Consider the following 246,223-nt stretch of genomic DNA (forward strand, 5'->3'; position numbering starts at 1 on the left):
TGTGGGAGATGGTTCATAAATAGTTTAACTTGATGAAAGACTTGTTAGAGACAAGACCAAAAAAAGAACCTTTTGGATGACAAAGAAACGTCTCTGAATTTGTTGCCAAAAATGAACATAACTCAGCCTTGAAAAGGAGCAGACAGTATTTACCAGCCCATAAATCTTTTTTACTTTCCTGCCCTCTTTCCTATGAACTTTATAGGTAGTAAATGAAAATAAATGGATATCCTTTACTTCTTAGCTTAATTCCTATCAGAAGAGTAGATGACTAGTTGGAAGGCCAATATATATCTTGCATTTTCCCCACACTTGGGTAGGACCTATAAAAAGTTAGAGCTAATAATTCCTAGGAAGGTGGCTCATATTTCTGATGATTTGACTTAGGAAGTCTAGAGAGAAGTTAGAATTAGAGCATTGTTCTGAGGTTTGATATGAGGAGGTGAAAGAGAATGAAAGGTGTCGGGGGAAAAAGAGGTTTAACAAAAATGCTTCACTAAAGAAAATGCTAAAAATTCACTTAGAGATATGGTTTCCCAAGACTATTTAGTGGAGGAAAGGGAAGAAAACCGGCTCTCAGTTTTTGTCTTCAGTTTTTTCATGTTTGGGTTCCATGTGAGGGTGAGAGTTCTAGAAAAAAAAAGTGATGGTACCTTCAAGAAAGAAGAAGAAAACTGCCAGGGCTGATTTCCTTATGGAGAAAGAGTTGTATTGGTTATCCTCCTTACTCAATGCTACACTGCCACGCTGCCTTCTTCCCCAAAGACTTGCCTAGGATATTTCCTCTGGGCCACTACCACCAAATGCAAGAGAATGATTGAAAAGAGTAAGCCTAGTGGGGGTAAGAAAAAGGAAGGGAAAAAAAGTAAGAATGTAACATACAGTAGGAAAATAATGCAAAGAGTAAGAGCCAAAATAAACACATGATCCTTTTTTCCTCTCGTGGGCGAAAAAATACTAGATGCATATCTCTAGAGAGAGATGTTTAAGGCATCTTGAGTTCATGATGGAGCTCCCTTGAAAGCTATGTAAGCTCATGTGGTAGTTTGCCCCTTTGAGGATAAGTCCCTAACTTATACTTGCAGGTTGGGTGTCTTTGAATGGGTGGGTGGGGTGACTACCCCAGGTTCAAAGTACACTATGGCTTTATTATTCTCACACAATTACTGTGTTTGTTTTTGGAGAGTATGCCCCAGGTTTTGGGGAGAAATGTTCATGTTGTACTATTTCTGTAAATGCCTTTTGCTTTAAGCTAATTGTGTCATTTGCTGTCTATCGTAGAAAAACACAGTAACAGGGGCTAGTGAGCTATATAGTTTTAGAAGTGCGGAGCTACCGAGTTCTTTGAACTTGGGGAGTGCAATCCAGGACTTCAAGCTGGGGACAACCTAGAAGAAGTACTATACTGCACATGCTTGCCAGGGAGCTCCATTTTGGATGTTCTGGTTTTGCAGAATTCTACTGGGAAAAAATAGCATTTCATTTATTTTGATTAGACATTCAGTTTTCTGACATATTTCCCTTATAAGTCAGAACAGTTGCTTAGAGATAATTTTTGCATGGTTGAATGCTTAAGTACTGTCTGTGTCCATTGTTGTTGTTGTTCAGTCATGACTGACTCTCCGTGACCCCATTTGGAGTTTTCTTGGCAAAGATACTGGAGTGGTTTGCCATTTCCTTCTGCAGATCATTTTACAGATGAGGAAACTGAAGCAAACAGGGTTAAGTGACTTGTCCAGGGTGACACAGCTAGTAAGTGTCTGAGGTGAGATAGTACTTACCGATCCCATTTTCCTACCTTGTCAGGCAATTACTTCCTAACAAAACTATAAATTCCCTGAGGGTGATCATCTCCCTGGGGGATGGAAGTTGGTTGGGGTAGCTCAAAGGGAGTTCTACAATAGTAACTTGTACTGCTTCTACCTTTTAGTGGATGACCCCTGCCATCATCCAGAGGCCTGGATTTGTGGGGACTTGTTCAGATAACTCCCTTTTTACTTTTACTTTCTTCTCTTACTTCTGCTCTGGAGTGATGCTCCCCAAAGAAAACACAAAGACCGTCTGAAATTTCTTTTAGTTGAATGGTCTTAGGCTCATAGATACAGGGTTGGAAGGTACCTTAGAGGCCCTCCTGTTCAACCCATTCCTTTGACCTTTGAGGCAGCTGACATACGAGGAGCTTAAGTGATTTGCTTAAGGTCCCACAGGAAGTATCAGATGCAAGATTCAAACCCAGGTCTTCTGACTCTAAAGCTAACATTCTTTCCAACTCTTTCCAGATTAGGGTGCCTTTCCAGCTCTCCAAGCTTCACCAATGATTGTGACCACATGAATAGCACCCTTTACATGACCTCGTATTAGATTTTCTCAGACCTTCAGGGCTTTATCCCAGAGCCATTCCAAAAAAGAACCAACAGAAGGAAAGAAGGAAGGAAGGCAAGAAGAAAGGAAGAAGAAAAGGAAGAAAAGAAGAATAAAAGAAGAAAGGAAGGAAGGAAGGCCCCACTATTTAGCTATGGTCATAGATGGCTCTGCTCCTACATTATCTTCAGTCTGAGATCTTGAAAATAGAAAAAGGGGGAACTCTGAATCCCCTCAAATCTTTAGTTATTAGGAGTCATTTCTCTCACTTTCCTAAGCACAGGTCATCAACCAAAGATTCTGGAAAATGAGTGTTTCCAGAACTGGTGGTGGTATCTGGGAGTTTGAGATTCCCTGAGTTGAGGACCAGCTGGTCATCGGGGGAAGACCCTGAAGTTGAAAGACTAAAGAAAACTATGCCTGACTGGCCAGAAGATCTGCAAAACACCAGTTTCTACGTGAGTAAGAAGGCAAAAAATCTGTCTCTGCAACAAAGGGCCTTTACCTTCCCCCAAAATATAATTAGTGTAATGGGCTTTTTGAGATATCTTATTTACTACATTTCTTCATACACCTTTGAGTCCTCTTTGTTTTATGGAGTTAACCTACTTGTCTGTCTGACCCACCCCCCACAAGCTTGCAAGGAATCTCTAGTCTAAGGTGAACTCCCTTCACTCAAGCTTTGTGGAGACAGATCCTTTTCTCTAAATTGCTGAGGATGGGGGTGGACTGAGTATAGAATGTCTCTCTGTCCAAGGATGAGTGATGTCACTCTCAGTCTCTCATTGGAATGTTCATTCTCTCGTTAATTGTTAGCCAATCAGGGTTGACTCCTATCCTGGGGAACACCTATTCTTTGATGGGTAAACTGTGAACCTGTTTTTGGTCTAAGAGAGATAGCCAAATGATCATCCTTTTATTAATGAGTGTGCTGGCATTATCAATAAAATGATTAAATTACCCAGAAACTGTGTTTCTTGAACCTTTTTAAATGCCACAAAAGGAAATAGAAAACAGGAAGTGGCAGTCAGGGAACTGAAGTTCCCTCTTACACATGCCTGGGCAAGGACATGTTCCTGCTAACATTAAATGGGAAGGGGAGCGTCCAAGAGAGATAACATCTTTGAGCAGAGTTCCCAGTGAGAAGATCCAAAAAAGAGGGGGTTTGGACTCAATGACCTCTAAGGTCTATTCCAGCTCTAAATTTATGATCCTATGAAGCAGAGAGACCTCTTTACTTCCGAGGATAGTGGCAAAAGAAATGACCACAGGAGTCTGCATTTTAAGAGTGTCTGAGAGCTTTAGTCGATGTCATAGAAGCCTAGAAGCAGAGGGAGCAGTAGGGATGTCTGCATCTCAGCAGTTCCCTCTTTTTCAAGCCCCATCACAGGATGGACCCACATACTGAAGGATGGTTGTTTATTCTTTGTTTCAAAGAGGACCAATGACATCATAAGGTGAATTGGACTTAAGTGAGGCAGAGTTGCACAAAGTCACAAGCCTCACTCTCTCTTCCAGAGTCATCTAAATCCAGTGGCAAGACAAGCGATGACCTAGGATGCAGTGGATGACCTTGGTGTCTTCTGTGTCTGACCAAGCTCTAAGTGCTTTGCAGTGCCTGCTTCAGCTGCCTTCATGACCATTAGAACAAATTGTTCTCATCTGCCCATTCCTTGGGGGGTGGAGGGGAACGTCTTTACATGCTTAGGGTGGACATCCTCCTTAACTCACTGCTGAGTTTGAGACCTGTCAGTTACCCTCAACCTGGTTTAGCCCATCTGACTAGATGGTTTTACTGAAATGTGGCTGCTGCCCATGCTATAGCTTCTTGGAGCCACGGGTGGGAGTTGGATGTCAGGTGAACACCAAGGTAGGTGAGCAGCCCTGAAAAGGGCTTGGGAAGCCCTCACACCAGAGATGCTAGTCCTCCCTGAACATCCCGTATATCCTATTTAGGGATTAGAAGCCAAGAGTCACTGCATTTATGGAGCAACTACTACATTCCTTATTGCACTTTGTAGAATGGAGAAATGTATCCATATATACTATCTGGAGGCCTTTACAATGTATTCAACAAACATTTATTAAGCACTTATTATGTATAAGACATTGGGTCTACAAAGAAATGAAAAATAGGCCCTGCCCTTAAGGAATTTACTATTTTGGAGGGTAGGGAGTAGGAAGGGTGATTCAGTGAATACATTGAAATGGATCTGTGACCTTATCAATTCCGGAGTGGCCTCCAGTGATGCATATCTGCAACCCATTCATGCCTGTCCATCTTGTGTGGCTCTTGTCTATGTCTTCCTCAAAATTCATCATGAATGCCAACCAACATGGTAGAGACCTTCCTCATTTTCCCTTGACAATATGAGAACACCAGTGGAGCACTCTGGCAATCCACTTGTCATCTGTCACTCCTGCCATCTTGTCTTTCTGGTGAGGGATAAAATCACTCAGCCCATCTTGTCTTTCTGCCATGCTTTCTGGCATACATTTCTTTAATGACATTATTTATTCCTGTTCCCCTTTGAGGTTCCTCATTGATTAGGTATTGCAGCTTGCTCACAACCTAACATTGAGCCCTTTTATTTATTTATTTTTATTCAACGTATCTCAGAAGATATTTTATTTATTTTTTTTTAAAAATACTAATTTATTTTTAGTTTTCACATTCATTTCTATAAGATTATGAGTTCCAAATTTTCTCCCCTTTCCTCCTCTTCCCCTCTGCCCCCACCAAGATGGCATGCTGTCTGATATAGTGAGCCCTTTTATTGTCTTCCTATATGCTATTCAAGAAAGGGAAAGACATTTTAAAGAAGTGACCCTTGGTGGTTCACTTTTCAGAGGCATAAGTCTGCTTCTGAAAAAATAGTTACTGAGTATTGCTCAGTCTTGACAGTTCATTTGTGGGGAGGGGTATAGCTTTATGCTGAATGCCTGCGATATTATGATTATTCTTGCTTTTGACTAATTATTAAGTAAATGGTTATTATATTTAAGATCTAATGGTGGTAGTGTGAGTAGCTGAGTTTGTGTAAATGGAAGTGTAGCAGTGGGGACTTGAGAATTCTGGTGGTGAGTAGGGGAACTGTATATCCCTCTTCCTCAACAGGGCTGCCCCTAGTACCTTGAGACAGTTTGAAATGTGCCTCCCTTTTGCGCTTAATATGTATTATATGTTCATGGTTGTTTCTCCTGTTAGAATGTGAGTTCCTTGAGGGCAGGGACTGCATTTTTTTTACTTTCTTTGTATCTCCAGCACTTAGCACAGTCCCAGGAACATGGTAGACATTTAATAAATACTTGTTGAATGACTAATACTGCAATATGGTTTGCATGATTGTACATGTATAACCTATATCAAATTGCTTACCATCTCAGGGACGGAGGAAGGAATGGGGGGAGGGAAAGAATTTGGAACTCAAAATTTTAAAAAATGAGTGTTAAAATTTGTCTTTACATATAATTGGGGAAAAAATAAAATATTAAAAATACTTGTTGCTAACTGATCCTTCTTTGAAAACCTAGACCTGCCAGTACGAGGACAGGTTGGGGTAAGCAATCCAGACCAGAGAGTGAGTGTGTGTAGAGGGGTAGATACCAGGTATCCCACAGCCAAATGCTATACTCATCTTTTGTTCTTTAGAAGCAGCAGAATTCTCAATTTTGCTATATGCAGCCCACTAAAATGTTTATATTGAAATGACAAAGTTTAGGGTCAGCTAAAGTGTTTTACAACTTCCCAAAAGCAATCCAGTCCACACCCTTCCTCCCATTCAACTCTGAGCCCCCAGTGATTGTCCATCTGTGCCATCTGTACCAGATATACCTACTTTGGGGAAGCTTTCTGGGGTATCTGTTCAGCTACATGTTTTCATCGGGGCAATAGACATATCGTTCATCCATCTGATTTTTCCTACGTGGATGACCAGGTCAAACATTTTTGGAAAGATTACAGATTTACTCCCGAAGGCTCTGCAGAGACTAGGGGCTTGACATAATCAACATAATTACTGTTTTCAGTTACTTCAGACATGTTGGACTCTTCATGACCCCATTTGGGGTTTTCTGGGCACAGATACCAGAATGGCTTGCCATTTCCTTTTCCAGCTCTTTTGACAGATGAGGAAATTGAGGCAAAAGGGGTTAAGAGACTTGCCCAGGGTCACACAGCTAGTAAGTATCTGAGGTCAGATTTGAACTCAGGTCTTCATGACTCCAAACTTGGTGTTCAATTTGCTGAGCCACCTAACTGCCCCAAACTAACATAATGTCATCTGCAAATAAGAGCATCTGTAGGACTGCATCATCCACAAAGAATCCCCCCTTGAAATAGACTTTGCATCAAATTTCCTCTATCACAATAGCAAATGCTTTTATTGAGCATGTATCTCCCTGTTTTATCCCTCACGGGATTTTAAAAAATAATTTCTTTTTTCCATTTCCTAGTTTTGATTTTCAGTAGCTTGTCCAAATAAGTCAGGGCTAAATCCTTTTAATTACGTGCCATATTTTTTCTCATTATTCTTCTTGCTGATTACAAATTCTGGTCTTAGCTCTGACAAAACTGTGCACAAACAGCTGACTCAGGAATAACTCCCATGTCCATAATATGTTTTTTCCTGTCTATTAAAATATAGCCACGTTCATTCTTTGTGATGTTGTTTGGTACTTGGTATATGTATATACAAGTACTTTGGTACTTTGGTATATGTAACACCTATCATTTTTTAAAAATGTTAATCATATGGATATATGAGGCTTGTCTATAACCCAAAAATCACTAGTCCTTTTCATTTCCTTTTCTTAAACCATACTTAAGTTTTTTAGAAATATTTTATTTTTTTGCAATTATAGGTAAAAACAATGTTTAACCTTTATTTTTTAAACAATTTTGAATTCTAAATTCTCTCCCATCCTCCTTCCCATCCCCTATCATTGAGAAAGCAAGCAATTTGATAAAGTTAATATATGTTCAGTTGTGCAAAACATATTTCCGTATTAGTCATGTTGTGAAAGAAAACAAAAATAAAGAAAAGATCTGTATTCAGATTCCATTAATTCCTTCTCTGGGGATAGATAGCATTTTTAATCATAGGTCCTTCAGAATTGTCTTAGATCTTTACATTGCTGGAAATAGCTAAGTCATTCACAGTTGATCATCATACAGTCTTGCTGTTACTGTGTACAGTGTTCTCCTGGTTCTGCTCACTTCACTTTGCATCAGTTCATGTAAGTCTTTCCAGGCTAAACCATACTTTCCCATAAGTTTCTTCCTAATCTTCACTTTTCCCCACCTTTGCAATGATGTCATCAAGTACCAGTGTGGAGGTTGATCTGATTTGGAGGGTCTTAATGAATTCGTCATAGAATTTCTCTGATACTTTGTCCTTAGCAACTGATGTTGGTAGGTAAGTTACAACCATTTTCATGGTTGTTTACATCATGACCAAATGTCCCATGAAATACTATTTTTTTTTAGTTTTGGTACATGCAATAGAATGCACTTTACCAGCTCCTTTCTTTGCCTCTCTAAGAAGTATTTGTGAGCCATTCTTCCATTTAGCTGCCTTTCTTCTGGTTTTGTTTGTCAAGAATGTCAAGATTTAGCTGATTTGGTTTTTCCAGCAATAATTTGACAATTATCTCTCATTTAGAGTACTAACATTCAAATTAAAATTCATTCATGGGTGATGCTAAGCGTCCTCTATACCCTTTTGTCTCTCTGGGCTACCATGATTGCAGATGAGGAAGGAGGCCTCACAAGTCGGAGGACCATTTTGTATTTTAATTTGTTCTGCAGGTTGCTATTGGCCATTTATGGATACATGCCATTTATGGATACATCCAATGGACTTGTGATGTGGTAGAAAGTGGACTGGATTTGAAATCGTAAGACCTGGGTTAAAATTCTGGATCTGCCATTTGGGTGAGTGACCTTGAGTGAGTCACTTTACCTCTTTAAGCCTCAGTTTCCTTGAATGAGCTTGTGCTAAGGGCCATTCCAGTTCTAAACTTCTATGACCGCCACATCTTTCTAGCTTCCTGTTCCCATTCCATGAGCTGAAATCTATGAAGATGAGAGAGGAAGATTTGAAGTAATGCAACTGATCATAGAAACCCCTGATATCCTTGGGTTAAAATTATATCTTGTTTTGGTCTTCCTGACACTCCCTCCCCCCTACCCTACCTACCCCCAAGGCTATATAGTAAGTTTTTAAGTAGCCAGTAGAAAGGGACAATAGCAGGAAATAAGATTGCAAAGGGGAACCTGGAAGTCATGTACAAATTGTCACAAAAATGAGAGGAACATAATTTACAAATCATATCACTATATTAATCAAAATTAACCAGGTAGTATGTGCTGAATCAGCAGAAGCCATTTGAGTGCTGCTGTCAGGCTTCTTGGTCCAGTGCTATGTGAATCTCAGCCAAGTTCCAGACATCCTCAGTAAACCCAGCAGAACACCAAAGGGAGCGCATAACTTTGAGATGATGTGGACATGTTAACTTTAAAGTTTTGCTGACAAATTTGAAATGATTTGGATATGTTGAAGAACTAATCCCTAGGTGGCACAGATAAGAGTCTGTTCTCCCCAAAACCCTATAAAATGAGACCTCAGACTCCTGCCTCGCCAAGCATGCTTCGGTCTCTATTGGGTACATGCTGCCGAGCGCTCCCAACACTAATCTGTGGCTAGTGCGTGACACTCTCTGCCTCTCCCCCTTCCCATTCTCTTCTTCGCCTCCTTTCACCATCCCATCCCCCACCTCCTGTTCCCTGGCCATCTGTACCCCTTTTGTTGACGCTTGTCTTTGTATCTTTTATGCCTTATTAAAGTGTGATTGCAGCCCCACTTCTGGCTGCCATTGTGGGCTTTCTTAGATATTTTTTTTTTGAGGCAATGGGGGTCAAGTGACTTGCCCAGGGACACACAGCTATTAAGTACATGAGGCTGAATTTGAGCTCAGGTCCTCCTGACTCCAGGGTCAGTGCTCTATTCACTGCACCAATTAGCTACCCCACACTTTGGGCTTTCCGGGTGAGTACCTAAAGAACTGGGCATCCCTGCCCCCATTTCATAATCTCATAATTTCATAAATTATCAATTCAATCCCTGACTGGGGTTCTTAGCTCTCACCTGACTTTCAATCCTTTCCTTATTCATTCTTCTTTCTCAGTGGTTTGGATGCCTTTTGGATTCCAGCTCCCTTAGGGGCAGGCAAACTCTCAGAAGAAGCCAGCTGGGGGCTGTCCCCGAAGGAGGTTTGGAGCAGTCTCCCCTAACCCCCCCAACTAAAACCAAGGCTCAGACCTGACCTTTGGGGTCCTCCCCTTGTTCCCTCCCGGCTGGGGCTTTACGATGGAATGCAGGCTCCTCCTGTACAAAACGATAAAAATGTTTTCTTAGCTGCCGAGACCTCTCCTTTGGGGATGCACTGAACAGAATCGTCCTTTGTGGAGGATGGGCCCTCAGCTCCTCCACCAGCTGCCGAGCAAGAGTCTGGGTCAGATTCAGCCCTGGACTCTTCATCCCAAATGGGGCTGGTTTCCTAGAAGATTTCAAGAGGTCCCTCACTTCACAGTCAATCAGTTCAATTCTCACGGACTGAATGTTGGGCCCCCAGGCATGGTCTTGGGAATGATAGGCATCACTAAGAAAAACAGTGTGCTTTAATTAAAAAAAGATGGCTTCTCAGATTAGAGGGGCCTCTAGCTAAAACCATCAGTTCTCAGGGTGGAAATAGATTATCAATTAATCAACAAATATTTCTTAAAACAATTATTATATGCCTGGCAGCATGCTAGCCGATGAGAATATGAACACAAAAATGAACATATTCTTGTTCTCAAGAAATTTACTTGGTGAAAATACATACATATATGTTTATAAAAAATAAATAAATTTGTCAGAGGCGGAGGAAAGCACTGACAGCTAGGGGAAATTAGGAAAGGCCTCACAGCAGGAGAGGACATTTGAGCTGAGCTTTGAATGAAACTAGGAATTCTAAGGGGTGGAGGTGAGATTAGGAGATGATACTTTATAGATTAGCTGGGGCAGCTAGGTGGCTCAGTGAATAGACCACTGGGTTTGGAATCAGGAAGTCACCCATCTTCATGAGTTCAAATCCAGTCACAGAGACCACCTAGCTGTGGGAACCTTGGGCAAGTCATCTAACCCTGTTTGTCTCAGTTTCATCATCTGTAAAATGAGCTGGAGAAGGAAATGGCAAACCAATCCAGTATCGTTGCCAAAAAAACTGCAAGTTAGATTAACTGAATGGGACCCCAGGGCCTTCTCACCACCAACCGAGCTGGTACTGTCCAAAGTGCAGAGCTGGGTAAGGGTGATATAGAGAGAGCAGGGAAGGATGGTGGTGAGTGTGTGCCTACATGTTAACCATGTTTCAAAACCAAATTTGTGTGATCCATAATTACCTCAGGAAAATTATAAAACTACTTGAATGAGCTTAAACTTTGAAGAAAGAAAGGCTCATCTTTTTAAATGCCAGTATTCTACTGGTGGGGTTATGTTGATCTTAGTTATGGAACATTAGGGTCTCTGGTAAAGAGACTGGACCAGTGATTTTCCAAGTGAGGAAACTTTCCACCTATTGTATTGTGATAGTCATGGAACATTGCGGTCCCTGGGCCAGGTACTAGACCTGTGATTTCATTGTTCAAGGGAACTTTGGGGTGAGAAGACTTGCTCCAGCAATGCCAGTAAGCACCTCTCTGCCATTTATAGTCTTAGAGAGTTGACTAGAGCACTAAAAGGTTAAGTGACTTGCCCAGGTTTACACAGCCAATATGTGAATGAAAGAGGGAGAACTCAAACCTAGGTCTTCCTGGCTTCAAAGCCAGCTCCCTAACCACTCTAATACACTGCCCTCTATCATCCCTGAAGGCTTAAACATGTATATCACTCAGAAGGCGATGGAGAGGCACATGGTGAGTGTGGGCAGTCTGTAACATGATAAGGAACAAGCAGAAAAATCAGAGTAAAAGAGATGGTCAAATATTTCTGTGATGGAAAAAAAAATCAAGAAGCGTTCATTAAATTCCTTTTATGTTCCAGGCACTGTCCTAGGCTCAGAGGCAACATAAACAAGTGCGGGAAGCCTCTGCTTTCAAAGAGCTTATATTCTCTTCTTTGGATCCATATCAATGAGATTACAGATTTATTGGAATACACACAATTTTGTCTCCCTCCACCAGTGGTATTACAATGTTGACTTTACCAGATGGCATATAGACTCTGCTCAATGAGAAAGGACAGTATTGAATGGAGACAGGGCAGGTGTGAGGCTGAGCCTTCTGACCTGGTTGGGAATCCCGAATGATCTTTTTTTTTCTCTTAAATTTTTCCCATTGTTCTCCCTTTCCACAGACAGATGAAATGATTTCCTTCAGTTTGATGGCCCCAGCAGGCATTCCGTCCTTTCGTTGATCCGAGAGTGTTGGAGGCCCCTTCTTGCTCCTCCCCATTAGAGGCTGCTTTCCATCGGGACTCTGTTGACTGAGACAGCCAGTTTGAAACATATACTCCAGTGTATACCGAAACAAGACTGGAGGGGAGAGAGCTGGGGGATTGGGAGGAATCATTGATTTAGGAATTAAATGCCTGTGCCCAGCATTGTTTTAGGTGGTTTGTCCTTTGTTCTCGGAGAAGACCATGACATCAGGAACATGATGCCATGACTTGCAAGATTTAAGTGAGGAGAGCTGTGCAAAGTCACCAGCCTCACTGTCTCCTCCAGAGCCATTTGGGTCCAGTGGCCAGATATAGATCAGGATGACTGGAGATGATCCTGAAACAAAAATACAATCTCCTCAAGGAGCTTATACTCTGCCAGGAAAATTGGAACAGAGACAGGCAAGAGATATTGGCTCTACTTTCCCCAGGCACCCCCACCACCTGTTCTAGCCTGGGTTTCTTCATGTCTCCCTTTGTCTCTGCTGAGCCACCTTCAGGACTGTCACTTAAACTGCTTCCTCTCCAGCTCCCTTTCATCCACCTTCTGGATGTTTAAAAGGGCATTCAAAGCCCTTCATAACTTAGCTCCCTCCCACTTCTCCAGTCTCCAAACCTTGTACCTGGCCCTCCCTTCCTCAAATTTGACCCATGTCTCTCCTCTGCTCTGAGAATTAAGTAAAACACACACACACACACACACATACACACCCACGAGCTGGAAGAGGTCTACAAGATCATATAGTCCCGGCACTCTTAGGTTTTTTGGTGTCCTGAACCCAGGGGTGAGCTGGAGCCAGCTCAAACTGGCCAATTATGAAATTGGAAATTTAATACCTTAATACCTTGGAAATCTGCAGATGCTCCAAAGCAGGACTTGATTTGTTGTTTTGTGGATTGTCTAGAGCCAGGGGTAGGGAACCTGCCACCTCGAGGCCACATGTGGTCTTCTAGGTCCTCAGGTGTGGCCTTTTGACTGAGTCCAAGTTTCACAGAACAAATCCTTTTATTAAGGGGCTTTGTTCTGTGAAGTTTGGATTCAGTCAGAGGGCCACACTTGACGACCTAGAGGGCCACATGTGGCCTTGAGACAGCAAGTTCCCACTTAAGAAAGTGATGAAGATATTAATGGTGAGGATTAAATATAATAGTTTATCTTGTGTACATCCCTCCCTCCCCAGGAGAGCCTATTTTAAATATTTGCCAACACACCCTTGCATGGACCCTTTAGACAATCTGGTGAAATCTCTGGACGAATGTTTTTAAATGCATAAAATAAAATACATAAGACTGGAAAAGAAACTAATTATATTGAAAAAGAGTTATCAAAATACATATTTTTTAAAATTCCCAGACCCCAGGATCAGACCCCCTGAAGTCCAACCAGAGTTGTGAAACAACTTGCTCAGAGTTACAGTATGAGTTATTGATCGTGGCAAGATTAGAACCCAGGTCACTTGACCCTGATCCACTGCTTTTTTCACTCCAGGAGGCTGCCTACAGGGTTGGAAATCTGAGCCATTCACCAGGAAGCTGACTGCCCCCACCTTCACCTCTTCCCTGTTTACTGACTGGGGCATTTGCAGGATTGAGATTCTTGTCAGCTCTCTTGGTTACATCAAATATGAGCAGATGGTGTGTTTTTTTTTTCCCCTTCAAACTTCTGGTCAGAAAGGTCAGGAAGGCAGGGAGGAAAGCCTTCTGGAGCTTGGCCCCTTACTGCCCCACCCCCCACTTTAGGCTGTTTTCCTTTGGGATTCAATTGGCAGCCCTAGCAAGTAGAAACTCTGGTTTTCTGATATTCTTTAGGAATCTGCAAATGTGCTGTCTTCTCTGTTCCTCTCAAAGGGTCACTGTGAGCATAAAGTTAAGGAAGCGATATGTGAAAACTTGGAAAATGTCATTTGGACTATATAGGCGCAAAGTATTGTTTTAAAAACAACAGAACATGGGGGAAAAATAAAGACAACAGAACATGAGGCCAAAACAATCAAAGATTTTGTCATGGGAGAAATAGCAGAGAGGAGAGTGGATAGATTAGGGACTGCCAGAAATGTACATGGAATTGCCCGTTGACATCATGGAGGTCTTGGACAAAATGCTGTATCTTTACCAGGATTTTTTTAACAGGTAAAATAAGGGAATGTCAGGGATTAGAGGTAGGAACACTGAGATTTTACTTAAGGAGGGAGGTGATAATTAGGTGAACACCCTCTTCATTTGCAGGCTTCAAGGGATAATGGGATATTTGAGGCAATGGGCAACTGGGCTTGTAGCCTATTTCCATTGGGTATGCATTTCTTTGGGGCCATAGGATAAAAAGAGAAAGAGTAGAAGGTAGCATCCCAGCCCTGCCCAGTTCATGGTGCCTGTACTCATGTCCTGAGTGAATCTTCATCCTCTCTGGACAACTGGAAGGAAAGAGAGCCAGTGTCCCAGTCTCACAGTTTTTAAAGATGCAGTAGCCACAGCCAATTTAAAGAGGCTATTGTCAACCACATGGTAGGAGAATGTAAGATGTCTTCTCCTAGAAGCAACTCCCTCCATGTTGGGTGATCTGGGCATGTGTAGTAAAAACTCCCATTACATCCATCTATCCCACGTCTATCGTGCCCCTCCATGTGAGCACTGCAGTGATGTGTCACCTATATATGCACCCCTCCATGTGTGTATGTATATATAGTCTTTCCACATAGGCCTTTCCACATATGTTCCTCCTGGCTATTTCTCCTTTTTGGGTTTTCCTGATACTTCTCCTACCAGTCTGATCATGCCTTCTCAGTCTCCTTTCCTGGCTCTTCACCCACATCATGCCCCAAAACTGTGGGTTCTCCTGAGGTTCTATCTTGGGCCTTCTTTTCTTCTCTTTCTATACTCTCACTCTTGTAACCTCATTAGTCAATCAATCAACACACATTTATTAAGTGCATACTATGTGCCAGGCAGTGTACTAAACACTAGGGATTAAAAAAAAAGAGGTAAAATATAGTCCCTGCCCTCAAGGAACTTACAATCTAATGGAGCCTGGATATAACTATCATCTCTATGGAGATGACTCTTAGTTCTATATATCCAGCCCCAGTATCTCCCCTGAGCTTCAGTCCCAGGTCAGCAGTTACCTATTGGAGATTTCAAACTGAATGACCCAGAGGCACCTTAAACTCAATATATCTAAAAATGTAACTTACTCATTATCTTTCCTGTTAAATCTCCTTCCTTCTTTCAAACTTCCCCTTTTCTGTTGAAGGCACCACCATCCTTCCAGTGGCTCAGGTCTGTAATCTTGGCATTATACTGGACTCTACTTCATTCCCACATGTCCAGTAGGTTAGCAGATCTTGCCATTTCTACCTTCACAACATCTCTTGTGTCAAACTCCTTCTCTCTACCATCTTAGTTCAGGCTCTTGTCACAACAGCCTCCTAATTAGGTGACTTTGTCTCAAGTCTCTCCCCACTCTAGTCTGGCTATACACTGTAGTTGTTGTTCAGTCTTTGTAGTCATGTCTGACTCTTTGGGGTTTTCTTGGCAAAGATACTGTAGTGGTTTGCCATTTCCTTTTCTAGCTCATTTTACAGATAAGGAAACTGAGGCAAGCAGGATTAAGTGACTTGCCCGAGGTCAGACAGCTAGTAAGTGTCTGAGGCTATATTTGAACTCAGGCCTTACTGACTCTAGACCTGGAACTCTATCCACTGTGCCACCTAGTTGCTTCCTATGTACTACTGCCAAAGTAATTTTCTGTAAGCATATATCTGACCATGTGACTCCTTTACTCAACCAACTTCAGTGTCTTCTCATCATCTCTAGGATAAAATGTAAACTCCTATATAGCTTTAAAAGTACTTTGCAGCCTGGGCCCAAATTAATATTTCCAATCTTACTGAACATCATTTCCCTTCCCTTACTCTGGGATCTAGCCAAACTGGCTTTCTCTCTGTTCCTCACTCATGACGCTACATATCCCACCTTTGTGCCTTTGAATTATCCATCATATGCCTGAAATGCACTCCCTCCTTCCCTTCTCCTTGAAGAGCTTCTGTCTTTCTTTAAGATGGCGTTCTGGCACTATCTTCTGTATGAAGATGCAAACCTTCAAGTAAAAATGCTAGAGATGACGATGATGACGACGATGATGACAACGACAACGATGATGATGATGATGATGATGCCATTCCCTATCCCCCCAAGTGCTACTCTTCCCTTCCAAAGTACCTTTTATTTAGCTATTTTGCATATATTTATATTCCTTGGCTTCACATTTATAACGAACATATTTTAATATGTATTTATTGTCTGTCTCAATAGAATGTAATCTCTCCCAAGGGCAGGGACTGTTTCATTTTTGTTTTTGTGTCCCCAGTGCCTAGCACAAATTAAGTGCTTAATAAATACTTGTTGATTGATTGATGTGTTCCTTACACACATCCACTCTTTCCACCCATGTCAAGTGTACTTGTGAGAGAGTGAGCCCCATTTTTTACAGTTAATTATTTTATTTTTAGTTTACAACACTCAGTTCCACAAGTTTTTGAGTTCCAAATTTTCTTCCTCCCTTTCCTCCCCCCCAAAATGGCATGTGATCTGATATAGGTTCTACAGGTACCTTCACATTAAACTTATTTTCTGAATAACCAAGTTGTAAAGAAGAATTATAACCAATGAAATTAATCATGGGAAAGAAGAAACAAAACCAAAAATAAAATAAAATTTTAAAAAAGAGAGAGAGCAAAGAGTTTGCTTCAGTCTGCATTCAGACTCCGTAATTCTTTATCTGGATGTGGATAGCCTTTTCTATCAAGAGTCTTTTGGAGCTGTCTTTGAACCTTGTATTGTTGAGAAGAGCCAAGTCTATCAAAGTTAGTCATCACAGAAGCAATGTGACTGGTTGTGTACAATGTTCTCCTGGTTCTGCTCACCTCACTCATCATCAGATCATATAAGTTTCTCCAGGTTCTTATGAAGTCCATCTGTGAACCCCATTTTTATAGGGGAAATATTTTATTTCCACTTGTCTTACATTTCATGAAATGCCTTTGCTTTGGGAAAAATCAGATCTGGTCGTGTTGACTGTTGTCTGAAGGACAGCCTCTGGGGTGTTAGGACCTCCCCCAAACCCTCCATCCGGGTAGCAGTAGATTGTTACCACTCAGTTGACAAGAGAGATCCCATCCCAGGATATTAATGGGTGAGAAAGGACTTTAAAAAAGGGTCAGAAAGAGACCCAACTAAAAATGGCAAAGGCTGGGTAATAGGGTTAAATTGCCTGATTGGCAATACCAAGAGTAGTTGTGGGTTTCCCAAACAGAGGGGCATCAGAAAAGTAATACCACTGGACCATGGAGTGAGCAGTTCTATTATTTAGCAAAAATTAAACTTTCTTGTTATCTAGGGTTCTGTGGACTAAGGGTTGATCCTGCTGTCCAGGGATAAAGGAGGCTGCTAAAATAATGGAATAAAGAGAAATGATATCATGCTTCCTTGGGCTGTCCTAGCAAGAATTCGTGTTTTTCTTTGGCACTAAATATAACACTGATTTTTCCAGGTCTGGACTATTTATAGTAATGGCAAGTATTGGGCAACATTTGTTTGTGAGCCACTGGGACAGCTGGGTGCAGGGAACACTGGGCTATGAAGGTAGAGATTAGACAGGCCATCACCCACCTCTTTGGCCTGGTCAAGGCCTCCCTTCTGGGCATGCAGGGTTCACTGGAGGGGCTGAATCTACAAAGCCATTATTTTTTTCTCAGAAATCTTTCTGATGTTTGGGATTGGACATGAAGTGATTAGTTCACCAATTCAGGAGGAGATTTATTTTGCCATTCCACATGTCTTGAACCTGATCTCTACTTTTGAGGCACCGTCTGGAAAAAGGTTCAAGTCAGAGGCCCAGAGGCTTGCTCTAACAGTTCATATATGCTTGACTGGTGCACAAATACTGGACACAATGGGTTCATGAAGTCCTTTTGTTTGCAAGAATTTACTTTTATCCAACCAGCCTTTTCACCATATGCCACCACAATGGCATTCAGTGGCCACTACCACGGTATTCAATGGACTTTCCCATAACTGAGTTAGTTCCTGACCAGTTCCTGGATCCTGCTCTAGCCTCCAAAAATGAGGATCTGGAGGACTTCAGGGGAAGCAAAGATTAGGAGGTATTGGTTAAATTCTGCCCAGGAGACAATAAGGAAGGGGTATAGGCTTCAATAGTAATTTTTAATTCCTTCTTAAACTTCTACACATGAGTATTTCTGTACTGTAGTAATAATAGTAATCATAGCTAGCACCTATAAAATGCTTTAAGGTGTGTAAAGTGCTTTACACATATCTCCTTTGATCCTCACAACTCTGTGGAGTAGGCACTATTATTATCCTATCCCCACTTTACAGATGAGAAAACCGAAGTAGACAATGGTTAAGTGACTTGCCTAGGGTCACACAACTGGTAAGTGTCCAAGGCCAGATTTGAACCAAGACCTTGATTCCAGGGCTAGTACTGTGTACACTTTAGCTGGACCTTAGGAAATGCCTGTAAAAGGATATTAAGGTCTCCTGGATTCCATGAGGGCATGAACGAGAACCAACACATTTCCTTCAGTACCCTGGCTGGGATATTGTCTGAGAGGACCTTGCAAGATCTGGCCTGAGTGGCAGCAAAGGAAGAGCAGAGCTGGGATCTGAGGCAGCTGAGCTGGCAGGGATGGCTTTGCCTGAGTCGGATGGGGAAATGAAAGAGGAATAGGAAACATCAGGGTGCTGAGCCAGCAGCTGTGCCAGAAGCTCCTGCCAAGGGAGCCTCTGCCAAGGGGAGAAAGGAGAAGAGTGGGGACCAGAGGGAGGCTGAGAACAAGGGGGTGGGGCTCAGGAGCTGGCACACATATCAATAAGACCATTGGGCCTCAGGCTGCTTTTTTTTGGGGGGGGTAGTTGGGCGTATGGAGGAGCTGGAATGGGATAGGGTGTGTATGTGACATCAGGATGGTCCTGGAGACTGGACTAACCAATAGTTTTTAAAAATTTATTTTCCTTCAGGAGCTAGTACCTGGGAATCTTAAAAACTAGGTATTTGGTGCTATCCGCATCCAGAAAAAGAATTGATAGACTCTGAATGCAGATTAAAGCATACTATTTTCACTTTTTTTGTGTGTGTGGTTTTTTTTTCCCTTTAGGTCTGTTTCTTCTTTCCCAACTATGACTAATATGGACATATGCTTTACATGATTGCTTATTTATAACATATCATAATGTTTACCATTTTAGGAAGAAGGGAAGGGAGGGAGAAAAGGTTTGGCACTCAGAATTTTTAAAAATGCAAAAAATTGCCTTTACATATAATTGGGAAAAGTACTATTTAGAAAACTAGATATTTGGGATTTCTGGTGTCATTTTGCACTTTCATCATACCAATTTAAAAAGCTCCAAACTGATTTGGGAAAGCATAAGTACCCAAAGAATGAAGAACTGCTCTGAGGGGATTAATCTTGACTAAGGTAAAAATAGCTTTTAAGGGCAACTGTTTTCTAGGATCATCCCATGGCTAAAAATATCACTTGTCCAGAAACTGACAATACCTTGGACTATAATGCATGTTTACAAACTCTGCTGGTGTCTTAGTTGGGGAAGAGAGATAGTGAAGAAACTTTGAAACTCTCTTGCCTCATCTCTACCCTCTCTCCACTCCAGGTAAAAGCTACTATGAGGAAGTAACCAACTTCAGTGATTTCTAATAAAAACTCCTAAACCCTGTAAGCAGTGGCTAGAAATAAATGAATTTACATAGCAACCTTTGGAAGAACAGACATATTTAAAAAAAAACAACAGCATTCTATTCTGGGAAGAGTACATAAAGAAATCTAACTTAGGAAATATAAGTCGCATCACACACCAGAAATGCAACACACAAAAGATAACAGTTAAGTTTTTTTGGGAAAGAGCTGAGACTCACAATCTGATGGAAACAATGATCAGGACTCTACAGTCTATTTCCCACATCTGCCTTATAAACAGAGCTGGCAAGCAGGACCTTGAAGGAAAAAAAAAAACTTCAAAGTTTTTCAGACAAAATTCAAACAACAATAGATTCATGTCTGAGGGAAGCTTGTGGCTTGTTTACAGGTTAATAGAATCAGAACACGTTGAAAGCAAAGGAATCAACCTCAATCAGTACCATTCAGAAGCTGCCTTGGTCAATTACAGGAAATGCAATTCCTTCAAGTCAGAAACATACAGATCAGGAAATGTTTCCAGAAGCTAGCTTGGCCACAACCACCATGAAGATTAAGGGGTCAGGAAGAAGACCCACCCTTCAAACAAGGGTTGCTTGCTTGTATAGAACAATGTATTTTTAAACAAGGGGGGAAAATAACAATCATTTACTTGTCTATGATAAAGCTCTGGCAATTAACTGAATGGGAATCATAAGGAATTTACATATTTCTCAGCTTTCAACATAAAGTACTCATAAAAATTGCAGAAAAGCAGAAATGTAAAATATATGTTTTATAGACCACAATGCAACAAAAATTATAATGTGTTAGTTAAGTCGTGTAGCTTTGTCCTGACGTGTTCTCTTCATATGACTTCATTAGTGAAGGCAGTTCGATCATCCACCATGTTTCTTCATCTGAGAGTAAAGATCTCTCAGCTAGATTACTGAATGAGACTTGGTGAAGGAAGACTTCCCCTCACCCCTGCCCCACACTTGCATGCTGAAGATCTGACCAACTGTAACATCCAAGTCCAGTGGCACCAGAACTGTGCTCTGCTTACAGCAAGGATAAGGCTTGTTTCCTTTACTGACTGATGTGACCATACATTGGAGACTGCAGAGCTCCATGTGGTTCTGGATAGCAGAAATCTATTACCATAATTTGGGTAGTGATAGGGAATAGACTCAGGATTTCATTGGTATAGGGCATCCCCAGGTGATTAAACTCCTTCTACCAAGGCAAATTGATACCTAATCTGCAGCTCACAGTTTTAGAGAGTTGCCTAGAACCCTGAGAGGTTAAATGATTTGATCACACATCTAGTATGTGTCAGAGGCAGGGCTTGAGTCTAGGTGTTCTTGACTTCAAGGCCAACTTTCTATCCATTATGTCATTTGAATCAAATTGAAACTTTTTAAAATCTTGGGGGAACAAATTAAAGTATGGTATATTATTGTGTCAATAAGAAATAACAAAATGGGTAATTATTGGGAAGACCTCTGAACTGATGCAAAATGAAGTCAACAGAACTAGGAGAACCATTTATACAATGACAACAATATTATAAAGAAAAATGACTTTAAAATTTAGGATTCTGATAAATCCAATGATAAACCATGATGCCAGAGGACTGAAGATGAACTATGCTACTCACCTCCTGCCAGTGAAATGATAGACTTAGTAAGCACAATGAGATACACACTTGTGGGTCAGCCCAGTTTGGGAATTTGTTTTGCTTGACTATGCCTATTTGTTAGGAGGGTTTTCTTTTCCTTTTTTCTTAATTACTCAATGGAAGGGGGATGGAGAGTGAGAAAAGAGAGAAAATACTTGGTAATGGCAAAAGACAGTAAAATTAAATTTTAAAATCCCTAGGGAACAAAATTAAAGGATTAGAGATGCAGAACCAGATAATGGGAGTTACAAGGAGGACAGAGAATAGAAGAGTTTGGGAGATCAATGAATCCATACGACTGTTCACAAAATCAGTGGATATATTTAAAGGTGAATTGCTGAGGCTTAGCAAGTTCTGTGTGGGCCTCCAGAGTGGGCCTCAGAGAAAGGTGTATACTATGGAAAATTACACAAGGAAGTAGCACAACCCTGTCATCGCTCTGCCTACAGTAGGAGTTCTTAATCCCTACAAGGTCCATGGACCCTGTATATAGATTTCAGGGAGTTGGTCAACTTGGATAAACAAAAAAAAAATCACATTTTCACAAACTTCTAACTGAAATTTAGCCTTTCATTTCAATTACAAATCTAGGTAAAAAGATATATATATATATATATATATATATATATATATATATATATATATATATATATATATATATATATATATATATATATTTCTGAGAAGAGGTCCATAAGTTTCACCAGACTTTCAAGGAAGCAACTGGAATTGCTTGAAACAGCTATCTGATAAGGCAATAATAAAAATGGAGATGGTTACAATTGATAAGCATGGAAACTACATTATACTTAGAGGCACCATATGTTATTAAACAATATCAACACTACATAGGCACAAAATGACACAGCAGCTCAAAAGAAAAGCTAATCAAATTGCACAAATAGACAGTAAAACAATAATTTTGAGTCTTTATATGTATCTGTTTTGGACCTAGATGAATCTAATAGAAAAGTAAACAAGAAAGAAGTTGAGGACCTGAATAGAAGTTTAGAAAAATTAAGCCTCTAAGAATTACTGAATGGGAATTTTAAGGAATGTGTGTACTTATCAGCTTCAATAGCCCTTTATAAAAACTGACTGTATTAAGAAATAAGGAACTCATAAATAATGGACAGGCAAAAAAAGTAAAGGAAACATATTTAACAGATTACAATACAATAAAAATTATAATTAATAGAGAGTATTTGAGGAAAGAATTAAAACTTAGAGATTAATATCATCCTAAAGAAGGTGCAGGTTAAAGAACAGATCTTAGAAATACATAAATAATTTTATTTAAAAAAATGAAGAGAAAGAGACACCATGCCAAAACTTTTAGGATGCACCTGAAGCAGATTTTAGGGAAAGAGTTATATCTTTAAAGGTCTTAATGTTTTTTGGCAGTCTAGTAAAATCTATGGTTCTCTTTCTAAGAATAATTTTTAAGTACATAAAATAAAATATGGTTTTAAAAAACAAGTTCATAGATCCCAGGTTAAAAAGTTGCTTTAAATGCTTTTGTCAACAATACAAAGAAAGAACAGATCAACAAACTGAAGATGCAATGAAAAAAACAACAACTAGAAACCAACCAATTAAAACCTTTAAAAACACAAAAACAGCAATTCCAAAAGTTAAAGAAGAAATAAATAAAATTGTTGAGATGATAAATTAAACTGAGAAATGCCTTTTTTTTTAAAAAGCACAGCATCAGCTAATTTGCTGTGGTTTTTTTTTAAAAGAGAGAGGAAAACAGATTTACTAAAATCAAAAACAAAAAAAAAAGGAAACACAACCGATGGAGAGGAAATGACAGAAATTATTAGCTATTCTTATTCCTAATTATGTGCCAAAAAATTTAAAGGAAATGGGTGAATATTTACAAAAGTATGAAATATCCAGAGTTGCAGAACAAGGAAAAAGAACTTAACCCAATCTCAGCAACAAAAATTGAGCAAGCAATAAAATGAACTCCAGAAAGAAAAAAGCTCAGTTCCAGATGGACTCATAAGTAAGCTCTATCACACATTCAAAGAAGAATAAACTCTATAGTAAATAAATTACTTGGAAAAGTGAGGTAGCAGTCATCTTGCCAAACTCATTTTGTATGTTCCTGATAACCAAACTGGGGACAGATGAAGCAGAGAAGTAAAACCACAGACCAAGTACAAAAATATTGAATGTAATATAAGCAAAGGGTTTCCAACAATATATTTAAAGATAGGGGCAGCTAGGTGGTGCAGTGAGTAGAGCACTGGCCCTGAAGTCAGGAGGACCTGAGTTCAAATCCAGCCTCAAACACTTGACACACTTACTAGCTGTGTGACCTTGGGCAAGTCACTTGACTCCAACTGCCCTGCCCTCCCCCCTCCAAAATAAAAAAAATGTATATAATATAAAATAATATAATATATATAATATATAATATACACATAGTATACATATCTATCTATATATCTATATCTATGTAAAAAGATTATTCCCTATGACAAAGTTGAATTTATATTGGGAAAGGAGGGATACTTCACCATAAGGATAATTATAAGCTTAATCTAATATGTTTGTTGTTGGTGGTGGTGGTCCTTCATTCTCAAAGAGGACCAATGACACCAGGAGGATTGTCTTGACTTTGCAAAAGACTTACAAAGTCTTCAGCCTCACTCTCTCCTCCAAAATCAACAGAGTCCAATGGGAAGACATAGGTCAAGACAACTAGTGATGGCCCCGGATGCAATGTGAGACTTTGACCTTTTTAAGCTGAGGTCTTTCCCAGGTTTCAGTTTGTCTGAGGCAACAACGCCTGTTCAGTAATTAAGGGCTAGGTAAGAATTGAGGCAAAAGATGACCCAGTTTGCCTTCACTGACCATATTAGTAACAGATACTCAATGGGCAGCTAGGTGGCACAGTGGATAGAGTGATGGGCCTGGAGTCAGGAAGACTCATGTTCATGAGTTCTAATCTGGCTTCAGGTACTTACTTAGCTGTGTGACCCTGGCTAGGTCATTTAACCCTGTTTGCCTCAGTTTCCTCATCTGTAAAATGAGCTGGAGAAGGAAATGGCAAACCATTCCAGTATCTTTGTCAAGAAAACCCCAAATAGGGTCACGCATACTTGGACATAACTGAAAATGACTCAACAACTAGAACTGAAATGACTTAGTCATCTCATTGATTCAGATGTTTTCAACAATGTAGTCATGACCTATCCATCCCTGCCCATCCTGTGTGACTCTGGTGCATGTCTTCAGGGTTCACCTGAACTTCTGGGGAAAATGAATCTGATGGGCTCTGATGACTATATTACATGAGAATCAATTGAAGGAAACAAGGAAGTTTAGCCCAAAGAAGGCTCCCTTGATTTTTCCAGACGTTATGATGATGCCAGAGGAATATCTGGGCTGCCCATTTATCCTCCCTTGTTCTTGCCATAGGATTGGGTGTGCCTCCAACAAAAGTACAGTGGAAACTAAGAGAGATTCAAAATGCAGGCAGGAGTGACCACTGTAGGCTTTGGCAATGTTTACCATTTTTATTATCACAATGCAGTACCACAGCAGAGATGTTTCTGTACAGTTACTCTCATGTAGGGATAACCATTAGCTGTTCTCGTTTGTTAACCCAGTTGCATGCTATTCAGAATTTAATATATTTTCCACATTACAGATCTGTCCATAGAGTCCCACTAAAATCATAACAATAAGTATAATTTAAGTGGTCACATCGTGTTTCTGTACAAAATATTTGCAAAGGGTCACATCCGTCATGGCCAAATGAAATTCTTAATAATGTAAAAAAGCTAGAATAAGACTCTCTCTATTTCAGCTGAAATAGCTTTTCAAAACTATCCACAACTGAGCACAGCTTCAGAAGCATAACAGGAATAAATAGGAAAAGCAGGGAGAGATTTATAAGCGGATGAGATACTGGCATTTTAACAGGCAGAACAATTGATTAATAGTCTGTACAGAACGACTCATCACCAAATTAATTATTAATATGCTGTATAACCAATTCTTCATAACTTGAGAATGGGTACATTCCAAAGATGACAAGATTTCAATTATTAAAGCACATCTTTGTTTTGAAATCGAACAGTTGCTTCACAATTATGCTTATTTTTAAGTTTCACCTAAAAGCAACTTTTCAACAGAAATGAAGGTAGCCACAAAAATATTGTCCAGCATTCCATACAATGGAATTAAGGTGTTCTTAAGATTAAAACAATATTTATTAAGGAAAATTAGCATTTCTATACTGGGCCTGATGGCATTCTTTATATGATTATTTTATATTAATGACAAGAGCCTTCATCTTTGCAGAGACAGAAACACACAAGGCCTTCTTAATGTATATAGTAAGTAGAGGGAGAGGAAGAAACAAAATGCAAATTAATATTATCCAGTATAGGCCATATTCTAGGATATATGATTTTTTCAATCTAACCTCTTCTATATGTATATATATATATTGAAAATTACAATTGTAATGGTAATAGTAATAACCGACGTATAGTACCTTAGCAAATACCACACCCTGGCCCAGCTTTACTGCCTATCTAGCCCTCAGGCACCATGCCTTTGGAGCATTCAGTGTAACTGAGAGATGATGACATCATCAGTCAGTTAATAAACATTTATTAAGTACCTACTATGTGCTAGGTGTGCCAATGAGTGGAATGCCAGGCCTGGAGTCAGGAAGACCTGAATTCAAATCTGACCTCAGATGCTTACTAGCTGTGGGACCATGGGCAAGTTATTTAACCCTGCCTGCCTCAGTTTCCTCATCTGTAAAATGAACTGGAGAAGGAAATGGCAAGCCAGTCTAGAATCTCTGCCAAGAAAATCCCAAATAGGGTCACGAAGAGTGGGACATGACTGAAATGGCTGAACAGCAAAAATTATGTGCCCAGGGTTGTAGATCTAAGCACCTTGCAATTAATTACAATTATCAATTTAGAATATTTCACAATATATTGTAATTGACCATAATTTATGATTATTAACTCATCCTTACAGCAACCCTGGGAGGTAGGTGCTATTATGATCCCAGTTTTATAGATGAAGAAACAGAGGCAAATGGATTAAGTAACTTACTCAGGGTCCAACCACCAGTAAGCATCTTAGGCTAGATTTGAATTCAGGCCTTCCTAACTCTAGGTCAGCTACAATTGTAGCAGCCCCTCTGATTTCATTCCTCCAGTTTGCACTGGCACTGGTTAAGTTGGCTATTATTTTTAGGGCTCTGGGGGTAACCTCATAAATGACCATCTTCCTAAACTAGAAGACAAGCCCCTACTGGCGTACTTTCCCTTAACAGTCAGCCAGTAGACTCAGTTCTTTATCAAAGGTCTATACTCAGATGGCGCAGCAAGAATAACAGTTACCAAGCATTTTCCCCTAGACAGTGGCGTACCCTCTAGAATATACATACTGGGGGCAGCTAGGTGGCGCAGTGAGTAGAGCACTGGCCCTGGACTCAGGAGGACCTGAGTTCAAATCCTGCCTCAGACACTTGACATACTTACTAGCTGTGTGACCTTGGGCAAATCACTTAACCCCAATTGCCCTGCCTTCTCCTCTCCAAAAAAAAAAAAAAAAAAGGAACTCTTAGAATATACATATTGAGTCACTAGCAGATAGGGGAGGAAAGCAGTCATGCACTTGGCATAAAACACTAGAAAGGCACAAACACAGGGAACACATATGGCCAAAGCTACTCACAATCCTAGAGTTGCTAGACCGTTGGGTCCTTTCTTTCTCCAGAGAGGCCTTACATACAAAGTTTGCCCTAGGCTGTGGTGTTGCTGTTTTCCCACCAGCTGTACTCTTGGGACTAGATTCTACCATGGCCTTAGTAAACTCTATCCCCAATAAACTCAGTCATCCTATAAGCTGCATCCGCTTTGATGCTCATACCTCATCAGTCCCCTCTGTCTCTCCGATTGGAAGGCTGGAAGACAAAGCAAAGGACTCCTCTAGGATGCTTCCATTTAAAGATGACTTTCATGCCAGCTGTGTCTTCATTTCTCACCAGCAACACTCCTTTGGACTAGACCAGGGGTGAGGGACCTGCGGCCTTGAGGCTACATGTGGCCCTCTAGGTCCTCAAGTGAGGCCCTTTGACTAAATTCAAACTTTTTTGTTTGAAACTGTTTTGAATCCAGACAAATTTGTTCTGTGAAGTCTGGATTCAGTCAAAGGGACACATTTGAGGACTTAGAGGGCCACATGCAGCCTCAAGGCTGCAGGTTCCCCACTCCTGTACTAGACTCTACCAATCTCCCTTGATAGGTACCTCCTCCTTGTCCCGCTTTTCAGCTTCCTTTTATGTATTGTATGCCCCCAGCAGATCGTAAACTCCCTGAGGACAGGCACTGTCTTTTTCATATTTGTATCCTTAGGACTCAGCCCAGTGCCTGGCACAAAGTTTTTGTTGTTCTGTTGCTTCAGTCATGTCCAAGTCTTTGTAACACCATTTGGGGTTTTCTTGGCAGAGATTCTGGCTTGCCATTTCCTTCTCCAGCTCTATTTACAGGTAAGGAAACTGAGGCAGACAGGGTTAAGTGACTTGCCCAAGGTCACACAGTAAGTATCTCAGGTCAGATTTGAACTCAGGAAGATGAGTCTTCCTGACTCCAGGCCTGGCACTCTACTCACTGGCACACCTAGCACATAGTAGGTATTTAATAAGTGTTTATTAACTGACAGATGATGTCATTCTCTCTCTCTATCATTGGAGCCAAGGGCATGACACCTGAGGGCTAGATAGGCCGTAAAGCTGGGCCAGGGTGTGACCATGCTATTCCCCTGATTCTTTGAGCTCTCTCTAGTGGGAAGAATGTGTAGACTTTCACCACTTGGGACCACTTGTTCAGCTGAGAGGTCCTGTGTTCTCTTCTGTTGAAGTGTCACAATGCTTTTTTTTTTTGTAGTGGGACTATTGCTATGCTCTTTCAGCAAGGGCCAGCTGCTCGTCACTGATTTTTATAGGGCCTAAGACAGGTTTGTTACCATTAGGCAGGAGATGGGGTCAACATTCCTTCCTGGTTCAGAGCAAGTTTCTTCAGTAATGACCCCACTTTAGCTAATGGTCATCACTACCCAGTTAAGCTCTATAGCAAAATACTAGGGACAAAGATATGAATGCAGCTGTCGTTCAGTCTTTTCAGTCATGTTCTGCTCTAAGTGACCCCATTTGGGGTTTTCTTGGAGTGGTTTGCTATTTCCTTCTCCAGCTCATTTTACAGATGAGGAAACTGAGGCAAACAGGGTTAATTGACTTACCCAGGATCACACAGCAAGTAAGTGTCTGAGGTCAAATTCGAACTCAAGAAGAGGAATCTTCCTGACTCCAGGCTTAGTACTTCATCCACGGAAAGCAGGCAGTGCCCCCAAAACATGTTTATTGTCTCTGTAGACTCTTCATATGTAATCAAGCCATTATTCAATTCTCAGACCCTTCCTCAGATGTTAAATGTTTCCTCTACATTTGAAAGGGCTTCTTTATAGTTCTCTGTGTTTTTACCCCTTCTGACCTTCAGCTTTGCCAAATCTCATTTGGGCAGATTACCACACTATTTAAAAATGTGATCACTGATAAATATAATTAAATCTAGACTCATAAAGTTTATCGCCCTTCTTTGATAAGATAATATGGATGGTAACTGCAGCACCCCAGGCTTTAGGATAGTTGTGTTGCACAGTATTTTTTTCAGCTATAAATTTTACAAACAGCAGAAAATGAAAGTTTAACATAAAATGTTTTTAACACCTTCCAAGGATGTTTGCCTTTCTGTAGGAAATTACAACTTAAGTACTTTCCCCCAAATCGCATATGCAATTTATATTTTTGCAGTTCAGTTGTTTCAGGAGTATGGATTCTTTTGTGATCCCATTTGGGGTTTTCTTGGCAAAGATACTGGAGTTATTTACCATTTCCTTCTCCAACTTATTTTACAGATGAGGAAACTGAGGCAAATGGGGTTAAGTGACATGCTCAGGGTCACACAGCTAGTAAGTGTCTGAGACCAGATCTGAACTTAGGAAGATGAATCTTCCTGACTCCAGACCTGGTGCTATATACCTAGCTGTCCCAATTTATATTCTTTTTTTTTTTTTTGGGAAGGGGGAAGGCAGGGCAGTTGGGGTTAAGTGACTTGCCCAAGGTCACACAGCTAGTAAGTATGTCAAGTGTCTGAGGCTGGATTTGAACTCAGGTCCTCCTGACTCCAGGGCTAGTGCTCTCCTCACTGTGCCACCTAGCTGCCCCCCCCCCCCAATTTATATTCTTATTGAAAACTTTTCCCTTTAGTAGTTTTTTTTCCAGAGGGGAAGGCAGGGCAATTGGGGTTAAGTGACTTGCCCAAGGTCACACAGCTAGTAAAGTGTGCCAAGTGTCTGAGGCCAGTTTTGAACTCAGGTCCTCCTGACTCCAGGGCCAATGCTCTCCTCTCTGTGCCACCTAGCTGCCCCTTATAGAGAACTTTTAATACCAAGCATATGGAGGTTGGGAAAGAGTTAACAATTCCTAGTTCCTGTAGTGAATCATCCTGGACATATGTTATCTCCTAAAGCAATACCTAGTGAATAGCAAAATGGTACAACTTCCCAGGGCTCAATTCACAATGGGATTGATAACAAACATTCTAATGGTTAATTCTGCTCGGCAAGATGTAAGTGATTCCAATAATTCACAAATGGGACTATTTAGACTCTTCCCATTGAACAGGTACTGTGTAACGTCTTGGGGAGGGAAATTTCTTTAATTAATCTTTTCTATCATTCAAAGAAAGAACTGCTAATTTTGTTTATGTCACCCCCCTACCCCCACACAACTGCTTATTGAAAAGTCTTATTTATTCTAAAATTTCCCACAGCTGAATTAAAGGCACTTTAATGATTTTCACACTAAATTCATCACACTGAACACAGCACACTTTTAAAGATAGCAAAACAGACACTTTTGCTGACCAGTATTCCCAAACATGGTTCCTTTCCTGAGATCCAGAACAGGTTTTGAGGCTTCCTCTTTTGCACTTTGGACTCCAGTGTTGTTTTTTTTTTCTCCCAGCTTTGTTGAAAAGCCATCATTTTCACGTGGCTGCAGGAAATGCCCTTATTTTGGGATGGCTACACTCTTCAATTACCTAGGGAGGGTAAAAGTTACACCGCAATTTGGGGAGAATGCAGTTTCCCCCTCGCATTCCTGAACGTGCCCTTCTAGTTTTTTTTCCCTGTGAACTTGATGGTTCTTGGCCAAGAATTCAGAATTACTTATAGAAGCTTCTGTCTACAAATAGGAGATGTCCCTAAAGGGGACCTAGAGCTTACTTAAGCAGCTGAATAATGTCATCACTTAGATTCTGACTCTAGGATTCTTTTAAGGTGAATAAATTCATCCAGAGCAAAAGACCCATTTTGGGGAACTGGAATTTAGGATCATATCAGGTATAAAATGTTTAAAGACCTACGAGTTTGTGATACAGCTGAAGTCAGCTAAGCTGGGTATATATACCCAATATATGATCTCAGACTGCTGGCCTATCACTTTTTTCTTGCAATGGTCCTAAATCTGAGCCTACTTTGACTAAAGGATTTCCTGGAATCCTTTTAGTCTCCAGTTACCTGAGACCATAGGGCAGCTAGGTGGGGAATTGGATAGAGCATTGGGCCTGGAGTCAGGAAGATCTGAGTTCAAATTCAGCCTCAGACCCTAAGCAAGTCACTTAACCTTGTTGGCCTCAGCTCCCTCATTTGTAAAATGAGCTGGAGAAGGAAATGGTAAACCACTCCAATATCTTTGCCAAGAAAACTCCAAATAGGGTCACAGAGAATCTGACATGACTGAACAATATTCACGAGGTCACAAGGTTGTATCACCATTGGTTTCTCTATAGATCTTTTTCCTCCTGAGAGACTTTCATGGTGCCACAGTCTTAATCCTGGCTGACAAGGCCACAATATTCTGTGAGTTAATCTGGCTGCTTATTGTCATGTAGGGTATAGGACCAACACCAGGCAAGAAGAAGGGGGCTAGGGGAGAGAGGGTAGGATAAGCCATAAGGCCCTTAAGACCTAGTCCAAGCTATATGGCCCTTAGAACCCTGGTCCAAGGCTTAAAAGTCCTTACTCAGAGAATGATGAGAAAACTAGAATTAGTAAGACACCTTTCAACCAAATTACATTAATTCCTCTGACTAAGCATTCAGAAACCCAATCAACCAACAACAAATGTAGATTCTTCTTAACAAAAATCCCATAAGGTTTTTCCTGAGCTCAATAAAAATGTCAAGCAATTACCTAAGGCAAAATTTGATCTCCTGGCTCAGATGCTTGTCACTCAAAAGGCAGGTCACCTGTTTGCCTATCTCCTGTGGGCAAACTTAGAAAATGCATCTCCTTACCTTCCAAGAGACCTCTGGGTATTCAAGAAAGTGGATCATCTTATCCCCTAGAGCATAAAACTGGTACACATTAGAGATCTTTGTAGAACCTCCAAGAATTGTCCGCAACAAAACCACTTTTCTTCAGGCAAAATTCGCTCAAATGTTTTTACTAAAGAGACAGCTGAGGAAGCTAGAGGACACTTTTTATTAAAGAAGTAATTCCCAATTCTTAAAATGACCAATGTCCCTTTTATATACATTGGGGAACAGGAAAAAAAAAACCTAACATCTGGCAGAGGTCAGAATATCTGTTAGATCCAGATTTTTCCCTAATGTCTGAATTTAAACATCCTGTCATAAAACACTGAGGAAGGACATAAACTTCAGAGTTACCTAAGGGTCACTTAGATTAGGTTGTTTTGAACGGCAAGACAACAACTTGGGCCTGGGAGTACACATTCCTTTGTGGTAAAGGAGAGAGACCAGTCACTCATAATTAGAGAAATGTACATTAAAGCGATTCTGAGGTGCTACCTCACACCCAACAGATTGGCAAAGATGACAAGAATAGCAGAAAAAGACAAATGTTGGAGGGGCTGTGGGAAAACAGGTACATTAATGGATTGTTGGTTGATCTATAAATTAGTCTCTCTGACAGACTACAGGCCCTGGAACATGTGTGTCTTGCGCCACCCCCCCCCCCAACTTTCCCCTGAACTCTCCTTGAATTTTCCCACACAGTCAAGTCTCTGGCGTTTGCCTGAGGCATCGACCCATCCCTCAACTGGCCGTTCATTGTGGCCTACACCCAATCTCCCAATTCTCTGTTACCCCTTACCTAGCCTAGCCCTTCATTGTCTATTAACTTTGGACAGCCCGGCTACTTCCCACCCTTGATGCTATTTAGACCCCATTCTCCCTTGGCCATGTGGTCCAGGTCCCTGGCATTAGCCTAGGGTACTTAGTCCTTCTCTGTTACCTCCCAGTCACCCCAGACTCCTTGGCCACTCCTAGATCCTTTCCACAGTCTTTCTGTATATAAGGTCCATCTTGCCCCTCTTTAAGTGGCTCAGATTCCTTAAGAGTCTGGCCAATATGGAGGACTTTTAGAATCAAGCCAACCCTGACCAGTGTTCTAATAAACTTTGGCTGAAAGAAGGCTTCAGTCGCATTCATTCGAGGCAGGACCCACATGTCGCTATTTTGGGATCCCAGCACCCTTAAACCTCAACATATCCATTCTGGAAAATAATTTGAATCTATGCCCCCCCAAATCACTAAACTGCATACCTTTGAACCTAGTGATGCCACTACTATGCCTACACCCCAAAGCAATCAAAAAAAAGAGGGAAAAGACACAAATATTTATAGTAGTTCTTTTTGTAGAACTGGACAAAGAACTGGAAACTGAGGGGGTACCCAGGATTTGAGGAATGGCTAATCAAATTATGGTGTATAAATGTAATGGGATATTATTGGGTCATCAGAGAAACCTGGGAAGATTTGTATGAGGTGATATTGAGTGAAATTAACAGAACCAGAGCAATTTAAACAATAACAACGCTTGAAAGAAAAACAACTTTGAAGGATATAAGAAAACTGGTCAGCGCTGTGACCAGCCATGATTCCAGATCACCATGATAAAACCTGCTGTCTACCTCCTGACAGAGAGATGATGGATTCAAAAGGATGCATTTTTGGACATGGCATATATGGGAATTTGTTTTGCCTGACTACACATGGTTGCTATGAGGGTTTTATTTTAGTTTTAGTTTTTATGGAAGGGCAGTGAAGGGAGAGATGATTACAGATAAGACTCCCATTTTCTAATTAGAAAAGAGCCAGAAGGAGTCACAGATAAGCAGCACGGCTTTGAAAATTACATGTTGAATTTATTATATATTTTAAAAGAAAAGTGGACTCCACATAATATAAATTCCCAGCTTCACAATGCTGATCTTATTTGTTGTTAAGTTCAAAAGAAAAGAAAAAGAAAAAGGAAGAGCATGGGTACCCAGGTCACTGAAAAAGGATACTGTTAAATAGATGCATTTGAACCAAGTTCATGAGTATAGGGAGCTCCCCAATAGAGAAGCCCCCTCTACCAATGAAGACTGGCAACTTGGTAAACTATGACCTGCAGGCTTAACTTGTTTTTGTATGCTGGGTGCTAAAAGTTTTTTTTACAGTTTTAAATAAAGTTTTATTTTGGTCAACAAGCAAGTACTTACCATGTGTCAGGTGCTGGGGATGCCAAAAAAAAAATGCAAAAACAAAGTCCTTCCCCTGAAATAGCTCACTTTCTAATGGGGAAAGTAAATATGTAAATAACCATGTTATAAATATGTAAATAACCATGTTATAAAAGACCCATACAGTATAGAGGGAAGGCATTAGCAGTGGGGAAGATCGGGAAAGGTCTCTTGCAGAAGAGGAGATTTGGCCTGAGTCTTAAAAGGAGCCAGGGAAGCTGAGAGGCAAGGAAGGAGAGCATTATGGGAATGGGAGAATGCCAATGCAAAGGCTGGCAAAAGTGAGGAGATGGAGCAGAGTGTATGGAGATTAGCAAGAGGTCAGTGGAGGTCACAGAGTATGCAGTGGGCAGGAATGTGTAAGGAGGATGGAAAGGCAGGAAGGAACCAGGTTGTGAAAAAGCTTTAAAAGGCAAATAGAGGATTTGTTCCAGGAGTTGGGCAGCTAGGTGGCACCAGGCCTGGAGTCAGGAAGATTCTTCTTCATGAGTTCAAATCCAGACTCAGACGCTTACTAGCTGTGTGACCCTGGGCAAGTCACTTAACCCTGCTTTCCTCAGTTTCCTCATCTGCAAAATGAGCTGGAGAAGGAAATGGCAAACCACTCTTTTCCAAGAAAGTCTTTGCCAAGAAAACCCTTGCCAGGAAAATCCCAAATGGTCATGATGTGGGGATTAAACTTGTCCAGCCTACAATAAAAAAGACTGAGGAAGAGCTCTGAGCCAATGGTACTTCATTAAAGGGTCGATGCTCCCTTCTATTGAAGTGGACCTCAGACCTTCCTTACAATCTGAGATGTCCCCTTGTCCCGGGATCTTGTGTTTTTTATAGGGTTTGAGATCCAAATATGCAAAAGAAGCATGGCAAAATACAGAATCTCATTGGTTGATAGACCCTGCTCTTATCAAAAATGACATATCAGCAGGGGGAGTTACAGGTTGGGCAAAGCATGGGGCATCTCCCCTGACTAAATGGCCTTAAGATGGTCACCTGTTCATGTTAGACACTGATCCAGAGGTATAAAAATAAATTGGAGGGCCTTCCAAAGCATCCCACCCATGTTGGGTTTGGACGTGGAATTGAAGCAAAACAGGATGGAGATAGCTTTGTCAGAATTCTTGTGGTTGCACAAGCGATACTCATAACTTGGTAAACAAGTAGTGAACATTACATTAAAGTTTGAGACCCACTATAAGATCCTGTCTATCCCTATGTGATTTATGTAATATATCAAATTGATTGGAATACAGGAGGGGTCCGAATGAATTATTTCTCATAATGAAGAGTCAGACATGACTGGAAAAAGTCTGAACAGCAACAACTCCAGGAGTTGACCCTGGAAGTCAATAGACCATCATTGGAATTTATTGAATTGAGGAAGAGTATGGTTAGATCTGTGCTTTAGAAAGATCATTTTGACAGCTAAGAGGAGGAAACACCAGAGTGGAGAGAGATTTCAGGCAGGGAGACCAACCAGAAGGATGATATATTGTTCTGGGCATGACATGATGATGGCCTGGACCAGCTTGGTGGATGTGTGAGTGGGGAGAAAAGGACACATAGGAGAGATGTTTTCAAGGTTAAAAAGGACAAGATTTGGTAAGATATTGGATATGTGAGGTGAGAACAAATAAGGAATTGAGGATGACACTAACGTTGTGAGCCTGGGTGACTAGGGTGATCCTCCACGGGAGTAGGAAAATTGGGGAGAGGAGAAGGTGAGGTGTAGGGAGGGGGAGATTTTGAGTTTTGTTTTGAACACTGTAAATCTAGATGTCCAAAAAGCAATTTTGGTAATGGGAGAAAGACTGGGGTTGGAGATAGAGATCTTGTAAACAATTGTATAGAGATGATTGTTAAACCCATGGTAGCTGATGAGATCACAATATATGGAGAGAAGAGGGCTCAGGACAGAACCTTGGGAAACATCCAGAGGTGGACTGGCCAATTTTTAACAACCAGATCCCCAGGGGGAAAAATGTACCTATCAGACATTTAAAAATTTAATCTGCATGATTACAATTTTCTGTATCAGTTTCCTAAGTCTAGAAATCAACAAAACACTAAATCAAGCCGTGATTTGTAGTATTTGCCAATATCCAGGTATAAATAAATGCTCACACTGGAAATTTAACAATTGTCTCTCCAGGGCCTGTTGGAGCTGGCTTCATCATACCCCTGAACACTATGCTTAGTCACCCATAGTTACTCAAAGAAGATTGAGTAAAGAAGAGCAAGACTAAACAGTCCTTCAGACCGAAGGAAAACAGGAGAGAGGGATGTCATGGAAATTTAGAGCAGAGAGAATCTACAGGAGGAAATAGTGACTGAAGAGAGGTGAAGAAGAATTAGGACTGAGAAAAGACCATTTGATTTGGCAACTAAGAGATCATTGGTAGCCTTAGAGAGAGTAGTTTCAGTTCAATGATAAATTTGGGAGCCAGATTACAGAAGCTTTAGAAGAGAGAAAAGGGAAAGGAAATGGAGGCCCATTGTAGACAACTTTCTCAAGGAGTTTAGCCTTGGATCCCTGGGATGGTTAGATCAAGTGCGGATTTTTTTTTTTAAGATAGGAGAGGAATAGGTATGTTTAGGATGCCAGTAGACAGGGAAGGATTCTTTATTAGTGAGAAACTGGGCATCATACTGGGGGTAATTAGTTGGAGAAGATGGGAGAGGGTAGGATCAATGGTACATGTGAGGAGTGGGCTTAGGCTAGGAGAAGGACCACCTCTTCATGTGAGATGGGGGGTGAAGGAGGAAATAATAGAGGGCAATGTCTGAGTTATGTGGGATGAGGAGGAGGGGAGAAGAGGGAACAATACTAGACAACAGCCTCCCTTTTTTCATTGAAGTATGAGGCAACATCCTTGGCAGAGAGGGTAGGGGCAAAGGGTGTCATGAGAGGCTTGAAAAAGGATGAAAAGTCTTTGAAATAGCTGCTGTGGTGAGTGGGATGGAAAATCAGGAAAGTTTAAAGATTGCCTTGCTATGGTGAGAGCCCAGTTGAAATTATGTAACAAAAACTTGTAGTGGGTCCAATCAGCACAGCTTCAGCTAATGAATAGGGTGCTTAATGAATGTTTTTTGTGTTTTGGTGGTAATAATAGTAGCAGCTCACACTGGCATTGAATGGGGATTGGACCTGTGGTTTCACTGTCAAAAGGAACTCCCAGGTGGGGAAACTTCTAGCACTGTAAGGCATAGCACCTTCTTTGTATTGCAGTTATCCCTTCCACATATCTGACTTTCCCCATCATGGCTTCAATATATCAAGGGTCTGCAGGAAGAAATTAAATGGGAATTTGTGGGGAGTTTTGCAGAAGCCACAGATCATACCTGAAGCCCAGCAGACGACACAGAGCTCATGATCAAATACTTAACCCAAATTTTACAATAAGGTACTGTAAACACCGCATAAAAGAAAAGAAAAAATTCAGACTTCTTCTCTGGTGAGAAGGAAGAGCTGAAAAATTTTACTTGGATTTTCGAGAACACCGGGTACCCCCCCCCATGTGAAAGGGATAACTATAGTCTTAGAAAGTAGCCTAGAGCAGAGGCTCAAATGCCTGCCTACAGGCTACAGGCTACCCTATACCTCAATATTCCCAAGTTGTGATTTGTAGGAGGGATGTCTACCTGTGGGTGAGACACTGGGTGTGTGCATATGTACGTCTACAAGATAGTCACTTCAGCATTATATTTCTTCGGGTAAGAGTTTGGGGTGTTGGCAACAAGACTTTCCAATCAGTCAGTCGTCTGCTCCCACACACCACAGCTGTAAGCTCTGATTGGGTTGGTCTCACTGAGGTCAAGTATTATTCATTAAGAGGATACCATAGCTCCTTTTTGTGTGAATATTATAAGGTTTTCAGCAAACAGGAAGCAGTATCAAAACCTTTGGGAAAATAATCATGCCTGGTGATGTCTATGGCACATTCCATACTGCTTATTTGTGTAAATACATAAAATCAACTGAGTGGCCCCTCTGCTGTTCCAGTGTTAACTAAGCCCAGCTTTAATGCAATGGAAGAGGTGGGGTTGCCAATATCTGTCCTTAGGCTGATCCCCTTTACTTTTGACAGGTCTAGGAATGATGACTGGGCCTCAGATACTAGAATGGTCCTCCACCTGAGAAACACTGTTTTCCCATTCCTTATATTAAGATGGATATTGTCCCAATGTCCACACCTTCCCAGTTCTGTCCCTTACCTTCTCCTTTACTGAGCCTATGATGCCCTCACACTTTGAACTGTCTTCGCTACGTGTCCTTGAAAAAGTCACTCTCCTCTTCTGGATCTCATTTTCCTCATCTATAAAATGAAGGGGTTAGACCAGATGGTTCCTAAAGTTCCCCCCGCCCAAGTTCATGACTCTAGGAATACGGTACCCTTGGGGGACGGGAGCTACAAAATAGGGACTCTTTAAGAACAGGAATTTTTAGTATTCTGATGGTTGGATAGAGCCCATGACCTTCACCTGAAGGATCTGCAGTTCAACATGGCAAGTTTACTTCCAGAGGGCCCACCTCATGTTTACAAGCTAGGGGTATATCCCTATTCAGCAGTACCAGCATTGTAAATCCTGACCAGCTATGAAATACCAATGACTTAGCACAGACCATATTTCAGGAAATGCCAGAAGTTTGCATGTCTTGGCCGGGCTGTTTCATTTGCCTGGGGAAGAACATGGGGTGGGATAGGGAGGAAAATTGGCAGGAATCCATTTGTCCTGGTGTCTTTGGACTGACTCTGAGGCTTTAGGCGGGAGACCTGTAGAGATCTTTTGGGTTCCTATTTCGGAAAGTTTCAACTACTTGGAAAATTGCACAAGAAACCTATTCCTTTGGGGATGGGGTGGAGAAAGCAAACCAAGAGGCACAGTGAGGAGTAAATAGGTTTGGAACCATGTATTTTTAACCCTTCTTAGACCCAGCTATTTACCACTGAATCTCCTTAGCTTTCTTGGGACTGGGTACACTTGAAAATACTTTCAGTGACTGAAGAATAGCTGAATAAATATTGGAGAATGGTTGAACAGATGACAATATATGAATGTAATTGAATACTATTGTGCTATGAGAAATTAGGAAAGACACGGTTTCAGAGGAAGCTGGGAAGAGTGGTGTGAACTGATTGCAGAGTGAAGGGAGCAGAACCCAGAGAACAATTTATACAAAAACAACTACATTGTAAAGAGAAACAACTTAGAAAAACTTTAAAATGCTGATCAGTGCAATGTCCAAGCACAGTCCCAGAGGTCCAGTGATGAAGCATGCTACCTCTTTCTTGAAAGAGAGGTGATGGACTTAGGGTAAACAATGAGATGTATAGTTTTTGGACATGAAAAATGCAGGAATTTGACTATGCCTATTTGTTACAATGGTTTTGTTTTTCTTATTTTGGAGGGGAAGCGGTGGGAAGGAGAGAAAAAAGATTTATGTTAGTTGGAAAAAAATTTAAATTAAAAATACTTTCAATGGACCACAGAATAAATATAGGAATTCAGATACAGGAATCCAGTTCCACTCAGTCTTGCTTTCCACTGTCATCCCACATCCATAGCCATGCTAGCCACACCTTTGCTGCGCTTGTCCTTGATATCTCTGGCTTCCCTAAGAGAGAGAAGGTCTAGCCAGCTTCACAATAGCAGTGCCATAAGCTTCTTGTCTCAATATTACATCTATGTTAACTATGGAAGCAAGAACCTTTACAAAGAAATCATTTTTATTCAGGCTGAGAACAACTTTTTTAAAAAAATTATGAACTAGAAAATCATCAACACATAAACACTTCCATAGACTACATAAATTAACTTCTTTATTCAGTGCCATATTAATCATATTACAAAGAATTACTAAATAGAGCTAAAAAAATTTATCTAGAGGGACTAAAGGTTAAGAATATCAAGGTACCTTAGTACCCTTAATCCTGTTGGTCTCCAGTGTGACCTCCATTCCCTACATCCTTCAGTCCTTTCCCAGGTTGTCACCCCTCTATTGTCCTCTCTTCCCTGTCTTGACCCCTTGGTGAACTAGTTCAGCCATATACTACGCTCTCAGCATCTTTGCCCCCTTGCCCTTTTGATGATCATGTCTGATAAACCCAAACCCTCAGTTATTCGCAACGACCTTCTCCTTTGTGCCTATTCATGTGCTGCCGAACAGAACTAGAGAAACGTCATTAAACCATGCTGGTTGGGGCCACTACAGATTTTTGTTATATAATCTCCACTAGGCCCTTGAAGCAGCAAGATGATCCTTTCACACCCTACGCCACTACGATACTACACTGACTCTTACAAACCTTTTCATTCCTCCTCAAGCTTTTCACCTCAGCCTCTCCCAACCGTTTCAGCTGAGGACCTTACCTCATACTTCACTAAAAATATTATGGCCATTCCCTTGGAGTTTCCTGTTTTATCCTCCTCTCCATCTCACATCCCTAAGATATCTTCCCTTACTATCTCTTCCTGCTTTCCAGTCTTGGACAAAGAGGTGGCCCTTTGTCAAGGCATAGGACTTGCTCCCTTGCTCCTGTTCCTTCCCATCTTATCCAACAGATTGCCCCCACTTTCATCCTCACTTTCTCACCAATCTTCAGGCTCTCCCTGTCTACCGGTTCCTTACAAACACATCTGTATTTCCCTGATTCAGAAAAAAAAACACCCTCACATATCTCTCATAAATAATCCCTTTTCCTTATTTGAACAGTCACCACCCCTCATTACCTCTCCTCTGGACTACTACAACAGCCTTTTCTTTTTTTGAGGCAATTGGGGTTATAAGACTTTCTCTGGGTCATGCCACTAGTAAGGCTAGATTTGAACTCAGGTCCTCCTGACTCTAGAGCTGGTGTTCTATCCACTGTGCCACCTAGCTCCCCCCACAATAACCTTAACAATTTTTAAAGTTTATTTTAAAAAATGACAAGCATTTATTTTTTCTTTCCAACCTATCTCCTCATGTGGGCGGAGGAGGGGGTAGGAAGGGGGAGAGGGAAGGAAAAAAAAAGAAAAAAGACATAGCCAAGCAAAAGAAGTTCCCACATTTCTGTGACCAAATATGTATATCTTATTCCTCACCCTAAGTCCATCATCTCTCTGCGAGGAGGTGGGTAGCATGCTTCATCATTGGTCCTCTAGAATTATCCTTGGTCATTGCATTGATTAGTGTTCTTAAATCTTTCAAAGTAGTCTTTCTTTACAATATTTAGTCATTGTATAAATTTCCTTCCTTGTTCTTCACACTTCACTCTGCATCAGTTCATGCAAATCTTCCAAGGTTTCTCTGATAGTACAATACTATTCCAGTAATCTATGTATCATAATTTGTTCATCTAGTCTTCATTTAATGGGCACTCCCTTAGTTTCCAAATCTTTACTACTACAAAAAGAGCTACTATAAATATTTTTTGTATGTATGGATCATTTTTCTATTTCTTTGCAATGTAATTTTAATTGATCTCCCTGACACATCTCTCTCTATTCCAATCTATCCTCTGCTTGGCTGTCGAAGTGTCTGTTAACAAGTTGGTCTAACCATGTCATTCCTCTACTCAATAAATGCCAGTGGTTTCCTAATACCTAAAGAATCAAATATAAAGCCCTTCATTTGGCCCCATCTTATCTTTCCAGTCTTTTTACACTTTACTCCCCTCTACCCACTCTATGATCTGGCTACATTGACCTGCTTTGCTGTTGTTCACATACTACCCCATCTCTATGCCTTTCCATTGCCTGTCCCCTATTCCTGGAATGGTGTCTGCCTTCATTTCTGCCTTTCAGCTGGCTTTCTTCAAGCTTGAATCCCACCTTCTGTAGGAAGATTTTCCTAATTCCCCCAGCTCCTAGAGCTTTCTCTTAAGATTATGTTCGATCTACTCTGTATATACTTGTGTATCACTAGTTGTTTATATGTTGTTTTCACTATTAGAATGTGAGCTCCTTGAGGGAAGGCAGCATGTTTTTGTCTCTTTGTATCTACTGAATTTAGCACAAGGCCTGGCATATAGGTAAGTGCTTAATAAATTATCATTGATGGACTGAAATAAAGAAAAAAAATTAGAAAAGGGCATGGCAAGTCCAGATTTCAAACTATACTACAAAGCAGTAATCATAAAATATATTTGGTACTCACTAAAAACAGATAAGTCTATCTGTGGAACAGAGTAATTGCAAAATGTACTGAAGAAAATAAATATATTCTCATGGTCTTTAACTAAATCCATAGGCTCCAACTACTGGGGAAAGGACTCGCGATGTGGGAAAAAAAATGGCTACTGAGAAAACTGGAAAGCAGTCTGACAGAGGTTAAATTTCAACCAATCTCTCCCATCATATACCACAATAAATTCTAAATGGATACAGAGCTGAGATATAAAAGGCCATACCCTAAACAAATTAGAGGGGGCAGGGAAGGAGATACTTCATGAGACTAGTTCCTGAATAAATGTTCACAGGAGAGAAAAATGGACAATTTTGTTTATATAAAACTGAAAAGCTTTCGCACAAACAAAATTAATGAAGTTAGAATTAGAAGAAAAACTGGGAAACTGGGAAAAAAATCTTTGCAGCAATTTTCTATAATAAAGGTCTAATATGTAGGAACCAATTCAAATATATTAGGACATAAGTAATTCTCCAATAGATAAATGGCCAAAAGTTATGAAGAGGTATTTCTCAAAGGAAGAAATGCAAGCTATCAATACCATTAGAAAAACTCCTCCAAATTAGTAATAATATAAATGCAAATTGAAAAAGTTCTTTGGCTCCAACTCACACTCATCAGAGTAGCAAAGATAAAAAATGAAAATTACATTGTTGGAGGGGATGTGGGAGGACAGGCACTCTAATGCACTGTTGGTAGAGCAGGGAATGACTTCAACCGTTCTAGAAAGAAATTTGGAAATATAACCCCAAAGTTACTAAATTGTGCATACCCTTTTACCCAAATATGCCACTTCTACCCCAAAGAGATCAAAGAAGGAGAAAAAAGACTCGTACAAAATATCTATAAAAGCACTTTTTGAACAAAGGATTGGAAATGAAGTAAGTGACCATCAGTTGGGGAATGAACAGAATATGATTCATCCATAAGAAATAATGAAAGGAACAGATTCAAAAAAGGTCTGGTAAGACTTGGGGTTTTTAAAGTGCCTATAATTTTGGTCTTTCTTGAATTTTTTAAAATTTATTTTTATTCTAAACTCAACAAACACCAAATTAAATGGATATTTCCATATGCAGAGTAGAAAAGAAAAAGATTGTATATGAAGCTGAAGCTCTTTCTTTTCTCTTACTTTTCTCTTTTAAGTATATAACAAATTCAAATGAAAGCTTTCAAAGCTGTCCTGCTTGTCTAAGTTTCTTGCTGGGCTTCCTTCTGTTCTGAGTCAGCATCTATTAAGCTCTTACTATGAGACAAGGACTCCTCAAGATACGGGAATACAAAAACTCTGCAGGTAGAAAGAACTATAATGCCTGGCTTCAAGGAGCTTATATTCTAGTGGAGTAAGAATACACATAAAAGGAAGGTGATCGAGGATACGGAGAAGAGACAAAAGTACTTAGTGCCTCCCATATAATAAAAGAATAATAAAACTAATAATGGTCTTTTTTGAAAATGTGTATCTCATTCTGCATATTTAGTCCAGGTAGGTAGCACAATTTATCATCAGTCTTCTGGAACTCTGGCCCTAGCATTGATCAGAATTCTTAAGATTTTCATAGGTGTTTTCCTTTACAGTGTTGTGACAAGTTTTGTAAATGGTTCTCCAGCTTCTACCCACTTCACTCTAGAACAGTTTATTCAAATCTTCTAAGGTTTCTCTGAATCCATCTTATTTGTCAAAATGTATTCAGCCATTCCTCAAATGACATTTACCCATTTTATTTCCAGTTCTTTTCTACAACAAAACATGTTCCTATAAATATTTTTTGGACATTTTGGTCCTTTTCATCCTACAAAAGATCATCCTTCTTTGATCTTTTTAGGGCATATTCCTTATAGTGGTATCATTGAGCTAAAGATTATACTCAGTTTAGTGACTTTTGGGGTATATTTCAAAATTGCTTTACATGGTAAGTGGATAATTCACAATTCCCCCAAGAGTATGCTGTCCTGATGTACTTGTCCTCCTATAGTTCCTCCAACTATTGTCATTTTCACTTTTTTCTCATCTTTGCTCTTTGCATAAATGTGTGTTTAAACTTCAGAGTTGTTTTAATTTGCATTTATCTTATTTTTAGTGAGTTGGAACATTTTTTTTCTTGTTAGTTGATAGCTTGCATTTCTTCCTCTTAGATCTCCCTGTTGATATTTTTTGATCATCTAACTACTGGGGAATAGTTCTTATTCTTATGTATTAGTATCAATTACTGAGAATGACTTCCCAGTAGGACCACTGATAGTCCTACCCCTTCCCAAATGGTGAAACAATGCACCTTGAAGTTTTAAGGGGCCTTACAAAGCTTAGATGGCCCCTGACCTCAACAAGTTCCAATATCATTATATATAGTGATCATAAAGTAAGTATTCATCCCCCCAAAATGTGACAGGAATATACTCAGGAGCCCAAGCTACTCTACTGAATGTTCAGAAGCTTCACATCACTATTTTTTCCTATTCTGGAAATCACGGGTGGGTAATCTGAGGGTCCTAGGCCACATGTGGCTCTTTAGGTCCTCAAGTGCAAATCCAAACTTCACTGAAAAAAATCCCCTTAATAAAAGGATTCGTTCTGTAAAACTTGGACTCAATCAAAAGGCCTCACCCAGGGACCTAGAAGGCCACATGTGGCCTCAAGGCCACAGGTTTCCCATCCCCTGATATAGACAATGTTATTTTCCCATGCTCCGACCTCAAAGTTCCTCCTCTAGGAGTCTAGTTTTTCCTTTCTTCCCTGCTTGGGACATACTAAATGCTTCCTTTCCCCTATACCTCCTCCCTTTACTCTGCTTATGTAGCAAGTTCACTTCTTCCTGTCTCTAATCCTTCTACCGGTATTCTCATACCTTTCTTTCAGCCCCATGCCACCCCAAGGCAAGCGAGGCTACTTCTCTTTCCACAGATTCTCTGAGCAATGGTGTACCGGGTTCCAGAACATCATGGTGTTCCATCTGGGCAGCCCTACCCTGTCTACTAAATATACATTTCTGAGGAATCAGAGCAGGAAGCACCGTAGGCAGTTTTAACTCCTTTACATAGTCAGCTGCAGGGAGGGGAGAGCCTTGTAATAACAGGAAGTGGTGAGAGGTCACCCCAGGACTCAAGAATGCCCCATCTTAGGGAGAAACCCCCCCTAGATAATAGGGTACCCTAGAAGACCCTTGGCACCCTCATATTCTCTAGGGGAGTCATTCGATTATAGAGCTATAGATTGTTTTGTCCAACCCTTTCATTTCACAAATGAGGAAACTAAGTCCCAGGGAGAATAAGTGAGTTGCCCAGCGTGGCCCAGCTCATAACCCTAGGAAGAGGTCAGCTTGCCCTGGAGTCTAGTCAGCATATGTTTGAGGGTCCATCTGTCTAGTTGGGACTTTTCCATCCAGAATGGGAGCAGCAAGTCTTAAAGCCACTGGACCAATCTCTTGTGGCTTTACTTGGCATGCTAACTAAAGGCTTTTCTACAGAGTGGTGTGATAAAAAAAGACCTTAGCCAAAAGACCTGAGTTTAAGTCCCAGATCTGACACTAATTGGCTGTGTGACTCAGGGCAAATCACCCTCTCTGAAACCACCCTTTCTTCATCTAAAAAGCAGGCTTAATTATACTCACCACATAAGGAGAGGGCTTTGCAATCCATAGAGCACTTAATATGTGAGTTACTGTATCATACTGTTTTTCTATCTTGATTTCCTTTGTCCAGAAGGGAAACTGAGACAAAGAATTGGTAAAACCGTTCAATCAGTTCCTCCCAAAATTCGGCAGTCACTGAGGCAATAAATAACCTAGTTAATCCAGGCCCTAACCCACTTTTACTGAATAACCTGAGTAATTGTCTTAGTTCTTTGCTTCTCTTTTCACAGTGAGTACTAGGCATCAGGCCAAACTTTTCCCTAGGGTGGATCTCATTACAGGGTACTGTGAATACAGGTGTGAAGGACTCGGGAGCTGGGACAAATTCCCACCCAGTGGAGCTGAGTGTCTCATCGCAGACTTGTGTTGGTGACCTGTCTCCCTCTTCTTCTCTGAATGGGGACCCCACCCCCCACAAGACCAGTGTGGCTGGGCATGTGTCCAGGATCATATGCCACCAGGGAGAGGGTCCAGGGATGAAGAGCACTGTGGATCCTATCCTCCCACCCTCCTCCAAGCCCTTCAATACACAAGCAATACGCAAAGCCCTTCAGCCTATGTTCCCAATGTCTGCCCCAAGATGTCCTTTCTGTGGAGCACTGACACATCCGCATCTCAGCAAGGACTCGTCCCCACTGTGGTCTGAGAGAGTAAACCAGCACCGATTCACAGCTGACAAACTCCAGGAGAGTGGCAGGCAGCAAGCTGGGGATGGAGCCCTGGGCTGGGCGCCAGCTCCCCTGTGTCCTATTCCCGGCTCTGCCAATGACTCACTCTGGGGCTTGGTGGACTCCCCTCCCATCTTGGGGCTGCTTTTCTTTTCTCAGTTCCCTCCATTCTTGGCCAGGGATATCGAGGCTCAGACGTTTAAGGGGGACAGGAACCCCCTAGAGAGTGGCCTAGGAGCGTGGGGCGCTGGAACAAGCGGGCTGGGCTGAGGCCATAGAGACAGAGATCCTGGGGATCTGGAGAGACTCCCTGTATGAGGGGGCAGGGGAGGGAAGAGGTTGGTTGTGGAGTAAGGAAGGGAAGGTTCAATAGACCTCGAGCCCGTCTTGTCCTGGAAGGAAGTAGGGTTGGTAGAGAAAGTGGGGTGGAGTTAGGGGAGGAAGCATTCGGCCAACCCTGCTGGGCAGTGGGAAAGAGGGTATGAAAGGGCCCTTCATATGAGGACAGTGAGCAGGAAACCCATCCAACCACCAATGTTATCTGAGAAAACGGCAGGCTTGCAGTCCCCAGGTTGGCACACCCTACATGGCAATCAACAACTGATACAGCTGGTCTACGCCCCTTCTCTCCTTTCCCCTCCTCCTCTTCCTCCCCCGCTGGCTGTTGGCAGAGGGCATATTTCTTTGGCAATGACCCTAGTCCTCTTTTTTTAAAAAAAAGTCCTTCTCTCTGTCCAAGCTCTGGCCACTTTTTCGAAGTTCAAGGTCCTGTCCTGGGGCTCCTCCCACCTTCCAGACCCAGGGTCCAGCCCCTTTACCTTTGCATGCAGTGCCCCCTGCTGTCCTAGATGCCAACATGTCCTAAACCCAGACCATTTGAATCTTTAAATTCCTTGTTCAAAAATGGTTGAATATATGATGTGGTATTAATGCAATACAATATGCGAGTGCTATAAAAATTGTCATTATAAAGAATACAACGGGAACGTAGAGATATTTGTATGAAGTGAAGCAAGGAGAGATTCTTGAAGCCAAAACTCTGAGCAAAACCATATATACCTCACCTCACACTTATTAGAGTGACAAACATAACAAAAGAGGAAAATGACAAATCTTGGAGGGGCTGAAGGAAGACAGGCACCATAATGCCTTGTTGATGGAGCTGTGAATTTGTCCAGTCATCCTGGAAGGCAATTTGGAGTTATGCCCATTTTTGTCCAACACTCAGAAATGCCACTACTAGGTCTCTACCCAAAGACATCAAAGAAATAGGAAAAAGATCTATATGTACAAAAATAATCATAGCAGCTCTTTTCCTAATAGCAAAAAACCCCCAAACTTAAAAGGGTGCCCATCTATTGGGAATGACTAAACAAATTATGGTATATGAATATGGTGGAATATTAATTGTGATATTAGAAAAGATAAAATGGACAATTTCAGAGAAATCTGGGACAGAGAACAATGTATACAATGACAAAATTACTAAGAGAGACTTTAGAACTCTGAGCAGTGTAACGATCGATCCCCATTCCAGGAGAGATGAGACAGGCTACCTACTTTGTGCCAGAGAGGCGATGAACCTAAAATACAGAATGAGGCGTACATTTTGGGACATGACCACAAACAGGAATTTGTTTTGTTTGGCTATGTATATTTATTATAAGGGCTTTGCTTTATTTTTTTTTCCAAGGTGGTAGGTAGGAAGTTGAGGGAGGGTTGGGGTGGGGTAGCCACTTAATATATACTTTTTAAAAGTTGCACATAGAGATTCATATTTTCATGTGCAATCATCTTTTTTCTATTTTTCTTTGTGTAACAGTCCTTCTGGCAAGGGTTGGACTGGCTGCCTTGTGAGGGACTATAAGTTGTTAAGGAATCAGGGTATCATTGTGCTGGTAGATGTTTAACAACCAGCTCTTCCAATGGAAAATGTATGCACGGCATATTTTAAGTTTAATCTTCATTATTAATATTTTCTTTATCACTTTCTTAAGTCTAGACAATAAACAAGAAATCAAGCCCTGAATTGTAGCATTTGCAATTTCTGAGGTATAAATGCTCAGACTAAAATTTTAACAACTGGCTCTTAAGAGCTTTAGAGTTGGCTCCAGCACACTCCTGGACCCAGGTTATTGTGTTTCTTCCCATCTTGGAAAGAGAAGAAGCTAACATGGGATTAGTACTTGGAGGGAAGAGTCTTTTACTTCAGTAGGAGCTTTAGAAATGTCCTGTGAGAGAGTTGGGAGAGAGAGATAACACACCAAGAGGAGGGAGTGGATGATGATGGTGCTACTTTCCCAAGCCATATAAAGCAGCAGTGGTGGCAGATTGCTTGGTAGTGCCCTTCTCAAGCTGAGGATTAGAGAGGTGAAAGCTAAAGTGGTTAGAAGGAAGGTAGGAAATTGTTTTGTTTTGTTTTTAAATTGCAGTCTCTTGTTCGGGTGACTGGAGGACAGAGTTAAAAAAACAACAGGTACCTTCTGGGGAATTTGGAAGAAGAATCTGGTCTTTATTCCTCTCCCCTGCCTTAATTTAGCAGGATATACCTGGCACATATTTCTAAGTATACTCTTTAATTTTATTAAAGATTGCATCTGACTGATCTAATCTTATTTCTCATAAACACTTGTGACCGACCCTGTCCTGTATGTTTCCTTGTGTTCCTTTGTTCATGGTTTTGTGACTCACACAGGATAGAGTGCCCTTCCCCAGAACAGCTCTTTGTTAAAGAGTTTTCTCTCTTTAACTGGGGGAATAATCTGGGACTGTCCATACGTTTCATAACTGTAGTTCCAGGGAAAGAATCACTATGAAATTGAGCCTTTCAATATGCATGCTCCATCTGAGCACAGGCCTAACCTGTTGTTATAAGCAATGAAGTGTTACAAACACATTCATAGAAAGGTTCATGTTTATTGTTGTTTATCAAGTTCATAATAATAATAAAAAGAGAAAGACTTGGTCAAGGGTTAGTTGGCAAACAATCTGGCAAAAATATAGGCATTACAGAAGGGAGCATATCCCTTAACTCAGTCATTTTGCTCCTAATAATATATCCTAAGGATGTTTTTAGAAAGGGAAAAAAAAAAACCTCATGTGCTTTTTTCCTTTTAAGATCACTTTGCTTTATTTTGTACATGTTTTTTATTGTTTTACCTGTGTACTTACTGTATGCTTCCCTCCACTCCTGCAGAAATAAATTCCTTGAGGGCGGGAACTATTTTACTTTATTTTTTCACATCATATCATCAGAGCCTACCTAGCACAGTGCCTTACAGATGTGTTTAATAGATGTCTTTTGAATTGCGTTAAACTTCTAATATCAATTTTACAGAATATTATTCCGCTACAACATGATAAATATGAAGGATGCAAAAATACATATGAGCATCTGGTGGCACTAGTGAGTGAGGCAGACTTGAGTTGTCAAGGTGCTAAGAGGAGGGTGGTACTTCCCCAAGCTATAAGGAGCAGCGTGATGGCAACACTGATAGTTTTGCTTCTCAAACTGAAGACAAGAGAGGTGAAAGCTAAAGAGGCAAGAAAGAGCATACAAAATTATATGTGTGTTATAATATATGTATTTATTTGTATGTACACATACATGTCTGTCTATCCATCCATCCATCTGTCCATCTATCTATCTATCTATCTATCTATCTATCTATCTATCTATCTATCTATCTATCTATCTATCTGTCTGTCAGTCTGTCTATTTATTCATCCATCCATCTATCTATCCATCCATCTATCTATCTATCCATCTATCCATCCATCCATCTATCCATCTGTCTATCTTTCTGTCTGTTTGTCTGTCTGTCTAAAATTTTGATCACTGGTTCTTACTGTTTCTTTTTCTCCTCTTTATGATTACTACTCCAGAGTTGGTTTGTTTTCCTTGTAAATATTCCCTCTTCAGCTCCATCCTTCTTCACCCTTCCTCTCCCTGTCCCAACCTGTTTCCCTGTTGAGTCTAATACATTTTTACACCAAACTCATTTTATACATGTATTCAACCCTCCTTTTTCCAGTGCAGGTACAAGTGAGATTAATGAGATGTTACCTTTTCCTACATGTTTATATACTCCTTTTCTCCCGTACTCCTATAATGAGAAATAATAAGTTCCTTCTTCTTCCTCATTTCTTCCACAATGTTTTCTTTTGCCCAATCCTTTTTTTTCCTTTCTGAAAACTAATAAAGCAGAAAAAAAACCAAATCCAGGCCACATTTGTCTTTTTTTTTTTTAACTCTCTTTGTGACCCTTAAAGACAATGGAATCCTGAAAACTCATGTCTCTTCTTCCCCTTGTAGAATGCAAGCACTTTATCATCATCTGGCCCCTTCCAACCACCCAAATGTACTAGCTTTCTAAGTTTCTCTTGTCTCCTATGCTTGTGTTTCAAATACTCTACCCAGATCTGTCTCTTTATTATGAGTGCTTGAATATTCTCTATTCTATCAAGGATCCATTTTCCCCATGGAAATATACACATTTCCACAGGCTATGTTATTCATGGTGGCAAGTCCTTCTCTTTTGTTCTCTGTAAAATAACAATCCAAGGTCATTCTCTCTCTCTCTTTTTTATTGGTTGCAGTATAGTCTTGTGTGATCCTGACTGTGGTTCCTTGATACTTGAAATTTTTCTTTCAATATGCTTGCACTATATTTAATTTGATGTGAGCACTTTGGATTTTGGCTATACCCAGGATAGTGTACATTTGGTGCTTCTTTCAGGAGGTGACTGGTGGATTCTTTATATTTTCACTTTGCCTCTGGTTCTAACAGATCTCAGGAATTTTCTTGAAATATGCCATCCAAGTTTTTGTTTGGTTGTAGTTTTCAAGGAGTCCAAATGATTCCTAAATTACTACTCCTCAACCTGTTTTCTAGGTCTTTTAAAAAATATGCATATATATATGTAGTAGCTACCTTGTATGTGCTTCTATTTTTTCAGTCTTTTAAATTTATTGAAATATTTCTTGTTGACTCATGGAATCATTGAGTTCTTTCTGTTTCATTCAATTTTTTCAGAGTCAATTAGTTGGGTACGGTTCACCCTACCTTTCATTCTTAGTTGTTTATTCTCCTTCCAGTTTCTGCTTCCCTCTCCAGCTAACTCCCTCCCCCTAACCCCAAGTCCAGGACCTTGACATTGACAGAGCAGTTTTGTTAATACGATTATAAATTTAACATATACTTTAAAAAGCAAAGTATATGTAACAGGAATTCACATTTTTATACACAATATTCTTTTTTTGTTCTTTGTATATCAAAGTTCATATTTACTGATGTTTGTTACATTTGTAAAAAAAAAGATAATTAAAAAAATGTTCAAACCTTTGACTACCTATCTATTGAGGAATGGCTTTTCTTCTCATGTATTTCTATCGGTTCTCTACATGTGCCTAGATAAGTTCTTTGGGTTGCCCAAGATCATTCAGTCCTAAGTGGCAAAGCTGATATTCGAACTCACACCTTCACAACAATGGCTCTGCCTACTAGACCCACACTGCTTTAATCAGACACATGGTCTGATTAAAAAGCAGCACCTTTCAAGAGACGAAGGCAAAAAGGAACAGGAAGGAAAATAAGAAATATAATGATCAAATGTACATAGCCATAGTTATTCTTTTTTTTTTTTCATTTAACCTTGTGTCTCAATGGAAATAAGGTGTAACACTTTGCCCCCTCTCTGGACCACTTCCTCAACTTGCCTTTCCACCTGAAGGTTGGTTCTGCAGAGAATGAGCATTCTCTCAGGTTCCTGTGGTGCCACACTTCCAATGCTGTAGCTCACGAGACCCCATCAGCCAGTAGACACGATTGGCTATGGTGTTTACTAAGACTACATAGTAAGAAGAGTGGCTACAAATATTCCCCTGTAGACCCAGGGCACACACATTTATACACATAGTGTCCTGAGGAAGAATGAGTACAGACTTAAAGTTAAATGATAATCACATACACACACACTCACACATACACACACACATATGCACACACGTATATACATACACACACATATATACACACACATATATATACACACACACATATATATACACACACATATACATGCACACATATATACACACATACACACATATACACACAAATATACATACACACACACACACATATATATACATATACACATATATACACACACATACACACATACATGGCAAGGTAACTAACAACTTTAGAACTGCAAAGGTTAGAAGATCTCTCTCTCCTGTTGACTCTTCATAAAGCTCGACTTTGGGAACCACTTCTCAGTAGGGCAGGATACTGAAATGGGCTCCCAGGCTCTTATCTCCACAGCTCTGCTCTCAACTGCCTGAAGTCAGCTTTCTCTTGAAGCCACAGCTGGGCTCCATTTTTTGCTGCCAGAGGTTCACCTTCTATAAGCCGCTTTCTCCCTCAAGTGACTACCTTTCTGTATTTATATATGTTAGGAGTGTGTGGAGGGCAACTAATGGCGGTGGATAGAGTGCTCGGTCTAGAGTCAGGACGACTCATCTTCCTGAGTTCCAATCTGTCCTCAGATACTTACTAGCCGTGCAACCTAGGGTAAGTCACTTCACCCTATTTGCCTCAGTTTCCTCATTTGTAAAAGTGAGTTGTAGAGGGAAATGGCAAACTGCTCCAGTATCTTTGCCAAGAAAACCCCAAATGGGGTCACCAAGAGTTGGACACAACTGAAATGACTGACACAAAGGGAATGTGTGTCTCTGTTCCCTGCTAGATACACATTTCCTACTGGTTGAGTAGTGCTTCAAAGCTATTGCGGCCAATGCTGGGGGAGGATAGAAAAATCCCCTCTTCCCCAAGAGCAATTCCTTCTGTACGTTCAGGTCCTTCCTCTGTTTCTCACTTGGACTCATCCTAACTGCCAGACTTGCCCAGGGCTTAAAGCCCAGCAAAGTTGTATCTGATTTGAGCTTGTTCAATGAAGTTGCTCCCTTTAATTCCATCATAGAAAAGTGTTCACACTATGTAAAGGGAGTATCACTTGTTAGCACCTCATCAACAGCTTATTACTGCTTATCTCTTTTTTACTTTCTGTGACTAATCTGCTGTGGTTGGTAGGGAAGAAATCCCCTCTCCTTTATACTCTTCCCTCTATTTAAATACATGCTGTCCCTAGAAAATTAGCTGGGATTTGTTTTTGTCAAAGTCCATGGGGCATAGGGGTGGCTAGGTGGTGCAGTGAGTAGAGCACTGGCCCTGGAGTCAGGAGGACCTGAGTTCAAATCCAGCCTCAGACACTTGACACACTTACTAGCTGTGTGACCTCGGGCAAGTCACTTAACCCCAATTGCCCTGCCTTCCCCCCTCAAAAAATCAAATAAATAAATAAAGTCCATGTGGCATAGTTCGGAAGCAATCCAGAAATTAACATCCTTCCTTAAAGATACTGGCCTATCATAGGTGGTGGGTTTAGGAATTATACTTAGTTCCAGATCCATGGTTATACCATTTTAACAAGTGTAAATCATTTTATAGTGTTACATAATCCCAAACATAATAAAGAAAAAATCAGGCTGCCTTTCCTTCAGAGGAAAAGAATATGTGAGACCTTCCCATCAGGAATCAGGGACCTAAGGTCCAGTGGAAGTCATCTGCCTCAGCCTTCAGGTGAGAAACCAAATCTCTTTGTCTTGGTGCTTTTGTGACAACACAGAACCCCTGGGCCCAGGACTATGTAAGCTTCTCCTCCCACTAAAGGGCCCTTCTGCTATAGACCCCCACACAGACTGGGTTTAATCTTGAGGGAAGAGGGTGTGTGTGTGTGTGTGTGTGTGCGCGCGCGCGCGCGCACGTGAGAGCGCGTGTGTACACACCCGTGCAATACATAGGGCATGTGAAAATTCTCCAGTGGACTCCTGGAACATGCAGGACAATCCAAATTACAGTCTAAGCTGTCCCTTCTCTAGGCCAAATAAGCTGACATACAAAGGAAAACAAAACTCAGAAGAACCCCAGAGAGGTGTGGAGCTCCTCCAAAAGGATTCTGCCCTTGGAGTCAATCACTCGGGGTTTCTGGGCTGCCTTCAGGTCACGAGGGTCCCAGAGGAGCCGTCTGGACTCCTGTCACAGTAAATCGAACAATCCCTCCCCGGAGTTGGGTTTCTCCTCCTTTTTTGACTCCTGGACTCACCTGAACTGCTGAATTTAAGTTTATCTAGGGGTTATCTATTTAAGCCACACAAAAGCAGGCCCATTTTTTTTTTGCTTGTCCAACGAGTTAGCTCTTTTTAATTCCATAAGAGAAAGGTATTCACATTTGGTAAAGGGATTACACATTAACACCTGATTATCTTCGGGATCTACTCTGTGACTTCCGTGGCAGTAGCAACTGTGGGGGGTGGGGTGGAGGGAAAGAAGTCACCCTCACTCCCAAAGGGACAGAAAGGATGGTGATTTAGTGTCAAGGCCACGAATACCATGGTGTATGTGGGGCCTCCAATCTTGCCTCTCCAACTGCCCTTCAGATGTCTTGAACTGAATGTCCAGTCGACATCTTAAGCTCCTTATGTCGAAAACCGAACTCGTGAGCTTTCCTCCTAAACCTCTTCCCTCCCCTCCTGTCTTCCTTGTTACTGTAGAGGGCAATGCCATCTTCCCAGTCCTTCAGGGGGTCACCCTAGATTCCTCACTATCTCTCACCCCTCTATATCCAAACTGTTCCAAAGCCTATTGATTTCACCTTTGTAGCATCTTTAGAATACGTCCCCTTCTGTCCGATGACATTCTGACCTTGCCACACCGTGGTAGGCTCTCACTGCCTCATGTCTGCAGTAGCCTGCTGGTGGATCTGCCTGCCCAAAGTCACCCCCTTCTCCAATTCGTCTTCCATTCAGCCACTAAAGTGATTTTCCTAAAATGCAGGTCTGATCATATCACTCCTTTACTTAGTAAACTCCAGTGGCTTCCCATTGCCTCCAGGAGCAAATACAAAATACTCTGTTTGACATTCAAAGTCCTTCATAACCCAGCCCCCTCCTACCTTTGCAGTATTCTTATATCTTACTCCCTAACACTTACTCTCTCTTTTTTTTGGCGGCAAACAGGGTTAAGTGACTTGCCCAGGGTCACACAGCTAGTAAGTATCTGAGGACACATTCAAACTGAGGTCCTCCTGACTCCAGTGCTCTATCCATGGAGCCACCTAGCTGCCCCAAAACATACTCTCATGAAGTGATACTGGCCTTTTGGCTGATTCATGAACAAAACACTCTGTCTCTTGGATCTGGGCCTTTTCTCTACCTGTCCCCCACGTCTGAAACATTCTCCCTCTTCTACTCCAACTACTGACCTCTTTGGCTTCCTTCATTTATTCAGTCATTTTGTTGTATTCAGTCATATCGTTCATTCATTTTGCTTGTTTTGCGTGTCTTCACATTTATAATAGATGTATTGCTTGCCTTCTCAAGGAGGGGCAGGAGGGAGAGAATTTGGAACTCAAAATTTAAAAAAAGAATTTAAAATTTTTTTACATGTAATTGGGAAATATTTAATGAAATAAAAAAAATTTTAAAAAGATACAGAACTGACTTGGACCTCAACAGCTTTGACCAGCCTGCTAGTCAAAGTGAAGTAAGGAGGAGGGTTGTAATGAGAAGAGAACCCCAGGTGGGCCTGGCCTAGGCGTTTGCAAACCAATCCTCTGTCTTCTCACAGTGGGGTAACCCCGGTTGGGATCTAGCTAGAGTTTCTTAATGACTTTAATTTAATTTCTATTGATTTTAATCCATCAAGAACCTGAAGCCTATGGGCATAATTCACAAAAACTGTTTTTTGTACCCAGTCTGTGGTCTCCAAAAATGATTAACCTCTAGTGTTATCTTCCCACCTGCCCAATACACAAGGACCACTAGGTGACGCCATACTGCACAGAGCTCTAGACCTGCAGTCAGAAAGACCCATCTTTCTGGGTTCAAATCTGGCCTCAGAAACTTATTAGCTGTATGACCCTGGGCGAGTCACTTAACCCTGTTTGCCTCAGTTTCCTCATCTGTAAAATGAGCCGGAGAAGGAAATGGCAAACTGCTCCAGTATCTTTTTGCCAAAGAAATGGGGGTCATGAAGAGTCAGATAGGACTCGACAACAACACTCTATATACACGCCAGCTGAGCTCTTACAGTCTTTTCACAGGCTGTGTCCCATGCCTGGAGTGCTCTCCTTCCTCATTTCCACCTCCTTGGCATCTTTCAGGGTTCAGCTCAAATCCCACCTTTTGCAGGAGACTTTTCCTGGTTTCCCTCGCCACTTGTGCCTTCCTTCCGAGATTATTGCATACCAGACTCTTGTGTATATAATCTTCTTTGGCATGTTATCTCCTCTATTAGAAAGAGGGCTCCTTAAGGTTGGGACCATTGTGTGTGCCCCATGCCTAGCGCATGGTAGGTGCCTTTTGACTGACTGTTTAACCAAAATGAAAATGATGTTGACTGTATCTGACAACGTGTACCACATTCTGCACACACCCACATCCTCCCCACCTCATTATAATGACACAGCATTCGGCTTCATTTTAATTTTTTTTTTTCATTTTCATTTTCATTTTTCATTTTTTCATTTTCATTTTCATCGTCGCACCCATTTCGTATACTATGTAAAGTGTGTGTGCATGCCTATAGCATGTGCATGTTTTACCCAGGTGGGGTACGAATGTCCACATGGCTCTGCCTATTTGTGGCTCAAACGGAGGCCTGAATGGATCTCTCCAGAGGGAGCTCTGAGCCCCTGGTTACAACCACTTTCCTGGTTCTGCAGACTTCACTCTGCATTGTGGCATACGGTCTTCCCATGTTTCTCTGACTTTGGTCTCTATTTTTTTTTTTTTTTTTTACCAACCACATTATTAACGGATAATATTGCTATAGGAAACACAGTTGCCTCAGAGCTGGTGGTGAGGGAGCTCGTTTGGTCTCTGAGTCCCTGGGCTGGAGAGAGTCAGGCTCTAGGAAATACAGGATGCCTGCCAGAGTGGAGGCAGGGATCAATCCGGATGAGGGGAACCAGGCGTGAAAGTCATAGGGGCCAGGAAGGGGGTTTCCAATGGCCGGGTGGTTTGATGCCAGCTCTGTCAGAGTAGAAGCCAGATTCAATACCACTCAGTCTAGGCCCCAGGGAAGGGGGCAGGTCTGGCAGAATTCAAGAGCTATCCACTGATCTGATCATTGGGCTGCTGGTTGGGGGAGAGCAAGACTACTGACCCATGCATGCCCTTTTCATGGTCCTTGCCCAAGGAGGAAAGCTGTGCAGGACAGGTGCCTTAGGGTCATCAGGGGGCGCTAATGGAGAGGAACTGTGCCATGTGGGCATCTAGGCATTGGGGCCGGAAAAGATTCCTTGCTGAGCTGAGGTTAGGATGCAGTCCCCAGATCTCAAGGGTCTCAGGCCTCTAGTCCTCCCTCATCCTATCCCAAAACCTTTGCCTTGGAAAGCGACTGGATACACTTTACCCCATTTGTCACCTTGCTCCTTTGCAGAAGTGAGAGGTCCACAAGTATTGAACATTGCACATATTTCAGACTTTTTCTAATTATCGATCATCTAAATTCTCCCAGCAAACAGTGTGAACCTGTCCAGCTATGCTTCAATTTTCCCATCTGAGGAATGGGGCTTTTGGAGCTGCTGGGAAAAGAAATGTGCCGGGTGGCAATTTAGTTTAGAGTAATGAGAAGCCTTATCAGAGTCCTAGCCCAGTGCACTGAGGGAAGAGGAATTCTGGAGGATGTGGTGTAACATGCAAAAAGGTCACCCAGCATCAGAGGGAAAGGTTACCTACATTAACGTCAACCTTCCAGGGTTGCTTTGTATGGATACAGGGTGGTGGGGCTCAGTTCAGGAGTCAAAAGGGAATTCTTTAGGAACTCTTAGCCATGTTTACATATTTCCAAAGAAGAAAGGAACCACTGGATTGTCTGCCCAATGGACTGGCCACAGTGGTATGTGCCCACCCTGCCCTGAAGAGGACTTCCCTGAGAGTCTTTGCCTTCTGAGGGAGACCTGTCCTGGAGAGCCAGGCACTGGAGTTGGAACAGTCCAGGACCCACAAAGCAGGCAAATCCATCCAGTCTCCTTCCTCTTCTCTCTCCTGCCCATCTCTGCAGCCAGCTCCCCATAGCTCTCCCTAGCTTGCCTGCCAAAGAGCTGTCGAGTTTTCTCCGTGCTGGGGCACCAGGCTGGGTCATAGGAGTGGAGGAGGCATCTTTAACTAGGGATTGGCAGAGGCCCCAGAAACTCCCACCTCCTCTGGTTTGCCTGCCCTCCAGGGGGCTTCTACCATTCCTGGGAAGACAGGAAGGGAAAAGCAGATTCTGGGAGCAGGTGGGAAAGACTGGGGATTGCAGAGGGTCCACTGCCCCCCTCAGGGGCCTAGCTGGTGAGGACAATAGTCCCAGCAGCTGTCATGCTCAAGTGGTTGTCTGGGCAACAGCTGAGGCCAGTTTCCACCAATCCATCGCAAAGATATGTTGGGGGAGGGAGGCAGGGGAGGAAGGAGGGGAACTTGCTCCCCCCCAAAGGCCAGTATCCTATATAAGGAGCCAGGGCAGTGGGGAAGGGAGCAGTGGGGGTATAACCTGCTCTTGAATTGGGAGTGAGGAAGCAAAGATGCCTGGGACTCATTCCCCCAAGCTTGGGCCCTGGGGCAACTTCTGGGCCACCATGACCTTGCTGGGCCTAGCTGTGCATGCAGGTAAGGACTGGGGCTGGGATGGAATGAGCAGACAGGAAGTCCTTTCCCTTTTTGGTTTGGAGTGGGGGTTAGGAGGTGGGAGAGATCAGTATCTGGTGATGGAGTCTGAGAAAGATACAGAATCCACCCTGGCATTTCTAAGAGCAACAAGAACTGATGGAAGGGGGCCTGGATGGGGAGGGGTAGCAAGGGGTCCTTTGGTTGCCACTGGGACGTCTGTGTAGGGTCCATGAGAGGACCTAGCTATATTCTCTCTCTTCTCTCTCATCCCACAACTATGCAGGGATAGCTGTTGGAGTGAGGCTGATTCTGAGTGTCCTGGGCAGGGAGGCTCTCACTGATCAACTGCCCCCCTCTTAGACCCATAGAGTATTAAAGTTGGAAGGACTTTAAAGATCTTTTCATTCATCCTTCCCCCCCTCCACATCCTTACCAAGAAAGGAGACAAGGCCTCCCCTCCCCCTCCCTTACTTAGTCGGCTTAGGGACAAAAAAGAAGCCGTTGGCATCGGGACAAGAGAGAACAGACTGAAGCTTTGCTTTCCTTCTGTTCTCCCTGCCCCCCCAAAAAGTCGATTTGGGGCATCCTGGGAGCTCTGTCTGAACTGACTTGTTTTTACTTTCATCCCCTTCCCCTCTTTTTACTTTCTCATTCCCTCCCCCAGTCCTGCCCTTCCTCACCGGACTTGGAGTCATCATCATCCTAAGGGTCGCTACCATTTATACAGCCTTTTAAAAAAGGTTCTCAAAGCACTTTGCGTATGTTCTCTCTTTGGATATTCACAACAGCTCTGGGAGGCACATGTTATCCTTACCCCCATTTTCAGATGAGGAAACGGAGTCCGAGAGAGGCTATTTGCCCAGGGTCTCATAGCTAGTAAGTGTCTGAGAACAGATTGGAAATCAGGTCAATGAAACTTCCATTTATAGGATCATAGATTTAGCGTTGAAAGGCACCTTAGAAGTCATCTAGTCCAGTCCTCACCCCTCCCATCTCATTTTACAGGTGGGAAAACTGAGGCCCATAAAAATGATGTGACTTGCCTAAGGTCACAAAGGGCCTCTGATTCTAGAATCTAACCTTTTCACTGCACCATTCAAGGCCTGGATCAGTCTCTTACAAGTTATGGGACCATGGGTATCATTTAAGTTCTCTATAAAATGGGAGGAGAGCACTAATATTTATCATTATAAACAATAACTTATAGAGGCATGGTATAGTTCAGAGGTATCAAACACCATGGAATGAGAAACAGATTAAAATGTAATTGGGAAATATTTAACAAAATAAATGAAATACAATAGAACATAGATAATGTTAATATTTAGCTAGGTGACACAGTGGATAGCATGCTGGGTCTGGAGTCAGGAAGACTCATCTTCCTGAGTTCAAATCTGGCCTCAGACACTTACTAGTTGTGTAACCCTAGGCAAGTCACTTAACTCTGCCTCAGTTTCCTTATCTGTAAAATGAGCCAGAGAAGGAAATGGCAAACCACTCCAGTGTCTTTGCCCAGAAAACCCTGAAAGGGGGTTATGAAGAGCTGGACATGACTGAAAATGGCTAAATAAAAAAAATAACAAATGTTAATATATGATTTTCTAAGCCATTATGTAGCCCCCAGGGGTCCTTATGTACAATTTAATGATCCTTCTTCCTATTTGTGTTTGATACCTCTGGCATTTCTAGCAGATAGACAGTTGACATTGGAATGAGGAGGACTTGAGTTTAAACACCACCTCTGATGCACACTGGGCTTATAATTCTGGGGAGGTCAATTTAACTTCTCCATATCCTGGGCAAGTCTCTAAGACTAAGAAAGTTGCAGATAAGATGATGACCTGTATTGGCCCGAGTCTCCCATTTAGCAGTTCCCTATGGAAATAAAAGGTTTAGTTTGTATTCTGTAAAATGGGTGGGGAACTGTAGCAACAATCTGGCTAGCAGCTACTGTGAGGTGTAAGACCCAACAAGACCCAGCAACAAGGGCTGCCAGCACAGGTTCTTTGATCTGCTTTACTAAGGAAAGCAATGTTAAGGGGTTAAGGCTGAAGGATTCACACCTAATCAGCTAAAGGGTGTGGGCCTGGGGTTTTGTACCTACTTAGCAAAAGGGTGTGTGCCTGGAGTTTTGCACCTAGTGGGACTCAATCAAAGACACTTAATTAATTTAGCATTCTAAAACAGTAAAAAAGTCCCACCTTAATTACCAATACAGGAACCTGAGGCCTCCAGGCCATGTGTGGTCCTCCAGGTCCTCAAGTGTGGTCCTTTGACTGAATCCAAACTTCACAAGGGGATTTGTTCTGTGAAGTTTAGATTCAGTCAAAGGACTGCACTTGAGGACCTAGAGGGCCACAAGGTTCCCCACCCCTGCTGTAAAATAATAAAAATCACAATAAATTGTGAGCAAAGTGCTTTGTAAATGGTTAAACTTACTGGGCTATTTCAACATTAAGTGACAGTGGAATAATATCCTTTACTCTGGGATGTTATCAGCAATGGACTTTTGGGGATATGTATCACTTACTGCTAAGGTCACCTTCATTTGGCATGTTAAAGCACTTTCCTCTCCTCCCTTCCCCCAATATATTCCTACACTTTAAATGCGAAGAACACATTCCAAGCTCTATTATAACTTGGCTCATTTTTACTTCAGGTTTGGCTATAGAACAAAGACTGGCACTTCCCTGGAACCCTAAGCTATGAAGTGCAAGCAGGGGTGCTGTGAGGCTCAAGTGAGATAACGAATGTAAAGCACTTTACAAACCTTAAAACACGATGTAAATGCAAGTTATGATTAGGCTGCAGTCATCATGTCTCCAGTCTGGTGATGACTTCATTTCTGAGCCTTCTACTGTACTCTCGATGAATTTAAACAATGCTTATAGAGCAATACAAGGGTGTGCTAGAAAATGTTTAAGTACTGGCTCCCAAGGAAAAAAAAAGGCAATACACTTTTAAATTTAATCTACATTACTTACACTTTCTTAAGTTTAGACAATAGGGCAATGCTTTTTGCTGGATCTGGAGTCAGAAAGACCTGAGTTTAAATATGGCCTCAGACACCTACTAGCTGTATGACCCTGGGCAAGTCACTTGTCCCTGTCTACCTCAGTTTACTTATCTGTAAAATGAGCTGTAGAAGGAAATTGTGAATGACTCCACTATCCTTGCCAAGAAAACTCCACGTGTGGTCACGAAGAGTCAGATGTGAGTGAAATGACAAAAAAGCCCAGACAATCAATAAAACAATAAATCAATCTCTAATATGTGAGGAATGCGGATTTCTGAGGTGTACATGCTCACAACTGAAAACTTAACAAAGTTGGTTAGAGCTGCCTCCAGCACACCTCTGAGTGAAAGGCAGCTACGGTGTAGTCAGCCTATAGCTCTGGTGTTGGTCCTAGCAGAATAAAAGCATTCTAAAAATCCTTTCCACTGTGTGGCCAGCTTGATAATGGATCAGGGTTCCTCTTCACAAGATCCAGGGTTGCAAATTTCTGTGCTTTCTCCATCAGAATTTGAGTAAAACTCAACTCTATCAAATTATGGTACAGCTATGGAAAAGGGAATCAAAAACTTTTGGTTAAATAAGTTGGGTCAGCAACACTTTTAACCCAGAGGGTATGGGGTTTGTGTGTGTGTGTGTGTGTGTTTAGGGAAGAGGAGTGACTTGTTATGACCAAAGCCAGCTGCTTTAGTAACCGTAAAGCCTAGACAGGGGGCAGGGTGTAAAGAATTTGAGGAAAAGCAAAGCAAGGTGCACAGGATAGCTATAGAACCATGTGGCCTGAGGCTGCCCTGGCTAGGACAAGGTATGGGAGTACCTAGGCAGCTGGGTGGCAAAATTGGGGTCACAAAGACCTGAGTTTGAATCCTGCTTTGGATATTCCCTCACTGAGTGACCTTGGGTAATTCATTTAACTTCTCTCAGACTCAGTTTCCTCATTTGTGAAATGGAGATAATAATAGAACCTGCCTCTCAGGATTGTTGCTCGGATGCAAGGAGATAACGTGTAAAGAGCTTTGCAAACCTTGAAGTGCTATATCAGTGTTAGCTCTTATTATTAGCTCTATTCAAGAGCTGGGGGAGCTCCTCTGGTAACCCTGGTGCAACTCCAGGTAGAATAGCAGCGGCCACCTGGAGGGCCTGCCCACTATCACCACCACTACTACTACTGCTACCACTACGTACATGATCATAGCTTTAGAGCTGGAAGGACCTCTGGGGTCATCTGGCACAACCCCCATATTTTACAAATGAGGAAACCAAGGCAGGAAAGCCGGAGTGATTTGCTAATGGTCCCGGAGGTTTTGAATGGCATTGAACCCTTTTGTGGTTGCAGATACTTTCACGTCCCGTTTGAGTCTTCCAATAGCCCAGTGAGATGCACAGGTGTTACTGACCAGGGAAGGGCAGCTTAGAGAATTATTGACAGGGTTTTTTTGGAGGAAGGAAGCAAACCTCAGAAGGGTTCAGTGTCTTTTTGGCAAAGTCATACCGCAGTTCCTTGGGGTAGACCTGGACTTTGAACCCAGGGCTTCTGCCTAATATGCTGGGTGGTGCCGTGGCTAGAGTGTTGGGCCTGAAGGCAGGAAGATCTGAGTTCAAATCCAGCCTGAGACCCTCACTAGCTGTGTGACCCTGGACAAGTCACTTAATTTCTGTCTATTTTTTTCAGTTGTAAAATAGGAACAATTAATAAAATAATAATAAACATCTGCCTCCCAGGGTTGTTGTAAGGCTCAGATGAGATACTTGTAAAGCCCTTAGGACAGCTACTAGCATACAGTAGGAGCTTAATAAATGCTTATTCACTTTCCCTCCCACTACCACCTCCCCCTCTTCTTATTAAACTACTCCTGTGACACCATGCCAACATCCTGGTGTTGATTCTTATATCTTCTTTTCTGTGTGACTTTGGATAAGTCACTTAATCTCTATGTAGCTCCCTGAGGTTCATCGATAATAATAATGATAATAGCTAACATTTATATAGTGCTTACTTTACTGGAGATACAAAGGCAAAAACAGTCCCTGCCTTCCAGGAGTACACATTCTTTTCTTTTTTTAAAAACTTTTTTTATCATAAATTTATTCAGCCTTTCAAATGTTCTACATTTATTTAGATTGCTTCTAGTTTTTTTTATTCTTTAAAAGTTTTTTTCCTCAATTACACATCAAGACAATTTTTAGCATTCATTTTTACAAGATTTTGAGTTACCAAATTTTTCTCTCTCCCTTCCTCCCCTCCCTTCTTCCTAAAATGGTAGGCAATTTGATATAGGTTATGAATATGCTATCGTGTAAAATATATTTCCATATTAGTCACAGTTGTGAAAGAAGAAACAGACCAAAAGGTAAAGAAAATCATGAAAAAGAATAAAGTAAGTGAAAAAGTATGCTTTGATCTACATCCAGAGTCCATCATTCCATCCACATCTGGATGTGGATAGCATTTTCCATTATGGGTCCTTTGTACTTGTCTTGTATCATTGTGTTTCTGAAAAAAGCTGAGTCATTCATAGTTGATCATCATACAATGTTGCTGATATAGTGTACAATGTTTTCCTGGTTCTGCTCATTTCACTTTGCATCAGTTCATATAAGTCTTTCCAGGTTTTTTTTGACATCTGCTTCTTCATCATTTCTTATAGCACACTAGTATACCATTACATTCATATGCCACAGCTTGTTCAGTCATTCCCCAATTGGTGGGCATCCCCTCAATTTCCAATATTTCTTCACCGTGAAAAGGGTTGCTATAAATATTTTTGCACATGTACGTTCTTTTCCCTTAGAGGGCATAGTCCAATGGGAGACAAAGTAACTCCCCCTCCCCTCGGATATATACGGAGTTTTTGCTTTTGTTTAGTTGTTTAGTCACGTTCGACTCTTCATGACCTAATGGACCATACTGTCCATGAGGTTTTCTTGTTAAAGATATTGGAGTGGTTTGCCCTTTCCTTCTCCGGTAGATTAAGGTAACCAGAGGTTAAGTGACTTGTCCAGGGTCACACAGCTAGTGAGTGTCTGAGACTGAACTTGAACTCAGGTCTTCCTGACTCCAGGCCCAGTGCTCTGTCCACTGGGCCATTGAGCTGCTGTATATATGGTGTAGATGGAAGGGAATCTGAGAGGCAGAGGCACTAACCGTGGAGGGGATGAAATAAGGCCCAAAAGATGGGACTTCTGCAGAATCTTGAAGAAAGCCAAGGAAACTGAGAAGTAGAGGTGAGGGGGCAGAGCATCCCTGGTATGGGAAACAAGCCATTACAAGGACATGGACACAAGAAGATGGAGCATTGTGTGTGAGAAGTTCCAAGTGGCCAATGAAGCTGTTTAATCATAGAAGGAATGAGATTTTTACTCATATAGGGAGTTCTCGCATTGGGAGCTTCCCACGCAGATTCTTCTCATATTCCCATACACACTTACAGGGATCTGTAGCTGCCAACCTCACCCTACTCAGTCCTCCATTGAACCGCCATAGTGAGTTTCTTAAAGTGTAGGGCTGAGGAGAATTTGAAGCTCAAAATTTATAAAGCAAAGAATGTTAAAAAATAAATAAATAATGAATTTTAAAAAAATAAAGTGCAGTTCTGGTGAGAATTTGGAACTCAAAATTTTTGTGAAAGAACATTAAAAATAAATAAATAATAAAATTTTAAGGATAAAGTGTAGGTCTGAAGGAAATTTGAAACTCAAATTTTAAAAAGAAAAGAATGTCAAAAATAAGTAATGATTTTTAAAAAATAAAGTTTAGGTCTGATGAGAATTTGAAACTCTAAATTTTAAAAAAAGAATGTTAAAAATAAATAAATGATAAGTTTTTAAAAATAAAAAAATAAAGTGTAGATCTGGTGAGAATTTGGAATTCAAAATTTTTAAAAAGAATGTTAAAAATTAATAAAATTTAAAAATAAAGTGTAGGTCTGATGAGAATTTGGGACTCAAAATTTAAAAAGAAAATGTCAAAAATAAATAACAATTTTTTAAAAAAAATTACAAAAAATTTTTAAAAATGTAGGTCTGATCATGTCACATGTGTAAGGGGGAGCCCTTAACTCAATAAACTTCAGTGGCTCCCTATTTTCTTCAAGATCAACTACAAAGTCCTCTGCTGGTTACTAAAAACTCTTTATAAGCTGGCTCATCTCTACCTTTGCAGTCTTCTTAGGTTTGACTCCCTTCCACTAAGTCCATGATTAAGCTCCACTGGCCCCTTTGTTATTCCTTGTACATGAGAGTTCATTTCCTGATTCTGCACCTTTGTCATGGCTCTCTCTTGTAGCTGGAATGCTCTACTTGCTTATACCTGCCTCTTAATTTCTTTTAATTTCAAGTCTCAGCTTATTTTTCTTTTCCTTTTTTCATTTTTCCAATGGTTGGGGGTGGTGGTTAAAATGTGGGAGGGGACAAGGGGTAGTTAGCAAAAAAAAAAAAAAAGAAAATGAAGAAAAAAGAACATCATTAAGGCATCTTTAAAAAATACATAGAAGCAAACAGAAGGAAGGTCAGAAGGAAAGACAGACAACAGGACAAGCAGAAACACAGACAAGCTACAAGTTGAATTTAGTCTGCTTAAAAGGTAAAGCAAGCTGTGCATAGAAGAGATTTGTAGTTTCCTTTTCTCTTCTACCACATATATGGAAAGGCTTGTTGGATTTGCATTTATTTTTTGTTTTTTAATTTTCAAATATTTTTTCTAATTATATGTGAAAACAATTTTTAACATTTGTTTTAAAATTTTTTTTAATGTTTTTAAATTTAAAAATTTTGAGTTCCAAATTATGTCCCTTCCTCCCCTCCCCTCTCCTTGAGAAGGCAAAGCAGTTTGATATAGATTATACACAGGTAGCCTCACAAAACATATTTCCGTATTAGAGATTTGGTATTTGTTAAGTTCAGAATAAAAATAAATAAATAAAATATTTTATATACTTTAAAAAATAAATAAAATAATAAATTTCTCAAATGCCACCTTCTGTAGGAGGCCTTTCCTTAGCTGCTAGAGCCTCCCCTCTGAGATTACCTCCCATCACCTCCGTATCTATCTTGTTATTTAAGCATTGTCTTCTCCATTAGAATGTGCTCCTTGAGGGCAGAGACTTTTTTTTTTGTATCAGCAGCCCTTTGCATGGTGCCTGGCACACGGTAAGCACTTAATAAATGCTCATTGATGTAAAAAATGCTTTTTTTTGACTGCATGGGGCAGCAGCTGCCACAGGAGGGTGGCCACCACCCTCCTCATGTGGACCTTGCAAGACCTCATCTTGCCTCAGTGTTTCTCTTCAGTCTGTCTGTGTTCCTCCCTCCCCAGCCCAGAAAGCACACGTCGCTGGTGAAGCAGCAGATGCCTCTATTAACCACTCTTTGACAATGCTCCAGCGCTTGCGGGAGTTACAACAGCTGGGCAATGAGAGTGACACAGTGTTGCGGGTGCAAGCTGAAGGTACAGATGAAGTCCACATCTTCCACACTCACCGGCTGCTCCTGGGCCTGCAGAGTGAGGTCTTCCAGGGACTGCTGTACAACCAAAGTGAAGTGACGTTGCAGGAGCCCAGGGACTGTGCTGCTGTCTTTGACAAATTTATCAGGTAGAGTCAAGTTCATCAGGGTCCTTTAGTTGGGGTCTTTGGGGAGTCAAGTTCATCAGGGTCATTCAGTTTGGGTTTTTGAGGCATCAAGTTCATTAGTCATCTGTTGGGGTCTTGGGAAAGTCAAGTTCACCAGGGTCCTTTAGTTGGGGTCTTTGGGGAGTCAAGTTCATCAGGGTCCTTTATTGGGGTTTTTGGGGAGTCAAGTTCATCAGTGTCCTTCAGTTGGGGTTTTTGGGGAGTCAAGTTCATCAGGGTCCTTTATTGGGGTTTTTGGGGAGTCAAGTTCATCAGGGTCGTTCAGTTGGGGTCTTTGAGGCATCAAATTCATTAGTCTTCTGTTGGGGTTGTGGGAAAGTCAAGTTCATCAGGGTCTTTTATTGGGGTTTTTGGGGAGTCAAGTTCATCAGTGTCCTTCAGTTGGGGTTTTTGGGGGGTCAAGTTCATCAGGATCCTTCAGTTGGGGTTTTTGAGGCATCAAGTTCATTAGTCTTCTGTTGGGGTCTTGGGAAAGTCAAGTTCATCAGGGTCCTTCCTTCAGTTGGGGTCTTTGGGGTCAGATACAGGCTGAGGGTACAGGAGTGAAGTTTTTCCATAAGGGATATCTTTTTCCCTTTCTAAAGCCACCTAGATCTTCTCTCTGGTGATTCATAGATCACTGCCAGAAGTGATCATGGCCCAAATGGTGGGCAAAATGGCATCTCTTCAGCCTAGACAGATGTGGACCATTCCTAATTGCAAATATGGCTGTCTCCTTTCATTATATAGTTTATTGCTAAGTGACTGCAAGGATCAAAGGTATTCCTATCTAGAGCTATAATTAGCATGGGGATATTAGAGCTTTGCTCCAGGACCTTGACTCTGGGGGGTGCTTCCTGTGGGGGTCTGCATCCCACAATGTCCCAGTGACATGATGGGCTCATTTTCCTCCCCAGTCCCCATGTGGTACAGGCCTAACTCTCTGGGTCATACCACTTTACTAGTGTGACTACACACCTGTGGTTTAGTGACAGTCCTTTCAACCCCCAATGAATTTGCACAAAAATTCCTAGTGAGTGTTGTATTCCCACTGCCTAACAATGCAAATCTACTTTTTCTTTTTGGGCCTTTCATGGATTGGAGACCATTTGCTCTCTGTCCATAAGGTAGACAATCCAAGTTTCTCCTCTACCTTCCCATCTCTGGATAGACTGAGCTGCATTTCATATCCCATTGTGGAGTTGGCAGGAAAAATCTGTTGAAAGAGACAACAAGAGAGACAGAGGCAACAAAAGACAGAGAGGTGGTGATCTTGAACACCTTGTAAGAGAGAGAGAGAGAGAAAGGGAAACAGAAAGAGTTAGAGAAAGGAAGGGGGAGTGAGGGAGAGATAGAGAAAGAGCAGAGACAGAGAGAGAGACAGAGACAGAGACAGAGTGAGACAGAGACAGAGAAAGGAAGAGGGAGTGAGGGAGAGACAGAGAAAGAGGAGAGGGAGAGAGACAGAGAGAGAGACAGAGAGACAGAGACAGAGACAGAGAGACAGAGACAGAGTGAGACAGAGACAGAGAGAGGAGAGACAGAGAGAGTTAGAGAAAGGATGAGGGAGTGAGGGAGAGACAGAGAAAGAGGAGAGGGAGAGAGACACATACAGACAGAGACAGAGAGAGAGACAGAGATAGAGACAGAAAGACAGACAGAAAGAAGGAGAAACAGAGACAGTTAGAGAAAGGGAGATGGCGTGAGGGAGAGACGGAGAAAGAGGAGAGGGAGAGAGACAGACAGAGAGAGAGGGAGAGACAGAGAGAGTTAGAGAAGGGGAGAGGGAGTGAGGGAGAGACAGAGAAAGAGGGGGAGACAGAGAGAGAGAGAGAGAGAGAGAGAGAGAGAGAGAGAGAGAGAGAGAGAAGAGAACCTGTTTATATAAAAAAACACAGAAAATCTGGAAAACCAACTTATGCATCTAGTGATTTGGCCATTTGGCTGATTTAAATCATAGTATGCTAATGTAATGCTATTGTTTCCTAAAAGTAACAGATATGAAGACTACAAGGACATATAGAAAGATTCACAGAACGTGATGCAAACACAGGTCAGCAGAGTAAGAATGATATACACATTGACAACAACCCCCCCACCAAAGCAAATACAAAAGAAATAAAGTGATAAAAGTAATGATAATAAAAAACACTAAAAGTAATAAAAAAGTAATAAAGGCCATAAAAGTTTATACATACACAGGTATGATTTGGAAAGGAGATGTGGGACAGATGAATTGGTATCCTTATTGTGTGAAAAAAAGTTGACTATTTTTTCCAATCAAAATATAAATATTTCTACTTTAAACATTTCCGTTAAAGATGAATTCCTTCTTTTGTTGAATTATTCATTTGTATTTCTTGAGCGTTTGTACTGTTAATAGTAAGCACATAATCACCCATTAACTAAAGATATAGCGATAATTGGCAGATATAGGTAGCTGGGTAGAGACAGATAGATGAATATAGATGGAAGAAAATATGCATTTATTGAGCACCTACTGTGTGCCAGGCGCTGTGCTAAGTGCTTTGCAAATACTATCCCATTTTTCCTCACAACAGCCCTGCGAAGAAGGTGCCATTATTACCTTCATTTTACAGTTGAGAAAACTGAGGCAGACAGAGATTAATCAACTTTTCCAGGGTCACACAGCTAGTAAGTATCCAAAGTCACATTTGAACTCCGGTCTTCCTGACTCCAGGCCCAGCACGCTATCCACTGCACCACCTAGCTGCTGAAATAGAGATACAGATAGATGTAGGCAGACAGAGGGATGAATAGAAATAGATTGATGGATAAACATCTAGATAAGGTAGATATAGAGACAGATTGATATAAATAGATAGATGACAGGTAGATAGAGAGGGAGAGGGAGAGAGAGACACAGACACAGAGAGACAGAGAGAGATGAGAGAGAAGAGAGAGAGAAAAGAAAGACAGAGACAGAGAGAAGAGAGATAAAGAGAGACAGACAGAGGCAGAGAGAGAGAGAGAGAGAGACAGCTAGAGAGAGAAGAGACAGAGAAGAGAGAAAAGAGAGACATAGAGACAGAGAGACAGAAGAGAGAGAGAGAGAGAGAGTGTGTGTCAGTCCTTGGAAGACAATGAAAACAGAGAGGAAGACAGTAAGGGAGACGACAGGCAGGAACAAAGATTAATGAAGCAACAAGAGACAAGCGGAGGAGGAAGACAAGGAGAACACTGAGGGAACAAGATAGTGATATGAGATAGACAAAAGTTCTTGACCCGTAGAATGTGGAGCTAGAAGGAATATTAGAGATCCTTTAGTCCAACCCCCTCATTTTACAGAGGGAAAAAAATGGTCATCCAGAGAAAGGCTGACAGAGATGGGACCATGAGAAAGATGGAACTAGCTCATGGGACCGTGAAAGAAACACTAAGGGAGATTGGTGAGGGGGTTGAGAGACATGGTGGTGGTCGGGAGACACATTAATCAGAGGAAGAAGTGATGTAGCAGACTGAAGAGGAAAGTGCTAGATTTGGAGAAGACCTGGGTTCAAATCTGACCTTTGACAAGTTCCTTAATCTCTCTCTGACCCTTGACATAAAATGAGGGGGTGGACTAGATAATCTCTAAGGCCCTGGCTCTAAGTCAATAATTCTAATGAAGGGAGATGGTCTAATGTGAACTGAATGGAAATCCCTAGAGAGTTCTCCACCAACCTTGGCCTGGATTTTCTCCTCAGGCCCTCCCTTTCCTGGGGCATAGAAAAGCAGACAGAGGACCTGGCTGGGTGAGGGTGGGCTTCATAGCTTGACCCCCACCATCTCTTTTTTCCTCCCCTTCTAGGTATCTGTACTGTGGGGAGCTATCCCTCCTGATGTCTCAGGCCATCCCCCTGCACACATTGGCCAGCAAATATGGTGTGACTTCTCTACAGCAGGGCATAGCTGAGTACATGAAGTCACACCTTGCGGGAGAGATGGGGGGTCCTGGCCCAGCTGTGGGTTGGTACCACTATGCAGCACGAACAGGCAATGAAGACCTCAGGGAGAGTTGCCTCCAGTTCCTAGCTTGGAACCTGTCGGCTGTGGTGGGGAGCTCTGAGTGGGGGGAAGTGACCCCAGAGCTCTTGGCCCAACTGCTAGACCGCTCTGACCTGGTGCTCCAGGATGAATTGGAGCTCTTCCAGGCCCTGGAAGTCTGGCTGGGCCGGGCCCGCCCTCCCACACCTGTGGCCGAGCAGGCACTTAGGGCCATTCGCTACCCCATGATCCCGCCTGCCCAGCTGTTCCAGCTGCAGGCCCAGTCACCAGCCCTGGCTCGCCATGGAGAGGCTGTGGGGGATCTCCTCCTACAGGCCTACCAGTTCCATTCAGCCTCTCCCCTCCACTATGCCAAATTCTTTGATGTCAATGGCAGTGCTTTCTTGCCTCGCAACTACCTCTCTCCAGCTTGGGGGGCCCTGTGGGTCATCAGCAACCCTGCCCGAGATGACCGGAGCACAAGCTTCCAGACACAGCTGGGCCCCAGCGGGCACGATGCAGGCAGGCGGGTGACGTGGAACGTCCTCTTCTCCCCACGCTGGCTGCCCATCAGTCTGCGGCCTGTCTATGCCGATACCGCTGGGGCTGCCCTGCCGGCTGCACGCCCCGAGGATGGGCGGCCCCGACTGGTTGTGACTCCAGCCAGCATCAGTGGGGATGCCGCCGGCGTGAGCTTCCAGAAGACAGTATTGGTCGGAGCTCGACAGCAGGGGCGGCTCCTGATACGCCATGCTTACAGCTTCCACCAGAGCAGTGATGAGTCTGGGGACTTCTTGGCCCACACCGATCTGCAACGGCGCAACTCTGAGTACTTGGTGGAGAACGCCCTTCACCTGCATCTCATTATCAAGCCCATCTACCACAGCCTCATTCGGACCCACAAATAGCAGAAGGAGGGAGAGAGGGAATGAGGGAAGGAAAACGGGACGGCTTCCACGGACCCCCCTAAGATGACATAATCGTGAACGGCAGTGGCCATAAGCATCTGAACTTCCTGGAATGGTGGCCAGACAAGGCCAAAGGCCTTCGATTGGGGCATTAAAGGCATCCTCGAGACAGCTGGGTCTATTCTTTTGGTCTTGGTGTAGAAAGGGTTCTGCCTTACTGTCCAGTGTGCTCCATGGGGCTGCTAAGTGTGTGGATGGGGACAGAGGAAGGTCATAAAAATAGTAACAGTAACCCACACCCACTCCTTGGTTCCTGGAGTCAGGAAGACTTGAGTCCAAATGTGGCCTCATTAGTTGTGTGACCTTGGGTGAGTCATTTAACCCCTATTTATCTTAATTTCCTCATATATTAAAACGGGGATAATAACAGCGCCTATCTTAGGATCGGATGAGATGATTGTAAAATGCTGAGCACAGTGTGTGGCCCATAGTGAGCACATGTAAATGTTAGCTGCAGTTATTATTATGATATGATACTTTAAGATTTGCAGAACGCTTCACTAAATATATAATCTTATTTGATTCTCACAACAACTCTCGAAGATAAATATGACGTGTATTATTATGCCCGTTTTATACACGAGGAAACTAAATTTCAGAGAGATTAAGTGACTTTCCATGGTCACAGAGCGAGTAAATGTGGGAGGCCAGATTTGAACCCGGGTCTATCTAGACTCCTGGTCTAGCCCTCTATTCACCATGCCCATGCTGCCTCTCCAGGCAAGGTTAGGACGGTGGGGTGTGGGTGGGAATAGCGTCCCAGGTTCCAGTCCTGATATGTGTGGCATCCCCAACCCCCACCTAGGTTCAGGGGCTCCAGTGGGCTGAGCTGCTCTTCTTAATTGTCCACCAAGGTCTCTATCACTGCTACACAAAGAAGTTTGGCGGAGATGAGCATGGAGCCTTGAGACTCATCTCAAAGTTTTATCAGCCCACAGTCTTCTATGCCCTGGCAAAACAATGGCTCCTACACATTTTTTTTTTTTCTGGTGGAGGGGAGGCAATCAGGCTAAGTGACTTGCCCAGGGTCACACAGTAAGTGTCTGAGGCTGGATTTGAACTCAGGTCCTCCAGACTTCAGGGTGAGTGCTTTATCCATTGTACCATATAGCTACCCCAGATCCTACACTTTTGGTCTCGAACATGAACATCCAACTCCAAGTAGGATTTTTATTGTTAAAAAGCAGGGGGAAAAGCCACTGTGATGTGATAAAACTAAACCATCACCCTCAGCCCCCACCTCCAATACACAGCCTGGACTCTAGTTTCAGTACCAGGCTGTCTCCTATGTTGCCCTTTCCCCAAATCTGACCGCTCCAACACCCCTGTGCTATATTTGGCCCCAGGACCCCATTGTCTTCCCCACCTTACTACAGGAGCTCAGCTGGATAGGCTCTGCTGACCTCATTGAAGCCTGATGGTGGGTGAAGACCTTTGGCAACACAGTTTTGTGCAGTGTCATAGAGGGAGTCCACAAGGGCTCTGGTCCTGGGGTTAGATTTCCCTCAGGCCATTCTGGGGATCCTTTCTTGAGATCATCTCCTTTCCCCAGGAAGTCCCCTGCCCCCCACCCCTGGCTGCACTGATGTCACTGAGGTGGAAGTGAAATTGCCTTCCTCATTCCAGCCCCTCCAGGACACAAACTCCACCAGGGCTTAGGGGTGCCAGGTATCTGGACATCTGCTCTCCTGCCCAGGTTGCCTCCCACTGCACTCCACTCCATCCCTGGTCTTTCCATCTTCCCATCTCTCTCCCCTTTCGTTCTTGGGCGCAGGTTGGTTCCAAGCTTCAGAGGTCTTCAGTTAGGTCGGAAACGTCCATCCTTGCCCTGGGGCTGATGTGGACCACAGGCAGCACGCCTGGAAGCAGCTGGCATGGTGAGGGGCAATGGGTCCCCAGGACCTGAAGTGAGGGAAAGGATGACTATAAATGGTTCAGCCAAGTCCGCATTTCCTTCTGACCTCCTTCCCCCAGCCAATGTTCCTGATCTCTGCAGAGACCCACCCTGGAGACAACAGGCAGCATTTTCAGGATCTCCACAGCCAGGTGGCTTATCAGAGTTGGACACCCAAACTTGTTAAGGGCATCCGATAGCACCCTCCTGATGGGCTGGCAAAGGCTCATCATTAAAGCTGCCTTGGCAAGGACCCTGCTGCTGACCCTTCACCCCATTCCCTTTTCCAAAGGGGACACTGACCTGTGGTCTGGCTTGGAGGAAGCCTGACTTTGGCGAGGGGCAGTGAGACCTTACTCAGGTGCCGGATACTGGCTACTGGGTTACCAGAGATGGGTAACCTGTAGTCTGAGGTGCTCTCCAGGGGGCGGGGGTGTAGGGGATGGTTCTTAGGACGGCATAGCTGAGTGGAGAGACAATGGAGATATGGGATTAGGCAGGAGAACAAAAATGCTTGGGAACCCCATTCTGGTTTTTAAATCTATTTTTTCAATTTTACAAAAAAAAATGTATTTTCTTTTCCTCCTAGCTCTCCCTACCTCACTTTTGGAAAAAAAAAAAAAGAAAGAAAAATAAAACGTGGTAACAAATATGCATAGCCAAACAGAACAAATTCCCATATTGGCCATGCCCCAAAATATGTTTCATTCTGAACCTTGAATCTGTCATTCCTCTGCCAGGAGATGGGTAGCATGGGAACCCCTATTTTCAAGCTGAGGGTTACTCTACCAATGGAGGGCTCTGCTTGGTATCTAAGGGGGGATGGGGGGAAATGAGGCACAAGACATTGTCCAAATGCGGAGGAAGAAGAAAGTCAAAGTTCTGAGGTGTCTGTCAATCTGCCTTGTTCTGAGTTGGCCAACTTTAAAGACATTCCCATGAGGCAGAGTTCCCTGGGAGAGTGTTTTCCAAAGATAGATGCCTTTCTGTCTGATCTCACTGTAGTCATGGAATGAGGACGAGGCAGGATGGTGTAAACTGTATCTGAAAGGGCCATAGAATGAGCTGGGAGAATTCTATACCCAGGGCCAGGCCCCTTGAGGCCTCCCTGTACTACTGCAGTGACTTCATAATACAAGGTCCTGTGGGGTAAAAGACCTTAGGATGCCACCCCACAGTGGCGGGAATGGGGAGACGGAGACCTTGAGGTGCTAGGGAAAAGAAAAGGGAGGACCTGGCTCAGCAGAAGCCTAATGGTAGTCATGCAGGGGAGAGGTCAGGGGTAGCTTTCTATTTTACCTATTTATTCTTGCTAACTAGGTACTAAGCTCAGTTCTTTCTACCTAACGAACGAGTACAGTCAGTGCCCTGTAAATGTGGCCGCCCTGCGTGAAAGCTCAGATCGCCCTGCCCTAGTAACAATTCTGTTCAGACTACTCCTCACAGAGTTCAGGATACTTTCCCCAAGAGACCACAAAAGCTCCCACCCCATCCCAGGAATCTGAACATCTGTCCTTGGTTGGTGTGGAATCTACCTCAAAAGAACCCTAGTATCTATCACGTTCAGGTTGGGCCTCCTAAAGAGGGCTGTGCAGCATGTGGCTGGGGAGCTGGAGAGGAGGAAGCTGGGCTGTCTGCAGTTTTCTCTGGGCAGATCAGCAGTAGTCTGCCTGCCAGCGCCCCTCTGGTCTTACCCCCTGTCCTGTGACCTCAAAGGACCTGGACCTCCGCTTCCTCTTCTTTGCTTCTAGAGATTCTTCCCGTTTTTTACCCAGGCTCTTCTTCTGGCCCCGGAGCCAGAGACCTGGAGCATCACCATGGCGCCTGGCCACCCGTGAAGGGGTCTCCCCAGTGCTGCTGGACAGGTTGTCTTCACTGACCGTGTGCTGCAGCATGGGGCTTGGTGGGCGCTTACAGGCAGGTGGGGCTGGTGGGGGGCCGTCATCTGCCTCACTCAGGGAGTGCAGGGACAGGCTGCTCGGCTCCATCATCGGGGCCAGCAGCTGGTGCTTCTCTGGGCCCAGCGCCCGTGACCTCCGCCTGGCTGCTTTCACTACAATGCTCTTGGTGCTGGACAGGATTTCCTTCCTCTCTGTAGTGGGGGGTTTGGGGGAGGAGGTAGAACCGAAAAAACCAAACCTCAGGCCCATATTTAACTAACTCAGATGAACAGGGGACCAAGAGTCAGGAGTCATGTATTTTAAATTCCTGTTTCTATCCCAAACTGCTCAAAATCAAATCCTAGGAAAACCCTTTCATCTTAATGTTCCCCTTTGTGGAATGTGGACAATCATCTCCACTCTCCCACCCATGACTTTCTCCAGAGTGTTATGGTCTCCTCATAATGTTTTGCAAGGCATGAAATAAAATATATAGAGTTACAAAGGAAACTGATTATATTGAAACATAGTTGTTAAAATATTAAGAAATATTTTAAAAAAATTAACAGTTTCCCTATCCACAAATTACTTGGGGGTCCATGGACCCTAGGTTAAGAATCTTTTCTCTGATGCGACTAGAGATAGGTTAAGAGCTGTGAACTTGGTGGGAGAAAGGGCCCCAAAGAATCCATGGCAACCTTGGTGATTGGCGTTGGTGGGGTTTTAAGTCACCTTTGTGGGACACAGGGATCTCTGGGAAGTTCTCACTGCTGTCGGGGGATGAGTTGATGTGACTGCTGTCCTGGGGTGGGTCCTATAGGGTGAGCAGGTGGGAAAGAAGGAATCAGGAGAACAGTTAAAGGGCCTCTGACTCTAAGGGCTCATTCTGATGCCAAGCTGCAAGGTGCTTTGGGACTCACCTCCTGGGAAACCATGCCATTGATCTGGATGGGTGGTGGTGTCAACACAGCTGAGCTCTTCATTTGCCAGGCTCGGGTCTGGGGACTGGCCTTAAACACCTTGTTAACCTCACTGTGATTAGGAGAAGTGAAGAAGCAAATATACATTATTCCTACCACATTCGGAAAGGAGTTGGGGCATCATAGCCACAGGTTCTCATCCCCTAGTGCCCCAAGGTCAAGGAATCATGGATTCCCGTCAGGGGAAAGTTAAGTATCCAACCATGGATAGAATCTAGGAAGGCTTACCTCCCCATCCCATGCTTTTTCTGTCCCTTAGTGGGGGCCAATCCAAGGCCTCCTTCAAGCCCTAATTCCTGGTGTCACCACCTAGCCTTGTCCACGCCCCATGGGCTTTGGGTACGGACTCTACAGGGCTGGGATTGCCAACGTCACCTCTCCAGGTCCCCCACACCGAGAGGTGGGAGGATGCTCTTCTGCCATTCCTTCCGCGGCACCAGCTGGGGCTCAGAGCCCAGAGTCTTCACACTTTCCTGATCTGAATCCAGGGCCAGGGTGTTCTCTCCAGGGCCTGGGGGAATTCTGGGCAATGAACTCTCCTGGGTGGTGAGGAGAGAGACACAGAGTGAAGAAAGATGTAGCAGGAGTTGACTAGAAGCTTTAAAAACATGCATGCCAGGTTTTCTTCTGAGTGGATTTGGCCTCTTCCAGGGGTAATGGGGCATATGCCCAGGGTCCTGTAATAATGATGATGACGATGATGATAATGATGAGACACACAGCATATACGTAGCACTTCAGAGTACATAAAGTGCACCACACATGTTATCTCCCTCAGTGAGGTACTTTGCAAACTGTTAAACATTACATATATATGTTGTTATTACTAATTCTGTTGCAGGATGTTAAGGGCATATTCTGCTGCTCTCCCCTCTTCCCCTGGGAAGACAGGAACAGGTCTCAATTTATGTTGTTCTGGGGTCGGGGAGTGGGGAGATCCCCGGAGTGATCTGAGATCCTGGACGCTCTGCCTGATGACCTGACCCCCTGGGCCTACTGGTCAGGCATCTGACCTTGCACCTGAGTTCTTCAAATTCTCAACAGAAGACAATTTAAAACAAGCCCCCCCCCCACCCTTAACCAGATTCCCCAGAGGAGGGGGAGAGGCTCAGGAACTCCTGGCCCTGGGTACTAATCCAAGGAGAGGGAAATGGGAAGCCTACTTGAAGGGATATTGGGGCCAGTCAGCTGGCTCTTCTCCGAGGAAAGCTGCTCCTCAAGGTGTCAGGCGGCCAGTCCCTTCAGAGCACCTGCTTGCATCTCTGTGGTTACCCAAATCATTTCTTCTCCTCCTCTTCACCCACACCCCCACCCTAGTGATACTCCCACACACCTGCAGGGCCCTGGAGGCTGCCCGGTCCATAATGGCCATTCGATCCAGATTCCCCTCCTCTAGCTCCCTCTGGTAGAGCTCATACAGCTGCTCCAGGTGGTGAGGGACAGACAGGTTGTAATCTGCCAGGGAGGAGTGCTCTTAGCACCTCAGGCTCCATCCTCCAAGCCTCGGTGCTCAGGGAGAAGCAGACAATAGGAGGAGGGATAGCCACCCCGGGAATACTGCTTCTGTTCCTGGTCCATGGATTCAGCCATCAGAATGGATGGAGGCTTGAGGGAGTGGAGTCAAGGACTAGAAGTTATGACATGGGCAGGGAGCCAGAGAACCAGGGGTCCAGGGAGCGCTTGTGGCTTCAGTGTTTGGAGCTGGGGGAATGGACTGTGTAAATAGCCTGTAAGATGGGTTAAGGATCATACCGGCAATAATCTGCCGCTGGCCTTGGATGATCTCATCGCAGAGGCTCCGGTGCTGCTCCAGGCGACGCATGGCCTCCCGGCGGTGGTAGAGGGCGCCGTCTCGGATCAGGGCATGGGACTGCATCTCAGTATTTTCCATCTCTAGTTCATGAACCCGGCACAGTAAGCTCAGGATTTCCCGCTGCTCCTGAGAACCAATGCGGCGCGGCAGCATCTCCTCTAGCCTTCGGCCCTGGGTTCTCAGATCCCGGCACCTCTGCTCCAGTTCCACCTAAGAGACCCAGGGCCAGGGGTGAGGGGAGAAGGGTGTAAAAGAGGGAAAGAACTCTGCTGAAGGGACCCATCCCCCCATATCAATCCTTAATAAGCAAACTCTTTGGACACCCATCCTGTGCTCCATTTTGGGGGAAACAAAGGCCACGCCTTAGAATTTGAGGGCTAGGAGTAGGGCTAGCCTCTCAAGGACCATTCTACCCCACTCTTCCAGGCCATACACCCTTTAGTCCAGTAACATCTAACCCCCTCCCAGAGACCGTCCTCTAGATTACCTCTGGGGACATTTCTGCCCATCTCACACAGTAAGGCCTGGAAATGGCCCCTGTTGGTTGTACCCCAGAGAAACTGCCCTCAGGCTTCCTCCCTCATATCCCCAAGCCTCTGACCACCTTCTGCTTTCGGAGTTTCTTCTGTTCCCCAACCAGGGTAGCAATGCTTTCTCGGGCTGAGGTCACCTCTGGAGGCTCCAGGATGTCGGGCTGGTCATCACCGGTGTCCGAATCCTTCTCACTGTCATCCTTGCTATACGATTCCTTCCGTTGTTCTTCCTGCCACTTGAGGGTGCGGCGAGATTTCTCCTGCTCCCAGCTGCCCCAGACCAGCCCCCCCAGGGAGATACAGGGTATGAGGGCATAGATAGATGGACATAAGACAACTGGCCCACAAGAAACATGGAGATTCACGCCAGAGGTCTGAGGGGTTGGATGGGGTGGGGGGCGGGGAGAGGTTTGACAATCGGGAGGATCAAAAGGTCTACGAGGAGTACCACAGACTAGAACAGGGGTGTGTGCTTACTCAGCGATAGTGAGCAGGTGGCGGGAAGTGTCGATCTGGATTTCCATGGAGTGGTTCTCCAATTCCAGCAGGAGCCTGCGGACATCCATCTGGTCCCGAAAGGCACTGAGGAGCTGCCCCCGCAGCTGTCCCATCTCCACCTGCTCAAACTGGGAGCTGTGAAGCTGGACTTCGGCTGCCCCAGAAACAAGGAGGGAGGAGCCTGAGTCAGCGGAGCCCAGGGAGAGCCCCGCCCTCTCACTCCCTGCACACCTGGAGTCTCCTCTTCTCTTCTCAAGCCACACCCTTTTCCAAGCCGCCTCTCTGTTCATAAGAAGCCTTTCTCCCTTAACCAACTCCCACCACTCCCACCCCTGCCCAGCCCTCCCGGCTCTCAGCTTCTCCAGATCCATAAGGACCTTTGGACAGCTCTAATGCATTAACAACTTTATGTGGTTTGTGGCTGGGGTAGTTTTCAAATGTAGCGTCTCCTTTCTCCTCCATCATCATGCCAGGCAGTGGCGCATAAAAGGAATTGGGTTGGGAGTCAGAGAATGTGGGTTCGAGTCCTGACCCTACCTACTACCTGCATGGTCTTGGCAAATTACCTCCCCTCCCTGGTTCCTAGTTTCCTCATCTATAAAAGGAGAGGGTTGGATCTTTCTGTGAGGTAGAAGTTACAGGTTCAAATCCCAATTCTATCATTTCCCTGTCCTAGCCCCAGACTCTAAGCTGTTTGTCCTAGACACCAGAGTTGCTAGCTATGGCTCAGAGGTGGACTTCAGGGGTCATATAATAATAATAAAAGCTAACCTTTATGTAGTCCTTACCATGGGCCAGGCACTGAGCTAAGTGCTTTACAATTGTTATCCCGCTTGATCCTCATAACAGCTCTGTGTGTGCATTGTGTGTGTGTGTGTGTGTGTGTGTGTGTGTGTGTGTGTGTACACCTTTATTATTTCCATCTTACAGATGAGAAAACTGAGACAAACAGATTAAGTGACTTGCCCGAGTCATACAGCCAGCAAGTGTCTGAGGCTGGATACGAACTCAGGTCTTCCTGATTCCAGGACCTGTACCAGAACAGGAATCCCCTTATCAATAGTACCAATTCGTGGTTATCCAGACTCCTCCTGAAGCCCTTCCAATAGCAGGGAACCCATTGATTCCACTTTGAGCCCCTTCCAAACAGAGGCAACCATGACGCATCAGGCAGAGAGCTGACTTCCAAGCTAGGAAGATCTGAGTTCAAGTTGAACCTTTGAGCCATACTGGCTATGAGATGCTGGGCATGTCACTAAACCTCTCAGGGCTGTAGGAGACTTGCTAAGACTATAAGTCAGAGAAGGTGTTGCCTGTATTGGTGGAGGGAGATCCCTCGTCTGGGAATTCCTTACATCACTGAACTCACAGGTCTAGTCTCCATCCCTCTTCTAATCACTGAGCTGAAATCTAAACTTTCTGTATTTTCTACCCCCATTTCTCCTTGTGGTTGCCTCTGGAACCAATGATAACAAATTTAATCCCTTTTCTATTGGGCAACCCTTCAATGGCTGAAGACAACAGTCATTTTCCTCGTAGGCCTTCTCTACTCCAGGCTAAATATCTGGGGTTCCTTTTTTTTGAGAGGTAGAAGGGAGTGGAAGCTTTTGTTATATCCTTAGCCCTTAGCACAGTCGCTGGCATTCTGACTGGCTGATTTCAAAGGGTCTTCATGGACCACAGTTTTCAGTGCCCTTCCCATTCTGGCTGCCCTTCTCTGGACACAATGTCCTCTGCTGGTATTCTCCAGATGTGGTCTAAGGCTGTGGGAGTGTCCCCACCTTGTCCTGAATTCGAGGCCTCTAGAGCCCAAGACCAGGCAGGGTTTGTGCTCATCCCTTGCAAAGCACTTTACACATATTGTCTGACTCGATAACACACTTTGCAAACTATAAAAACATTACCACGTAATTATTCCTAATACCAGTACAGGATGTCTAGCACTTGTTCTACTTTGACCCTTTCCAACTCCCAGGTTAGAAACTTGCCCCATTGGTACTTTCCCTGGGTAAGGCAGTGGGTAGCCTTTAACTCATATGAAGCGTGGAGTCTCCTTTGAAAAATGCTTACACCTTTTTTTTTCCCACAGGAACTGCTTCCTCCTGTACATGCACAGTTGCTTTTCTGAGCCCCAGGGTACATCCTAACATTAATCATATTAAATCTCGTTAGAGCTTGACTCACCTTGTAGCCTTGTGAACTCCTTTTGGATCCGGACTCCATCATCCCGCCCATTAACTGACCCTACCAGCTTTGCGGCATCAATTTGTGGCATGTTATCTTTGCCTTCGCCCAAGTGTGACCTCTCAAGATTGGAAGTCATTTAACTACTCAGGACCCGTAACATGAGGCGATCAGGCTAAATGATTTCTACCTTCCTTCTGTTCTGCCTCTGACAATCTATGATTCTTGAATACCTAAGCAGGGGCTATGGCTCGTACATTCTTGGCAAGTATATACCAGATGAGATCTGGGTTCAGATTCTGCTTTGAGCAGGTAGTGATCATCAAGTCACCTAACCTCTGAGTTTACTACTACTACCACTACTGCTGCTGCTGCTGCTGCTCCTCCTAGCTAACCTTTATTTAATGCTAAAGATTAGCAAAGTCTTTATGCAAATATCAAATATTTTATCCTCAAGACAATTCTGGGAGGTTGGTACTAGTAGCATTACCAATTTAAAGATAAGGAAAATGAGGCAGATTGAGCTGATTGACTCGCTCGGAGTCAATAAGGCAGGATTCCAATTAAGGTCTTCCTAACTCTAAACCCAGTGCTCTATCCACTGGGCCACCTGACTGTGTGGTTTCACTTTCTGCATCTGTAAAGTGGGAATGACAATCCCTGTGGTACCTAACCCACAGAGTAGTTGTGGGGACCAAATGAGATAATGATTCGATGTGTTTTGCACACCTTGAAGCTCTCTGAAAAGAACAGCTTTATTACTGTGGTCATTATCCGTGCCAAAGGAAAAGCTTAGCTAGAAAGTCTTTGGGGTGGAATGTGCCCTTCTGTCCAGGGGCTCCCCAAGAGCTTTCCTTAACCCAGACTACTGACTAAAGATAACTACAAGGACAGTACCACCCTCACGCCTCTAGGTACCCACCTTGGATCTGGCGAATGTCTCCCTGCTCACAGGGGCTTTGGCCCTGGCCCCGTCCAGCCTGCCCATCGATCTTGCACTTGAGACGCTGAATCTCGCTGCGCAGGTCAGAGATGATGCTGGTGTACTGGGCGATGTGGTAAGAGACATTCAGCAGGTTCTGTTTCACCTGGGAGGTGGTAGGAGAAGAAGTAAGAGCCAAGGGGTGAGAGGAGCAACTCAGAATCATCTTTGCCTCTTCCCTCTCCTTTGTTCTCCATAACCAATGGGTCGCCAAGCCCTGCTGATTCTTTCTACCGACTCAAATTTCACCTGGGCTGTAATGCGGCACTTGGGAGTCAGGAGACCCAGGTTCAAATCTTGGCTCTGATTTTTATTAGCTGAATGACCCTGAGTGAGTGAGTTCATGTCTCTGAGCCTCCACTTACTCATTTGTGAAATAATGACAGCAGGAGCCGCTAGCATTTACATAGCATTTTAAAGTTCCAAAGCACTTTACACAGGCTAGTTCTCTTTCTGGAATTCAACCTCCTTGAGGGCAGGGATTGTGCCTCATATACATCTAAATCCCCCCATACCACAATGTGAACTTCTACTCACTCCCACTTAGCCCACTGACATTGCAATCAGTTGCCATGTTTTCTACTTCCATGACATTTTTGGTATATATCTCCTCCTCTCCTGAGATGAACAAGTTTAGAGCCGTCTCCACTCCAAATGTTTGCATGAACCATTCGTGCCCAACCTATTGTAGACCCTTCTGAGCTCATATTGGTCTGATCAGCCACAGTCGGACACACTGTAACTTTACTCTAGCATAGTGATGTCAGTTTGGTCCTCTTCAAGAACAAAGGACAACAACCAACCAGTAGTAGCTTCCTATTTGAGGACTCCCTGACTTAAGCCTCTCTCCATGCTCCAGTCTATCCTCCACACATCTACCGAAATGATTTTTCCTAAACTGCAGGACTGATTATGTCATCTCCCCGATCAACAAACACCAGTGGCTCTTTATCTAGTACCAAATATAAACTCTGGCAATTAAGGCTCCTTACCATTTGATGCCAACCTATCTTCCAGCCTCATTATATATCTCCTTTCTAGTCTTCTCATACTTTACTCCCCTCCTCAGGCTTTGTGATAAGCCCTACCCATTATTCCACACCCTGCACACTCTTTATCCTGCTTCCATGCTTTTTTGCCCTCACTTACTCCATGGAATGCCCTCCTTCCTCACCTCTGCCTCTTGGAATCCCAGGTTTCTCTCAAGATTCAGCTCAAGTGTCAGCTTCTGTATGATGCCTTTCCTGGGCCCCAGGTGCTAATTCTCTCCTTCCTAAAACTACTTTCTCCTCATTTGGTATATATGGTATACATGCCACTCTTCCACTAGAAGGGATGATCCTTGAGGGCAGAGGCTGTTTCACTTTTGTCTGTGAATCCCCAGAGACAAGTGGAATGTCTGGCATGTAATAAACCCTTAACAGACACTTGTTGATTGATTGGCTCATAGTACATAACCAACCAATCAACAGTTATTTATTAAGCATCTGTGATACTGTGCTTGGCATTGGGTTGTGAACCTGAATGATTGTAAGAATGGTGCTGTCATGGTCAGAAAGGAAAAAGTTAGGAGAAGGGTTTGAGTTTAGAGGGAAAGATAATGAGTTCTATTTTGTATATGCTGAGTTTGAGATGCCCATAGGATATCCAGGTGGAGATGCAAGACTGAGAGCTGGAAATATAGATCTAGGAGTTATCTACATAGAGACGATATTTGAAGCCAATGTGAAGTAATGAGATCACCAAGGGAGGGAGCATAGAGAAGAGACATAAGCTCCATACACTAAATATTTGTAGTAGAGGGAATGAAACAAGGAAGGAAGGATGAGAGGAAGAGAAGGAAGGGGAAAGAGAAAGGGACAGTGGGAAGGGGGAGAAGATTCAGAAGGGGAAGAAGCCAAAAATAGGAAGTTTAGTGCTTTCAGTGGTGAATGGAAGCTCTGATCACTAACTTCTGAGAAGGATCCATGGAGTATGGATGAAAGAGTGGGGAAGAATAAGATCAGATCCAAGGACTGGGGATGGTGCTGAAGAGGCAAAGGCTGATACCAGGGGTATTCAGCAGGAAGAGGAGTGGCCAGGCAGGTCAATGGGTCAGGTAACACAGGCAAGGAACATGACCTTGGGAATGGTCAAGTGGCTATATTTCACTTACCCTGGTCTTGATATTCTTGGCCCGGCCAGCATAAGTGAGGGTGTTTCGGGACTCCTCAAATGCACTGCTTGCAGGGCTGATGTGGGCAATCATCACTGTCCTACTGTTGCCCCCAAGGGAATCCTACATAGGAGGTGAAGGAGAGGACCTCGTGAGCTGGTCAACCATCACATTGTATCGCATGTTGCCAGATGTGAGCAAGCACCTATATCTAGGTTTCTCCACTATGGCAGTCTCAACCGCTGCCATTCCCCATCTCCCCCGACCCCTACTACCATATATCCTGAAGTATTTTTCAAGCTTAATCCTCTACTGAGAGCCTTAAAATCAACTCCTTTGTGTCGGAAGTAGCTGCCAGCCCAGCTCTACTCTATGACCTTTGGACTTCCCTGGCCTCTACCTTCTTCCTCCACTTTCTTGCCCAAGTTCTTAAACGAGAATTTCTTTCTTTTTTTTTTACTGACTGACTATATGGTTAAGGAATGCCCTTTGTAGAAAGTAGAATGCTAATTTTAAAAAAAACCTACAACTCTTCCATCTTGAGCCTTTGATCCCTCATCTATAAAATGGGAAAGTTGGACCGGGGAATCTCTAACAGCCCTTTCAGCTTTGAATTCTATGATCTTGTGACTATCTTCCCTGGGACATAAGGCGTACCATTGTCCTTAGGAATTGGGACTGGGCTTCAGATTTCTTGGGCATAGGGACCTCCCAGATGAAGAAATCACCTCTAGGAATGTAGATCGGCACCTTCTTTGCAACTTTTACTATCAGTGAGTTGTCTAGAGCACCGAGGGGTCAAGTAATGGTCAACTAATTTGCCCCAGGGTCACACAGCCAGTCACGGTCAGACTTGAACTTGGTGGGACTTGAACCCAGTTCTCCCTGGCTCCGAGGCTCTCTCTCTGTACACTACACCATACTCCCCTCTGTTGTTCTCTTTGTGACTTCTAAAAGGTGCCTTTAGAATGCCCTGGGTGTTATGGATGAGTGAACCGCTAACAATGACAGCAGTGGGATTGAGAGTTTCCTTTGGCATAACACAGCATCTTCTGCAGACCGGCTCCTGACCCTCCAGCTCCCTGCCACTCGTGCCCCGTTTGGCTTTTGCTGGTACCTTGAGGAGCCGGGTGAGTTTGCTGTCTCTGTAGTTAATATACTTATTATTCCCCTTGTCGCTGAGAGCGTTGATACAGTTGCCTAGGGCCAGCAGGGACCGGTTGATGTGGGCACCCTCCTTCATGCGCTGTCCGCGGTTCTGAGTCTGAGGATCAAGGAGACAAGAGCTGGCTGGGGTGTGGTGGAGAGGCGGAGCCTCTAGGGAGCAGCCTACAGGCCTGCTGGGCAGGGAAGCATCTGATTTCTCCACTAATGCTCTAATGTCCAACCATGGACAAACCCTTTCAGTTCCCTGGACCTCAGTTTCCTTTCCTGGAATATGGGATGACAATATGCTACCAACCTGATAGAATTATCATGAAGCTATAATGAGGTAAATAGATAGAAAAGAACTTTAAAAATGTAAGTGGGGGACAGCTAGGTGGCTCAGTGAGTAGAGCACTGGCCCTGGAGTCAGGAGGACCTGAGTTCAAATCCAGCCCCAGACACTTGACATACTAGCTGTGCGACCTTGGGCAAGTCACTTAACCCCGGTTGCCCTGCCAAAAAGAAAAAAAAAAAAAAAAAAAAAAAGTGGGAGGTCTTAGAGGAAGCTATATTATGATGAGGGTTATAATATGTGATATGTACTGGGATTATAATGAGGAGAGCATTCTGGCTTCAGGACATCTGGGTTCAAATACTGGTTCCACCATTTTTGCTACTTGAGTAACGTTGGGCAAGACATGCATAAAACGGGTATGATATTATTTCCCTGTTTGCCACACAGGTTAAAGTGAGGATCCAATGAGACAATGTGTGTTAAGCATTTAAATCTTAAAGTGTTCTGTGGGCAGCTGGGTGGCGCCATAGTGATAGAGTGCCAGGCCTGAAGTCAGGAAGCCTTATCATCCTGAGTTCAAATCTGACCTCAGACACTTCCTAGCTGTGTGACCCTGGGCAAGTCACTTCACCCTGCTTGCCTCCATTTCCTCACCTATAAAATGAGCTGGAGAAGGAAATGACAAACCGCTCCAGTATCTCTGCCAAGAAAACCCCAAATGGCGTCAGGAGGAGTTGGACACAATTGAAATGACTGAACAATGACAACAAAGAGGTCTTTTCTGGCTTTAAATCTTATGATCCTTTGGCATTGCAGCGAAATGGCTGGTGAAAAGCCTCCCTGGCCTTTGCTAGGATGATGCCTGGATGTCATACAGCCTATGACTGGGCCTATACTCAAAACTTTTTCAGCTTGGTAAGACCAGTCAGAGCCCATGTGATATTCAAGAGCTCAAGGTCACCCCCACACCCAACGAGGCATCAGAGGAAGACTAGATGATGCCAGGAAGACCTGAGTTCAAATCTGACCTCAGACACTTCTTAGCTCAGTGACCCTGGGCAAGTCACCTCACCTCTTTCTCCCGATTCTTCATCTGTAAAATGGCGGTACTAACCACACCTATTGTCCAGGGCTGTTCAAATAAGATAATGGCTGTAAAGTACTTTGCAAACCTTAATGTGCTATAGAAATGCTGGCTGTCAGTATTATTGCTATTACCATCATGTTCTCTTTTCTTTTTTTTTTTTTGTTTTGTTTTTTGGCAGGACAATTGGGGCTAAGTGACTTGCCCAAGGTCACACAGCTAGTAAATGTGTCAAATGTCTGAGGCTGGATTTGAACTCAGGTCCTCCTGACTCCAGGGCTGGTGCTCTACTCACTGTGCCACCTAGCTGCCCCATGTTCTCTTTTCTAATGGGGTTTGTGTAGAAATGACCCTGGGACAAGCTGCCATCTGGCTATTACTCCTGAACATTCAGTAGTCTAAGGCTTATTGTCCAGATGCATAAAATAATTGCTTTTTGTAGTAGAATAAAAGAATGAGGATATAAGCTCATCTTCCATTGGCTGCCTGAAAAGCACCCCACATTCCAGTAGCAGACAGGACCACAGGCATGCTATATACCTCACCTTGATCCCCCATGATTTTGGTCTCCTTGTCCAGGTCTCTAGATGGTTTCCATGGAGCTTGAAGATTATTACGAGCATTTTGGATGGTGGCAAAATAGACAGAATTGATACAATGCTCTAAGTTTAAAAAAGGACCTTATATATATTATCTCAACAATTCCTACAACAATCCTGTGAAGTAGATACTGTTATTATCCCCATTTTTGCAGATGAGGAAACTGAGGCAAACAGGGTTAAGTGACTTGCCCAGGGTCGCACAGCTAGTAAATGTCTGAGGCAGTATATGAATTCAGATAATCCTACTCCAAGTTCATCACTCTATTCACTGTGCCACCCACCAGCCTCTAAAACGTTCTGAAGGTTTTGTGAATTGGTGTTACGTCTAGGCAATTTTAGGCAGCAATTCATCCTCTGATAATGGTCTAGTTCCAGCACAGTGTATTGGTTGAGTTTTCTGGGATATTTGGAGGTCTATATTGGTAGTACTGGGATCTGTCATCTGTTAGTCCACAAAAGACAGTAGTGAGCTTCTGATAACTTTAGCCACCAGGTAAGTATTCAGCGGATACTACGTGTTTATGGCTAAACAGTCTCCACTGCTCCCCTGCATGATTGACATTTATAACTAAGTCCAGGCTCCTTAAGGATGACCTTTCAGTAGTTTCTGGTGGCAACGACCTGGTCCTGAATTGCTATCATAATCTCCTCTGTTTCCATAAACAAACCTGTAGGACAGCCATTTGTTCAGTGCTTTTCTGTTGACATATTGTTGGCTGAGTTCATACAGATGTCCATCATTAAGATTATTAAAGACCAGTTATTATTAATCATCATCATAATATATGCCCCAAAGTTCCAGCGCATAAAGTACAACTTATTATTATCATTGAATAAACTCCCTGAAAACATAGCAACATTTATACCATCTTTGCCAATTAATGCAAAGCCTTTGTCTCAGTACCACAGTCAAGACTTATCCATGATCTGCAAATACATAGACCAGATCCAAGAACAGTCGGAACACTAGAACATTTGAAGTTCACATGGAAAGCTGTTTTTGATTTAAAACATTCCAACCACCACAATCATGTCAAGAACAATTCATACAAAACATGACATTTTGAAAGAACATTTAAAACCAGTATGATTCCTTCCTTCCTTCCTTCCTTCCTTCCTTCCTTCCTTCCTTCCTTCCTTCCTTCCTTCCTTCCTTCCTTCCTTCCTTCCTTCCTTCCTTCTTTCCTTCCTTCCTTCCTTCCTTCCTTCCTTCCTTCCTTCCTTCCTTCCTTCCTTCCTTCCTTCCTTCTTCTCCCCTCCCTCCCTTCTTCCCTCTCTCCCTCCCTTCCTCCCTTCCTCCCTTTCTCCCTTCCTTCCTTTTTTGGAGGCAATCAGGGTTAAGTGACTTGCCCATGGTCACACAGCTAGTAAATGTCTGAGGCTGGATTTGACCACAGGTCTTCCTGACTCTGGGGCTGGTGTTCTATCCACTGTGCCCCTTTACCTAGCTTTCAATCTGTTATCATAGGGGCAGCTAGGTAGTGCAGTGAGTAGAGCACTGGCCTTGGAGTCAGGAGTACCTGAATTCAAATCCAGCCTCAGACACTTGGCACACTTACAAGCTGTGTGATCTTGGGTAAGTCACTTAACCCCAATTGCCCCGCCTTCACCCCTGCAAAAACAATTTAAAAAAATCAATCTGTTATCATTTCTTCTAAAGAATCTTTAATATTAATGATTTAATAATATAATGATTACATTAATAATAAAATACTATTAATATTAATTAAAGAGGGAGTTGAACCTTGGAAGCACATAGCACTAAGCCTATGTGAAATATTAAGAAATAATATTTTGACAGTATTATTGTCTGAATTCTTTGCTTCACCCGAATTAAAAAACAAAGCTAAATAAAACTTCTCTGTCTCTGTCTCTCTCTGTCTTTCTCTGTCTTTCTCTCTCTCACAATTAGGGTTAAGCGTCTTGCCCAGGGTCACACAGCTAGTAAGTGTCTGAGGCCACATTTGAACTCAGGTCCTCCCCACTCCAGGACCAATCCTCCTGACTAGCCGCCCCCAGTATCTCTTAAACAGAAGATTTAACCAAAGCCAAAGAGACAGAGTCTTACTCTGAAGCTGCTGGTTTCACTTGGATAAAAGACCTAATCTTTTTTTTAATACTAGATACAATCAAATTTAGGGAGAGATTCTGATTTTCTGAAACTAAGGTTAGAGAGAGTTTGTCTTGTTTGTAGCGACCAAATAAGACTGGGAGTCTTTTGGTTAATCCAAATCTCTTTGCTTACTCACTACCAGATTGAAAGGAAGACACTTCCGCAAAGGTATGCAGATACTGGCATTACCACTGTTCTATTTAAGCAATTAAAAAAATCTGTGGAATTTTGTCTTTTGTTTCATGATAACTACAAAATACACAAATAATACCTCCCACAGTTGTTGTGAGGACCAAATAAGATATTTGTCAGGTGCTTGGCAAACCTTGAAGCACTATGGAAATACTAGCTGTATTATTATTATTATTGTTATTAATAAATATACGTAGACAGTGTTTGAGTCAGAGAATTCAAATCAGCAGAGGGAAGCTGCCCATTTGGATCTTTTCCCAGTGTTTACATATTAATACTCAGTCTCTGACAGACTTAGGCTAAACTGCAGAGTATGAAGACTTTTTATAGACTAAAACATCTTACGAATCATTTGATGTACATGGACGACCTTCCAGTATAAGGATCTACCAAAAGAAACATTAGACAGCTCCATCATCCTGTGGAATATTTCTCCAGTGATATCAAATTGTCTTTTAGTCTTGGTAAGAAAGAAATCCTTAATATACGCCAAGGGAAAATAAAGATTGAAGGCTTTAAGCTTGATCAAATACCTTGGTCTCCTCCAGGCAAGATATATTCGGCATAAAGTTATTCTGAATATGTTGAATGACTTAGAGGCATCTTGAAAACAAGCTAAATGGAAGAATATGTTTAAAACAATCCTAAAGCACCAGTTTTATGGCACACCTTTAGAGCTATAAAGTGGACAATAACAGATGTGTTAAGTATCCTTGCAAATACCCATACAATATTAAGGAAACACAATGCCCCTTGCTCTAAGGTGACCATGAGAAGATTAAAATTTCTTTATCAAAAAAATAAAAAAAAGAGAAAGAATATTGATGACCATTCTTGTTCAACTGTTTTTCAGTCCTGTCTGACTCTTTGTGACCCCATTTGGGGTTTTCTTGGCCAGGATACTGGAGTGGTTTGTCATTTCCTTCTCCAGTTTATTTGACAATTGAGGAAACTGAGGCAAACAGGGTTAAGCCCAAGGTCACACAGCTAAGTAAGTGTCTGAGGTCAGATTTGAACTCTGGAAGAGGAGTCTTCCTGGCTCTGGGCCTGGCACTCTGTGTACTGTGGCACCACTTAGCTACCTTAACATCAATCTACAAAAAATTTAAAAACAACTTTAAAAAAATTTTTTTTAAGACAATCAAGGTTAAGTAGGTATCTGAGGCTGGATTTAGAACTCAGGTCTTCCCAACTCCACCACCCAGCTGCCCCAAGAGCAGCTTTTAAAATAGATGTCACCATACCAAATACTTACTCGCCAAGCTGCGAAAAATGAAAAAGCTTTCAAAAGACAGAGATCTTGTAGAGAAGACTGGGGGAGAGAATGAAACCATAGCCTCCCCATTATCCTGGCTGCTAGGAGGGTTGTACCAAGGACACTTTCAGGGAGCCCAGAGAGCAAGGGGCAGGAGGGGGCAAATCTTAGCCTTTTTTTGTGTCTGGGACCCCTTTGGAAGTTTGGTCAAGCCTGTGAATCCCTTCTGAAAAGAATGTTTTGTCTTTCGTTCTTTTTTAATCCATAATTGAAATAAATCCCAAATGCCAGTGAGAGGTTAGTGAAAATAAAGACGTATTTTTTTTTCCATCCAAGTTCATAGACCCACCCTGAAATTGATCCACGTTAAGAAACTCTGCTAGAAGGTGTTCACATTCTAATACTGCTATTCGACTACAATAGGCAACTATTCCATCTACCTGTGCGAGAACTGAGGCAATACTGAAAATAAAGGAGAAAGAACAGGGCGGTGACTTGTCCCAGGGCTATTTCTATCTGAGCCCATGAAAAAAAAAGAGTAGAATGCTGATGATGATGACGAAGACTAGATGACGATGACCACCACCACCACCAAGATGACGATGATGATCATGGTAACACCACCATCGACTCAAACCACCCCGCAATAATGAAATGGGCTAGGAAGCTTGCTTTTCAAAAACCGTGAATGGGGGAAAAGTTGAGGACAGAAAACCAGGCACAGTAACTGACTTGGAGCACTAGGTGGAGCTCCAAACTCCAGGAACCTAAGCAGGAGGAAAGGAGGGGAAGGCAAGCTGCCATAGGGTTGGGGGAGTGGGAGTTAGGTGGGGCAGGGGATAGAGCAAGGGTGGGGAAGCCACATGCGGCCCTCTAGGTCCTCAAGTGTGGCCTCGAACTTGTGGACCTAGAGGGTCGCATGCGGCCTCGAGGCTGCCCGTTCCACACCCTTGGTCTAGACTGAAGGAAGTGATGGGAAAATATGAACAGTGCAGATTAAATTTAAATGTGCCTTTTTTTTTTTGAGAGCCAGTTGTTAAACACTCACACCCCTGGACTCCCCTCTTCTATTCCCCACCCCTTACAATAAGTTTTCTTCAGGGCCTACCTTTCCCAAGACCCTGTGGAGGAGGCTGCCCTATTCTCACACGGCTCTCCCCTCCCTAGTCATCTAAGATGCTTCTCTCCCAAGTAACTCCAGAAATTCTACCTCCTCCAGGAAGCTTCCACTCCCACCCTGTCCAAACATGAAACTCTAACAATTCTCCCCCGTCCTCTTCTGTACTCTCTGGCATTGTCTACAATGTCAACACTTACTCCTCCAGCACTGTCTAGATTCCTCTGTGTTTACCTACATCAGGTGGTCTGCCCTAAGACTTTAAGTCTCTTGACAACATTGGGCCTGGGTCTAAGCAACTTACTTTATGTGCCAGTGGAAAAGAGTTTAAGCTTCCTGATAAATGACCATGATGGTGACTGAAGTGAAAGATATTATTAATCTTCCTTTATACCACGTAGGTACAAATTGGAGCCTCCTCTCAGGAGAGTGGCTTTTTTTTTTCTTATGGGCAATTGTGGTTAAGTGACTTGCCCAAGGTCACACAGCTAGTAAGTGCCAAGTGTCTGAGAGGCAGTTGAACTCAGGTCCTCCTGACTCCAGGGCCAGTGCTCACTACACTGTGCCACCTAGCTGCCCCTGAGAGCAGGTTTTCTGAAGGCAGTCCTACCCCTACTCCCTATGCCACGGACGGCCATTGCTCCCACTTCTCCCCATCTACTATTCCCTCCTTCTGCTCCTCCCCTCACCTGGGACGCCCGCTCTGAACCAGCCAGGTCGATCATGAAGAGACGGCCTAGCCGCACCTCTTGCATGACATTCTTGATCCGGCTTTTTTGGCGTACGGTCACTTGGAGTATGGCGTGGGACCGGGAAGATGTCTGGTTGGCGGCTGTAGGCTCCTGGGTTCTCTGCTTGTTTCCTTTCATTAGAAGCTGCATGATCTGGAGAAGCAGGGGAATGGGGGGTTAGGAGAGGGAAAGGTCTCAGACTCCTGACCCCCTCTGGCAAACCCTCTAAGGCAAGGAAAGCTTCCCTAACTCCACCTCACCTCACAGCAGCCTTGAGATCACATATGGCTCTCTAAGTCCTCAAGTGTGGCCCGGCTGCACTTGAGGACCTAGAGGGCCACATGTGGTCTCAAGACTGCAGGTTCCCCACCCCTGTCTTAGGCACTTGATGCGCAGAAGACACTGTGCTGGGGGCTGGAGCTGACACAAGATCAGGGAAGACAATCTCTGCCCCTGTCGATCTTATTAAGAATTCACAGACGAGCAGCAGGGACGGTAGACGTGTGCGATCAGTAGAAAATGTGCTGAATTTGTAGTCAGAGGTGCTGGATTCAAATTCTAGCTCTGCCATTTGCTAACTGTGTTTAGTAAGTCAGCCTCTCTGGGCCTCACTCTTGGTGGACTATTTGTCCTCTTGGAGTCCATTCCAGCTAGGTGGAATAATAATAGTAGTAGTAGTAGCATTTATATAGTGCTTTAAAGTTTGCAAAGAATGATACAAGTATATTTTATATGTTCATATATGTGTGTAATGTTAACGAAACAGGAAGATCTTCCCTGTCCATTAATGAGGTCTATGTGACCACATGTGTTTAATCACAGATGTCTTGCTGCTTTGAATTCCCGCCCAGCTGTGATACAACCTGAGTGACATAGAGCCTGTTGGGGGAGGAACTGGCCTAAGGAGGAGCTTGCTTGTAGGCAGGCTTTCACACCTTTGGGTACTAAGTTAATTAGGCACTGGATCATGAGGGTTGTAATGCCTTCTGGATCTGAGCCTATTAGCCAAAAGTATGTACATATATAATACATATGTATGTATGTATGTATGTATACATACACACACACACACACACATATATATTCTGAGGTGAGATTTTGCTTTGTGGGCTTGCTCATGAGAAGGAACTTTTGATTCCCTGGACGGGACTCCAAGTAGTCATTTGTTAAGAGCCCCCTGACTACTTAGTTGGTGCTCCCCCATCTAATGGTGTATGTAGGGGGTGGCATTACTGTGTTCAGACAGTGGGAGCCCTCTCTGTTGATCTCTGCTAATTTCTCTACTTGTAACTTCTCTGCTTGTATTTTCTCCATGTTCAGGGTGCTGACCTATCCCCTGAACTAGTGAATGATACATATATATATATATATATATATATATATATATATATATATATATATATATATATATATATATACATATATATATAATCAAAGTAAGATTCTTGACCCCTTTAAAGTTGCTCTTCCTTTAGAAAAGCAGATCAAAGAACCTATGCTGGCAGGCCTTCCTGGGCGTGCCAAGGGGCTTGCCGACTCAATATGTTAACTCATTTGACCCTTACAACAACCCTGTGAGGTAAATGCTGTTTTTATCCCCATTTTATAGATCAGGAAACTGAGACTTCAAGAAGTATTGCAATAAGAACTAGTGTTTACATAGAGCTTTAAGGTTTGCAAAGTGTTTACAACTATCATCTCACTTTTCACAATCAACCTGGGAGGTGGGTGGTACGATCACCTCCATTTTACAAATGAGGAAATTGAGTCAGAGAGAGGTTAAGTGACTTGCCCAGGGTTACACTGCTAGTAAGCATATGAGGCAGATCTATGAATTCATGATTTATGATCCTATGAGCCCAAAGGGGACATTCACCCCAAAGCATAGTGGCCAAATTCTTATGTAATCCCTCAGGTTCTGAATCTATAAAATGAATGGGTTGGGGTGAAATGCTCTCAAGGGTCCCTCTCATGATCTTATGATCTTATGGGCCCTATGAGGATCCCACAGATGTGCAGAACTTAGAGAGAGGCTCCAAAGAGGACCTCAAAGATGGATAGAGAATAAATAGGAATGGGGAAGAAGCGATAAAGCAACTAGCATTTCTCAGGCCGAAGAAGAGAGGTTGATAAATATACACAAGGACAAAAATAATGTGAATGCAAAGAATGACAAAAAAGACCAAATGCTACATAATTACAATGTCAAGGATTAGCCCCCAGAAAAGAGCTGAGAACATGCACCTTTCTCCCTTTACTGCAAGGGCGGTGCACTAGGGGCGTGGAATCCTGTATACACTGCCAGTCACGGTCAGCTGATGTGTTGCTTGGCTTTGCTCAACTATTCTGCTTTTCTCTTTTAAATGTTTTTTGTTAGAAGGGCTGGTTCCCTGGGAACGGGAGAAAGGGGTGCAAGATAGGTGGAAATGAATGTTTGAATAGCTTAGGGGCTCACTGAGCTAGAGCTAGTCCAACCCCCTCACTTTATAGATGAAGAAACTGAGTTCCAGAGAGATTAAATGACTACCTGAAAATCACATAGTGGGGTGATAGAGGGGAGGGCTGACTGGGGAACAGGGCAACCAGAATATATGCCGTCTTGGAGTGGGGGGGAGGGTAGAAATGGGGAGAAAATTTGTAATTCAAACTGTTGTGAAAATCAATGCTGAAAACTAAATATGTTAAATAAATAAATTTAAATTAAAAAAAAAAGAAAGTAAGTAGAAGAGTCAGGATTTTAATTCAGGTCCTTTGAATTCAAATCCAGCATCCTTCCTCTCAACAAAAGTAATAACTTGGTGGTGGGGGGGGAAATTTAAGGGGACACTCAAACAGTCTGGGAAGAGGTAAAATGGGAAAGATCCCTGGCCTGAGAATGAGGACACTTGTATTTGAGTTCTGACTCTGCTACTGATAATCTGTATAACCTTAGGCCATCGAAAGTCCAAAGTCTTATTTTATTTTATTTGGCGGGGGAGGCAATTGGTGTTAAGTGACTTGGCCAGGGTCACACAGTTAGTAAGTGAGGCCAGATTTGAACTCAGGCCCTTGTGACTCCAGGGTCAGTGCTCTATCCACTGTGCTGCCCTGCTGTCCCGGCTTTTTTTTCCTCATATATAACATGGGGAAACTATTTGCTGCTTCACCTTCTTCCTGGGGATCCCTGTGAGGCTTGGATCAGATGAGAGATATTAGAATTCTCTGGAAGTAAGGATAACATAGAAAGCCAAGATTCTCCTTATGCAGATACCCCAACCCTGGTTAGGCTTCTGCATGGCTGCCTCAAGCACCGGACACCAGACCGTCCTGCCAGGCAGCAGCTTCCTAGGACCCCTTGACCTGAGGGAGCAAGTCTTTGCTTTCTCTCTGCCACAAACTTACCTCTTTGGCATTGATGGTGGATACCTCAGTGATCCCGGCCACCTGGATCACCCCCTTGGAGTCCTCTCTCAACTCTAGGTACCCCAAGGAAGGGTTCAGTAGATCCCTAATCATTTCATTGTAGATCTGATAGGAATAAGGAGAGAATATTGGAAGACTTGGGGCAGACAACAAAGGTAGGAGCTCGTTGCCCATCAGACAAGAGGAGAAAGAACCTGAGCCAGAATCAATCAATCAACAAGCACTTATTAAGCACCTACTATATGCACTATGCTAGGTGATGGGGATGCAAGTACCAGGAATGAAGAGACAGATTTCCAAAGGAGGTTTATGGATCCTCAGTATTCCAAGGAAGTATGTAACTTGAGATGGAGATAGGGGATAACTAGATTGAGGACAGGGATGGATGGTAATGTTGGGATGCCCTTCCCAGAGCTGGCTGGACACATCCCCAGGAGGATCCATCACTGGACAAGGTGTCTGTGGTCCAGGCCACAGCTACCTTCTTCTTCCTGGGAAAATGTTAATGGCATAGGTTTCCACCTAGATCCCCAGGCATCTGTTCAATCAGAAGTCCTCTGCCACCTCTAGCAAAGGTGATCTGAAGAAGAAAGACCCTGCCAAGGTCTAGGGGCACCCGAGGGAAGATCTAGCAGCCCATTGCTACATTCCTGGGTTTTTCTTTGTCTCCCCTCTGGCTACTCTCATTCTGTGAGCACACGCTGTACTAGCCAGTGTCACAGGTGACCGCTCTAGCTTGCTGTCCTTCCTGCCCTATCTCTTACATAATAATAATAGCTTGTATTTATATAGTGCTTACCATGTGCCTGGCACTGTGCTATGCACTTTATAATGATTATCTCATTAGATCCTCACAACCACCATGGGAAAATGGTGCTATTATTATTCCTTTTTACAGACAAGGAAACTGAGGCAGACAACAGTTAAGTGACTTGACCAAGGTCACACATTTAGTGTCTGAGGTCTTCCTGACTCCAAGCCCAGCACTAGCTGCCTCATATAGGTTACCTAATAAAGAAAGGACCAGGACTGTATTAGAGGTGCTGGGAAGCCAGGTAAGTAGAGCTGTTACTAGCAATTTTTGTGCCGGATGCCAGAAATACAAAATATGCCCAGGATAAATGGCATGAAACATGCCCTTGAATCAATTATTTAAGAACAAGTCAGTTGTCAGGAGGGACAGAGACTCCAGGATGAGGACAGGCTGAGAGTTCACCTGGGGTGCTACTGCCAAGTGGAAGATTTCATCTGTTTGCTTCCTATTTTAATTATTTTTGCTAACTAGCTACTAAGCTCAGTTTGTTTCTAAGCTGATGTCAGTGTCCTCTAAATGTTGGAACCCTGTGTCAAAACCCCCATCACCCCTCCTTAGTTACAACCGTCCTTAGTTACAGCTCTACAGAGCACCCACAACTCACCTGCTCTCGGCAATGACTTCTCATATTCCTCTTTGCACATATCACACCGCTCTATTAATCCCATCACCACATGCCCACAATAGGGGAAGCTGCTGCCAGGTACACCAGGCATATGGACACACACCCACATAAGTATGATACTGCTATACAGAGACACGCTTGGGTGAATGGCCCATGTTTAACTAGTCACCCAAAGTAAGTCATAATTGGTTTCTGGTGAGAAAAAAAGATATGTTGACCCCGTTCATTAAAAAACAAGGAATGCTCCCAAGGAATGGTTTGGAGGTCAGGGGGTCAGTGGATATATTAGATATCAGTGTGACCTGGTAATTTCCATGCTGATTTAAAAGCTGCCATATTTGCTGAAGTTTGCCTTCATTCTAGGTGGGAGAAGGGGAAAGGAAAGGACAGCAAGGAAACTGGGAACTCCTGGTTTGGCTCAGTATCACCCACGGTGATGGGGCATGTCCCTGGGGGCTGTGTGCATCACATGTGCACTGCTTCTATTCGTTCAAAGGGGAGAGCCTGTCAGAAAATGAAGGGGGAAGTAGGAACAGTTGTTGTCCATACACCTGGACACTCTGCACTGGAACCTAGGCTGAGCTGCTTTCAAGGGATTTTCCTACCCTTCTTATAAGCCAGTCAGTGCCTTACACCTACTTAAAATTCCAAGTATGGTCCAGTCAGGATGACCTACCTCTAGGTAGGACATGGACACTTCATACTCCATGTCATTACTGGTCTCCTCAATGGCACAGAATAGATCGTTGAGGGTCCGAACGTAGATGCCGGGCTCATGGTCAGTGCCCAGCATGGTGTAGGTTTTCCCACAGCCTAGAGGCAGGAAAGAACAGTAGGTAAGCGGGGGGTTATAGGGCATGTGGCATTGCTGGAGAAGGCCATACCTGGAAGATTTCTCCCCAGGAATAACTCCCTCCTGTCCTTGCTCTGAAGGTTCTGTGGGGCAAGCACCCTGTCCCTTCTTGGGGAGGGGTCATTGAGAAGCTAGTGAAAGGCAAATGTGCAGGCTCCTCTCAGAGACATGTGAGTGGGAGGAGGGGTCTTCTGGGATGAGGTGGCTTTGGGTGAAGATGGGGGTGGGACATGATGACTTAGGCTTATATTTGGCCAAGCCATTCCTGTAATAGTGAAGTAGGGTTGTCCTATGAACCTCCTGCATAAGGGAGTTGGCTGGCCTCCATGTTGGGGGGTCAGGTGGGCAGAGAAGGGGGCTCTTTTGGTTTGGGACTGGACAGGGGAGGCAGAAGCCAGGTGCTGAGCCAGCCAGCTCACCAGTAGGGCCATAGGCAAAGACGGTGGCATTGTAGCCAGATATGACTCCTTCAATGAGGCTCTTCGTGGTGGCTTGGTAAACCATCTCCTGCAAAGAAAAGGAAATTGGGTGTCCGAGGGGTTCAGGAGGCACAATATGCCCCACTGTAGAAAGAAGTTTCTGTTTCTGGGTCCTGCCTAGCCTGAGGTCCTTGAGAACGCCTAGACCCCGGAGAGACAACACCGAGGAGGTGAGGAAAAAGTCTCTTTAACCTCAATTCATTAGGGATGCCAGCTTGGAACAGAACTCAGGACACCAGCTGGCTCCTCCAGCTTTCTCCTGGCCCCCTGCCCAGCTGCTACCTTATCACAGATACCAGTGATATCCTGAAGGTGAGCCAGGTGGGGGTATCCCCAGGAGAGCATCAACTTTCTCAGGTCCATCCTACCATCTGGGTTAATCTAGTGGGGTCTTAGACTTCTCTTCTCTAGCTCAAAAGGGAACCAAATGTGGGTCCCACAGTGCTTGCTGACATTAATGCTTGCTTAGTGGAGGTACATGTATGTATTTATATATATATATATATATATATATATATGTATACATATGTATTTGTATGTATACATGCATCATCTGTCTATGAATGAGCATGCCACATAGAAATACATGTAAACAAGTACATGTTCATGAGTGTAGGAACCCAACCCCTCCAAATAAGGACTGAAGCAGTTTTAAGAGTTGTATACAAAGACCCAAGCCTGAAGGATGACCTCTTGGGGCAAATAATAGACCCTTTCTTTATTTTGGTCCTATGTCAGTCTCTCCCATCCCTGACTCCTCACCTGAGTGGCAGTGAAGTCAAAGGCCACATCAAATAAGTAGGACTTCTCCCGGGATCTGTGGGCTCGGAGAATGTCATCTGGATCCTCCATTGGGTCCATCAGAACCACCATCTGCAAAAGCCCCAGAAATTGTCTGGAAAGAGCCACTGAGAGCTGGTGGGGGTCCTGTGGCCAACGTGTCAGGAATCAGCACCTCCTTATTTCTGGGGCAGGCTAGGGAATCACTGGGTAGCTAGGTGGCAGAGAGGATAGAGTGTTGGGTCTAGAGTCAGGAAGAGCTGAGTTCAAATTTGGCTTTAGACGCTTACTAGCTGTGTGACCTCGGGCAAGTCACTTAACCCTGTTTGCCTCAGTTTCCTTGTCTGTAAAATGCCTGGAGAAGGAAATGGCAAAACAACTCCAGTATCTTTGCCAAGACAACCCCCAAACAGGTCACACAGAGTGAGACATGACTGAGCAACAGCAGCAAAGGAATCACTAGATTGTACAGCTGGTGAGGGAGGGTGATGGTGACGGAGGCAGGAGCTAGGGGAAAGGGGCCAGAAGCCATGTAGGAGTTTTTCTTAGAGGGGAGTGAGAGAGGGAATTGGGTTTCCCTGGGTTTGTCTTGGACTACTAGGTCTCTTTGTACAACTTCTCACATTTAAAGAACGACAAAAAGTGAAGAATGGATTTTTTTTCAATGTATGATACTTTTTCCAAATTACTTCCATATCTACAATCTCACCTTAACTTCTCAAAATTATGACTCCCACCAACTTTTTGTTTGCCTTCCGGACCACCTGCTTATCCCTCGGGCATCTGTTCTAGGGATGTTCACACCCTCAGAGCAAGAGAAAAGTTGGGAAGAGAGGAAGGTAGCTTGGAGTGGGGGAAGGCTCCATTCCTCTGCTCCCTGGAGCCCACTCTCTGCCCTTTGCTCACAGATTCTAAGGTCGTATCTAATTTACAAGACAAACTCTGACACCATTAACATCCGCTTCATGCCAGATGAGACAAGACACACACACACACACACACACACACACACACACACACACACACGAAAGTGATACAGGAACATACACAAAGGCATTATAAAAAGAAGCAGAGATTAGGAATGTAATCCTGGCTTCCCAGGCTCCCCGCCCAGGTAGCATTGCCATGGAGATGCTATCCCAGAATTCACCAGTTTGGTGACATCTCTTTGGACTTATCTTTGAAGACTTCTGGAAAGAAGGCACTGGTAGAAAAGAATCCAATTGCCTACTATAAAAGATAAACCCCACTGGTGGGGTTGAACCAAGTCTAATATCTAGACCAGGGGCAGGGAACCTGCTGCCTCAAGGCCACATGTGTCCCTCTAGGTCCTCAAGTGAGGCCCTTTGATTGAGTCCAAGTTTTACAGAACAAATCCTTTTATTAAGGGGATTTATTTTGTGAAGTTTGGATTCGGTCAAAGGGCTGCACTTCAGGACTTAGAGGGCCCCTTGCAGCCTTGAAGTTGTAGGTTCTAGAGAAAAGCTCTTATGTGCCTTTTCCCAGGACCCTAGTAGGGTGCTTCAACAGGACTGTGGCACTGGAAACTGGTGGGATACTTCTAACAAGCCCCCTCTCCCTCTCTGTCTTTGTCTCTCTCTGTCTCTGTGTGTCTGTGTCTGTGTCTGTCTGTCTGTCTGTCTGTCTCTCTCCTTTGCTCTATCAGCACAGGAAGAGGCAAGAGAAGGCTGACCTCTGGCTGCAGCCTGAGTGGCCAGTTGCCTTATTTCTCTTCTGGTTGAGTCCCCCCCTCCCCCTCCCATCGTTATGTATATCCTATAGCTGATAATTAACAATGACAATCTGGGGCTGCCAAATCCTTTTCTGATGTGATCGATGATCACCCCGTTAGAGAGGTATGCAGGGGAGGAACAGACCCCAATCCCATCTGGAAGACTGCATGAAAGATCTACTGACTTCACATGTCTTGGGGAGCAATAAACAGGAGAATGTATAAGCAGAGAGCGACAACTTGAAGGATCTATACACACGTGTGTACATACATATTGGGCATGTACATACACACATATATGTATGTAAATGTTGTTTGGTCGTTTCCAGTCACGTCTGACTCTTTGTGACCCTATTTTTTTTTGACAAAACTACTGTAGTCGTGAGCCATTTCCTTCTCCAGCTCATTTTACAGATGAGGAAACCGAGGCAAAAAGGGTGAAGTGACTTGCTCGAGGTCACACAGCTAGCAAGTAACTGAAGCCGGATATAAACTCAGGAAGATGAATCTTTCTGACTCCAGGCCTGGCACTCTATCCACTGTACCGGCTAGCTGCCCCCTAATATGTATGTGTGTGTGTAAGTATGTGCATACATATATACGGATATACATGTGTGGGTGTGGGCATGCACCCCCATACCCACACGCATAGATAGATAGCCCCCAGAACCAAGTCCAGGCAGTACCAGCCCCCTGTAGAGCGATTGTGCTCCATGAGTCTGGTGCTGCCCTTCATCGTCATTCAGTCAATAAGCATTTATTAAGTGCCTACTATGTCCCATGCACTGTACTAAGCACTAGGGATACAGAGAAAGGCAAAAGGCAGTTTGTCCTCTCAAGGGGTAAATGGTGCCATGAAATACCACGGATGTACCATTTACGCCTTCCTTTTGTTTCTCTCCTAGACAAGTTAAGTTTTAGGTAGAGTTTGGAAGGAAGGGAGGAGAGGGGACAGAGAGAGGCCATTCCTGTTCCTTGTATCAGTATCACAGTGACCAGACAAGATACCCAAATGTCAGTGTTGATCTATGACTTTACTTGTAGCTGAGATTCAGCACCACAGCAAGCCCAGGCTCCTCCCAGCGGCCACCTCAGGGGGTTCTTCTGGGAGGAAGCCGGGGCCTGCCCTGCCTCTCCCTGATGAGGTGAGGCGGCTGGCACCTCTAAGAGCTGATCTAGCCCAGGAGCTGGCTTAGCTCTCCAGGGCTCTGGCTGGGGCACAATTAATGGGGATAATAAGCGTCTGGCCTGCTGTACTCGAGTAGTAATGAGCTTGCCAGATAGCTTCCTGAGGGCGTGTGAATACTGAAGGGAGACCTGGGCCTCCCCCAGCATCTTGGGCTTGCCCTTCCCTACCTCGGTCCCTTCCTCTTCCTCACTGATGAGAGCTAGATAGCAGTAGCAGCCTTTCCCCTCCTTGTTCTGCCTACAAACATCCTGGGGCCCTAATTCTGGGCTGGTTTTCTTTTTCCCACCCTGTTGTTGTTGTTCAGTCTTCTTTCACTTGTATCTGATTCTTCGTGACCCCGTTTGGGGTTTCCTTGGCAAAGATACTGGAGTGGTTTGCCATTCCTTCTCCAGCTCATTTTACAGATGAGGAAACTGAGGCAAACAGAGTTAAGTGACTTGCCCAGAGTCACACAGCTGATGTCAGATTTGAACTCGGAAAGATGAGTCTTCCTGACTCAGTCCTGGCACTTTCTTCACTGTGTCACCTCACTGCCTCCCAAAAATGTTGTTCAGTCGTGTCTGACTCTTTGTGACCCCCTTTGGGGTTTTCTTGGCAAAGATACTGCAGTGGTCTGCCATTTCCTTCTCCAGCTCATTTTACAGAGAAGAAACTGAGGCAAACAGGGTTACATGACTTGCCCAGGATCTCACAGCTAGAAAATGCCTAAAAACCCCAAAAGTCTCATGATAGAAACCGCTACCTACATCCAGAGAAAGAATTACAGAGTCTGAATGCAGATTGAAGCAGACTATTGGCTCTCTCTCTTTTTTGTTCTGTTTTGTTTCCTCTTTCTCATGGTTTCTCCCATTGATTATAATTCTTCTTTACAACATGACTAATGTGAAAATACGTTTAATATGAATGTATATGTACAGCCTATATCAGATTGCACACTGTCTTGGGGAGGGGGGAGGAAATTTAAAACTCAAAAGCTTGTGGAACTAAATGTTGAAAACTAAAAATAAATAATTTTTAAAAATTAAATTAAAAAATAAAGTATCTGAGGCCAGATTTGAACTTGGGAAGAAGAGTCTTACTGATGCCAGGCATGATGCTTTATCCACTGCACCACCCCAACCCAGTGCCTTCACAAAACACAGAGTGGTGAGGGGAGAGAGTGTTGCCTCATTTTTTTTAACCCATGGCAAATATTAATAGTCTTGAGAAAGAGTCAAGCCCCTATTCTGTGTAAGCAACCCCAGAATGTGTAATGTATACTGGGTACTGGGGGAATGGGAGGATTCAGTTCCATTGAGTAGGTTAGTTAAAGACTTATTCTCCCAGACACTAGAATAGGTGCTGTGGGGGATCATGAACGTCCCTGCTCTCAAGGAGTTCACAGTTTTTTGGGGGACCGCAATTCAACAGAAAGTAATAGAGAAGGACTCAAAAGGAAGTCAGCTGAAGGTCACTGCCCTCTGAGGCGTCGAGGCCAGCAGTCTTAGCTGCATTTCTGTCAAAGGTCTGGTGAAGCCCATGGACACCTCTTCAGAAGAATGTTTTTAAATGCATAAAATACATGGGGTTACAGAGGAAACCACTTATATTGAAATAAAGATGTGTTTTTCCTCTCATTCAAGTTTACCATTCTCCTGAAATATAACCGCAGATATGATTAAGATCCCCTATCCCAGCTCAGTTTCAAGAGAACGTACATGAAAAGGCTTTAAGAACGCTTGAAAACACATCACAGAAAAAAAGGTGCAAACTGACTAAGGATTGTTGTAGGCAGGTGTGTTTTGGCCTCAGGCTCAATCAGGGAAGGCTTCCAGGAGGGGATAAAGGTTAAGTTTCCATCATTTCCCAGCTCCTGACTCCCACAGAGAGCTCTAAAGAGCACAGGAAGGATGGGACAGTGGTGGGTACCCAGAGCAGCATTGTGAGATGGCCACAATGTGGGACTGGGAGGCAAGACTCCTGAAGAATTCTCAGCCTCCATCTCAGGCCGCAAAGCGCCTGGTCCACCCTGCCTCCATCGTGCCTCAACTGCACATCATGGCTTCCCTGGCTTCCTTCAGGACTCACCTTAAATCCCACATTGTACTCTCCTTCCACTCCAACCCTCTCCTTTCCCTCTAAGATTACCTTCCATTTACACTGTATGTATTTTGCATATATATATATATATATATATATATATATGTATATACGTATTTGTATGTCTGTGTATAGAGAGAAAGAGAGGGAGAAAGAGAGAGGGGGGAAGAGAGAGAGAGAGAGAGAGAGAGAGAGAGAGAGAGAGAGAGAGAGAGAGAGAGGAAGGGAGGGAGAGGGAGGGAGGGGGCCTGGCCCATAGTAGGTGCTTAATAAATGCTTGTTGACTTCTTCACTTGACCACTATAGGCCAGGCCCAATGATAAGCCATGGGATCACAAAGAAAGGTAAAAATCCCCAGTCCCTTTCCCTCCAGGAGCTCCTAGGCTAACAGGGGAGACAACAGGCAAACTTCTCTGTACCAACAGGATGAATCCGAGGTATTTTATTCTCAGCAGGAAGGCATTAGCAAGCCCAATAAGTGCCCAAGAAAGCTTGTTAATGAAAAGCATTTTGTCAAGGACAAAGGCAAGTTGAGTTGGCCATCTCCCAGAAAAGCCTCTGATCAGACCAGTAGACTTTCCGAGCTGTGGCTACTCAATTTCTCTGCACAGTGAATACCAAATGGGACCCTTTTCCCAGGCTAGGGCTCCCCAGAGGACAATGCTGTAGTGCTGCTTTAAAGGTCTAGACAGTAATCTATATACCTGGTAATTTAGGGGGTGGGTGGGGAGCAGGGGCCTGCCCCTCCAAGGGACGTATTCAAACTCCTTTGGAAAGACTGACTCCATGTGTTACAATGCCAAAGAGGAATTCATTTTAACAAAGGTTTATTGAGAGCCTGCTATGTGCTAAGTCCTGGGCTAGGTGTTAAGATAATAAAGATAAAAATAAAATAGCCCTGCCCTCAAGCAGCTTCCATTTTAGCAGGGCCACAATTAAGCATAGCACCAAATCCAATGGCCTTTTAAAAACTATTTTTCTTGATCTCTCTGTTGTATTAGAGAAGTTTTTGTAATACATTTCTCTGCGACATTTCTTCCTATCTAAAAGCAGCCTGGTGGCCTAGTGGATATAGAGCTAGGCCTGGAGTCCGGAGGACCTGATTTCAAATTCATCCTCAGACACTTAATGTGTGACCCTGGTTAAGTCACTTAACCTCTCTCTGCCTCAGTTTCCTCAACTGCAAAAAGGGGATAATAATAGTATCTCCCACCCAGGATCGAATGAGATATTTGCTAAGTGCCTGGCACATAGTAGGTGCTTAACAAAGGTTTCCTTCCTGTCTGGTGGTCAGTCTCCCTTGCTATATCACCATCCATGCCTCCTTCTTTATGTATACATCCCTGGTTTCTATTTCTCCTCCTGGGGATCTCATCATCCCATGTTTTCAACTATTATCTCTGCAGATGGGGCAGGGGGAAGGAGGGGAATAAGCATTTATATAATGCCTACTAGGGTGCCAGGCACTGTATTAAATGCTTTACAAATATTTTCTCACTTGAGTCTCACAACGATCCTGTGAGATAGGTGCTGAGATTATCCCTGTTTCACAGGGGAGGAACCTGAAGCAAACGAAAGGTAAGTGGCTTGCCCAGGGTCATACAGCTAGTAAATACCTAAGGTGAGATTTGAACTCAGGTCTTCCTGACTCCAAGCCCAGGACTCTATCCATTATACCCCTGGGAGTTTTAATGGTGACTCTCAGAGGCAGCCCCCAGCTCTCCCCCTGAACATCAGTCCCACATCACCAAATGCCTATGTTGTTCAGTCGTTTTCAGTTGTGTCTGATTCCTCATGACCACATTTGGAGTTTTCTTGGCAAAGATACTGGACCGGTTTGCCATCTCCCTCTCCAGCTCATTTGACAGATGACGAAACTGAGGCAAACATGGTTACATGACTTGCCAGGGTCACATAGCTACTAAGTGTCTGAAGCCACATTTGAACTCAGGGCCAGCACTCTATCCACTGTGCCATCTATTTTTATAAGTGCCTTTTGGTCATCTCCAGTCCATCTCAAACTCAACAGAGTCCAAACTAGAACTCATTATTTTTCCCCATCCAATCCCCTCCTTCCACCTCTTCCTAACTTCCCCATTTTTCTGTGGAGGACACCACCACCCCTCTAGTCACCAAGGTCCAAAACCCCAAAGCCAACTTTGACTCTTCCCTCTCCTTTACCCCTTGCATTCTAGGCATTCGTCAAGTCTTCTGGATTCTCCTTCCACAATGTATCTCCCAGGTGTCCTCTTTTCCCCACTCACACAACCAAGGATCTGGCTCAAGCCCTCATCGTCTCTGGCCCAGAAGGCTGCATTAGCACTCTCATGAGTCTCCCTACCACAGCCTCTTCCCTCTCTCTAATCCACCCTCTCCAAACGGCTGCCAGGCTGAGGTTTCTAAAGCACATGGTATTTCCTGTTCAAAAAGATCTGCTGGGCTCCCTCTTGACTCTAAGACAATATACAAATGCCTGTTTTGACTTATAAAGCTTTCACACTCGGTCTCAAGCCTGCATTTCAAGGTTTATTGTACATTTACATACTGTCCTTTACTCTACATTCCAGTTGAAGTGGCCTGTTTGCCATTCTCCATACATGACATTCTATTTCCTGCCTCCATACTTTTGCATGGGCTGTTCCTGATGCCAAGAATGTACTCCCTCTTCACCTCTAGCTTCCTTCAGCTCACCTCCCACCTTCCGCAGCAAGCCTAATTGCTAGAGCCACCCCCCTCATTACTTTGTATTTATTTTATATTCAATTTTCTATGTTTTTGTTGTCTTCTCCACCCCACCTTCTATCAGTAGAATATAAGCTCCCTCAGAGGGCAAGGATTAGTCTGTTTTGGTCTTCATAGCTTCTGTACAAGACATGATTCTGCTGATGATGTTCAGTGGTGCCCAACTCTTCATGACCCAATTTGGTTTTCTTGGTAAAGATACAGGAGCGGTTTGCCATTTCCTTCTCTGGCTCATTTTACAGATGAGGAAACTGAGGCAAATAGGGTTAAGTGACTTACCCAGGGTTATTAAGTGTCTGAAGCCACATTTGAACTCAGGTCTTCCTTACTATCCACTGTACCACCCAGCTGCCCATCAGGCGTGATACAGAGACTCAATAAATTGACAAATGATCCCTGGTTCCCAGCACTCTGGCATGTCTCCTCCAGAATGCTCTTTTCTCAACATTCTCTTCAATGATCAGGTTGCCATCTTGGGTCTGCTGATGCAGAACAATAAGTTAGGCTCCAGTTTCAGGCCCAGCTGAGGACAAAACCACTCTGAGTGTTTTTTGGATGGATCCCAGTGGAATGTAACCGGGCACCAGCCCAGCCTGCCTCCCCTAAACCCCACAGCCACCGGAGGGCAATTTTACTGACACAGGGAGACTGAGGGGCACATCATGTGGAGGACGCGTCTGCCCACACACCTGATCTCTTACCCTCATCACCTTCAGACGTCCCCAAGTCCCCCACCACAGGCCGGAGCATCTTAGGCAATGAGTTCCCTTGGCTATCCCATATCCTGACTCGGGACATTATTGGCACTGCCATGATCTTCTCTTAATGAGGGCTTTGTCTGAGCCCCCATCCATCTGTGCTCCAGCCTGCCTTGTTCCCAGTGTCTGGCCCCCACCACACCCCCACAAGGGCTGCTCCCCATTCCTATCTGCTAAGGCAGACAATGGGGCCTCTGTGAAGTCCAGCCAGGTGACCAGGAGCCTAGCCATGGATCAGAGGGGAAGGGCTTGGAATTTGCACCTGCACAAGGACACTTGGGAGAAATCAGAAGGCCCTCAGAGGTGGCCATCTCTCTTGCCAGTGGACCCCCATGGCTATTTGAGAGGTCATAGGTTCCATATGCTCAGGGTGCTCTGAATTTCCTTTCATTGGAAGACAGGAGGGGCAGGTAGGTGACGCAGTGGCTAGAAGACTCGCCCTGGAGTGAGGAGCACCTGAGTTCAAATCTGGCCTCAGATGCTTAACTGTGTGACTGTGGGCAATTCACTTAACCTCTCTGTGCCTCAGTTTCCTCACCTGCAAAAAATGAGGGAGTTGGACTCGATGGTCTCTACGACCCCTTCCAGCTCTAAATCCTATGATAGCTAGTGCTTAAAAGCTTGCAAAATGCTTTTGCAAATGTTACCTTATTTGATCCTCATAATAAATCTGAAAAGTGCCTTTATTATCCCCATTTTACAGATGGGGAAATTGAGGCAGAGATTAAGTGACTTGCCCTGGGTCACACATCTAGTAAGTGTCTGAGGTCAGATTTGAATTCAGGTCTTCCTGACTCTAGGCCCAGAGCTCTAGCCACTCAGCCATCTAGCTGCTTATTGAATTAAATTACTGTATTGAAACAGACTTCAGTTCTAAGGTGCATTTGCATGTGTGTGTGTGTGTGTGTGTGTGTGTGTGTGTGTGTGTGTTTATTTTCTGAAGCCTTTTGATACAGGTTCCTGTGTACCTGGAATCTAAGAGAAGTCACTTAAGTGATAATCTCTCATGGGCTACTTTCTGTCTCTACCGCCTTCCGCATATTAGAGCCGGGTGTTTGCATTTGTTTTTCTATACCAGGAAGGAACTCTGTGCATTCCAGCCTTTTCCCAGCAGCAGATAAATTGCAGGCCCAGAGAGGTGAATATGCTAGCCCAAGGTCGCACAGCAAATCCTCACTCCAACCCTACTCTGGCCTCCGAGGAACTCAACTGTTTACATCAAGATATTTGTTATCTTCATCATCATCATCATTATTATTTTGTTTTGTTTTAAATAAGAACATTTGAGACTTTGAGAGGTTAAGTAATTTGCCTGAGGTCACACAACTAGAGACTTTGGCAGGACCCAAACACCTTGACCTGAGTACATATCTGAGTCCTTTTTTTGAATTTGTGTAGAGAAGTAAATTTGGAATCAGAAGATCTGAACTCGACTCTTGGTCTATTTATTTACCACCTAAAGGACTTTCAGGAAACAATTTCATCTCTTTGGGTCTCAGTTTCTTTATCTGTATTAAAAACAAAACAAAACAAACCTCCAGGGTCCTTTCTAGCTCTGAAGCCCTAAATCCTGTTTGACTTATCCCAGTGGACCCTAGCAGAGGTGGAGAGGGAACCTAGGGAGTGAACCTCTTCAAGACAGCTGGCAGCTCCCAGATCACTTTCCTCCTGAGCAAATGCTCCTGTCCCACCTGTATCCATCCTGAAAGGCACAGGAGGAGCATTTCTTCCGTGCCTATTGTCAGTGAAACCAGGAGGGATGCCACCAGAGCCTGAGCAAACAGCTCAGCGGCAAAAAAAATAACCTTCCACCTGTTGCTACAACCATGAAACGGGCACTGAGGCCGGTCCTTCTCCCCCAGGCCTGTGTGGAGGGGGCTTCACTGCCCCTCACTCGTTTGTCCCAAGGTCCTCCCCATTTGTCTCTTCTGCTTATCAATTACTGCTTACTCTGTGCCCACAGCATGTTAGGTGCCTGCATCTAAAGGGGGCGTATGTGTCTTCTTCCAATATAATGCAAGCCTTTGGATAACAGTGATTTTTTCCCTTTTTTTTTGCTTGTGTCTCTCCAGTCTTGTACATACTAAGTGTTTGGCAAATGTTTGACCAATTGAGTTAAATTATCACCCCGAGAGAGTCAAGGTGCATCACCTCAGAGGGAAGGTGGAGGTGGGGAGGGTGGCCCTCAGAGTTAGAGGAGGGTAGGGGAGAGCGAAAGGGCAGGAAGCCCTGTAGATGTCAGTCAACAAACATTTATTAAGTACCTACTATGTGTCTGCCATCGTGCAAAGCCCATGGAACATATACCCAAGACGTCTGCTTCACCTCGTCCGCATCCAGGCTGGCAATGGCCAGTCACATCAGGCTGATAATCCTGTTTCTAGAGCAAGGATTCTTTAACCAGGGTGGGGAGAGGGGGGAGATGTCAGGGAGCCCTCATCTTGGAAGGGAAAAAAAATTACCTTTTAATTTCAACATAATTGGTTTCCTCTGTTATCCGGTATGTTTTATTTTCTGCACTTAAAAAGGGTCTTCTGAGAAGGGTCCATAGGCTTTACCAGACTGCTAGAGGGGTCACCAACAGACAGAAAAGGTTGAGCGCCTGCCCTACAGGGCCCAGCTTCAACTTTGCCTTTCCTCTAGGGCCCTGGCTCCCATCTCAATGCAGATTTTGACCTTTCCAGAGTTCCCAACCATCTTGCTGTTGTCTCAGAGCCAGGAAACCCAACACCAGGAAGGGGAAAGCACTGGGGTTTCAGTCTGAGGCAGGGAGTTTAATCAGAGGAATCTGTCCTAGTTAGAGAGTCCAGGCTCCACGCTTCCCTCCTCTCATTCCCCTCCCCCCCATCTCCTAGGTGAGAAAGACTAAGAACAAACAGCCTTGGGCACTGGTTCCACTCTGCCTGTCCTCAAATTCAGAGGCCAGAGGCTTCCTTCCTGCCTTGGCACTAAATAACTGAGATCCCCACACAGCACAGTAGGGTTGGGATGCCAATCTGCTGTGTGACCTTGGGCAAGTGTGTTCACCTCTCTGGGCCTGCAATTTGTCTCCAGCTGGGAGAGAGTAGGAACACACAGGGTTCCTTCCTGGTATAGAAAAGCAAATGCAAACACTCCGCCCTAATTTGGGGAAGGTGGTACAGACAGAAAGTAGCCCATGAGAGATTATCACTTAAGTGACTTTGCTTAGATTCCAGGTACACAGGAACCTGTGTCAACAGTTCTTAAGGCCTCAGAAAATGAAAAACTTCCCCCTCCTCCCTCCATACAACACACACACACACACACACACACACACACACACACACACACACACGCCCCTTAGAAATGAAGCCTGTTTTAATACAGCAATTTAGTTTAACAAACACTTATTAATCAACCTATTATGTGATAGGCAGCTTTGGGTGCTGCCCTAAAAGAGCTTATTGTTAAGTGGAGGAGATGAGACAGGGCCAGACGAAACCACCAGACCAGGCAAGGGTGCAATCAATACTCTAGGAGGGTGTAGGAGCCAAGTGATAATGGTAGCTGGCATTTATGTAACCTTTATTAATAACAGCTAGCATTAATGTACTGCTTTAAAGTTTACAAAGAGCTAATCTAATCAGTCGCTGGAGGTAGGTGTTATCATCTCAATTTTACAGGTAGGGAAATTGAGCCAGATAGAAGTTAAGTGACTTGCTCAGGGTCACACAGCTAGCAAGTTTTGGAGGCAGGATTTGAATTCAAGTCTTCCTAATTCCAAGTCCTGCATTCTATCTGTCCACTGTGCCACTTGGCTCTTTTAAGGCAGGGGTTCTTATCTCGGGGTCCATAGATAGATTTCAGGAGGTCTGAGTACATGAACTTGTATAGAGGAAAAATACATCTTTGTTTTCACTAAACTTTAACTGAAAATTTGCATTTCCTTTAATTATAAATTTTAAAAAATTATTCTGAAAGTTCATAGACTACCACACTGTTAAAAGAATCTAACAACAACAACAACAACAACAACACACACACACACACACACACAGAGATTTAAGGACCCTTGCTCTACGTTTTTCAAAATTTTTTATGTTTACATTTAAAAAGTCTACGGAACATCCAGTTCAAGATGTCCAGTAGGCAGTTGGAGATGCAAGTCTAGAGATTAGGAGAGAGGTAAGGGCTGGATAAGTAGATCTGAGAATTATCAGCAGAGAGATGCTAAATGAATCCATGGGAGCTGATGAGATTACCAAGTGAAAGAGTATAGAGGGAGAACCCTGAGGGATGCTCACTAGTGACCTGGTGGAAGATCCAGCCAGGGAGAGTGAGAAAAGTGGTCAGAGAGCTAGGAGGAGAGCCAGGATGGAGCAGCAGCACAGGAACCCAGAGAGAAGAGAGAGTCAAGGAGACGAGGTTTATCCACAGTATCAGAGGCACAAGAAGGATGAGCCTTGAGAAAAGATCATTATTGCAGGACCGTCCTTCACCTTTCTTCCTTTCTATGAGTCATTTTAAAAAAAATGAGAATCCCTGTCCTCAGGAGCTTACATTCTAATACAAGGAAGCAATATACGAGGGAGAGCCGTAGCCAGGGAGGGGAGCTTTGTTTTGAAAAATCATAGGGATGCTGAGTGGAGCCCTCAAGGAGAAGACTGACAATTCTTTCTGGTAGTACTGGTTTGACTTTTGTTCTAGAGATGGAGAGGGGGTACCAGCACAGGAGCAGGGTAGATGAAAGAAGATGTTGGCGCTGCAGCAGGGCTGATGGCAAGAGGATGGTCAGGATGTAAAGTGAAATGTGGTTGAGGTGGGCTAGATATAACGAGCCATGTGAAGTGTCTATCAATCAGGAAAAAGTAAGGGCTGTAGGGTGGGACTTTGGGAGCGGAAGGAAGATGATTGGGTGAGGGAGGGGAAGCTTGAAGGACATTCCAAAAGGAGCAGAAAGGCAAGAACAATGGTGCAGAAGCAGGTCAAGTGGGTAGTCATCGAAGAAAACACTGTTAGAGCTGGAAGGCACCACCAGAGATCACCTAGTCCAACCTTTTCTTGTTACAGATGAAGAAACATAAACCCAGAGAGAGGAAGCAATTTGACCAAAGTAAGTCTGGAAAATAGTGAATAATCCAACGAAATCTTTTCATTTTCTAGGTACCGCCTTTGAAGTTTTTTGGTTCTGGTTTTAATTTTTTTAATAGAGTAATGTTTTGTGAGAGTTTGTGAGGGAATCATTATTTCCAAATGAAAAGCATCTGTGAGAATTCAGCTGCTCCCTTAAGAGAGCCTTCTTTCCCAGGTGTTGTACCTGGGAAGGGGGGTCTCCAAAGCTCTCACGATCCTGATGTAAGGGGCAGGACCAGAAAGAAGCAAAGGTAAAGCCATCTGCTTAGGCAAGAAACACAGAATGAGAGGATGGCTCAGGTTAGCCCCCTTTTTGATCAGATGCCTCTCTAGCAAGTAGAGCCTTGACTAGGAATATTTTCACTGGAAGCAAAAGCAATTTAGAGTAGGATGACTTGCTCAAGCTGGTTACATAGCCAAGAAGTGCCAGATTTGTTGTTATTTTCCCATAGCGTCCAACTCTTTGTGACCCCATTTGGGGTTTGTTTGGCTCTTTCAGCAGTGATACTGAAGTGGTTTGTCATTTCTTTTTCTAGATCATTTTACAGATGAGGAAACTGAGGTAAACAGGGTTAAGTGACTTGCCCAGGGTCACACAGGTAGTAAGTGTCTGAGGCCAGATTTGAACTCATGAAGATGTCTTCCTGATTCCAAGACCAGTGTTCTACCAAGCTGTTCAATAAGTAGAAAAATTAAGATTTAAACCCAGGTCCCTTGACACCCCATTTCCAGTACTCTTTCTGATGGGTTACAGCTTCACCTTATTTTATAGATATAGAAATTGAGGCTTAGAAATGAAGTGTCTTGGGGCAGGTAGGTGGCACAGTGAGTATAACACCGGCCCTGGAGTCAGGAGGACCTGAGTTCAAATGTGGCCTCAGATACCTGACACACGTACCAGCTGTGTGACCTTGGGCAAGTCACTTAATGCCAACTGCCCTGCCCACCCCCCCAAAAGTAATGAAGTAACTTTCTCAGGGTCATAATATAGTGAATGGCAAACCCAGGATGTATTACTATCTGACTCAATTATCCAGACCTTGAAATGTACCTCTTTGTACTCTTAGTAATCTTCCTCCCCCAGCCCCACCCCCATATATTACCCCTTATTAGACTAAGTTTCTTGAAGGCAGGAACCATGTCTTATCCTTATTTTTTGACTCCCCAGGTGTTCTTAACCTAGGGTCAGTGAACCTGTTTGTTTTTTTTTTTTTTGGAAAAACATGTGGATAACTATATATACAACTATATATATATACATATGTGTGTGTATGTATGTATATATACATATACATATATATATATTTTTTAAATATTTCCCAATTATATTTAAAAATTTTTAGCATTTTTTAAAAAAAATTCTGAGTTATAAATTCTCCCCCTCCCTCCTGACTCTCCTCTACCCCTCGAGAAGGTATATTTCAATGTAATGTATTTTATTGTATGCATTTAAAAATATTTTTCTGAAAATGGTCCATAGGCTTCACCAGACTGTTAATAGGTTCTGTGACACACACACAAGAATAAGAGAACCCCTGACCTGGACTCGTGATTAATTCACTAAATATGGATGCCAATAACTGTATGGCCTTGAGTAAATTCCTCTGTGGGCCTCAGTTTCCTTTTCTATAAAATGAGAGGGTTCCAAAGTCCCCTCTAGCTCTAGCATTCTATGGTGATGATAGAACCTTGTTGGGGGGCATGAGGGGAGGGTATAGTATAAATCAGGAATGCTTAATCTAAGAAGTGTCTGTGAACCTCTTTAAAAAAGTATTTTTTTTTTGATAACTGCATTTCAAGCCTATTGACTTCCTATGCAATCCAAGGTCTTTTATTTTATGCATTTAATGACATGATTCTGAGCAGGGGCTCATAAGCTTCACCAGACTGCCAAAGGGGACCAGGACACCAAAAAGGTGAAGGTCTTCTGATGCAAAGGGTACAGGTAGCACTTGGCTATACCTGTCCTTACCTTTCCTCTGAGGAATTTTTCCTCTTCACCTGACAAAAGCTCCCAGCCTATATCCATTCTCTACCCCAGGTGCTCTAACAGAAATTGTCAGGAGGACCAGAGACTGATAAGGGAAAGGAATACAAGTCAATGCCCATCCATCCAATCGTTTGGGGGCCTGGGACTGCAGACTTCCAAAGGTCCCTCATGAGGAAACAAGCTCCTGTCTCTTTAGAAAGTCTCAGCTTGAGTTAAATCTATAAAAATATAAGTCATCCCCCAATTGATAAATAGTCAAAGGATATGAACAGGCAATTCTCAGATGAAGAAATCAAAGCTATCTATAGTTATAGGAAAAATACTCTAAGTCACTATAGATTAGAGAAATGGAAATTAAAACAACTCTGAGGCACAATATCCCACCTGTCAGATTGGCTACTATGACAAAACAGGAAAGTGATAAATGTTGGAGATGTGGGAAAATCAGAACACTAATGCATTGTTGGTGGAGTTGTGAATTGATCCAACCATTGTGTAGAGCAATTTGGAATTATGCCCAAAGGGCTATAAAACTGTGCATATCCTGTGATCTAGCAATACCACCACTAGCTCTGTATCCCAAAGAGATTATTAGAAAGGGAAAAGGACTCACATGTACAAAAATATTTATAACAGCTCTTTTGGGGGTGGCCAAGAATTGGTAATTGCCCATCAATTGCGGAATGGCTGAACAAATTGTGATATATGTGGGACTGATGATGATGATCATCATCATAATGATAAAGGATTAAGGTAAGGCCAAGACATATTTTAGAACCTAAATTACCCACTATAGAAGAGGAGGCAAGAGGTCACCTAGGTGGCACAGTGAGTAGAGCATGGGCCCTGAAGTCAGGAGGACCTGAGTTCAAATCCAGCCTCAGACACTTGACACACTTACTAGTTATGTGACCTTGGGCAAGTCACTTAACCCCAATTGCCCTGCCTTCCCCGCTCCGAAAAGGAGGCAAGACAGAGAATGTTGCAACCTATATAAAAATAAAGGACTCAGTCTTTCCTCTAGCCTCTAGAAAGACCTCCTGAAAGTATACAGAGCACATCTGAGGCAATCGAGGGGTAAATTGTCATCTGTCTCCGGGCCTCAGTTTCCTGAAAAATGAGTGTATTGACTCGGTAGTGTCAAACTCAAATAGAAAGAGGGGCTACTAAATCTTGTGTAAGGATCCCTGCAGGCAACAAACTGACTTAGTTTTTAAATGTAATATTACCTATGTTTTATTGTACTTTTTTTTATATTGTTAACTATTTCCCAGTTACATTTTAATCGGGTTTGGGTATATTTGGGAATGTTTGTAGGCCTTGAGTTTGACACCTCAGAATTAAATGACCTCTAAGGTTTCTTTTGTCTTTAACATTTTATAATTCTAAGGGGGAATTAGGACAGATAGACAGTAGGAGACAGTATGAGAGTCAGGAAGAACGGAGTCCAAATTCTATCTCTCACCATATGTGGTGAGACTCTGGGCAAATTATCTAACATCTTACAGGCTACTAAGACTATATAAACTGTGCTGGGAGTTCTCTATACCCATGAAATCCCAGGTTTTCCAGAACAAATGGGTTCAGGCTGATACTGTAATTGGTTGGAGGTAGAGGTGGGAGCGCAGGGCTGGCTCACGTCAGCTCCCTGTTCCACGCCCCTGTGGTGCACAAGATGGTGGTTGGCTTCCACCACAAGAGAAGGGCTAGTAGGCCGAATTCTTCTCTCCTCCTCCAATCACAGGAGAAGGGCATGGTATAACACATGATGGCCACACTTTACCTGAAGGGTAGAGGCATTCAGTCTCCACTGGCCCTCTAGTCCTCATAGTTGCTGCTTCCTCTCCTTACTTCCTCCCTCCTCTTCCTCTCCTCATTTTCCCCCTTCTGCTTTTGCTCTGCTTCCATCCTTCTCTCTCTCCTTCTTTCTCTCCAACCTGGTCTTCTCCCTCCCTGCTATCCTTCTATCCTTCCCTCTTCATCCATCTCTTCCCTAAAATCTCTGACCTCCTCCTTCTGTTCTTCCTCTCCCTTCCCCTAAAAGATGAGCCAGATCCTTCCTGATTTTCCTAACTGCCCTACCTCGGCATGAATTAGGGGCCTCAGGAGCAGGGGTTGGGTAGATGACAGTTGGTGGCTTTAAGCAGACAAATGCCTATTAGCAGATTGTAAATAAAGTCAGTTGGCTTAGGTCCTGCAAATAAATAGTCTGAAAAGCTTGGGCAGGAGATGTTTTCAGGGCAGGAAGGAGGGGAGGCATCATGACTCACTAAGATGCTTCTTCTCTTACCCTCGGTCCCTTATAAGCCTTAACATCCTATCAGATTTCTTTCACCTCCCTGCAATCCACCACTCCCTCAAGAAGTCTGTTTCCTGGATCTAATCCTACTCAGATGCCTCAACAAGGCCTCCAGGGCTGGCTTAGGACCAGCTCACAGACCCTAACACAGGGCAACAGACTTGGAGCAATCACCTGGGAACTGCCCTCCTGACAGCTGGCGATAAACAAGTATGGGAAAGGAGACTTTGGTGTTATTGACAGTAATAATGAAAGCAGCCTTACAACACAAACAACACAACTGGCTGGGATGGGTAGCACAAGTGTTACTGTCCCATTATACAGATGAGAAACCGAGCCTTAGAGAGATACAAGGGGAATCGCCCAGCCTCTGAGACTAGAGCTCTTTCCCCTACACTGTCTGGGCTGAGATGAGAATGAAGGGATACAAATTTGCAGGGGCATTGCTTCGGTTTGCTTAGTCTGTTGTTATCATTTTTCAGTTATGTCTGACTCCTCATGACCCCATTTGGGGTTTTCTTGGCAAAGATACTGGAGTGGTTTGCCATTCCCTTCTCCAGCTCATTTTACAGATGAGGAAACTGAGGCAAACAGGGTGAAGTGACTTGCCCAGGGTCACACAGCTAGTAAGTGCCTGAGGCTGGATTTGAACTCAGGAAGATGAGTCTTTCTGACTTCAGGCTTGGTACTCTATCCACTAATCTGCCTAGTTGCCCTTATGCTTACTTAGGGTGGGTCTATGTTTCCTAGTTCCCACCTCTCTCTATAATATCCTCTTCCCCAGTGTCAACTTAAGTCCCTAATACTAAGTGTCTTTCTTTAAATGTGGTAGAAATATCCATACTTGTAACAGACTCTGGGTACAGCCTGGGTATCATCTTTATTAGGCCTTTTAAAAGATATTGGCTAGAAAAGAGCTTCTGGCCACCCCTCTGCCATTACTAGCTATGCAGCTTTGGGCAAGTCATTTAATCTCTCATCTCTCTGTAAAATAGGCCTCCTCAGTTCACAGACCCCTTGAAATCTAGAGGCAGCTAGGAGGTACAATGGAGAGGGCGATGGCCTTGAAGTCAGGAAGACCTTCTTCATACTCTAGCTGTGTGACGGTGTACAAGCCACTTATTCCCCCTCAGCCTGTCTTCTCATCTGTAAAATAGGATAATAATAGTACTGGAGGCACATTGCATAGAGTGTCAGACCTGAAGTCACTTAACCCTATTTAACTCAGTTTCCTTATCCGTAAAAATGAGCTGGAGAAGGAAATGGCAAACCATTCCAATATCTTTGTCAAGAAAAGTCCAAAATGGAGTCACCAAGAGCTGGACAAGACTGAAACGACTGAACAAAAGATGGTACGATGGACAGAACACCAGGCTTGGATTCAGTGAGACCTGAGTTTGAATTCTTCCTCAGACTCTGGCTGTGTGATGGCGTACAAGCCTCAGTTTCCTCACCTGTAAAATGGGGACTATAATTCCTACCTTGAAGAGTTGTGAGAGTTAAGAGAGAAAAGATATGTAAAGTGTTTTGCAAACCTTTAAGCACTATATAAATAACTCCTTGGGGCCTGTTACTCAAGGACTAGATGATCTCTAAGGTCTCTCTCAGTGCTGAAGAATTCATTCTTTTGTAAGGATATAAACCCAGCTCTAACTGCTCCCCAAACCAGCTCAAACATGGTCCCCTCACCCACTTGTTTCTCCTCATTAGCTCTGAAACCTTTGGGGTAACCTGCATTTTTCCAGTAAGCAGCAGAGGTGGAGAAAGCCCCTGGAAATCATCTAGTGGCTTAGCATTCATGATAATTTACCCCACCCCTTTTGTGGAGGTCAGGCTCACCATCCTATTCAGAAAGATCTGTGAAGGAAAAACAAGTCCATTACAGGCCCGAGGCTGCTTCTAGCTGGGCTCTGGGGAGGGCGGCTGCTCACCTCCCATTTTTCTTATCACAGCCACTGGGCACCGGTGAATTCAAACCTACTGAACCCATAACTCGACCTGTTCCAACATGTACCTTTCCCAGCATTGGCAGCTGCCTCCTTCGCTTCACAGAAATGCTGGCAGGTCTGGCTGCTTTGATGGGACCCCACCACTCAAGGGAGGGACTTCTAAGCAGCACCAAGACGGCAAGAGGTGGGGGGCAGTAGATCCCCAGACAGCCTCATCACCATGGCTGTCCTTCAATCTCATTCTCTTTCCTCGAAAACCCTCTCCCCCTCCCCACTTATGAATTTCCCTATTTCTGTTGATGGTGCTACCATCTTCTCAGGTCCTGATACAACTCTGGTACTCTCCTTGACTCTGTGTCTCCCGGATGTTACATATCCAACCAGCTGCCAGATCTCACTGTTTCTTCCTCCACCATATCTTTCACACCCCTCCTCTTCTTTCTTCTCACCAGCCTATTACCCTGCTTTAAACTCTCATCATCTCTCACCTGGACCACTGTCTTTACTGGACTCTTTGTCTCAGATCTCTCTCCTCCTTAATCCATCTGAACACAGCTTTCAGAGTGGTTTTCCACAGAACAGGTCTGCCCATTTTACTCTCCTACTCAATTCTAATGACATCCCAATATCTCTAAGATTAAATAAAAGCTCCTCTGTTTAGCTTTTAAAGCCCTAACCTACCTTTCCGACCTTATTGTACCTTACTCCCCCTCCAGTGCTCTAGAGTCCGGCCAAACTGGTATCCTCACTCTTCTTCACAAGTAACGCTCCATCTCCCATCTCCTTGTTTTTGTATTGACTGAGCCCCTTGACTGAAATGCACTTCTGCCTCTTAGAATCCCTTGTTTTCTTCAGAACTGAGCTCAAGGGACTCTTCCACATGAAATCTTTCCTGAGCTTCCCAGCTGCTGGTGCCTTTACCTTCAAAATTTACCTTGGATTTCTGTTATACATCTTTATATATATATGTGTGTTGTCTCCTTGAGGGTAGGGACTATTTCTTTTTGTATCTGTATCCTTAGCACCTAGCACAGTGCCAGGCACAGAGGAGTGGCTTAAATGCTTCTTGATTAACTAATTAAATGATGAATGGTTCCAATTGAGGGTCCAGTAGGTGATTCAATTGTATTTAATTAACATCTATTTACTATGTGCCATACATAATGGTTGTTAACAAGGCTCCTGAAACTTACAGGTCTAGGGTGGGGTTGACATGGGGGGAATGATACACCATGCAAACAGATAAATAACATTCAAGGTAATTTGAGAAAGGGCAAAGCATTAACAACTTGGGGGATCAGAGAAGGTCTTGCATAAGAGATGCCACCTGAGTTGTATTGAAGGAAGATAAAGACTCTGAAGGGGCAGCTAGGTGATGCAGTGGATACAGCATCGGCCCTGAAGTCAGGAGGACCTGAATTCAAATCCTGCCTCGGACACCAAACTAGCTGTGTGATCCTGGGCAAGTCACTTCACCCTGTTTGCCTCAATTTCCTCTTCTGTAAAATGAGCTGGAGAAGGAAACAGCAAGCCATTTCAGTATCTCTGGCAAGAAAACCCCAAATGGCATCATGATGAGTCCGACATGACTGAAATGATCGAACAGCAAAAGGTTTCTGAGAGGGGGAGATGAGGAGGGAGCACAAAAGCATGGAGGCAAAGGACAGAATACTGAGTTGGCAGAACAGCTAGGAGTCTGGGTTAGCTGGGAGGGAGAGAAGGGGAAGGTGATGAGGTCAGAGTTGGGAGAGCTGGTCCATCAAATGTGAAAGAATTCACTTAGACCTTTTCTGTAGCCTTTGGGAGCTTTATTGACGCAAAAGCAGCTGGCCTGAGACATAGCAAGGAGCTGAACAAAGGCCCTGATGTAGGGAAGGGGCCAGACTTATATAGACAAAAAGCTATACAGCCTGTAGGATGATTTTAGGGTTTCTTATGGGGGTTGGAGATTTAGGGATGGGATAAGTCTTACAGGGTAAGGACAAGATAAGGGAGACCAGACGCAAGATAAGGGAGTCCAGGCCAGACACAAGATAAGGGGAGGAGACTTTGGGGTTCCAGGGAGAAAAACTCATCCCTTAGGGCACCTTTGTTAACAAAATACATTGTCTCCAAGTCAGAGGACAAACGGGGAGAGAAACTCATCCCTTAGACCACTGTTTGTATCCACATCAGAAGGGATGTTATACGAAAATAATACTGCAAAGGTAGATGTGAGCCATGATGGAGACACTGAGGTGCCAATACTGAGGAGTATGTATTTTATCCTTATATAAATAAAGCCGTCGAGGCTTTATTCGAGATCTGTGAGCAGGGAAGGTGGGGTATGAATGTAGGTCTGTGCCTTAGGGTGACTATTTTGTCAGCTGTGAGGAGGATGGATTAAGGAGGAGGTAAGGCTGAAAGCAGGAAGACCAAGTAGGAAGCTATTCCAGTCGTCCAGGTGAGAGGTGATGAGGGCTGAATGGTGGCTACATACGTGAAGAGAAAGGGGATGGATGGAGGAAACATTGTGAAGGCAGAATTAACAAGACCTTGCAGCTGTTTGGATGGGATGAATGCGGGAGAGGAAAAATGAAAGATGAGAAAGGTTGGTGGCACAGAGGCTAGAGTGAGGAAGATGGATTTGAATACCCTCCCAGGCACCGGCTCTGTGACTGTGGACAAGTCACCAACTTCTCCCCACCACGGTCAGTTTTCTCATCTGTAAAACAGAGCTAATAAAAGCATTCTGAGGCAGCGCCTACCTCCCAGGCTGCTTGTGGGGGCCAAATGAGATGACCCATGTAAAGAAAGCACCTTGCAAACTTTAGGGTGCTATGTAAATTTCATTTATTTTTATTATTATCATTGTTATAATTGTTATTATCAATATTGTTGTTAACCTAGGACTGAAACAAGTATTTATTAAAAGCTTACCATGTGCCAGGCACTGAGCTAAACTCCTTACAGATTCAGTCCTTACAACAACCCCGGGAGGTAGGTGCTATTGTTATCCACTATCCATTTTATACTTTAGGAAACTGAGGCAGACAGAGATTAAATGGCTTGCCTAGGGTCACAGAGCTAGTGTTTAAGGCCACATTTGAACTCAGGTCTTCCTGACTCCAGGCCTAATACTCTATCCACTGCCTCCTGCCATCTAAGTTATTGATGTTCAGCCATTTCAGTCGACTCTAGCTCTTCTGCGACCTCATTTGGGGTTTTCTTAGTAAAGATACTGGGGTGGTTTGCCATTTCCTTCTCCAGATAATTTTACAAATGAGGAAACCAAGGCAAGTACAGTTAAGTGACTTGCCCAGGGTCACGCAGCTAGTAAGGGTCTATGGTGAGATTTGAAGTCAGGAAGACTCATCTTCCTGATTCCAGGCCCAGCACTTTAGCCACTGTATCATCGAGCTGCCCTGCTGGTAACTAGGAGGAAATGGTCGTTGGAGGAAGAGAAAGTTTTGGGAAGCAATGTGGTCACTGAATCTAAAGTCAAAGGACCTGGATTTGAGTTCCATGTCTGCTTCTTACTAGCCTCAGTTTCCTTATCTGTAAAACGGGTGAAACACACCGTCCACCTCATGGAGTTGTTGTGATCAAAATGCTTCATAAAATTTAAAGCTCTCTAAAAATGTAATTTGGGAAGCTAGGTGGTGCAGAGGATAGAGCTCCAGCCCTAAGTTAAAATCTGGCTTCAGACATTTACTAGCTGGGTGACCCTGGGCAAGTCACTTGTTTATCTCAGTTTTCTCATCTATAAAATGAGATGGAGAAGGAAATGGCAAACCACTCCAGTGTCTGCCAAGAAAATCCCCAAGGGGTCAGGAAGAGTCAGACATGACTGAAAAAAATGACTAAACAACCATACATATGATTTATTATTGTTGTGGTTGCTGGTGGTGGGGGTGTTATTAGGTCAGGAGGCCTGGGAGGCTCTATTTCCCCGGTCAACCCAAATATAACTTGTACCCAGTTCTCCAGATCAGCCCACCTCCCCGGCCTTTTCTTGGCAGGGGCCTTTGCTTACCTGTTCGTCCACTTTGTGGGCAATGAGTGTGGCTCCTTCCTCCAGCTCCGTGACACTGATGGGCCGTACCCGGAGTGCCACCTAAAGAAAGACGCCAGACTTCCTGTTAGGCTCAACGAAGCTGGGGTGAGGGATAATGGGTCCCACATCACAGAGAACCCAAAGGCTTAGAGAAGGGCCATTTATTAGCTCATGGCATGAGAGGGCCGTGTTTGTCCTGGGCACTCTCTTCATTCTTCCCCCACAAGCATCGTGCCACCCTGCTGCCTCTATAGAGTGACATCAATGGTGCCAACTGAGGATCCAGTGAGTAAAAGGAGGCAAAACGGGGCAGTGGAGAGAGCACTGGACTTGGAGTCACAGGCTGGGCTCTGTCATTCACTGTCACTCTTCTTTCAGCTCTCCAGCCAACAACATTTAGTTGTCCAGTTCAATGTGATTGAGTGCCTGCTCTGCGCTAGGCCCTCGAGAGACGGACAAAACAAAACAGTCCCTGGTTTCAAGGAACTTACATTCGACCAGCAGGACACAACATGAACGCAAGTGAGTAAATACAAAGTGATGAATGGAAAGCAATAACAGGTGATTTCAAGAGAGATAATGCTAAAAAAAATGAGGAGGATCCTCAAAGGTTTTGTGATGGAAGTGGTACCCACGCTGCACCTTGAATGAACCTATAGATTCAAAAAGGTGGAGGGGAGAAAGGAGTGCATTCCAGGCTTTTGGGACCACTTGTGCAAAGATGAGGGGGTAAGGGATAGGATGTCATGTAGGAGAAACAGCTAGCAGGTCAGCTTTATTGGAACAGAGAGTATGTAAAGAGGAGTGTGTGTGTGTGTTGAGAGAGAAAGAGAGAGACAGAGAGAAAGAGAGAGGGGGGGGGACAGAGAGGGAGGGTGGAAGAGAGAGAGAAAGAGAAAGGGAGAGAAAGAGAGAGACAGTGATAGAAAGAGAAAGGAAGAGAGAAGGAGAGAGACAGAGAGGGAGGGAGAGAGAGAAAAAGAGAGGGAGAGAGGAGAGAGGTAGAGGGAGAGCAGGAGATATAAATGTGTATATATATATATATAGAGAGAGAGAGAGAGAGAGACAGAGAGAGAAAGAGAGACAGGGAAGGAGGGAGAGAGAGACAGAGAGATACAGAGAGAGACAGAGACAGAGAGAGATACAGAGAGGGAGGAAGAGAGAGAAAGGGAGAAAGAGAGAGACAGAGAGAGGGGGGCGGGGAAGTCATCACTTCTCCCTCTGTGTCACTTGCCCCAAGGGCTAGGTTCATGGAGCTAGGCCAGTGCAAATGTGGGATGGGCTTAACATATCCATGAGGCGATCAGCAATGAAAACCCCAGGGTCTCCTTTATAATAATGATAATTATATCAATACCAACAATAATAGCCAGCTTTTCTATCGCACTTTTAGCTTTATGTAGCTCTTTACCTGTTACCTCAATCACAATCATCCTAGAAGGTACATGCTATTATTATCACCATTTTACAAATGAGGAAACTGAGGCAGACAGAGGTTAAGTGATTTGCTCAAGGCAAGATTCAATCTCAGGTCTTCCTAACTCTAGGACCAACATTGCGCCACCCTGCTGCCTCTATATGGTGATATCAATGGTGTCAATTGAGTATCCAGTGAGTAAAAGGAGGCAAAATGGTGTAGTGGAGAGAGCATTGGACTTGGAGTCACAGGCTGGCTTCTGGTCTCAGTTCTGTCATTCACTAGCTTTGTAACTGAGGACACATCATTTAACCTCTCTGAGTTTGGGTTTCCTCATTTGTAAAATGGAATTAATAATCTTTGCATTCATATGGCAGTTGCAGATAAGGGCTGGGCAAACTGGGCACGGTATGATTGTGAGTTTTGTACTGCCACCTCCAGGGACCCTATTCTCTTATCCAAGGTGAGCTGAACAGTTAGATTCCCTTGAGTCACCCTCTATACCCCCACACCTAGCCTGTTTTAAAGAATCCATGCTTGTGGCCAAGTCAGACCCAACTTAGGGCAGAAAGACCGAGTATGGGGGCAGGTAGGTGGTACAGTGCACCGGCCCTGGAGTCAGGAGGACCTGAATTCAAATCCAGCCTCAGACACTTGACACATGTACTAGCTGTGTGACCTTGGGAAAGTCACTTAACTCCAATTGCCCTGCCCCCCCCAAAAAAAAGCCAAAAAAAAGAAAGAAAGAAAGAAAGAAAGACTGAGTACATTTGAATATTTTCCTAGAAGAAAGAGAGTGAACACCTGGAGAGAAGACAGGGCCACACCTTGGGCAGGGTTAGAATTTTCCAGAGGCCAATGGGGAATCTTCCACAGTTGGTACCTTTTTCCACAGGAGGAAAGGAGGAGCGGTCTGGCACTAGGGATGGATCTAGGGGGTCGGATGCTCAGCCCACATGTCAGGGATGGATCCTGATCCCCCTTAAAGCTAGTGCCTTCCCTCTGTTGATTATCCCAATTTATTCTGTCTATATCTTGCTTGTACATGGTTGCTTACACATGAACTCCTTCATAGCAGGGACAGTCTTTTGCCTTTCTTTGAATCTCCAGTGCACAGCACATAGTAGGTATTCAATATATTCTTGCCGATTGTTTCTGACTAACTCCCACATCAGCCCTGAGTCACAGGTACCCAGTTGTGGTCACCAAAAAGACCCTTTCTTTCACGTTTCTCTCCTCTGAGCCCCAAGACTGGCTGTTCCTAGCACTGATGCCATTTCCCACCATCGTCACCCTGCTAAACATTTAGCATGCAGGGAATCAGGCGTGTATGCGATTATTCAGTGTCTTAAGTTTTACCCAGACTTCTAGATTTCCCTGAGAGCCCCTGAGGTGCCTGTCCTGTGGGAGCCCACAGTTCCAGGGAGAGCCTCCGGAGACAGCTCTGTCTGTGAGCCTTGCTTCGCTCAGACGTATGGCCAAATTAAACACCTGCACCTCCCCTGTGATCTGCTTCTTCATGTCTCTTGACACCTAAACAGGAGTGTCTGTATGCCTGGAGATTAGACACTCCAGTGATGACAAGGGGAATCGGGAGGGCTGTTTTGATGGCTAGGGTAAAGTCAGCAGAGCAGAGAGGAATGTACATATGCCAAAAGGGTCTTCCATTTGCAATCCTAAATAATACAAATTCCATTTAGTCCCACGTTTCTGCTTCTGGGAGGAAGAAGGCAGAAAGATGTTGCACATGCTGCGGCACAGAGTGATCAGTGTGGCTGTGAATCTAACAGTACCTCCTCTTTGTGCACAAAGAAACTATACAGGTTTTGTGAAATAAGCACTGGGTTTTAAGTCAGAAGGTCTGGGTTCACGACCCGTGACTACTTGTAAGAAAGTCACTTCATATCTCTGGGTGGACTAAATTATTTCTAAGATTCTTTCCAGCTGTAAATACTCTGTGATTAAAAAGTCAGTGCAGCACAATGGTGCCACCCACCAGTCCCTCCTTCCAAAACAGAATTTTAGAATTTTAGTAAGAATTGTAAGAATACTGGAGCCAGGGAGATGGCAGTTTCATAAAATCACAAAATTAGGACCTTAGGGATCATCTAGACCAATGGCATCAAACTCAAACAGAAACTGGGATGAGTAATCTCTACGGAAGTATCCCATAGGTTGTACATTGACGTAATTTTTAAATGTAAGGTTATCTATGTTTTATTGTATTTTTATTTTGTCAAATATTTAACAATTACATTTTAATCTGGTTCCCTGCACTCAAGTGTTGCTGGCTTCTTGTTTGACACCTCCGATCTAGACCCATCACTTCATTTTATAAATAAGAACATGGAGGCCTAGAAGGATTAAGTGATTCGACCAAGGCCACACAGGTAGTAAGGAATAGAAGCAAGATTTGAACCCAGGTCTTCTCAATCCAAATGAAGCATTCACCATAGTACCATGCTGCTTCCTTAATCAAAGATCATAGATTTAGAGCCGAAAGGAACCTTAAAATCATTTAGTCCATCCACAGAAATGAGGTGACTTGCATATACGTAGTCACAGGTCATAAATAGCAGAGTTAGTGTTTAATCCCAGACCCTCTGATTCAAACTGCCAAAGCTTGTTCCACGACACCCATGTAACTTTCTTTGGTACAAAGTCTCTGACACTCTGTTTGACCAAGTTGTTCTCTCAACAGATGTCCCTAATGAGGAAATTCCTAGTGAGTGCACCTGCTCACAATCGCATAAGGGTTCCTAATAATAACCATTCTCTTTTTCCAAGGGGAGAGACAACACCAGCCAGCTCATATTCATCAGTTGCCTTAGCTATACACCCTGCTGATGGGAAGAGGAAGGTCACCCCGCTCCAGCCCAATCTGCATAACTACCCACTCGTGAGCCAATTTTCAAATGGACAGATTCTAAACTGTCAAAGAGGATGTTCCAGCTCCCAGCGGCTTTGGAGAGCTGAGGTCAGGGCCTTGGCAAGAGTCCCATCTCTGTATTAGAGACTTTGCTGCAATAGCAACGTATCTCTTGGTGAGATGTTATTGCTGGGTTGCATCACCACCCACCTGCTGCTAATGGATGGTCTATACAGAGTTCTCTACTGTAGGACGTTTGGGGATTAATGGATTGTAGTTTTAGAGCTGGAAGAGAGCTTCAAGGTCATAAAGTACAACCCCTCCTCTTATAGATGAGGAAACTGAGGCACAGAGATGCTAAGTGACTCGCCCAGGTTCACAGAGTATCTGAGGCAGCATTTGAACCCAGACCTTCCAGACTCTGGTGTTCAACTACTGTACCACCCTACCCCCTCAAAGAGAAGAGGAATATTAAATGTATGTAGGTAGGGGGGTGGAGAAGGTCAGAGATTGGAGTAACCCCTGGAATGATGTCTCTGCAAGCAACAGAAAGTAGCAACAGGGAGGTAGGCTATTCATAGTCTGGCTATACACCATCAAAGCCTTGAGATAGATGGTCAGGGTCAATGGGTCACTTAATGCCCTAACCCATTTTGTTTTGTGTTTTTAATTTTAAACGGCATTGATCAGAAGAATCTGTGCTTTCAAAACACACACACACACACACACACACACATACACACCAGATTCATCACAGACCCTACAATGCATAAAAACCATCATAGTAGTCCAAGTTTCTCCATGAAATAGAGTTCTGAATTGCACATCTTGAGTTACATTGTAGACTTCATCTGAGGCAAGGGCAACGGTTTTCTCCAGTAATCCCTGTGTCTGTCTGCCCTTATTCTCAGCTCCCTTTAGCCACCTTCACCCCACGATGCTGCCTGGGCAAGACACCCACTAGGATCTGAATAGAGAGATTCAACTTTCCTTTTCCTCCTTCTCTTGCTTCCCCTCTGCCGAGAGGAAATAGAAGCAAACCTGATCCCAGCCTCTACACAAGCATGGCAGCTGCTGCGGGCTAAGGAAATGAAGAGAGATAGATGGTACTGGCATAAAGATACGCCAGCACAAATTCTGGGAGAGGGGGATGAGGGGAGTCCCACAGATGTAATAAGAGACATGCAATGTTAGCGGCGTAGATTGTGATCTCACTTCTCTCTAAGGACACTTCCAGACATCTCAGGTTCAGGTGGGAAAAGAATGAGGAGGTGTGTCTAAGGAGGCGAGCAAGGATGCCCCCCAGCCCCAATTTAGAGAAAGTTCACAGAGCCAAGATAATAAACTTCACAAAATCCAGACAGACTGGCAGCCCCATCACCCCATCTAATGAAACCATTCCTTTTCTTTCCTCTACTGGAGAGCTATCACTCTCATGTGCATGTAGTCTTATGTGTTTGTATGGGGGTGGGGGGCTCAGCAGCAGATTGTTGGAAGATGGGAGGGCTTCTGGGCAGGGGTTTGGGGAGTCTGGGGAAGCTGGGGGAAAGTGTGCAGATAGGTATATATTTTAGCTGGAGTAGGTTCGTGAATTTGATGGATGGGAGTATAAGGGGTTAGGCACTGGTGAGTTGAGTTTGGGTAGGTATAGGGTGAAGGGGCTTTGCTCTGGGGGGAGAGTGTGAGAAGTCCTAGGAGGCTGGAAAGTGAATGTGTGTGTGGGTTCTGTTCTGGGGTGAGGGGGAGTCGAAGAATTTGGGAGGTGGTGTGTGGGTGGGGGCCTGCTTCTAGGGATGGGTCGAGGAGTTGGGGTACAGATATGGAAGGGAGGGTCTGTTAGGAGGGGGTGAGTTGAGTTGAAAGGGGCATGTGGGGAAGAGGGGCGTGTGTGTGTGTGTGTGTGTGTGTGTGTAGGCAGGCAGGTATAGGTGTGGGTGCAGGTGTAAGTGTAAGGGGAAATCCGGCTTTTGAGCGAGACAGGGAGGAGAACGAGGAGTCCGGACTCACGGTGAGCTGTTGGTCCTTGGAGTCCGCGCTGTCCTTCATGCTGGCTGCGGCTCGGAGGGCTCAGGCCCGCACCCACCAGCGTCCGATCCTCCCTCCCACTTCAGCTGCCGCCCAGTCGGCCGCTGCCTGACAACCGGAAACCAACGACGCGCTCGAGGCCAAGGGCACCGGACCCGGGAGGCGGAGAAAGGGGAGGGGGAAGCCGGCGGCCCCTCCTCCTCCACCTCCTCCTCCTGCCCACCGCGCGGGACCAGTGTCCGCGCCCCTGCCAGCTGCAGCGGGGACCCACTCCGTGCCCTCCCCACTTTGGAACCTCCCCCGGCCTTCGGGAGCAGCCTCCAGGGGCTGGTCTGCTGCTTCCACCTCCACTCCTCCGGACACTGGGCTCTCCGCTCTCTGGGAGCTAGCCCACACGCAATCCCCGCTTCTCAGCTATCCGGGTGCCAGTCTGTCCCCGGTACCCTACGGCTGTGTCATCGTGTCCCACAAATTAACAAAGTTTGTGCGTCTTTCCAGTTTGTGTGTTCCGTCCCCCTCTCCTCTCTCCAAGAATCCTGCTCCACCGCCCCAGCCTTACAGGATTACTGAGGATCCTTGGGCTGGGAGCCCAGAAGGCAGAGCAAGCCTCTAGTGCCTGGGGGGCGGGGTGGGGGGAGACCGAGATGGCTCCCCTCCCCTGTCTTGGTCTAGCCTGTGGGTGGATGTGTCTGTCTCTGGGTGTGCCTTTATTTTGATAAAGGATGTGTCACTCCCCCCCACCCAACCCCACACACATATGTTTCTATACAGCTGGTTTAAGTTTGTGGAGCACTTTACATGTTACCTCATTTAAACCTCACAGCAATCCAATGGATGCTCTTATCACCCCATTTTACAGATGAGGAAAACAAGGCTGAGAAAGGGGAGGTTACTTGGCTAGGATGATCCAAGCTGGTCAAGGGACTGGGGCAGGATTGGAACTCAGAGCTTCCTCACTCAAGTCCAACATTCTATTCCATTCTGCTACTTAGCTGTATTGGCTATGGCTCTGGGGTTGTAGTGTGAGTGTGTTTCTTTCTTTAATGGCCTTTTCTTAGTTTCCAGTTGGGGGGCTCTCCCATTGCAGTTGGGTTGTCCTTGTTTGTCTGAGACTGCCATCTTGGTACACCCTACTTGACTCAGACTGTAATGTAGGGCAAGTGCTTTCTGATTAGTACCTTGATGTCACCGTGTGAGGCAGTGTCTGTCTGTGTCAGTGTGTCCCACAAAGAAATAAGGTTTGGGTTTCTTCTCTCCCCACCTCCCGGAGCAGATTGGCCCCTCTGAGCTGGCAGCCACCTGTCTCTTGGCAGTGCTGACAGATAGGTTCTTGAAAACACCTCTCCAGGCTGCCGAAGCCCATCTACCCCAGGGACTTTGTCAGAGGGAACTACCACACTCACTTCCTTGCCAGACATAATCATTCACTGTGTTCATCTCCCTACGGGAAAGGTTTGATGAAATACAGATATATCTCCTGAGGGATGTTTCAGAGGCCCTGGCACATAGCCAAAGAGGGAGAGGTTGGTGCCAGCTTCTGCACGGGGATGGACTCCCTCAGCTCTCTAAGACTGGTCTGGGTATCGTTATTAATAAATATTAAGGAAACATTAATAAACGTCCAAGGAAAAGATGAATGGGTCAGTTAGTGAGAGTCATAACTAAAGATTCTTGCGCCTGGACTACATTAATTTTGGAATAAATCAAATTGTTAAGGAGAAACTAGACTCTAACATGAAGAATAAGTGAGTGAAGCTCTTGCTCCTGGGATCTGAGGGCCATCCCCTTTCCCAGTGCCAGCATCTTGGTGAATCCTGGAAGGAGATTGGCTAGAAGATTCGATTCTGTTAATACTATTCTTTCTAGGTGCCTCTGGTCCCAAGAGAAGAAGGGGTCCATGTAGGAGGGAGAGGGCATAACTGTCTCAGGGAGAAGAAATTGGCTGGTCCTCTAGAGTCCAGGCCATATCTCCTGACAGTTTTTGACTCCCTAACCTCAAGGCAGGAGTAGGGAGGGGGAAAGTGTCAATGGGGCAGTGAGGAGGAGGGGAATAACAGAGGTGGGCTCTGTGAGAGTGCAGCTATAGTGATGGCCCAGGAAAGAGGCATATCTGTACCAGACAAAGTTCTGGTCATCCTACATTTGTTATGATTCCTCTCTATTAGTATGTCCAAAGGCTGTACCTCAAACCTAATCTTGTCCTTCTTTGAATTAACTATCGACCAACTATTGTTGGTCAAAAGGAGGATGGGCTGGACAATAGAAATTTATCCCTCCTACAAGAGAAATACCCAGGATGATTCCTACTTGTTGTAAGGTTAGTAGCACCATCTTTATGAATCAAAGACCATGCCTTAGTTACCAATATGGGGGAATGATGTGAATTTAATTATCAGATCCTTGACATAGCCTGAGTAAAATCAAGCATTTATTAAGCACCTACTATGTGCCAGGCACCATGCTGAGTAAGCCCTAGGGATACAAAGAAAGACAAAAACACAGTCTCTGCCTGTGAAAAGCTTTCAGTTTAATGGCATGGATCCTGTGGAAATCAGGCCTCTGGGAAGCAGTAATTTAAATGGAAAATCTAACTGTGTACCAGGCTACTTATTTTAATATTTCAAAAATGAATTCTTCAAAGTAATAGCCTTATTCAAGTTATAGTATTATATAAGCATATTATATAAACATTTCCTTTGGGCTGGAACCAATAACCAGTTTGTTACTGTTGTTCAGGCATTTTTCAGTTGTGTCCAACTCTTTGTGACCCCATTTGGAGTTTTCTTGGCAAAGGTACTAGCGTGGTTTATTATTCCCTTCTCTAGCTCATTTTACAGATGAGGAAACTGAGGCAAACAGGGTTAAGTGACTTGCCCAGGATCACAGATTTGGACTCAGGAAAAGAAATCTTCTTTACTCCAGGCCCTGTACTCTGTCCACTGTGCCACCTACCTGCCCAATTACCATATTTTACATAATTATAATTTCAAATAGCATGAATTTAGATACATGGGACCACTTCCCAACACACATTATTCACAATAATTGGGACCTAGCCGGGACCAAAAACATTTATTACCTGGTTGTCAGTTGTCTAGTGATGATTCCAATCCTCTGAATTAGGTAAGTCCTTGAACAAGGCATACAGCCCATTGCAGTATTGTATTCAATGCCTTTTTGTCTTGGTAGGCTCTATCAAAGCCTGCAGTCTATTGGCAAAGAGCCTAGACAGAGTGACCCCAGATCCCAGGATCATTTGGCATAGAATGGAGGTCCAGTCTCCTTTTTCTTCTTCTGTTTGGATTCACACAGCTCCCATTCATGCAGTGGGAAGAGGATTCATTGGCTCTGGAGTTTTAGGACCTCCTGGAGGCAGGTGGGTGGTGAGCTAGAGAGAGCACCAGACTTAGAGTCATAAAGTCCTCAGTTCACATCTGACCTTAGATACTTACTAGCTGTCTGACTGGGCAAGTCACTTAACATCTGTCTGCCTCGGTTTCCCCATCTGTAAAATAAGGACAATGATACCCAGGACCCTTGTGGGGGTCAAATGAGATAATATATGTAAAGTGCTTTACAAACCTTAAAATTCTATAGAAATGCTATTATTATTATAATTTTTACCTGAAGTTAAATCTAACCCCTTATATTGACTACCTATATAACCTTGTACAAGCCTTAACCTCCCTGGGCCTCAGTTTCTTCATCTGTAAAATGTGGGTAGTGGACTGGAGTAGCCTCTGAGTTCCTTTCTTGCTGGAAAACTATGATCCATTGTTTCGCTGATGGGAAGCTTCTGGCATGAAAACTCACTCCTTCCACTTCATGTAAATGGGCAATTGGTCTATAATTTACAGTCTGAAAGTGTTTCTTTGGGCACTTAGAGATTGTGATTTGCCCATGGTCAAAGTGATATGTCTGAGGCACTGACGTAGGTACTCTCTCCCTCTCAAACTCACGAGGTTGCTACCAAGGCTGGAAACATCCCTCAAGATCAAGGTTCAGTGACCTAGGCTCAGGGAAAGAAACACAAAGCAGAAAAGACAGTCAGGGACTTGAGATCTAGTCTTGGGCTCACTTGGGTTAAGCATGTGGTCTGGGTTTTTTTTTTCTAAATAGTATTTTATTTTTTCCAGTTACATGTAAAGATAATTTTCAACATTTATTTTTATAAGATTTTGAGTTCCAATTTTTCTCCCTTCCTCCCTCTCCTTCCCCCTCCCTAAGGCAGTAAGCAATTTGATATAGGTTATATATGTGCAATCATGGAAAACATTTCCATATTAGTCATGTTGTGAAAGAAGAGACAGAACAAAAGGGAATAAAACACCAACAGAATAAAGAAAGTGAAAATAGTCTGCTTCCATCTGCATTCAGACTCTGTCAGTTCCTTCTCTGGATATGGGTAACATTTCCCATCATGAGTATTTTGGAATTGTCTTAGATCATCGTATTGCTGGGAAAAACTAAGCCAATCATAGCTGATCATTAAACAATGTTGCTGACACTATGTACAATGTCCTCCTGGTTCTGCTAACTTCATTTTGTATCAGTGCATGTAAGTCTTTCTGGGTTTTTCTGAAACCTGTCTGCTTGTCATTTTATAGCAAAATAATATTCCATTACGTTCATATACCTCAATTTGTTTAGCTATTCCCTAATTGATGGGAATCCCCTTAATTTCTAATTTTTTGCCATCAAAAAAAGAGCTGCTATAACACATTTTTGTGCGTGGAAATTCTTTTCCCTTTTTTATGATCTCTTTAGGATATAGAGCTAGTAGTGGTATGAAGCATGTGTTCTTTCTGCCATATGATCATAGCTGTCATAAGCACTGAAAGGTAGGGGAGATAAATTATGCCCCTCCCCTACCTCCCACCTTCCATCAATGTTCAAGAGAGATGGAAGAGTCTTGACTGACATCTTCAAAAGAGAGGAAGTAGAATGACACCTTTCCTCATTTCCTCTTGAAGCTTACCCAGCAAGCAGCTTCTTCTGGCTCAAGTTACCAGTCCTCTTTAATGCATTCCATTTACAGAGACCAAGACTCCAATCAGGGTGACTGTGCCATACATATCATTTAGCAAGACAGTAAAAAATCTGCCCTGTACTCTACAGAGTCAGAGTGCTTGCCCAGCTCCATGGTGGCCATGAGAGGCCCACACCCATGAGCCCCAGAAAATGGACACATTAATATGTTGTTGGCAGAGCTGTGAATTCATCCAGCCATTCTGAAAAGAAATTTGGAACTATGCTCCCCAAAGTTACTCAACTGAATATAATCTTCGATCCAGTGACACCATTACTAGGCTTGTATCCCAAAGAGATTAAAGAAAGAAGAAAAGGATCCATGCATACAAAAATATTTCTAGCATTTTTTTTGGTGGCAAAGAACAGGAAACTATGAGGCTGCCCATCATTTGGGGAATGGCTAAACAGATGATGGTATACAAATGGGATGAAATACTATTGTGCTGTAAGAAAAGGAGAAGGGCATGGTTTTAGCAAAACCTGGTAAGTGTTGTATGAACTAAGAAGAAGTAGAAGAACAATTTATACATAACAACTACATAGTAAAGACAAACAACTTTAAAGACCAAGAATGTAATGCAATGACCAACAATGATTCAAGGGAACCAATGATGAAATATACTACCTGCCTCCTGACAGAGGGATGATGGATTCAGGGTGCAGAATTAGACATAGATTTTTGGGGCCATATGGTTAATACGGGCATTTGTTTTGTTGACCCTACATATTTGTGAGAAGGGTTTCTTTCCCTCTCCCTCATTTTTTTCTTCCAATTGTGGGGGTGAGGGTAGGAGACAGAGAATAGATTTTAGAAAATAGATTTCTGTTAATTGAGAAAATGAATTATATAAAAGAAGAAAAACAAAGAATTGGCAGCAGCAGTTGGAGCAATGCTAGGATTTCTGAGGAAGCATATGGAGGCTCCAGTTGGTCACCTATGTAGCCCAGAGGAAAGTCCTGAGAAACAGACTTTCTCAGCCTAAGAAATGGTGGCAGCCCAGGACATGATAGCTACTGTGCAAGCATGTAGAAGAATCTGACATGTGCTTATTCATGTGGCTTGAGAGCAGAGGTCCTGAAGATACACACATAAGTGTAGATAGATAGACAGATAGAGAAATAGTCCTAAAGAATAAGTTTTCCTGGGCATAATGGGGGTGTGGGAAAGGGACTTGGGAAAAACAAGAGACAATGGACTTTGTCAGTCACTACATTTATAGCAAGTATCTCAAACAATGCAGGTCCAATTGGATGATATCTTTCTTTGTTCAGTAGCCCCCAAATATTTCAGCCCTCTGAGGTGTGTTACAGTTATTTGAATGCTGCATGTGTTTTCTATGTCTGTTTATAAGGTCTTGGGAGTCATTTTTGTCTTCTGAAATTTTTGTGGGTCAAAATAAAGGCTATACTGTAGTTGATTTGCATCCATTATCTTGAGTACTTCTATGGGAGCTGGCTATGTTGGGGGAGGTCTAGACCTGATTTACACCTAAGCCAAAAGGAAGAAAATACCTCTTTGGACTCAGCCTCCAGGTTTGGACTTTGTTCATATGAATACAAGGATTTGGGTACCCTGGGTCATAGGGTACAAACCTTTTTCATCTTTCATTTGTTTATTGTCCTTCTAGTTTCATACATAAGTGTCCCTTGGGTAAATTTGATTAGTTGGATGATAGACAAATATGAGAAATATTACCTCCTAAACCAGAGATAAGCAATTGATGGTAAACCCACTTTGAAAAAAGCTTGGTGAGGGACCTGGTTAAGCAAAGTCATCCTATGGGTATTTGGAGATAAAAATGGAAGGCGGAGAGCAAACAGAAGCAAAAAGGAAAAGATCTATAAAGACCTTCGTAGCAAACTTTTTTTCACCATCGAGGACAATAGAGTTGCCTTTCCTAGACTCCAATATAACAATCACAGAAGTTCTTATATGGTAGAAGAGAAAGAAATGACACTAAAGGGAACAATTATGGGAAATTCATTTGAATTAGTCAAAGTATAACTAGAGGAGATCTGAGTTGGGGGTGGCACATTGTAAGGTAGTTGAGAAATTGATTCACAATGTACTCAGAAGGGGAATATGCCAAAGATACATTTTCTTTAAAAATCACAGACCTTATTAATAACAAAAAGAAGTGGCCAAGACATCATAAATACCAATCTATATTCTTACTTTCTCATCTGTTAAAAAAACATTTTAGGAGACTTGTCTTACAGGCAATAAGAGCACCCTTGATAAAGTTATTAGAGGGAAAAGGCAGATGGTTTTGAACAATATCACATCTTTGCCATCACATAATTGGCTGAAAAAACATAGAAAAATGCAAGACCTCACAGGGATTATTAATTTTTTAAAATAATTTTTAATAGTATCTGATTTGGGAAAGCAAAAGGACATTTTTAAGGTGGTTCTCTGACAAGATATCACTCATGCACGTTACGAAATCAGATTAAGATTCCTGCATTGGAGAGGGATGACCTTGGTCCATGACTTACAGATTATAACAACTAGGCAAGGTAAAAAACAGAGACCTTTCATTGCCCAAGGTTTTAACCATTATCATGGAGTAGCTCCAGTGCAGAGTTCAATTTGAATAGGATTTCCATGGGAATAGTGAAGTCCCCCTGCTCTTCCTATTTGTAGATGATGCTGTGATGATTGTGTCAAGCCCCAGAATACTGTAGACCATCCTAGAAGCTACTCAAAGATGTTCGATTTAAGCATCCACATTGTTGTTGTTCAGTCATTTCAGAAAGGTCTAACTCTTCTTGATCCCATTTGGGGTTTTCTTGGCAAAGATCCTGGAGTGCTTTGCCATTTCCTTCTCCAGCTCATTTTACAGATGAAGAAACTGACACAAACAGGGTTAAGTGACTTGCCCAAGGTCACACAGCTAGTAAGCCAGATTTGAATTCAGGAAGATGAATGTTTCTAATTTCAGGTCCAGCACTCTATCCACTGTGCTACTTAGCTGCTCCTAAGCATCCACATAGGAAAAAACAAGTAGATGAAGATTATCTATTGTCCTGACTATGTCATGTAATTATATAAGCAACCTCTAAAACAAAGGAGTCTTACTTTTTTTGTGTGTCATGGACTCCTGTGGCAGGCTGGTGAAGTCTATTCTCAGAATGATGTTTTTTAATGCATAAAATGAAATACATAGAATGACAAAGGACCTCAATTGTATTGAAATACGGTTATCAATATATTTGGTATAATATATCAGTAATATTTGATATTAATTAGTTCTGTGTTTTTTTTACACACCTGGTATATTCCCATCTTTCAGGTACATTGTGAATTAATTTCTCAATTATCTTAAATTTAAAAAACAAGTTCACAGATCTTATCTTAAGAACCTCTGCCTTGAGCTTGTCTCTAAGTATGAATATCTTAGATATTACAAATGGCAGAGTCAGACACAGAATCAAACAGATAGGGGAGATAGCAATGGATTGGCTAGATAGGGAGCCAAGGACAGACTGTACACAGATTCATGGCTCCCTGAGGAACTCAGGGAAGGGATTACGCCACTTCTAAGGGGAATTTCTTAAGTGTCTCCGACACTGGAGAAAAGGACATCAGCAACCAGGAGCTGGGAGTTACCCCTGTGTTGCTCGTGCTCCTGAAGCTCTCCTCTGGATTCTGTATGTCTGTACTTGTGGGAGTGTTTCACTGATTCTAGGGGAGCTATTCTTATTGAGCTACCTCAGTAAATACCTTCCCCTGCTATTTCCCAAGAAGTGACATTTTCTTTATTCTTTTCCCTTAAGCCCCCTCCACTTCTGTCCTTGCTTTTAGGCTGATGAAACACCATCTTTTATCTGGAAATTTAGATTAGCACTTAATAGTATTTTTTTCCCAATTTTTCCAGTTTCCAATTTTTTTCCAATTACATGTAAAGATAATTTTCTTTTTTTTCAAATTATGATATTTATTATCAATAGTCAGTGGTCAATAAGTAATGTTCAGCTATCATCCAATAATCCCAAATAGACAATAATTGCCCTTTTGTTCACACATGTCCATTACATAGATGAATAGATAATGGATTCGTTGAGTGAGGAGACAATTACCTAGCATCTCTAGATGGGTTTCTGACATTTTCAATATCTTAAGGTCTAAGGAGAAGACGATAATGTCTTATTTCAACCCTCAACATTTATCATCTCTCCTATTTTCATTTCCTCAGTCTTTATATTTAATAAATGCAATATAGATAAGGATAGTTGTCAACTTTCATTTTCTTTTCTTTTCTTTCTATGTCTTGGCTTGCAAATTTGCTGGGAAAATAAAGGCAGTTTGCCTTGCCTCTTTTCCCTTACTCTAAATTTCAAAACCTCTTGATAGCATCTTCCATTCACACTTCTTTACTTCAGTCTCTGGTGAACAGATGGCCCTTTTCTTCACCACTTATTTGTACATTCTTATATGTGTATAAGTTGTGAGTGCTGATTCTTCGATAGAATGGAAACTTCTTGAGGTATATTTTTGCCTTTGTATCCTCAGAACCTAGGATGATGCCTGACATTTACAAAGTGCTTACTGATTAGTTCTTAGAGTCAAGGCCACAAACAAAATTTAAGTGCTTACCACACGCCAGATACCAAGTCAAATGATGGGAATACAAATACAAGCAAAAGGAAAGATAGTTCCTTCTCTCAAGGAGTTTATATACTTTTTTTAGAAATCATTTAATTATTTTTTAGTTTTCAACATTCACTTTTATAAGATTTTGAGTTCTAAATTTTTCCCCTCCCTCATGAAGATGGCATGCATTCTGACATAGGCTGTACATATCCAATCATATTAAAAATATTTCCACATTAGTCATGTTGTAAAAGAAGAATCAGAACAAAAGGAAAAAACCATGAAGAAGAAAAACTAAAAACAACCCCCCCCCCAGAAAATAGTATGCTTTGATCTGCATTCAGACTCCATAGTTCTCTACTGGAGGTGGACAGCATTTTCCATCATGAGTCCTTTGGAATTGTCTTGGATCATTATATTGCTGAGAAGAGCTAAGTCTGTCATGGCTGATTATTGTACAATGTTGCTATTACTGTATTACAGCATCAGTTCACGTAAGTCTTTCTAGGTTTTTCTGAAATCCACTTGCTTATCATTTCTTATAGCACAACAGTATTCCATTACATTCATATACCACAACTTGCTCAGCCATTCCCCAATTGATGGACATCTCCTCAATGTCCAATTCTTTGCCACCACAAAAAGAGCTGCTATAAATATTTTTATACATATGGATCCTTTTCCTTTTTTTATGATCTCTTTAAGATGCAGATTGAGTAGTGAATAACCCTTTTCTGAAAGATATCTAAGAGTGGCTGGCTGACTAAAATGATTCTTAATTGATCACCTTGGGGAGACACATACCCATGATGACTTAAACCAATAGCATTAGATAATCACCCTCCAACTCCTCAAGGGTACCTCAAAAACCTGAGGGGCAGAGTATCCTTGTTCTGGGACCTTAGGCTCATCTGTAGGGGTGGGAATAAAGAGAAGTATACTTATATGAGTTACAGGCATATTAAAAATGAATATCACATAGAAGGCAGTGGAAAGCACCTAGATATCTAGATATGAGTAGATATGCGCAAGCTGTAATATATAATCAATGAGGAGCTTTGAAAAAAGAACAGTGGTAAAAGATGCCAACAAAGCAATGTATGATGGGAAGAAAAAATGGGATGATTATACAGTGAGGACAGGGGATGAGAGATGGGCAACCAGAGTGCTCTATTGGTACCCTTGTGATGTCAGGAGAAAAGAGGAAATCTTCCATCATTTTGTTGGACCTTTTGGGGTGAACTGGAGAGGATATGGACAAGATTTGCACAGAATTGTGCTGTTATTTGCATCATTGGAGAGAATTTCCAAATTAACAAGATCACAAATCCATTTGATATATGTTTGTATATGTGTATACATACAGAAATATATTTGAGTATATATGTGTATATACAAAGGGACAGCTAAGTGTGCAGTGGATAGAACATGGGGCCCCTAGTCAGGAAGATTAGATTTATCTTTGTAAGTTCAAATCTGGCCTCAGACACTTACTAGCTGTGTGACCCTGGGCAAGTCACTTAACCCCGTTTAACTCAGTTTCCTCATCTATCAAATGAACTGGAGAAGGAAATGGCAAATCCCTCCAGTATCTCTGCCAAGAAAACCCTAAAAGGGGTCATGAAGAGTCAGATACAATTGAAAACCGACCAAACAAAAGTGTGTGTATATATACATATATATATATATGTATATATACACACGCTTACAATGTGTTAGTTTTCATGTGTGTATAGTTTTTTAAATTGTATCTGTAATTTTATTGATATGGTCTTAGAGAAATGCTTGGAGCATAAAGAGGTTCGATGATTTTTGAGAGTTATATACCCAGTATGTGTATGGTGTGAGACTTGATTATCAGTCAGGTTTTCCTGACTCCAAGACTGGGTTTCTAACCATTACACACACTACCTTTCAGAGTATACTGTGTACTAAAGTAATATTGCATATTTGTGTCTCGTCTATATGTTCCATGAGAAGACCTCATCTTATCTGGGCTTTATAACTCTCTCACTGCCAAGCATAGTAATCTCTCTATATAGTAAGCAATTGATAAATGTTCTTGCTGTAGTTAACTAAGTAATTACTATGGAGTGAAGCCCCCAAGCCTTCCCTGTCAACAAAGGGTTTCTTGATTTACTAAGAGAGCCCGTCATATTGGAAAAATGAATCAAAAGTGAATCCCCAAAGGGAAATCCCCAAAATGAATTTGGATGAATTCAGGAAGCCATGAGTGCAGATCGAAAGGGGCTGCTACTCCTGGTAGCTAGAGAACGTACATGGCCAGAATAGTCCTCAGGTGCTGCATGAATTTTCTCATCAGTTCAACTAGTGAATTCCGATAAGACAAATTCAATTAGAGAAACAGGTTTTATTACACTCAGAGTGTAACACAGCCCACCAGCAGTAGATGGGAATACGTATCATTCACAATTTGGCTAGGAGTGTTTATACATTATGTGGAACAAAAAAAAAAAAAAACCACTGCTCATTTTAGTACAGCTGGTTGTACAAAGAAAAAAGTATGCTTTTTAGAAGACTGGATATAATGACGGCTACAGAAAATAAGGGATGTGCCCTTGTTAGTAGAGATAGTTTCTCTAAATCAAAGGGAATTACCTGTCAGGTTAGATAAAGAAGGGGAACATTCCAGATACAGAAAGCCTCCTTTTTTTCTTTAGTACTTGAGGATTTTTGTACCAATTAGGGGAGCGAAGAAGACACTGAACTAGTTGTTGTAGCTGGTCCTGCAATTCATGTGGGGATCTTACATGTCAAAATGGGGGATACAGAACAAAATGGAGCCCACTATGTTCTCCCCAAAATTCACTTGACACAGGGAATTCAGAGAGTCAATTCAGCAATCAATCAATCGATCGATGAACATTTGTGAAATGCCTACTATGTGCCAGGCACAGTGTTAAGCTTTGAGGATAGAAAAAGAGGTAAAAGATAGCTCCTGCCCTCCAGGGGTTTATAATCTGATGGGGAAGATAACAGGCAAACAAATACATACAAAATAAGCTACGTACAGGATAAATAGGAAAATAATTAACTGAGGGAAGGCACTGGAATTAAGAGGGGCTGGGGAAGGTTTCCAGTAGAAGGTGAAATTTTAGTTGGGACTTAAAGGAAGTGAGGGAGGTCAGAAGTATGTGCTAGTGACCGAGCCTGCCATCTGCTGGGCACAGCATGTCCCTTGAGGAAAGGCTGCTAAGGGCCAGACCAGGCATCTTCTGTCTGCACGGGGAGTCCATGACTTCCTGCTTCCACTTCATAGTCAGCTTCCCCAGGTGAGAAGACTTCAGACCATTTGCATGCTAGTGTCTTGTGCCTTCCATCTCCTGCTGGGCTCAGTGTCTCCTAAGGATAAGTTGCTAGCGGTCAGGGCCAGGGAGTCTTCCATCTGCCCCAAAGCAACCACTTTTATTTGCACCACTACAAGGCAACTTCCACCTCCTGCTACCCATCCAATCTCCCAACTAAGTTATGGAGAGCCTACGGTGCAAAGATCAAGCCTCCCTTTGTTTCAGGCTTCCTATCTCCTGCTGTACCCGTTCTTTGAGGGTAGAAGAGTAGGGCCCTCCCCTCAGTGATGAACATACTCACACCTGATCACATCCTTCAAATTTTGGTGACTCTGAACTCCTCCAGATCATCATCCACACCCCCTCCCACTTGAATCCTCATTCCCATCACCTTCAACCTTCCCATTCAGAAGTTTCATCCTAACTCCACCCAGCCCTTACACCATGCCCTTCGGTCCGTGCCTATGTTCCATAGGCAACAAACTTCCCTTCATCTTAAATCTTTTCCTCTCCCACTCCTTCCAAATACTAGCCCTTAATGAACTCTGACTTTCCTCCAATGACGCAGCCTCTCTGGCGTACTGGCTATACCTTTACTCATTCTTCTTCACTCATTCAGTTCCCTGGTCAAGGTGGGATAGTTGGAATACTCCTTGCTCTCTCATTGCCACTTCCAGGTTCTATCCCTTCCACCGTTACTCAGTAACCTCTCTTCCTTTGAGGTTCGTACTATTCATATCTATCCCCCAATCAAAATCCTGGTAGCTGTTGTCTACAGACTCCCAGGTCACTTCCTCAGTGAGTTTAATGCCCAGCTCACAATTTTTCTCTCCTCCCCAATTCCTGTCCTCATACTAGGGGACTTCAACATACGTATTGATTCTCTCTCAAACACCCTAATTACTCAGTTCTTCAACCTACTCCCCTCCCATGAACTACTCCTCCATTCAACCTCGGTCACACAAGAGGATGGTCATATCTATCACCCATCACCCACAAATATGCCACCTCAATGTTCAGAAATTCTGAAATCTCCTTATGAGACCATAATCTATTGGCTTTTTACCTCTCCTTCTGCCTTCCCTTCCATAGGCGTATTCTTCATCTGCACCATGACCTCCAATCCCTTAACTCCTCAATTCTCTCCCAAGCCATCTCTTCTGCACTAGTCACACTCTCCTCTTCTTCCCATCTTCACCCCTTGGTGAACCAATTCAACTCTACACTGTTTTCTCTTGAATCCCTAGGCCCCTTGTCCTATCACCAATTAAGCCCTGTCAAGCCTCAGCCTTGGATCACTTTAACCCTTTGTCACCTTCACTCCTACATATGTTCTGCTGAATGAAGGTAGAGAAAATCACACAACTGATTTCCAACTGGGTCTACTACAAATTTATGTTATGTAATATCAATTGGACCCTCACTGCTGCTAGGCAATCCTACTATGCAATCCCTTATCAACTCACTATCTCACACTCCACAAAGACTCTTTCAAACCTTCTCATCCCCCATCAGACCTCCTGTGGCTCCTTCTCCCCATCTCCCATTCTCTCCACTGAGAATCTTGCCTCATATTTTGCAGTAAAAAATTGAGGAGGCCATTCACTGTGAACTCCCTCTTCTTTCCTCTGTCTTACTTTTTATCTCTCAGGTGCCTTCTGCCGCTATCTCCTCCTTTACCTGTCTCACATGATGAAGTGGCCTTACTCCTTACCAAGGCTAACCACTCTACTTGTTCAAGTGATCCCGTTCTATCCTGTCTCCTCCAATTGCCCCCTCTGCCATCCCCACTCTTTCACATATTTTCAATCTTACTTCTTTCCTGGCTTATTTCCTACTGCCTACAAATGTGGCTTTGTCAACTGTATCCTAAAAAAACAAACAAACTCTCATTTGATCTTTCCATCCTTGATAACTATAGTCCTATAACTCTTTTGTCTTTTGTGGCTAAATTCCTTGAAAAGGCCACTTATAATAGATGCTGCCACTTTCTGTCTGTTCACTTTATTCTTAACCTCTTATAATCTGGTTTCTGACCACATCATTCCACCAAAACTGTTCTCTCTATCCAAAGTTCCTAATGACCTCTTAGTTGCCAAATCTTTTCTCAATCCTTACTCTCCCTGACCTCTGTAATGGCAAGCAAAGTGGGGCTTTTTGTTGTCTTTTGTTTTGGAGTGCTTCTCAGCACTAAGGCAATTAAGTGCCTTTGATGAGTCTTGCCTTTGTTTCAATCAAGAGTCTTTGATTGAATCAAGAGTCTTTGATGACCTGCTTAAGTCAGGGGAAGGCCTAGGTCACATGGGTTTGAGTCGTGTGGTTGTGATGCCCTCTAACCCTGAAGAAGTGTATATATATTCTTTGAGGTTAGCATTTTGCTTGGGGCTCACCTGTTGGAAGACTGTTCCTGTGATTTGGCCAGACAAGACTCTGGGTAGCCATTGAGAAGCGCCCTCCCCCAAGTTTTGAAAACCCAGGTGTTGGTGCCTCGCTCTCTGGTAACTGTGTATGTATTGCTATGGTCAGACAGTTAGAAGACTGTCTATTGATTTGTGTTCATTTGCTCTGTTTATATAATTTCTTCTTGTAATTTCCGTTTGTGTTTTCTCTGAAGTTCAGGGTGCTGACTTTTCCCCCCAAACTAAGTGAATGATATTTGTCTGTTTAATTAAAGTAAAATTGTTAACTCCTCGAAATTGCTTTCCTTAGAAAAACAGATCAAAGAATCCATGCTAGCAGCCCTCCTATGTGCTGGTGTTATTGGCTTTACACCCCCATAGCAGCTGCAAATAACATTGCTGTTACAACCTCTCTGCAGTGTTTGACACTGTTGATTACTCTCTCTTTCCTGATACTCTCTTTTCTCTAGATTTTCAGGGCACCATTCTCTACTGGTACTCCTCTTACCTATATGACTGATCTTTCTCTTTCTCCTTTGCTGGATTCTCCTCCACACTATGCCCTCTAACCACAGGTGTCCTTCAGGGTTCTTTCCTGGGACCTCTTTTTTCCTCCCTCCATACTACTTCACTTGGAGATCTCATCAGCTCCCAAGAATTTAATCGCCATCTTTATGCTGATAATTCTCAAATCTACCTATCCTGACCCAGACTCTACTGACTTCCAATCTCTCATCTCCAAATACTTTTCAGACTTCTTGAATTGGATGTTCAGCAGACATCACAAACTCAATGTGTCCAAAACTAAACTACCTTTCCTCTTAAACCCTCTCCCCCTCCTTCCTTTCCTATTACTGTAGAGGGAATCAACATTTTGCCAGTCCCTCAGATTCACAATCTAGGGGTCATCCTGGACTCCTCACTATATCTTATATACATATATTCAAGCTATTGTCAAGGCCTGTAGATTTCACCTTTACAAAATCTCTCAAATATGCCCCCTTCTCTCCTCTAACCACTCTGCAGACTCTCATCACCTCATGCCTGAATTATTACAATAGCCTGTTGCTGGGTTTACCTGTTTCAAGCTTCTCCCTACTCCAATCCATCATCCATTTAGACATCAAAATGACTTTTTTTAAAGCAAAGATCTGACCACTTCACGCGCCTACCCCCCCCCCCCCCCCCCCCCCCCCCCCCCCCCCCCCCCCCCCCCCCCCGCCCAATAAACTTCAGTGACTTCCTATTGCCTCCAGGAGCAAATACAAAATGCTCTGTTTGTAATTCAAAGCCTTTCATAACTTAAGCCCCTCCTACCTTTTCAGTCTTCTGACACCTTACTCTCCAACATACACTCTTTGGTCCAGTGACACTGGCTGTTCTGTGAACAGGAATGCTCTCCCTCCACTGAGCTAGTGCTGTGCATTGAGAATTTATGACACGAAGAAACAGTCCCGCTCCTCAACAAGCTTCCAGTTGGAATTTTGAATTATACATTCCCCAGGTTTGAAAGGCTAGCAGGAAAAACTAGATCTGTTCTCTAAATTGTATGTTTAAATAAAGTTTAAACTCTCCTCACAAAAATAGGTAGCATAAGATACTTTATTAAGTTTAAAACCACCTGGTCTAGTATGTCCTTCTTGAAACTACTTTTTTCCCTTTCTATGCTGTTCACCCAGTAGAATGTCAGCTCCTTGAAGGTAGTGACTGTTTGATTTGGGAGGGTTTATTTGCCTTTGTGTCTCCAGATCTTGCATAGTGACCTACACGTCGTATTATTTCTAGGTCTGTGTATTCTCTTTTCTTTCTTGAAAGTAAGCCCTAGAAAATGTACTTTTATGGTTTGAAGCATGTGGAGATAAGAAGTATAAGACAGAGGGAGGTGGATGCTAGGTGAGTATTAGAAAGAGACAGGGAATTAGAGTTCTGGGTACACTGATATTTGAGCCATTGTAGCCAGACCAGTTCCTGGGACCAAAAAAGACCAGCAGGCCCACATGAAGGAATCTGCCTTAGGGTTCAGGGGAGTTTTAGTAGAGAGTGTAAGATAATGTCCATTAACTGGAGAATGGTAAAACAAAATGTGGTATTCTAATATCATTGCATTATAAGTATGATGAATTTGGAGGAGAAATTTGGGGAAGAAATCTAGACCGATGCGGAACAAAGTAAGTGGAATCAGGGAAACAATACGCCCAATGACAACAGCATTATTAATGGAAAGAACCATGCAATAAAACAGAACCCTATGTACTTAGAATGACTAAGTTTGCTCCCTCTCCTCTCCGGAGAGATGAGAAAATATAACTCTTTGCTCCCTGTAGAGGGGGTTGGGTTACTATGGGTGGGGGCATTGCAGATGCTGTCTGACAATACAGTGAGTTTGCTTAACTATTTTCGTTGAACTCATAAATAAAAGTGACTCAGGTGCAGCTTATGTGTACGCTTGGTGGGTACCCCAGGAGACTTGAGGTTCTGTGATAATCTCCCATGAGGCTACAGAGAGACACTCAACTATAATCTGACACGGTTAAACCACCCACTCCAAAGAGCTGGGCACAAAAACCCCCTTGCCAACTGCATTCTGAATTTATGCCAGAGCTGGGGTTCTTAACTAATTTTGTGTCATGGCAGGCTGGGGAAGGTTATGGCACTTTTCTCAGAAGAGTGTTTTTAAATGCTTAAAGTAAAATAGCTGAGATTACAAAGAAAATAAATGACAATGAAATGTAACTTAAAATATGTATTTTTATAGGTCCCTGTCTCCAAGCTAAGAAGAATCTTTGTGCTAAAGGAGGAAAAAAAATTATCACTCCAAACTACTGAGGAAAGAAAACCAGTGACGCCAGGTCTAATTCTGCTTCAGGAAAATTTCCGGCCCTCATCCATTCGCCTCATTCATAAGATGCAGACGAACAAGTGTATTAATGCAGTGGCCTCAGTTTATTTAACATAATGAAAATGTAAAGGAAAAGGTTCACTGGGTCTACCTGGACCCCTCTACCTGAGCATATCCCCAAACTCTGGGCCCTAGATTAGAACAGTGAAAACAAGGGAGAAAAGTGGGTGGTGTGCCAGTTGGTCCTCAGTAGCCCTGACTTCACCTGGGAGCAGAAGAGTGTGTCCATTCACTACATAGTGGAGAAAATGGGAAAAAAAAATGGAATCTCAAGGGCAATAGGAGGAAAGAGAGAGATTCAAATCTGGCATGCCCGTAAACAGACCCGTCATTGCTCTGAGATGTTCTCATGGGGCTGTCTGGCGTGACTGTGGTCTTACCTGGAACTCCCAAGGCGGCCTGGAGGATATCATAAGTCTCCCTATGATCCCAGGGGTGGGTCAGAAATGGCAACTATCAGGGAGATTTCATCATTCTTCCCTCTTTTTCCAGCTACCATGACTCCAGAGGGGTTTGGGAGAAGGAGGGCAAATAATAAAAAAAAAAATAGCTAATATTTATATACCTCTTCCTTACAGTGCCAGGCACTGTACGATTATTATCTCATCTGATCCCTCACCATGACTCTGGGAAGTAGAAGCTATTATTATCACGATTTTACAGAAGAAGAAAGCGAGGCAGAGAGCGGTTAAGTGATCTGCCCAGTGGGTCACACAGCTAGGAAGTGTCTGAGGTTGGGTCTGAGCTCATGTGATAAGGATAATGATAATATTTGTCAGTATTTATACGATGCTTACTAAGTGCCCGGCACTGTGCTAAGTACTTTACAATTATTATCCCATATGATCCTTACGATGACCCTGGGAGGCAGGTGCTATTATTATCACGATTTTACAGAAGAGGAGACTGAGGGCAAAAAGAGATTAAGTGACTTGCCCAGGGTCACACAGCTAGTAAGTGAGATCAACTTCGAACTCAGGTCTTCGTGATTCCAGACCCAGCACTCTAGGAATTGCTCCACCTAGCTGCCCAAATGACAGTCCAGAGCAGATAAAGAAGTCTGGCTCGGGCACCCTAGTGTGGACCCTGGACATGGACACATAAGCATCGTAGAGTTGAAGGAGAGAGAAAGCACTAGGAAGTTGGGACATCAGGGAAGGCTTCCTGTAAGAGGTGGTATCAAAAGCCTTGAAGGCCATTAAGAATCTCAAGCTGCAGAGGTAAGGAAGGAACACAGCATGATAAAATGGTACAGAGACAAGAGATAGGATGCCGGGTTGGGGGAATAACTAGAAGGCAACTGGAACAGAGAGTGGGTGAAAGGAAGTAACAGGAAATGTATGGAAAGAGAGTGGGGAGCTAGTCTGCCAAAGGCTTTAAATCCTGTGCTTCATCCTAGGGGCAGTAGGGAGTTACTGAATATTGTTGATCAGGGAGTGACACGGTCAGACATGTGCTTTGTGAGATTGTTTTGGCAAGTGCATGGAAGATGTATTGGAGAAGGGGGGGAATTGGAAAATGAGAGTTAAAAATTCTCAAGAGGGGCAGTATGATGTCATGGATAGGGCACTGGACTTGGAGTCTGGAGGACCAGAGTTCCAAACTCAGCTAGGGCATTTATTAGTTGTATAATCCTAGGAAGACACTTAACTTTTCTCTGTCTCATATTCTTCATCTGCAAAATGAAAGGATTAGGGTCAATGGTTTCTAAAGTCACAGCTCTAAATCTATGGTCCCATGAAAGTCAAAAGGGCAGCCATAGTGCATAGAGTGTTGGACCTGGAGTCAGAAAGGCTCATCTTTCGGAGTTCAAATCTGGCCTTAGATACTTATGAGCTGTGTGACCCTGGGCAAGTCACTTCACCCTGTTTGCCTCAGTTTCCTCACCTGCAAAATGAGCTGGAGAAGGAAATGACAAACCACTCCAGTATCTTTGCCAAGAAAACCCTAAATGGGTCACAAAGAGTGAGACAAGATTGAAAAAAAAAAGGACTACTGAAAGTCAAATTAGGAAAATTTCGCCATAGTCCAAGTGAGAAGTGATGAGTATTGGGTGTTGGCAGCGTGGGTGGAGAGGAGGAGACAGAAGTGAGGGAGATGTGGGGGTGGTAGAACATTTAAGATGGAAATTAGTTGGATGAAGGGGATGGAAAGAATGAAAAGTTGCATCTGAGCGGCTAGAAGGATGGTGATATTGTCAACCAATACAGGGAAGTTTGGAGGAGGTATGTTGTTGCTCAGTCATTTTCAGTCGTGTCCGACTCTTCCTGACTCCATTTGGGGTTTTCTTGGCAAAGATACTGGAGTAGTTTGCCATTTCCTTCTCCAGCTCATTTGACAGATGAGGAAACTGAGGCAAACAGGGTAAAATGACTTGCCCGGGGTCACACAGCTAATAAGTGTCTGAGGCTGTACTTGAAGATAATTTTTTTTGGAGGGGAGAAGGCAGGGCAATTGGGGTTAAGTGACTTGCTCAAGGTCACACAGCCAGTAAGTGTGTCAAGTGTCTGAGGCTGAATTTGAAATCAGGAAAATAAGTCTTCCTGATTCCAAGCCCAGTGGTCTGGCTGCCCAAGTTACTTAACTTGACTCTTTTCCTTATCAGTGGTAAAAGGGGTGGGGTAGAGGGTTGAACTACATCATCTCTAAGGTCTCTTCCAGCTCTAAAGCTTTGATACTATGAACAGGTTGGGGATAAGGGGGCAGAAGACCCTTTTTAAATGAAATCACCGTTCTTAAAATCATACTACGGGGACGGAGGTGCTATGAGATCCCACATGGCAGCCACAACATTTTTAGTCTCTAACCTTGTGGTGTTGGTGGGAGGAAGGTCCCACCTGCTGGCTGGATTAGGACTAGCTACCTGTTTCCTTCCCCTTGGCAGAGCTGGAGAAAGAATGCAGACAGCTGGGGAACTGGAAACAGGAGACTGCCTGTGTCAATAGAAGGAATTGCTCTCCGTCCACGGGGAACAGTTAAACAAATATCCCGTTACCAGGCTTATCACAGTGCCTGGCACCATAGTAATACATCTTTGTTGACTATTACCGTGCCTTAAGAAATTATGAACACGAAGAATTCATTTGTGAATGGTTAAACAAATAGCATATGAATGTAAGGAAATGACGAACATGAAGAATTCAGAGAATTATGGGGAGACTTAGATGAACCGATGCAAAGTGAAGTTAAGCAAAACCAGGACCACTGTACACAATGACTATCGTAATACAAATAGGAAGAACAAAAAAAAAATGAACTGAAATGTCTATCATTATAATGACCAAACTTGACCCCAGAGAAGAGTTAAGAAAATACACCTTCTGCTCTTATTTGCAAAGGTGGAAGACTAGTGGTGCAAAATACTGCATATCTTGTCAGACATGATTGTGGCATTGCTTGGTTCTGCTGAATTGCCATTTTTATTTTTCTGTTTTGCTCTTTGTTACATAGGATGACTTGCCGTGTAAGCATAAGGGGTGGGGGAAGGGTGACATAGTCAGAAATTAATCCAGGGTGTTTTGGCAAGTGTTTAACAACCAGATCTCTCATTTAAAAATCCAATCTGCATTATTAGCATTTACTCCATCACTTTCTTAAATCTGTAAATCTGATTGGCAGCATTAGCTGATTTCTAAAGAGTAAATGCTCTTATTGAAAATTTGACAATCAGCTTTACTATGCTGGTTTGAGCTGGCATCCCTGAATAAAAGTGATATAAATACAAGAGGTTATCAATGAAAATCAGATTTTCAAGAAAGTAATTTCCTTTTTGTTTTCACTTAAGAGGAATGAGAATGGTAGGCCTAGCTACAACCTAAATAGCCCTCCAGGATTTGGAGGCCTAAGGGCCAAAGGTGCCCCCAAAATCCATCCCAGAAGTCACAATAGCGGCTACCTTAGCTGGAAGGTCTTGCTAGTTCACAAAGAACATTTAGGGAGTGTTGATAGTGACCTCCAATGCTGGGTGGCACGGTGGATCGTGTGCAAGAGTGGGTAAAACCCCAGTTCAAAACCTTTGGGAAATGTGCCTCTTTCCTTTCTTTGGTGAAGGGATTGCACATCGTCAGATGTGTATGTGGCCCTGGGCAAATAACTTACCTCTCTGTACCCCGGTTTTCTCATCTATAAAACGGGAATGATACCATTTATCTCCCAGGGTTGTAGTAAGGATCAGATGAGTTAACATATGTAAAGTGCTTTGCAAACCTTTGTTTCAGTCATGTCCAAGTCTTGGTGACCCCATTTGGGGTTTTCTTGGCAAAGATACTGGAGCGGTTTGCCATTTCCTTCTCCAGCTGATTGGACAGATGAGGAAACTAAGGCAAAAAAGGTAAAGTGACTTGCCTAGGGTCACACAGCTAATAAGTGTCTGAGGCCAGATTTGAACTCACAAAGATAAGTCTTTCTGATTCCAAACCCACTGCTCTATCCACTGCACCACCCACTACCTTAGACTACTATAATAAATGCTAGCTATTATTAGTCTCATTAATATAAAATACCCATTTTTGGCTCAGCTGCATGAGTCCATGGAATGACAGAAAAGCTAAAAGAGAGAATGTGTGGTTTATTTTTAGAGCTGGGAGGGACCTCAGGGACCATCTAAACTAAATCCCTCATTTTACCAATGAGACAGATGAGGCCCAGAGTGGGAAAGTGACTCATGCTGGTCACATAGCTAATTAGTGGTTGAGCCATGATGAGTAAGGTGCCCTTACTGGACAATGGCCCAGTGCACTTTCCACCGGAATACCCTACCTGATTCAGTTACTCAGTATTTTGAGGGTTACTACCTCATGTAATGTCAGGTGTACATCAAGGCAGCTATAGGTGGATACAGTACAAGGCCTGGAATCAGGAGGGAAATATTACTTATGTGACCCTGTAATATTAATGGAATAGGAAGATCTTCTTTGTCCATTAATATACTTATGTAACCATATGTGTCACAGAACCAGTGTTAGACACAAGACTTGGACTGGGTTCTTCCTGATCCTAAGAGCAGTCCTTATCCAACAGGCCAGTCTCAGTATCTTAGAAATATATAATCTTAGCTCTGTTAAAGACCTCAGAGGCCATGTAGACCAATCTCTACCAAAACGCACAAATCTCTTCTACAGCAGCCAATCCCCAACAAATGATCGTCTTGCTTCTGCCAGTGTTGGAGAGATACCACCTTTTGAGATGATCTATCCCATTTCTGGACAATTCCGATGGTGAGAAAGCTCTTCTACTTACTGAGCTGAATTCTTTCTTCCTATAATTTCTACCCATTGGCCCAAATGCTGCTCTCAGAGGCCAAGGAGACCATGCTTAATCCCTCTTCCACTAGTTAATCCTTTAAATATTTAAAGACAGAGGTCATGTCCCCCCAGTAAAGAAAGTAGGCCAGATTCTTCCAACAGTAAATATATTTGTGTAATTGTCAGTCAGAGACATGAGACCAAAAAAATCAGTAGTCGAGTAGAAAACATATTAGTTTTGTCTGTTCACCAGCAAAGTTCCAAAGGGAGAAAATACAAAAACAAAATGTGTACATGAATAAATAAGGTGAGGCTGAGTGGCCATCTGGACTGGCTGGCTGTGGATGGGTGACATCCCTCTTAGTAGATTTTTGTTGGAGATGCCAGTCCTTTGGATGGGTCTCTGCATTTTATTCCACATTCCACACCCACCAGAGTGGTGGAGTTGTTAGTTCTTCTCCCATGAGGCTCCTGGTCTCAGAACAAAACCAGTGTTGATTTCCTTAATAGAGGCTTTTGACGAAAAATGATCACCAGGTTTCCATCGCACTGGGTGGTGAGAAAGCAGGTGGGGGAGAAAGAGGGTGTGTTAGCCGGTAGCGTGAGCTAACAGTACGAGTCCTGTGTTAGCTAATAGTGAGCCTGCCTTGCATTTGGGAGACATCTTATATATACTTTTCTATGCTCTTCTGTGGGCAGGAGGGCTCCGAATCAGCATTCATGTACTCATTCCATGAATACCATTACAGCACAATGAAATGCTCTGTACAACAAAAGCCTCCTAAACCCCAGAGAATGACTCAACATGAAAACAGGACAAACTTCTAGCAGAAGAGAAGAACTGTGAAGGAGGGATGGAGGTGGGGGGTGGGGGAAGAAAGGAATAATAGTAAAAATAAAAATAATATAATAATAAGCATTTATTAAGCACCTTCTACATGCCAGGCACATTGTGTTGAGATCTTTAAGAATATTATCTCATTATGTGAGAATGAGACCCGTAGGGACTTTCAGAACAACCTACCACATTTGCACTAGTGCAAATAATAATAATAGCTCACATTTATATCGCCCTTTAAGGTCTGCATAGCACTTTACATATAATATTCCACTTTATCCCTTCAAGGTGGGTACAGTTAATATCTTCATTTTGCAGTTAAGGAAACTGAGGCAAACAGAAGGGAAATGATCTGCCCAGCATCACACAGCTAGTATGAGGCCAGATTTGTACTCAGGTCTTCTTGAGTCCAGGCCTAGTGCTCCATGGTACCACCTAGCCAGGAAAATCCTTTAGAGATTGCTAGGAGAGGGTATTACAAAATCTACTGAATGGTAACAGCTGGTGGCATATAATTTCTTTTTCTTTTTTTGGGGGGGGAGGAAGGAAGGCAGGGCAAAAAAAAGTGACTTGCCCAAGGTCACACAGCTAGCAAGTGTGTCAAGTGTCTGAAGCCACATTTGAACTCAGGTCCTCCTGACTCCAGGGCCGGTGCTCTCCTCTCTGTGCCACCTAGTGCCCCCTGGTGGTATATAATTGATAGAGCGTTGGTCTCGGCATCAGTAAGACCCGAGTTCAACCATGGCCAAATCCACTTTCTCAACCTCTGTTTCCTGCAAAGTGGTGATAAGAAGAGCACCAACCTCAGACGGATGCTGTGAGGGTTAAGTGGGATACTACGTGTACAGATATCTGCCTGCCTTAGAGGGCCATGTACGTGTCACCGAGGTCACGCAGAAAATATTTCCGCATTTGTTACTCATTACATCATACACATTAGTCAGGATCCACAAGTACCTGGGACTATTCTGATTGGAATCATCAGAAGTATCTTTTTAATTTAATTTAATTTTTATACGTCAGACCCATGATTTCATTGTTATATTGAATTCTTGTTATATTTGTTATAATGAATTTCTTATATTGAATTATATTTATTATACTGAATTTCTTATTAAGAAAACTTTCTCTATCAGTGAGAACCCCCACAAGGCAGCAACCACAAGGATGACTCTTTGCACTGGGACAAATAGGCTAGTTTGCTTCAGAAGTCCTTAAGGGAATCATGGGGCTCATCTGTCTATATCAGGAGTGGGCCGCCGGTTCCCCACCCCTGGTCTATATCCTCACTTAGCACATGGCTATGGTGTCATACACACCATACGGTGTTAACAGCCTGCTCTTGGGGGGAGGACCCTGTGATTCAGTTCACTGTCCCTGCTCCCAAGGGAAGGAAAAGCTTCCCCAGCAACCCTCAGGTGACCAGTTCAGTATTAGAACTGGAAAACAAACCTGGCCATTCCAATGAGGGAGGGAGCTCGGTGCCACTGTAGTGCACAGAGCACTGGGCCCCAGAATCAGGAAGACCCAAGTTCGAATTTGGCCTCAGACACTTACTAGCTGTGTGACCCTGGGTAATTCACTTGACCTCTGTCTGCATCAAGTTTCTCAACTGTGAAATGGGAGTGGTAATAGCACCCACCTCCCCGAGTTGTTGTAAGGATCCAATGAGATCGTATTTGTAAAACGCATTTGGCACAGCCCTGGGCACATTTTGTCTTTGTTCAGTTGTTTCAGTCCTGCCTGACTCTTCATGACCCCATCTAGGGTTTTCTTGGCAAAGATATTGGCAAAGATACCATTTCCTTCTCCAGCTCATCTGACAGGTGAGGAAACTGAAGCAAACAGGGTTAAGTGACTTGCCCAGGGTCACACAGCTAGTGAGTGCCCGAGGCCAGATTGGAACTGAAGATGGGTCTTCCTGACTCCAGACCCAGCGCTCTACCCACTGCACCACCTAGCTGCCTGCTTGACAAAGAGTACACGCTTAAAAAGCTCATTTCCTTTTTCTTCAAAGAGATAAAAGGTGTCAAAATTTCTAAAGGGACGACATGATGAAGACGTTTTGAGAGAGCTGGTAATGGTGGCTTCCCCACAGGCAAGGTCCCATAATGCAGAGGGCATGGAGGGGTAGGGGAGGAGATGAGGGGGTGGTAAATATCAAATACAGGAATGCTGCTTTTTATACAACTTGGTTAAAATCTTGTGTTTCTAGCATGGTTTTGTAGTTGATTTGGCATCCAAAACCCTGGGTCCACACCCTGACTCCGACACTTACTTTGTGTTGCCACTATTAATAGATATAAACCACACAAACAAAAGCTCTTTGGGAGAAGGTCCTCGATAATTTTTAAGAGTGTAATGGGGTCCTGAGGCCAAAAAGTTTGCAAACTGCTACACTAAGAAAAGCAGTTCAGCAACTTCTGTCAAGGGTCTGCAATTCCTGCATCCTCAAGTCCAGCAATTCAGGCTTTCTAAGGGAGAAGGGCAGGCAGGTCTCCTGACCCACACCCAGCTTCCCCATACCCTTCTGCCTCTCTTGGGCTCCCACTGTTAAAACGGGGCACTCCTTAATTGTACAACATTCATGGCTGAGGTGGAAATATGCTTTCTCATGCCTTCATATGTATAATGGGTATTGTATTTCTTGCCTTCTCAGTGGATTGGGGAAGAGCTGGAGGAAGGGAGAGAATTCAGACCTAAAAATTAAAATGAAAACAAACAAAAAAGAATTAATTGTATCACATTAGGGCAAAGTCTTCTGACGGTTGTTTTAGGATGGAGTTAAATCCTGACCTTTTATTCTTTTGCCTTCTCTTCAGCTTCCTCTTCTCCCTCTTTAGCTCCTTCTTCTTCTTCTTCTTTTTCTTCTTCTTCTTCTTCTTCACCGCCACCCTCTAGCCACTCCGAGTCTTTTGGCTGAAAGGCACAACGAAACTTGGTGAAGGAAAAGCTGCCATTATCTGGATCCCCACTTCCCCCAGGGCTGCTCTGAATGAGTAGGCTTCCTGTCTGGGGAACCAATCCATTTGATAACTCATGGAATCTTTAAGGAAGAGGGGACCCCTCCAGGCTGTCTAATCCAACCCACATCTGAAAATGAATTCTCTCTACAACATGCCTGAAGAGAAGTCATCCAACCTTTGTTTGAAGACTTTAAGGGGAAACCCACTTCTCAATGCAGCCCACTCCATTTGGGACAACTCTGTCGGGAAGCTTTACTTTGGGTTAAGCCTACATTTGCCACTTCTACTCACTGATCTTGGTTCTGCCTTCTGCTGCCAAGCATCCTTCCAATCCTTCCAAGAGATGTGTGTGTATGTGTGTTTGTGTTTGTGTTTGTGTGTGTGTGTGTGTGTGTGTGTGTGTGTGTGTGTGTGTGTGTGTGTGAGAGAGAGAGAGAGAGAGAGAGAGAGAGAGAGAGAGAGAGAGAGAGAGATTGAAGGAGGGAGGGAAATTAGGTAGATGAATGGATAGTCAGGAAGACAGATAGATAGATGGATGGATGGATGGATGTATGGATGGAGCATTTATTAAGCACTTACTATGTTACAGACACTGCGTTAAGTGCTAGGGATTAAAAAACAAGAGGGTCCCTATGCTCAAGGAACTTACGACCTAATGGGTGAAGACAGCACATACAGAGAGAGATGAAAAAAAAAAATAAAACAGAGCTAGAGACAGAAAGATGATAAAGATATTACAATGATTGCTCATGGGGTGAGGATTTAAGGGCTAGATATATGACTTCATATCTAAGAAGGCTAAGACCAAAGAAGCCTAGAGCTGAGGTCTCCCCTAACCATGCTCAACAAAGGGCTAGGGAACCTACCCGTTTAGGCACTGTTTGTGACTGTTCCTTGTACCTAAAACATTCTCCCTTCTTCTGCTCCAATTACTGACCTCCCTGGCTTCCTTTAAGTCCCAATTAAAATCCCACCTTCTACAGAAGTCTTTCCCTAAGCCCTCTTAATTCCAGTGCAGTCTTTCTGTTAATTATCTACTATTTAACCTGTGTATAGCTTGCTTTGTATATATTTGTTTGCATGTTTTCTCCCCCATTAGACTGTATGCTCCTTGAGGGCAGGGACTGTCTTTTGCCTCTTTTTGTACCTTGGTAGCTAGCCCAGTGCCCAGAACATCGTAGATGCTTAATAAATGTTTATGGATTGATTGAGACTCATGGACTTTGGACTTCAAGGTACTCTTAGAGGTCATCCTGTCCACCCCCCTGCCTCTATGAAGTGTTGCTTAGTTCACTCATCACAGAGAGAGGACTCTCTCCACCATTTAAGATTTGTGATTCACTGATAAGTTCTTCCATGAGACTAATCTAAATGCTGGATGCTCTGCTGGCCATTATCTGAGACGCTAAACACTGAAATCTCTAGCCTGCAATCTGAAAGAAACACTCCTCTTTCAGGTCAGACTAACACAATTCCCAAGGCCATTGTGGAACAGTATTTCCTTCTGTGTAAGATCAGTATGGGGGATGGAGAGGGTGAACCAGATGATTTCTTTTTTTAAAAGATTAATTACTTTATTTACTTTTAGTTTTCAACATACACTTTTATAAGATTTTGAGTTCTAAATTTTTTCCCTCTCTCCCCTCCCCCTCCCCAAGATGGTGTGCAATCTGACAGAGATTGTCTGTCATGTATTGTCATATTAAACATATTTCCACATTATTCATGTTGTGAAAGAAGAATCAGAAGAAAAAGGAAAAACCTCAAGAAAGAAAAAACAAACCAAAAAGGAGAAAATGGTATGCTTCAGTCTGCATTCAGACTCCATAGTTCTTTCTCTGGATGTGGATAGGATTTTCCATCATGGATTTTTTGGAATTGTCTTAGATCGTTGCATTGCTGAGAAGAGCTAAGTCTATCAAAGTTGGTCATATTACAATTGAATCAAATGACTTCTAAGGCCCCTTTTGGTCCTGACATTCCAGGCACTGGACATCACTGAATCAATTGATACCTTTGCTCAACTTCTTTGCATCCTAAGTTGGTTACTGTATACTTTCAGAGGGAGGAATGGTGAAATACAGGATATGGACAGCCCAGTGAAAGCACTGAGACCTAGAAAGTTAACTACCTAATCCGGAAAAAGGGTCTGGACACAGGGGTGGGCAGAATAGGGCACAGGCAGAAGATGATGGAATTCAGTTCCTCTTCCTTCAGAATCTTCTCTCTCCTCACCCTCCACCTCCTGGCTTCATTGGCTTCCTTCAAAACTCAGCTCAAATCCCACCTTCTGCAAGAGGCCTTTCCCAGACAATCCTCAGCCCCATAGTGACCTCTCTGCAACTACCTTCCATTTTCACTCTGTATCTCTTGTATGTATGTAGTTGTTTGCATATCATATGTTTGCATATGTTTCCTCATTAGACTGTGAGCTCCCTGAGGTCAGGAACCCTATGTTTCTGCGTATCCCCAGAATTTAGCACAGTGCCTGGAACATAGTCAGCACTTAATAAATGCTTATTGGTTAACTGAATACTGATCTTCACCCCGACTTTGAAACTGAGCCCTGGGCTCTGAGGCAAGAGAACACAGAGGAAATTGAGGTCCAGAGCCTATTCCAGCCTAAGCTGGAATGTCCCATCCTACCAAATGTTTGAAGCTGATTCCAGGTAAAGGGCATACAATGCAATGTACATATGTAAAACAAAGACATTATAGCTTTGACATGGTCATAAAAAAAGGCAATTCCCCAAGCAGTTCACACTCTCCATCAATTTTGTTTCGGCTGTGTTAAATGTTGTGGCTGTACCCACTATGCACCTCTCTATTGCTCTCTGAGTAATTCTCATTTTTAATTCTTCAGAAATCATAGTATTTCATAATTTGCAGTCATATAACATTACTGGTAGAATGTTGCTATCAAAAAAGATGCTTTTTGCTTCTAGGAGAAGTTTGAATGTTGTTTGAAGAACTTTGCAATTTTCCAAAGGTCAAGCCAAAAGGCTCCCCAATTTAATTTTGGGGTTCTCCATTTAACTGTATGTTAAATATTTTTCCCAGGTTCACAGAGTTGGGACTCAAACCCAGATCTTCTGACTTCAATTCCAGGGTTCTTTCCCACCATACCATGCTGTCTTTTTAAAGAACCTACTGGAAATCTATGCTCAGATAAAGCAAAGGGGAGTGAACAATGCATTGGGCTGACTAGTGGTGTCCTGAAGTCCTGGACGCTAAATCTCTCTTAGCCAAACCCTCGCTTTTTTGGCTGTATGTCACCATGGTGATTCATACCAACCTTACCATCTACTAGAACTCTCAGGTGGTTTGCACACAGACTATTACTTCAGCAGGGTAGCTAGGTGGGTGGAGTGGATAGAGCACTGGGCTTGGAATTAGGAAGGCTTCATGAGTTTAAATCTTGGTGACCCTGGGTTAGTCACTTAACCCTGTTTGCCTCAGTTCCTCATCTGTAAACTGAGCTGGAAAGGAAAATGGCAAACCATTCCAGTAGTTTTGCCAAGAAAACTACTGGGGTCCCGAAGAATAGGACACCACTAACATGTCTGAACAACAACACATTACTTTACCGGTCTTCCCCCATCCTATACAATATAAAGTTGATTTTTAAAACCTTACTATTGGGCTTACTTCCATTTTTTCTTTTAATAAATTACATTTATGTTATTAAATTAGGCCAGGGTTTCTAGCCTGTTGATATCATTTTGTAGCATGTCATCCCATATTACATTGCTCATCTCTTTAAGCTTTGTGTCACCTGCACATTGGATATGCGTGCCCTATATGCCCCATTCAAGGAATTGATAAAAGTGTTGAAAAGCATGGGGCCAGAGACAGCTCTTGAACACTTCCGGAGAAACTCTTTCTTGTTTTCCATGTTGACACTGACCCATGACAACATCAAGGAATCATGGAATGTTAGAGTGGCTACTCTCAGGGACTAGTCATGCAATCCGTTCCAAATCTATCCAACTTAAACTCTCACTCAGCCCGTGTTGCTCCATTTTGTTCACAAGGTTAGTGCAGCAGATGTGAACAACGGAGAAAAAAAGAGTAGGAAAAGGTTTTCCTAGTAGATGGGACTTTGGGTCAAGGTGTAGGAGGTGACAGGAGTGGAGAAGAGAGATTTCTGGAAGCAAGAAAGAACACCCCATGTAAGGAGGTATGGAACTTTAAGGGCATTAGCAGCAGCAAAGACAACAACCAGATGGGTACCATGGCTGAGGAGGCTCTGAGTTAAGCAAAGTGTGAGAACCCGAGACAGACTACAGGCCTGGCAGACAGACACTGAAGCAGGGACGGGGGTGGAGGTGGGGGGCTGAGGCTTCAAAGGAAGCACTCCTCCAAGAGGGATGAGGATGCCGTTTTCAACTTTGCTCCCTACTGGGAGTTCCATTATTGGTACTGGGGGTTTATTTATGATGGGGGATCAAGCTCTGACCCACTGGAGATAGGGAGAAAGATGGCCCTTACTAACTGGGGCTTAGAAGAGAGTCTCATTTCTGTTCTTTACATGTTGTAATAAATATGCTTTATGTTCAGATGTTAATTAAGAGCTTGTTAATTGCTGATTCAAATACCACTAGGAGAGAGACAGAAATGAGCTAATGACAGCTGTTCCAAGATTTATCCAGATGAGGGCAAAACCAGAGCCATAGAGAGTTCCCCCAGGACTGAACCTAGTTTGACTGCCAAGAGTAGAAAGGTCTAGTGCCTCACTTGACACTTGGTTATGTTATTATGACAGATTATGTCAAATGATTTGCTTAAAAATCTAGCTAAACAATATCTACAGCATTGTCCTGATCTACTGGTCTTCTCCATCTACCAGTCTAGAAATTGTCAAAAAAAGGAAATGAAGTTAGTCTAATATAACCTGTGCTTGCATTCAAGTGGATTCTTTGTGATCACTGCTTCCTCTTTCAGATGTTCACTAACCATCCTTTTAATAAGAAAGGCAGCTGGGGCAGCTAAGTGGAGCAGTGAGTAGAGCACCAGCCCTGGAGTCAGGAGGACCTGAGTTCAAAGTCGGCCTCAGACACTTGACACACACTTACTAGCTGTGTGACCTTGGGCAAGTCACTTAACCCCAATTGCCCTGCCAAAAAGGAAAAATAATAAAGGTAGCTAAGTGGTGCAATGGAGGGAATACCCCAATTGCCCTGCCAAAAAAGGAAAAATAATAAAGGTAGCTAAGTGGTGCAATGGAGGGAATGCTAGACCCGGAGATAGCAGCTGTAAAGTGCATAGTTTAGTGGGCGCTTAATAAATGCTTGTTTTCTCCTCCCCCCTGATAATTTGCAAATGTAAGAATTTTATCAAGGACCAGTCAAGCTCTCTGACTTCTAATTTATAGACTTTACTCTCTTCCCTTTTTGAAAGCTGGGGTGACATCTGCCCTTCTTCAGTCTCGAGGCACCCATCATGTTTTCTACCCTGTACAATCCTGGAAAGATTACTGATGGTATCCCAGCAATCACATCCACCACGTCTTTCAAAAGCGATGGAACAGTAGGGTGGCTAGAGGGCTGGATTGGGAGTCAGGAAGGCCTGGGTTCAAATCTCGCCTCAGGAACTTACTAGATTTGGGACCCTGGGTCAGTTACTGAGGCTTTCTGAGCCTCAGTTTCTTCATCTGTTAAAAGAGGACAGTGATAGCTGTCATACTTAACTCACAAAGGTGTTGTGAGGAGCAAACGAGATAATGTGTATAAAAAGCTCTGCAAATCTTAAAGTGCCATAAAAAAAAATCAGTTATCATTTTGACCCATAGGAATAGTTCATCTGGGCCTGGTGACTTAAACTCGTTGAGGACAGCTGGGTGTGATTTTATTCCCTCCTCATTCATCACCAGTTTTGACTTCTTCAGAAAGAAGAGAGCCGTTAGGTGGTGCAGTAGATAGAGTGCTGGGGCCTGGAATCAAGGGGACATGGGCTCAAATCCAGCCTCAGACACTTACTAGAGCTGTGTGACCCTGGGGAAGTCATTTAGCCTTGTTTGCCTCAGTTTCCTCATCTGTAAAATGAGCTGGAGAAGGAAATGGCAAACCACTCCAGTATCTCTGCTGAGAAAACCCCAAATGGGTCACAAAGAGTAGGACCAAACTAAAACAAAAACTCAACAAAAAGGAAAGAGCACAAAAAGTCAGCTACGAGGGATGGTTATTGTCAAAAACCACTCTCTTTCTCTGGTCCCACCAATGGAACGTGGGAAAGGGAGGAAAGAAACAAGTCTATAGGTCCTTCCTGATGTCTATCACTTTGTTCAACTTCAGTAATTCCTAGATACTTAAGAATTTCTTACTTCCCTTGAATGGGATCTCTGTGTCTTATTGGTGTGTGTGTGCGCATATGTACATAAAGTACAACATACACAACATCTATCACATATACACACACCTATAACACACAACCACATATAACATATAGTCACATATAACACGTGTTGTATATGTATGTGTGTGTATTTAGACATATACACACAAACACACAGATACTGACATAGATATGTATGACTGATATATAAAGAGAGATGGAGTTATACATGTATATGGATACGTGTATATTTATTTATTTATCTTTGAAACGGTAGTGTTCCATTATACATAGCCATCCAGCACAAGCAGGAGATAAAACGGGCGTATGGGTATAAGACGACTTCCTTTTTGTTTCACAGTATTATTCCTCAGGTCCTCGCAGTGTGAGGAAAATAGTTTGAAAACAATGTCCCATTATATCAATATGAGCTATTAACAATAATAAATCATGCCAGTTAACGATGACTCAATTTGTTTAAAATCAGATATCATTACACCAAGTTGTAGCTATTCATGAAAGAATAGCCACGCCATAAATTTCTCTGGCTATTATTTTCTTAAAAATCAAAGAATGTCAGACCCTTTGGTCACTTACCTTTGATCCCGCTTTCTTAAGAGCAGCTTCTTTCCTCCTGATCTCAGTATTAATAACATCAAAGAACTCCTCCTCCGTTTGCGCCAGCAGCTCTTCCTGGTTGACTTTAATTTCTCCTTCAGCTTCTTCATCCCTGACCTCAGTCTTGCCTTTTTCTTTCAGGCGCATCTCTCTGTGCCGGGCTTCCAGGATCTTCTCTCGGCGAGTTTCTCGTTCAAAGATCTAGGGTACCCACAGAAGAGGGGAAGTGATTGAAGTGATAGAGGGAGGTGGAGGAGGTGTGGCTTTATGGGAAGAAATGAGCAGGGTGAATAAAGGAAAGAGGAAGCATGTACTTAGCATAGTTAGGACTCTCAGGGCTAAAAGGCTTTTAATTTGTGTAGGAGGATTTTTTTTGGAGAACTTCTTGCTCTAGGGTGGGACTAGTCCTAGGGATCCAGGGCTTCAGAGACGCCCAGCTGCCAGGGCATCACTTTTTATCACTTTTTAAAGCGATCACAAAGGATCAATGAATATTAGCACTTGGAGATCAGTACAATTAATCCTTCCACACTGCAATTTTGATATATCCCAAGTCGGCATAAGAAATTAAATGGGAATTTGGCGGAGGTTTGCGGAAACCAAAGATGATACTTGAAGGCCAGAAGATGACACAGAGCCTATGACCAAATACTTAACCCAAGTTTTACAGTAAGGTGCTATAAACATCCCATAATGGAAAAACAAAATTCAGACTTCTTCTCTGGTATGAAAGGAGAGCCAAAAAATTTTATATGGATTTTCCAGATCAAAGGGGCTCTATGCCCCTAGCCCCTGTGATGTACAAGGAGTAACTGTATAGTATAGTGGAAAGAAAATTAGATTTGGAGTCACAGGGTCTGGGTTTGAAACCCAGCTCTGTCATTTACTACCTGTGTGATGCTAGGGATAAGTCATAAAACCTCTCTGAGGCTCCTTTTCTTTATCCGTTAAAAAAAAAATGAGGGTATTAGGTCTTAGATGCTGCCACTGGAACTTATGGGCAAATATATAAGATCTTAGATCCACATTATGAAGAAATGTAATAAATTGTTAATGTGCTGCCAGGATTTAATGACTTTATTTATGTTGGTGAAAAAGGCCCTTGAGTTTGAGATCATGCCTGGAGGAAGGAGGATCACTAAACTCATCAGATCTCGTCAAATGGAAAACAACAAACAGCAAGAACCGTAACAATGCTGGTTCCCAAGAAGAGCCTGATGCAAAAACGGACATTTTTTTGTCACTATGCATGACTTTTTTTCTGTATAGCATATCAAGTTGAAAGTATTTTTTTAATCTTTTAACGTTGATAGTCAATAAATTTAAATTTCTTTTTAAAGGGAAAAGCCATTGAAGATGGGATGTTATTCAATTTTTGTAAGTTTCAATCATGAATTTCTTACAATAGAAGAAATAGTTTGATAATCAAAATCTAAAGAAAAGATTTCATCTAAAAAAATAGATTTGAGTAGATGACTTCTAAGGTCCCTTCTGGCTCTAAATCTAATCCAATGCTTCCCCTCAATTTACAAATGGGGAAACTGAGGCCCAGAGAATAAAAAGAACTTTCCTAAGGTTAACCAGCTAGTTAGCAGCAGAACGGGGATCTTCTGGTTCCCAGTACACTATGTTTGTTTTTTTTTGTTTTTTTTTTTTTTACTACAATGACCTATACACCATTGTCAGAAGTGGATTCTATTTTCACCAAAGGATTTACCTATTTTTTATTCTGGCCGCCTATCTTGCCATGTGGCTAGGGCAACAGCCAGTGCACCACTACCAGCCCTAGGGCCTCCTTGGGCACTTACTGATGAGGCTGCATTCTTCTCATTCCTTTGCAGGGTACAAAGTCCTGGAGAGACCTCCAGCAGCGTTGCCGTCCCCAGCCGGGATCCACATGCAAGGAAACAGCCATTATCTTGCACCTTGAGGCTGAACAAGGCTTCATCACACACCTACGGCCAATGAGACATTTCAAAATTATAGGTCAGTCAATAAATATTTATTAAGTGCCTACTGTGTGCCAGGCACTGTACGAAATACAGCAGACACAAAGAAAGGCAAAAGACAGTCTCTGTCCTTAAGGAGCTTACTATCTAATGGGGAGAGACGACAGGCAAACAACTATGTGCAAATAAGCTATATAAACAGGATGGATAGGAAATAATTGACAGAGGGAAAAGTCCTAGAATTAAGAGGGATTGGGAAAAGCTTCCTATAGAAGATGGGATTTTAGCTGGGACTTGAAGGAAGCCAGGGAAATCAGACAAAGAGGGAGAGCATTCCAGGGATGGGACACAGACAGTGAAAATGACATTTAGAACAGGTGGACTTTGGAAAAACCTGGAAGGACTTGTATGAACTGATGCTGAGTGAAGGGAGCAGAACCAGGAGAACATTGTACATGGAAACAGTCACAGTGTGTGATGACTGATTTTGATAGACTTAGTCCTTCTCAGCAATACAAGGACCTGAAACAATTCCAAAGGACTCGGGATGGACAATGCCATCCACATCCAGAAAAAGAAGTATGAAGTCGGAATGCAGAGAGAGCCAGACTATTTTCTTTTGTTTTTTGTTTTGTTTTTCTTTCTTGTGGTTTTTCCCATTTGTTCTAATTCTGCTAGACAACATGACTAATGTGAAAATATGTTTAATAGGAATGTATATGTAGAGCCTGTATCAGAATGCAGGCCATCTTGGGGAGGGAGGGGGAGAAAACTAAAAACTTATGGAAGTGAATGTTGAAAACTAAAAATAAATAAACCAACAAAAAAAGAAAATGACATTTAATAAAGTATTCTTATGGTTTACAAAGCACTTCATATACATAACAGAATTACTCTGCAACAACCTTTCATGATAGCTTCTACTGGTATTATTTTTTTAACCTGTAATTTTATTGGTGTGGGGAGTAGGAACTCCCTACACCAGATTAGGAACTTCCTCCATCTGTGCATGTCAGCACCTTTTTTTCTCTGACCTTTTCCTGTAATTTAGTCTTACAGAATTTTCCTGGAAGGTTAAGTGACCTGCTCACAATCACACGGCCAATATGTGTCTGAGGAAGGATCTAAACGCGGGCTTTCCTAATTCTAGCTCTCTGTCCCCTAAGCCACATTATCCCCCCTGCCCCTGGATAGTTTATTGTTTCCATTTTATGGATAAGGAAACTGAGGTTCAGGAAGATTAAGTAATGACTCTATTCAGCTAATAAGTGTTAGAGGGAGGATTCATACCCATATTTCTTTTGGTTCTGGGTCAAGAGCACTTTCTGAGAAAGGAAGGAGAAAGAAAATGGGGGGGTGGGGGTGGGAAGTGGGGCGGGAAGAATTTGTCAGATCCCAGATGACTAAGAATGGTAATGATGATCATTCTTAGTTTTAGCCCCCTTCCACTGGTTGTGTGTGTGTGTGTGTGTGTGTGTGTGTGTGTGTGTGTGTGTGTGTAGTGTGTGTGGCTTTTAGCCTTTTAAAGCACAGCTCCTCAGGAACCAGAGGAGATTCAGATTCGTTCCTTTTTCCCCAACCTTCCCCTCTTCTGAATTTCCCTATAAGTCCAGGGCACTAGCATCCTCCCAATGCAGATTCTCAACCCCAGTGCCATTACGAACTCCTTACTCCCACCCCACGTAGTCAATCTGTCACCGGGTCTTGTTTCTACCTGATGTCTCTGCTCTAAGTTGCCTTCTTTCCCCCACCTGGCACCTGCCTCAAGTGTCTCCCCATTTTAATGCATCTTCTACACAGAAAGTGATCTTCCTAAACTGAGCAAGTCATCCTCCTTTTTTTTTGTCCTTGGAGGCTATTGGAGTTAAGTGACTTGTCCAGGGTCACACAGCTAGTAAGTATCTGAGGTCACATTTGAACTCAGGTCCTCCTGACTCCAAGGCTGGAGCTCTATCTACTGTGCCACCTAGCATGGTGATATCATTTGGGTCCTCTTTGAGAACAAAGGACAACAACACACGAATAAAACAATGTCATCCTCCTACTCAAGACACTGCAGTGGCTCCCTATTACCTCCTGAATTAAATGTAATAAAGCCCTTACTACCTTTCAAGTCTCCTTACACTTTATTTCCCTCCCAACACTCCAAGACCCATTTAAATTGGGCTACGTGCTGGTCCATCACCAAATGCCATGCGTTTGCACCGGCTGCTCCCCATGTTTAGAATTAATTCTCTCCTGTCTCATCTCACCCAACTGGCTTCCTCCATGACTCTGCTCAAGCCCCATCTTATGCAAGAAGTCTGTCTGATCCCCTACCCCAGCTACCAGAATGTCCGTCTCGGGGTTAATCTTCTCTGAACCTGTCTCCACATGTAAGCAAAATCCCTGAGGGTAAGTAATGTTTTTGCCATTATGTGCATCCTTGGGACTTAGCACGGTGCCAGACACATAGTAAGGATTTAATAAATGCTTGTTGAATGATTAAGTGACTAATTGGTAGTTTGGTCTGACTATGTTATTTCCCAGCTCAAAAAATCCCTATGCTGGCCTTCCATAGTCCGGCTCCTCCCACCTTATTAGATTTATTTTCTCCATTCGTTAATCTGTATAAATCAGATGAGCTGTTCTTAGTTGAGTTCTAGTTCCTAGCTCTATGCACAGACTGTCCTCAGACACACCAGTCTATGTCCCTAAGCCCGGAATGCCCTCCCTCCTCACACCTAACTCTAAGAATCTGTAACTTGGGGCAGGTAGGTGGTGAAGTGAGCAGAGGACCAGCCCTGGAGACAGGAGGATCTGAGTTCAAATGTGACCTCATCTGACCTTGACACACTAACTGTGTGACCTTGGGCAAGTCACTTAACCCCAAATGCCTTCCCTTCTCCCCTCCAAAAAAAAAATCTCTCACTTCCTTCAAAGCTCATATCAGAGGCCAGCTTCTTCATAAAGCCTTTCCCTATTTCTGTTTCTTCTCTTCTTCCCCCAGTCCTCCCAGCTACTGATACTCCCTCAAATAATTGTATAGTATTTATCAGTGTGTTCGGTGTGTCCTCCCCCAGTAGAAGGACAGTGCCTTGAGGGCAGGAAATATTTCCTTTTAATAACACCTAAAAGTGTAGCTTGCATGTCATTTGTGACTCCATTTAGGGTTTTCTTGGCAAAGACACTAGAGTGGTTTGCCATTTTCTTCTCCAGCTCGTTTTACAGATGAGGAAACTGAGGCAAACAGGGTTAAGTGACTTGCCCAGGGTCACACACAGCTAGAAAGTGTCTGAGGCCAGCTTTGAACTCAGGAGAATGAGGCGTCTTGATTCTAAGCCCTGTGTTCTCTCTCTACTGCACCACCCAGCTGCTCAGCTTGTGTGTGGTAAGCTAAATAAATGTTTTGTGAATTGAACTAGTGATGCTTACAGTAGTGCCCAGTGCGATGTAAACTCCCTGAGGGCAGAAACCATTTTCTTTTGGTGTCCCCAGGGTCCATCATGGTACTTAGTACAGAGTACACGCTCAATAAATGTTTGTCACTGGAGCAATTGTCTTTGGTGTGATTCAGCTTAATTTAACATTCATAAGTACCTATCTGATGACAGGGGTATAAAGACGAAAATGAAGATCAGCATTCTCTCTGAGTCCTGCAATAAAACCCTGTGAATGGATGCACAGTCTTTCACGGTGACATATAGTAAGTATTCTTCTGCATGATTACACATTTATGCGTGTGCGCGCGCACGCGCGCGCACACACACACACACACACAGAGAGTCACTCATGCACAAAAGATCCGTAACCATCTGATATAAACACATACACACATATTCCCATCCTTAGGAAGTCCCAGTTTAAGCGAGAAGGAAACTGCAGGAGAAAGCTGTCTGTAAAGATAAGGACACAACCTTGAGGCTGAGGGCAGGGTCACTCTGTTTGAATACGAAGTCCCAGACATCCACGGTTCCATCCATTTTTGTTGTGAAGAAGACTGCTGGTCTCTGTGGGCTCCAGGCTCCATCAGTTAAATAAGCCATGTGGTATCTGAAAAAAAAAATTACAAGATCATTTCAGGATCCAAGTTTTTTGTTTGTTTGTCTGAGAAAGATAGATTGCTTCCAGCAGAATTCTACTCTCAATCATACGTCCCTGGATAATCCAAGAACCTGGACAGTTAGGGGGTGCAGCAGATAGAGCACCCAGCCTGGATGTGAGTTCAAATCTAGTCTCAGACACTTACTAGCTGTATGATGCCTGGTAAGTCATTTAACCCCTATTTATCTCAGTTTCTCATCTGCGAAATGGGGACACACTGGAGAAGGCGAATGACAAGCCACTCCAACATCTTTGCCAAGAAAATCTCAAATGGGGTCACAAACAGCTGGACACAGCTGAACAACAAAAAGCTTCTTTTAGCACTATACTGTAAAAACCTGGTATAAAGGAAATCAATTCACCCCTAGAATCAGAGGAAGTGGGTTCAAGTATTTTTCCTACCCTTAACTTGAGTTGTTTGATTTTCTTGAACCCATATTGTTGTTCAGTCATTTCTCTGTCACGTTCAACTCTTCGTGACCCCATCTGGGGTTTTCTTGGCAAAGATACTGGAGCAGTTCGCCATTTCCTTCTCCAGCCCATTTTACAGATGAGGAAACTGAGGCAAACAGGATGAAGTGACCTGCCCAGGGCCAGATTTGAACTCAGGGAGATGAATCTTCCTGACTCTGGGCCCAAACTCTATCCACCACACCATCTAGCTGCCCTTTATACTTATCAGTATTGAGTTTTGTCTCATTAGGTTTAGTCCTTCCTTCCCGTCGTCAGGACCTCTTTGGATCTTGAAGATTCTGTCTTGGACAATATTAGCTATGCTTTGCCAACTTTCTGTCACCAGGTATTTTGATCAGCATACCACTTATATCTTTACTGACAATAAAAATATTGAACAGGACAGGCACTAAAGGCCTCCCTTCAGGTTGACACTAATCATTAATCCCCATTCTGGATCTGGCCATTCAATCAAATCCAACAAACTGAACTCTTACACAGCCCTCCTTTCTCCATCAAAGCAAACCTGCCGGCAGGCCTAGAGGCATTTAGGACTAGGAAACACTCCACCACATCTGAATTTCCTCACTCCTGGTTTCTGGCTCATATTCATTGGATTTCCTTTACCAGACTCTGATTCAGATCTCTGTCTCTCTGGGCAGAACTTTCACTCCAGCCCCCAGCATCATGGTCCCTCTAACATCCTCTTAGAGTGGAAGCAGATTCCTTTTTTTAAATACTTTTTTCCCCAATTATATATAAAAACAATTTTTAGCATTTATTTGAAAATTTTTTGAGTTCCAAATTCTCTCCCTCTCTCCCCTCTCTCTTCCCTTAGACAGTAAGTAGTTTGTTATAAGTTATACATGTACAAGCATGCAAAACATATTTCTATATTGGTCATGTTGTAAAAGAAGACACAGACCAAAAAAAACCCACAAAAAAAGTGAAAAGTCCATTCAGACTCCATTAGTCCTTTCTCTGGAGGTGGTTAGCAGTTTTCATCATTAGTTTTCTGGAAGTGTCTTGGATCACTGTATTGCTGATAGGTCATCCACAGCTGATCACTGTACAATGTTCTTCTGGTTCTGCTCACTTCACTTTGCAACAGTTCATGTAAGTCTTTCCAGGTTTTTCAAAGCAGGTATTTCTAACATCACTAGGCAGCATAGTACTTTGGGAAAAGGACTGAATTTGAAGTCAGAAGATCTAGGTTCTAATTCTGGCTCTGCTACTGACTTCCTGTGTTACCTTAGGTAAATAACCTCATCGGGCCTCAGTTTTCTCATCTGCAAAATGAGGCTGTTGGAATGCATAACTTCTAATGTTCCTTTCAGCTCTAGATCTAAGATTTCCACTCCAGGGGCAATGCTTTCTCAGATCTTTTTCCAGCACTATTTGCTACTTTCCATATTTATCTCATAAAATTGTCCACAATAGAGTAAAACCGTAATGTCTGGAAAGAGCTGCTAACCACCAAGCTCACCTTTGAAGCATGACAATACCATCTTTAAAAAGCCCATGTGGTCTGGAATACCTATTACAATCTCAAACTCCTGTATGTGACCCAGAAATACAATCAGAGATAGATTCAATGGGTCTTTTTTTTCTTTTAGTCGATTTGACTCCTAGAGCTACTATTCCAAGGAGACATTCTAAAGACCTGAATTTGAGGACCCTCAAAAGTTGCACTCTCTGGCAGCCCACCAACACATTCCTGCCACTGCTCCCAGACAATTTTATAGGACCATTATTCTGAGATGATGAAATACAACTTGTCCAAATATGTCCCCCACAGGGGTACCTGGACTATGAGAAAAGAAAGAATGGTGAGCTCACACTCTGCCATCCTTAAGGTGATACTAACCTTGACAAGTCTTGCCAGTCACCTGCTCCAGACCTACTGATTCAGGCAAAAGGCATAAAGCTAGGGTTAGGGTGTTTGATAAAGAGGGATCTAGAGAGCCAAAAATGGAGACCCAACTGAGAAATCAAACACAAGAGAGTCACAAATGCTTTGTAGGATGTTGCTGTTCATCCTCCATTTTCAAAGAGGACCAATGACATCAAGGTGGGGATGGCTTGACTTGTGAATGAATTGGTTTTAAGTGAGGAGGAGTTGTACAAAGCTGCCAGCCTCACTCTGTCTTCCAGAGTCATTGAAATCCAGTGGCAGGACAAAAGTCAAGGTGACAGGTGATGGCCTAGGAGTATGTAGTGATGACCTGGGCATCTTCCATCTCTGACCAAGCTCCAAGTGCTCCACAGTGCCACCTTCGTGGCTGTTGGAACAAACTGTTCTCATCTGTCCATTCTACCAGGGAAAGTCTTCACATATTTGGGGCAGACATCACCCTAACTCACCAAAGGGTTTAAGGCCCATTGGTTACCCCCAACCTGGTTTAGCCCATGCCCTGAGATGATTTTATCGGGGTGTGGTGACTGCCGATGCTATAGCTTCTTGGAGCCACAGGTGAGTGTTGGGTGACAGGTAGACACCAAAAGTGATGAGCAGCCATGAAAAGGACTCGAAAAGCTAGCCTGGTGAGGATATCAGGTATATTATTGACTTGCAAATGGGCTTGAAAAGATCTTGACAATATATACCGTATCTATGTATTCTGTAGTCCAGTGATTCTGGCCTCCTTGCCTCCTTGAATAAGACATTTAATCTCCTGACTCTGGACATTTTCTCTGGTGGTCTCTCTCTTCCACCCCAACCTGGAATTCCCTTCCTCTTCACTTCCATCTCCTAGTCTCTCCAGCTTCTTTCAAATCTCAGGTAACTCTTGCCATCTGCATGAAGCTTCATAAATCTTAGCACCTTCTCTCTGATACTATCTCCAGTTTATCTAGTATATATCTTGTGTCTTATTTGCGTGTTGTCTCCCCCTTAGAATGTGAGTTTCTTGAGTTCAGGAATTGTTTTTCTTTATATACCTGGTGCCTGGAACATAGCAGGTACTTAATAATATTTGTTGAGTCAGCTTTTATTTGTTGTTTTGTTGTTGAGTTGCATCAGGTGTGTCTGACTCTTTGTGACTCCATTTGGAGTTTTCTTGGCAAAGTTATTGGAGTGGTTTGCCATTTTCTTTTCTAGCTCATTTGACAGATAAGGAAACTGAGGCAAAAAGAGTTAAGTGACTTGCCCCAGGGTCACACAGCTGGTAAGTCTCTGAGGTCAGATTTTACCTCAGGCTTTCCTGACTTCAGGTTGGGCATTCTTTCCACCGCACCACTTAGCTGCCCTTGGCTTTTACGCTGAGGTTTAAATTTCCTTGCATCCTGGGCCATCTCCAGTTGTCCTAATCTATATGTGGCCACTGGACCCAGATGGCTCTGGAGGAGAAAGGGAGGCTGGTGACTCTGCACAGCCCTCCCTCACTTAAATTCGATCATGTGCAAGTCATGGCATCACCTTCCTGATGTCATGGTCCTCTTTGAGAAAGAAGGACAAACAGTGACAATGAATTTCCCATGACCCAGTCTCCCTCAGGTTCTGAGAGAAGACAGACAACAGTCACCTTCCCCCAGCTCCCGGCTTACTGTTCCTCCTCAGAAATACCATGCAAGATCATCTGGAGGGGGAGGGAAAAATCAATGTACTCAGGCTGGGGACAGACTTCCTGGCACCCATGCCTGGCCATGGGTTGATCGATCTGTGAACTCCTGTTGGGGATGATGGATGATGTGTGATAAACATTGCTTCTCTCCCTTAGATGGAGCTCACATCTTGTTAATTAGTAATAGCAAAATTTGCTGATTTATCTACTCGTGGAGCTGCCCAGAACAAAAGTGGAAGAACAGAAAAAAAAAAAGTAGATTTCTTACCGGCCTAATGAATATTGCCTGTTTCTGACTCAGATTAATCTGGAAGTACCACTGGGCACTCAGCTCAGGAGGGGGGCTCCCTGGGGACTGATGAAGCATAGAGGCAGCAAGTGAACTGGACTAGTGCAGGGGTGGGGACACTTTTGGATTCAGTCAAAGGGCCACACATGAGGACCTAGAGGGCCACATGTGGCCTCGAGGCTGCAGGGTTTGGATTCAGTCAAAGGGCTGCACTTGAGGACCTAGAGGGCCACATGTGGCCTCGAGGCTGCAGGGTTTGGATTCAGTCAAAGGGCTGCACTTGAGGACCTAGAGGGCCACATGTGGCCTCAAGGCTGCAGTCAAAGGGCTGAACTTGAGGACCTACAATCAGGAAGACCTGAATTCAAATCCATCCTTGGATACTTACTAACTGTGTGACCCTGGGCAAGTCACTTAACCTTGTTTGCCTCAGTTTATGCATCTGTAAAATGAACTGGAGAAGAAAATGGCAAACCACTCTTTGCCAGGAAAACCCCAAACAGAGTAAAAGAAGAGCTTATTGAATGATCACTGACTGACTGACTGACCAACAATTGATTTCAGGGAGGCTTTCAGCATCCTTCAGAGTGGAGGAAGCTTTGGTCCAAGGGCAGTTATCATCTTAACTATGACAGAATCTGAGCTCGCCATTCTTCATTTTTCATCTAGTATGGTTCCTCCATAGGGGACATGGATGGACAGGTCACTTAACTTCCCCATGACTCAGTTTACTCATCTGTAAAAATTGGGGGCTTGGACAAATTGGCCTCTGAGACCCCTTCCAACTCTAGATTTATGATCCATATGAAATCTCTGTATTCTAAAAGTTATAAATTTTCCTGTCATTATTTCCAACATTTTGTAACACTATGAACCTGAGTACTGACTGGCTGGTCAGTCAGATTTATATAGTAGGAGGCAGAGTTCATAGATTCACAGACTAGCAACACTAGTAACAACTCAAAGGACCCTTACTGCTACTCAGTCATTTTTTTCAGTTGTGTTTGACTCTTTGTGACTCCTTTTGCGGGGGTTTGTGACAAAGATATAAAGGAGAGAGACGAAAAGAAAGAGAGGGAGGAGGGATAAAAAAGAGAGAGAAAGAGGGGGGAAGGAAGAGAAAGAGAGAGACAGAGACAGAGACAGAGAGACAGAGACAGAGAGAGACAGAGAGACAGAGACAGAGAGAGACAGAGAGACAGAGACAGAGACAAAGAGACAGAGAAAGACAAAGACAGAGAGAGATGGGAAGAGAGACAGAGACAGGCACAGAGACAGAGAGACAGAGAAAGAGAGAGAAAGAGAGAGAGAGGAGAGAGAAGAGAGAAAGGGGAGAGAAAAGAGAGAGAGGAGAAAGAGAGGAGAGAGAATGAGAAAAGAAGAGACAGAGAGAGAGAGAGAGAGAGAGAGAGAGAGAGAGAGAGAGAGAGAGAGAGAGAGAGAGGGAGAGAGACAGGAAGAGAGAGGCAGAGAGAGAGAGAGAGACTGACAGAGACAGAGACAGAGACAGCAAGAGATAGACAGGGAGAGAGACAGAGACAGAGACAGTGAAAGGCAGGACCTTAGACATCATCTAGTCCCAAACAAACAGATAAGGAAATCAAATGATTTGCCCAAGTTCTCACAGCTAGTAAGTGACAGGGCTGAAATTGGGACCTAGGCCCTTTGTTTCCAAAACCATCACTCCACCATGTTGTTGAGGTTTAATAAATAATTGAGACAATGTTGAAAGAATCTGGAATGTCTCATGGATTCACTGTAATAAACAACATTTTTTTTTCTCAATTTTACTCAATGAAATACTTTTTTTATAAAAAGGATTCCTTAAAGTTAAATTAAATTTATTTCAATGAACGAAATTCTATTTTTTTTCTCCTCTCCCTCTCCTCCATTAAAAAAAGAAAAAAAGAAAAACAAAATCCTTGTAACAAATATATGCAATCAAGTAGAACAAATTTCCTACGTTGGCTATGTCCAAAAAAATTATTTCTCCTTTTGCATGGGGTGATATACCACAGAGTGGAGGAATGGAAAGATGTGAGAAATCATGGGGAAGATAACCCTTTCCCCTCTGTACTGCCAGGGAATTGGAAAGGAAAATAAATGGATTGTTATTTGTCCTTTGTTCTCAAAGAGGACAGATGACATCAGGGGGGTGATGTCTTCACTTGAAAGCGAATTTGATTTAACTGGGGCAGAGCTGTGCAAAGTCATCAGCCTCTCTCATGCTCTCCTCCAGAGTCATTGGGAGGACAGGGGCAGGACATACTTCTGGAGACTGCTGATGGCCCCAATGAGGTGGGAGAGCCTGGCCTTTTTAAGCTAAGGTCTTCCCCAGGTTTGTATGAGGCAACACCCATTTCATGATTAAAGTCCAGGCAAGAATTGAGGCAAAAGATTAGGTCCTCTAATTAATCTGCCTTCATAAAAGAATCAATCTGGGAGGGAAAGACTCTCAGAGTTTCTGGCCAGAACAGAAACACTTGCTATTCACATTCACTCTGAGCTGTCAAAACTCAAACAATGAGCAAGTGAGGCTTGGGCTCGACCGATCAGTGAGAGCCAGAGTGATTTGGGTTTAAAAGCATAGTCAAGTAGCTCCATTTGAATCCCCATGGGTTTTGTCAAAGCCTGGTTTTCCAGAGCTATATTTCAAGAAATCCTAAAGGAAAACTACATGAAACGGAAGAGTAAATTGTTGCAGTTTTTTGGAAAAAGCAACCACAGTGATACAATAAATAAGTAGGGAGGGAAATCTAGTCCCCAAACCCCGAGATATCTTGCAAAGCTTAATAAGCGATCAAAACTTATATTCCTTTGGACATGCACATGTGGACTAAGGGAGAGGAGGAGAAGGAGGAAGGGGAGGGGGAAGAAGAGGAGGGAGGAAATAGAAGCATTGACACAGTTTTCAAAATAGATAGGGAGAGAGGAAGAAAAGGAGAGAGGAGAAATGGATGGAAATGCTCATCCTGGATGCTTTGGAGGTACCAGGTAGTAGTACATTGATTTAGGAATTAGTTCTTTTTTTTAAAGTGGCTGAACGTTATTCCAACTGATTGCCATACATCCTTCATTCTTGAAGAAGACCAATGACATAGGTGAATACTGGATAGTATTCCCTTCCCAACATCCTTTGATGCTATGGGATGGTTTGGGGTAAGGGCTGGATATAGGAAGGGAAAGATCAGGACAAGAAATCTATGAAATGAACAGGTTAGACTAGACCAGGGGTTCTTAACCCGAGATCCATGAACTTTAAAAAAAAGTTTTAATAACTATATTTCAATATTATCAGTTTCCTTTGTAATTCTAGGATTTTTGGTTTGTGTATTTGAAATTATTCTTCTGAGAAGGGGTCCGTGGGTTCTACCAGACAGGAGGGGGTCCACGGTACACAGAAAAGATTAAGGACCACTGAGCTAGATCATCGCTAAGGTTCTAGGATTCTAAGTTTTCTGTTTCACAGAGGTGTGTACTACGGTTCAGAGATCCAAGGATCGATCGGGTTAAAGCTCCAGCCTACCAGACTCTTTCTCTGCCCTCTAGCCCCTCCCTGCCTCAGATCCACCTACTTGGTCCACATGATACATGACTCCCTGCTTTCCTCAGACCAGATACGGGCTGTCCAGTCACCAACAGTCAGGAAATTCTTGGGGTAGAAAGGATTTCTCTGCAAGGCATAGATGGGTCCGTGGTGCCCAGAGAAGGTGTTTACAATCTTCTCAGCTGCGGTCTTGGCTTTTCGGTTGCAGGAGATCACCACCCCTTGCTCAGTTCCCACCATGAACTTGGTTGGCTGTAGTGGGGGAGACATAGAGGGGAAGACATACAATGGAGCTATGACTCTAGATTCATCTCATACAGAGTGTGAGCACCACTTAGATCTCACCTCATGGCTTTGAATGGGCCTTTGCTCATGTTCACACACACACACACACACACACACGATTTCTTCCACCAGAATAGTGGAACCCTCTCCTCTTCCTATTCCAGTCCTACCCATTTTTCCAGATCTTGCTCAGGTGTTCCACAAATTCATTCCAGCCCTTTAGAATCATCGATTAAGAGCTGGAAGCTTAACCTCACAATAGGTGCTTTGAGTCCAGTCCCCTTGTAATAATAGCTGGCGTTGACATACCCCTTTAAGGTTTGCAAAGTGGCAGACATACATTATCTCATTTGATCCTCAGAAACAACAACTGCTTTATCATGCTATTATTTCGTGTTGTGTAGGTGTTATTAGCTCCACGTCACAAGTGAAGAAACTGAGGCAAACAGGTTGGAGTGACTTGCCCGGAGTCACGCAGCTAGTGAATGTCTGAGGCAGGATTTGAACTCAGCTCTTCCTGACAGCAAGCCCAGTGCTCTGTGCACCATGGTGCCACCTAGCTGCCTCTCTCATCCCCTCTAAAAATGGACTATATCATTCATTTTGAGACAATCATACGCTGTGATTGCTGAATTATTTCACGTAGATGGGTCCTGGCTCCCCCCACACAGTGTAAGCTCTTGGAGATTAATTAAGGTCCGTGTCTTTCATTGCTTCTGCATCTCCCCCCAACCAACCTAATGCTGAGTTAGTACTGAAGCTCATTTTCTGGACGAACGGGCCAGCTTTTGTTGGTAATAAAAGTAATAGTAGTAATAGTCACAGTATTGGCAGCTGACATTTCTATAGCTCTCTAAGGTTTGCAAATGGTTACGTACGCTAACTCACTTGCTCCTTAGAGCAACCCTATGCTATTATTAATTATTCCCATTTTCCAGTAATGTGCCATGTTTTGTAGAGAGATAATAATACATTTATACCTTTTAAAAACACATTTAAAGTTCTTCAACCGTGACTGAATCAGCTGAGCTGGAGTTAGGATGGGGAACCGAATCTTTCCCCCTCCCCCAGATACCTCCATACGAACATTTTCTATTCTAAGGAAATCAACTGAAGTGCTTTTTTTTTTAACCTGCCAGGCATTATGCTAAACGCTTTACAAGTATTCTTTCACTTAATCCTCATAACAACTCCATGAGTGGCATTTATGGTTAAGGAAACTGAGGCAAACAATGTCTTGCCCTGGTTCACACAGCCAGGAAGTGTCTGAAGCTATATCTGAACTCGGGTGTTTGAGGTGATTTTTGGCAATGTCCCCGTGGCACAATTTTAAAATAATCCCTAAATCAACCTTCTTCTACAGGGATGCAGGGCCACCGTAGCTGGTTGGCCTAGGAATTACACTGTACAAGTGAATTTGTAAATGAATATACTAACTACCTCGACTTACTTGAGTTCCCCAATTATCCAGGTAACTGAGAAGAGCTGTATGAGGAATGGCTGTATTAACTAAGATACAGAATGGCTTGACATACCAACAATCCTTTCTGGTGATGGTGGGGGGGGGGAGATATGCAGAAAATCAGCAACTCTGAAGCCGATTAAGCTTATACTAGCCTTGAAGCAGACCTTGATCCCTCTGATGGTTTATGCACCTTCAAGAGACATCCTTGCCTTCAGAGAATCCTGTAATTGTTGCTTATGGGGTTCTTGGACCCATCTTGTTTTATGGTTTTTGGAGACATCCTCTTATCTTATTGCTTGTACTCAAGCCTTGAATTGTCAGGACTTTTCATCACCAAGGATGCCTTCTGATTTGTGTATCAAAGGGCCACAGCTCTGACATCTGGAATTCCTCACTCCCCTTCTTTCCTGAATCTTCCCCCTCCCCTGCCTCATTTCTTTTTAGGACCTGCCCAATTCCTGCCTTTCTCCCCAGTTCTCTGCCTTCCTTTATTTGAAAAGTATATATATACTCTCACCAGCCATTACTTAGTTGAGCTGTTCACCATTAGGCAAACTGCTCCCATGTATGTGTCTTATTTCTCTGCTTAATAAAACTCTTCTTTATTTTCACAGGCATCTTCTTCCTCTGGTTTTCTTTCCTTTAGGGAAAAGAGGGATTCAGATCTTGAGAACTGGCCTTTGCGTTCTCTGGGTATCTTACCCCTCTGGGGGAAAGAGAGATCTAAATTCCCAAAAGAGAGCATCTGCCTTGGGTTTCCAACGCTCACTTCCAAATTCACAGCTATACAATTTTACCAAGTAGACATCATTTGACAAAACTATCATGGGTTACAGCTTGTCTTGGTTTTTACAAAGACCTTCTTCCACCCAAAGGCAATGAAGAAAAAGAAAAAAGAAAAAAGAGAAAATCTAGCTTCCCCATTCAAAGAGAAAACATAGTCCCTACAGAGCTCCCAGAAAACATGGAGCACTTCTCATAGGAATTAGACACCTGGGGTCAACTGGAAGTCATTCTCTCATCTTCTGATGAAAAACTAAACTGTTTTGTGTGGAAATTCCTTTGGGTCCCAGCCACACATACAGAAGGCCCAAAATGCCTCTCAGGATCCCTGAAACACCTAGGGAATTATAAAGTAAAGTCTAGACTCACTCCACTAACCCAAAGTCTAGATCAGGGGTGGGGAACCTTCAGCCTCCAGGCCACATAGGCCCTTCTAGGTCCTCAAGTACCACCCTTTGACTGAATCCAAACTTCACCGACAAATCCAAGACAAACAAACAAAAACCAAAGGATCTGTTTGGTGAAGTCTGGATTCAGTCAAAGGGCAGCACTTGAGGACCTAGTGGGCTATACACGGCCTTGAGGCCGCAGGTTCCCCACCCCTAGTCTAGATTTTTTTTTTTTTCCAGTTGAGAAATTTATTTAAACGGGTCAAATAAAACAGGTGCCTCCTTGTCTCTGTACTTAGAAGAAGGTGTTGGGTCTCTTGGTAGTAAAGCGTGGTTTGTGCTGGCGCCGTAGCACTCTGTGGGGCAGAGGGAACTTGATTTTGGAATCGTGAAACTGCTTGACTGCTGGCCGGCGGCACTTGCTGGCAGGAATTTCTTCCACTTTCATGATCTGGATAGAGTGAGCCCGGGCACGGTGACGGGCTCCCATATCTCGGTAGCACTGAGTGACAGCACCAGCGGTGGTCAGGTCCCTGTACTCCCTGTACATGTTGTGGGTCCCACTCCTGGAATCGTAGCGCAGCCAGATGCCAAAATTTTTCACTCTAAGAGGGGACTTTTCAAAGACCTGTCCACAGTATACAATTTCTCCAGAAGACTTCTTCATCTTTTTCAGCTGAGAAACGAAGTACCAGAATCGGGACTTTGCTACAACGTGGTTAGGAGCAAAGATCCGCATCCGATAAAGAGGCGGCACTGGACTCTTGGGAGTAGGCAGGCAGCGTCCAACTACCTTATACTCTCTCAGGGTGCCCGAGGCTTTCATGGTGCTGCCGCCTCACTCCCCGCCAACCCGCACAAGCCCTAGTCTAGATTTTAATTAAGAACAAGCAGACTAACTTAAACTCAGAAAAGCACTAAGGAAGTGTTTGGCTTCCCCATCCCCCAAAATGATTAAGCACTTGGAGTTAATTTCTCAGGATTTCTAGGCTACCAGGCAAACTATCCTATGGATCTGCAGTCCCTATGTATCTCAGACAATCAGTTGGGGCTCGTGTCACAATGAAAAAAGCAGTCTAGATTTGCTTCAGAAAAAAAAAAGAAAGAATATAGATGAAGTATATATACACATATACAAATATATATGAGGTATTTACATATATGTATATGCATTTTTGTTGTTTGGTCGTATCCAACTCTTTGTGACCCCTCTCTGTATTGTTGTCTGTCTTTAAGTGTGTCCCTTTACTCCCTCAACTCTTCCTCAAATTCTCTTGAACTGACTCTCTAACTGCTGCAAAGGGAAGTGTCCCTCTACACCTTGGCAGATGGAGGGGAGAAAAGAAAGGTCCTTTTCTTTCTATCCTCTTGCCAGGAGTCTCCTTCATAGGCAGCTCCTGGCCTATCCTTTCAAACTCTCGAATTCTCTCTGGGGCTTAGCTGTTTAAATCTCTGAGAAGGTATGGCAAATTCTTGTTTAGTCAATCCCAAGGCACCCCTTGTAAAGGCAAGAAAAGTGGGATTTTTTACCGTTTTTTCTTTTGGAGTGCTTCTCAGCCCTAAGGCAATCAAGTGCCTTTGATTGGGTTTTGCCTTTATTTGTAGGAAGGCCCACATCCTTTTGCTAATTAGGTCAGGAGAGGTGTGAAGCCCTTAGGTACTGAAAAAGGATATATATACCCAGAGGATAGCCATTGAACCTAGAATCCAGAATCAAAAATTGAGAACTCTCAGAACTGCAGGAGGAGAGGTTTTGCTTGGGGCTCACTCACTGGAAGAGTGTTGTGTGATTTGGCCAGATGAGACTCTGGGTGGCCATTAAGGAGCCTTTGAAAACCCAGATGTTGGTACTTTTCTCTCTGGTAACTATGTATGTATAGCTTTGGTCAGACAGCTAGAAGCCTGTCTGTTGATTTGTGTTATTTGTTGTTTATATTTTTCTCTGTTTGTAATTTCTGTTTGTATTTGCTCTGAAGTTCAGGGTGCTGACTTTTTCCCCTGAACTAAGTGAAAGATATATGTATGTTTAATTAAAATGAGATCGTAAACCCCTTAAAGTTGCTTTCCTTAGAAAAGTAGATCAAAGAATCTGTGCTAGCAGCCCTCCTGTGTGCTGGTGTTATTGGTCTTACATAGCCACAGTAGTGGCAAATAGCATTGTTGTTACACCCCTTTAATTCCATAAAAGAAATATGTTCATACTATACTTCAAAAAGGGATGCCAAGGTGTTATTCCCTTGTTAACACATTAAAACCTTTTCATTTGTAAATACATCAGCTGAGCTTTGGAGGAGGGGGATCATGGGGAGGGGTAGCACTGTATCTCTATTCTCTCCTTACTTAAAACTGAGAAAAGTGGGGCCCAAAAGAGATTGAAAGGATTCACTCAAAGCCCCCCAGCCAGAATTAGAAGTCAAGTCTTCACATTCTACTATGCTATTCCATTCTGTTAACTAAAAGGTCAGAAGAATTATAAATATACCATTCCAAAGCTCCCAGCCCTGAGACTCCCCCCACTGCATTTAGCCCATGCCCTGGGCTATAGAAACAGTTCTATTTCTGTCTTTGCCAAGATTAGGAGAAAGAAAGGAATATATCCCATAGGTCTCATAATACCCCTCAGTCTATAAGGTCATAAAGGTGAGAAACTAATGAGAAGCTATAGCCAGGAATTCCATCCCCTGGGGGCAAAACCAGTTGACTTTCATGGGGGTGAAGAGAGCTTTCTTTAAGACTTGACTACCGTTCTTGTTTAAGGTAAATTGGAGACAGGGGTCTTGGAAAGGCTGAAGAAGTAGAAGGTCACTGTATTCAAAGTGGTATGGAAAGGACTGTGGGAGTGGAGGGAGGTGGACTCTGAGTTTGGGGGAAACATCTCCCCAGAAAAAGTCACCTTAGAGGGAAAAAAGGCAGAGCTAAGGTATATAAATACTCTCAGGCTGGCAAGTCCGGACAGGTATTGATTCTTTATTAAAGAAGAATTCATTTAGAATTCCCTACTTCTTTCAGGGATCCCCAGAGGCATTTGGGGTACGTGTGGCTGGGACCCAAAGGAATTTTCACACAAAACAGTTTAGTTTTTCATCAAAAGATGAGAGAATGACTTCCAATTGACCCCAGGGGTCTAATTCCTATGAGAAGTGCTCCATGTTTTCTGGGAGCTCTGTGGGGATCACATTCTTTATTCTTCATCGTTAGAGATTTCCTGCCCCACCAGGATAGAAACAGAATTAGGGCTAGCTATACATATGCTGGATAGAGTGCTGGGCCTGGAGTCAGGAAGACCTGAGTTCAAATCTAGCCTCAGGTACTTCCTAGCTGTGGGACCCACGATAAGTCACTTAATCTCTATTTTCCTCATCTGTGAAATGGAGATAATAACAGCACCCACCCCCCAGGGTTGTTGTGAGGATCAACGCACTGTGCCTGACACATAGAGGGTGCTTAATAAACGCTTGTTTCCTTCCCTTCTGATAAGACTAATCTCAGAGAAACGTATGGTCCCACTGGAACAAACTTGGCCATCAGCAACTCCCGAGACTTAAAGGCTAACATGTTCTAGCCCCAAGGTTAACACATTCCCCCCCAAATCACCTATTCTATCCCTATTACTCAACTTTCCAAATAAGGAAAGTGACTGAGTTGCTTCATCCGATAGACTCCTGTTGACACTACATTTCCCTAAGGTTTTGTAAAACCTTATATTTTCCCTTCGTTTGGATCCCCTGCTATCCACCTGGAAACAGCCCATCAGCTGATTGTAATGAAACTTTTAATCTAGTCTAGCTTCCTGATTTGTCGACCTCCAGCTAAACAGACTGAGGTGGGAAAAATCACTCCCTGGGAGGATCTTAGGATCTCCCCACCACGGTCCAGGTGATGAACTTCTAAGGAGGAGAGAGGTGACCTGGTGATCTTCTGATGGCGGCAACAAGGATCCAGACAGGACAGAGTGAATTTTAAAGGAGCTGAGAGGGTTGCTGAGTGAAGGTGGGAGAGAGAAGGTCTGAAAATAGCAGCTGGGAGTAAAGCACTTGCCAGTTCCTCCTCCTGGCCTTGTGTGGTTTTTGTTGTTTGTCCTTCATTCTCAAAGAGGACCAATGACATCAGGAGGGTGATGTTTGGACTTGAGAGTAAATTAGATTTAAATGAGGCAGGACTGTGCAAGGACATCAGACTCACTCTCTCCTCCAGAGACATCTGGGTCCAGTGGCAAGACACAGATCAGGACGACTGGAGTGGCCTTGAGTATGGGGGAGTTAAAGAAGGAGCAGCCACTCTTAGAGATGGCGTTAAGAGATATGACTTTTTTTGGAGGGGAAACTAGGTTTCAGTGGCCACCAGGAGATGAAAAGAACACAAGAGGATAGATGGGGAGTTCATTAACAATCCAGGAGGGTTCTGTAGGACAGAGAAGGATAGGCACCAGTGAGGGCTAGAGTGGATCTGGATAGGTAAGATTATGGGGAATCCCCACCCAGAACTCCTATCAGGAAAAGGGCCAGGAGATGGCCTAAAGACAGGAGACCTTAATCTCCTAAACAGAGAAGGAAGTAGTGATCAACATTGTGCCAGCAAATGTCAGCCCTTGAAGCAAAGTCCTCACTGTCCAAATGAGTTACGCCTTTGACTTAATTAAGGTCAATCAATACATGGGTACCTGAAGTCAAAATTGGTGACTGTGATGATTAAAAAGATTTGAGAGACACAGTTTCTGGGTAATTTAATTATTTTATTAATAAGGCCAGCACGTTATTAATAAAAGAATGGTCATGTGGCCATCTCAGTTAGACCAAAGACAATCATGGCAGTGGGCTCACAGTTTATATACCCTTCAAAGGATAGGTATTTGTGAGAAGTAGCAATCAACTCTGATTGGTTAACACAATAGGAAGTGAGATATACTAAAAAGAGGTGTGAGAGTAACAGAGACCACCCCCAGCCTTGGGCTATCTAGACAAAAGGATCCGTCTCTGCCTAAGCTTGATTGAATGGAACTCACCTGAGTTTAGAGACTCCTTGTAGGGTTGAGTTGGGTCAGATAGAGGAGAAGTTAATTCAGTCTCATTATCAGTAATGTCCTTCAAGAGACTGAACTTTTTACTTTTTAAAATTGAGACTTGAAGGGGAGAAAGCTGGATTAATAACCAAGATACTGGTTATTAATAATAATTTCTCTCATGACCATGACATATGTGTGTGCATATATTTCTATCTGGTCACCTAGACATATATAGACATGGTCGTACAGACATACTAATAGACATAATATATGTATATATAGATATACACACTTACACACATGTGATGGTCACCAATTTTAACATCAGGTACCCATGTATTAATTATGTTATTATGATTTTGGTTATAATTATGAGTTATGGTTATATCCTAATTTAAAACACATGCACACATTTATAAAACATATGTGTACACACATACAAAATATTTGTGCATATATGTAAAATATACACATATATTTATGTGTGTTGTATGTATATATACATATATACACACACATATGTGTGTATATACGTACATATGTATGTGTCTATATATGTATATGTGTGTGTATCTATCGATCTATATATAAATTTTTCATTTTCTAAAGACTTTTCTGGTAATCTAATTTTGACCTCAAAAATGATTGACAAGGTCAGGGTCATGACATTAGTGGTTCAGCCACGGTTAAGTCCCAGGTTGCCCCTGTCGCAGCATCCTGGGCATTATTGTTGAAGGCGCCTTCACTAGGTAAAAAGTAACCATAACAATACTATCTTCCATTCAAAAAAAAAATGTTCAATGGCTCCCTATTGCCTCTAGGACAAAATACAAAATCCCAAGCCTACCATTTAAAAGCCCTTCAAAAACATGTAGGTTTTGTAAATCTGTAGCTCCACCTGTAAAGGCGGAGTCTCGCCTACTTTTCCATATCATTCTCCTTCATATGGTCTCCAAACTGCCTTGATTGACCATCCCCCACACATGGCATCTCATCTCCCACCTTCATGCCTTTGCACATGGTCTCCTGTATCTCGCCTCTGCTACAATCGGGTACTTAAACAAGACCTTCTTTGATCCCTCCCTTCTCCTCCCCGCCTACTCCAGTTGTTAGCACTCATTTCCTCTTTTTTAAAAAATGAGAAATAAAACTTTATTTGTAAAAAAAAAAAAAAAACTAAAACAAGGTGATGCCTAATTTTCTTTTTATAGAATGATTCATTGACACATATTTGTGTAGTGGTGCTGATAGTATATGATGGTCTAACAGCTGATAATCCAAATGGAATAAGACTGACATCCCAATTTGCCTCTCCTTACCTAAGTTTCTTTGTATCTCAGCACCAGAAAGAGCTAGACACCTGGAGACAGTGTTGTCATGTTGCTGTGCATCAGATGGCCGTAGCTTAGTACTCAACTGCCTCACAATCTACCCTTGTCCCTGAAGCTGCTGGTTAAAGAAAAGCAGGGAAGCTATGGGACCACTCTTCTCTACTCAGCTTGGCCCAGCACTGGTCAGTATTCCCCTAATGGAGGAAACATTAGCAGGATAGGAAATGCCCTAAAGAAGGGAACCTTGCAGCCCCCTACGATCAATGGGGCTTTGATGACTCAAAGAATGCCATAAGACTCATGTTGTCCATTAGATAATAGCCACATCACTTTCTCTTGAGATTATTTTGTGTCACTTTGAATATATTTTGTATTTAGAGAGGCAGTGTGTCATAATTAATACAGAGGCGTCCTTGGAGTCAGGCAGACCTAGGTTCAAGTCTCACCTTTGACACATCCAGCTATGCAACCCTGAGCAAATCATTCAACCTCTTGGTGCCCCAAGACTATAATTCATGAAAAATTCATGATTTATATTGATTACAGGAAGCTCCTCCCTTGGGAGTACCTTACATCAATTAAATCACAGATCTGATCAAAGCAACAACAAACTTTGTATTTGCTGATTTGTATAAATGTTATATCTCCATCCACCTGAATAAGATGTAAAAGTTCTTTGAGGGCAGAGGTTATTTTCATTTTTTCTCTATAGTTCTAGTGCCTAGCACAGTGCCTGCTGATACGGTCCCATCCTTCTTCCATCCCCTTCTCCCAATTTGCCCACTATTAACGAAGACTAGAGAGAGAAGAGAAGTCAAGAACTCACCATGGTTGGCTCAAACTCAAGAGCGATGGCTCCCAGGGCATTTTCTAATACCCCCTTTCTGGAGATATCCATGACCAGGACCTCTGTGGGCTCATTAATCTTACGGATATCCCACCACATGACCTTAGGAGAAAAGGGGAAGCAAGGAATGGTTCAGGAGTTGAGAAGACATTGTCATCATGGCTCTTGGCTTTTCTTCAATGAACAGAAACTGTTTATGGCTCTCTGCTAAGTCTTACAGGGACTATAAAGTATAAGAAACAGATCCTCCTCTCAAGGACCTTTCTACCTAGGTAGAAAGCCAAGTCATAAAACAGACTAGAGTATATGGGCATCATAATTTAGCCAGGACCTTGATAATACAGAGAGAATCCAGAAGAGTGCAGTCAGGATTGAATTCAGTGTAGAATAACAAGTGGACTTAAGAGTCAGGAGGTCCTGGGTTCAAATACCACCTGAGGTACTTGCTAGTGTGGGATACCTTTGACAAGTCATTTGACCTCTTGCGCCTGTTTCCTCATCCATAAAATGAAGGGGGTTGGACTTGATGACCTCAAAGCTCCCTTCAAACTCTAAATCAATTATCCTATGACCCAGGAACTGGAGGAGAGATGATTTAAGAGGGACATGCCAGCTGTCCTCAAGTACTTGAGGACAGTCCCATGGAAAATTAGACTTGTTCTTCTTGGACCCAGAGGGCAGAATGAGGAGAAACTGGTAGAAGTTTTTAAAAAAATCAAATTTAGACTTGATGAAAGAGAAAACTTTCTAATAATTAGAGTTATTCAAAAATGAAATGAAATGAATAGCCTCAGGAGGTAGGTGGGCTCTCCCTCCTTGGAGGTCTTCAAGCAAACACTTGATAACCACTAGCTGGGCATAATGTATGAGAAGAGTTTTTTCAAATGTAGGTTTGATTAGACGACTTCTGAGGTTCCTTCCAACTGCGAAGGTCTGTGACTCTTATGTGAAATACTGATCTATATTGGGGATTCACAGAAGGAATGGGTCCCATTAGACTGTGAGTTTCTTAAGAGTAGAGACTGTCTTTTGCCTTTCTTTGAAGTCCTAGTGCTTGGCACAGTGCCTGGTATGTAGTAGGCACTTAATGTTTAATTTATTAGATATTTAGTCATCCCACTGACTGACTTTTAGGGAAGTAGAGTTTGAGTTCCAATAAAGAATAGGAAAAACCTAGTGGTACAGGGGCGGGGGGCAGCAGCAGGACATTCCAGTGGAGGGTTTAGGTTTTTGAGGAGAGGCAGGAGAAGAAAGACAGAAGGGACATCCTTAGTAAAGGTACAGAGGTAAGAAAGCACATTTATGTTTGGGGGCAGCAAACAGTTCTGGTGAGAGTGGAGGTTTCTCTAACATACTGGAGAAAGATGAGGAATATAAAGAAATAGAAAAATATATGAAATAATGTGGTGTAGAAAGCATACACAAGATCTTCCAGGGGCGGAGCCAAGATGGCGGCTGGAAAGCAGTGAGCTCCCCGCTGAGTCCCTCCAAAAAACTATAAAAAATGGCTCTGAACCAATTCTAGAACTGCAGAACCCACAAAACAGCAGAGGGAAGCAGGGCTCCAGCCCAGGATAGCTGGATGGTCTCTGGGTGAGGTCTATCCCACACGGAGCTGGGAGCTGGGAGCTGCGAGTGGAGCAGAGCAGAGCCCAGCGTGAGCTGCTCAGACCAACCAGACCAGGAGTTGGGCGGAGCGGGCCCTAGCGCCCTGAATCAGTGAGCTGCAGCAGTTACCAGACTTCTCAACCCACAAACACCAAAGACAGTGGAGAACGTTAGTGGGAAAAGCTACGGGAATGGAAGGAGTTCACAGTTTGGCCACCGCCCCTGGGGCAGCGGAGGTGGGGCAGCTACAGCTGCTGTTGCTTCTGGCCCCAGGCCCACCTGGTAGGAGGAATTAAGTGGTGGATCAGAGCAGGAGTGCACAGCCTGCTGAAGATCTAAGCCCAGTCTGGGGGTTCTTGGGGAAGGAGGAGTGCTGGTGTGGCAGAGCTGGTGCATCCCCCCCAAACGTGGAACATAGAACTCTTTAGTCTACAAGCAGTCATACCCCGCTGAAAAACTCAAGGGTCAAGTTAGTTGGTTGGGCATATGGCCAGGCAGCAAAAACACACCCAGATTCAGTCTCAGACTTTGCATTCTTTCTTTGGTGACAAAGAAGACCAAAACATACAGCCTAAAGAAGTCAACAAAGTGCTAGAGCCTACACCAAAAGCCTCCAAGAAAAACATGAACTAGTCTCAGGCCATGGAAGAGCTCAAAAAGGAGTTGGAAAAGCAAGTTAGAGAAGTAGAGGAAAAATTGGGAAGAGAAATGAGAAGGATGCGAGAAAACCATGAAAAACAAGTCAATGACTTGCTAAAGGAGACACAAAAAAATACTGAAAAATACACTGAAGAAAACAACACCTTAAAAAATAGACTAACTCAAACGGCAAAAGAGCCTCAAAAAGCCAATGAGGAGAAGAATGCCTTGAAAGGCAGAATTAGCCAAATAGAAAAGGAGGTCCCAAAGACCACTGAAGAAAATACTACCTTAAAAATTAGATTGGAGCAAGTGGAAGCTAGTGACTTGATGAGAAAACAAGATATTATAAAACAGAACCAAAGGAATGAAAAAATGGAAGACAATGTCAAATATCTCATTGGAAAAACCACTGACCTGGAAAATAGATCCAGGAGAGATAATTTAAAAATTATTGGACTACCTGAAAGCCATGATCAAAAAAAGAGCCTAGATATCATCTTTCAAGAAATTATCAAAGAGAACTGCCCTGATATTCTAGAGCCACAGGGCAAAATAGAAACTGAAAGAATCCACTGATCACCTCCTCAAATAGATCCCAAAAAGAAATCTCCTAGGAATATTGTCGCCAAATTCCAGAGCTCCCAGATCAAGGAGAAAATACTGCAAGCAGCCAGAAAGAAACAATTTGAGTATTGTGGAAACATAATCAGAATAACCCAAGATCTGCCAGCTTCTACATTAAGAGATCAAAGGGCTTGGAATACGATATTCTGGAGGTCAGTGGAGCTAGGATTAAAACCAAGAATCACCTACGCAGCAAAACTGAGTATCATGCTCCAGGGCAAAATATGGATTTTCAATAAAATAGAGGACTTTCAAGCTTTCTCAGTGAAAAGACCAGAGCTGAATAGAAAATTTGACTTTCAAACACAACAATCAAGAGAAGCATGAAAAGGTAAACAAGAAGGAGAAATCATAAGGGACTTACTAAAGTTGAACTGTTTTGTTTACATTCCTACATAGAAAGATGATGTGTATGATTCATGAGACCTCAATATCATAGTAGCTGAAAGGAATATGCATATATATGTATATGTTTATGTATATATATATAAGTGAATATGCATGTATGTATATATGTATGTATGTGTGTGTGTGTATATATATATATATATATATATATATATATATATATATATATATATATATATATATATATATATATATATATATATATAAAGAGAGAGAGCGGACACAGGGTGAGTTGAAGATGAAGGGAAGATATCTAAAAGAAACAAAATCAAATTAAGGGATGAGAGAGGAATATATTGAGAGAGGGAGATAGGGAGAGATAGAATGGGGTGGATTATCTCGCATAAAGGTGGCAAGAGGAAGCAGTTCTGTGGGAGGAAGGGAGAGGGCAGGTGAGGGGGGAATGATTGAATCTTGCTCTCATCAAATTTGGCCTGAGGAGGGAATACCATACATACTCAATTGGGTATCTTACCCCACAGGAAAGAAGAGGGAAGAAGATAAAAAAAGGGAGGGATGATGGAAGGGAGGGCAAATGGGGGTGGAGGTAATCAAAAACAAACACTTTGGAAAGGGGACAGGGTCAAGGGAGAAAATTCAATAAAGGGGGATGGGTTGGGAAGGAGCAAAATATAGTTAGTCTTTCACAACATGAGTATTGTGGAAGGGTTATACATAATGATACACATGTGGCCTATGTTGAATTGCTTGACTTCTTAGGGAGGGTGGGTGGGAAGGGAAGAGGGGAGAGAATTTGGAACTCAAAGTTTTAAAAAAAGATGCTCAAAAACAAAAAAAAAAAGTTTTTGCATGCAACTAGAAAATAAGATACACAGGCCATGGGGCGTAGAAATTTATCTTGCCCTACAAGAAAGGAAGGGAAAAGGGGATGGGAGAGGAGTGGGGTGACAGAAGGGAGGGCTGAATGGGGAACAGGGCAACCAGAATATACATCATCTTGGGGTGGGGGGAGGGTAGAAATGGGGAGAAAATTCGTAACTCAAACTCTTGTGAAAATCAATGCTGAAAACTAAATATGTTAAATAAATAAATTTTTAAAATTAAAAAGAAAAGAAAAGAAAGCATACACAAAATAAAGTAATTATTTAAATGGGTGATACACAGAGAGGAAAGGATTATAGAATCTTAGAAATTATCCAGTTGTGTCCCCTCATTTTACAGATGGGGCAACCAAGGACCAGAGAAGGGTAGTGATTTTCCCAAAGTCACATATTAAGTAGCAAAACTCAGATAGCCACTCTAGCCTTAGAACTACAAATTCAGTGCTTAGTCCACTACACCATGTTTAAAGGGTTAATGGACAGAAAAGATGGAAAGGACTGATAAGTTGTTACAGGGTTTTTAAAGTTAACTTAAAAGTTAGTTGTAATGCAGGGGTATATTGGGGCTAGCTTGTACCAGTTCTGGAGAGCCAGTTGTTAAATTTTCAGTGTGAGCATTTACACATCAGAAATTGGCACTGTTTTGTTGATTGACTAGACTTTAGAAAGTAATACTGTAGAGAAAATGTTAATAATGCAGGTGAAACTTAAAAGTGCGTTGTTTGTACATCTTTTTTTGGGGGGGGAGGCCAGTTGTTAAAGATTGACCAGCACACTACTGGTTGTGAGTATAAGTTTAATTAGTTTTGTTATTGTTTGAAATTCAGAGTAAATTCCTCGACAGAAGGGGAGGGAGTGTTAAAAGAATAGAATGGAGAGAGAGAGAGAGAGAGAGAGAGAGAGAGAGAGAGAGACAGGGAGAGACAGAGAGAGACAGAGAGAGACAGAGAGACAGAGAGAAAGAAAGGAAGGAAGGAAGGAAGAAAGAAAGAAAGAAAGAAAGAAAGAAAGAAAGAAAGAAAGAAAGAAAGAACAAAATAGAATGTTCACATTGAGAGACTACAGAGACAAAAAAGGAAAGATAGGCTGAAACCAGATCATGCTAGACTAAGAAGTTTGCATTGTATTTAACTGGTAGGCAATGAAAAGTCAATAAAGATTGACAAAGGATTTCTGAAAAAAAAAAAAAAAACATGTCCCTGCAATAGTCTCTGAAAAACTACCTTCTTTAGGGGCGACTTCAACTGGCATTTCAATGTCCTGGTAACCGGGCTGGCCAGGGAGAGGGTGAGGATAGCTGGCCAACCTCTGCAGAAAATACAGCTCCTTCCCCTTCATTGTATTCTTGATGTTGAAAGTTAGGTTGACTCTGTATCCCATAGTTCCCAGCCCTGCTTATCAGTTAGTGGTGGGAGAAGCTCTGATGGGGAAATACCAAATCTGCAGTTTTTTGTAGTACCTGCTCTTTGTCATTTACAAATTGCTTGGGGAGGAGCTGAGATGCAAGGGTCCAATCTCTTTTGCTGAAGTGGATTGTCTTTTCAAAAAATAAATAATAATAATAAATACATTTTTAAAAAAGATAAAAGCTCTCCCCACCATCGATGAGTTGCTACCTTGATGTATTTATGATAAACTCCTTTTAATTCTCTCTGTCCTGAGTTTTGCCTTGTTAATCAAGGTGAAAACCCCAAATGAAAAATTTTCCTTTCAGCACTAGGAATTATAGCATTTAAGAGCTGGCAAGGAACCTTAGGCATGAATGAGTTCAATGCCCTCATTTTACAGGTAACTCAATTCAATAAACATTTATTGCCTACCATGTGCCCAGCACTGTGCCAAGTACTGGGGACACAAGAAGAGGCAAAAGACAGTTCCTATCCTCAAGGAACCTACAATCTAATGGCAAAAAACACTGAGATACCAACAGGTAGACTGACTTGCCCAGGGTCATATAGGCAGGTAAGTGGCAGAGCCAAAATTTGAAACCAAGTCTTCTAACTGCAAATCACTCTCCCCATTAAACCACAAGCAAGACCCACATTAGACTGATATTCTTTAAGTCTTCCAGGAGTTCATAATTTTATAAGTTTCCCTAGTTCTGTTTTGTCCAGTCTTTAACATCAAGAGGGAAGTTCTGCCTTACATATTGCACTCTCTACCGGCACCCTGCCCCACTCTTTTTTTTCTCTCTTACCTGTCCATCAGTGGAGGCTGAGAAACATTCTGTGCCTGTCTTCGACTGCAGCCAGAGGGCACCAAACACAGGATCCCTGTGGCTGAACTCAATGGTGGACAGCTCCGCCACCAGGCTGCCCTTCCTAGTATCCCAGCAGGCTGGAGGCAGGGTGGGGAGGAGAGAGGAGAGAAGAGAGAAAAAGGTTTACGGAGGGGATGGATCTGGAGAGTAGAATTAGAGGGGGTCACAGGTCAGAAACCTACAAGTGTTTCACTTAACTATCTCTGAAAAAGACTGGGTGTGTAGATGGAGGGTGGGGGTGGATTATATGTTTTTCTGTATTAATTTTCATAGATTATGAAGAGGTCCCACTGCCATAGTGAATAGAGAGCTGGGCTTAGAATCAGGAAGGTGTAAGTCTTGCTTTCTTGTCCCTTGCAATGGTGTGACCCTGGTGCAAGTCATTTAATCACTCCAAGCCCCAAGCAACTCTCAAGGACTCTAAGTGACAAATTGCAGATGAGTTGTTAATTGCATTGCTGGAGGGATCTTCCCCATTGGGAGTTCCCCCACACCATTGAAATTACAGGTTTGAAAAAAGGGGAAAGGATCTACTTGTACAAAAATATTCGTAGCAGCTCTTTTTGTGGTGGCAAAGAATTGGAAATTGAGGGGATGCCCATCAATTGGGGAATGGCTGAACGAGTTGTGGTATGAGAATGTAGTGGAATACTATCGTGCTACAAGAAATAATGAGGGGGATGCTCTCAGAAAAACCTGGAAAGACTTAGATGAACTGATGCAAAATAAAGGAAGCAGAACCAGGAAGACATTGTACATAGTAACAATAATATTGTAAGATGATTAACTATAAATGACTTAGCTATTCTCAGCAAAACAATGATCTAAGACAATCTGAAAGGACTCATGATGAAAAATGCTTTCCACATCCAGAAAAATAACTGATAAGGGTCTGAATGCAGATCAAAGCATACTAATTTCACTTTATTTTTTTCACAATTTTTTTCTTTTGGTCTGTTTCTTCTTTCACAACACAACTAATATGGAAATACGTTTTACATGATTGCACATATATAACCTATATCAAATTGCTCACTGTCTTGGGCGGGGGAGGTTAGGGAGAGACAGAAAATTTGGAACTCAAACTTTTTTTAAAAAATGAATGTTAAAATTTGTCTTTACATGTAATTGGAAAAAATTTTAAAAAATCTTTAAAAAAAGAAATTACAGGTTTGAAGCCCCCCCACCATCACCACCAAAATGTGGGTGTGTGGAGAGACACAGAGACAGAGAGAGAGAGGAGAGAGAGAGAGAGAGAGAGAGAGAGAGAGAGAGAGAGATCATTCATTCAGAAAGAGATCTCTGGTCTAACCCTTACTTAAAGCATGAATCCCAACCTACGTACCCAATAAGTGGTCATCTAGTCAATTAACCTCCTGTGTCAAGGAATATGTTACTTCTTAAAAGAGTACATTCAATTTGGGAGCACCTTTAAGCCACAGAATCATAGTTTTAAAGCTGGAAGGGACCTTAAAAGTCACCAAACCCAACCCTCTCACTTTGCAGATAAAGAAAATGAGATTTAGTAATAAATGGTGGTGTCAGGATTTGGACTCAGTGGGCAGCTAGGTCGCACCATAGTGCACAGAGTGCAGGGCCTGGAAGTCAGGAAGACTCCTCTCCCTGAGTTCAAATCTGGTGTCTGGTGACTGAATTCTTCCAGCCTGATATTGATATGGCTTTTCCTTAGGGAAGACAAGGCTTGCCCAGCCCAAAGCTCCAGCTCCAGCAAGTCCTGCTTTGACATAGGCTATATATGTGTGCAATCATGTAAAACATATTTCCAAGTGACTGGGAAAGTCACTTAGCCTTCTCATTGCCTCCACTTCCTCATTGTAAAATGATCTAGAGAAGGAAATGGCAAACTACTCTAGTAGCTTTGCCAAGAAAACCCCAAATGGGGTCACGAAGAGTCAGACATGACCGGACATGACTGAACAACAGTTTCTATCTCCAGATCCAGAGATCTTTACACTTTACCATTCTGCCTCTCAAAAGTTCGTGAAGTGAGAGTGTTCCAAACTCCACCCTGCTGTAATATTCAAGCCTTGTTCCTGGTTCTGAGAGAAATTATTATTTTCTATGACATTAATGCATTAAATTAGGATTGAGATTTTTTTCCCTTTATTTCCTCATTCAGGGACCAGCCCCTGTAGGACAGTCTCTGAAGGACATTGCTGATAGATGAGATTGTCCTCCTCTGTCTGCGTCTATGCTTTGCAATCTTGGGCAGGACCCTACCCAACCAGAAGTCCTTACAAACAGAACCTAATCTAGGTGAATTCTTGACCTTAGGAAATAAGCCCCTGTCCTTGGAATCCTCCACTAGAATTTAGTGTGACCCTACATATGAAGTAGAAAACCAACCAGAGTGGTCTGGATAGAAATGGACTCCTTTGTCCAGATTGCTAGAGGCAGCTGAGTATCATGATCAAGTCAGTTCTTCAGCAGGAAAAGCTGAAGACTTTTAGCCCACCTCTTCATTAATATGCCCACTTCCTGATTAATTGTTCACCTATCAGGGTTGATTTTCACCTGTCAGGGGCACCTCCTTTTCCAACGGTGTTTAAGCATTCAGTGATCTTTGGTTACTGAGAGAGAACACTGATGGTCAATTTATTATTTGCTAGCCTAATTAATAAATTGATTATTAATTACCCAGAAACTGTCTCTCAGACTTTTGATTCTTTGCATACTTTTGACTTCAAGAAGAACAAATTTAGTTCTCTTTTTCATATATAAAGGGATCGTGTGACAGGCTCATGTTTTTCTTCCTGGTGGGTTGTGTAGAGTATGTACAATTATTTTTTGCCTGCTTCCGATGTCATGTGAAGTTTGTTTTTTTTTGCCCCAGGGGAGGGCATCTACTTCCAGCCATGCCCAGGGTCTTGCACTGTGTGATGATGAAGGGTCCCCTCACTGGTGAACTGGAGGAACTAATGACTCAGAAGACCTTTTAAAAAGAGAATATGGCTCCAGGCTGAGGTGTCTCAGCTTTTCCTCTCTAAATAATAAGGTGTAACTCCAGAAAGATATGAGGAAGGACAGGATGTTTCTCTGTCTTTATGGAATGGTGATCTTTCCCTTGTGGCAGCTAGGGCCACAGGGTGACTTATCCAGGCCCCTGGCTGCCTTTACTCTCTGTACTTTTTCTTTCCTGATCTTAAGAAAACAAGTATTTGGAGATGGGAAGTTTTCCAGGGGATCTTGAGATTTTCCAAAGGTCTGTGGCTACAGCATATTCCATCAGAAGTATATGCTGGCATGGCGGCTGTGCCATCCACTGGAACAGCAGGGGCTGACAGTAGGGGAAGTTTCTGCATCAGAGAGTTGGTCCACTGCCAAGAGAGGGGCCAAGCAAAGAAATGCCAAGAGCAACTGAATGGTGAAAATGCCCAGTGAAATGCGAAATGCCTAATTGGAAATACTGCACAACTGCTTTATGTTCTGATAAGGCTCAAACCATTAGCCTGCCAACGGCTTGTAACCGTAGCTCTAAGTTCAGTTACTGAATGCTTTTCTAATGGTTCTGTTAATGCCCTCTGTGGTTCTTTTATGCTTAACATTTCTGTCTGTGCAGGAGTAAACTACCCTTCTCATTCCCTATCAATAGTGTATATTGAATGCCTCTTTTCCTATTCCCCCTACACTCGAGACAAAAAGTAACATTGTCCTTGGGATGCCAAGGTTGGGGTTTAATGAGTTAAGAATGAAAATAAAGGGAGCCCAATTCCCCTAATTGGAGGTCAGACTTCCCCTAGCAACGGACTGGTCCACACCTAAATGCCTGAGCATAGGACTGAGAGTAGTGGGGATCCCAGCACCACCCCTACCCTCCACTCTGAGCTTCAGTATGTCTATGCTAGATGTAAAAACCCTTCAATATTTAGGGGCAGCTAATATATATCCCTGCAAAATCTCTTCTCCTAGCTAAATATTCCCTTCCCTGAACATCTTGGTCACAATCCTTTGGACAAGTTCCACCTTGTTCATGCTCTTCCTACAAAATAGGATCCAGAACTGGTCACCATATTCCAGATGATATTAGACTCAGGCAGGGTACAAGTTGACTCTCATCTTTCTCATTCTGGATGCTATGCTTTTGTTATTATTGCCTACGGGCAAATTAGCATTTTTCTCTCCTGTCACTCATATTGAGCTGGCAGTTTACTGAGTCTCCCAGATCCTTTTTATATCAATTCAGGTTGAGACATGTCTGTTCCATCCGGTGCTTGTGAAGTTGACTTTTCTTTTTTTAAACCAAGCATCCTAGTTTTGTTCCAGCTTGTTGAGATATTTTGAGATCCTAATTCTGGCATACTAGCTATCCTTCCAAGCTTACTGCAGTCTTCAAATGTGACAAGTATGACAGCTACTTGGAGACTTACTAGCTGTGTGACCCTGGGCAAGTCGCTTAACCCTGTTCGCATTAGTTTCCTCATCTGTAAAATGAGCTGGAGAAAGAAATGGCAAATCGCTCCAATATCTTTACCAAAAAAACCCCAAAAGGGGTCATAAAGAGTCAGATGCGACTGAAAAAACGACTGGACATGACAGCTACATATCTAAGTTAAGCTGGACTGGATTTGAAGTTCGAATCCTGCTTTGTTAGCCATGTGACCCTGGACAAATATACTCTCAGTGCATTTCCTAATCTGTAAAATTAAGATAATAAAAGCAACTACTTTATGGGGAAGATGTGGGAATCAAATGAGATAACCTAAATAGAAAGTGCTTTTGCAAACCTTAAGCACTATATGTGTTAGCTATTTAAGTCACTGATAGAAGAACTGGTTAGGATGGAACCATGAATAAGAACCCACAGAGACAATGCACTAGAAAATCAGGGTGATTCCCCCCACCCCCACCCCTACTTTGGCTGGAAGGTGAGGGATTTCATGGTGTACCTGAATGAGCACTGTGTTTACAGTCAGACACCTGGCATAGCACAATGGATCAGGAGACAAGCCTTGGGTTTGAAATCTGGCTCTGCTACCTACTGAGAGACCATGGCAAATTCACAACCATCTCTTGGTCTCAATTTCCTCTTTGTAAAATTGGGGCGTTGGACTAAGTGACCTTTACAGTAGTGTCCTTCTGTAAATCAGTGATCTTAGTTCTGGCTCTTTTACTAATAAGCTGTATGACCTTGGTGAATTAACTAAACTCTCCAAGCCTCAGTTTCTTCCTCATTAGAATGAGGTGGATTCGTACAAGACCCAGGTCTAACATATAATTGTTCTGTTTCACTTCCTTTCCATCTTCAGAGCAGGATTATATTCAGAACAATCCAAGGGAACTATTTCTTTACATTCCTCTTTGAAAGTCTCTGGAGAAGCAGGCTTCATGATTTCTTTTGGTAAGATTCAGTGTCTCAGAACCCTGAGAGGAAATTCTCCTTAATGGATAATAATAGCCTATAGTAGGAGCAGCTAGGTGGCCCTGAAGTCAGGAGGACCTGAATTCAAATCTGGCCTCAGACACTTGACACCTAGTTGCTATGTGATCCTGGGGAAGTCACTTAACCTTGATTACCTCGGGAAAACAACAACAGTAATCATAGCCTATGGTTATACAAAGTTTGCACTCTCCTCCCTCAGCTGCTGTTGTTTGTCCCTTTGCTTTCAAAGAGGAACATTGACATCACTAAGTGGTCTTGACTTCATAGTGAATTGGACTCAGGTGAGGCAGAATTGCACAAAGTCAGCTTCACTCTCTCTTCCGGAGTCTTCAAAGTTCAATGGCAAGACAAAAGTCAGGACTACTGGCCCAGAATGCAGTGGATGACCTTGGCGCCTTCCACATCCGACCAAGCTCTAAGCTCTAAGCTCCTCTAACTTAAAGTCTTAGAGAATTAAGAAATTAAGACTTGGGCAGCTAGGTGGCGCATTTCCCTGGAAGCTGCCAGGGGCACTTAGTGTGTGATCCATGGGATGGCCCCTGCAGGCCCAGGACCAGGCATGCTGCCAGGACCATGAAAAGGGAGGAAGAGTAAGGCAAGGAGTCACTGAGCAGCTATTTTTCTTCTGACGGTGCTTGCCAGTGGAGGACAACGGAGGTCAGGAGACCAGGAGCAGAGACAGGGTGCTGATCAGAGAAGGGCAAAGCACGGACAGACTATGGGGAACTGAGAGAGCAGATCAGGCCAAAATAGCAGCTGTGGGGACGGTGAGGTCTCCAGAATATAGTCCACGGCACTCATGCTTGTTCCCTCACTTGCTTGGAGTACCATCTGGGAGGAAAAAAACCCCAATGGTTTCCCTGGACTCATCTGACCATATACCTTCTGACGGGTGGGCAAGAAGAGTGTGTGCAGAGAGGAAAATCCAGTCCCTCCGGCTGCAACCATCATGGCCTGTTTCTTTGAATGATTGTTTCTATGTTCTTGAAGCTGCTATTAAAGTGTCTGGCCACTTATCGCAAATTTCATTTAAGCCTAATAAGTGTATTTTGGGGTGGGGTAATGAGCCAATTAGGGGGAGAAAAATTCTTCATTGTTAGTGTAACAAGAGCTATCTTCTCAGCCCATGTTACAATAGTAATATCATATGGATATGGATGTGTGTGTATGTGTGTGTATATATATATATATGTATATATATATATGTGTGTGTGTATAATATATGTATATAATATAATATATGTATGTAATATAAAATGCATATGTATATAATATATAATAGATATATATAACAAATATATATTTTATATAATATAATACATATTATGATAATATATATTATATGAGAATATATTAAGTAGACATATATATATACACCCACATACACACACACACACACACACACACACACACACACACACACACATATACCCATACCCACTAGACAGCCTTTTGACCTGGGAGAGAAAAGTTAATAAGGGAATGAGTTGCTAAGCAGAGTGATACATATGTGTGGCAATGGTGGGGGATGGGGTGATAGGGTTCCAGTGCCCCTTTAAAGCTGTGCCTGGAGCTGGAGGACTTCTAGAAGTATACAAATTCTATTCACCTCCAGACCCAAGCCTTCCAAAAGGAACCTTCCTATATCATACTGCTGAAAGAGTCAGGGTCATATTTTTTGCTTCCCCTAACATGTGGTGCCCTGCCATAGCTGTATCTCTAAATTGGACTTTGTCACCAATTCCCTATTCCCCCATCCCCACCCCTCGAAAGTGTTCCACGCTAATATTATTTTTAAAAAATACAGCAAATTTAAATTAATTTTGCTTAGGGAATCTGGGGATACCTCTTTAGGTTAGCGGGCAGCTAGGTGGCACAGAGTGGATTGAGTGCTGGGCTTGGAATCAGGAAGACTCATCTTCCTGAATTCAAATCTGGCCTCAGATACTTATTAGCTGTGTGACCCTGGCCAGGTCACTTACCTCTGTTTGTCTCAGTTTCCTCATCTATAAACTGAGCTAGAGCAGGAAATGACAAACCACTCTTTGCCGAGAAAACCCCAAAATGGGGTCATGTGGAATCAGACATGACTGAACCACGGCAGCTTGAGGTTAATGGAGACATCTTATGAATCACTGACCTTATTCATCATCTAAGTGTCTGCTCACAAGCTATGGAAACTCCCAGCCTCCAGGTTTTTTTTTGATATTAATAAACCCCGGGACCAAACTGGCATTTAGGTTTTGACTTGCGGTGGAGGAGGCCCAGGCGCAGACAAGTGCTAGAGGAGAAATGGGCAGTCGTTGGGTCTCTCCTTACCAATCTGGCCGTTGTAGCAGCCTCCGATCAGGACATGTGCATCTTTGGGGTTGTACTCCAAGGTCACCAGAGGAGAAGCTGGCTTCAGGGTGAGCTCTGGTTTGTTTGGGTTTTCTATAAAAAAGGGGGAAAAAATCACATAAAAATATGAAGGACTGGGGAGGGGGGAGGGGAGAGAGCAAGTCTTAACTTATTTAAATTAACTATTACCTCCAGGATCAAATATAAAATCCTTTTTAGCATGTAAAGCCCTTCATGACCTGGCCCCTTTCTAGCTTTCCAATCTTAAATTTTACTCCTTTTATATAACTGCTACTCCGCAACACTCCATCTCAGGCGCTAGGTAGCGCCATAGTGCATAGAGTGCCAGTCCTGACATCATTCAGGAGTACTCATCTTCCTGGGTTCAAATCTGGCCTCAGACACTTACTACTGTGGGACCCTGGGCAAGTCACTTAACCCTGCTTGCCTCAGTTTCCTCATCTGTAAAATAAGCTGGAGGAGGAAACAGCAAACCACTCCAGGATCTTTGCCAAGAAAACCCCAAAGAGGGGGTTTGACTAAACAACAAAACATTCTATCTTCCCTCTCTGCATTTATACCTGGAACTCTCTTTCTCCTCATCTCTGCTTCCTGCCTTCCCTGGTTTTCTTCAAGCCCCAGCTAAAATCCCACCTTCTATAAGAAGCCTTTCCCAATCCCCCTTAATACTACTGCCTTCCCTCTTGCTGCTCATGCCCAGATTATTCTGTCTATATCTTGTTTGTACATAGTTGTTTGCATGTTGGCTCCCCTCTTAGACTGTGGGTTCCTTGAGAGCAGGGACTGGTTTGGCTTCTGCTTTTGTTTTTGCCTTTCTTTGTACCCCCAGCACTTAGCACAGGGCCTGGTACATAGGTGCTTAATAAATGCTTGTCGACTTGACTTTAAAAATAAGAAAAAAAAAAACAAAGAGAAAAAAAGTCAGGAAAACTCATCAAATTATCAAAATCCAACAATATGTATAATGCTCCAAACCACTAGTTTAAAATTTTATTAACAGGACCTTTCAAAATTTTCAATGGGAATCCCAGAATCTGGATTTTCCTCTACTTGTCAGTAACAGATGGCAGTCCTTTCACATGTTGAAACTGTTGTCATTCAGTTGGGTCTGACTAGGTTTTCTTGGCAAAGACAATGGAGTGGTTTGCCATTTTAAAGAATTTGGGGACACCTCTTTAAGTTAACGGACAGCTAGCTGGCACAGTGGATAGAACACTGGGCTTGGAATCAGGAAGACTCATCTTCCTGAATTGAAATCTGGCCTCAGACTTACTAGCTCATTTGCAGATGAGGAAACTGAGCCAGGGTTAACAAAGTCACCCAGCTACTAAGTGTCTGAGGCTAGATTTGAACTCAAGAAGGTGAGTCTTCCTTTCTCCAGGCCCAGCACTCTATCCACTGAGCCACCCAGCTGCTCACAACTTAGAATAGAGAGACTTTCCTCTACCTAGATCTGTGTGTCTCAGCAGTCTCTAAACCCAGCAATACCTGAGAAATCTCACTAAATACAACATCATCGCCTGCCCAGAGAAGCGGCTTTCAAAGAGAACTATTTTTCAGCAGCTGCAGGTCTATTGAGGGACCTTCCATGCCCAAGACTTTATGGTATTTTCCTCTCAAAGCCCCTACCCCACTCCCACCAGCCAAGCTGCAAGATACTGCCGTGTTCTTTCCATTTCTTACCCAAGTCCCAGATGAACGAGTCATAGCTCATGTTCACGTCAGCCCGCTGGAAATCCAGACAGGAATATGCCACAGCTAACTTCCGGTTTGCATCAGGGTGCCAGGACAGGTGGGTTGCTGTACGTTTGATTACATGTGGGTCCCTTTTGGGGAAAAACAGAATCACATACAAGGTCAGGCTCTCCCACAGGTTAACAGAGGGGGAAACAATCCTGCAAAATATAAGACTTTTGGAGTAAACTGTATCATTCTCTTCATCAGGGAGGCCAGGAGGGATGTTAAACGTGCAACCTGGCTTTCACCTGGGCAGGACCCTTGGCTCTCCTCCTGGCAGCTGGCTGGTACAGGCACAGTGTGTAGAGTGGTAGATTTGGAGTCAGGAAGACCTGAGTTCAAATCCACCCTTTGTCGCTGTGGGTGTGAATGAGAAAATCATTTAGCCTTTCTGGATTCAGTGTCCTCATAAAACATGGATATTTGTAGCATCTAGCTCTCAGGGTTGTTTCAAGGATCAGATAAGATAATATCTGTACAATGCATTGCAAACCTAAAAATATTACACAAAGCAAGCTATTATTATTGTTATTGCTATCATCATTAATATTACTATGCATTTCCACAAAGGTGGGCCAGGGGTGTGGAACCTGCGCCCTTGAGGCCATATGTGACCCTCTAGGTCCCCGAGTGCAGCCCTTTGACTGAATCCAAACTTCACGGAACAAAAAGTTGGATTCAGTCAAAGGGCTGCACTTGAGGACATAGAGGGCCACATATGGCCTCAAGGGCTCAGGTTCCGCACCCCTGCCTCAGACCATATCTATCCATGCCACCTATGAGTGCTGATATTTATTTAGACAACCCACTGGGGCCCAAAGATATTACAGGAATTAAATCAAATTGGAGATTTTTTTTATAGGGGTAAGAACCTAAGTGGCCTGAGCTCCTACTGGTCATGATGCCTAGTAGCCTGGCACCCGGGGAATGTTTCAAGTCTTCATGGAGTCAGTTCTTCCCATCATGATCAGTTAAGCAGTCAGTGAGTCAGTCAACAAGCATTTATAAATCGCTTCCTTTGTGCCAGGCACCAAATCAGTTGGCAAGCAGCTTCATCCAAGGGCCAGAAACCTCCTTTTAAATGAACAGGGAAGTTCATTCCACCCAATTTATTGAGCTGTTTAGAGGGAGTAGTGACTAAGCTCTACAAAGTAGTTGGAAGGCCATTGTAATTAATTTTTCAATTCAGAATTTCCAGAGCACTTTGAATGTCGTCCAAGGGCTTTTTATGATCAATTTTAAACTCAGTGCTTTGGCATCTGGAGTCTAGGAAAATGCAGACTGGACTAGGCAGAGGTCTCCCGGCCTTCGAATTTCTGATCCCAGCTCCATTAGAGATTCCCATTACAGGCATTCCAACCAATTAACTCAGGTTTAACTGATCCAGACTTCTCAAATCTGAAAAACATAAGCTGTGCCAACAATGAAGACATTGAGAATGAATGTAGAGTTTCATAAAAAACTTTTCTTCCATAAAAATAACAAAATTGTTTATAGGAATAGTTTCAATTTGGGGGGCAGCTAAGGTGGCACAGTGGGTAGCGTGGCCAGCCTGGAGTCAGGAAGACTCATCTTCTTGAGGTCAAATCTGGCCTCAGTCATTTACCAGCTGTGTGACCCTGGACAAGTCACTTAACCCTGTTTGCCTCAGTTTTCCTTATCAGTAAAATGAACTGGAGAAGGAAATGGCAAACCCCTCCAGTATCTTTGTCAAGAAAACCTAAAATGGAGTCAAAAAGAGTTGGACACATCTGAAAAGACTGAATAACAATAAATTATTTCAGTGATCATTTTTATGCAGATGACTCAGATCTATTTGTCCACTCCTATAACCTCTTTCTCATCCTCCTGTCTTGAATCTCTACACGCCTATCAGACATCTCCAAGTAGATTCCTATAGATATCTTAAATCCACCATGCCCCAAACTGATTTCATTTTCTTTCCTTCCCAAACGTTCCCCTGCTTCCTAACTTCCCCTATTCCTGTTACGACCCTACCAGGCCCCCAAGCTTACAACCCAAGTGGTAATCTCAACGCTTCACTTCTCCTCATTCCCCAGTTATGGAGTCAGTGGTCAAGTCCCATGATTTCTGCCTTTGTAATATTTCTTCCTTCTCTCCTCTGATGCTGCACCCACCATGGTGCAGGCCCTCATCACCTCGTGCCTGGCCTATTACAAATGTCTTCTGGGTGGTCTCCCTTCCTCTCTCCAGTCTTTCCCTTCTCTAGACCATCATCTACTCAGCTGTCAAATTAATCTTCCTCAAGTACAGGTCTAACCGTACCACCCCCACCCTCCCATTCAGTCGATTCCAGTGATTCCCTATCACACCCAGGATCAAATATAAAATCTTCCACTTGGCTTTCCAAGTCCTTTATGATCTGATTCCTTCCCACCTATGCAGTCTTCTTATACCTTTCTCCACTCCCCGAGCCTTCCTCCATCCCACCGTATTCTGTCATTCAGTGACACTGGCTTCCTTGCTGCTCCTCCCACAAGACACTCCATCTCTACTCTGGACATTTTCTGAAATATTCTCCATCCTCATCTGCACCTGCTGGCTCTAAGTTTCAGCTAAAGCTCCATATTCTACGGGAAGCCTTTCCCAGTTCTCCTTAATCTTAGCACTTTCTCTCTGAAATCGTTCCCAGTTATCATGAATAGATCTCATGTGAACGTAATAGTTTGTACGTTGTCTCCCCCATTAGACTGTGAGCTATGTGAAAGCAAAGATTGTTTTTTTGTTTCTTGTTGGTTTTTTTTTGGGGGGGGGGTTCTTTCTACCTTTCCTTTCTAACCCCAGCACTTTGAAGGGTGTCTGGCACACAGCACCCACTTAATGAATGCTATTTGACTCAACTCGACTAGACTGGCTCTTTTCTCCCCCTAGCTCTGTGAGTGGTTTTAAATGCATTGTTTTATAGAGGGAATTCTTGGATGTATGTGAGGTTGGGGGTGGGGGTGGGGATAGCGCAGGTTGAACTTGATAACCACTGAGGTCTCTTCCAGCTCAGAGATTTTGTGAGTCTTCAATCACAGGGGATGAGTCCTCTATGCTCTTATACTTTCCAGATGGGAGTGATTCCAGTGTGATCTCTTCCTTCTCTGAGCTCCTATAGTCATTTTAGTTGTATCTGACTCTTCAGGACCCATTTGGGGTTTTCTTGGTAAAGATACTAGAGTGAGTTTGCCATCTCTTTCTCCAGCTCATTTGACAGATGAGGAAACTGAGGAAAACAGGGTTAAGTGACTTGCCCGGGATCACGCAGCTAGGAAGTATCAGAGGCCAATAATATTTACTGGATTCCGTCCTGTCATCTTGTCAGATAATTCTTTCCTAATAAGATTTTAAATTATCTGAGGGCAGGGGCCATGTTTTCTGTGTCTTCCACAGCACCTAGTCAAATTCCCTGAATGTTTACTGAGTAGGCACTCAATAAATTTTTTTTAATAAATCTGAGCATATGCAAATATGTGAATACCTCTACAATTTCAATCTTTACCATAAGAGTACAGATTTAGAGCTAGGAGGGCTAAAACCTTTTCTGTGGCACAGACCCCTGTGACTGTCCGGTGAAACCCAGGAACTCTTTCTCAGGAGAATATTTTAAAATGCATGATATAAAATATGTAGGATCACAAAGGAAACTAATTAAGTTAAAATGTAGTTATCGAAATCTTTTTAAAACAACAAGTTTACAGTTTCTAAGTTAAGCACCTTTGTGTAAAACGAGGGGCCTGAACGTGTAGTCATCTGGTCTAATGGAATAGAGACTAGAGTGTGGGACTGGAGACAGACCTGGGTTCACATGCCACTCAGATGCTTTCTAGCTGTGTGATCGCTTCTTTGAATATGATTTTTCTCAAAGGTAAAATGGGGATAATACTACCTGTAATGCCTACCTCACAGAACTGTGAGGATCAAATAAGATAATTTCTGTGAAGTACTTTGTAAGTTTTTAATGCTATATATTTTTATTATTATTACAATTTTATTATCACAGATAGAAAAGCAAGGCTCCAAAAGGCTGTGACTTGACCAAGGTTACATATGTAGTAAGTAGCAAGACTGGGATTTGAACTTGGGTCCACATATTCCAAATCCCTTTCCACAGCTCCACACAGCCTCTCCAACTTAGGTCACTACAGCATTTCAAGAAGTCTGGAAAGCCTTTGCCTGGACTTCTGCATCAGTTCAAAGACCCAAGTACATGACCCCCTCACCCAAATATTTGTGTTGTTACATACCTGCCATTCTGTTAATATGGCACACTTCACAGAATGATAAGGGACCTCAGAATTTAGTAGTCCAAGGGTTTTTAACCCTGGTACCCATGAACTTTGTTTAAAAAAATTTTTTTTTGGATCATTGTATTTCAACACAATTGGTTTCCTTTGTCATTTTGCGTATTTCATTTAATGCATTTATGAATGTTCTTCTGAAAAGGGATCCACGGGCTTTTCACCACATTGCCAAAGGGGTCCATGGCACTTAAAAAGGTTAAAAAAAACTCCAATCTAGTACAATCCCTTCATTTTAGGGTTTTTTTGGGGGGGAGGATTGGGGTTTTTTTAAGGAGGCAATGGGGTTGAGTGACTTACCCAGGGTCACATAGCTAGTAAGTATCTGAGGCTGGATTTTAATTCAGGTTCTCCTGACTCCAGGACTGGTGTTCTATCCACTGAGCCACCTAGCTGCCCCAAACCCTTCATTTTGACAGAAGAGGAAACCGAGTCCCAAAAGCTGATGTGGCTTGCTTTACTATAGAGCCAGAGTTTGAATTTGGGGTTTCTGACTCCAAGCGCAGTACTCTTTCCCTTCTGCTGCTTATAAATTGCTTTCTCCACATCCTCTGCGTATTTATCCTACCCCCCACCCCACCCCCACATAGCCTGTATTCTCCAGTGATAGGAACGGTCATTTTTGTCCTGTTACCTTCCTATGCTAGGTTCCGTATTAGACTGGGTGCTAGACCTGGAGTCAGGAAGACCTAGGTTCAAATCCTGCCTCAGGACATTTCAATGACTGTGTGACCCTGGGCAAATCATTTCAACCCTCTGGGCCTCAACTTCCTCCTCCGTAAGATGAGGCAACTGGACTCAACAGCCTCTGAGGTCCCTCCTAGCTCTAAATCCTGTGACGTATGGTTCTTAGTCGAGGGTCTCACATCAAGCTTTGACTGACTGGTGAGGGGTCCCTATTCACTGGGAACATCTTGTCCCTGGGGCAGGTGTGAGGTAAGGCCCAAGAGCAGGCAGAGACCCAGCCCAGGGGTGGATACCTGAAAACGTTGATGGTTTTGGCTGAAAGGACCTCATCAGACACTTCTACTACATCCTCTTCATCAAAATACTCCCCATAAATATCGATGGCATTGTTCTGTTTAATGCAGTGCTCCATCACCTGGGACACAGAGGAGAACAGCTTCTGTCAGTCTTTTCAGAATGCTCGGGTTTGGAAGAACAAAGAGTCTAAAGCGAAGGGGTAAAGGGCGGGGGGCAGATGGGGAGGATTTCATGGTCAGAAACGATTCAGGATATTGTCTAGTGCACTGTGGAGCTCTTCCAGCTGCTGAGAAATGAGCAAAGGAGGGAGAAGGAAGGGAGAAGAGCTAGGTCTGATGCCTGAAGAGTAGTTCTGGCCTCTTTCTTTCTTTCCTTCTTTCCCTCTCTACATGAGAATTAAGATGTCCCTTCCTTCCTTCTTTCCTTCCTTCCTTCCTCCTTCCTTCCTTCCTTCCTTCCCCTCATTTTCCTTCCTCCCTCATTCTCTCCCTCTTTTCTCCCTTCCTCCTTCCCTTCCTTTCCTCTCTCCCTCCTTTCTTCCTCCCTTCTTCCTTCCTTTCCTCCTTCTCTCTCACTCTTTTTTCTTTCTTCCCTCCTTCTTTCTTTCTTTCCCTCTCTTTCCTTCCTCCCTCTCTCTCCCCCTCCTTTTCTTCCTTCTTTTCTTCTTTCTTTCCCTCACTTTCCTTCCTCCCTCTCTCTCCCCCTCCTTTTCTTCCTTCATTCCTTCCCTCCCTCTCTCATTTAAAGACTAGGTCTCACTACCTCACTCAGGCTAAATATAGGAGTTACTTTGGCCTACTCTCCTGTGCCACACCTTAGGCAATGGTCTGGGCAACCCAACTCTTTCCCCGTACACTTCTTGGGGACTCACCACATTGATTCTGAAGTCAGTGTGGACACCTAATCAGCCTATCCCACTGTAGCTCAGAACTCTGGAGCTCCAGATAGCCAACAGTCTCAGTGTCCCCAGTAAATGGGATTATAGGTATGTGCCACCATGGCTGGCTGGTGTATTTATTTTGTGTATATCCTGTATTTACTATCTGTGAACATAGCATATTTTCCCAATAGAAGGTAAATTCCTTGAGGGCAAGAACTGTATTTGCATACTAGCTCCTAACATAGTACCCAGCATATGATAGGGGCTTAATAAATTAGGTTCATTGATTGATTGTGGTCCCCTTAGAGAAGGAGTTCCCCTGCAGGGTTTAGAGTCATATTTGCAGGAACGGGGCTCCCTCCATCAAAATTTATTACGGAGTTCTTTTTTCCTGCTAAATCCGACTATCTCTTGGTATAGGGTTGGGTAGAGGATGGGGTGGGTAGAGAGCAGAAAAAAAGAACTTGCTGCCTCACGTAACCAAGCTGCAAGATGGCATTGATGTAATTCTCATCCTTCTCCACTTTCTTCCGGAATCGGATGGTTTGTTCCAACTCTTGCGGGTTCACATCTTTGGGCCAGCCCCCTTCTACATGATTAATTCCTCGGGTCTCCATCTCAAATCTCTCTGTGTTGACCTATAAATTGTGGGAGAGAAGGTTAAAAAAAAAAAAAAAACACCCAGTTTCAGTTTCGCCTCACATCTTTCAAAATGGCAAATATGACCAAAAAATGGAAGCAGTCAATTTTGGAGAGGCTATGGAAAGACAGACACACTAATACTGCATGGAGCTATGATCCTATTCAACCATTCTAAACAACAATTTGGAATTATGGGAGAAAGGTCACTAAACTGTTCATTTCCTTGGACTCAGTGGTTCTTATGCTGAGCATGCAGCCCAAGGAGGTCAGAGACAGAAAGAAAGGTCCCGTATATAACAAATACATGTGGTCGTGTTGAGCTTCTCTGGGGAGTGAGATAGGGAATCAATTTTGGAAGAATAAATGGATTGTTTTGCTATAGTATGAGCCCATTTAAAAAACTAGAATCTAAGGGGTGCCTGTCTATTGGGAAACAAATTATGGTATACGCTATAGTGAAAATTTTTTTATTATAGTGTAATGGAATATTATTGAGCTGTAAGAAATGAGAAATTAAAAAAACAAACTTTGGAAGACATACGAAGTCATGCAGAAAGTGAGAGAAAACTAGGAACGCCAATAATTTCATTACGTCTTGATGAACTAACAATGTAGAAATCCCCCAACCACCTGGTGGCCTAATATTCAAAAGTCCCCAGCTCCTATGAAAGGACATGGTAAAGCAGATGGTCTTATCCACTGCTGTAACAACTATTTGCTGTCTTTAAATAAGAGACCCTGCTGTTTGTCTGAAAGGACTGCTTTCACAATTATAAAAGCATTTGCTCTCTTTCTCTTGTCTCCTGCCCTTGAGCAGGAAATGTTTTCTTTTTCGGATTATAAATCCTTCTGCTTGCATTCCAACCCACCCCCACTCCCTTTTCTCTTTTGACTGGTCTCCTTCTTTCTCTACCCCTCCACCTAATAGGAAACGCTTTGCTTTCCTATCCTAAGAATCCCCCAGAATGTTGCTGATTGGTTAGTACTCTGAGTGGTCCTTAAATGTGACAAAAACCAAATATTTGTTATCAGCAAGGGCAGATTACTTAGTGTGACAATAATTCTCTTTCATTTTGGTCTCCCATCTTTGACTTGAAGCTATTGGACCTCTGATGATGGGTATGCTTCTTCCAGAAGATGAAGAGAATTCCCCCACAGGAGCAAAGAAAGCAGAACCAGAAGAATAACATACGTAATGACAACTATAGTGTCAACGAAAACATTAAAAGGCATCTAACAATGCAATGAATATTCTTAGTTCTGAAGGAAAGAGGATGTAACAAAGAACCTTCCTATTGGTACCAGGGCAGACATTGCATAGGTGATCTGACATGGTTACTTTATTGGCTGGTTTTCTTCAGTGGCTTTCTTTGGCAGTATAGAGCAGTGGATAGAGAACTGGCCTCAAAGCCAGAAGGACCTGGGTTCAAGTCCTTCCTTTGATACTCACTGGCTTTGTGACACTGGGCAAATCACTTAACCTCTCAGTACCCTAAGCAACTCTCTAAGATTATAAATTACAGAAAATGTGCTGATCTTCACTGATGGAAAGAAGTTCTTCACCAGGGATTTTCCTGTGCCACTGAAATCACAAGCACAGTTCCTGTTCCCAACCCTAAGGGAGGGTTCAATGTGTGGGAATTGGGAAATGCTGAGAAATTATTATTATGTTTTGTTTAAAAGGCATCATTTAAAAAAAAAAACAACCCAAACATTAAGTTGCCTCTACAAAAACTCTACCGGGAAGTTCAAGACTCCCTCTTCTCAGAGGTGGATGGGATGGGGGATCTCCATGATCATCATTATGGGAATGGGCACATGGAATTAGAAGACAAAAAGTAATGTTGCTGGCTCTCCATTCTCCCCATCTCCCCAAGTCATCATGACCATTCCACCACACCTTCCAGTAGAACCCGATTCACGATGGGGAGAGACGCTACCTCATGTTCTGACATGTCATAGGAACACTGAACTCCTGTGTCCACCGGATCCCGTACGACAAACTGGTCGGCAAGTTCTGGATTGGGTGGGATGTCGATGCTCAGCTCCGCTTGTCGGTCACTGAAGTTGCATTGCTTCCCAAACTCGCTGCGTTTCTTCACGTACACGTAGACTATCTCCATGGTGGTGGCTAAAGGTAACAGTACAACAGTAACAGGGAAGTTAGGAAGAGCAGAACCACTTAGGGGAAAGATAATGAGTTCAGTTTCAGGTGTGTTGAGTTTGAGATGTCTGTGGGACACTGAGAAAGAAGATAGTTTTAATTTCTTTTAAGGAAAAACTAGCTTAACCTGAATTAGGATGTTGCTCCTTCCGCATCAGGTTTAAAACATAAATGAGGGTGCCACTGATAGCAATAGTGAAGACAGAAGAAAGAACCAGTATAAGGTGATAGAAATTGAGTTCTATTTTGGACAGAAAGAGTTTAAGGTGCTGATAGCATGTGTCTGGGCTATAGAGTCAGGAAGAATAGTCTTCCTGAGTTCCAATCTGGCCTCAGACACTAGCTGTGTGACCCTGGATGAGTCACTTAACCCTGTTTGCCTCAGTTTCCTTATCTGTTAAATGAGCTGGAGAAGGAAATAGCAAACCACACGAGGATCTTTGCCAAGAAAACCCCAAATGGGGTCACAAAGAGTCAGACCTGACTGAAAAACGACTCAACAACCGCATACATCTAATTGGAAATGTCTCATAGGTGATTGGAAATGTGGGTCTGGAACGTGGAAGAGTGGTCAGGATTGGACATAAAGATTTAGCACGTGGAGAGCATTTAAGTTCGACCATACGCTACCCTCTTCTCTTAAGTCCCTTACCCCCTTAGTCTCATACACCTGACCTTGACCTGCCAAGCCTCTGCCTTCGATCACTCTTACCATCTGCTACCTTTATTCCCAAAGCATGTACAGCTAAATGAAGATGGAGGAAAAAAAATCACAAAAGTGTGTTTACTGGGTGCACTACAGGTTTATGTCGTTTAACCTCACTGCTACAAGACAATCCTTTTATACCTCCCTAATTAACCCACTATCCCACTCACCACGATCTTTCCTTAAATCTCCCATGGTTCTCTCTTCTCTGTCCCTCTCAGTTAAGAATTTGCCTCATATTTTATTGAAAAAAAAATCTAGCCCGTTTCCCAAGATCTCTCTTCTCCCCACCTCCTTATCTCACATCACCCGAATGCCCTCTGCTGTCTCTCGTTCTTTGTCTTTGTCTCACATGAAGAGGTGGCCCCTTCTCTTTGCCAAGGCAAATCCCTCTACTTGCAAAATCGATCCCACCCCATCATGTCTCCTCTCACGGACTGCTTGGTCTATCAACCTTCCTCTCTCACTTATCTTTGATTTCTCCCTGGCTATTGGTCATTTCCCTTCTGCCTACAAAAATGCCCCCGTCTCCCCCATCTTTGAAAACCTCTCACTTGATCCATCCATCCCTGCTAACTATTGCCCCATATCTCTTTTGTGGCTAAACTCTTCGAAAAGCTATGATTGGAGATCCTTACAGTTTGCCTTCTGACTTCCTCACTCAACTAAAACTACTCTCTCTAAAGTTACTATTTAAAGCTATATTTAATGGTTTCTTCTCAATCCTCCTCCTTCTTAACCCATCTGCCTGATGACTCTTTGAAGATAAAGACTAAAACTCACTTCAGTTTTGTATCGTCCCTAACACTAAGCACAGTGTTTTGCATACAATAAGTTCTCAATGTTTGTTATATTTGTACACATTTAACAAACATGAATTAAATGCATACCATGTACAATCCAGAGCAGTTGGATGGCACAGGGGATAGAGTGCTAGCCCTGCAGTTAGGAAAACTCATCTTCATGAATTCAAAGCCAGTCTCAGACACTTACTAGTTGTGTGATCCTGGGTAAATTACTTAATCCTGTTTGTCTCAGTTTCTTCATCTGTAAACTGAGCTGGAGAAGGAAATGGCAAACCTCTCCAGTATCTTTGCCAAGAAAACCCCAAAAGGGGTCATGAAGAGTCAGACACAACTGAAAACAACTAAACAACCTGCACAATCCACTGCATCTGGCAATGGGGAAGATATATAGATACACAAAAAAGGAGATCCTCCAAAAGTGCTTAGAATCAAGTGGGGAGGGGAGAGAAAACAGGGACACAGACAAATAGGATATATGTCAGAATCTGTTGAAAAATATTAATCCTGCCCTCTGCACCTCAGGCACAAAGCAAGAATTTCTATTATCTAAGCATTTCTAGTTTAGAAGGAGAAATATGCAAACTGGCATATTACACACACACACACACACACACACACACACACACACACACACACACACACACCTTCACCTCAAGCTGATTTGAGATAATATTTACAGGAATCTTAAACAAGGAAAAGTATGTTAAAATACAGTTTTGTCTTAACATTCCAGTACAAATCACCACTCAATTCCTTCCTTGCCAATTCCTCTCAAGGACAACAAAGGCGTCTCTTCTCAGTGATCAATATCTCAGTCTTTATTGAATGGAGAAGGGTACCTTCTTCAGGGGATGGGGAAGGCAAGGATCTGAACCAGACTGAAATTAAATTTGTTTTCTACCCTTAATCCATCACCCTAAGAAACGCCTTGTGTTCCTGACTTAACCCACCTTCCAAAGGAGACAAGTTTGAAAAGGTTTTTTGACTAGAGAAATTATTTTTCTTATAGTAAACTACTATAAGTTTTTAATATGCTTCTACAAAACGCAAACTTCAACATTTCTAGTAAGAGGCATATAAAGTGGGCAGCTAGGTGGCACAGTGAGTAGAGCACCGGCCCTGGAGTCAGGAGGACCTGAGTTCAAATCCAACCTCAGACACTTGACACTTGTGACCTTGGGCAAGTCACTTAACCCCAATTGCCCTGTCTTCTCCCCTCCAAAAAAAAAAGAGTCATATAAAGAACTCTGAGATCAGATAAGAGAGAACTCACTGCCAGTTGGGAGGAAAAAGAAAGATCTTTCTGTCCTGGGATCACACAGTCTACATAATATGCATTATTCCAACTACACCTGGGAACAGTGAAGAGCCAGATGAATTGGAGGTATGGTGGCTCACCTCCTTGCCCGGTTTCAACCCTCTGAGGGAGCTGTCCTTCAGTCATGAAGTGGGCAATGAGCTGAGGACTTGGGTAGCCATGGGCCCAGAATGACAGTGAGTTTATTAACTCACTGAGTTAATAAACATTTATGAAGCACCAACTATGTGCCATATACTGTGCAAAGTGCTGAGGATACAAAGAAACACAGAAGACTGAGCCCTCAAGGAGCTAGAAATAATTAATTGGAAATAATTGACAGAGGGAAGGTGCTAGAAAAACAGAAAATGAATCAGAATACCTCCTGAGGAAGGGTGGAGGGTTCTCAGGAGATAGCAAGATGATACCCTGATGACAGTAATGCAATTCATGTAGTGTTTTGTCTTACAAATGCAAATGTTATCTCATTTAATAATAATAATTTTTATTACAGGTAGCATTTGTAGAGAGCTTTCAGGTTTGCCATAATATCTCATCGTATCTTCAAAACAACTTTAGAAAGTAGGTGCTATTATCAGCCCTATTTTATAGATTAGGGAATGGAGGCAGACAGAGAGAGAATCACTTGCCCAGGTTGAAGTTAGGTCTTCCTGACTCCAGGTCTAGTGATCTCATCTACTGTTTGCCACCTGGCTGCTATTCACAGATGAAGAAATCAAGGCCCAAAGAGTTTAAGTGACTGGAGTCACACAGCTACCAACCAAAGCTGATGAAATTACCACATGCTACTCAGGAATCATAGCTTTTCAGGACTGGAAAGGACCTTAAGAAAGAGTCCAAACTTATTTTACAAAATGAGGGAACTGAGGGCCCAAAGAGGATAAATGACCTTATTAAGGTGACATGATCCTATGTGGCAGACCTAGAACCAGAACCCCGGATTACTGTATTTGAACCTTCATGCTGTGGAGAAGAAGCAATGGTTACAGGAGGAAGGAAACACCAACTGTAGGGTATTCTTCACTTTTTTTTTTAAAGCATTTGGGGTTAAGTGACTTATCCAGGATCACACAGCTAGTCAACATCCGAGGCTGAACTTGCACTCAGGTCCTCCTAGCTCCAGGGTCAGTGTGCCACCTAGCTGCCCCACAATTTCAGGTTATTCTAATTTGTTTTAAATGTGAGTGAAGTAGTGGAGAGAATATCAGAATTGGAGGCCTGGGTTCAAAGGATTTGAACCTCCCAACACATACTAGCTGTGTGGTCAAGAGCTTAATTCTGAGCAGGCGTGTGTACGTCCATCACTTAAAAACTTGATAGTCATAGGGCTTGGTAGAGGGAGTTCCTCCATTGAAGAAATCACAAATCCTATTTCTTATACATAGGCAATAATAGCGGACAGTTACAAAATGCCTTAAATACATTACCCCATTATCTGAGTGACTGGAGTCAAGAAGACAGGTTCAAATCCTGCCTCAGACACCTACTAGTTTTGTGACCTGGGGCATCATGCCCCACCTGCTTTCACCCACCCAGCCAATATCAATCAATTGCCAAAGCCTGCCAATCAACAAACATCTCTTAAGACATAGGTCCTCTCTCCCCTCCAACACAGTCGCCACTCTAGTGAAGACCTCATCACCTCACACCTGGATTTCTACAACTGCCTGCTGGAGGGTCTCCTGGCCGCAACTGTCTCCCTAGTCTAGTCTCTCCTCCACCAAGCTGTCAAACTGATCTTCCTAAAGCAGAGGGTTTCTCCCCTCTCCCCCCACCTTGGTAAACTCCAGTGGTTCCCTATCACCTTCAAGGCCAGAGGTAAAACCCTCAGTCTGGTGTACAAAGTCCTCCCTAAGCTCCCCCCCCCGCCCCCACACTTTTTCAGTCTTCTTACACTTTATTTCATCCTTCTCCTCACACACCCCCATGTGCTCTGAGATCTAGTGACGCTTTCCTTGCTGTTCTCCCACTGACACCCCCGCTCCTGAATGGGCATCTTCACTGGCTGTCCTCCATGCCTAGAATACTGTCCTCCTTGACTTCCTTCAAGTTCCAGCTAAAATCAAAATCCAGCTAAAACCTTCTGCAGGAAGCCTTTCCTCACTCCCCTTAATGCTTTTGTTCAGTCGTTTCAGTCTGACTCTTCACAACCCCACATGGAGTTTTCTTGGCAAAGATACTGGAGTGGTTTGCCATTTCCTTCTCCAGCTCATCTTGTGTGTGTGTGTGTGTGTGTGTGTGTGTGTGTGTGTGTTTTCAGTCATTTCAAGTGTGTTCAACTCTTCGTGACCTCATTTTGGGATGTTTCTTGACAAAGATGCTAGATGAGGAACTGAGGCAAACCCCTAGGGGTAAGTGACTTGGCCAGGGTCATACAGCTAGGAAGTGTGTGAGGCCAGATTTGAACTCAGATTATCCTAACTTCAGGCCTGGTGCTCTATCAACTGTGCCACCCAGCCGTCCTTAATGCTGGTTCTGTTAATAATCTCCAATTATCATTATAGATCGTTTGTACATAGTAGCTCATACGTTGTCTCTCCCATTAGACTCGTCTCCCCCCATTACTCCGTGAGCTTCTTCAGGACAGGGACTGTCTTTTGCTTTTCTTGGTATCCGTAGGACTTAGGCATTGGCACATAGTTGGCACTTCATATATGTTTATTGACTGAATGGACAAATCGCTCAACTTCTCTGAACGTCAGTGTGAGCTAGAGAAGGAAATGGCAAACCGTTCCAGTTTCTGCCAAGAAAATCCCAAATGAGGTCACAAAGAGTTGGACACCTCTGGAATGCCTCACAGCAGAAAAGGCTCACTCCAGGTTCGAATCTAGGATCTGAACATTCTCGTGACAACCCTCAAAGAGAGGTACTATCGTTAACTCCCCTTTTACAGATGAATAAGCTGTGGTTCAGAGAGTTTAACAATAGCTATTTGTTTAAATGTTTATTTAGATATTTAATTTAATTATTAATTAATTTAAATATTAATATTTGATATGAATATTTATTTAAATATCACTTTAAGGTCTGCAAAGCGCATTAAATACATCCTCTAATTTGATCCAAGAAACATCCCTGTAAGGGAGGTGCTATTATATCTCCATTTTACAGATGATAAAACTAAGGCTGACTTTCATGGTTAAGTGACTTGTCCAGTGTTTGCAGTGAGATCCAAATTCAGATCTTTCTAACTCTGACTCCAGCAATCTACCTCCAATTATCATATTATCTCACGAAGGAGAACCAAAGATATATAGGAATTAATGTTGAAACTATTTTCTTCTTTCTTTTGCTACAGTGACACCAATTCTTTAAAAATAAATAAAATGGTGCTGCCACATGACACACATTCCTGGTCCTACAGTATCTCAGGACTGCTGGTTGCTGGCCATTACAGAAGGAACATGTGTGTTCACAGGGGCTCCCCTTTTGAGACAATTATTCTGAGAGTCAAAGACTTCTATGGATATCAGAAGGCTTAATAGAACAGTTACTTTCATGACAAAAATTTCTTTTGCCTGAGATACTGTTTTTAAAGCTTCAGTATCATAACTAAAACTTCCCAGGCCAACGACAGTAATGTCTGACAATAGCCACATTGTGCCCTCCTCAGAAGAGAGACAGAGGGGACATTTAAAATCTAAGCATGACAGTGCCCCAGACAGCCCAAGCTAAGGGCTAGCTGGCCTGCATTCATGGGCCCAGATTAGCCCAATTCTCACAAACTTGCTGGTCAGCCTCATAAGTGGGGAGGTCAGAATCTCTTTCAGTTCTCAGAAGTAAATGCCTAAGGGTGAGATTCCTGTCTTGCAGACACAATGCCCGGGGCTAGTGTCCTGAAAGAATGACAGAGACATTTTCCCAGCCTAGGAGGACTTTACAACCTAAGTCAGATAACACAGAGGGGAAAAAAAATCTGTCAAGCTTTGGTTTTCTTTCTACTTGTCTGACAACCCCACACTCTCTTTTGCTGGGTCGTTATTATCCATACTATACACTCTGAGGTGTGCTCTAAGACTCTGTCTTATGCCTTTTCTTCTCTTCTCTTCTCTCTCATTCTCTCTCTTTTTCATCCTCTTTCTCTTCCCCTCTCTCTCTCTTCCTTTCTTTTCCTCTCTCTTCCTTTCTCTCTTGTTCTCTCTCTGTCTCCCTTTCTCTCTCTTTTCCTTTTTCTATCATTCTCTCTCTTTTTCATCATCTTTCTCTTCTGCTCTCTTCCTCTTTCTTCCTCTCTTTTCCTTTCTCTCTCATTTTTTCTCTTTTTATCATCTTTCTCTTCTGCTCTCTTCCTTTTTTCTTCCTCTCTCCCTTTCTCTCATTCTCTTTCTCACTCTCTTTTCCATTCTGTCTCTTTTCCTCTATCTCTTTATCTCTCATTCTCTCTCTTTTTCATCATCTTTCTCTTCCTCTCATTCTCTCTCTCTCTCTCTGTGTCTCTCTCTCTCTCTGTCTCTCTCTCTCTCTCTCTGTCTCTCTGTCTCTCTCTCTCTCTCTCTCTCTCTCTCTCTCTCTCTCTCTCTCTCTCGCTTCCTCCTTCTTTTATACTATGCATATTCCTGACAGAGCTACACATCCAGCCCTAATCTCTCCCCTGATCATCAGTTATCTATTGGACATCAGAAATGTGGAGGAGAGAAACGTGGTTGGGGTCGATGAGGAAGTGACGAAACCTGTCCCATGCCAGATGAAGATGGAAGGGAAAATACCTCCAGGATCAAACAAAGTTTTCCATTTGGCACTTCAAACCCTTCACAACCTGGCCTCCCATTGGACACTCTATTTCCCATCTTTGGGGACCCTCCATCATCCCAGTCTTTGCACTGGCTGTCCCTAAGTCCTGGGAGGCTTTACTTATTCCCTCCACTTCTTAAAATCAATCCCAGGCTTCCTTCGAGAGAGCCCCAATGCTACCTTCTATGCGGCTCCTTTCCTGTTCCCCACTCCCTAGCTGCTAGAAGATCCTTCGCATCTTACGTGTCCCTATTTATTTCCAGGTCTCTTTCATAGAATGTAACTTACTTGAGGGAGATGGAAAGGACAGGATTTGCCTACTTATCGAAAAGAAATGAGCCTGTGGTTTAGGGAAACTGGCAGAAAGAAGGGGGCTGGGTAGTTGAGGGGGCGGAGGCCAGGACGTCTAAATCTTGCACTTTTTCTCTCCGGGTGAGGTGTCCCAGACAGAGTCCTTCCAATCCCTCTCCCCTCTTCATACCTGACACGGAATTTATTGCATCGCTCTTAATTTATTACAACGATTGGGATCCTCAAGCACGGACCCACTCGATCTCCCCTCCTGTCCGCCCCCGCCGCCCTCCCCTTACCCTCTGTCCGCTCCTCGCGTCGGTGAAGACTAGACGGTCCGGGGTCCTAAGAGCTTCTCAAACGGCTCCAAGTTGCAGAGTTTACACGTTGCCTAGCAACCCCGGCCGGGGCCATCAGAAAGAAAGAAGAGCCCCGGAGGTCACGTGGCACTCCCCCCACCCCCCCCACTCCAAGTGACTTCGTGGGGAACCTGGGTTGACATGTAGTCATCCAGACAACAAGCATGCATTTATTAAGAGCCTACTGTGTGTCAGGCACTGTGGTAGGGTTATGAAGAAAAGCAACAGCAAAAACAATCCTCAAAGGGGAGGGTGGGGGTAGTGTTGAAAGGGGTAGAATGTTGGGGAGTGGGCTTGTTGTAGCATTTCTGCTTCAAGGGAGCTCCGGGAATAACTTCTTTGGTTAACAGGGAGATTAGCAAAGCAAGACCACAAATAAGACCGTGGATTTAGAGCTAGAAGAGAATTTTGGATCCACAGAATCAGCCCCTCATTTTACAGAAGCTAGAAATGAGGTACAGAGATAATCCACCTAAGATTGCACAGCTGGTGTCCGCGGCGGGACCTGAAACCTCCCAGTCCAGCGTCCTATCCCTATCATGTTCTTTCTCTCAGATACTTGTTGAGGGTCTAGTATTTGCCGTAAGACTTTCAAGTTGGCAAAGCACTTCACCTGCACCTCCTTGGAGCCCTTCAAAATAAGTAGTATGAATATCATTGTGGCCATCTTATATTTACAAACAAGAAGACTGAGGCAGGTTGCTGGGTTTGTCCAAGGTAACACCATTACCAGAAGCAGGATTTGAACCACACTCTCCTGATTCCCAGTATGGCCTATGGTTCACGCTGTCTTTCACCAAGGGATTATTTATAGTTTGAAGATGTTAAACTTGGAATCAGAGGGCCTGGGTTAAAATATTTGTTCTGATACCTCGGTTCGACTCCTTGAGGCCCCACGTGCCTCATCTATTTGAAATAGTTGGATTAAATGAGCTCTAAGTGTTGTTCAGTTCTAAATTCTATGAGCTATACGAAGATAGGTTGGGTTGCTTCCCTTAAGGAATCTGGAAGTCTAATTGGGTAAGTGGGTGTAAATCTAAGGAGCAGTCCAAAGCAGCCTATGGGCCAGTAGGTTAGGGAAGGAGAAAATGATCTTTGAAGTTGACTTTGGAGGATGGTGACCATCCTTGGGCTTGGATGGGGGAAAGATGGAGGAGAAGGACATGAGCAGAGGAAGGTAGGCATGGACAAAGGATGTTTTCTGGACAATAAGTAGGACATCGTGGCTGGCACGTTTTTGTTTCTGTTCCATCATTTCAGTCGAGTCTGACTCTTCATGATCCCATCTGGAGTTTTTGGCAAAGATACTGGCGTGGTTCAGCATTTCCTTCTCCCGATCATCTTACGGATGAGGAAATTGAAGCAAACGGGGTGAAGTGACTTGCCCAGGGTCACACAGCCAGTAAGTATCTGAGGCCAGATTTGATCTCCTGAAAGATGAGTCTTCCTGATTCCAGGCCCAGTGCCCTATCCACTTTGCCAGTTAGCTGCCCTGCCTGACACATAGTAGGCATCTAATATATGTTTATTGAATTGAATAGTGAGCCATGAATTTGAAAAGACGTGTTGGGGTCTGATTGTGGAGAATACTGAATGTGGTACAGGACACTGAATATGAGGATAATGAGTTTACAGTATTGGATTTGTACAGTGTGAAAAATCAGACTATTCAAGACCCAAACTTACGGGCAAAGTAGAATGAAAAGGTTTTAATTCTATAACTTAAATAACTAGGTTGAATTAGAATATTCAAGCAATAGTCTGCTCTGTATTTTGCTTGAATGTACAGTCATTTACATGTCTTCTCCATTTAGAATGTAAGCTCCTTGAGGGAAAGAACTAATTTTTTTTTGGTCTTTTTTTGGGTATAATCCACCTTAGCACATTGCTGGCACACAGTAAGAACTTAATAAATGCTTATTGGCTGAGTAAATGACTAATGAAAAGGCCTCTAATTCTAATAACTTTACAGTTGTTTGGATCTCCGTAATTTCTAATGCCTTTCTCTCATCTTGGAGTCCTTGAAGTTAAATGTTACTGATCTGTCATGATTCTACACCACAAATACATTTTTGACTTGTTTTTCTTTCCTGTTAGATAAACGCTCTGTTCCTGAATTGTAACTTTATTGTTAGCCTTGTAGTCTTGAGATAATTGCTTACGATTCTGTAGAAGCCTCTTGGAAAGCTCAAAAAACCCCTAGTCTTCCCTTTTAAGTTGAGATTCTTGTCTGGAAAAGGGAAATCCATGATGACCAACAGTAGTCCAAGTAATTGATTTCTAATAGTAAATCATTTCTAATACATCAAGGGCAGGTAGGTGGAACAGCGGGTATATCATCAAGCTTAGAGTCAAGAATACGTGAGTTCAAATTTGGCCTCAGACCCTCACTAGTTGTATGACCTTGGGCAAGTCAATTAACTTTGCCTCAGTTTCCTCATCTGTAAAATGAGCTGGAGAAGGAAACGGCAAACCGCTCCAGTATCTTTGCCAAGAAAACACCAAATGGGGTCAGGAAGAGTCAGACACGACTGAAACAACTGAACAATGACAACGATACATCAAATCCTCTAAAATGCAATGTAGAGTAACAAGTTATATTCTTCAGCAAGTGGTGAGAGAGCATCAGACTTGGAGTCTGAGTGCTTCGTCAAATCCCAGCTCTGAGACTCTCTACCAGTCCTTTGGCCAGGGCCTTGTCACTTAACTCCTTGGAGATGGAGCTTCCTCCCTTGTACAGATGGCAAGGTATATTGGAGAGAGGACTGGACTTGCAGTCAAGAGAAACCTGGGATTGAACCCCACCTCTAACACTTTAGCTGTACTACTATGTGCAAGTCATCAGTTCTTTCTCTGGGTGTGGATAGCTTGCTCCATCATGAGTCCATTGTAATTGTCTTGGATCGTTGTATTGCTGAGAAGAGCTAAGTCATTCATAGCTGATCATCGCACAGTATTGATGTTACTGTATATGATGTTCTCCTGGTTCTGCTCATTTCACTTCACATCAGTTCATACATGTCTTTCTAGTTTTTTTCTGAAATCTGCTTGCTCATTATTTCTTATTGCACAATAGTATCTCATTACATTCATATACCACAGCTTGTTTAGCCATTCCCCAGTTTATGGGCAACCCCTCAATTTCCAATTTTTGCCACCAAAAAGAGGTGCTATAAATAGTTTTGTATGTGTGGCTCCTTTTCCCTTTTTTTGTGATCTCTTTGGGATATAGACCTAGTAGTGGTATTGCTGGACCAAAGGCTATGCACAGTTTGGTTGCCCTTTGGACATAGTTCCAAATTGCCTTCCAGAATGGTTGGATCAGTTCACAGCTCCACCAACAGTGCGTTAGTATCCCAGTTTTCCCACATACCCTCCAACATGAATAATTTTCCATTTTTCCTATATTAGCTAATCTTATAGGTATGAGGTAGTACCTCAGAGTTTTTCTAATTTACATTTCTCTAATCAAAAATTATTTTAAAAATGATTTAGAATACTTCTTCACATGCTTATACATAGTTTTGATTTCTTCATCTGAAAACTACCTGTTCATATTCTTTGACTATCAATTGGAAAATGGCTTGTAGTCTTGTAAATTTGACTCAGTTCTCTGTATATTTGAGAAATGAGGCCTTTATCAGAGACACTTTCTGTAAAGATAGTTTTCCAGCTTTCTGCTTTCCTTCTGATCTTGGTTGCATTTATTTTGTTTGTGCAAAAACTTTTTAATTTAATATAATCAAAATTATCCATTTTTACATTTCAGAATGCTCTATCTCTTGTTTGGTCATAAATTCTTCCCTGAGGAAGGTGTTTTTAAAAGCACCATCTGGGTCACTATGAGGCAACAGGGAGTCATTGAAAGCTTTTGAACAGGAGAGTGACATAAAAAAATTATGAATTTTTTTTTCACCCTCTACACAGTAAATGTGTTATTTGCCATTCCTCCCCTCCCCCGCCGATGGAGGATAGATTTATCTCCACGCATCTTTAGTCATTGAATCATTTCAGTCATGTCCAACTCTTCATGACCCCATTTGGTGTTTTCTTGGCAAAGCCCCTGGAATGGTTTGCCATTTCCTTCTACAGTTCATTTTTACAGATGAGGTAACTGAGGCAAATAGGGTTAAGGGACTTGCCCAGGATCACACAGCTAGTAAGTGTCTGAAGCTGGATGTTAACATGCAAAGAGGAGTCTTCCTGACTCCAGGCCTGGCACTCTATCCACTGTGCCATGCACATGCTTAATAAATGCTTATTAAATTGAAATGAGTTGAACTAAATTTCTCAGGTCCACAAAAAATCAAGATCTAACCTGCTCCAAAGCAAAACCCAATGAGACTACTGCTGCCCCATCCATCCCACTCTACTACAACTCCTTGCCCACCATCTTCTCTCATCCAAGGATGCCAACAGAGGTTGGATGGGAAATTAATCAGTTGGGGACTATGTGACACATAGAATGCGTTGTATAGTCAGATGGCTGTCAGATTCAGATAAAGCTTATGAGTTAAGAAAAATACTCTTCCCAAAATAGGCTTTTGTTAGTTCTGATTTTAGTTATAAACTTTTCTCCTACTCCCTTCTCCAGGTGTGAGTACACAAGGCTAGTTTCAGTTTCTACACAGTTTCCTTCAAATATATTCTGGTGGTGGGGAAAGGGGAATGCTGAAAGAGAAAAACCCATTCATCTTTTTTTTTCTATTATCTGAGTGGTGCCCCCACCCAGTACAACATGCTCTCATGTCCAGATTGACAATGGATCCACTCCATAACCACTGCCTTTTTCATGATGACCCCAACCTGGTTATGTAGTCCAATATGGTGTCTCTGCTGCATGTTGGCATATTTCATAAACAACTGTTTACAGTAGGAGGCATTAGTAAAATTCAGTGATCTTGAAACCAAAGGGGAGAGCCTCTGACTTCCAGTCCTGCTTTAGTCAGGCTCTAGATCACATGGCCAGACTCATGGCCAGTGGCCAGGAATCCAACCCATCCCTCAAGGTTTTATCATACACCTGCTATGATACCACTTCCCCTTCCCTTTCAATTTGGGTAATTCCTGTTACCAGATTAACGGCCACTGACCTACAATTTCATATGCCTCTCTCATAGCAAGTAAAGACACCCGTAAATCAGGCAAAATGCTATTTCTCAGGAGTCAGATCTTCATAGGGGGGACCCACTAGATTAGTGGAAGGGGCAGGGTATCAAAGCTTGGCCTTGAGGCCTCAATCCTTGTCAATGTTACAACCTATTCATGAAGGGCACTAACACCTATGGAACCTAGAAGGATGTAATTTTTAATTTATCGCTTCTATTAATTATAAAAGCCTCCTGTGACATCTTATTAGAGAATTCATCTTGTGTCACTAATTCATAATAGACCATGCTGAATGAAGGGTGATTTATGACCCTGTGTGATCTGTTTAGTAGCTCAATGCTACTAAAGGTTCAGTAATAGCTTTTCAAAAGTAGTATAGTGACTAGCTGTGTAATCTTGGGCAAGTCACTTAACCCCAATTGCCCTTCCTTCCCCCCTCAAAGAAAAAAGTAGTTTAGTGGGGCAGGGAGGTGGCTCAGCACTGGTCCTGGTGTTAGGGGAACATGAGCTCAAGTCTGGCCTCAGATACTTATTAGTTACATGACCCTGGGCAAGTCACTTAACCCTGATTGCCTCAGAAAAAAAAGTCGTATAGCAAGTGGCTAGTTTGGAAAGTTTACAACTCTAGAAGTCTAACGTTCATTTGATCTGACTACCCTGCTACGTGTCTGCCAAAGGCTCTACTTGGTTTTTTTATGGACAGAAACCTTAAAAAACTTGAGTCCTGTAGGGTCATAAAGGCCGAGGAAGAGAGGTGGCTGGACGGCCCACTTTGGGTCTTTAGAGCCATATACTGGTCTAGGTCCCACTCAAAAAGGATAGACTTGGGGATGACTTGATAAAAGGTGGGGGTGCTCCCCCAAAAGTACTTCTAGGAGGGTGATTTATTCATTTGCTATATGTGCTTTCTGAGCTTGGGCCCACTTTCCTCTGGCCTCCAGATGTACTTGTGGGAGAATGGATCATAGAGTCATATGTCAATTTACTATATCATCTTAGTAAATACTCCTTTCTAAAAGCTAAAAATAAAATAAAATAAAATAAAAAAATAAAAGGTGGGGGTGGGGGTGGTCATCAGGATACCAATGTCAGGTAAAACCTAAGGAATCCAGTAAACCTCTGATCTTCCCTTTTAGATTATGCAAAATTGAGTGTCAGCAGCTTATTACAGCCTCTGGAGCCATCTGGGTTCTCCCCATTCACTGTAACTCCCTATCCCCAAAACTTGACTGAACTGACTGGATCATGTAATTTCTTAGGGTTGAGGCCCCTTATATAGACCACTATCCAGTCTAGGACCTCACCCGCCATAGCCTCATCCAGCCTGGTCAACTGTCTGTTGACTGTAGAGTATGGGTATCAATGCCCTCAGAAAAGGAAGGCGATTTTAGGTCTCTGTCCACCAGAATGTGGCAGTATGAGCTAGAGTTCATGTAGCCCTGGGAAAGAACAGTGAAGGTTTACCAGACTCCTTCCCAGATGAAAGCAAAATGCTATTGACTAATATCAGGTACAGAATAGAGAGGGGAAAAAACCCAACACTGACAAGATCCACAACCCTATACCACACACCAAACCTAGGCTACCTGGTCTCCCATATTGATGAAATCAAGCATGGCCCCAGCAATGGGCTAGAGGAAGTGTTCAGCCCACTCTTGTCCACTGTGAGGCACTAGATGCCATCTACCCAACTCACAGGCTACAGAGCGTTGTAAGGGAAGTGGGTATAGCAGAGAACTCTGGTCTCCTTCATCTCCAACACTATATCACTACGTCTTTCATCCACCTGGGGATCTGATCTAGTTCAGCGTTAACTACATGGGATGGCTCAATCAGCTTGAGCTTCCGAGCAGCCGGGCTTCCGAGAGGACACAGAATATTTCCATTTACTATGAAAGCAGTTACAACTTACCAGCAGCTTGTTCTTGACACTGCAGGAAGCCACATGGTGCCACATATAATTAGGGTAGCCCGGGGGAACCTAGTGAAAATGAGACCAGAAATGAAAAAGTATTTGGCAAAGCTCAGGTTCCTGCTGAAATCCAGATGTAGGACTGACTGTTACTTCGACCTCTAATTAACTAAAAGATTTTAGCTTGCCACTTTGCTGGGGTCTGTATTCAACGAGGAATTCATTTCTAGCTATTTGAAGTTGCTCCTTTGGTTTCACGTGTCAATAGGTTGAGGACAGTGACAAGTTGGGGAGGTAGGTGGCACAGTGGAGAGAGTCCTGGGCCTGGAGTCAGGAAGACCCACCTTCCTGAGTTCAAATCTGGCTGTGTGACCTTGGGCAAGTCACTTAACCCTGTTTGCCTCAATTTCCTCAACTGTTAAGTGATGTGGAGAAGGAAATGGCAAACCACTCCAGTATCTTTGACAAGAAAACCTCAAATGGAACAGTGATACATCAGTATTTATGAGACCTCCCTGGGACTCCCCACCAATTTTAAAATGACACTGAGTGATTATACAGGAGGAAAGCTTGCAGTATCCACCATAAAACCTTCCTTGATCGCCTCATTTCCCAACTCACCATCACCTCCAGACAGTAGTGACCCCTCTTTCAGCTGAACTCACTTCATTTTGCTTAGAACTCTTATGTGTGTGTGTGTGTATACATATATATATATATGTATATATGTATATATATGTATGTATGTGTATGTGGAATATACACACATACATATATACACCCATATACATATGTAAGTGTTTCCATAAAACTATGATATAAAATAGAATATACCATATGTCCCTGACTAGGCTGCAAGATTTTTGATGGGAAGGGGAAGGTGTTAGGTATCTTCCATAACCGTTGTACTTTTGTAACACGGGCCTCCTAGCATCCCACCTGGAAAGCATTGCTACAGATGTCAGACTCTGGAATAGAAAATGGATTCTGGTCCAGAGTTCACCAGTTCATTGGTATCTTCTGAATTTGGCTTTAGAGGTTTCTAGGAAGGGGAGGTCCACCTTAATGCTTAAATTAATTTTTTCAATCAACAAAAATCTACTTTTTCTCCCCCCTCCCATTAAGAAAGAAAAACATTCTCTTCCTGCCCCTTCTAAACATGTGTAGTTAAAGTAAAATAATTTCCTACATGGGCCATATTCAAAGGACAGGAGATCATCCATCCCCCTTGGGCCATGAAGAGGGAAGAACAAAAGGCAGGGTTGATCAGTGGGCCCATTCTGAATATATGCCAGCTGCTCCCTTGACCCCTAATTCCCCTTTGAATTTCAACTAAAATCCAACCTTCTGTAAGAAGCTTGTCTCAGTCTTGATTAATGCCAGTGCCTTCTCTCTGGAATTATCTCAAATTTATCATGTCTATATCTATATCTATATCAATATATATCTTATACATACATAGTTGTTTGCATGTTGTGCCCCTCATTAGATTTTAAGCTCCTTGAAGGCAAGGATTGTTTTGGCCAAAAAGGTATCCTCAACACTTAGCACAATGCCTGGTATATAGTAGATGCTTAATAAATGTTGACTTGACTTAACTTGACTCTTTCTGTAACTTTAATGGGTTGTGTGGCAGAATGGAGTGATCAAAGTTGTAGGACACAAGAGAAACACCCCCAAATGAGATGTTGGCTGGTAAGGATACACATGCACCAAGCCTGAACATATTCCTCTCTCTGCTCTCCTACCCCCACTCACAAGGTCTGTTCCAGGTGAGGTAACAGCCCTCCATTAACCGCCCAACTCAGCCAAGCTCTGTCTCTCCCTCTATTCCAGTGAAGAAGGGAAAAAGTGAAAGTGCTGAGAGGCTGACTCTGCCTCTATGGCTGGCAATGTGAGCTTCTGGCTCCTTCTGATCCAAAGAAGTGTTCCTCCCATCTATGTTGCTATCCATCCTGTCACTGGTATCACTTTCTTCCCCTTGATAAAATGAGAATGTGGCAGCTGCTAATCTTTGTGTGATTGATGCTGACATAGCTAGAGATCTGGGAAAAGATTTTTATCCCTTTGGTCCTTTAAAGAGATGGAGAATGGATGGTCCTAGAAGGCACCGATCCCTTTTGGAAGTATCACAAGCAAGAGGATCATACTAAAAATATCATACTCCTAGCAGGCAAACACAAGTGTCCATTAATCAGGAAAGCTTATGCAAAGTGTCATAATTTATAAAACCCCCTAGACCCAACCGAGATAAGTCCTTGGGTCCTTACAGCAAAGTTGAGCCCAGGCAGAATCAGCCTTCCATGGGATGATCATCGTTTAGGAGACAACTCCATTACAACTGAGGTTCATTGGCATCCAAAAGATGTGGATGCTAGAGCTCCCCCCACCCCCTCCCCCCGCCACCTACAAGTTTTCTATTCTAAAGGGATACTAGCTATTATAGGTGGAACTCTATCTCACCTCTTATGTATGGAGCACCCTTTCTTGTTACACTAAATAGGTGTTCAAGAATTGACTCAGCATATTCCGCTTTGGGGGACTTAATCAAGGCATTCCTTACCCTTCCTTCCTTCCTTCCTTCTCCTTCCTTCCTTCCTTCCTTCCTTCCTTCCTTTCTTCCTTCCTTCCTTCCTTCCTCCCTCCCTTCCTTCCTTCCTCCCTTCCTTCCTTCCTTCCTCCCTCCCTCCCTCCCTCTCTTTCTCTCTCTCTCTCCTTCCCTCTCTTTCTCTCTCTTTCTTTCTTTCTTTCTTTCTTTCTTTCTTTCTTTCTTTCCTTCTTTCTTTTTTTCATTCTTTTTTGAGTAATGCTTTCTTAGAAATATGATCTATAGAAGGGATGATTGCCATGGGGTTGTTCATATATATGTATATATATATATGTATATACATTTGCCACTTTATTTTATTTATTTTTATTTTTCTGCTTTATAGTATTTTATTTTTCCAATTACATGTAAAGATAGTTTTCAAAATTCATTTTTATAAGATTTTGAGTTCCAAATTTTTTCTCTCTCCCTCCCCTCCCCCTTCCCCTAGATGGCAAGCAATCTGACATGTACAATCACATTAAACATATTTCCACATTAGTCATGTTGTGAAAGAAGAATCAGAACAAAAGGGAAAAACCACGAGAGAAAAAAAGTGAAAATAGCACGCTTTGATCTGCATTCAGACCCCATAGCTCTTTCTCTGGATGTGGACAGCATTTTCCATCATGAGTCTTTGGGAATTGTCTTAGATCATTGTATAGCTGAGAAGAGCTAAGTATAACAAAGTCAGTTATCACACAATGCTCCTTATTCTTTATTACAGCCATAAAGGAAGAGGCATTTCAAACACATATTCAGAGTCTGGTGGCTGTGAAGAAGCTCCCCACTAAAATACACAGGGCAAAATGTTACTTTTTTATCTTTGGGGAAACAAACTCAAACATGAATAATACAAGGTAACCAAGATAATTGAAGGCCTGCAGTTGGAAGATCGTGCAAGATTTGCAGTGGAAGCATGACATACAGCTCAACTACCTACCAGTGGCCGGTCTTAAAATTTTCTGAGAAACAGATAAACATTAATGGATAATTGATTACAATTTACTCAAGAAAATTGCCACAAGGTTTCTATTGTCCTCCTTGCAGGCAGTAAGCTTTCCCATGGGAATACAATTTCCCATATTTCTTCTAGTTAACAATACCTAATCTACCCAAAGTCCTTTGCAGGAATTCCAAGCTCTCTAAGAAGTTATCACAAAATGAGACAAACCTAGAAAGCCCTAATGCCACATAGGGATTTAGTAAACATTTAAATGAATAAATCACTAAAGAGCTTACAACACTTTCATCTAACCAATGTAATTTATTTTAAGAAAGCCAGCCAAAGCTGCAAAGCACATTATTGGTGGGCAAAGGAAGGCAGGATGGGCAATTCTTTGCTTTTCAAACTTGCATCTAAAGTGATTCCATTGACAATAAGGGCCCTTATATATGGTTTGATATATGGTAAAGCATGCATAACTTTTTAGGAACATACATATTGTGTTTATTCTTCATTTTCAAAGAGGACCATGGCATCAGGGAAATGATGACATGACTTGCAGTTGACTTTGATTTGAATGAGGGAGGGCTGCATAAAGCTGCCAGCCTCACTTTCTCCTCCAGAGCCATCTGGGTCCAATGACTAGACATTCATCAGGATGACTGGAGATGGCCCAGGATGCAGTGGGAGACCCTGGCCCTTTTAGGCTAAGGCCTTTTCATGTACTCACCTAGGAAAGGAAGACCTATTTGGATCAATACTAATGGCTACTTTTCTAACATAAACTCTCTTTTCTGCCATCTCTAGAGTCATCCTTTATAACCAAATCTGCCAATATTAGTAGGGGCCTAGAGGTCCTCTCTCTTTTTCCAAAGTTATAAGTAAACAATGCTACCTGAGCAACCAAACACTGAACATAGTAAACAGAGTTTAGTAAGTAGTTTAGGGGAGTTATCAGGCAGTGTTAATAACCTGACTCCCAAGAGACTGTCAGTCTCTGGACAGGGAGGACCACCCAGGATGTGAGCTCTGGAAAGAGGTGACTCTCTCAGGCAGTAGCTTAGGGAATCAGAGACTTGTGGCTAAGGTCACCCAAGAGAACAGGGTAGAAATGATATAGGATCAGAAGTTTATTTCTATATTCCTCTGGAGAGAGGGCTGAGGGACAGCAGGTAGGGCAGAAAGATACTCTGAGACTTTTCTGAGAGAACACAGTGATTTTGGGGATCAAAACAAATGTCCCATAGGAAGCAGCACCTCAGATTAGTCTTGAAAAAAAAAACCTAAGGATTCTAAGGGGCAGAAGGGAGGAAGGAGCTCATTCTTAGCATGGGTGACAGCCCATGCAAAGGCTTGGAGGCAAGAGATGGACTGCCAAGTCTAGGGACCAGTTTGGCTGAACCATGAAATGCATGAAGAGGAATAATAAGAAATAAGCCTAGAGAAAAAAGAAATAAGAAAAGAAGAGAAATAGAGAGGTAGGCTAGGGTCAGATGGTGGAGGTCATTAAATGCTAGGGCATTTAAAGACTTTATATTTTGTTACATAGCTATATAGATATGGATGCAGATACATATATGTATATGTACATATACATATACATGCATATATAATCTATCTATTGTCAAGTCCTAAAATAAATCCAAGCCCTGAGTTGAGGAATAAAATATCTCTAATTGAGATAACAGGTTAGCAAACCTGTCAACCTGGAGGATGTCCAGTGGTTTCCCAAACTCCAAGACACATGCAAAACTTCCTATGCTTCTTTTGGGGGGGGGGAGGGTCTAGGAAGGGGGAGGGGAGGCAAGGCAATATGAAGTAACCAGGCCTGGTATTGAGATCCCAGTGGCCCTTGACAATCCAGGCAAGGAAAACCACTTCATTCTGGCTGTTTTGGCCTTTATGCCATGAATCCCAATGGAGAGGGCAAGGACACTAGAAGCTGAGATCCTGCTTGAGCTGGGCTCCCCGACAAGGCAATATCCCTGGGCAGGGGGGGTGGGGTGGGGGGAGGGACCTAGGGTGTGGTTCAGCTTAACCTAATTGAGAGTAAATATCCTAAGAGTAGGAATGTAAGGACATTACTGAAATTCTGACATTACAAGGATCATTTAAGGAAGTGGTAGTCCATATTACATTTAGTATTGACAATTTCTGTCATTATATTAACAATTTCTCTATCATCGATCTATCCATCCATCTATCCATCCATCTACCTATCTGTCTGTCTATCTATCTATCTGTCAACAATTTTTTCCCCTGGAGTTATACACACACACACACACACACACACACACACACACACGTACAATCCTATTAGACATTTTTCCACATTAGTCATGTTGTGAAGGAAGAATTAGAACAAAAGGTGAAAACCTCCCCTGGAGTTTTTAATGGACTGCAAACTCAATGTAAGTGTGTGATGTGGCAGCCAAAAAAACTAAGGTAATTTGGGGTTGCATTAAGAGAGGTATAGTTTCCAGGAAGAGGAAAGTGATAGTTTTCCTACATTCTGCCCTCATCAGACCTCCTCTTGATCATGGCTTTCCATTCTGGGAACTATAGTTTAAGAAGAACATCGATAAAGCAGAAAGTGTTCAGAAGAGGCAGTAACCAAGGTCGTGAAGATCCTTCAGTCTATGTCATATGAGGATTAGTTGAAAGAATGGGGATGTTTAAACTAGAGAAAAGAAGACTCAGGGAGAAAGTAATCACCACCATCAAGTGTCTGAATGGCTCTTTTGTGGAGGAGGTATCAGATTTATTCTGTCTGGGTGCAGAACCAGGAAAAATGATTGGAAGTTGCAAAGAGGTCTACTTAGGCCTGATGTTGATGGGAAAAAATCCTCAACGTTCTCATAATTAGAGCTGTCCAGACATAGAATGGGCTGTCTTGAAAGGTGCTAGATTTCTTCTCCTTTGTTGTTATTTAGTCATTTCAGTCATGTCCTGCTCTTAAGTAACCCCATTCTGGGGTTTTGTTGGCAGAGATACGGGAGTGGTTTGCCATTTCCTTCTCCAGCTCATTTTTACAGATGAGGAAACTGAAGCAAAAGAAGGTTAATTTTCTTTCCCAGGGTCACATAGTAAGTTTCTGAGGCTGGATTTGAACTTAGGGAGATGAGTCTTTATGATTCCAAGACTGGTGATTTATCCACTGTACCACCTAGAGGTCTTCAAGCACGATGACCCTTGATAGAGGATATTATAGTAAAGATTCATTTTGTGTATGATTGGACTAGGTGGATGCTGAGGGCCTTTCGCTCTCACATTCTTAGAGTCTAAGTAGTTCCAGGGATGACTTTATAGAAGGATACAGATCAGAACTGCATGGGCTGAGAAAGCATACCATTGTAGATTGAGTGTCCACATGGTTAAGATTATAGATTCCCCCAAAACCATGGACTTATGTTTTGTAGTTAAAATTGCTTTTAGTTGTAGAGCATATAAATTAATTCATTTTAATTCAATAAATATTTACTAAGCACTATGGACAGAACTAGGAAAAAGAAAGACAATCCCTGCCTTCAAGTTGCTTACCATCTAATGGGATAAGACAATGCACAAAAGGAAGCTAAAAAGTATGTAGGTGGGGAGGCCACCAGGAGGTACCTGGAGTGGGGACATGATGTTTATGGTGTCAAGACCAAGAATAGGTGGCTAATGGAAAATGGAGAGTTACCTGGAAAGTTCTGAGCCCTCTATAAAGGAAGGCAGGGCAGCTAGGCGGTGCAGTGAATAGGAGCTCTGGGCTTGGAATCAAGAATTGCATTATAAGTTCAAATCCAGCCTCAGACACTTACTAGATGTGACCTTGGGCAAGTCACTTAATCCTGTTTGCCTCAGTTTCCTCATCTGTAAAATGACCTGGAGAAGGAAATGGCAAACCACTCCAGTATCTTTGCCAAGAAAACCCCAAATGGGGTCTGTAGAATCAAGACTGAAATGATTCAACCACAATAAAGGAAGGCATTGGAGGAGTTTATTGCTCCACCATCCCACCCTTCAATCAGAGGAAAAAGGCAATGGAGGAAAATGAGAAGGTGTTGAGTATAGAAAGCTATGCCAATCTGCATGGTGATGAGATTTTAGGTGATCAGCTTATCCTGGGGGAGATATGCTATTCCATGGAGCAGCAGAACTGCTGATGGAAAATGGACCATCTTGGGTTGTTCACTGTTCCATGTGTGTTACTCATCTCCTCCAACTAGGCCATGAAATCCTTACATAAGAGAGTGGTTCTTGACTGTCCAGGACATAATAACAGAAAAGGGAGGATGATAGGGTGTTGAGCTAATGTGTCCACAGTGGTAGATCTTTGTCTTGGAAGTAAGTTAGTCCCCTGAATGAATCAGAAAGAAATTAATGCAATAGGATGAAGCCATAGCTCAGGGTGACCTTTAAAAGTCCGTTCTCTGAGTCCAAGAGACAGACTCAAAGAGGAACAAAGTTTCTAAGTTGTAGGAAGCAGCAGGGAACTGGAAAAGGGGAAGCGGTAAGAGGCACATGGAGCAGGAGAGCAGAAGTGTAGGCAGAGGCAATCTCCACAAAGAAAGGGCCCAGGACTCTGGGAAGGAGGCTGCTTGGGCCAACGGGGCATGAGGTGTGTGAAGCTGAGACAAAAGCCCTGTAGCTGGGGAAATCCCCAGACTACAGACTACATGACAATCATCCTGTACCTCAGTTCTCCTTCATAGGAGCCTGAATCTGTTCTCCTTGAGCACAAGGTAGAGAGGGGTATATTGGAGGTAGGGAGAAGGGGCTGATGGGAAAGTTTGTTGACCTCTCTTTGTTTTCAATATTAACTTTATGTTTATAAACAGTGGTGATTACTGACGATTGCTAGTCAGGGTTAAACTTACTGGGAATACAGTTGGAAGGAAGCAACTGAATGAGAGAATCTCCCCATGAAAGAGACAGAGAGAAATCTAATACTGAGATATTATTTCAGAAGTGCTACGTTTTGCTGGGGATTTGGAGATGTCAAAAAGATAAAGCTTTTAAGATGTCTACTGGACATCCAGTTCAAGGTGTCTGAAAGAGTGCTGGAGATATGAGACTGGAGGTCAGCGGACAGTTTGAGGCAGGATAAGTAAATTTGAGAATCATAAGTATAGAGATAGCAATTTTTGTTGTTTGTCCTTCATTCTCAGAGAGGACCAACGACATCAGGAGGGGGATGCAAGTGAATTGGTTTTAAGTGAGGCAGGGCTGTGCAAAGTCATCAGCTTCATTCTCTCCTCCAGAGTCATATGAGTCCAGTGGCAAGACATAGGACTAGAGATGACCCCAGATACAGTAGGCAGACCTTGGCCTTTTTAAGCTGAGATCTTTCCCATGTCTCAGTTTGTTGGAGGCAACACCCATTCAGTGATTTAAGGCTAGGTAGGAAATGAGGCTAAAGATGGCCTCAAAGTTTGCTTACTCAAAAAAAAAAAAAAATCAATCTGGAAGGGTAAGACCCCGAGGGTTTCTGGCCAGAACAGAAACGATTGTTAATTACACTTACTCAAAGCCATCAAAACCGAAACAATGACCAAGTGAGGCATGGGCTATTACTGGCCAATTAGTGAGAGTAGAGTGATTTGGGTTTAAGGCTTATAGTCAAGTAGCTCCATTTGAACCCCAGTGGGCTTTATCAAAGCCTGGTTTTCCAGAGTGCTATTTTAAGAGATTGTAAATGAAACTATGTGGAACAAAAAAGTTAATTATCCCAGTTTTTTTTTAAAAGATGGAATAAGTAGGGAAGAGAAAAAAAAAATCTAGCCCCCAGACCCTAAGATATCTTGTGATCAAAATTTATATTCCTTTGGGCAGAGCACCCACATGTAAGGGTATGATTCCTTCTGTGGACAGAGGGAGAGAAGGGAAGAAGACAGAGTAATTAAATCCATGGGAGCAGATGAGATCACCAAGTGGAGTATAGAGGGAGAAGAGAAGAGGGCCCAGGACAGAACTCTGAGGGACACCTCTGGTTAAAGTGTGTGATCTGGAGGAGGATCCAGCAAAGGAGACTGAGAAGTGGTCAGATAAGTAGGAAGAGAACCAGGAAAGAGTGATGCCTGAAAACCTATAGAGAAGAGAGTGATCAGCAGTATCAAAGGCTGCAGAGAGGTCAAGGAGAATGAAGATAGGAAAAAGGCCATTGAATTTGACAACTAAGAGATGATTTATAACTTTGGAGAGAACAATTTCAGTGGAAGGATAAGCTTACAGGCCAGATTGTAAGGGGTTAAGAAGAGAGTGGGAAGAGGGAAAGTGGAGGTACTTGTTGTAGATGGTCTTTTCAAGGAGTTTAGCTACAAAGGGCCAAGGAGATATAGGGAATATATTTATACATAAATTTATATATATATATACATACATACATATATATATATATATATATATATATATATATATATGCTATTATATTTGGCTACAAAGGGCCAAGGAGATATAGGACAATAGTTAGCAGGGATGGAAGGATCAAGTGAGGGTTTTTTTCATGATGGGGAGACATGGACATATTTGTAGGGAGTAGGGAATGAGCCAGTAGAGAGGGAGAGATAGAAAATAATTAAAAGACTAAGAGTGACAGAGAGGACAATCTGCTGGAGGAGTTGGGTTGGAATTGGATCACTTGAACATGTGGAAGTGTTAGCCTTAGTGAGGAGTAAAACCACCCTGTCACTTGAGATAAAGGTGAAGGAAGATACGGTGTAGTGGCAGAAGGCACCTGTCTTATAAGAGATGAAGAGAAGGGAGCTTATAGTAAATAGTCCCATTTTTTCCCTATAAAATGAGGCAAGACTCTCTGCTGAGAGAGTAGCAGGAGGAGGAGCCATGGAAGGTTTGAGGAGGGATGAGAAGATTTGGAAGAGCTGCTGTGGAGAGTAGGATAATGAGTTGATAAGGGAGGTAGTAGGATTGCCTAGCAGCAGTGAGGGCCCAATTGAGGTTGTAACTGACCATTTTACAAGGTGTGCACAGGCATTTCTAATAAAGAACCAGAAAGAATCCATGGTTTGCAAAGGTGTTTTGGGAAAAGTATTTCTCATTGTATAGACTTCCTGCCAGGATCCATTCTAACCAAAGCAGAGATTTTGAGCACAAGTCATTCTAAGAGATAGTAGCTTTGTTAGGTGAGAATCTAGAGCTATACCTTACTATGCCCATGGGGACCTCAAAACTGAAAGTTTCAACCACAGCTTGTGGTGAGATCATGGGTGAGGCACCAAAAAAGAACATAAGCATGCAAAGAATCACAACTCACAGGCTTTAAGAATGCCACTTCCCAGCCCTATAACCCCACAAGTTTAGGCATATAGTCAGATGCAAGCCCTGATCAAGAGCTCAGATCTCTGGGTTTCTGTTCTTATATATGCAGAGTCACAGGAACTAAGTGGAAGGGGAGCCTTAGGAGCAGTCAGTCAGTGGGCAGTCTGCACTGCCAACCCCCTCCCTCCTCCCCATCAACCACCAGGACACTATGATTAGGAAACTTTGCAAACCTTGCATATATGAAATTTGCTTAAATGATTATGATTATGAAAGGTTTGAATTCCTCATCTAAATGTAGCTGACCAAGCCAATTGTTAGGTACTTAGGAAATATCTGGCACACAATATGTGTGGTTAAATATGGAGTCATCTCCATCAGCTAGGGGTAGCAATAGGCCAATGCTCATAGGTAGAAACACTGAGACAAAAAAAAGTGTCATTTTTGGCACATTACATATACAGCTCCACCAGGACTGATGCCAGATGTACTTGCTGATATTTCAAAAGGGGCCAAACCTACGTATGGGCTTGGTCCACACAAAGGCAGGGTATAAAATTGACTGACAGCTCTGCTTAACTCTTCACTAGCCCAAACAACAAAAACAAGCTGCTACCTTTGCTTCAATGCATAGAGTTTCCACATATTGAGGCTTTAGATCAAGAATGCTGTGCTACTCGAATGGATGTGTGATTTCTTTGACTGTTTCTTCAGATGATACAGATCACGCCCCATCTTCATTACTCATCCTGTGTGATTCTTGTCCATGTTATTTCTAAGGTCACCATAGGGCATGCAACCCAACATGCTGGTGTCCCAAGGATTCTGGTGGGGCTGCACCCTGTTCGCTCATCCTCACCCACCTGACCAGGCTGCCTTCTTTTCCTTTCATACATCGATGACCTGTTTTATCCCTTTTTGTCTTGCGGGTGGTTATATGTTGCAGTTTATTCACATTCACCATTAGGAATACCTTCCTCCCCCATCCCCTTTATCCTCCCCTCCCCCCAATCTGGTACAAGTTTGTGATGGGTAATAATAATAGCTAACATTTAGTAACATGCCTACTATGTGCCAGGCAATGAGCTAAGTAAGTGCTTTACAATTATTATCTCTTTGGTCCGCACAACAACTGATGCAGAGTGACTTATTCAGGGTCACATGGCTCATATTTGAGGTCAAATTTGAACTCAGGTCTTCCTGACTCCAGGCCAAGAACTCGATCCATTGTACCACCTAGAAGTATACCACAGTAAGGAAATACTCACTATTTAAGAAGGGCTGTTCTTGCTAAGTCATATCTGACTCTTTGTGACCCCATTTGGGGTTTTCTTGGTAAAGATATTGGAGTCATTTGCCATTTCCTTCTCCAGCTCATTTTACTTACAGATAAGGAAACTGAGGCAAATAGGGTTAAGTAACTTGCCTAGGGTCACACAGCTAGTAAGGCCAGATTTGAACTCAGGATGATGAGTCTTCCTGACTCCAGGCTTGGCACTCTATCCCCTGTGGCACCTAGCCACCCTTAAAAAAAAAAAGTGTCGCAAATTTTTCTGAATTATCCAAATCCTACTTGCTGACTGACTCTAATCTCCACACCACTTTTACTTACTCCTTTTTTTTTTTGGAGGGGGCAAGGCAGGGCAATTGGGGTTAAGTGACTTGCCCAAGGTCACACAGCTAGTAAGTGTGTCAAGTGTCTGAGGTTGGTTTTGAATTCAGGTCCTCCTGACTCCAGGGCCAGTGCTCTACTCACGGTACCACCTAGCTGCCCCACTTTTACTTACTCCCTTAACAAACATGGAAAAAAGGTTGAGTCAGGGAAGAAAATCAGGTCAAAAAACTCATCTGCTGAAATATATACTTCCTCTATAGGCGAATTCTTTTGATCTACAGACTTGTCTTTGTTACTGAGAAGTGTCAACTACTGGGAATGTCAGGCTAGCCACTTTATGGCCAAAAAGGAAAGAAGAGGGTGTAGATCGGATGCCCTGATGGCAGCCCTGCCCCGGTAGAGTGGATCAGAAAACCTGAGTTTGAGTTCCTACTCTGCTACTTTACGCAAGTAAAGCAATTTTTCAGCTTCAGTGTCTTCAACAAAATGTGAATTTTATAGATAAGGATGAGATTTAGAGTAGAATGGGATCTTAAAAGTCATTGTCTAACTCCCCATGACCCCATTTGGGGTTTTCTTGGCAAGGATACTGGGACAGTTTGCCATTTCCTCCTCCAGCTCATTTTACAGATGAAGAAACTGAGGCAAACAGGGTGAAGTGACTTGCCCAGGGTCACACAGCTACCAAGTGTCTGAGACCAGATTTGAACTCAGGAAGATGAGTCTTCCTGATTCCAAGCCTAGTGTGCTGTGCCACCCAGCTGCCCCCTTAAAGGTCATAGTCCCATCTCATTTTATAAAGGTGGAAACTGAGGCCCGAAGAGCTTAACTAGCTTCCTTAAAGATAATTGACTGAACTAGGATCTGAACATATAGCTTCCCTTGACTTCAATTCCAGTGTACTTTCTGCTGAAACATACTGAAACTGAATGAGGATGAATCCATTCAGGATTTTCTACCTTAAACAACAGTAATGTATGGATAGCACTATTAACCTATGATTTGTTGTTGTTGAGTGGATTCAGTTTTGTTTGACTCTTTGTGACCCCATTTGGAGTTTTCTTGGCAGAGCTACTGGAATGGTTTGCTATTTCCTTCTCCAGCTCATTTCACAGATGAGGAAACTGAGGCAAACAGGGTTAAGTGACTTATCCAGGGTCACACAGCTAGTAAGTGTCTGAGGCCAGATTTGAACTCAGGAAGAGGAGTCTTCCTGACTCCAAGCCCAGGGCTTTATCCACTGTGCCCTCTAACAGCTCATAAGCCATTTTTACTACCTCTAAAAGTGCATATTTGCAGTCTAAATAGCTACATATGATTCGGGAAGTTTAAAAATGAAGAAAAATTGAGTGCTTCCCTCAGATGAATAAACCCATTGAGAATGAGAACTGGAAGCACAGTTATTGCCCAGAGATTAACATGGGAATTTTTGATCAAGAACTCAATTTATGATGCAACCATTTTCTAGAGAACAAATCGGAACCATATCCAAAAGCCCATAAAACTGCATACCCTTTAACCCAGCAGTACCATTTTGGTCTGTATCCCAAAGAGACAAAAAAAAAAAAAAAAGGACCTATCTGTACAAAAATATTTATAGCAGCTCTCTTTGTGGTGGCAAAGAACTGGAAATTGAGCAGATGCCCATCGATCGGGGAATGGCCAAACAAGTTGTGGTATTTGATGGTGATGGGATACTTTGTGATAAAAGGAATGAGGGGAATTGTGGGAAGAATTTTAAGAAATGATGCAAAGTGAAGTTAGCAGAACAGGAGAACCTTGTACACTGTGAAAACAATACTGTAATGATGACCAGTTGTGAAATCTCAGCTACTCAATGACTCAAGACAATTCCACAGGACTCATGATGGAAAATGCTATCCACATCCAGAGAGAGAACTGATGAACTCTGAAGACTTTTTTCACAACATGGCTAATATAGAAATGTTTCGTATGAAAAAAAAATGTGATGTGTTTAAGAGTCCTAGCACTTTACATAGTGCTTTGCACATAGTAAGCGCTTAATAAATGCTTTATTCTTCCTCAAAAAGCCTCCAAAACTTCAACCCTGCATTTTATGATAAACGTTATTCTTCTTATGATAAACAACTATTCTTCTACTCCTTTAATAGGTCATGGCATAAAGAGGAAGACCTTGGTAGGAAAACAATTTGTTTTAGGACCTATAACCATCCTGACACTCAGGTCTGTAGTCCCCCACTCAGAGGGAGAAGACATTATTTGATAATTATAGGAAGGGCTAGGAAGTCTAGGAGGAGGTGGACCAACGCTGCCATCACAGAATAAAATAATTCTTAAGTGATAATCTTGGGGGAAAGCACACTAAGCCGGAGCTCAAGGTAAGGACAAGTTTCCAACATACTTTCTGTTCTGTGAACCGCTTTTAACAACGAAACGTTAGCAACCCCCAGGGTAATTTAACACACCACTCATAATATTCTGCTATTCTTTACTGCTTAAGGAGCCATTAAAGAAATTTTAGTACAACCCCCCTTGGGAATTTGCAAATCATTAGAGAATCATAGCCACCTCCGCAGGGGCATCCCTAGGATCCCCAAGGGAAAGGTGTAATCTTGCCCTAGGACCTGAGACTTATCTGTGAGAGTGAGAGTTGAGTAAGGACCTTCAGGGCTAACTCGGGCTACACACCGTGAGGCCAGCGCCAATGATATTTACTCACTCTCCCTTTCTTTTCCTTTTAGGAAATGGCTGGCCAGCTTAGTGGTGCAGATTGCAGTCATGGAGCAGAGGACAGCTCACTGATTTAGAAGAGAAACAAACCAGAGCCCTTGACATCCTCAGCATCCACATGCCACATAATCTTCTCTATTTGTCTAAGACCTGGCTTAATGTCACTTTGCTTCAGAGCCCAGAGAAAGTTAAATAAAATCTCGTGTCTACTCTCACGTGAGAATTGGGATGGAGTAGTTACCCTCAAAATCAGGAATGCTTAGAGCACAGAAAGCTGCCCCACCGCTCTGATCATCACTTTGTATTGCCCTTGGGATCCTGTCATTTTGGAAGAAAAGGGAGTGGGGTCCCACTACCTCCTGTGAAGGGGTAAAAAAAAGGTATTTTCAGTAAAGGAAGCTTTCCTATCTGATAAATTTTCAGCCTGGTGATGGGAAAATCTTGTATTTCTTATTCCAAATACTCTTCTCTCAAACCTGTTGTTCAAGTTGTGGCATATGAATGTAATGGAATACTATTGTGCTATAAGAAATGCTGAGCAGGCAGACTTCAGAAAAACCTGAAAAGACTTATATGAACTGATGCTGACTGAAGCGAGCAGAACCAGGAGAACATCGTACATAGTAACAGCCACAGTGTGTGATGACTGATTTTGATAGATTTAGCCCTTCTCAGCAATGCAAGGACCTAAAACAATTCCAAAGGACTCAGGATGGACAATGCCATCCACATCCAGAGAAAGAACTATGGAGTCTGAATGCAGAGTGAAGCAGGCTGCTTTCTTTTCTTTTGTTTTTTTTTTCCTTCTCATATTCTCCCATTCATTACAATTCTTCTATACAAATACAACTAATGTGAAAATAAGTTTAATAGGAATGTATATGTAAAGCCTATATCAGATTGCAGGCTCTTTTGGGGGGGGGGAAGAAAATTTAAAACCTATGGAAGTGAATGTTGAAAACTGAAAATAAATGAACTAATTTTAAAAAATAGCACTTTATGCTTTAAAAAAAACAAAAAACTGTTTTTCATACTCCAGAGAGGTCCCCACCTTGCAGGTAGTTCAGGAGAGAGCAGCTGCTTTCTTTCTCTCCTTCCCCCTAAGCCTTTGCTCCACACACGTGCCTCCCCACTCCCCCCAATTACATAGCAAAGGTTGAAAAGACCATGCTTATTTGGAAGACCCCTGATGCTCTGGCACAGGGGTGGGGAACCTGCGACCTCGAGGCCATATGTGGCCTTTTAGGTCCTTGAGTGGGGCCTTTTGACTGAGTCCAAGTTTTACAGAACAAATCCTTTTATTAAGCAGATTTTGTTCTGTGAAGTTTGGATTCAAAGGGCCACACTTGAGGACCTAGAGGGCCACATGTGGCCATGAGGCTGCAGATTTCTCACCCCATACAAAATGATTGATTGGGAACCTGCAAACCTGGGCTCCATTCTCGACCTTCTGGGTTTTTGTACAAGCGTTCTCATCAACCAAGAGACTCTAGACTTTTCTGAATGCTTTAATGCTTCACCCATGTGAAGACTTTTCCTCATAGATCCACATTCCCATGCTCTCTACTCATGTCTACCACCCTG

The 246,223-nt window shown here is 43.1% G+C and overlaps 4 protein-coding genes across 5 annotated transcripts; 1 reads left to right on the forward strand and 3 right to left on the reverse strand.

The window, feature by feature from the left end:
- The first annotated feature begins 58,964 nt into the window (after nucleotides 1–58,964).
- BTBD17 (BTB domain containing 17) lies at nucleotides 58,965–72,566 on the forward strand. Its single transcript, XM_036756803.1, has 3 exons — nucleotides 58,965–59,049; nucleotides 67,377–67,653; nucleotides 71,483–72,566. Exons 1-3 carry the CDS (start codon nucleotides 58,965–58,967, stop codon nucleotides 72,564–72,566), a joined length of 1,446 nt encoding a protein of 481 aa, XP_036612698.1.
- A 1,732-nt stretch (nucleotides 72,567–74,298) lies between these two features.
- On the reverse strand, nucleotides 74,299–131,271 carry KIF19 (kinesin family member 19). The gene is made up of 20 exons (XM_036756804.1): nucleotides 131,195–131,271; nucleotides 124,881–124,961; nucleotides 101,016–101,126; nucleotides 100,194–100,281; nucleotides 99,598–99,734; nucleotides 97,462–97,587; nucleotides 94,039–94,233; nucleotides 86,663–86,809; nucleotides 85,546–85,668; nucleotides 83,331–83,496; nucleotides 80,204–80,378; nucleotides 79,798–79,996; nucleotides 79,133–79,403; nucleotides 78,714–78,835; nucleotides 77,756–77,919; nucleotides 77,321–77,432; nucleotides 77,133–77,214; nucleotides 76,215–76,612; nucleotides 74,824–74,983; nucleotides 74,299–74,528 (listed from the first exon to the last, which is right to left on the reverse strand). The coding sequence occupies exons 1-20, from the start codon at nucleotides 131,231–131,233 to the stop codon at nucleotides 74,425–74,427; spliced, it is 3,000 nt and encodes a 999-aa protein (XP_036612699.1). The 5' UTR covers nucleotides 131,234–131,271; the 3' UTR covers nucleotides 74,299–74,424.
- Nucleotides 131,272–158,326: 27,055 nt separating this feature from the next.
- DNAI2 (dynein axonemal intermediate chain 2) lies at nucleotides 158,327–214,246 on the reverse strand. 2 transcript variants are annotated; one of them, XM_036756397.1, is made up of 13 exons: nucleotides 214,064–214,246; nucleotides 211,958–212,119; nucleotides 210,598–210,719; nucleotides 205,260–205,402; nucleotides 203,535–203,648; nucleotides 195,752–195,891; nucleotides 189,410–189,532; nucleotides 179,357–179,580; nucleotides 171,290–171,425; nucleotides 167,253–167,399; nucleotides 165,424–165,645; nucleotides 160,677–160,713; nucleotides 158,423–158,424 (listed from the first exon to the last, which is right to left on the reverse strand). In XM_036756397.1, coding segments are annotated over exons 1-13 (1,755 nt in total). The 2 variants fall into 2 exon arrangements, with proteins under 2 accessions (XP_036612291.1, XP_036612292.1); XM_036756396.1 differs by lacking the exons at nucleotides 158,423–158,424; nucleotides 160,677–160,713 and adding an exon at nucleotides 158,327–158,406 and having other exon boundaries at nucleotides 165,420–165,645.
- On the reverse strand, nucleotides 182,474–183,076 carry LOC118847776 (60S ribosomal protein L18a). Its single transcript, XM_036756398.1, has one exon. It carries the CDS (start codon nucleotides 183,074–183,076, stop codon nucleotides 182,546–182,548), a length of 531 nt encoding a protein of 176 aa, XP_036612293.1. The 3' UTR covers nucleotides 182,474–182,545.
- Nucleotides 214,247–246,223: the final 31,977 nt, after the last annotated feature.

Source organism: Trichosurus vulpecula, chromosome 4, assembly GCF_011100635.1.
Source record: "Trichosurus vulpecula isolate mTriVul1 chromosome 4, mTriVul1.pri, whole genome shotgun sequence".
NCBI classification, from domain to species: Eukaryota; Metazoa; Chordata; class Mammalia; order Diprotodontia; family Phalangeridae; genus Trichosurus; species Trichosurus vulpecula.

Coding starts and splice junctions, on each gene's coding strand:
- BTBD17 (XM_036756803.1), top strand. CDS start 58,965: ATGCCTGGGACTCATTCCCCCAAGCTTGGGCCCTGGGGCAACTTCTGG. Junction 59,050..67,376: donor GGGCCTAGCTGTGCATGCAG/GTAAGGACTGGG, acceptor CTCCCTCCCCAG/CCCAGAAAGCACACGTCGCT. Junction 67,654..71,482: donor GTCTTTGACAAATTTATCAG/GTAGAGTCAAGT, acceptor CTCCCCTTCTAG/GTATCTGTACTGTGGGGAGC.
- KIF19 (XM_036756804.1), bottom strand. CDS start 131,233: ATGAAGGACAGCGCGGACTCCAAGGACCAACAGCTCACC. Junction 79,404..79,797: donor AGAAACTCCGAAAGCAGAAG/GTGGTCAGAGGC, acceptor TGGGTCTCTTAG/GTGGAACTGGAGCAGAGGTG. Junction 77,433..77,755: donor GGTGTGGGGGACCTGGAGAG/GTGACGTTGGCA, acceptor TCCTAATCACAG/TGAGGTTAACAAGGTGTTTA.
- LOC118847776 (XM_036756398.1), bottom strand. CDS start 183,076: ATGAAAGCCTCGGGCACCCTGAGAGAGTATAAGGTAGTTGGACGCTGC.
- DNAI2 (XM_036756396.1), bottom strand. CDS start 214,246: ATGGAGATAGTCTACGTGTACGTGAAGAAACGCAGCGAGTTTGGGAAG. Junction 205,403..210,597: donor AAAACCATCAACGTTTTCAG/GTATCCACCCCT, acceptor TTTCCCCAAAAG/GGACCCACATGTAATCAAAC. Junction 195,892..203,534: donor CTGCTACAACGGCCAGATTG/GTAAGGAGAGAC, acceptor CCCTGCCTCCAG/CCTGCTGGGATACTAGGAAG.